We start from the raw sequence: 236003 nt of genomic DNA, 5'->3' as shown, positions 1-236003 counted from the left end.
GCAATCCTACTGATGGCAAAAAGATTTCTTGAATATAAAATGAGTGTACAATCTGAGGACCATGAGCTTGCATACTGAGGGCAGTATCTGGACTGTAAAATCTTTATTAAGGGTGATAATACATGAATCAGAAAGAACATAGCTTGACTTTCAAATGCCAAACTCAGGATGCAAGGACTGTCAGAAAAAAAAGTATTTTGAATTGTAAACTGAGCAAATTTGATCTAGAAATAATTGAATCACAAATGTAGAACCTTACAGACATTTTTACAAAAGGATTTTTCAGAGTAGAACTGTAATTCAAGTTAGAGTTGCCAGCTGTCCGGTTTTTGACTGGAATGCCTAGTTGAAAAAGGACCCTGGCAGCTCCAGTCAGCACTTCTGACTGGCCTGTTAAAAGTCTGGTTGTTGGCACAGGCAGGCTTCTAGGGTGATCAGATGTCCTGATTTTATAGAGACAGTCCTGATTTTGGATTTTTTTTCTTATATAGGCTCCTATTACCCTCCACCCCCATCCCAATTTTTCACACTTGCTGTCTGGTCACCCTATAGGCTTCCTACCCGGCTCCATGTGACTCCGAGGACTCTTCCAGCATCTCTCTCTCTGGCTCCTAGGGCTGGTCTACACTACGGGGGAAAATCAATCTTAGATACGCAACATCAGCTACGTGAATAACGTAGCTGAAGTCGAAGTATCTAAGATTGAATTACTCAGCATCCTCATGGCGCGAGATTGATGTCTGCGGCTTCCCCTGTCGATTCCGCAACTCCGTTCAGGTTGGTGGAGTTACAGAATCAATATAAGCGCGTTCGGGGATCGATATATCGCGTCTAGATGAGACGCGATATATTGATCCCCGAGCAATCGATTGCTACCCGCCGATACGGCAGGTAGTGAAGACGTACCCCTAGATGGAGAGGCGGCCACGGGGGCTTCACACGCTGCCCCAGCACCAGCTCAGCAGCTACCATTGGCCAGGAACCATAGCCAATGAGAGCTGAGGGGGTGGTGTCTGTAGGCATGGGCAACACGCAGATGCACATGGTCACACCTCTGTTTAGGAGCCAGAAGGTGATGTCGCCACTTCTCGGGAGCTGCCTAAGGTAAGCACCACCCGGAGCCTGCACCCTGAACCCCCTCCCATGTCCCAACCCCCTGCCCCAGCCTGGAGCCCTCTCCTGCACCCCAACCTCTCATCTTTGGCCCCACACCAGAGCCTGCACCCCCAGCCAGAGCCCTCATCACTCTTGCACCCCAACATCCTGCCCCAGCCTGATGCCCTCTCTGGCACCCCGTCCCCCTAATCTCCGACTCCACCCCAGAGCCTGCACCCCAAGCCAGAGCCCTCATCCTCTCCTGTACCCCAACCCCTGCCCTAGCCCTGAGCCCCCTCCTGCACCCCAAATTCCTCATTCCCAGCACCACCCTAGAGTCTGCACCTGCAGAGCCCCCCTCCCCCCTAGCACCCAAACCCCCTGCCCCCTGAAAATAACCAAGTGAGTGAGGGGCGGGGGAGAGCGAGCAACGGGGGGGGGTGGATTGAGTGGTGGCGGGGCCTTGGAGAAGGGGTGGGAGTGGGGGTGGGGCCTCAGAGAAGGGGCAGGCAAGGGTGTTCATTTTTCTACAAATACAAAGTTGGTAATCCTAATTCAAATCCTAAAATGATAAATCTGAATCATTTTGCATGATTTTAAAGCTTTTCAGTAGAAACCTCTATAAATCTCTTCTTGGAAGGTATACAGCAACTAGATACTATAGGCTTGGGTGTATTAGAAATGCAGAGAGAGTTCTTGTGGGGAAGGAAATACAACAAACTATACAGAGTTAAATTCCCTGAGGTAAAATCAATTCTAAATGTCAGTTTTGTGCTCGTTTTCACATTTTAAGGCCTAAAATATTTCATACTCATCTAAAGCACGCACATCTCTACACCCACAAACACTAGTGCACATTAATCAAATTCCAACTCCACCTAAAGAAAGGGAACAATTGATCATTTTTAAAAAATGTTTGCTAATAACTTGCTATGGATTCCCTACAGTGTCGCATCTTATCTGGGTCTGTTGTTTAGACTGTAAGCCCTTCCAGGCAGGGACTGTGGTGGTTTGTTTTTACTCTTGTACAGCAACAAGCACATTGTCAGAATTTAATTGTAATAACAAATATAAACATGTCCTTAGATATCACTGAGGGCAAACAGCAATGTTCACTGGGACTGATCCTGCATTCCTTTTGCCCTGGAACTCTCCCTGACTCGTAAGGAAGGCTTGGGTGTGCCCCAAATGCAGTATCAGTGGTCACTTTTTAGAAATATTGCACTTAACTAAGGGTTGATCTTCCAGTTGTAAATATTTTTTGCCATAGATGATTTCACACGTCTTATACTGCAGCTCTCATGAAATAGGACGGATATTGCAAAATTGTCATTTTAAAGATAAACCATGAAACTCTGTTTTTAAAATTCCTTGTTACGTATCTGTTCCTTATGACACCTTAAGAGTTTAAAGCTGAATTGTACCCACAACTTCCACTATGCTTTGCAGTTAATGCAGCTTCCTCTCTCTTTGCAGGAGTCTAGAAAGAGAAGCCATTTGTTGGTGGTCTGGTTGTGCTTCCTCTTCACGTGCGCTAACGTGGTGACATAGGTTGCTATGAAAGGCTCCTTTGGAGGAATTGCATTGGATACAGTAGAACTGCTGTACTGGGAATTTTATTAAATAAAGGGGAGTGCTCCCCCTTCTGGTCAATAAGGATCATGCCACCAGATATAGAAAATGGTTGAATAGATAGGCATATTCATCAGGGTGCAATCGCTTTCTCTTTTCTGTACTTGGGTAACTGGGCCCAAACAATGGAGGGGTTTGGGAATAAGTATAAAAAAGACACTCTTCACTTATGTGCTGTGTAATGTATTGTGCAATGTTACTATTATATGAAAATCAAAGTTATTAAAAGTCAGTTTTCTTTCTAAAATTCTGCTTTAATTACATTCAGACTGAAAGAGGCCGAGGATCCCTCCTCATTCCCTGCACCCTCCCCCCCCAGAAACTACTGTCATGCATAGGATTTAGTTTCCTCAAGGGAAAATACATTTGGGGACTGAAAGAGCTTTAGTGTATACCTCTTCATTACCAAAATCTAATTCAGTGAACACCAAGAGAATAATGCAGTTTGCTTTCTCTGTGTGTTCATGTTTTGGGGACTGACATCATCAATGTGGAAATCATAATTGTCGAACATTACACAGAAGATGACGGCAAATCAAATGACTTGATTGATTGATTGACTTTGAATGAGCTAATGAGTGGAGGGGAGAAGAAACTGAACCATCAACATCCAAGCAGAAAATCCCATATAAAATTACTTTGAAAAGGACTTTTAAAAGAAAAAAATAGGGTGTACTACTTGAAAGGTGCTTAATCAAAAAGTGTAATGTGTTTAAATGAGTTGATTTTAAGAAATTGGTGCCCTTAAATTTATTCCTCCTGTTCTTCAGTCTAATACTTTTCCTGACACAAAAACCAGAAGCTTGACCTTATTTTATTTTACAGGTACTGAGTGCTTGTAGTGACCTTTGAGGTCAATAGGGTGTGGCCGCTCAGTACCTCTGAAAAACAGAAACATGGGGGTGGAGTGGGGTGAGGTGAGAGGACAAAGAGGAGTGGAAGAATTCACATGAAGAGGAAATCCTCTTTCTTGAGGAAGAGAATGTTCTTAATTTAAATATTCCTCTATATAACCCCCCAAACCTCTCATCCAGCATTCAAGAGCCTGTCTTGGTATGCTGGAAAGCATCTGTAGCAAACAGGTTTCACCCACCTAAAAGATCCCAAAGTCCCATGAGAATCAAAAGCAGGGACTGTCTGTATAGGTGACAGCACAGTGGGACCGTGACACATTACTAGAGCTGGTAGGGGCTGCCATAAGAGAAAAATAGTAATTAATTAATTAAAGTCTCCTGTCTACATTATAGATTCCTCTATTTACTGTCCACATCTCTTCCACCTTATCTCCTCAGTTTTGCTAAAATTGGTATCTGCACAGGAGTTGGAATTCACTACCTGAACACCCAGAAGGTAACAACATGCCATATGTCTAATTTATGAATTGCACCCAAAGTCTGCTAGGCACTTTACAGACAAATAAAAGACAAGTTCCTACAGGGGTGCTGGAACAATTTTTATAGTGGGGTTGATGAGAGCGATTGAACCAAACTGTAAACCCCGTATATAATGGAAACCACTTCAAACCAGGGGGTGTGGCAGCACCCCCAGGATCCCTAGTTCCAGCACCTATGTGTCCCTGCCCCAAAGAGCTTACAATGTAGCTAAACACACCATGAGACACGTGAAAACAAAACTCAAAGGAAGTGGGCTAGGGAAAGAGGAGGACAAGGGTTATAATTATAGGGTCATGACTTTGATTTGGGGGTTGAATACATATTGCCAGGGGGTTGATTTGTCTGCTGCTGTTTATTTTATTTTGATTTAAACACAAATAAAAGCATAGAACCATTGCTCTAGGGTGCCTTGACACTATTATTATCACTGGTTATTCCCTAACAAAAACCACATTCCCATTCCCCCACACACACTCCACCCTCTCACCACCATCATAATTCTTCTCCCTCACCAAAAGCCAGGGGAAAGAGATAGGCTTTGCAGCATGCCCTAAGGCCATAGCTTTAGGATATTTTGAATGAAAGTTCCAAAGTTAAGACGACTCCCCAGCCCCCCGATCACTGTGGACCCAGCCTTCTATCTTTTATAATGAGCTCAAGTGACTTTACTGACCACAAGTGTGGCAGCAGGGCACAGTGGGAGAGGTAATTTCACAAATAGGCAGGCCATTTAGGCCATTATAGGTCATAACTAACACCTTGAAGTCTATTTAGAAGCTAATAGAGATCTGCAGAATGTGGAGCACTGGTGTTATAGGCTGATCCATGATACTCAACAAGTGAACCACCAAGTTTTCACATCTGCTTCAGTGGCTTGATGGATTTAATACATAGCTCCTCAGAGAACCTGTTGCAAGGTGGCAAAGGCATGGAACACAGTACTGATCTCCATAACCAGAGGAAATGGGCATGTTTGTTGTGGTTTTACTATCCGTTTTATTTTATGAAAATAGGATTAAAAATTATATATTTGTGGAAGGGGAGCTTGGTGGGATAGGAAGAGTGGAAAGGAACTATGCAAGCACAAAAAGGTATGGAAGAAAAGTGGGGAGAGAGTCTGAGAGGGCGGAAAAGAATAGAGTATTGATAAGGTGAAAGAAAACAGGGGGAGGGAGAGAAGAGACGAAGATAAGCACAGAGGTGAGGGAGTGGGAGGAATCACAGTGAATAGAGAGGGAATCAGAGCAGGATGGGAGCCAAACAACCAATAAGTCTGTCAACCAGTAAGCAAAAAATGATGATGACACTAGGATGCTGCTGGGGATAGGAGGGTGAAACATCCAGTCTCGCTGTTGGCGGTGGTTACTCAGCTACACAGGGATCTGTGGCTTTCAGGCTATCCCGGGGCTCCTTCTGCTGCTGGGTTTCCACATAGAGGATGTGAATTGGGATCCAGCTCCTTGGGAAGCTGACATTGGGACCCAGTGGCCTTGGGTAGCTGCTGCTGGGACCAGTGGGTAATGGGGGCCCTCTGGTAGGCCCTGTCTTCCTGTCTGCACCCTGTGCTGATTCTGGACTAGAAAGAGCACTGAGAACAGTAGTCTCAAGCCACCCCAAAGCTGCTTCTGCTGCTAGGCTCTCATAAGAAAAAGGAAGGAGAGTGGGGAGGAGGAAGCCACTGGGGTCCTGTGTTCCAGGGAAGCTCCATCTGGGACAAGAGATGCTGGAAGAGCCTCATTCATCCCTGGCTCTTTTCTGTCTGTCTAACATGATACAACCCCATATTGTGCCATCCCAACCAGTTTGTCTACATTGTTCCCAACTGACCCATTCCCAGTAGGAATCTGCTGTTCCATAGAGCCCGGAGATAACCCCATTCTCATTCACCTCTGGTCCAGATTCCACAAGTTTGCTTGAAACTAGGATGTTCCAAAATCAGATCTCTCTCCTGACAGACCAACGCTGATACAGGCAGCACCCATGCAGTCCCAGCACTAAGCTGGCTCTCATTTGTGGGTTGTCAGAGACTGAAGTCTTTGAGGCCTGCTTGGCTGGCTACTCCAGAGTTCAGAGAGGGTCAGAGGAGGCCAATGGGGATATCAGGCATTCCCTCCTGGACTGCTCACAGGGACATCTGTAAATGCAGTCATGGTCCTTTCTGAGGGAGAGAATGCATGGTTGTACCTGTCTGAGAGAGGCGTGGTCTTCACTACACTTTGAATGTCCCTTGAAGCCACTAGGCTGCTTCCTGTGCATCCTGAAAAGAAAAAGGGTCACAAAAACTACAACAACTGTTGGAGCAGCATCAGTCAACAGAGTCAGTGCAGGCCAAAGCCCAACTCAGAGGAAGCAGGAGCTAGCACTTCAAGGAAGTAGGTGCTAAGAACTAGGGGCTAGATTTTCATAGGTGTTTACATACATGAAGTTGCAGATAGGAGTCTAGTGGGATTTCCAAAAACACCTAGTCGCCTAATTTAAACCAATGGGATTTAGGCACCTAGGCATTTTTGAAAATCACACTAGGTACCTAGCTGCAACTTTAAGCATCTAAATCCCTTTGGAAATCTGCCCTAGATGCCCCAGCGCATCAATGAATATAGCGGGTGTCTAGAAAAGAAAGAGTTGGCACAAAATGCTCTGAAGACATAAGAGGAAGCAATTCAAAGCTCCAAGGCACTACAGAATATTTGGCCCAATTTGTCACAGTTACCCATTGGAGCACCTTCACTCACCAAAGTCCAAAGGAACTAGTGGGGAACACTTGTGGATGCTTTCATGCACTCCAGGGCATATAAGATGCCTTGTGCTAAAACCAATGGTTCTAGAACTTTGAGCTGGAGGCGTTCCTGACTTTGTGCCCAAGGACACAGAGTGGGGAGTCAGCACAACTATATCCTGAGAGAAATGATTTTTTTCTTTCTTTTTCAATTATAGTCTTTTGTTCATTTTATTGTATTTATTAACTATACTTCTGGGTAAGTGTTGTTTTATTTTCCTGACAGAGCAGCTCCAGTAACTCCTCCAACTTATTTACTACACAGGATCTAAATAAAACATTTATCCTCCTACTAAGCTGACCGGGTGGGGTGAAATGTTATGGGAGGACTAGAGAGAATCACTATTCATTTATTATTTACTACTTATAAATAGATGAAACATTACAACATTTTGCCTTTACCCTGATATTATCCTTGTCTCCCTCTTTACTGACTTGGGCATCCAAGTAATTTTGTTTTGTACCAGTTATATTTAGGTGGCAACTAATCATTCTCTTAACTAACTAATCAATATTAGCTTTCTCAGTGTCAACTGCTTCCACTAATAATAGCTGACAAGTAGTTAATGCACCTGGTGACTATCATTCTTGCCTACAGAGAAATATTTTACTTGATCACTGTGGTCCATTTACTCTTGGGATATTTTCTAATGACATTCAGTTGTGGATATTTTAAATAACATTTTATCTTGTGAAGAGAAATGATACAAAAGGCAAGTATCCCATAATTGAGTTAACATATTTTAGCCTAAACCCCATTTGTATCAAGGAGCTTTCTATAAAAGCCTTGATTTGTTTTCCTGAGTGCAATTTGTTTTCAGCATTGGATAAAAATGTTGGCAGCTGAAACTGATTGGGGTTCAGCTACCTGGTGACACATGCAACTCATTTGGAGAGACAGAGAGAGCATAAAAGAGGCTGGAGGGGGAATGCTTCTCTTCTCTTTTTTAGGAGGCTCTCAGCCTTTCTGTTTGTTTGTTATTGTTAATGCAGCTCCTGTTCTTATTCCCAACTCACTATGCCTTCCCCTATCCCTCTTAATCGTCTCCTGCCTGTTGAGTTCTCCCCCTCTGTGGACCTGCGGCCCTGCAGTAGCCCCTTGGTACTCCCTGGAAAGGGTGGAAAACTCTTCTTGGGAGGAACTCCTTCACCGAGGGCTCGTCGGCTGCCTCCACGCCTGGCCTGGTGCTCTATAGACTGGGATCAATTGTGCCTCCTACAGCCCCTGGGCTCTGGGGGCTTTGGGTCTGTCTACAAGGCCACCTACCATGGGGAGACAGTGGCTGTGAAACAGGTGAAGAAGTGCAGCAAGAACCGGCTGGCATCACGGCAAAGTTTCTGGGCTGAGCTGAATGTGGCCCGCCTACACCATGACAATGTGGTACGTGTTGTAGCTGCTAGCACATGTGCCCCTGCCAGCCAAGACAGCCTGGGCACCATCATAATGGAATACGCGGGCCGCACTACCCTGCACCATGTCATCTATGGCACTGGCTGCCTGCAGGGAAAGGGAGAGGATGATGGGGGTGGATGTGGCAGAGAACCCCTAAGCATAGCTGAGTCCCTGGGTTATTGCTCTGACATTGTGACTGGCTTAGCCTTCCTCCACTCACAGTGCATTGTGCATCTGGACCTGAAGCCTGCTAATGTGTTCATCACAGAGCAGGGGGTGTGTAAGATTGGAGACTTTGGGTGCTCCCAAAAGCTGGAGGATAGTGTGTCTCCAGGTCCCCAGCTTTACCAGCAGGGGGGCACATATACCCACCGTGCCCCTGAGCTCCTGAAAGGGGATCAGGTCACCCCAAAAGCAGACATCTACTCTTTTGCTATCACCTTATGGCAAATGGTTACCCGAGAGCAGCCTTATTTGGGTGAGCGCCAGTATGTGCTCTATGCCGTGGTGGCCTATAAACTACGTCCATCTCTGGCTGCTGCAGTCTTCTCTGAGTCAGCCTCGGGCCAAAGACTTGAGACTGTCATTTGCAGCTGCTGGAGATCTGATGCAGAGGAGCGTCCCAGCGCAGAACTGCTTCTTCAAAGCCTCCACTCCCTGCAGGATAGACTGTAGCAATGTAGCAGGTTCTGCCGTGTCTTTTTTTTTTCCCTTTTTTATAGCTGACTTTTTTTCCTTCTCCTCCTTATTTTGTGTGTTGCTGCATTAGTGTGTTGTGGATCTGACCCTTGTTTCTTTCAAAGGGTTTTAAAAAAAAACAAAACTACCTGTTGTGAGATTTCTATAAATAAAGTGATTAAACCCAGCTTGGTCAGTGTTGAAGAAAAGAATGGAGGTAAGACTATCCAAAATAAGTCTGCTGTTCTGGGACTGGGCTCTGTCCTGCCTTGCTCAGGAGAAACTAGAGAATGAATCCAGACTTTTAGTCTGTTTCGAACTTTGTTTTTTGAGGGGTGAGGTATAAGGGTGTGTTAAGTCCTCCTTGTCATCTTTTTTTTTTTAAAAAAAGACTTTTTTATAAATGCCTCAAACTAGAGTGATGCAAGTCATGTAATAATCTGGCTAATTATTTCCAAAATGTGAGATTGGGGCAGCGTTTTAAATTGCCTCAAAGAAACTTCTTATATTTGTGTATTAATGGCCTTCCTTTTCATTCCCAATTTCCTCAAACAGATATTGATCATACATCCTATGAACAGATGTACAGAGAACAATGAAACATTGAGTATAATTGAAATCTATCTTCCTCCACTTCCTCAAATGTCATCTCATTTTATGTGAAATGAGTTAGGACTAAAGCTATTGTGTAGCTTGTTTGCCTGTTTAGCAATCTCCCAATGAAATAAGGTGGCTTTTTCATCAATCTAAGGTTTTCAAGGTAAGAAACGGACTCTACAAATGCTGTATTAGCAGGTGTATTGGGTTAAGAAAAAGATGCAGTGTTGCCAACTGTTATGGTGAATCTATCTGTATTTGATGGCCCCTTTACTTAAAGCACCAGCCCCTGGAGTCATCAGAGAATCACAGATTTCACATATTAAAAAATAGTTTGTTTCTAGTCACCATGCTGCAGAGAGCATGGAAAAGGTAAACCCAAAATACTCAAAAAACTGAAAGGAAATAAAAAGAACCCAACATTTTAAAACCCAAACTCATGACTTGAGGGGGGCCTGACTCTCAACTTTTAAATGCTTGGGGTTGTTTTGTCACTAAGGAAGACCATTTAGAACAGCTGGGAAAAAGATGCCCTAACAACATTAACATTTTTAGTGATATTCCAATTGAGAAACTACCACCACTAGATCATCTCACTTGTGTTGCTTGCTTTACTGTTATCACCCCTTCATCTTATCCATCTATTGTCTTTTCATAACCTATGCTGTAAGCTCTCAGGGGCAGAGACTGTCTTTAATTATGTCCGTGGAGTGCCTAGCATAATGGAGCCTTGATTGGTGTCACTGTAACTGATGATTAAAGCACTAATTGTCCAGAATGTAACTCTTATTTAGAACTATGAAGACTAGACTACTATAGTTTGTGCTTTTTCAGCTCTTCCCTTTATGCCTCATTATTTGAAGGGGGAAAGTGGTGGTGGTTCAGTCCAATTTTGTTTTTTCTCACTCATCTCCATTCCTTAAAGGATTAATGTATCACAGGTCAGAAAATGACTGATCTGTTCATGTCTCAAGAAGTCTTGGAAAGGGGTAATTGTGAATTTTGAGGTGGAAATTCTAGTCTTAATATCAAAACATCTGTAGTGTGTTCATTCTGTGATCAACACATTTAAAAGGTACTCCTAAATCTCTCAAGTTATTTTATTAAGGAGGGCTTTGAAAAGCATACTGAAGTCTAGAAAATCCTAAAGATTGGTTTTTCTTCATGCTTCTTGTTTCCTTCAAAACATGCTTTATGGAGGTTGTGTATGGCAATTTACAGTGTACCCTGATCACTGTACTTGCCCTATAATACGGTACAACTTATGTCTTATAAATTGGGATTGTCTTATGAATTTTAACATGGATCTACCATATTGAGTCAATTGGCTGTCTTGGAAAGGTGCTGACCAGAGTGCATTTAATGTAAAACCTAATTTAGAATATAATCCCCACCAAACTATCCACATAAGGGACTAATGGTCTGCAGACATCAAATTTTAAGAAAGTGACACCTAGTGTTCTGAGTGCAGAAGAACACCATAAGATTAATGGATCTCAACTTGCATTACAGTAGCTTCTGATAGTTTGTGTCAAGAGTGGGGCTTCCTTGCAGTAGGTACTGTACAAATGTTTACTAGTCTTTTTAAAAAGACTTGTCTAAACAGACTGAAGTGTTCTTGGTGTATAGGTATCAAGCTGAAAAACAAAAACCTTTCAGACTGTAAGCAACTTCCCCCCCCCCACCCCGACCACCACACAAAAAAAAAAATCTTATTCCAAGTCAGTGTAGCAAGACAATGAGGGGGCTGGACAAATGCTATGGCTGCCTGAACAGAAAGAGATCGATCTCATAGATATTAGAAATCTTATGAATGAAGTGACAAGATTCAGATACAGTATGGATGCATGGGGAAAGGAGTCTGAGATGACCTTGGAATTATGGGCTTGGTCAACAGGAAGGATGGTGCTATTCTCCATTTGCCAGAGTGGTGAGGCCATATGGTGACTCAATCCATCTTCTCATTTCCTGAGAGGGCTGCCACTGGTCACTTAAAAGAGCTTTACTAGCTTTTGTAGAAACTTTGGGAGTGGTTTATAGCACTTTGACTTGTGATCATTCAAGGGGATTTCCCTTTATTGCCATCTCTGTTGGTGTGAAAAACTGTACCATGACCACAAAGTGATGCAACTGCAACTTTGTCTCTGATGTCCTCTGGCAGGATACATGTTTCAGTGGGCTGTGTTTGAGACTTACACTGTTTGAACATAAACAGCTAAAAGTTGTGTTAGATTCTTTTCATTTTTGGAAACCCTCCACTCCCACCCTACTTTACCAAATACCTTTTGTTTCTGTGGGGTTCTATCTCCTTTGTCCACATCTTGCTATATCCATACAAGTGGATAGCAGATTCTTTAAAACACTTTTGTTCTGATAATCTACTTCCCAAGCCATGCCCCAAAATCATCAATACATAATTAACCATAAATTGTGGCTATAACAATAGCCTTTCACTTAATTCTGGCATGCTAACGGCAGTTAAATTTGGTCAGATGTCTTAATTACAACAGAGGTTATACACTTGTTTGGTAACCCTGGATTCCACAGGGGCCAAAATCTTAATAACACTTCATAGACTCTCTATGGAACTTGTTTCCAATTTTGTCCTGTAATTGGACAAACTCATGTATCTTTAGCTGTAATATATCCCTAATGTTGATTAATATCTCCATATATGGAGAAAATGGTCAATATGAGTGTTTTGTAGAAATTTTCTGATAAAGTAACAATTTACTGTAAAGATCTGCAAAGGAGAGCTGCTCTAGCATAGAAAGACTAAACAGAACGCTGGATTAATAGAAAATTTTCCACTGAAACTTTTTAGAAAGAAAGTCATGATGTAATAAAGAAACAGATTTGATTTAATCCTGGTGCTATCAAGTTGAAGCCTCAACAACCATTATACATGGAAAATGAGATCCAAGTGTATGTGACCAAACCAGTCAGCAGTGCTCTAGAAGTGTTTTGGATCAAAATGAAAACTTCTCTATCTGAAAAACAAGTCTAATTTTCCTTTTTGAATCAGCCCTTTAGAGCTTGGAAATATTCCCGATATCAACAGTTAACTTGATCAGCCAAGTGACCAGAAGGAAAAGATGGCTACTCCATGGGTTATCTTGAACTGCAGTGACAAAACATGTAAGGAGAATGAGAATGGATGGAAAAAGAGATCAGATTGGAAATGGAGTGTCTATAGTGAATTTGAGAGACAAGGTGAGTAAGGTAATATCTTTTATTGGACCAACTTCTTTTGGTGAGAGATGCTCTCCTTTCTACTGGGGGATTGAACTGCGATCACTGACTTGCTTTTGGTAAGTCACCTCACTGTCATCACATAGTAATAGCTTGTCTCTCACAAGCAGAAATCAGTCCAATAAAAAATATTACCTCACCCACCTTGTCTCTGTCATATCCTCGGGCCGACAGGGCTACAACAATACTGAATACAGTGAACTTTGTCACTTTGTATTACTTTGGCTTGTTCTTCTGTAGCTATTGCTACTCTTATGTTTACAAACAAAGTTTAGGCATCCCCTCTTTGGGGTAGGCACCATGTTTTTGTTCTGTAGAGTTCCATATCACTTGAGAGTTCAGCTGGACTACTTGCATGCTTAGAGTTAAGCTGGTACAAAAATGTATGCAGGATCACGGTTCTGGTTTCTAATTTTAACGCTTCCATTATAACTGGAAGTAGTAATGGAGTTAGGGTGGGGGAACAGTGAATATTTTATTTATAAAATCTTAAAAGGCAAATTATTTCAGCTGTTTCTGCCACAAATATCCTATGTAATCTTGGACACATCTCAACACCTCTGTGCTTCTGTTATCCTGCCTCATGGTGAAATGAGGTTGGTTTGTTTCAGTTCAGACAAGAAGTGGGAATAAAGTCTACTGGCTCCTAACCCAGTGCTCCATCTGAGATATGGAGTATTTTGATAGGGAAAGCAACTTTCAGAGCCTACGTTTCCCAGAACACATTCCTGAGTTGTTAAGCAGCCTAGTCTGACAAGGAGCAAAATGGACCAAATGTTCTGCTAAAGAGTTAAATGGCTGCACTTGTTTGTGCAGTGGTTCTCAACAAGGGGTACCTGTACCCCTCGGGGTATGTAGAGGTCTTCCAGGGGGTACATCAACTCATCTAGATATTTGCCTAGTTTTACAACAGGCTATGTAAAAAGCACTAGTGAAGTCAGTACAAACTAAAATTTCATACAGACAATGACTTGTTTATACTGCTCTGTATACTGTACACTGAAATGTAAGTACAATATTTATATTCCAGTTGATTTATTTTATAATTATATGGTAAAAATGAGAGAGTAAGCAATTTTTAGTAATAGTGTGCTGTGACACTGTTGTATTGTTCGATTTTTTTTTTATAAGCAAGGAGTTGTTAAGTGAAGTGAAACTTGGGGATACACAAGACAAATCAGACTCTGGAAAGGTTGAGAGTGACTGGTGCAGTATGTGTGGTGCTAACAGCATATTTCATAAGTTAACAGACTGTTCTATTACACATGTGCTAGGGCCATGAAGAATGAAATACTTAATTTGGAAATTTAAATGTTCAGCTGTTTTATTAAGAAGCTATTCTCCTGAGTAGGGGACTAAGGGATGTGAGAAATATTATATTACCTTACATATTTACTTTAGAGATGGTTTTTTTCCCTCCTCCTTAGTTAAAAAATTTATGCTTAAATTGTCAGTAACAAACGCCTTCAGAGAAAAACATGGAAAACTTCAATTGAAAAGATGAGTTTAAAAACGGAGGCTTTAGAAAGTGGGAACTGCTTTCTTAACAATAGCTGGTTTTGTTAGCAAAACATGTAATAAAATATCGTTTAATTTCTTGTCCTTGCATGTTTTCTCTAGTGGTTCAGTTTAAACCACAATGAAAATGAATGGTTTAAAAAAGAGTTTGTGGTGTTGAATGTGACAGGGCAGAGAGATTCAGCTGACAGCTGTCTGCTTGCATCTCACCAAAGTATGTAACCAATATAAGGTAATAAAACTAATAGATTCCAAGGCCAGATCTAGTCTGATCTGCTGTATGACACAGGCCATAGAACTTTCCCAAAATTACTCCAAAGCGTATTTTTAAAAAAATCTAATCTTCGATTTTCCATCACTGGCAACTTTTAAGCCATGCAACTCTTGGTAAATTCTTCCAGTGGCTAATTATTCTCATTGTTAACAAATTTACACCTTATTTCCAGTCTGAATTTGTCTAGCTTCAACTTTCAGCCATTGGGTTGTGTTAAACCTTTCTCTGATAGATTGAAAAGCCCATTATCAAATCTTTGTTCCCCGTATAGATACTTATAGACTGTAATTGTTAACCCAAAACCTTCTCTTTGGGTACGTCTACTCTATGGGATTATTCCGATTTTACATAAACCGGTTTTGTAAAACAGATTGTATAAAGTTGAGTGCACGCGGCCACACTAGGCACATTAATTCAGCAGTGTGCATCCATGGTCTGAGGCTAGCGTCGATTTCTGAAGCGTTGCACTGTGGGTAGCTATCCCATAGTTCCCGCAGTCCCGCCGCCCCTTGGAATTCTGGGTTGAGACCCCAGTGCCTGATGGGGCAAAAATCATTGTTGCAGATGGTTCTGTGTACAGCCTCACCCCTCCCTCCCTGAAAGCAGCAGACAACCATTTTGCGCCTTTTTTCCTGGGTGAACTGTACAGACGCCATAGCATGGTAAGCATGGACCCTGCTCAGATCAATACCGCAATCATGGACGTTGTAAACACCTCGCGCATTCTCGTGCAGTCTATGCTGAACTGGGACCTGAAAAGCCAGGTGAGGAAGAGAAGGCGACTACGGCAGCGCGGCGACGAGAGTGATGAGGACATGGACACAGATTTCTCTCAAACCGCGGGCCCCTGCACTTTGGAGATCCTGATGGTAATGGGGCAGGTTCTAGCTATTGAATGCCGATTTTGGGCCCCGGAAACAAGCACAGATTGGTGGGACTGCATAGTTTTGCAAGTGTGGGACAATTCATAGTGGCTGCAAAACTTTCGCATGCGTAAGGGCACTTTCATGGAACTTTGTGACTTGCTTTCCCCTGCCCTGAAATGCCATAATACCAAGATGAGAGCAGCCCTCACAGTAGAGAGGTGAGTGGCAATAGCCCTCTGGAAGCTTGCAATGCCAGACAGCTACTGGTCAGTCGAGAATCAATTTGGAGTGGGCAAATCTACTGTGGGGTCTGCTATGATGCAAGTAGCCAAAGCAATCATTAAGCTGCTGCTACGAAAGGTAGTGACTCTGGGAAACATGCAGATCATAGTGGATGGCTTTGCTGCAATGGGATTCCCTAACTGTGCGGGGGGGGGGCGATAGATGGAACCCATATCCCTATCTTGGCACCAGAGCACCAGGGCACCTAGTACGTAAACCGCAAGGGGTACTTTTCAATGGTACTGCTAGCAGTGGTGGATCACAAGGAACGTTTCACCAACATCCACGTGGGATGGCCAGGAAGGGTTCGTGACGCTCGCATCTTCAGGAACACTACTGTTTTAAATGGCTGCAGCAAGGGACTTACTTCCCAGACCAGAAAATAACAGTTGGGGATGTTGAAATGCCTGTAGTTATCCTGGGGGACCCAGCCTACCCGTTGATGCCATGAGTTATGAAGCCATACACAGGAAGCCTGGACAGTAGCCAGGAGCTGTTCAACTACAGGCTGAGCAAGTGCAGAATGGTGGTAGAATGTGCATTTGGCCGTTTAAAGATGCGCTGGTGCACATTACTGACTAGCTCAGACCTCAGCCAAACTAATGTCCCCTTTGTATTGCGGCTTGCTGTGTGCTCCACAATCTCTGTGAGAGTAAGGGGGAGACCTTTATGACGGGGTGGGAGGCTGAGGCAAATCACCTGGCCGCTGATTACGCACAGCCAGACACCAGGGCGATTAAAAGAGCACACCACGAAGTGGTGCGCATCAGAGAAGCTTTGAAAATGAGTTTAATCATGGGCCAGGGTACGGTGTAACTGTTGTGTGTGTTTCCACTTGATGAACACCCCCCCCCTTGATTGACTCATTCCCTGTAAGCAACCCACCCTCCCCCTTCAATTACAGCTTGATTAAGGAAATAAAGTCACTATCATTTAAAAATCATGTATTCTTTATTAAAAAGTCACTATAAAAGAGGGACAGAAATGACAAGGTAGCCCGGGTGTGGTTTGGGAGGAGGATAGGAGGGAAGGAAAAGGCTACTAAAAACATTTCAATGTAATGACAGCCTTTTGATTGGGCTATCCACGGGGGTGGAGTGGGCGGGTGCACGAAGCCTTCCTCCATGCGTTCTTACACGTCTGGGTAAGGAAGATATGGAACGTGGTGAGGGTGGTTACACAGGGGCTGCCGCGGCACTCTGTGACCCCGCTGTTCTTCCTGAAGCTCTACCAGAGGTCGGAGGATATCAGTTTGATCACGCTGCAGCCCCAGCGTTGCATCCCGCCACCTCTGATCTTCCTGCCGCCACCTCTCATCTCGAGCATCTCTCCTATCCTCACGTTGGTCCCTCCTGTCCTCACGTTCACTGGCATCTTTTCTGTACTTTGATATTTAGTTTATCACTATATGGCATGTCTTTTAATCCTTCAGTCATTCTGTGACACTTCTCTGAACCCTCTCCAATTTATCAACATCCTTGAGAATTGTGGACATGAGAACTGAACAAAGGCTTGCAGCAATGGTCACACCAGTGCCAAATACAGAGGTAAAATTATCTTTCTTACCTCCTGTTTATGGATCCAAGATTGTGTTAGCCTTTTTGGCCTCAGCATTGCACTGGGAGGTCGTGTTCAGCCTGATTATCCACCACAACTACCAAATCCTTTTCAAAGTGACTTACTTCTTCCAAGGATAAAGTTTCCAATCCTGTGAGTGTGGCCTACAGTCTTTGTTCCTAGATGTGTATATTTACATTTAACGCTATTGAAATGTATAGTGTGTGCGTCCAATGTACCAAGTGATCTGGATCAGTTTTGTATTAGTGGCCTGTCTTCTTCATTATTTACCACTTCCTTAATTTTTGTCGTCTTAAAAATTCATCGCTGAAAGTTTGATTGTCTTCCAGGTCATTGATAACCATGTTAAATAGTGTACATCCAAGAACCAGTCCCCGAGATACCTCACCTCACCAGAAACACACCTGGTTATGTCACTTCTGCAAATAAAGTGAATGAAGTGAGAAATTAGAGTTTTCTTAATTTACTAAATAAAACCAGTCCTATTAACAAGGATTAAAACTCTTAGACGGGCCAAAGCTTTTGTTGGAAAACGTTCTTTAGGTTTGACTACGTAATGCTTGTACTGAACTTTGAAAAAGTAAAATGTTTAACTGCTGCAATTACAAGCAGCATTTAAAAAAAAAAATTGTCCAGGTCACACAGGGTGGCACAAGCCAGCAACACTCTCCTACTGGGAGTGTATGTTCAGAATGGTTCTTAAACACAATTTTAAAACTGGAATTTCTGTTATGTGGGTATGGTAGGTACATTTCCATTGAACAGAGTCGGTCCTTATGCAAACCTTCCAACAAGCTGGGTTCCTTGGACTCCTTTCTACTGGGGATTGGATTGAGATCACAGACTTGCATCAGGCAGGTCATCTAACCACCATCAGATAGGAATAGCCTTTAGTCAGTACTAATCTGGGCAGAATGGTGGAAGCTCTGTATTCCATTATGAATCCCTAAGATCTATACTGCATATTTTTCTCTTCCTTTCCCCAGTCACTGCTGTGAATGCTCTTCTGTGCTAATGGATCTTGTCATCTGAAGCTTAGACAAACACTTTAAACCTACTTTTTCCTCTTTCTCTTAAGAGGAACACAATCTTTTAAAATAGTTTAAAATGTTTTATTGGTTAAGTGCTATAATTTATGTGATGCCTTCTATAGATAATACCTTTCATGCCCCAAAAGCTTGCAGTCTAAGATAAAACCAACAAACCGGCTTTGTTAGTATATAGTGACAAAGGAAAAATCATCATGTGCTATAGTTCCTTTGGGGGTATCCAATCATTAAGTTACAGCTGCATGTGTTGCAGACCCTAACTGCACCACATGTGGTTTTCACTTTAAGATACTGTGCAGCTCACTACTGTAGGGGATGCACCTGCTTGTGTTCCTTCTGTGAAGCAGAAGTACAGCGGGTATGATTGGAGCTAACAGTTGTTGTGACTGCATCAATCAACTTCGTTTTGGGGAAAATATATCAAGTGGTGTATTTACATGGAAGTGTGAAAATTGGCATCTGCATGGTGTTGTTACCATGATCAGCTGGAATTAATGGACTAAGCTTCTGCTTTGTTTCATGTCATGTTAAAGCAATATACAATTTTCAGGGGGTTCCCCGGGATAGAAATACCTTAACTAGAAACTTAACTTGTAAAGAATCTATTGTTGCTTAAGAACAATAAATTATTTTCCCTTGATCTTGTGTGCTGCTGAGGCAGTATGCGTGAAGTCCTGGTCCTGCCAAGATGTGCAAACATCCTTAAATTTACCACCACTGACTTCAACTAGACTACTCACAGGAGTAAAATTAGACTCTTGTGAGTCTTGGCAGGATCAGGGCCTACATATGGGATCCAAGGTGTTTTTTAAACCATAATCAGCTTTGGGAGAAGTTAGGTCAAAACTGAGCACTTCTGCAAATCTCACACTTTAACTCTTTAATGTAAAGCATGCACCTTATTAATAGTGAAACCTTCAAGCAATATAATGATGCATGTAGTAGTAACAAAACATTAATGGATAATCAGGATGGCCAGAAATAATTAATTAGTAAGCTATACTTATGTGGATAGCAAGAGTGTGGTGTCCCATACCTGAATTTCAGATACTGCTAGAAGTAGCCTATCACTAGTGTGACAGACATGGCAATTTCCTGCAATATTCTTGAAAAACCTTATTGAATTAAGTATCTTTGGAGTCCATTGTATTAAATGCAAAGGTTACATATTAGTGTGAGCCCTGGGAAGTGTTACGAACTTCAGAGGACTGTATTGATCAATGGGCCAGACAAGAATGGACTTTGGGGATAAACAGGGTCAAGAGATGCTTGACTAGTGGCATCTCTAGTAGAGGTGAATGCAGTTTCCCACTTCCAGTTATGCAAAAAAACTAGACTTTTGCAGCTATGCCCTGAGAAGGGGATGATTGTCTGCTGATTACTTGTTCCCAGAATCTAAAAATCAAAGCCCCAAGCCATATAAAGGAAAAACCAACTTATTCAGGGGTGTGTTTGTTCTGAGATAAAGCTGTTATGAATTCATAATTGCAGAAAATCCCTTGGTGGGGGTTAAAAGACTGATGCCTACCAGAGCCCCTTCTGGACCTCTGGGTGGGGGAGGATGATCTCTAGTAAGCTTATTAGTATGTGTGTAGGTTTTTATTGCTTTAAATGTTTTCTCTCAAGCTGTCACCTTTTAGAATAGATGTGCTTGCTTAGAAAGAATTGTGTGGCAGCTTATAACTGGGCAATAATGCCACTTATAGCCTCTGGGAGGACAGTAAAATGCAGATGCTGGCCTGTTTAGGCAGTCTTGCTTGATGGGAGTAACTCAGTGTAGGCTGGGTACTGGGCAGCCCAGAAAATCCCTGATCAGGAGAAGGAGAGATGGGGCCGGGGGTCTCCACCCAAGAGAGGTGACAGCTGAGGGAAGCCTGAGGGATGTGGGTATGGGGAGAGGGGAGATGAAACTGAGTTCTTAAATATTTATATAAATATAAAAGAAGGACTTGAAGAGTTACTAAGTTCTACTTCCATCTGAAAAGGTGACTCAAGCTTTGTATCCTTACATGGTCTAGTATGCATATTTGCCTTCAAGAAGAAAACTAGAGAATTCTTCTCATAGTCAGAATCTTTTAAAAGGAATACATTTAAAGCAGTTCTTCATGTAAGCACACAAGGGACTCCTCTTTTGAACAGGAAATGTGCCTGCTGGAAGTTTTCAGAAAGGCAGTCAATGAAGAAATGAAGTACACTCTGGGTGGCTTCTGAGGAGAGCTTTAGAACAGTCACAACTAGTGAAAGGTTATTGTGGAACATGAGTATTCCTTACCTCCCTCTTTAAAAATTTTTTAAAAGAAAATGTGGGTTTACTAGGAAAAAGTAGACAGACTAAAATAAGGAGTAGTGGGATTTTTATAAGACTAGATTTGTTTTTTTCTCTTCTTTTGAGTTTGTCTGGGGGGAGGGGAAACTCTATTTTTACATGTCAGAACTGAGAAGACTTCAGAAAGAAATGTCCTGTTTGAAAGCTCTAGGAATACCATAAAATACATAAATATTGAGTATCTGTATCCCTAAAATTGCCTGATCAGAAAAAATATTTGCCATGTTTATTAGGGTTATACAATTATGAAAATAAGAAACATGATACGAAGTCCTCTGATAACTGTCTCAGCAGCATGGTGATGAGACAAACATCCAGACTGAAAAATGCAGTATTTTGTAGTATGTTGGTGGCATACTAATCTATTCATCTCTCATATACTAAAGCTTTATTTTAAAATACTGCTTGCTTACATGTACTGAGCAGATAGATAGATATATGGCAAAAAGAAATTACTGGAGAACTGCAAACTGTCCTAGTTATTCTCTTGTACCCTGTTAAATAGAAACTTGGGTAACTGTAAGAATGGGCATTCCACAGAACTCTTAAACATTTTACTTGTCTTATGAGATCAGCAGCAAACTTCTATTTACTCAAAAAATAAGCTTACCTGCAGTTTTGCTGCTGGTGGCATAAGGGTATGGCTTTTTGCTCCTAATGCAGGAGGTCATGGGCTCAAATCCAGAGGTGGCCATGGCAGGTGGAGTGAAAATGTTGTACCTTCATGAATGCAGATAATGCACTGTGAATCTGGATAGCTAGGGTGTCATTCTTTCTTTCTCTGGCTCACATGCCTATTCATTGCACTTCATAGTCATTTAGAATGTCAAGGACTAGTTATGTGGACCATGGGAAGAGTATATGTTTGGCCCTGTCAATGTGGGAGACCCTAGATCTAATCCTCAGAGCCATGACTGTGTATACAAAGTGAAACAAGTGCACGGAGGAAATTGAAAGACCCCCATCAGATTAGCTCAGTGGCTAGGCCACTCCTAGTTTTGACTGATTCTTGCCTACATATTTATACTTGCCTCTGGAAATTTCCACCACATGCATCTGACGAAGTGGGCATTCACCCACAAAAGCTCATGCTCCAATACTTCTGTTAGTCTATAAGGTGCCCTAGGACTCTCCCAGTTTGACAACAAATGATTGACTACTCTTTGACTGTTGTCTTCCAACCACTTGTGCACTCACCATATAGTAAATTCATCTGACCGCATTTCCCTTGTCTGCTTATGAGAACGTCATGTGGGATTGTGTCAAAACCCACACCAAAATCAAGATATCAGATCTTCTGCTTCTCCCCATCCACTAAGCCAGTAATCCTGACAAAGAAATTGAACCTAGGCCTCCCCCATAGATGTCCTAACCACTAGGCTAAGTTATGTGATCTCATTGTGTTAAAAAAAATTGTTCCCTTTTTTGATTTGCTAAAATTTTTATTTCTGGTTTGATCCAAAACTTTTTTCCCCATGGAAGTGCTAGGGAACAAAAAAGTCCATTACTTGTCCTGCTCTACTGATTCAAGTAGGGGAAACCTACCCAAAGAATCATCCAGGCCCAGACAAAGGACAGTGGGAACCCTGATTCCAAGGGAATAAAGGATGGGTTTGAGGCACTAAAAGCTAACTTGAAATACCATAAGAGACTTAATAAATAGACTCCAAAGAGTGTGGATTGGGGTGGGGCAGAGGGGGATTTTTTTTTTAGTGTTCTGGCCTGACAGTAAATTCTTATAAGAACCAACAGGGACCTGAGAGCACTGCATGTGCAGAGCTACATAGTGTGACAATGAGGCGCCTAGAGATGGTTGCCTGTCATAGTTTCATTTGTTGTTTTTCTTTTAACAGTTAGAAGTTTTGTTTTCTACACTGCAAAATCTTCTAAAACTTCAGAAATATAAGGAGGCTTAAGTAAGGTTCAGCTCCCTCCAACCCCAGCTAGATAGATGCAGGAATTAAGGGTGCTGCTATACCCCCTGGCTTGAAGTGGTTTCCATTATATACAGGGTTTATAGTTTGGTTCAATGGCTCTCAGCACCCCCACTATAAAAACTGTTCCATCACCCCTGACAGCCAGTGACTGAAAGCAGGGTGTTGAGGGACCATAGCTGGGAGGCAGTGCCTCCTAAATTCCAGGAGGAGGAGGAGAGGTCGGGGGGACAGTGTATGGGACACACACACAGCCCTTCCCTTGCCAGTGAAACTGAATGGTTCACATGGCATAGAAAGTGATCTCTGAGCTGTTTCAAAATGGAAATGGCAATGAGAACAGGGGTTGCATCAACCCAAAGATGAATATATGCCCCCACCCTAAAACTGGAGGACAAACCCTCACAGCAATCTCTCTCAAGAGAACATTAAAGAACTGAGCCTCAACTACACTCCACTAGACCAGCACAGTAGCAGCAGTACTGCCTGAAGATCCAGATGGAAAAGTAGCCAGAGCAGAGACTCAATTCTGCAAAGGCATACATGTGCTTAACTTTATGCACTGTGAATAGGCTCTGTTTCATTGGGACTGCTTGTATGTAAAATTAAGTGTGTGCAAGTCTTTGCAGGAATTGATCCTAGGATATGCATTGGGCTGCTATAGATTGGGGAGTAAATTTTATAACCACCTTTGCAGTTTCCTCACCTTGCATGTGGAAACTGACTGTCCTGGTTCACAGTTAATGTAGCATTGCCATATGCAAGCATTGAAAGACATGAGACTAATACTTTTCAGTTCTTATTTTCTTACTGGCTTTTGAGTTGTCAGGTTCCAAAGTTTTTCTCTGAAGCCATGGAGGTTAGAAATTTTTTTAAAATTAAAGCTTTAAAAAAAATTTTTAGTCACATGACTCCAAGAGCTAGCTCATCAAGACAAATATCACTAGGCTTGCAAAAAAAAAAAAAAAGAGCAAGAGTGAGCAACACTTTTTTTTTTAATATGGCAATAAGTGGTTATCATGCCCCAAACTACCTTCTACACATACTTCAGGATTTAGCTCTAGTTGCTTAAATAGTTGAACAAGTTGACCACAGTCTTCTAAGCCCTTAAGACAACGATAACGGCTCTTTCAGCGATAAATGTGCGAACTCAACATTTCATCCTGTTTTGTGGATGGAACTCCTGTTATCAGTTTAATTCTGTATGGGTGGGGGCAGGCATGTGGAATTGGAAGGCATAAGTGTTTCTTTTAGTTCTTGTTTGCAGGAAACTAAAATGGTAGTTTAAATGGTAAAATAAAAGTGGGAAATACATTGATACATGTCATGGGATGCTAAATAATCCATGTTCTCTCATGTTGCAGAAACAGAACTGTCTGTATATTGTGTGCATGAGAATGTAGAAAATATGCTTTTATTAAGTATGCATTTTCTGAACTACTGTGGTAAGATTCAGTGTAAGTCACAGAAAAGTTTAGGAACTGTGCTATACAGATCGAGAAGCTCTTAACTGCACTGCTGTGTGAGATCACAGTACAGACACTATAGCTGCTTTTTCTTCTAACCACAACCTCTCAATTTAAATTGTAGACTACAGCTACATTAACTTCTCAGAGAAGTGGGTAAGCCCTTTGAAATTCAAACTTCTTAATATTTGATGCCTCTTGGATCATTTTCATGTTACATTGTTGATCCAGCCAGCTGTTCCAGGTAATTTCTTCAGTATAGTTCCTGTTTCTAATCAGAGCTTGAACACCAACACATCTTGTTTTCTTCTGAGTCTTAAGCTTTACCTGACCTTTTACTATTCCTGCTTGCTTCTGTCAAGCCATAGTGTGAGTAATATAGGTCACAAAAGGTGGAGTATCACTGACCTGGCTTCAATTTCTCCTCTCAACCAGATTCCAAAGACTTAGGAAAAGTACCTACTGTTCTTCCTCGAGTATGATGTGTTGAATCTCACCAAGGACAAACCTTTCCCTTTTCTTTTTATTAACATCTACATGTTAGGTAAGTGTGAGATGCCACCAATATGCTGCTCTAATATTCCAGTAGCACCAATGGGCTCGTGACACCTTAATTTAAATCTCCCTCTCATCAGCCATAGACAACGCTTTCACACAGGTCCTAGTGCCTGAAAAAATGCTCAGGACCTGAAAAACAACTGGTTCAAGTAAGTGCAGGAAATAGGGAAGTTTATGTTGATAGGATTAGGAAAACAATTGAGAGAAGCTAGATGAGACACTCTATTGAGAGCATTAGTCATTAAGATAATGTGATGCCTTGGGTTACTTCTTGATAGGTAGGCACTTCAAATATCAAGAAATACCTTCTTCCATGTCTGATGTGCCAGGGAATTATATTGCTTAGTATTAAAGACCAAACTACTGTGATTGGTCACCTCAGCATGGGACTATAACTCTTTACCCAAAGCTTGCGATCAAGGTCATAAAAACTCCAGATGATGAAAAAGACAGCAGGCTGTTTCCTAAAGTCACTTACTGAAACTTCCTGGGTTTGTTTGTTTTTGGCCCTCATCCAATTCCAAAAGAAAAGGGAAGCATGAATTGGAATCAGGATCCTGATACTTGCAGTCCCCAGGGACAATGGAGAAATGCCAAGGGTCAGGTCAGCCTGATTGGCTGGGTAGGCAGGCCAATGAGAGAGTGAGGAGCCCGGGGGCCTGTCCTCCATGGAGCTGAAGCAGCCTGAGCTGCAGTAGGACATAGCTAAGGAGAGAGCAGCAGCCTGAGCTGAGCTGGAGGCCACAAGCCATCTTGCCAGTGTGTGTCTAAACCAAAAGGGGCACTTTTCCATGTTACGCAAATGCTAGTGGCTCAGTGTGGGCTGGTCAAGGAAGATGTATGATGCTTCCATCTGTAAGAACATAAGATTTTTCCAAAGGCTGCTACAGCGATGTTTTTCCCTGACTCCCATGTGCCCATAGTGATTCTGAGGGACTCCGTCTACTCCTTGGTCTCTTGAAATTCTACACTGACCACCTCAACAGACCCAAGGAAAGATTCCAATACCAGCTCAGCAGGTGCAGGATGACTGTTGAATGTGCTTTTGGTAGATTTAAAGCTCAGTGGTGATATTTAATGGCTAGATTTGATCTCACTGAGCCAAACATTCCTATCATTATTGCTGCATGTTCTGTATTACATAGGATTTCTGAGGCAAAGGGGAAAAGGCTTCCAGGGAGAGGTGGACTGGCTCTTTGCTGAATTTGAACAGGCAAAGAGGGCTATTAAGAGTCAATGATGGAGTTATATGGCTGAGGAGGCTATAAAGTATCATTTTAAGAGTCAGCCATAGCAGTGTTGTGTAATATTTTTCTGAACTAATGTGCCTTTGTGCGCACAGACCTTGAATATGGTCATTGTACGGTCAAGGGTTATTGATGCCCCTTATTAATGTTGTAATGTGGCATTTATGCTTGGTACAAAAAATATACTTTGAATTTCAAAAACAACTTTAGTGAATATAAACATCAAACAAAGCTCAAGTGCAAATACAGAAGCACTGTAAGACACTGACCCAAACATAAAAAAAGTAAACAATTAACATATTTGCATATTAAAAACATATTAGTGTTTCATTTGTGATTAAAAATAAATAGTACACTGTAGTGTAAGTCATGGTTGTCCTTATTTTCCCTTACCACAGAGGGATTAGAGGAAAGGGGTCCTGTCATGCTGCAACCTGTGATGCTGGGGGTACAGGAAGCAGCAAATGGAGTTTTCCATGAGTCGGAAAGGCTGCTATGTATGGAGTCTTGAGGTAGTTGGCACAATAATTTTCTGCAACATCTGTGTTTGTTGCTTGAGCAAAGATATGTCCTGGTAAAATTACTGAAGTACCTCTCTGTCCCTTTATCATTCCTTCAGTAACCACTCTGTCCATTCCTGGTTCTTCCTCCCTACTCTCGGCTCTTTGGCTCCTCCAGTTCCTGTGCTCTTGATCAGCACCTGTACAGGACTGGAGGATCTCACAGAACATATCTTTTCTGATCCGCTTCTTTCTTTAGCTGATCAAGGTTAAATGTTCAGCAGGCGTAGAAGGGGCATCTCTTAAGGCCCCGAGGCTGCTGATTAAAACAAACAGATACAGAATTAGATTTACAGTCACAACAGACAGTAAAAGATGTCTAAAAACTCCCTTACACTATTCCTAAAAAGAACTCCAATAAGAAATGCTATTTTTCATTTTAGCTTCAGATCCCCTTGTTACATACATTTGCAGCTCAAGCAATGGTGAGAATGGACTAGTGGGAGTGGTGGAGGACAGGTGCGTGAAAGGTTTAGACATTGGGTGCCACTCTGTGTCAGTAATGGGAAAATGGAGTGAATATGGAGAATGCTTTCATAGGCAGTGGTGGTTTTGATTGGTATCTCACTCCCCAGAGGACACAGCTGCCTCGGACAGCGCAAAGCTGCCTGGGCCCATATGCTGCTACCCTGTTGAAATGTTGTCTGCAAAATTCATCACAGAATGGTGTGGGAATGTCTCTGCCTTGTTTCTTTCCCTCTGATAGCCCTCTCCCGAATATTCTGAAGGATGACTACAACATATCTCCATGAAAGTTTTATTGAGTTTGTTCAAGAGGATACAAGAAGCACCCCTGTTGAGATAAGCAAAATACTTTGCATAGCCCCCTGGCTGGCTTAACAAGGAGAAGCAGATGCCACCTCTACCCAACCCCAGGACAGTGACCTGATGCTGCAGGCTGTGTAACTTGGACTGTCATATTTTTTTTAAATTTTCTAACATTTTACAAGTTATCTATTTTATGGGTGGGATGGGTACCATTTTAATAAAGAGAAGAAGGGTGGGTGGAAGGGGAGGGAAGGAGGGAGGGGAGGTTTTGGGCAACAAAAAGGTTTAAAAAAAATTGCTTATAGGGAATACACTCTACACTTGGCTGAGTTCCCTTCCCTGTCACCGTCAAGCCCATTAGTACTCACCCAGCAAGACTGTCCTGATGCCAGCTGAGTTTTGAACAATACCTGGCTCGCTGAATGGTTTGTCCCCCTTTCTTTATCCTCCCCTACTCCCTCCTCAAGTCCTCGTTGTGCACATCAGAAGTTTCTGCACCTGGATCTCGCAAAGTGTCCAAAATCACATTCTGGGTGATGGTCGGTCCTCACCAAGTATGGCATCCAGGAACAAAGAATACAGCTTGTATTTACAGAAGAGGAGGATTATCCTGGGAAGCAGACACTCTGAAAAAAGATGTGTGGGTCACAGTGGATAATCAGGTGAACATAAGCACCCTCTGCAACGCTGTGGCTAAAGGACTAGTGCAAGCCTGGGATGTATAAGCAGTGGAATTTCAAATAGGAAGGCTATATTACTTCTGTGTTTGACAGGGTTGTGACTGCTAATGGCATACTGTGTTCAGTTCTGGTGTTAATTCAAGAAAACTGTTGATATCTCAGAGAGGTTTCAGAGAAGAGCCAGGAGAATGGTTGAGGATTGGAAAGCAGGACTTATAGTGATTTAAGGAGCTCAATTTATTTAGCTTATCAAAGAGAAGACAAAGGGGTGATTTGATCCATCTATAGTACCTACATGGGGAACAGAAATTTGACAATAGAGGGATCTGCAATCCAGTATACAAAGGTATAACAAGATCCAACTGAGTTGAAGCTAGACAATTCATACCAAAATATGTGCAATTTTTTTAAGGGAGTGTAATTAACCAGTAGAATAAAATAGCAAATGTTGTTGATACTCCATCACTCGAAACTTTAAAATTAAGACTCAATGTTTCTTTAAAAGATGTGTTCTAGTTTCAGTGGTGCCCAACCTCATTACATAGAAGGGCCATATAAACCTCAGCACAGCCTTGTGTGAGCCAAACAGATGCCACAAACTGTAGTAAGATTTAGTCACCTATATTGATTTATAGTTTAAGTTGAGTTTGTTTTGTATTTATTTAGATAGTTTCTATGTACAGTATTGTCTTTTTACACACCTGTGTAAACTAAAATGATGTAAATGTGACAACAAAGCCCTAATGGATCAGTTGTTAGTATATGGTGTTGAAGCAGGCTGCGGGCCTTAAGAAATGCTTTGGTGGGCTGGGTACAGCCTGCAGGCTCCAGGTTGGGCAGCCCTGCTCTAGTTCAACTGCAGCTATTGATCTTGAAGCAGGAATTAATTCAAGGAAGTGTGTTCTTATGGTCTGTGTTACACAAGTCAGACTAGATTATCACAATGGTCTGTGCAGGTCTTAAAAATCCAAGAATTCATGACTTGAGATGATTATACTTAACAAAGAAGATGAAACCACCAAGGTCCATAGTAAGGTTTTCAGAAGCTGGAGTACTCTCAGCAATAAGTATTTGTACATGAGTAAGAGTGGGCGGAGCCTCAGCCTGACCAACTCCAATCTTACCACAGAACTCTTCTACAAAAACAAATCTTACAATATCAGAAACAAAAGGTTACTAAAAGGGAAAGGTGACTTAAAATCAAGTATAAGTGGATAAATCCAAGACTAAATGGAGCAGGGTCCAGCAGGGATTTAATTTATGCTGATAATTCTTTTTGTCACTAGATATTATAGTAGTGGCTATAATATAAATACTTTGCATGAATAGAGACAGGAACAGGTTCATCACCCTTTAAAGCAAGTTAGCGTGTATAGCAAGACATTAATGTTCCTACAACAGCCAACTCTATTAATCAAGAATAGAATTTAAAATGATTATAAGCTGTTAGGGGTAGTCTCTGCATCTTTGCTATGGGTTTGGACAGCACTTAGCCCAAGGGCCTTGATCCATGACTGTGCCATTAGGCATTACTGTGACAAACAAATAATACTTGCCTAGCAGGGGTGGCTCTAAACATTTCGCTGCCCCAAGCACGGCGTCAGGCCTTGGGGGGCGCTCTGCCGGTCGCCGGTTCTGGTAGACCCTCCGCAGGCATGCCTGGGGGAGGTCCACTGGTCCCGTGGCTTCGGTGGAGCCACGGGACCAGCGGACCCTCCGCAGGCGTGCCTGCGGGAGGTCCACCAAAGCCGCAGGACCAGTGGACCCTCTGCAGGCATGCTGCTGAAGGCACTCTGCCTGCTACCCTCCTGACGACCGGCAGAGCGCCCCCTGCGGCATGCCACCCCAAGCACGCGCTTGGCGTGCTGGGGCTTGCAGCCACCCCTGTTGCCTAGTGTTCTTTCATTTAAAGAATGTTACTTTACATTAGGGAGACTTTTTAATGAATTATTTTTTGCTATAATTACTACTATTAAATTGTTAAGATCTGGACTTTAAGACTGCCATCTTGCAAAGGCCTACGCATTTAAAGCTAAAGGAACTGTGCTGTATCTACCCTGTGAGGATTGGTACAAAGGCTGAGAGTGGGATACTTGCTGCTCTTGTGCTGTGTGTGTATGTGGGGAAGGTGTCCTCCTGCCTCTGCAGCCATCCCCAGCACCAAACTGCGATACTGAGCTTGGGCAAATGGGGCAGCATGTGGCCTTTTAAAATTGGGAAAAATTGACCACTTGTATTTAAAAGCTGTCAGTTTGACAGTGGCTCCTACCTCTGCCTTTTCGCTAGCAAAGTCAGTGTGACTGCCTGAGGTGTTTTTCAATCTTTTGTATCTTTCCATCTTTGCTTCATGTTAAGGAGAAATCAACTGCTTGAGGCTAGGCTGCACTAACAATCCTTTGAGAACCCCAAGTGACCACTCTAATCAGAAATCACCCCAAACATTCACCTGCTCAGTTAATTTAGGTTATTTTCCTTTTAAAATCAGGCGCTGAGGCTCTGGGCATTTCTCGCTTTGAGCCCTCGCTAACCCCAGACTTTACAGATTTTTGTCACATACTCAGCCCTGCCTGCACAGGCTCGAGCTTGGCTGCGGCCACCACTATCAACTCCAGTGCTGGGGCTGCCAACTAAACGTCCCCTCCATGCCCGCAGCCCGGGGCGGAGAGGGGTTCAGGGGCGGGCAGGTGCGCACTCTGGGCTGTGATACAGGCACTACAGCTCCCGCCCGGCCTCAGCCTTTATTATGCCCTGGCAGCCCTGCGGCTCCGCTCAGCAGGCGAGTACCACAGCGCGGAGGGAGCCCGGCGGCCCTACCCAGCCCGAGGGTGCAGCCTGCTACCCCTGCCCCGCGGGCTGGTCTGCCTCGGGCGGGCAGCCTCGCCTGCCTGACCCCAGTGCAAAGCAGGGGGGGCGGGGCGGCCCGGTCTGGCGTCAGAGGTCACGCGATGCCCGTATGGAGCGCTCCGATATAAGCGGCGCGCGCCCGCCCCCCTGTCTCTGCTGCGAGTGACTCCGTCGCAGCCGCTGTTCCTCGTCCTGCTCCTGACTCACCGCTGTTCGCTGGGCCGCGCTGCCCCGCCCGGGAATAAGTCGGTCAGGAGGACCCTGCAGCCATGGTGAGCGGGGGGGAGAGGGTACTGGCGGTGCCAGCAGGGCCGGGGAAGGGCGCGTAGCGCTGCCGTGTGGTTGCTAATGCTCTGCCAGGCCGCTGCCTGCCGCGTGCTCCCTGCCTGTCGGCCGAGCCCCGCGGGGCGGCGGCTCCCGGCCTCGCTGTCGTTTGTTACATCGGGGCCTTCCTCTACCTGGTGCTGAGCTCGACAGAGGTGCCAGGCTGGCAAGACCCCGCGGCAGCGATCGCTTGCGCTAACGGGGGGGGGAGCGGCCTGGGCACTTTACAGTTGGGGGGTTCGGGGACACTTCTGGGCCACAACCCTCACATGTCCTGCTCCTGCCGGCTTTGGCCAATAGCAGGATGAGCAGACAGCATATGTGAAAAATCAGGACTGGGGTGGGGGGTAATGGGAGCCTATATAAGAAAAAGACAAAAATCGGGCCATCTGGTCACCTTAGCCAATAGACACCCCCGCGCTGGGGAAACGGCCGCTTTCGAACAGGTTGTGTCTGTGCTGCACGCTGAGCTTCACCAGCTTCCTGCAAAACGCTGCCAGTTCCGTGTGTGTGTGTGTGTGCGCGTGCGGGGGGTTGGATTCTTGGAAAATCATGAGAACAGCTTTCTGTGGTTTGCATCTTGTTTCCTCTGTAGTTTTACCTGCTTTAGAAAGTCAATAAGTCAAACTGAAATGGCTCTTACAAATTAAATTGGTGGGTCCTATGTGGTGTACCTCTGCTGCCCCTAGAAACCTCTTTCATTAGCTGTTAAAATTTGTCATCAATGGGATTGCAACACAGTGTTACTTGCAAAATAAATACAAGTACTTTATTTATTAAAAAATCCTAGTGTATATGTTAACATCATGCTAGTTATATGAAGATACAGTAGCAGCAATAAAATACTTGTATATTGTTGACCTAAATCAGTCAATTCAGGGATTGTCTTTCTGATCACTCTAAGTAGCACATTGCAGAAGTTATACATTAGATTGTTTTTTCTTAATTATTGTTACTTAATTATTCACTTTTTCCACCACAAGAAGTCAGAGCAAGTATACTAGTGTTGCTGTCATTTCCCAAATGAATTTAATGTTCAGTGTCTAGTAGATGCACATCTATAATTTGTTGACCACAGACCTTTGTTCTTTTATCACCTGGCTGGATTACGCCAGTGATACAGGCATTTTTTCTATTTTTGAATATTTGCTGTGAAACAAACACTGGTTAAACGGTTACAGATTTGTATGTAGCTATATGCTTAAAAAGACCAGGTGAGTGAGATAATATCTTTATTGGACCAACTTCTATTGGTGAGAGAGACAAGCCCTCATGCTGAAGAGCTCTTCAGGTCTGGGAAGGGTACTCAGCTATCTGTTTGACCTTGTATTTAGTTGTAACACTGAGTACCCTTCCCAGACCCAAGGAAGAGCTCTGTATAACTCAAAACCTTGTCTCTCCTCCCCCACCACCTTGTCCTTCTAATATCCTGGGAGTGACACCACTACAACAACACTACATACTAAGGCAGGGGTTGCCAGCCTGAGAAGGAGCCAGAATTTACCAATGTGTATTGCCAAAGAGCAGTAACATCAGCAACCCCCCATCAGCACCTAACCTTCCATCCCTGTGCCTCCTGCCAGCCACAATCAGCTGTTTTGTGGTGTGCAGGAGGCTCAAGGGGAGGAGGAGCAGGAGCAGGGGAAGGGGTGGAGTGGGGCTAGGGTGTGAGGCAGAGCCATTGGTTGAGCAGTGAGCACGCTGAAGCACATTGCAAAGTTGGAACTGGTAGCTCCAGCCTCAGAGTTCGCGCCTATGCAAGGAGCCACATGTTAATCTCTGAAGAGCGGCATGTGGCTCTGGAGCCACAGGTTGGCCACCCCTGTACTAAGGCCTGGTCTACACTACAGAGTTAGGTCAATGTAAAGTAGCTTACTCTGTGTCTACACTAAAATATAGCTAAATATAACTATATAATATAGTTATATTGATGTAACTCTCCCACTACTTCCACTTAATAACTCCACCTCTGAGAGGCATAGCCCTTAAGTTGTAGTTAGGCTGATAAAGTGTCAGTGTAGACGGTGTGTTGCTTGCATAGACCTGCTACCTTTCAGAAACCATCCCACAATGCCCCACGCTGCCAGTTAAATCGGTGCAAGTGCTCGTGGTGAGGACATGCACAGCTGACACAAGGAACATAGTGTATGTGTAAAACTGATTCAGTTGCAGGCAAGTCTCATCTTAAGTGCATTTAACATGCATGAATTCAGCTTTGCGCAGTTGGCAAAAACCAAAAAAAAAAGAGAAATAACAGTATTAATATTGTACCTGTAGTACGGGCGATTCCGCCTGCCATTACACTCAATGTAATTTTGACTTTACATGCTGACAGTGGAACGTAACCCCAGTGTAAGATGAGACTCGCATGTACTGCAGTGGCTCTGTGTCCACGTAACTTGCATCAACTTAAATTTTGTAGTGTAGACTTGCCCTATATGATTAAAGGGGCGCTTCTGATGTTTTCCAAGGTGGATAATTGTTAGAGTAATTGTACAAAATGCCATCTCTGAAACTAGATTGCTTGCCCTTTCCTGTTCTTCCTCCTTTTCCCCCTCATTCAGAATCATATCTACATCTTTTTTTATATGGACTCTAATAAAAGTTATAAAAATTTGCTATGTCTGTTTTTAATTTTAGTGAAGGTAGAATGCTTTAAGGAGCATACGTGCAATACTGACCAGTTTAGCTATAATGTCTAATATTCATAATGTTAATGTTTCAGGCATTTAAAGATAGTGGCAAAGCACCTGTGGAACAGGAAGTAGCAATTCACCGAATTAGAATTACCTTGACAAGTCGCAATGTAAAGTCCCTTGAGAAGGGTAAGTAATAGTTTTTTGTTTTGTTTTTTTTTCTTTTTTAGGGTTGCTTATGATTTGAAGTCTCAAATGTTGGAAAAACATAACTTGTCAATTCGGGAAGTTGCCAACTGAAGTTATTAGCCTATAAGTTGTCAATTGTGTTTAAAATTCTTTACCACAGCCATTGACCTACTCTGCCAGTGACATAAAGCAAACTATGAACTTGTTATGTTCACCTGCTTTAAACACTTACTTTATCCATACTAGCCAAACTGTTTAACTATTAACTCTCTTGAACAAAGTTTTATCTGTGTTGTGAACAGTTCTAAAATAACTGTGCCTGGTCCATGATCTCAAAGCTAAATGTGTTTAAAATGTTAGATTAAACTCTTAAGTCTTGAACTAGTTAAACTAACACTCTAAATACCATTGTGGACAGGCCTAAAAAGTAAAATTACAAGTGACCTTGGTAATTCTGGGATGAGTAGTTGATTCCATATATAGTTGGCTATGAGGAGAAATTGTAAACTGAATTACTATGATTGTTATTTACGCTATTCTGAGCCAACATTTTATGTGAAGTGGAATATCTAGTTCAATTTAAAACAAGTTTTTTCTAAATAGTTGTGTATTTTTTTACAGTCTGTGCTGATTTGATCAGAGGTGCCAAGGAAAAGAATCTAAAAGTGAAGGGGCCTGTTCGCATGCCTACTAAGGTACTTATGGTTTAAGAGGCAGGAAGACCATGATTAATTCTGCACAATTTTACTTGTAAATTACAAATAGTAAAATTTGAGAAGGAGTGTGATCTGATTAAATATTTTAAATCTGATTTAGAACTCTAACCAGTTAATGGATTAGGAGCTGTCATAAACATGACTAAATTGTTAAATACAGAAGAGGATTTTGACCTTCCTACTTGCATTTGTCTTTTTGACTTAAGACTCCTTGGACAGCTATGAAAAGGGGGTGAGGGTGGCAATCCATATATAAGTAGAGTTAATTTTTGATGACTGTGTGTGTGTGGTTTTAAAAAAAATACTGCAAGCAATATTTTAATTACATTGGAGCTATAGAAAGTTTTGATTCTAATCAAAACCTCTGCATCAATCTGTCTTCATCTATTGGTTAGTATTCCACTTTCTGTTAACAGACTCTGCGAATCACTACTAGGAAAACACCTTGTGGTGAAGGTTCTAAGACCTGGGATCGTTTCCAGATGCGTATCCACAAGCGTCTCATTGATTTACACAGTCCCTCTGAGATTGTTAAGCAGATCACTTCTATCAGTATTGAACCAGGTGTAGAAGTTGAAGTTACTATTGCTGATGCCTAAATGCCTGTCATCTACTTTAATAAAAGTTGATTTGTAATTTTTTTTACTGTTGCTTTGTGTTTTGTGAAATAGAATCTTGATTAGATTCATGACTAGAAACTTTCATGAATAAAGAACTGAAACAAAATGGCATAACAATCAAGACGCCAAGCATTTTGAGGGGAATAGTTGGTCAAGTCTTGAGTAGAGGTGAAAGTTACATTATTTTCTTTACCATTGATATATAACTGCTTTTAATGTATTTTGAAGAAGAGAGTGCAGTGTGATGTAATGTTTCAAACTAAAATAGGAAAATTTTTCATAGTGAATTCTATTTGCCCGAAACAAAGTCTGGTTTAACAGTGAACTGCAAAGGCTCAAATCCCCTTTAGTTTGCTCCTTTATGATGTATAAAGGTAGGCTAAACCTCTATTATTATTTTTTAAATCATGCCTGTTAAGGAAGATCAGGAGGTCCTGGGAATACTTATTGTGAGACTTTATCTGAAGCAGTGAGTATATTGAATATCTAACAAACACCTTTAATCTCAAATGTGAATTCAGCATTGATGTTAAATAGCCTGTTTAAAAGCTTTTAACAGCTGACTTAAAACTCTTTCCCTCCCAAATGTAACTTTCTCTTGTGATACTTCACCAGTCTTGGGGATTGTCTTCATGTACAGCGGTGCAACTGGACCAATGCAGCAGCGCAGCTGTAGCGCTTTACCAAAGATACTATGCTGATGGGACAGCTCCCATTTGTATAGTTAGCTGCTTCCTCTTGGGTAGGTGGATTATGTCAAAGGGAAAGCTCTCCCATGGACATAGCACTATCTGTACAGGAGTTAGGTTGGTGTAATTAGGTCACTTGTGATGTGTGGATTTTTTCACACCTGTGAGCAACTTAGTTACACTGACAGAGGTCTGTAGCATAGACCTGGCCTAAGTCTTCCATGTTAAATAGAACTTGAATTCCTAGTGTAGTTGGGGGGGGGGGGGAGGGGAATTCAGGAAACCTCCCTCCCTTTTTTTTTTTTTTATATAAAGCAATTAAAGGGCACGGGTCCAATTTTTGGTTTGTATATCCTTTAAGGGCCTTCAAAGATCTTGCAGTAATCTTCAAGAGAAGGAAGGACCTGATATTTCAAATGTTAGGTTCATGGTTATTACAACAAAGAGCAGTAAAAGGGTAAAAACAAAGCTTTAATTGCAAAACTGAAGTCAAGCTTTACACATCTGTAATATTTGATTCAATCCCCTGTATAATTCAGTTAAGGACTGAAAGATATGCTTGACAATTTCATTCCTTGCAGATATGTTCATGTCACCACTCTAGTGTACTTTTGAGGGCCTGTTGCTCTGTGAAGTCAAAATAAAAAATGCCTGTTCCTACAGGATGCTTGGAGAATAGATGGGGCTTCACCTAGTGTCTTCAAACTTCAATTCCTTTTTGATACACAGTATTTCTAACTATGTGAAATATACTATATACCCAATCAGCCTAATGTTGGAAAAATATTTAGAAATGTTTTTCTTTTCCTGTAACTATTTAATAATGAACACTGAGTGAAGCAGTCAAGCAATCCAATAGTGAAGTGCCTTACAGAGAGATGGGGGACAACAATGTGCTTTGAGCACCATAAACCAACTAAATGAACTGTCACCATAGTTCATTACATGTTGTCCTCTAAGCAAAAATTTAAAATTCTGCAGAATCCAATTATAGCAATCAGTATATATTCAGAAATACTTCATTCCTTATAGCTAACTCGGTCATTTACAATGAGTCTCCTAAATGACACCAATTTACAGGTTTCTGTGATAGTTCACTGGTTTCTCATTGATCTATTCCTAAATTAAGTGGTTGTGGAAACAGCTACTCATTACATATACTTCAGTATTTTATAAAAGCCCAAATCCAGCTGCAAAATGTTAGACCATCCAATTTGTTATATTGTAAAACATTGCTAGATGGGCTGGTGAATGGCTTTTTAATGATTCTTTGCACTTTTAATAAAAACACCTTTTATCAGAGACTTTCAAAACATTTTACCAAAAAACAATAGTTTTGCTATGAGAATCTCCTGTGAAACAAGAATAAATAGATTTTATAGAAGGATCAACTGAAACATAAGTTGGCAGAGTTTAAGGCCATGGAGGACTGCTAAGTATCAGAGGGGTAGCCGTGTTAGTCTGGATCTGTAAAAGCAGCAAAGACTCCTGTGGCACCTTATAGACTAACAGATGTTTTGGAGCATGAGCTTTCCTGGATGAATACCCACTTCCTCAGATGCATGTCATGCATCTGAGGAAGTGGGTATTCACCCACGAAAGCTCATGCTCCAAAACATCTGTTAGTCTATAAGGTGCCGGAGGACTGCTAGATGATTTAGTTGTACTCCTATATCACAACTCATTAAATTTTATAGTTATAGAATTGTGGAACTGGAAGGAACCTCAAGAGGTTATCTATTCCAGTCCCCTGCACCTGAGGCAGGACTAAGTATTATCTAGAGCATCCCTGACAGGTGTTAGTCCAACATGCTCTTAAAAATCCCCAATGACAGAGATTCCACAGCCTCCCTAGGCAATTTTATTCCAGTGCTTAACCACTCTGACAGGAAGTTGTTCCCTAATGTCCATCCTAAACCTCCCTTGCTGCAATTTAAGCCCATTGTTTCTTGTCCTAGCCTCAGAGGTTAAGAACAATAATTTATCTTCCCTCCTCTTTGTAACAACCTTTTATATACACCTCTACCTCGATATAACGCTGTCCTCAGGAGCCAAAAAATCTTACCACATTATAGGTGGAACCGTGTTTATAGTGAACTTACATTGATCCACCAGCGTGCGCAGCTCTGCCCACCCCGGAGCACTGCTTTACCACGTATCTGAATTTGTGTTATATGGGGTCGTGTTATATCAAGGTAGAGGTGTAGTTGAAAACTTGCATTCCCCTCTGTTTCCTCTTCTCCAAACTAAACAAACCCAATTTTTTCAACCTTCCCTCACAGGTCATGTTTTCTAGACCTTTAATAATTTTTGTTGCTCTTCTCTGGACTTTCTCCAACTTGTCAATGTCTTTCCTGAAATGTGGTACCCAGAACTGGACACAATACTCCAGTTGAGGCCTAATCAGCACAGAGTAGAGGGGAAGAATTACTCTCATGTCAACTACAATACTCCTGCTAATACATCCCAGATTGATGTTTGCTTTTTTTGCAACAGTGTTGGCTCATATTTAGTGTGTGATCCATTATGACCCCCAGATCCCTTTCGGCAGCCTTGTATTAAGCTCACTTACTACTACTTTATCTTCCAGAAAGGTATCCAGGCTTGATAGGATACCATCAATGGAGATGGAGAAATCCACCACTTACCTTAATTCTTCAATATTTTCTTTACTCTTAAAATTTTGTGCTTAATTTCTAATCTGAATTTGTCTGGTTTCAGCTTCCTGTCACTGGTTCTTGTTATACTTCTAGATTAAAGAGCCCTTTAGTGCCTGTTATTTTCTCCCCCTGAAAGTACTTACATGCTACACAAGTCTTCTCTCAGGTATTTTTTATAAGCTAAACAGGTTGAGCTTTTTAAATCTCATAATAAGGCACTCTTTCCTCAAATACTTTTTGTGCCTTTTATGCAGCTTCAGTTTCTTTCTTTTTTTTTTTTTTTTTTTTTTAATGGAGGTGCTTTTTCACTGTGACTTTTAAATCCTTTTCAGAGTCACTGATTTCCAGGATACAATCCCCCATTCTGGAGATATGGCCTACATTCCTTGCAGATCTATAACTGCATATGGCTGTGTTAAAAAACATTTTGTTTGACTGGGCCTAGCTTACCAAGCAATCCAGAATGACCTGTATGGCTACCCTGTCATCACTTACCACTCTACCATTTACAAATTCTGTCAGCCATGATGATATATTTACTGCCAGATCACTGATGAAAGTTACTTGCTTACTCTGAGGCTCTGCTTACTATGTAACAGCGCTTTCAGTGTGGCTCAGGGCACATCCACATTACAAAATTAAATCAACTAAAGTTAGGTTGACCTACAGCCACTGCAGTAATTGAAGCAGCTCTTTGTGTCTACACTATGCTCCTATCAGTAGTGCACAGCCTCATCAGGAGCACTTGCACCAACTTAAGTGGGGCATTATGGGGCACTGACAGCCAGAGCCCCACCACCAGGAACCGACAGCTGGAACCCTGTCACATTTGACCTGACAAGCTGAGCTGTCAGCCCTGGCTGGCAGGGCTCAGGCTGCCAAAGGCAGCAACAGGCAATGTAAGCAACACAATGTCTACATGGACACTGCACTGACCTAACTACACCTACCTAAGCCTCTCAGAGTGGTGGGTTGGCATAGCAGGGGGAGTTAAATTGGCAGGAAGAACACTGTAGCATAGATGCTTAGGTCAATGTAAGCTGCCTTACATCAACCTGTAGCGCAGGCCCGAGTCAATGACATACCCAGGAACAATCTGGGTATGTCTTCGTTACCCGCTGGAATGGCAGGCAGCGATCAATGCAGCGGAGGTCGATTTATTGCATCGATGCAATAAATCGACTCCTGAGCATGATCCTGTCGACTCCTGTACTCTTTTGGCGAGAGGCGCAGGCAGAGTCAACAGGAGAGGGGCAGCAGTCGAGTCACTGCAGTGAAGACACCACAGTAAGTTGATCTAAGTAGGTCAACTTCAGCTGCTGTTATTCAAGTAGCTGAAGTTGTTTACCTTAGATCACCCCCCCACCCCAGTGTAGACCAGGCCAAAGAGTGGTAATCTCAGATCCTGCATTTAACAATTACGTCCCCTAACATCCCTGCAACGACAATATTGCCACTAGCTTTAGACCATGATAAAAACGCAGGCTCAACCAGACTGAAAAAAACATGGCTGGGAAGCTCCAGTGTTAGGGCTTCTCCACCTCACGTTTCCTTTACGAAGGGTTGGCTTGTGCGCCAGTGCCCCCTGCTGGACATCCAGCCCGCCCGCCGGGTGGGGCGGTGAGCGACGGGACTCCGGCCCGCTTTGGCATTGCCCAGCGGTCGCTTCGCAGGCGCGTTTGATGACCTCCCATGTGTGAGCTGTGTGGCGGGCTCAGGTCAAATCGCAGCTGCCGCCGGGCCCGTGCTGGTAGCCCCGCTAGCGAGGCCTGCCGAAGCGCGCGGAGACAATGTTCCAGGCCAGAAGCGGTCCCTGGCGGGGGTGACTCCACGGCTGGGGAAACGGCCGGGTGCTGCCGCCGCCCATGCGGTGCCCATGTGAACGGAGGGCTCAGCCTTAGGCCTGGCCAATCCATCGGTACCAGGCAGGCCCTGGAGGGACCTTAGCGGCGGGTACCTAATGCCCTCCCCCACCGCCCCCAGACGTTCCCGCCGAGCTCAGGCCGGCACAATTGTCCCCTCCCCCCTGGAAAAAGGAACCGGTAACTGGAAGCCCAGTCCGGGGGCGTCCAGGTGCTTAGAGCCACCCCCGTCCCCAACCGTCACAACGGGCTTCTCGCTGGCAGGTGTAAGACGAGCCACCCCTCGGGCGGCGGCATTGGCGGGACTCCCCTCCCCCGCACGCGCCTCCTACTGCGCGCCGGGTCGGGTCCGCGGCCAATCAGGGGAGGCGCTGGCATCGCTGCCCTGCCCAGCTGGGAGGCGGCACCAGCGCCTTGCCGGCGCGCGCGCTAAAAAAGGCGGCGGGTGGGAGCAGGCGGAGGCAGCGGTGGTTAGAGCGCGTGAGGAGGACGAAGAGTTGGGGGCTGGAAAGCCCGAGAGCTGCGCGCGACGCCAGCCTGGCGTAATCTGCCTGTCCCTAGGTGGCGTGTGGGAGGGGTTGGAACAACCCCCCCCCATCTGAGAGCGGGCGCACGTCCCCTCCCCCGCGCAGGGAACCGGGCTCGGGAGCTCCCCGGCTGCTGGTCCTTGCGGGTGTTCCGCGTCTCTGAGCCCCCAGCCGGTAGCCCCGCCGCTCTCCCGGGGCGGCTGAGGGAGAACTAGCAGCGCCTCACGCGCCTCCAGCCTATGATGAGGCAGACCCCGGCCGTGGGCCGCTCCCTCCTCTCACCCAGGCTCGGTGGCCAGTTTCTTTCCCTCTGTCACAGGCAGCTCTGGGTGCAGCTCCTGGCTCTGTCACTGAGTCACTGGACCCTTGGGCAGGGCATTGCCTCCGCTTCTCTTCTGTCAGTGGGGCCAGAGCGGGCTCTAAGGAGACTTATGCCTCCGTTCATTAGGGCCAAACTCTGCCCCTTGCATCCTAGTGCCACGTGTTCTCCAGCTGCAGTCAGTGGCAGCCCTGCATGGGGGGGCAGAGTTGAGCTCACTCTGAGTTAGATCTTGTTAGGGTGCTGAGCACCCTCACCTTGTGAGTCAAAACATTTTGGGAGCTTCTCTTGACAGCTGCGAAGGAAAGAGAATGGTGGAAGTGCTAACTATCACCTTCAGATGTACTTGTTTGCAGGACTGCCCATGTTCCTGGTCTGGTACTGTAGATAGTAAATGGTTTGGATTTCCTGCAGACTCTTTTCATGCTATCTGCAGTTTTAAAAATGTGCTTCTTACATTGCAGATCATTTTAAAAGGGTAAATAACTACAAGTTTTCTGGGGGTCATGTCTTTAGATCTCCCTCCTTCCTCACCCTCTCCTCCTTCAGGAGGGATGTGTGTGTGTATATATACATTTTTTTAAAATTTAAAAGCCTTACTTGTTTCTTGCATATTCTCCACCATTTGCACGTGAGAGCATGTGTGTTTTGTTTCTTATTCCTCTTAGCGTGAACAGGATAAGAGAATGGACTATGAGGAGGGAAGCTATGCATCCTCAGCAGTATGTGATGTGTTGAACTTCACCTGTTATGAGGACTTAATGGGTAAAACCTCACCCATGGAGATGTCAGTGATACCTAATGCTGATGAACAGCAGCAGGAGGTGGGGGTGTGTTTGTAATCATTTTTTCTAATGATGCCTTTGCATTTAAGTAGCAATAACTCAATAACAAGTTTATCTCTGTATTTGAACTCCCTTTTTCCAAGTCTATTTTCTTTTCCCTTTACTTAGAAACAGATCATGTCTTGCAGCAAATTAACATTTTAACTGGTACTTACAACATTTGTCTTAAGCATTGAGGAACTAAAGGATTGCAATGTAGTGCAGAAGTACACGTGGAAGTTTGCACAACACCCATCTGGAGTATGCCCAGTTCAAACTATCTCACTCTTACCATGAGTCCCAAACTGTTGTACACTCTTGCACTTGACCTGCAAGCCTTTTAACTTTGTAATATAACTATTGCATTATGCCAAGATCTGGCCTTGGAGTTTGTTTCTACTGGTCATGCTATCCTGCAGCAGCAGGTCTACTGCTTCGGTGCCTTTTGGTCAGCACTCTATCCGTTCTGCCTTTTTTGGCAGAGTGGTGATGAAAGGAGTAGTCTGAAGAGTTGTGATAATGAAAGGTGCTAAATGGACAGGTTAGCAGTTGGGGAAACTCTAGTGTACCTCTTCTGTTCACATAGCTGAGTGGGAAGGGAAGGCTTGTAGGGATCCCTCTATCTAATACAGAACAGTGGGGAGACCTAGTTGGTTTTGTTTTGTTTCTTTTTTTTTTTCCTTTTAGTAGCTAGAAGGAGAGAGAGAGCAGCAGCTAGGGAACATCCTGGATTTCCCAGCAGCCAAGAAGGCTTCCTCCAGGACTATTTCTGAAGGGATGATAAAGGGTTTGTGGCTTGGCGATAGGAGCAAGATATTTTTTGTTTGAGCCCCAGTAGTGTGCCTTGCACTGCATAAAACTAGACTACAAACTTTCCATTTATTACATGAGCAACACAACTTAGATACAATGTACAGAGTGAACAGAAGGTGGAAGCAGTGCAGTTTTTTGTGTAAAATAAATATATAATGTGCTGTTGATGGATGAACCTTGGGCTGGCTGCGTGAAATAAACTTTTAAAGAATTTGAAAGAAAAGGGGTGGGTAGTTTTAGCACAGTAGGCGTTCTAGGCATACGGGACCATTTGGAGAAGACCTGAAGATGAATGGAAGGATATTAGTACCAAAGTCACAGTAATGTGGGTGGCATGAGGTGGAATGATGGGGTGTGGGAAAAACATTAGAGATGTAAGCAGGTAAAACCAAAAACTCTGGAATCCTGAGGCTTTGGCCTATAGATGTAACTATATATATTTTTCAAATGAGCAGATATATCAACCTTTGAAAGTCTACTTGAGAGTCAGACCCTTCTCTAAAGGAGAGCTTGAAAGCAATGAATCTCAGGTTAGTTGTTGTCCATTAATGACTTATTTTTTTGTCCTCCATGGAAAACACTTCCGTTTCATCTCAAGAATTCTAAAATAGAAAAAGCTTCTGTAAGTTTTCAGTTTCTAAATTCTGTAACCTAGCTGTCACTTCTGAGGCATTCTAAACTTCAATGGTGAGGAAAAGTGCTAATTCTATCTCCTAGAAATATGTTACTTATCAGCAGTCTTTACTGTCTCTCTGATTCCTACAGTACAGTTTTGATAAATGTGGAAAGCCAAACCAGAACAAAATCAGCATATTAAATTTTGTCCAATAAACTGTTCTGAATGTGGCTACTGTGTGAAGTCTGACGCTTAATCCCTGAGGTTTTTTTCAGTTAAAGTAAAATATGTGACAGGTAACTTAAAGATTTAACACAGAGAAAATAAATATCTGCTGTGCACTGGTAAAACTTGTCCAGGCAATAGGAAAACAATAGATGGTAATATTCCATGGGTTGTGTGTGTCATGCAAGGTAATTACTTTTGCTACATCAGTCACAGTCATGTGCTCTTGCCACTTGAACTGGGTTAAATTCTCCATGCAAATATTTTGTTTGCCAAAAAATGCAGTTTGGGGTTGACTGAAACTGTTTTGACAAACTTGTCAAATAATTTTGGACCCCCAAAAAGATGTTCTGGTCTAGATGCATGTGGTTACTTAGGCCCTCCCCCTTTTTGTACCAGTGGTTAGAGCACTTTGCTGGGAGGTGGGAGATCCATGTTCAAGTTCCAGCTCCAGTGAATATTGAATTATTTATACACATTGGAACAGCTTCAACAGGAGAGATTAAGAGCCAAACCAAAATAGCCAGTAGCCTTCTGGTTAGGGCCCTCAGCGGGAGATTGATTTCAAGTCCCTGCTCCAGATTAGAGATTTGAATCTGGTACTCCCACATCCTAGCTGCATGCTGTAACACGTAGGCTACTGGGTATATGAGCACTACCATTTCCTCCTAATCTTTTAAAGTAAGTTAGGTTAGGTTAAACAAAACATTCATTCAACCTGAAATGAAATTTTTATTGACTTTCAATTTACCAAGAATTTTTTAAAAATTAGTTTCAATTTGAGTTGAATCTAGTCTTTCAGAGCTGCCAGTTAATAGAAAAAATAATCTGCTCAACTCTAACTACCACAGTTATCAAATGGATTATTTTATGGTCTGATAATACTTAAGAGGCAGAAGTTTAAATCATGTAAACTCTAAAAGTTTCCTTTCCTAGGTTATAAATAACACCATACATCATTCAAACTGAAACTCTTCAAATCCAGTTTATGCTCTGTTTAGGCAGTTCGTAGTTTACATTTTGTCCAGAAACAGAATATGGAGAAAACTAGTCAGTTTCTAATCCATCTTGTTTACAGGTTCTCTTGCATGAGTACAATACTGAAGAGCTTGGGTTGCAAACTCTACAGGTGTTTGGAGTGTGTGTTGTGAATAAACAGGAGCGGCACCATGGTTTTTGCTGCCCTAGGTGGCAGCGCTCCTCCTCTGAGCATTAGGCAGCGGGGGTCCTTCTGCTCCACATCTTTGGGGTACTTTGGCAGCGGGTCCTGGAGTGAGTGAGGGACCCGCCGCTGAAGACCCGGAGCAGAAGGACACCCCTCTCCCTACCCACCCACCCCCGCTGCCGAATTTCTGCCGAGGGCAGCAAAATACCGCCCCCCAAATCCTGCCGCCCTAGGTGACTTCCTAGGGTTGCCTAGTGGAAGCGCCGGCCCTGCAAATGGAGTGAGTGGAGGGGATCCTGGCAATCTTTTTAATGGTCTTGGGTATTGTAAAAGCTTACGTTTTACAAAGCCCATGTTTTGGTTCAAATCTTATATTATTGTCCCTTTAAAGTTGTAATGTACCTCTTAAATATTTTAAAACCTATTTTTTACAATGTTAAGTTCTGGTAGACAAAGATGTGTAGTTCTGGAAAGCTGTTTTAGAAAGAAGAACTTCTGTGTCTTTGCTTTAGGACTGTGTAATTATTGAAAATCCAGAAACAGTAACTCTACAGGCACCCAAAGAATCCTTTACAATGAAAAACAGTGAAAAGGGGATTGGACAGTCTGTACACCAGTTCACCTTCACTAAGGTAGGCTAACTTTCATGCCATGATCTTTACTAGGAAAGCAATTTTACCCTATAGGAAACCAAAGCTGTGGCTTGTTTTTTCCAGTTTTACTTATAGTGAAAGTGTTTCCGTTTGTATAATTTGTTAACTATGACCTTTCAAATTTGAATTACTTGTGGTATCTTCTCAGCTGCCTCTGAAACAAAACACAATGTATAGGATTCATATTCACTGTTAATTCATCAGGAAGGCTGTATTTTCGTGCAAATGCTTCTCTTGTCTAATTAGGAAATTGATGCAGTAATCCTATTGCTTTCTTTGATTAAATGGTGTTTACAAAAGCTGCTTACAGGCAATTTTATATGAAAAAACATAGCACAAGAAAATAGTGTGACCACATACATTTTTTTGTGGTTTCACTATCCTCCTAGATCATAATTGGATGTATAGGTATTGTAAGAATGTGTTACTTAAAACTGGCATTTAGAAAGGTGTATTTCCATTTGAGAGTATGGAAGCTTTATGGCTTATCCCTTTCAAACCTGAAGCCTAGCTTTTCTTTACTTGACACATGAATGCAAAATCCAGTAAGGACTACAGGAGCTTCTGTTCTCCCAGTATCAAGAGAAAGTGGTTTGCATAACTTATTAAATAACTTCATATTTAAGACTTGGTTTTTCTCTGAGTAAATTTTGAATTGTAGATTCACATTTCCATATGGCTCCCTCCTATTCTTCTATACTTGTATTGGCCTTCTTCCAGGATACTTGGCATGTGATGAGCTCAGGCTATTCTTGGTTCTTGCCAGGTGAATGGTGGTCAGAAATAAATGCAGGCTTGCATTTATCTCAGTAGCTGGAATTAAACATGCATGATCTGGAGCTAAACAGAAACTTGTGATCAGTTATAGGGGATCCAGACAATGAAGCTGGTACTGTTAGTTCAACTTTCTCTGTACAGCAAATTTACCTTATTACTCAACAGTGAATGATAAAAACAAAAGTTCTTTAGACCCTCTAGTAATCCATGTTTCAGCTGCTCCAGATGTCATTTGAAAACTCTTGTTCTTTGTTTTTTTTTTTTTGGTTAGGTCTTTGGTCCAGAAACTACTCAAAGTGACTTTTTTGAAGGCACAATGAAAGAGATAGTAAAAGCTTACATTGATGGAGCAAATGGACTGGTGTTTACCTATGGGGTTACTAATGCAGGCAAAACATTCACTATTCAAGGTAACAAAAGCAAATGTTACAACTTTCATTAAATCCAATTAACACTTTTTTAGTGAGACTAACTATGTATAATACACTTACTTTTCTTCACAGGTTCTCCAAAAGATGGTGGTATTTTGCCTCGTTCTCTTGATATGATCTTTCACCACATAAGAGGAAGACAATATCTGAAGATGAACTTGAAACCATACTTAAGCAATGATGTAAAGAAGCTAGATGTGACACAGGTTAAACAAGAGGAAATTATAAAAGCTGCTGTTCTTGCTTCTCTGAAAGAGGTCAGTAACCAAATACTTCCTTGTTACCTAAGCTAACATCTAAATCTTCCCCTTAATTAAAAAGCTGCTTAATACTTTCTTACAAGGCTCTGCTGCTGTAGTGAATTCCATTTCCAGATTTGTGCAGGCTCTGTAGTGTCAATTACGATATGAAGACTTTAAAGAATAAGAGCAGCAGGTCATACATGCAGTATAGGTTAAACTTTTTAATGAGAACTTTATGGAAACTAAGTCCTCTACAGACAGGGGAAACAGAAGTGAAAAATATTCAAACATTAGTTTGAAACTTGCTAATGTTATGCTGTTGAGGGTCATCTCCAGTTTATTGTGTAATAGTTCTCAAGATAACATCAATAGAACCTTGATCTCCTTCATCTTAGATGAATGTCTAGCTGTAACATCCCTTGAATAAAAAGTAGTGTACAGATTTGGTCTCTGCTCTCAAAATGCATGTGAAGTTGAAATCAGGCTACCAAAATGATTCAATTCCAGCATGACTAAGGTTTTATGTAAAGAATAGAAATGTTTTCTGGTTTTAAAAAATAAATAAAATCAGAAGTATTCTAGTCCCAATGAAATTTCAGTGCAGAGTCAAAGCTCCCAAGTTGGTGCATTTCAGAGCTTTCACTCTAAGCTGCTCTTTGATATGTGTTGAGAATGCTATCAGTCTGATAAACCCAAAATGTGTACTCGCTCTTCCATTTTAAAAATTTATTATGTTCAGCCCAATGTCTCTTGTGCCAAAATATACCTGGATGACTGAGATTAGTGAGGTTGTTTAGTGGGTTATCTTTCCTCCCAACTGTCCTTTCCATTGTCTCCAATAGCCATGACAGCTTTTGAAGTAGTCCAGTTAACTATCAGAGACCTATTCCTCAACAAATGAGAACAGAAATTATTTTAGCAGCTCATTCAAACTCTGCAAATCCAAGCTTGATGGATCAATCTTGTTTAATAAAATGTTAAATATGGATCAGAGAACATCAAATGAAAGATGTCAGAGAAAAGGTCAGTGAAAGACAGGTGTCAAAGTAGTACTAAATCATTAGTGGGAGTCTTGTACTACTGAAAATAGAGGTAATCAAAACTTTTTCCAGGTAGGATTAGTAGACAAACTTTTATTCCTTAGAGCATTCTGGATTTAAAAAAAATTCTGCACACAATATTTTAGCATTCTGCAAATTTTATTTGTCAAATAAATGTGGAGGCTCCAGCATGGCATTGCGGAGGACTGGCCACCGACTGCACAGGGGTGGGAGATCATTGTGCAGATTTTCCCCCTTTCCCACCGGGACATGGACTCAGCGGTGAGACTGCACCCAATTCTGTCATAGTGCAAGGACTAGGCCTGCCCTAGAAACACTCCAGGGCCCTCCCCTTCCATGCCAGGTGCACCAGGTATGGGCAGGCAGGCTCAGCAAGGCAGGATCCAAGTGTGGAGGGGCTTAGTGTGTGTGTGGTGGTGGGGAATCCAGGTTTGGGTTAAGAGTTCTGGCAGGGCAATCTGGATGTGGGCGACTCAGTGGGGGATCCGGGTGCAGAGGGGATCTGGATGCACCAGGGGCTTGTTGTGAGTTTTTGGGTTCAGTGGTAATGGGACTCTGCAGGGGGGTCCAGGTGAAGGCAGTTGGGGCTCAGCGGAGGGGGTTGTCTAGATGCTGGGGCAATGGGTCTCAGTTGGGTAAGGATCCAGGTGCAACTGTTTGGGGCTCGGTGGGGTGGATATCTGGGTGCGAGTGGCTTGTCGAGGTGGTCCAGGTGGAGGAGGAAACATACTGCTAGGGAAGATTGCATGACTGCTGTTGTGACTTCCCTTTGCTTCCCTGTCAGTCATTTTTCTGTGGGGGAACATAAATTCTGCACATGTGCAGTGGTGGAGAATTACACCAGGAGTAAAAAAATTAAGTACTTAACAATTCCTTTTCTAGAGATTGTGGTTTGAAAGGCTTTTGTTTGTTCCTTAAACTTGACTAGCCTCCTGTACCTTATTCTGAAGAGAGAGTCTATACTGTCCAAACTTTCCATCAGTTAAACTGTTGTCTGCTTCATTTATCTCTACTTGAATGGCTGTAGTGATTTGGATGCTATGGGATTATGAACATCAGTCTTCCTTTTTATGGAAAAGGAAGAGTAAGAGCTTAATTATGTATTAGCAGATACGCTCAGCTGTAGAACAGAACTATTGACCCAGATTCAACTACCATCTCTATGCTGACAGTTCACCGATCTTCTTCTGCTTTGCACCAGACCAGTCCAAACTAAAATGTCAGCATATCCAATATCTTCTGATGAACACCGAGCCATTGGCTGAAGCACAGAACAGCTAAAACAGAATTCTTTAATCTTTTCCCCAAGTTTTCCCTCTTCCCCCCCCCCCCCAGCTCTTTTTGTTAGTCACTATGGACAACACTCCCATTCTACCTGTCACTCAGTCTTGTAATCTGGGTATCCTCTATGATTCAGACCTCTTGAATATATCCTGGGTGTGAGGACCTAAAGTCTTGCAGATTCTTTCTGTATAACATCTCTAAGATACAGCCTTTCTTTTACATCCATCCAGCTAAAACTGTTATCCAGGTTGTCCTCTCACATCTTAATTACAGCAACATCCTTTCCTCTGGCCTTGAGTAGGGCAAAATTGCATTTGTCCTATTTGTTCAGAATGCTGCTGCAAAGATCATTCTCCCAGTTTATTGCTTCAATCGTTTCCTCTCTGTATTGTCAAATGTAAGTTGCTGTCCTCACTCTGAAGGCCCTTCGTGGACTATCCCCCACCGTGTCTATCAGTCATTCAATATCAAGATATTGACCTGTGCCTCTGATTGCCCACCTGTTAAATTTTCAATCATGACTGTCATGGGCCAAAGAAGCACCTTTGTGCTTTCTCCAATGCTGATCCTCATGGTTGGGAGGAGCTCCTCGTAAACATCTGCAAAACTACGGTATCCTACAAACCCCTCTTTAAATCTCTTCTTAGCCATGATGCCCGCAAAAAATTAACTGCAGTTAGGCCACTGGTACCACTTCCTATCAGACAAGAAGTATTGTCTTACTGCTTCCTTGTGCTCTTCCCCGCCCACAGGTGGTGACACTTACACAGAGGGAAAAAAATGATGGGTGCTAAGCACCCACCAGCAGCCAGCTCCCTCCTTTCCCCAGCGCCTCCCCCTGCTGGCAGCCCTTCAAACCAGCACCTTTCCTTCCCTCCCAGCAACTCCTGCCCACTGTGGATTAACTGTTCCATGGCTTTTGGGAGGTGCTAGGGGAAGGGAGACTGAAGGGGAGAAGTGGGGAGTGATCTTGGAGGAGGGGGTGGAATGGGGTGGTGGGGATGGGAGCTTGGGAGAAGGGGCAAAGGCAGGTGGAGCAGGGGTGGAGGTTTTGGGGAAGGGGTGGAGTGGGGGTGGGGACTGGGGCAGAGCTGGGGGTGTCAAGCCCCCCCTCTGCACATTAGAAAACTGGTGCCTCTGGCTCCTCCATCTATCTGTGGTCTCTTGTCTTATACTTAGCCCCTTCCCCAAAGATAGATCGATCGATCGATCTATCTAATTTGTATTTATACTGTTACTATCACAGTGGAGTCCTAGTTGCTGACTAGGATTCCTAGGCACTATGGTAATCTAAACAATGACTCCACTCTGAATTCTTGTCATAAGGCTTCCAAGCAATCTGGTGTTAGCAAAACTGAAACTTACAAAAGAATTAGGAAGGAAAACAAGCTATTATAGTGTTAAAATGCCAAAGCTGCCATAACACATTCAAGAGAGCTCATAAATGAACTCACTACAGGTCTTGATGAGGATGTCTTTTATGAATAGCAGTTAAATGGTAACCTCACAACTTGTGTCTATTTTATATTTTAGTGCATACAGCAAAACCTTTTGAACTTCTCTCTGAATTGCGAAGGCTTCATTCCTTCTGTTACTATGGAGTTTTAGTGGTGTCCTATGGGAAGGTTGCTCTTCATGATGAGAATATTATTATGCAAACAAGTATGTGGAGGGCAGAGGAAGAGAGATGCTAGAATATATTACTTTGGAAAAATCTGAACAAGCTGTGGGACTTGAACGACACCAGGGCCAGCTTTTTTTGAAGCCAAATTCTGGATATAGTCAGATGAAAATATGGGGTAATTTTTGAAATCTACATTTGACAAACCCCTTTTATATTGATCAGTGGTTTTCAAACTTCTTTTTGGGTGACCCAGTTGAAGAAAAGTGATGCCCATGACCCAGTGGAGCTGGGGATGAGGAGTTTGGGCTTTAGGAGGGACTCGGGGCTGGGGTAGGGGCTCTGGGGTGGGGCTGGGGATGAGGGGTTTGGGGTGCAGGAAGGGACTCTGGGTTTGGGGGGGCTCATGGCTGGGGCAGGGGATTGGGGTGCAGTGTTGGGGCATGGGCTTACCTTGGGCGGCTCCCAGTCAGTGGTGCAGTGGGGGTGCTAAGACAGGCTTCCTGCCTGTCCTGGCACTGCAGACCACACTGTGCCCCAGAAGCAACTCTGCATGGCTGTTACCTGCAGGCACCACCCTCCCGCCCCCCCCCCCGGCTCCCATTGGCCAGTTTCTTGCCAATGGGAGTGTGGAGCCAGTGCTTGGGACTGAGGCAGTGTGTGGAGCCTCACGCTTTTCCCCGATTTCCCCCCGTCCCTCAGTCTAGGAGCTGGACCTGCTGCTGGTCACTTCTGGGGTGCAGTGTTGTGAAATAGGTAGGGACTAGTCTGCCTTAGCCGGGCAGCATTGCTGACAGGACTTTTAACAACGCAGTCTGCCGTGCTGATCAGAGCTGCCGCACCCCAGTGCCTTACATTCTGCAACCCAGTACTGGGTCGTGACCTGCACTTTGAAAACCACTGATATTGATCAAGTTCTAGTAACATCTCAAATCTGTAATATCGCTATGTTCAGAGCAGGTATATTCCAGGCAGTTGTCCTGTTCATTGAGTTAAAGGCCAGAAGGGACCGCTAGATTATCATTCTAGTCTATTATTGGTGAAGTTTTTTCTGAACTCCTTGCAAACTCCTTGTAGTTCAGTCATAGGTTGACATGTATATCTGAATGTCCTCGTACTATCCCATCTCTAACTACTTTATTATGAAGAGTATTGCTTCTCTGTGTCTACAGTCTTGTACTTAAAAAACCTACCTGAAAGGAGTTTTTGTAACCTTGTTTTTTAAACAAGTGGACATCTTTACTGTTTTCAAGTAAATTTTCACTTTGCTTACTAGTTTACTATTGAAAGTTCCTGTTTACATTTTGTTAGATGAAACACCTCTGACTTCCCAATAGTGACAAATTATACTCTTCGTGTGAGAAATCAGAATCTGAAGTTCTGTTCTGTTACTTTTGAACATGTAGAGGAAGCTTTCATATTTTAACAGCAATTAGTCTACATATCCTTACCTGTCTATTTCCCATCTATGTGAAATATTAACTGAGGAATAACTGCAGCAGGGTCAAAATAGGGGAATGACAAAATACACTTGTGGGAGGAGAAGGAGATGCCTGGAGCTCCATTCAGAGTGTTGAAGATCAAGTTATTGGCATGGGGGAGCAGGTGGGGACAATATTTAAGAAAAGAGGCTGTGGCAGTCTGATGCTAGCCTCATTGCTATTGCTGCTGTTGCAAATGTAAAACTTCCACTAAAAATAGTGGCTGTCAGCAGGGGTCCAAGAAATGATTACTGTGAATATAAATTTTTAGCTTAACAAAAGAGTTCTATTCTGATTTTGCGTCATGGCTAGTTTTCTTAGTTGCAAAAACTACAATTATGATCTTTCTGAATTGTTTTTGTAGCTTGTAATTAAATAATCTCTTTCAAAAACTAGTATTGGTGAAGACAAGCCCAGCATAACATCATCACTGCACTGTTTCTTCAACTTATAATATGCTAATTGGCTATAACAACTTTATTTTCTCAAGGACACAGAAGATACTTTGAAATCTATAATTCAGAGTGAGTCATTATGTATCTTGGAATCTGTGTCTTCTAGCAGCTGTACTTCAACAAGTCTGCCTTCTGACCCGCTAGGTAAAGTATACTTGAATTCATGTGGTGAAAATGAAGGTGTCTGCTGGAATCATTTTAAGAATGGAGGGGAGTGGAAGCAGAGAATCTTGTAATTGGCAGCCAGTAGAAAATTTTCTTTGGAGATTTAACTCGCTTTCAGAGTGTGAAATGTAGAAGAGATATAAGAAATTTAAAATCCTCTTGGATATCTTTGCCACATTAAGTAGTGGCTTAGTTTGCTAGGCAAAAAGAAGTTTGGTCAGAACTTGTGGCTAGAAACATCAAATTGGTGGCTGGCATAAGAGGAGAAAATAGGAAAACCAGGAAGTATTGCGAAAAAATTGGGAGAAGTAACAAAGCTAAATTTTGTGTACAAAATTATGTATAATAGGGACTTCCTGCCATTTGAATTTCAGAGGCTGCTGAACAATTTCAGACTTGCTGATAAGGTGCTTGAATGAATGAATAAATATATATATTTTTTTTTGTTATGGTTAACAGCGGAGGATTCTGTTTTTCTTGACGCCGATGGGACTAAGCATCAGAGAACACAATCTTCAGTGTGGGTTTCCTTCTGTGAAATTTATAATGAGTATGTATATGACCTTATGGATGTACTGGCTATTTCAAAAAATCAAAAACGCAAAGTTCTAAAAATCTGTGAGGATCAAGGGGGAAACTCTTATATAAAAGGTAACGACATTAGTTTTGTGATGTTGGTTGTCCTGTACAAATATTAATGACTTGATGTATTTGTAAACAAGTCTCTTTCTGCAGACTTAAAGTGGATCAACGTTCAGAGCACTGAAGAGGCTTGCAAACTACTAAAAATAGGAAACAAGAACCGAAGCTTGGCTTGCACTAGAATGAACCAGCACTCAAGTAGAAGGTTTGCTGCCTGTAACTATAGATATGTCCTTGTACTTTACAGATTTGTTCAAAAAATTAAATTGAACACTACTTAAACTAATGCAGAACAAAGTGATCTGCTTTCTTAGCAGAACTTCATGCATGGAACAGTTAAACTGGTGCTCCAGAGAATACACTAACTTCAGTTAATTTCTGAGGGTATGTCTACATCTACAATTTTGCAGCGCTGGTTGTTACAGCTGTATTAGTACCGCTGTATAGGGCCAGCGCTGCAGAGTGGCCACACTTACAGCAACCAGCGCTGCCAGTGATGTTAGATGTGGCCACACTGCAGCGCTGTTGGGCGGCTTCAAGGGGGGTTCGGGGAACGCGAGAGCAAACCGGGAAGGAGACCAGCTTCCCCGCGGCTTGCTCTCGCGTTCCCCGAACCCGCCTGCAAACCGCAGGGAAGGAGACCTGCTTGCTCGGGGTTCGGGGAACGCGAGAGCAAACCGCAGGGAAGGAGACCTGCTTGCTCGGGGATTCGGGGAACGCGAGAGCAAACCGGGGAAGGAGACCAGCTTCGCCGCGGTTTGCTCTCGCGTTCCCCGAACCACCCTGCAAACCACAGGGAAGGAGACCTGCTTGCTCGGGGGTTCGGGGAACACGAGAGCAAACCGGGGAAGGAGACCAGCTTCGCCGCGGTTTGCTCTCGCGTTCCCCGAACCCCCCTGCAAACCGCAGGGAAGGAGACCTGCTTGCACGGGGGTTCGGGGAACGCGAAAGCAAACCGCAGGGAAGGAGACCTGCTTGCTCTGGGGTTCGGGGAACGCGAGAGCAAACCGGGGAAGGAGACCTGCTTGATTACCAGAGGCTTCCTCAGGTATGCTGGGATACCTGCTTATTCCACGGAGGTCAAGAAAAGCGCTGGTAAGTGTCTACACTTGATTACCAGCGCTGGATCACCAGCGCTGGATCCTCTACACCCGAGACAAAACGGGAGTACGGCCAGCGCTGCAAACAGGGAGTTGCAGCGCTGGTGATGCCCTGCAGATGTGTACACCTCCTAAGTTGCAGCGCTGTAACCCCCTCACCAGCGCTGCAACTTTGTGATGTAGACAAGCCCTGAGTGTAATTCATGACCTGTACACACCAAAACAAATTCCTTCAGGAATTGTAATTGACTGTTGGAGTGCCTTTCTGCAAAACTACTTAGCAGAGATTAACTGTGGTGCTCAGACTGTGCAGGAGAAATTGAGCAGAACATTCTTAATTCTGAAATTTTGCTTCCGTCTTTGGTTTGACAGCCAGAGTATAACTGTCAGAGCACTAATGGCTGGTTATTTCAGAGGTATTTAGTTGATTTAGGATTTTCTTGTGATATTAAAATGTTGTTAATGCACCAGGAAAACCTTACAGGATATTGGGTAAACTGAACAATAAGTAAATGATGCATATGCTAGAAACCAGGATGAATTATCAGACTGACAGATTCCTCCTCTCCTTCTACTCCCTCTGTGTTTTCAGGGAGTTGTTGTTCCAAACACAGGGGAAGGTCTAGTTCCTGTCTGAAGTTCTTGCGTTCAGGGATCGAAAAATGAATCTATCATGGATCAGTAGATTTCTTTATGCCACTTAAGCCAAACAGCCTGTGTGAATCATGAAAACCATTTTTTCCCATCTGGAGCATCTAATTAAAATTTCACCTTTAACTCCCATACTTCAAGTAACCTCTATTTATCTCTTTGGTTTTTTAATGGTATTATCAAATACTGTATCAGCTTTTATTGTAATGCATTACAAATATTCTCCTTAAGTGTCAGACAAAATAAAAAAATTCTTGTACATATTAACTCACTCAGCTTGTGGGTTTTTTGTTTGTTTTTTTTTTAAAAACACAGTAAAGTTGAACATAATTCTAGTTGGAAGTCAGATTGACAATGAAAACTTGTTTCTCTTCTAGTCACAGCATATTTTCTATCAGACTACTAAGACTAAGTGATGAGGCTGAGCCTCGTATTCTTGGAGTTTCAGAGTAAGTGTCTTACTTCTCAGTTCTACAGTAAAATTAATTATAATGGGGGAGCTAGTGGTGAAACCTATGTCTAAGTTGCCTAACACTCTGAATTTTATAAGTTGTTCTCTGACCTTTGAGTATTTCAGAGCCATGTTTGCAGCAGACCTTTTAAAACTTGGTAAAGAGAGAGAGTCTTGAGGCCAAAAATCTGCCTTTATTGGTCCCACTGAATTCCAATAAGATATGGTTGAGAGAAACTTATGAAAATTGCCACTTTCCATCTATAGCTTGCATTCCTCAAGGAAACTTTTTTGGTAGCCTATTGAAATAACTGAACATGAATATTCTAATCTAAGAGTGTTCCCAAGTCATCCCCAATACAACAATGGAATGTACTGCTCAGAGAACCCCAGGTAGTAATAGCCTCTCTGGGAGTGAGGAGAGCAAGACAGGCTTCCCGTGACAACCCCTTCCTTGGGGGCATCATGTGGGGAAGGTGCTCCCCATCTTCTGTGGGGGGAGCTAGGCTTGGCCATGTTTCCCCCCCAGCTCAGTACATGACCCCATCAAACCTCCCCTAAAAGTAACTGCCTTTTTGCTGCTGTCATAATCTAGTGAGTCTCACACCTCAATTGTACTACATTGCAGAAGGTTCAGACTCTACCAATGATGCATGATCTCAGGCAGATGGGTATTATCTTGTTTTTACTGCTTTATGTATTTACTTTTAAACAGCCTAGGAAACTACATTATTAAAAGAATGCTTAGGTGTCAGAGTCAAGCTCTTGGAAGTTGGAGAATGTCAGGTTGCCTCGGCAACCTTAATTCAGCCTGTTTGTGATCATTATGTATTATACACGTACTAACTTTTTTCCCCCCAGGATTCCTCCTTCCTGCAGTGCACAGAGTGGAGAGTGCTCAGGGACTGAATCAGGGTTGTGTAGTGAAAGAAGATGTCTATAGGATCCCTTTCCCCCCTTCCTCTAGAAGTTGGTAGGAGTGAAAAGAACAAAATAGAGAACTTCAGGAAGATGAAAGGATGGTGATTTAAGACAGGGGATGCCAGATAGGAGAGCCCTGTTATCCCTGCTTCTGCCATAGCTCACATGTGTTACTGAGGAAGTCTTTTAAGACAATATTTTGTCAAGTGCCACTAATCATGTTCCTCTTTTTCTGGGTGCCTCTTTTGAGCCACCTGGGGCCTGAATAGGCAGAAGTGCTGAGCACTCACACCTTCAACTGACAGGAACTGTGGGTACCCAGGCAGTAAGACAGCGTGTTCTGGAGGCATGAATATAGAGTTGAATCATGATTGGACTTGAAATCATGGCCCTGCCAGTGAGTCAGTTTCTTATTTTCCTAAGTGGGGAAGATAACACATTCGTCTCCACTGAGATAAGCGCACTAACATTTGTGAGGCACTCTGATATTATGCCTGCCTTATGAGGTGATATTTGCCTGTCCCCTTTGGTTAGTCTACAGTAAATAAGGTAAGATCATCAACTGAATGATATTGAACAACTGCCTCAGTCCCTGAGCAGCACCAGTCTTGTGTATTGAATGATGTAGGATCTTGTGGAAATGGTATGTGATCATGTAATTAAATATATACATGCAAAGGGCTAAAATCTGCATAGGCGTAGGTTGTGTGGACAATCTACATTTAAACACATCACAACTTTTGAGTACTTGACTTTGCAACCTAAATGTCCTCATAATGCATTTTTTTAATGTAGTTATTTATCCTGGCACAAATATTTCTCTAAGTATTTTTCTGATGGGCCATGTGGGGGGCAATCCAATGGCTTAATTCAGACTTTGATGACAGAAGTTGCATTATGTGCTAAGTGTTTACACTTGGCTGTATAAGTCAACCTGTGGGGAACTCCTGTCCTCTGCCCAGATGTTGGAAGCTGCAGAAAGAAACAAACTACTCTGCATCCAAAAGTATCAATCTGTATTGTATTACTAGTGCTCTGCATTAGTATTTTCAGTACTGTGAGAACTGCAAGGAGTTGACTAGGATCAAAGTTGACTAGGATCAAAGTACTTTCCCCTAGAGGAGAAACACACACTATGGAAAGTGCTTCAGCAATTCAGTTGGTAGCATTCATTTGGGTTCAGGTGGTTGTGGAATAGTCCCACACCAAGATTTGGGTTCCTATGAATGCTGGCTCTAAAGAATTAGAAGAGTGTTGTATTGTTCTCTGAATGCACTAGTTTCCGTTAGTTATTTTTTTAAATAAGGGCTAGGATGTTGTCTTAACTAACTCTCCATGGAAAATGGAAATACTAATGGCAGTATTTAAGCTATTGCAGTGTGTTTTAACTATAGCTGTATTATGAGTAAGATTGTATTTTAGTCATGGGTATTTTTAGTAAAAGTCATGGTCAGTAAACAAAAATTCACAGCCTGTGACCTGTCCATCAGTTGTACTATATACTCCTGACTAAATCTTGAGTGTGAGGGCAGCCTGGGGGAGCATGCTGTCGGTGGGGTGTGGTCTGGGACCCCTCCTGGTGGGGCTGACAGGCTTCCTATGCAGTTCCTTGGAAGCGGCGACATCCCCCCAGGCTCCCTCAGCTCCTAGCTCCATGTGCTGACCCTGCCCCAACTGTGGCCAATGGGAGCTGCAGGGATGATACCTGCAGGCGGGGGCAGTGCGCAGAGTTAGGAGCTGAGGGAGGGACATGTCGCCACTTCCAGGGAGCCTCCCAAGGTAAGCGTTTCTCAGAGTCCTCACCCCTTCCCAGGCCCCAACCCCCAGCCCTGAGCTCCCTCCCACAGCCCCCCAAACTCCTACTGCTGCGGGGGAAGGGGGCAGTGGCCCGAGACTGCTCCAACAGTGGCTGGTGCGGCTGGTCTAGGGGTTGCCTGAGCTCCTCAGGCGGCCCCCAGGTGAGTTGCATTGGCTGCTGCAGAAGTCAGAGATCCCAGAAAGTCACGGAATTCGTGACCGCCATGACAAACTCACAGCCTTAATTATGAGTATCTGATGCCCTACTCTGGACTTCGTATTGAAAGGAAGGCTTTGTACAAAACCATGTTTCTTACCTTCTGTTTGCAAAAGCCACTGAAGAATCAAACGTTAGAAAGAAGGTACTCTGTAGTCCACACCTTAAATGTGTGTCCAAAAATGTTAAGAGTTAGTGATTCTTATCGCACCAACATATCTGAAAGTAAAGAATATTAAAAATTGTATTTAACTTGTATAATTATTGCTGATTAATTCTTTCATTTAGAATGTCTCTCTGTGACTTGGCTGGGTCTGAACGGTGCAATAAGACACAAACTTTTGGAGACAGACTGAAAGAAGCTGGGAATATTAATAATTCTCTTTTTATTCTTGGGAAATGCATTGCTGCACTGAAGCAGAAGCAGAATCCTAAGTAAGTGAGAAGACTTAAAACAATAACTTGAGTTTTAGTTCAGCTAAAAGACTAATCATGCAGTGTACCGCTTTGGGTAGTGATTCTGCAAACTTGCACAGTGGTTCACTTGTACATTTAGTAACATGTTTGTTGCAAACATCACTATAATAACACAATAGTTTTTCCACAGGAAAAGTAGAAGAATTAAATTAGTATGTGGGAATATGGTGGAAGAGACATGAAACTGCAAAATGAGTGACTTTTATACTACGAGCAACCAGTAATTCTCATAAGTGCAGATTTTTCTCAATTTTGTGCAAGTAGACTCACCTGAGAGTTCAGAAATAGACTGTACTCAGCATGAGATTTCTTCAAGTATCTCCTTTTTGTGAGTGTATGAACTTGTCCAAAAATACAGATTTGTTGTCCATATTTTTTCTTGCCTTTTTAATATACCTTCTATAGATCTTTTCTTGGACAGCATTTGGGAATATGCTCAGCTTTGTTGGATAGGGAGGTTACATTCAAACTTGAGTGTTCTTATGGAAAAGTGCATATGTTTCCTCAAAGAGTGGATCTAGAAAAGCTATGTATATATTACAACTCACTCAGTTTCCTTAACGGAAATTGTATAATTTTCTCTCTTAAGTGTGAAACACAGCTATATTCCATTCAGAGAGAGTAAACTCACCCGCCTGTTTCAACCATTCTTCTGTGGTAAAGGCAAAGCTTGTATGATTGTCAACGTTAATCAGTGTGCCTCCACTCACAGTGAGACATTACACGTAATGAAATTTTCTGCTACAGCCAAACAGGTAAGTAGAAGTCTACTTCTCCTTGAAGCATTCTTAACTTAACTTATGGAGTGTCTAGATTGACTATATATTGACACTCCTGATCATATGGACTTCTAGATTTGAAGTGCAACTGGCTTGTCACTTATGGGCTTATAATATACCATACTACTTCCTATATATAAAGTGCTGTTGCTTGTTTGCAAAAAGTTTTTTTAATAGCCTTAACTTTCTTGAAATTGTCATTTTTCAATCAGGTATGCAGAATTGCATTCCTATATTAGTAAGCACTAAACTAGATATAGTTACCTAATATGACCAGACAGAGTGACCATGTTATGCCCGCTGTGTACATGCAAATTAAATTGTAATCTCACATTGTGTGCATGCACAAGTTATGAATGTATGAATATGAGTTGCACAAGCTGACCATTTGTCCCAAAGCTTTTTAACAGCAGATTCAAGAGAAGAAGAAAGAGGCAATCTCTACTATCTTACAACCAATATCCTAAACAAGATCTCTAGTGCTCAGATTCCTCTTGTTTAATGTTCATGACCTGGGTTTAACTTTTATTATTTTATTTATTTATTTTCTTACTGGTCTTGCCTTTTGGTCAGTAGGGGTATGGAGTGGTTTGGAGGCAGTGTGCTCAACCCCTGAGGAGAATCCTGTTCAAACAGTCTTGTACTTTCTTTGGGAGTGGCTGGTGTGCATGCTCTTTTCTCTGCCCACCTCTCCTCCCCTCCAAGGTGGTTGCTAGTTCCTACCCTTCCTGCCTTATCACTTAATGCAGGGTTTTGGGTGGTATTTGATCTTACCCTGCTCTACTCCTTTCCCATTTCTTCTTGACAGCTGCCCCACAGAATCAGTTGCTGGGCCACTTCTTGCTGTTCACCTCCAGCTGCTCTCGTGAGGGAGCCTTTACTTCATGGAAGGAGAATTTTATTTCTAGTTTGGGGCTGTGAGCCCACTTTTAACTGTAAAACTCTATTACACTCTTAAACTCTTAGAACTCCTAAGACAGGGCTTCTGACAGTGCTCTTAATGTAGAGCTTTCCCTATTTGAGTTCCCTCGTAGTACCTGCTGCTTCTGTCTCTGAATGGATAGAGTTTGTCTGTAATAATCCCTGAGCTTCTGTGATCAGTCCCATGACTCAATCTTAATCTTGCCCATCAGGGTGGACACCTGAACCTCTATACATCCCACATGAGGCAATAGCCACCTTAGGGAATTGCTCTTGGTCATTCAGGGCAAATGTGCCAAAAGTTAAAATTTTTGGAAATTTTTTCCAAATATCTGTTTAGATAACTAAACATGTCATTTTCCTTATTTTGAGTTGCTCTTGTTTTATTAAAAAAAAACTGAGGGACAACATCATTGTTTCTCTCTTAAAAGTGTATGTATTTTAACAGATTCTTTGTGAGATGGAAGGTTTGTTAACATGGCTTTGATATTTATACCAGAAGGAAATGCCATTTCCCACACAGTACATATAATTTTCACTATTTTTCAGGTTATTCAGACAATCCACCCCCAAACTTTTGGATATTTTGCTCCAAAACTGGTTGGGAAGGATGGCAAGCCTATAGTACATTTTGATGCCAACATATCTGCTGAAGAGGTTCCTGATGAAGATATCGATACCTCCTCTGAAGAGGAAGTGGACATCACCATCATGACCCATGAGGTACAGTAACTCCTCACTAAAAGTCGTCCCGGTTAACATTTTCTCTAATTGATCAGCAACAAGACCATGCTCATTTGAAGTTGTGCAATACTCCCTTATGTTTGGTAGCCGCCTGCTTTGTCCACTGCTTACAGACAGAGGAGCCAATTGGAGTGAGCTGGTGAGGGCTTGGAACCAGGGTGGAACCTCTCCCCTAAGTTCCCTGTGCGGCAGCCGCCCAGCAGGCTATCAGTTGCTGGCAGTTGAGCTGTCCCTCCCCCCCACTGCTATGTGCTGCTCCTGGGAGCCTCCTGCTTGCTGGGTGGGGTGGGGGGGGCAGATGTCCCCCTTCACCTTGCTCTTGCCCCCTGCTTGCCCCATCATCTTCATAGAGCAAGGGGGAACTCAATGGTGGGAGCTTGCTGGCAGCAGCTGCTATCTCAACTTGCTGATCTACTTAAAAAGGCAACGTACTTAGAGTGAAGTCAGCATACTTAAAGGGGCAATGCATGTCTGTCTCTCACGCACAGGATGTGTCTCTTTCTCTGCCATGCTGTTTCCCCATCCTCCATTTGTGCTGCCTTGTAGACTGTGAGGCTACATTAACAACAATGTGTTAACCCTTGAGGGCTCAGCTGTTCATCATTTTATCAATAAGGCATTCCCTAGGAAATATCCTGCCCTCTGACTTCAGCACCTCAACCAAGCTTCACAATCATTGTTGCTGTGTACAGTATTAAATTGTTTAAAACTTACACACGCACTCTCTCTGAGCAAGATTAACTATTGAAGTAAATAGACTTCAGTGGGAGTGGGCTCAAAATCATTTTCTTGGGCACATACTGAAGTTTCAGCAGAACTGAGGTATTTCAATAGGAAAACCAACATAGAAAGGTCCATGAGATGGGGTTTCATGTTCCATAGTGGACGGATAGAGATGACTTTTATGAACACCATTGCCTGGTAAATAACCTTTTTATTTGAATTGCATGTTACTCCTTTTAGCTTGGTTTCTGAAGTGAAGTATTTTAAATGCAGGAGCTCTTGAAAACTACTGAGAACCTGAAGAAGATGCTAGTTGCAGAAAGGCAGAGTAAACTTCTTCTTGAGGTGCAGATACGTAAAGAGATGGCAGAAGCCATGTTTCAACAACTGTTGGAAACCGAGGAAACCTGGAGGTAAGTAATGAGACCATCAAAACTATATAACATGATGAAATAGAATAGGAACATCTCATGCATACACCATCTAGAGAGGAAGCTAACAATGGCTGGCCAACTCTAAAGCTCTTCTATTGTTCCCAAAAGCAAAAGACTAGAAAATGTCTCAGTGATCAGATTACTGTTGCATGCTTCTCAAAAAAACCCCAAACCAGTGGTAATGCCCTATGCATGCAACACTGAATTTATTCTATAGTTAACCTGAAATTACTGGAGCATATATCATTCTGACTTTCCCCTACATGAGAATCTACCAGACCAGGTAAGACCGATGGGTCTAATCGCATATGCTTAGTACCTCCTGAGGATGCTCTCCTAGATTGCTGTAGAATACAAACTGCTATATTAGTGGCAGAACACCTTTGTAAGCACACTGTTTTGTGTGGCGTTTTGCCAGCTCCACAAACCATTACTGGCTTCTTGGTGGCTAAAATAATGTGACTGCACACAGAATATAGAGCTGCTTCTGAGCAATGGTCGTGGTAACTCCAGGGATTGGTTCAATAATTCAGAAATCTGCAAGGCTGATAGGTATTTCAAATGCGATTGCATGTGACATATGGTGTGAGCTCTCTGATGTACAATGAGTGATTGCTTTCAGATAGTTATGAAAAACAGTCTCGCCCTGTACAGCTCTTCTCAGACCTCCTCTTTCCTGCCAACCATTCACCAATCTTCTCTTTTTGCCATCCCCGTGTGTGGTGTTGTGTCAGTTAGTACATGCAGCTGGATGGCAAGACAAATCTGCTTAGTTCTCTCATCGTCTCTCTGCTATTCATTTTTATTCAGCTTCCGCTTCTGTTCCACTAAAGTACAGTTGTCTGACATTTAAGAAGAGGCTAGCCATGATAGACCATGGCCTCTTTGGCAGGTGACTAAACACACAGAAATCAAGCCTGCACTGCATGCTACTAAAGAAACCTGAAATTACCTGTAGCATTTTTGCATCTTTTCTTGGGATAGTTTCCCATAGTTTTACCAGGTGAGTTCTAAAAAAAAATTGCAAAAATCACAATGGGACTGTGTACCTCACCTCTGTATTTATGATTGGTGCCAAGATGAGCCTGATAGGAATGCCACAGAAATGTATTCTACTGTAGTGTAGTAAAAGAGGAGAGATTTGGTTAGACAGGTCTTACAGTAGTGTTAATGTGTCAGGTCTGTCACTGTCTACTGATGGAAACTTGTGGGGTTCCCTCTTCTCCCCTCCCCCCCCCCAAAAAAAAAAAAAGGCTGGGATAGCCCATCTAAGGCTTGGTTTAAACTTAAATTTATCAATGTAGTTTTCTTTGGAGTGTGAGGATGGTAGGCTAATCTACACAGTTAAACCAGCAAAAACCTTCCTGATGCAGATGCAGTTTATACTGGCATAGAAGTGCTTATACCAGTATAGCTTATGCTGGTTCCTCAAACTGCATTTATATGCTGAAATAAGATCTAAACTGCAGATGAGCTGAAGTTTAAAAGTGGATCAAATTCATGGGAGTTCAGTCTCAAATGGGTTTGAGCCTAGATATTAAGGAGAAGAGGGATGGCCCAGTATTTAGAGTGCTAGCTCAGGATTGGGAGCCACAGGTTTGATTGCCTTCTCCTCCACTAGCTTTTTGTGTGACCTTAGGCTTACTGTGCTTCAGTTCTGCAACTGCACAATGGGGGATAATAGCACTCTGTGGTGGTGTGAGTATAAATCCACTAAAGATTGCAGTATTTGAGAGCCTCACCATAATGGGGACCATATAAATACCTCTGAGTCTTTCAGTGTTGCCAGTTGGTATACTGTGACTGCATCAGCTGAATGATAGATCAAAGCAGTGGCATATAACATGTTTTTAGCTTTCCTGGACTGGCAAATATCTGTTGCCAAACTAAAGTAGAAAACTAGACCAATCAAACTTGACTGATGTCCAGCATTAAATATGCACATAACACTTGCTGTTGCATATACAGTTGTCCCACAAACTTCCATTATAGCACCATTGTAAGTAGCTCAGAAAAAGTCCTTGCTAGCATAAATATCTTGACGGTAAAGGAGCCAGAAAACAATTTTTGGCTTCTCTGGATTTCTGTTACTTAACTTACAATGTTCTAGTGCTATAGATTAACTAGAATTAATTATTTTTCCGATACTGAAAAGTAGAATTTGACAAGATGGACTAAAGGACTAAGCGAAATGACTGCAAGCTTAAAAAGTAGAACTTAGAGTACTGTACATTTCTTCTGCTAGTCTCCCACTTAACCTCTTGATTTTTATTTACTTTGAATCTTTGTCCAAATCTTTCTAGGTTTCACATGTAGTTTTGAAATATTAACACTTTAACTCTTGTAAAATTGTGTAAATGTAGCACTCAAGCTAACTTGATTGATTTATCATTCTCAGTAAACGCTTGGAAGATATGAGAGAAAGTTATGAGGAAAAATTGGAGAATAAATTTGAAATGTATAAGGAAGCTATAAAGAAACATGCATATATGTGTGCAGTGGAACAAATTGAAGACCACTATGTTCCAAGAGAAGAGTTCGTAGTTGAACAAGAGAAAGTTGAGGTAGACTTCATTGGATTTTTTTTAATTGCAGTGTAGTGTCCTCTAAATTGTCAGCTTATGTAAAATTGCCTTTCCTTTAAAGGTATCCTCCACGAATTCTCCCTCCAAAATTGTAAACTAAGCCACCAAAATAACTTTTTGAGGTAGTTCAACTCATTTATGCTGTGAATACATGGTCATATTGTGCTAGTAGGGTGTCACAGGCTCCTTCTGACACTGTTTCTATGCTAATAGCTTCTCTGGGAACTCTGGCTGTGGGTATGTCTAAACTGCAATAAAAAACCTGCAGCTTGCCCATGTTGGCAGACTTGGACTGCAGGGCTATAAAATTGCAGTGTAGACATTCTGGCTGGAGCTTGGGCTTTGGGACCCTCCAGCCTGAGCCTGAATGTCTGCACTACAGTTTTCTAGCCCCACAGCCCAGGCCCAACAAGCCTGAATTAGTTGACACAGGCCAGCTGTGGATGTACTATTGCCATGTAGACACATTCTGCGTGGCTAACACCAATGAGCTATGTGTGCGGAAACACTACCTGCACACTCCACCCAGACATCAATTTTGTGTGTGTGCATTAACTGGAGGGAATGTGGACTTGATCAAAGCTGTGTCAGGAGGAAAGACCTAGAGTGACTGAAGGAGAAAGGTAGCAACTCAAAGGATTGCCGTTATGAGAATGATGGCATAAAAGCCAGGAGGTAAGATGGATCCCAAGGAGGTGTCTAGAGGGTGGGAGCAAGACTTCAATCTTCGAGGGGGAGTTTCTGTGGAGGAAAAGCAGAGTGGAGACATGGTGAGAGAGGGATAGCCCTCCTAACAGCTCTTAATTCCAAAGGTTCAGAGGGAAGCAGTTGGTGGTCAGGAGACTGTAGCTTTGTGGTGAGAAATCAACATATTTAATAAAACCCAAAAGGCTCTTGAGTCTATACTCAGTCTAGACTCTTGAATCTTTTAGTAGCTGTATCCTACACTAAATTACATAATCTTCAGGTAGATGCAGATGTGTATTCCACTTAAGTGTGTACACATCTGGCATGCCAGAGCTTTTGCCTAGCAGTACCTGTAGAAGGGTAGTGCTCGTGCTCTGGCTCCTTTCCTGGCTTTCTGAGAGGCACTTCCCTTACCCCAACGCAGTTCCTTCTCACCACCTGTGGTTGAAGTCTCACAATCTCGCACCTATTTTATTGTAATAAGTATTAGTTGATAATTTTAGTGTTCCCCAGTGATGCCCTCACAGGTTTAAACACTGTCCTTAGTGTGGAGGAGTGATCCTCAGTAGCAATCCCCACACATCAGTGGTTCCCAGCCTTTTTGTCTGGCAGGTGCCAGACGAAGGACGGTGACGGTGGTCGAGCATCCACCAAAATGCCACCGACTTTTGGCAGGATTTCAGCGGCGACGCCTCTCAGATGTTGCTTGTCGGTGGCAAGTGTCGTCATCGAGAGGCATTGCCGCCGAATTTTGGTGGCATTTTGGCAGATGCTCGACTGCTGGCCAGGACGCGAGCACCTTTAGACCACTGCCATACTTGTTGCTTGCTTTGTTTTGGTGAGGCACACCTTTAGAACGCTATTCAATTTGTATATAGTTTCAGAAGTGAACTCAGGTGGTGAGCGACCTTTGCCTCAAGGAGCACCTGCTTGAATAGGCCATGTGGCATGATCTGGTACCAAGGCCTCCCCTTGGGCTCAGAGCACTGCTGCCACTCATTCTGGGGCCGGCGCCTTGCCAAAGAGACAAAGGAGCTGTTCTGTCATTGGTGCTGAGGAAGAGGTCTTGGGACCACTCCAAGTCATGGGGCGACTCCTTTGCTGCGCCTTGAAAAAGTGCAAACCAGCACAAGGTCCGTTCTGGCAGGCAGGATGGCATGGATACATCTGACTTTTCCCTGGTACAAGGTGGGAAGTGCAGGAACCCAATATAATTGATTCTGGCTCCTGTGTTAAGGCATCTGTTGAATCTGGTACTAACAAGGGAGATGTCGGTACCAGTTTCGTCCATGTTGTTAGTGTACCAGGCCGTCACATGCCACCTCTGCCTTTTGGTCCTGTTCTCACTGTAGGTCCAAGACTTTCCCCAGGGTTGCACCACCTCCAATGTAGTGAGGCACTGAACCTCTATGTTTGTGGCCACTGCATCTAGATGCTCTCCTTCCTGTGGTGAAAATGGAGCTGGTACTGGAATTGGTGCGGGGGACCTCAGCACTAGCACTCTTCAGCCCTGCCATGTTCAGCGCTGCAAGTGCTCTCATGGCAGCTCTCACCACCTTTGTCATTTGGTGCATATGAATGCTCCGATACTGCTGTTTCCATCAGAACCAATACTCCCTGTGGCACCAGCATGCTCTGTGCTGCCTTCATCAGGGGCCCGGATTCCCACCTTGTTCTGGGCGATAGATGACTTAGACAAACGTTTGGCTCCCTTGGGTGTCACTCTGCCCACATTGCTGAGATCCCAGTGCTCTGATTCAGAGTCAATTGTTATCTTCCCGCTCTGCATCAACCAATGAACTCTGGGGGATGCCAGTAGATCAGTGTGGCTCCCAGGTTTGGCAGGTGCCTCATGGCCAGGACAGAGGTCTCTGGCCACCAATACTCTCTTCCAGTGGTCCCCAACCTTTTCGTCTGGCGGGTGCCAGACGAAGGACTGTGGCAGCGGTTGAGCATCTGATGAAATGCCGCCGAGTTTCTGCAGCATTTTGCTGGCGGCACCTCTCGATGACGTCGCTTGTTGGTGGCAAACGGCATCATTGAGAGGCATTGCTGTCAAAATGCTGCATAAACTCGGCGGCATTTTGGCAGATGCTCAACTGCTGGCCAGGATGCAGGCACGGCGCCCGTGGGCACCGCATTGGGGACCCCTGCCCTATCCCTGTCAATGCTGTGCTTGTTGCTGTGACCGGACAATGCTGTGCTTCCTCATTTGTCTTCGTCCTTCTATTCCAGAGAACTTTAAGGCGTACCAAGACCTTTACGCTATGTAACCACACCCCTGGGCATCCAGGCGGCATTCCTCCAAGAGAACACACACAAACTGGTGAACATTTTATAGCCCAGCATCCCAAGGAGAGTGGTCCTCCTGATCAGTGACATGCTCCTTGAGCACACGAGAACCCTGTGGAGTATACTGGCCTCAGTACTGCTGGTGGCAAAATGTGTGGAAAAGTGCTACTTTGTTCCCATGCAGGGATTTGAGGGGTTCTTTTTCCATCTGGCCCCAAATTTCCTTGTAACACCAGTAAATGACAGGGCCTGGCCAGGAAAGTTCAAGTCTACTCTCAAGGACAGACTCTTAGCTTTTTCTGCCCAAAAGATCCAGCCACTCTACCTCATCGCCCTGGCAGATGAGGATTGCAAATCAATGAGCTTTGTTGGCCCAATATGACTTCCTCAATTAGTCAGTCATGGCTAAAGTTGAGGACCGATTGCCAGAGGCCTCGCTTGAGAAGTTCCAGGTGTTTGTTGTGGAAGGCTGCTTGCTGGCCAAAACATTCCTGTAGCCCGCCCTTGATGTTACAAGCACCTTGGGCAGGGTTATGACCTTGGCAGTAACTGAGGAAGGCTTTCTGGCTGCAGAACTTTGGAATCACTTTGGATATCCACTAAGCCATCAAGGACTTGCCCTTTGACTGCAAAGACTTGTTCTCAGACAAGACTGATGACACTTTGCTCTCCTTCAGGAATTTCAGGGCTACCTTGACTTCCTTGGAAGTGAACAGACCATCCATGCAAAAATACCATTATGGGACTCAGCAGCAGCAACAATGTCACCTGCCACATTCCTTTGCACAATCTTTTCTCCTGAAACAGGACTATCCTAGAATGGGGATAGATCCCACAGGAGGAAGCAGTTGGGCTTGAGGTTCAGGCAGTTCACATGCCCTCCTTCAGCACAGACCAAGCACCCATTTTGACTCCTTTGACCAGAGAACTGGTCCACTTTAATAATGCTTCGGACTATATCTCTGACAGCTGTGTCCTAGATACTGTTGAATGGGGCTATGCAATCCTGTTCCTCTCCATGACCCCCTTTGACCCTCCTTTCTTGTCTCTGTTCAGGAACCCCTCTCACGAGACACTGCTCATCAAGCAGGTCAGCTCTTTGAAGTTGGGAGCGATGGAAGTTTCACAGGAACACTGGAGCTGCGTGTTTTTACTCCTGGTACTTCATTATACCAAAATTCAAAGTCAGGATGAGACCCATTCTTGACCTCTGTGGCCACAACAAATTCATTAAGTACTTGAGATTCTGCATGGTTACTCTATCGGCTATCCTCCCGCACTGTCTCAAAATGACTTGTTTGCTGCTCTGGACTTTGAGGACACTGTACATTCTGCTGAGCGTCAGGAAGTTTCTACATTGTGGTAGGAGACGGCCACTTTCAGTATATGGTCCTCCCATTCGGCCTCTCTTCTGCCCCCTGAGTTTTCACCAAATGCATGGCAGTGATCTTGGCATATATTAAGTGGAAGGGAATCCACATCTTCTGATAGCTTGATGATTGGTTGCTGAAAGCTGGCTCCAGAGAGAAGATTCTTACCTACATTAACATCGCATTTAGTTTGCAGTGTTTTAAAATGTATCCCAGATGGTCGAGCAAAGTCAACCTTGACTTCTACTCAAAAAATAGTTAATTGGGGCCTCTGAGATTACACAAGGTCAAAGGTATTCCTGCCAACCAACTGCTTCCAGGCATTTCTGCAGGCCTGCCTCAGTTTGCTATCTCAGCCATTTATGATAGTCAGCCTGTGTCCAAGCCTATTGGGCCACATGTCCCCTTGAACATAGCGTGCCAAGTTGCATTATCACCCTCTTCATATGTGGCTCAAGATGGTTTACTGTCCTTCCCTGCATTTTCTGGACACATTGGTTTCTCTTCCTCCACTAGTCCTGGATTCCTTGCACTCCATGGGAGTCCCCACACAATGTGTGTGCAGAAGTCTCCTTCATTCAGCCCTCTTCGACAAAGTCAGTGGTTACTGACGCTTCTCTTCTGGGTTGGGGGATGCATCTAGATTCACTGAGGGTGCAGCCTCACTCCATATCTGCATGTTGAACTTTGGGCCATCCACAATGCATGTCATGTCTTCTGGGTCCACGTCAGACACTTGATGGTTCACACGCTCATAAGAACGGCTGTACAGGGTCAGACCAAAGGTCCATCTAGCCCAGTATCTGTCTACTGACAGTGGCCAATGCCAGGTGCCCCAGAGGGAGTGAACCTAACAAATAATGATCAAGTGATCTCTCTCTCCTGCCATCCATCTCCACCCTCTGACAAACAGAGGCTAGGGACACCATTCCTTACCCATCCTGGTTAATAGCCATTAATGGACTTAACCTCCATGATTTTATCCAGTTTTCTTTTAAACGCTGTTATAGTCCTAGCCTTCACAACCTCCTCAGGTAAGGAGTTCCACAAGTTGACTGTGCGCTGTGTGAAGAAGAACTTCCTTTTATTTGTTTTAAACCTGCTGCCCATTAACTTCATATGGTGACCCCTAGTTCTTGTATTATGGGAATAAGTAAATAACTTTTCCTTATCCACTTTCTCCACATCACTCATGATTTTATATACCTCTATCATATCCCCCCTTAGTCTCCTCTTTTCCAAGCTGAAAAGTCCTAGCCTCTTTAATCTGCCCTCATATGGGACCGTCTCCAAACCCCTAATCACTTTAGTTGCCCTTCTCTGAACCTTTTTTAGTGCCAGTATATCTTTTTTTGAGATGAGGCAACCACATCTGCACGCAGTATTCAAGATGTGGGCATACCATCGATTTATATAAGGGCAATAATATCTTCTCTATCCTCTTTTTAATGATTCCTAACATCCTGTCTGCTTTTTTGACCGCCTCTGCACACTGCATGGACGTCTTCAGAGAACTATCCATGATGACTCCAAGATCTTTTTCCTGATTTGTTGTTGCTAAATTAGCCCCCATCATATTGTATGTATAGTTGGGTTATTTTTTCCAATGTGCATTACTTTACATTTGTCCGCATTAAATTTCATTTGCCATATTGTTGCCCAATCACTTAGTTTTGTGAGATCTTTTTGAAATTCTTCAGTCTGCTTTGGTCTTAACTATCTTTGGCAGTTTAGTATCATCTGAAAACTTTGCCAACTCACTTTTTACCCCTTTCTCCAGATCATTTATGAATAAATTGAATAGGATTGGTCCTAGGACTGACCCTTGGAGGATACCACTTGTTACCTCTCTCCATTCTGAGAATTTACCATATATTCCTACCCTTTGTTCCCTGTCTTTTAGCCAGTTCTCAATACATGAAAAGACCTTCCCTCTTATCCCATGACAACTTAATTTACCTAAGAGCCTTTGGTGAGGGAACTTGTCAAAGGCTTTCTGGAAATCTAAGTACACTATGTCCACTGGATCCCCCTTGTCCCCATGTTTGTTGACCCCTTCAAAGAACTCTAATAGATTAGTAGGACATGATTTCCCTTTACAGAAACCATGTTGACTTTTGCCCAACAATTTATGTTCTTCTGTGTGTCTGACAATTTTATTCTTTACTATTGTTTCGACTAATTTTGCCTGGTACAGACATTAGACTTACCAGTCTGTAATTGCCGGGATGACCTCTAGAGCCCTTTTTAAATATTGGTGTTACATTAGCTATCTTCCAGTCGTTGGGTACAGAAGCCGATCTAAAGGACAGGTTATAAACCCTAGTTAATCGTTCCGCAACTTCAAATTTGAGTTCTTTCAGAACTCTTGGGTGAATGCCATCTGGTCCCGGTAACTTTAAGTGTTAAGTTTATCAATTCCAAAACCACCTCCTAGTGACACTTCAATCTGTGACAGTTTCTCAGATTTGTCGCTTACAAAAACCGCCTCAGGTTTGGGCATCTCCCTAACATCTTCAGCCATGAAGAATGAAGCAAAGAATTCGTTTAGTTTCTCCGCAATAACTTTGTTGTCCTTAAGCGCTCCTTTTCTGTCTCTATCATCGAGGGGCCCCACTGGTTGTTTAGCAGGCTTCCTGCTTCTGATGTACTTAAATATCTTTTTATTACCTTTTTTGAGTTTTTGGCTAGCCATTCTTCAAACTCCTCTTGGGCTTTTCTTATTACATTTTTACACTTTATTTGGCCGTGTTTAGGATTTAACTTCCACTTTTTGGAGGAAGTCTTTTTCTCTCACTGCTTCTTTTACATAGTTGTTAAGCAACCATGGCTCTTTTAGTTTTTTACTGTTTCTTAATTTGGGGTATACATTTAAGTTGGGCCTCTATTATGGTGTCTTTAAAAAGAGTCCATGCAGCTTGCAGGGATTTCACGTCAGTCACTGTACCTTTTAATTTCTGTTTAACCCCTTCATTTTTGCATAGTTTCCCTTTTTGAAATTAAATGCCACAGTGTTGGGCTGTTGATGTTTTTCCCACCACAGGGATGTTTAAATGTTGTTCTTCTTCTTCTTCTTCTAGTGCTTGCTCATATCGATACCAATTAGGTGTGCACGTGCCACGTGCATGCTTGTCAGAATATTTTTACCCTAGCAACACTCGGTGGGTTGGCTGGGCGCCCACTGGAGTGATGGCACTGGATATATACCCCCTGCCGACCCAACGGCCCTTCAGTTCCTTTTTACCGCCCGTGTCTGTCGTTGGAACAGTGGAGCACAGCTTAGCTGATCTCCACCTCCCTAGCTACTCGTAGTTCTTTTATTAATTCTCGTATATATAGTTATAAATTCTATAGTTATAGATAGTTTTATTCATTCTTTATTATAGTTTGTGTATATAGTGAGAGGGGTTTGGGGATTAGCCCCTTCCCCGCACCCGGTACTGGGGCCCATGCCCGGTTCACTGGGCTTCAAACCGTGCTCAACCTGCCACAGGCCGATGCCAACGGGAGATCCCCACAACTCTTGCCTTATGTGCCTTGGGGAATCCCACCTCTCCGATAAGTGCTGCATCAGTAAGGCCTTTAAGCCTAGGACAAAGAAGGAGCGGGACTTTCGTCTGAAACAGCTCCTGATGGAGGCAGCTCTTAATCCTCCACCCTCGGCACCAAGCGCTGGACAGTCCGCATCAGGCAGAAGCGTCTCTTTTGGCACCGGATCGAGCCGGTACCGCTAAGGCCCCTTGGCACCAACCGTCGCTGGCATCATCGTCTGCTCGGCACCGTTCCCTCTTTCCGCGGGTTAAGAAGCATAAGACTCCTACGGCTTCTGTGCCACCCGTACTGCAGTTGGAGCACCTGCCTAAGCTGGACTGCCCAGCACCGACACCTGCCGCGACACTGACAGCTTCGGCACCGTCGATTCTGGTCCTGCAAGGGCCGTCGAGTCCGGTGCCTGAAAGCTCCCTGGCGCACGCCGTGGTTGAGCTCACAATTCCCTCCATGCCAGAGACCTTTTCTACAGCAAGGGAGCTGATCGTGCTGATGGAGTCCACGCTGCCTCAACCCCCAGAACGGACAGTGAGGGTCATTCAATCAATAGGCAAGCCTGCCCTGCTGAGGCCACCCTCTGTCAGCACCATCGAGAGGCACCGATCATGATCACAGTCTCACCGGCGCTCTAGGTCCTGTCGCCGATCCCGGTAGTGATGTTGCTCGCAGTCCCGGCACCGCTCTCCGTCTCGGTACCGGTCGCACTTGCGGCACTGCTCAGTGTCCTGTTCGCTGGCCTGATACTCTCGGCACCGATCCAGCTCTCGGTACTGTTCCCGGCACCGCGCCTCTAGCAGCCGCTCCAGAGGTCGAGCCTCCAGATCCCAGTCGACCTCTCAGCACCGCCCCGGTCACAGGTCCCGGTCTCGTTCCTGGTACCAGTATGGCACCCGGTACCACTCTCCAGTACCACACAGGGAGAGGCCATTTAGAGATGGAGACCCTTCCCAGGGTTTGTCAGCTCCTCCTTGGCCATCTCGTCACACATCTGTCTCATCTCACGCGGACAGTGCTTCCTATGCACAGGACCGTGACTCAGATGTGCCCGGTCATGTCTTCCAGGAGACCCAGGCCCAGGAACAGGGACCCCATCAGTGGTCATTCTGGACACCTTGGGCATACCATCAAGCCCAAGGTGCACCTCCAGTGCCATCCCACTCTGCACCATCAGAACACCAGGTGCCGGAGGCAACGGTCAGCCGCCCCCCCTCCCGCGGGTTCAGAGGAGGCTCTTGTTCAGCTGGCAGTGTCTAAGTTCCACCTGAGACTGATGTTACTCAAGAACAGAAGCCCATGCAGGACCCTCTTGTCCCTGTCCTTTCCTCTTTCTCCTCTCCAGATGAAGCAGTGGTGGGGACATCCTCCTCAGGCCCTCCTCCAATTGACCTGCGGGCATATCAGGACCTCTTGAGGCTGGTACCCCTGAATATGAATCTTCAGTTGGAGGAGGTCTCGGAGATAGAGGACCTGGTGGTGGATATCCTATCAGCTGACACCCCCACAAGAGTGGCGTTGCCGTTTATCTGTATGATACAAGCAAACGCCGATACCATCTGGCAATCTCCAGCATCTATTACGCCCACGGCCAGGGGTGTTGAGCAAAAGTACATGGTACCCTCTAAGGGGTATGAGTACCTGTACATGCACCCTGCTCCCTTGTCGTGCAATCGGTCAATGAAAGGGAACGCCATGGACAGCAAGCTCCTGCTCCAAAATCAAAGGAGGCTAGGTGCATGGACTTATTGGGCCGCAAGATATACTCTACTGGGGGCCTCCAACTCAGGGTGGCAAACCAGCAAGTCCTGCTCAGCTGGTACAATTATAACACCTGGACGGCGGTTGAGAAATTCAAGGAGTTCATTCCCCAAGACTCCAGCCCAGAGTTTGCTGCCCTTTTTGGAGGAAGGGAAGAAGGTGGCGAGAACTCCTCTCCAGGCCTCCCTGGATGCAGCTGACTCCGCAGCCAGGACCCTGGCTTCAGGTGTCGCCATGAGGTGAATATCATGGCTTCAGGTGTCAGGCCTTCCACCTGAGTTACAAACCACCATACAGGACCTGCCCTTTGACGGTCAAGGCCTATTCTGTGGGAAGACTGACTCCAGGCTGCAGAGCTTTAAGGACAACAGGGTCATCATGCGCTCCCTTGGGGTGCACACCCCGGTGACTCAGCGCAGGTTCTTCCGTCCACAGCCTCACCGCCCTTATTCCCCGCCTAGACCAAGACAGGACTTCGGCAGAGGGTGCGGCCGAAGCAATCGTAGACAGCAGTCTGGACCCCAAAGGGGCCAGAATCAGAGTCCCTCCAAACAGCCTACAGGGCCAAAGCCAAACTTTTGAAGGTGCGTCTGAGGACGGCGTGCCAGTTCCTTTCCAGGCTCCTTTCCCTCCTTTTTCCAGCCCCCTCTCCTTTCTTCCTCCCTGCATGGTCCCAGCTTACTTCAGATCATTGGGTCCTATGCATGGTGGAACTTGGGTACCACCTCCAGTTTTTCATGCCCCTCCTCTTCCACCCCCCACCCTCGTCCCTCTTCAGGGACCCCTCTCACGAGCAATTCCTCGTACGAGAGGTGCAGATGGAAGTACCGGAAGTACCATAGAGGAAGTACCAGAAGACAAAAGTGGGAAGGGGTTCTACTCCCGCTATTTCCTAATCCCCAAGGCGAAGGGAGGTCTCAGGCCTATCCTAGACCTGCGAGAACTCAACAAATTCATGATAAAGTTGAAGTTCCGCATGGTATCCCTGGGGACCATCATCCCATCCTTGGATCCCAGAGACTGGTATGCTGCCCTCGACATGAAGGACTCGTGTTTACACATCGCCATTTATCCTCCACACAGGCGGTACCTCCCGTTTGTAGCCAACCGTCAGCATTTCCAGTTTACTGTCCTACCGTTTGGCCTTTCTACAGCACAGAGAGTATTCACAAAGTGCATGGCTGTAGTCACTGCCTCCCGCCGCCGGATACACGTCTTTCTGTATCTGGACGATTGGATCATCCAAGGGACCTCCGAGACACAAGTCACTCATAATGTAGGCATCGTCAAGGACCTATTCGTACGTCTAGGCCTGATGATCAATACAGAGAAATCCACTCTGGTTCCCACACAGAGGATAGACTTCATTGGGGCCATCCTGGACTCCAGTCTCGCCAGAGCCTGCTTACCATCGACTCGGTTTCAGGCGATTGGTAACAATTATCCAAAGCCTACAGAACTTCCCAACGACTTTGGCTCGCACTTGTCTCGGTCTCTTGGGTCACGTGGCTGCCTGCATGTTCATGACCAAACACGCCAGGCTACGCCTCTGTCCCCTCCAATATTGGCTCAACTCGGTGTACCACACAGGCAGAGACGCCATAGACATGATAGTCACCATTCCCCTGAGCATCCTAGGCTCCCTCGACTGGTGGGTTATGCCTTCCCTGGTGTGTGCAGGGATGCCGTTCCATCTGCCCCAGCCTTCTATGTCCCTGACGACGGACGTGTCATCTCTCGGCTGGGGTGCTCACCTCGGACATCTTCGCACTCAAGGCCTTTGGTCATCTGATGTGCAAGGCTAGCTCCTGAATGTCCAAGAGCTGAGAGCAGTCTGCCTTGCGTGCCAGGTGTTTCAACAGCACTTACAAGGCTGTTGTGTCTCAGTGTTCACAGACAACACAACGGCCATGTATTACATAAACAAGCAGGGAGGGGCACGGTCCTCCCCCCTTTGTCAGGAGGCCGTCCAACTCTGGGTCTTTTTGTATAGCCCACTCGATAGACCTGGTAGCGTCCATTTGTCCCAGGGGTTCGGAATATTCTGACAGATCGACTCAGCAGATCCTTCCTGTCTCACAAGTGGTCGATTCGTCTGGACGTTATTTATTCTCTTTTCCAGAAGTGGGGATTTCCCTGCATGGACCTCTTTGCTTCCTGCGAGAACAGGAAATGCCAGATGTTCTGCTCCTTCCAAAGCCTCTCCCAGGGCTCGATCTCGAACGCTTTCCTGATGCCGTGGACGAGCCAACTGCTTTACACCTTCCCACATTCCTGCTGGTTCACAGGGTCCTGCTAAAGCTCCACAGGGACGGAGCTCGCTTGATCATGCTCGCTCCAGCGTGGCCCAGACAGCACTGGTACACCATGTTGCTCGACCTCTCGATAGACAGCCCAATTACCCTGCCTCTTCACCCAGACCTCATAACTCAGGACCACAGCAGACTTCACCACCAGACCTGCAGCCCCTTCACCTCACGGCATGGCTGCTGCGTGGTTAAGCCAGTCAGAGTTACGTTGCTCTGCCTCAGTACAGCAAGTGCTCCTGGGTAGCAGGAAACCTTCCACTCGGTCAACGTATCTGGCCAAGTGGAAGCGTTTCTCCTGCTGGTGCGAAACGCAGAATGTCACTCCCACCGAGGTCTCAGTCCCCACCATCTTGGACTACCTCTGGTATCTCAAACAGCAGGGCCTAGCGGTATCATCATTGAGGGTACAATTGGCGGCCATCTCTACCTTCCACCCAGGGGAGAGTGGCTGTTCTGTGTTCTCGCACCCTATGATATCTAGGTTCCTCAAGGGCTTGGAGAGACTATACACCCAAGTACGACGCCCCGCCTCAACCTGGTTCTAATCAGACTCATGTCTGCCCCATTCAAGCCATTAGCAACCTGCTCGCTAGTATACCTGTCCTGGAAGACAGTTTTCCTCATAGCCATTACAGCAGCCAGACGAGTCTTCGAGCTTTTGGGCTCTCACAGTGGACCCACCATATAGTGTGTTTCACAAGGACAAGGTGCAGTTGCGACCACACTTGGCGTTCCTCCCTAAAGTGGTATCCGCCTTTCATGTGAACCAGGATGTCTTCCTTCCGGTCTTCTTCCCGAAGCCACACTCATCACGACGAGAGCAACAATTGCTCTCCCTAGACGTCCGTAGGGCACTTGCATTTTATATTGAGCGGACAAAACCCTTTTGTAAATCGCCCCAACTCTTTGTCACTGTGGCAGACCAAATGAAGGGCCTACCTGTCTCCTCACAAAGGATCTCATCTTGGGTGACGGCATGCATCCGTACTTGTTATGACTTGGCTCATGTTCCCTCGAGCCACCTCACAGCACATTCTACCAGGGCTCAGGTGTCATCTGCCGCCTTCCTGGCTCATGTACCCATCCAGGAGATATGTCGCGCAGCTACCTGGTCCTCGGTCCACACTTTTGCCTCTCATTATGCTCTGGTTCAACAGTCCAGAGATGACGCAGCCTTTGGCTCAGGAGTTTTGCATTCTGCAACATCTCACTCCGACCCCACCGCCTAGGTAAGGCTTGGGAATCGCCTAATTGGAATCGATATGAGCAAGCACTCGAAGAAAAGATGGTTACTCACCTTTGTAACTGTTTGTTTTTTGAGATGTGTTGCTCATATCCATTTCAAACCCGCCCTCTCTCCCCTCTGTCGGAGTAGCCAGCAAGAAGGAACTGAAGGGCCGTTGGGTCGGCAGGGGTATATATCCAGCGCCATAGCGGCGTCACTCCAGGGTGCGCCCAGCCGACCCACTGAGTGTTGCTAGGGTAAAAATCTTCCGAAGAGCATGCGCGTGGCACGCGCACACCTAATTGGAATGGATATGAGCAACACATCTCAAAGAACAACACTTACAAAGATGAGTAACTGTCTTTTATGGTCACTATTTCCAAGCGGTCCTGTTGTTGTTGTTACCTCTTGGACCAGCTCCTGCACTCCACTCAGGACTAAATCTAGAGTTGCCTCTCCCCTTGTGGGTTGCTGTACCAGCTGCTCCAAGAAGCAGTCCTTTAAAGTATCAAGAAAGGTGACCTGTTCCCACTCAATATGGGGATAATTGAAATCCCCCCACTATTATTGAGTCCTTAATTTTGATAGTCTTGCTTGTTCACATAGCACATTGCAGTAGTTTTGTCATGAGTGATAGTGATGATGAAATGCTAAGTGCTTTCCAGGTTACTCTGAAAGCGATCAACCTGTGGCAATTTTGCATCAAAGAAGTCATTGCTACAGCAGCAGTCCATTTGCTGGAGGTGCAGAATTGTCTCATGGACCATCTCAGTAGAGGGTTGGTGGGGGGTTTTTTTCTTCCCTGAGCCACGAGTGGTTGCTGAGGGAGACTGTTCTCTGGGTCATTCTCATGATTGACCAGTTTGCAATGAGGGAAAACAAAGGTGTCACCAGTTGTTCTGTTCCCGGGACGGGCCTTAGTCCAGGCTCTGCCTCCAGTGTCTTTCACAGCAGCTGGCATTCAGCTCTTTCGTATACCTTCTTTCTCACCGACCCAGATTCTGATAATTTTGCATGCATCCTCAAGCTCTGAATGTGGATCGGGTCAAGTTCATCCTCATTGCTCCAGCGTGGCAGGTACAATGTCGGGTCTCAGACCTCCTTGCTCTGTTGGCTCAGCCTCCCATACTGTTTCTTTCCATCCTGACCTGCTCACTCAGGACCATGGCTGCACCCTCAATCCTTCAATCAGTTTCCTGTACCCTATGGCCTGGAGGATGAGGAGGCAGAGCAGTGCTCAGCAGCTGTCCAGCAAGTCCTACTCAGTTGGAAGTCCTCCACTAGGGCAGCCTACTTAGCCAAATGGAAAAGATTCTCAGTATGGTCCTTGACCTTCAGGCTTCCATCCAGAATACCTTAGAGTACCTGCTACATCTTCAGAAATCAGGCCTTGTGCTCAATTTGCTGAGAGTGTATTTGGCAGTGATATTGGGATTCCATTCTCCGATTTTCAAGGGAAATCAGAAATTTTGTCATTGTGGCTTTGGAAAAAACTGAAGAGGGTTCTCTGCTTACATCCTCTGGTCTGAGAACTGGTTCCCTTTCTGGACCTAAACATTGTTCTAGCAGCTCTGTATAGCACTCTGTTTGAGCCTCTTGCGCCCTGTCTGCTGCCCCTCCTGTCAGCCATTATTTTGGTAAGAAGAGTCTGAGTTGCAGGACCTCGTGGCTGAGCCAGCTTACACTATTTTCCAAGGACAAGGTAATGTTGCGACCTCATCGAAAGTTTTTATCCAAGGTGCTTTCTGTTTTCATCTAAGTCAGGCAGTCTGCTTACCTGTGGGTTTTTCCCCCTAATCCATGCTCTTCCCCAGAAGAACAGCACCTCTATACTCTGGATGTCAGGCGATGTCTACATAAAAGGCTAGATAGGACTAAAGAGTTGTGGTGTTTTGTATTTCATCACACCAGTGCATGTCATATGTGAATCACAAAGGGGCAAGCGGTCTCTTCATAGACTGTCTCTAGATTAGTAACATCCTATATCAAGGCTGCATGGGAGAGAGCTTCAGCTACACCTCAGCAGATAATAGGCTCACTCCACAAGAGCGCAAGCCACATAGAGCATTTCTCGGTGTTTCCATATGGGACATTTGCAGGGCAGTCACTTGGTTGTCCATACATATGTTTACAGGCCATTATGCTACGACCACATCTTCCAAAGTGGATACAGGCCTCAGAAGGGCGGTCCTGCGATCCCAATTGTAGTAGACTCTGAGCCCGGCCTCTAGATAGGGGTACTGCTTGCGAGCCACCTAAGTGGAATACACATCTGCACCTGCTCAGATAAGAAACTGTTACTTACTGTAATTGTTGTTCTTCGAGTTGTGATGCAAACATGTATGCCACAACCCATGCTCTGGCCCCTCTGCATCAGTCTCCTGTCAGTGGCTTTTGGTGAAAAGGAAATGAGGAGGTTTAGGGTGAGGGGAGGGGTTACAGCCAAGAAGCAGGAGCCCTCTACAGCAGTGGTTCTTAACCAGGGTATGAGCAGGTTTCAGTGGTCTGCCAAAATAGACCTGAGAGCAGGGCCAGTGCTAGACTCACTGGGACGCAGAGCAGAAGGCTGAAGCCAGAGCCCAAGCAACTTAACTTCATGGGGTCCTCTGTGGTGTGGGGCCCGGGGCAGTTGCCCTGCTTGCTACCCCATAATGACACCCATGGCTCTTAATCTACTGGATTTTCAGAAAAGCAGTTGTGGCACAGGTGGGCTGTGGAGTTTCTATAGTAGGCGTGGGGATGCTCAGAGAAAAAGGCTGAGAACCCCTACTCTACAGGTATTGCTAGGCAAAAGTCTCCAGCTCTGGTGTGCTGAGCATGCACATTCCTAAATGGAATACACATCTGCCTTGACAAGAGAGTGGCACAAATTTCTAGAGAAGACTCAATAAGATTAACTTTAAAAGTAAACTATCAATTGGCAATTGTTTCCAATGTTCAATATGGTCAACATTTACAGTAGTAAACTTGGTTAAAGACCAATCTTTTAGTCAAAGGTGTATATTCTCTTTACACAAATATCAGTGCATCTGACAAAGTGGGTATTCACCCACGAAAGCTCATGCTCCAAAACGTCTGTTAGTCTATAAGGTGCCACAGGACTCTTTGTTGCTTTTACAAATATCAGTGTGCATTTCTTTGTTCAGGACAGAGATAGGAAAATATTAGAGTTGCAACAAAAATTTGGAGAGCGGTCAGATGGATTGTTGGCTTCGGAAATCCCAAATTCAGATGTGTTGACTGCAGAAGACAAAATGAAATCAGGTAAGCATCTGATATTCTTCCAGTATGTTCTTGTTGTCGAGTATAAACTAGCTTAACTCTCTTTGTCATATACAGATCTTAAATATAAGGAGATGCAGAGAACTTCAGAAGTATTGCAGAGACAGTGCGATGAGAAAGATGAGGTAAATTTCTCTATCTTGTCCTAGACGTGGATGAGTCGGGGATTGTTTTGGTGATTGAGGGCTCTAGCCTGGAAGGGCCAGATCTTGAAGTGCTCAGCAATAGAACTCTCTCAACTGGGGAAAAGCTTTCAAGTGTTCCTACCCAATATGCTGAGTTTTCTTTGGTGCCTAAAATGGGAATTGGGCTCTCTTACAATCTGGCTTGAATGTCATCTTGTAGTGACTATTACATATGCTCTCTAATAGTCGGGATGCACTGGAAACTAGAATCAGCTAAAAATCTGGCCTAGGATCAGCATGCATCACAGATAATTATTGCCCCATATTTTAGAGATGGGGAACAGAGGCATAGATTAAGTAACTTGCCCAAGAAAGCTGGGTAACAACCCAGATACTGAATTTCAGATCAGTGCCTTTAAAAACAGTCCTTCCTTTTCTTTCTTTCTGGTATCAGAGTGGTAATACTATTAGTCTGTAGCCACAAAAACGATGAAGAGTCCAGTGGCACCTTAAAGACTAACAGATTTATTTACCTATGAAAGCTTATGCTCAAAAATCTGTTAGTCTTTAAAGTGCCACCGGACTCCTCCATTCCCCCCCCCCCTTTTTTTTTTTAAAAGCACTAAAGTCCCAGTGAAGTAAAACCAACTACTTGGTTAGTTGCCAAAGCTATTTTCTGGATAGAGAGCAGATCTGGAAGTCAGACATAAATTGCTCATCGCTGTAATATCCAGAGTGTGCATTAGGCTTACTGGTATACGTTTAAGCATGACCCCAAAGCAGAATTCCTTCAACTGTTCATAATATGTACCCGTCGCTTACTAATTCACACCCTGGAGTAGCTTATTGCTGTGTGTGTGAGCACACTAGGGAAAGGAGAAATATCTCTTTAGCCAGCTTTAATAAACATATGGTAGAGAGATTTTCATCAATTTCTGCTGAAAACCAGACACTTTTTTAGTTTTGTGAGAAACTTTCTATATTTTACTAGCTCTAATTTTGAGTATATAATTTATTTAAAGTCCCTGAGCTACTCACTCATCTTCTTATCCCCAGTCTCCAGAATCTCAGCAGCAAGTTCTGGCCCTGAAGCCAATTTCAACTTTTTGACCTGAAAACGAAACTTACTTTCTAGTGCAAAAGCTTCATTTTGAGTTGTTCAGCATTTCAAATTTAAAATGGCTAAAAGAGCAGCAAGCTATTGCTGGAATAGCAGCCTGAGACTTCAGGCAGTGGGGACAGTCTAAAGGAATTACTCGTTCTCCTGGAAATCCCACTCTTCTAGCCTGCTTCACTTCTCTCATACATTCCTATTCAGTGGCTCAGCTCTTACTCTGCATAGTTCCCCCTCCCGCGTTTGCTCATTTAACATAGTGAGCACAAGGATTTTTTTAATGTAAGTATTTATAACTTCAAAACCTTTTGGAGAACTAGTGTAAGAGTGGGGCTTTTTTTTTTTTTTTGGTAGTATTTAAGTATATATACCTTTAAAACTTTCAGGGATTTCTTAAACTTGAATATTGTTTTGTGCAGCTTATAAAATCTCTGAAGCTTAAAATGCACAAATTAAATGAAACCTTACAAGAAGTGAATGAAGTCTGCAGAAAAACAACTGAGGAAAACAACAGACTGACACACATGGTAATGCTCAAGGTTTGTCAAACAAGTATTGAAACTATCTTTACATTAACTGTTAGTGCAGCTGATGGTTTTACAAGGCTATTTCTGAATAGGAGATAGCAGTTTTATTTTTGGTTCTTGTTCCTTCTAGTGCTAGCATAAAGCTTGTCCTTGAGTTGGTTGCTTGCTGAATCTTTTTTATGGTCTTTAGGGTATGAATTGACCAGACAAGACACTTCTTGTACTATGGTTTCAAATGTCAAACCCCTGTGCTTATATTCTCTAAACTGGTAATATGTAAAAAGGTTTATTTTTTTTGACTTTTGTATAGAGGAGTAGATATGGAAAACTGGAGGAGACTGTACTGTAAATCTGACTGCATTTGGAATGATTTTATAAAACATTGGTTAGAAACTAGCAACTTTCAAGTAGAAATAAAAGATGCAGCATTCAGAGAGCTCATCTTGAATGCCCAAATATAATCCATTGTGGCTTGCTAGACCTCGGCAGAACACCTGTACACTGATGTTGATTACTGTGAAACACAAAAAATATTAGCTTTAAGCAACAGTGCCTTTCCTATGGAAGAGACTAAATTAGATCTAACTAGGGCTTCTAGACTAGATCTTCAGTTAAGGCCCTATTTTAGCTGCAGTGACTCTCCCGCTGACCATGAGGCTTAAACAGAGTAGAATATGTTCTTTGGATAGCAACTAAATTAATTCTGTTACCTTTGAATTTGGCCGCTGGGTTTGGAAGGGACAGATAAAAACAGTGCAAGATATTTCTGGGACTACTGAGCTTTTTGCTTTTATCTCATGTGAGCATTAAATTACACAATTTACATACACTGGCCTTGAGCTTATAGCCCATTCATTTTACTGGGGTAGCTCAGCCCCTTCAGTTTTTATTCTAGGGTTTGGATACATCAGTTCACATTCAAAAGGCTTTTGTTGCAGCCATAAGAACCAGAAACAATTTTTTCTTAAGATTTCACATTATTCAGAATGTGAATAGCTATGATGGCTCAGAGCTTTAAGTACTGAGCACAAAGCTTGTCAGACACTGGGAGACTTTCTTATCTGAAAGTTAATTTGGGGTACACAAAACAAGCAGAGGGTCGTCTATCTACAGGATGATGATGCAGAGCACTTAAATGAAATATTGCAAGCTGCCCTACCCATGCTTCATCATTGACCAATTCTGATGCCGTTGTGGTTCTCTGTGGTCAAATATCTGCTGTGTAGGAATTGGACTGGGCCCAGTAATCCATTTCTTGGCCATTAAATAGCCAGTTTAGATAGTAACAACCTGGGTTGAACTTGAGGACTGATTTTATGCCACATGGAAAACACTTTGAAAACTACCTTCCCTTTCTTACTACTTGAACACTTATATAAAAACAGGAACTCCTCCTTGATGAGCTATGTCTTATTCCAGCCTAAAGTCAAACAGAATTATGCTGTAATTGCTGTGGAGAGAATTGACTCTAGGTTTGAAACTGAAACAGGAGCAGATGAAGACCTAAGGAGTAAAGATCCTGTGACCCTTACTTCCCCAATATTTTGAGTGTCTTGTCTTAATGGGTCAAATATAGACATAAATTGGAAACTGAAGTTAATTAGCATACCAAATGTGGTATTCAGGCATCTTGATCTGTTTAGTTTCTAAGGTGGTATTGCATGTGTTTGTGACAATGTAATTTAATGTCTCAATACTGCCAAAACTAAGTAAAATTTTGGCTAATGGCCTTTGCCCATTTTTCTTCAAATATAATTGCCTTTACAGTAGAGTAGGTAAAATGTTTCAGCCAAAACTTCCTTAGCAGAAAATGCAGATTTGGCAACACTGAAACACTTTGTGAATTCATGTTGTTTTTGCCAAATTCGTGGAAGGGGAAACAAAACTTTAAAAAAATCAGTCATTTTGACACTTTTTTGAATGGGTGTTGGGGCGGGGGGGTGGTCAGAATATTTTCCTCCAGAGCTGTGTTAAAGCTTCCTTTTAAGGTTTTTTAAAAAAAATTGAACACTAAATGCAAACAGTGTTGTTTTGGGTAGGACAAAATATTTTGTCTGATAGGCAAATTGGTTGAAACTATAGTGAAGAACCAAATTATCAGACAGAGGAACACAATTTGTAAAGGGAAATCATGCCTCACAAAGCTATTAGAATTTTGAGGGGGTCACCAAACATGTGGCTATAGTGTACTAAAACTTTCAGAATGCCTTTAGCAAGGTCCCTCACCAAAGGCTCTTAAGTGTACAGTAAGCGGTGCTCGGTTACGAGAGAAGGTCCTCTCATGGATCAGTAATTCGTTAAAAGACCAGAAATAAATGGTCAGCTCTCAGAATAGAGAGGGGTAAATAGCATTGTCCCCCAGGGATCTGTACTGGGACTAATGCTGTTCAACATATTCATAAATGATCTGGAAAAAAGGGTTAAATAGTGAGGTGACAAAATTTGCAAACTCTTAATTTGAAGACTCTTACCTTGAGTAATTTTGTAAATTCAAAGACTGAAGAGTTGCAAAGGGATCTCATTAGACTGGGTGAGTGGGCAACAAAATGGCAGATGAAATTCAGTGTTGATATGTGCATTACTTTCCATACAAAAGGGTGTTTTATAAAATGTAGAGTTGTGATGTTAACAAATAACTTGGATCCCCACTCAGGAAAGATCTTGAAGTCATTGTGACTAGTTCTCTGAAAATATCCGCTCAATATTCAGTGGCAATCAAAAAAGCTAACAATTTTGGGAACCATTAGTAAAGGGTTGGATAGATAATACAAAAAATGTCAATGTCACTGTATAAATCCATGGTACACCTAAAACTTTCGTAGTGTGTGTAGTTTGATACCCCATCTCAAAAAAGGTCTATTAGAATTGGAAAAAGTACTGAGAAGAGCAACAAAAATTAAGGATACGGAACAGCTTCCGTAGGAGGAGAGATTAAAAAGACTGGGACTTTTCAGCTTGGAAAAGATGACTAAGCAGGGATATGATAGTCGTCTATACAATCATGAATGGTGTAGAAAAGGTAAATAAGTTTCTTTCACATAACCACCAGTGATCACCCAATGAAATGAATAGGCAGTAGGTTGAAAACAAACATAAGGAAGTACTTCTTCACATACCACACAGTCAACCTGTGGCACTCGTTGCCCGGGGATATTGTATAGGCCAAAACTATAAAGGGGTTCAAGAAGAACTAGATAAACTCATGAGGATAGGTCCCTCAATGGCCATTATCCAAGATGGTCAGGGATGTAATCTATGCTCTGGGCATTCTAAACCTCTGACTGCCAGAAGCTAGAAGTGGACAAGAAGAGGTGAATTATTCTGTTGCCTGTTCTGTTCATTCTTTCCGAAGCACCTGGCCAGTCAGAATGCTGGGTTAGATGGACCATTGGTCTGACCTATTATGGCTCATCTTAAGATTGCCAGCAAACCAAAAAAATCAATGTTTGCACAGTTCTACTATGTAGCACACTGATCTCATTCTAAATTTTACTTGGAGAAAATGAACAAAATAATAGTATCATCCGCTAGTGTTCACTTATCTAATGTAGTTTAACAATTCCATAGGAACAAGAAATGAGAAGTCTTCAGAACTGGGCTAAACGTGTCCTTGAGCTTGAAGCAACAGTGTCTCTTCTGCAAGAAGAACTAGATGAGAGAAAAAAGCACTTGTATTCAGAAGACCTTAAGGAGCAAAAACCCAAGAGAGGCTTGTTTGCTAATCTAAAATCTACAGTAGCAGGCACTTCTAAAACACCTGTTGGCAAAACCTTGGGGAAATTTGAAGACTCTCCAACCATGTCAAGAAAACAAGCTACTTTTGCACGTAAAGTAAAAGAGTAACTCTAATCCGTGATGCATTAATATGTCTGTATTGACAAGGCCCTTCAGCTGTAATTTAAACTGATGTTAGCAACAGTTGAAATTTGGGTGAAGAAAAAAGGGTAGTATAGACACAGCCTTACCATCAATGTAACTGGGAAGATAAGCTATTAATAGGAATGACGACAACTTTCCTTCTGTCAAATGTCTTTTTTAGTAACTAAAGAAGACATGTAAATGTAAACATAAATTGGAATTCTTGTGTATCTGTTGGTGTGAGATGTGATCATCTGCTGTGGAAACACAGCAGGTATAGATTTCCACATTGCAGGAGAATAGGTGCCTTGTGTCAAGGTTAGTGTAGTACATTCCTGCCTTTTTACTTCCCTTGTTTCTTTTTACACTTGCTTCCAACACTCAAAATGGCATTTGCGCTAGACCAAACAGTTTGTTCACTTTCACTGTTTCATTAGCTAGTAGATATTGTTTGTAGAGGAGCTGGCTTCCTCACAGTTAATCTTCTGCTTAATTTGAATTGAACTAGTAATCTTATACTTGATGTCAGTTTACTGTGGAATTAAAATGAGAGATTTAGTACTAAAATCTAATATAATCTAGTCAGATGATGGAGTGGCAAGGAGCCACTGTTCATTTTAAATGCTTCTGTAAATCCACAATTGTCTTGGTTTGGAAAGGAATGTGCATCTGAAAATCCCTCACTGAATTGTGTATGCAGTAGACTTCTTAAAATTTATTTATAATAAAGCTTGGGTTTTTTCAAGACAATTAAATATTAGATAATTTGAGATTTGTTGTTAAACAGTTAAGTCATGTGATACAACTTGATAATTTGAGCTGCAAGTCCCTGTGTGTCTTACCTTTTTGTTTCTATTGAAATATGATGCCCTTGAAATCAAAGTTTAGGATCAAGAGGGCCAGTACCTCATCTTTTTGTCTAGAAATGTAGTGGGGTTAGGACTGCCTGGTGATTATAACCAGAAATAGTTGAGTTATTTTAGCCAGATGATAGGATAACTACTTCAGAAATAAGCGAGAGTCCTGTGGCACCTTATAGACTAACAGACACATTGGAGCATAAGCTTTCATGGGTGAATACCCACTTCGTCAGATGCATTTACTTCAGAAATGTGTGTCAGTCACAAGGTTGTAGGAATTTAGCAATTGCCTTTGCATGGTTTAATGGTGGCTGATTTTGTTGTGCTATATTGTCAGCATTACACAGCTATGTATAGGAACCCATGAGTCATGTAAGAGGGTTTTTGGCAAGTTCTCAGCTTTCAAGCAGTGCCACGCAGAAAACTATAAATGATCAAAATGATATTTTGGTGTCAGTGGTGTTGGTGATGTAAATAGTGTTGATTTAGGATTTACCCATGCCCCCTAACTATGAATGTATTATCTGAGTTGCTAAATTATGCAGCGGGTGAGTTTTATGTAAGAATTAAGCAATACATAACAAGTCATGAAACAGGGTTTCAAGCAAGGGAAGCTGAACAGTTGGAAAGTTAGGTGAGTGGTGTGCATTCTTGTGGTCAGAGAAACCTGGGCTTGCAAAACATAGCAGCCTCTTTGGAGTACAAAGATTAGAGGTGTTGAAGTTTTTACACCTCAGAAAACAAACCAAAAATCCACCTCCTGACTGAGGCCATATTTACAGGGACTACAGTGGCATAATCCTATATTATAGAGGCAGCCTACGGTGACAGGTTTTTTATTTTTCATTGCTGTAAGAACTGTAAGTTTCATCTGCATGAAGTGCCGCCTGATAGAGCTGATGGAAGAAAAGATCCAAGGATTGGAGATGCAGGTGGAAACTCTGAGTTAGAAAGGGGTTTGAGCAGATGATGGAGCAAAAACATGAGGAGGCTGAAGGGAAAAGCTCAGACTTGCAGATGGAAGCAGGACCAAAGAATTCTGAGGGGAGACTGCTGGGTGAGGAAAGTGGACAGTGGAAACATGTGACTAAGAGAACCAGGCAGAGGAAAAGATGGACCAGTGAAGGAGAAACAGAGCTCAGGAACAGGTTTGCAGAGTTGGAAAATGAAGGGGCACAGCAGGTGGTCACTGAAGGTGAGAGGGCAAGAAAGCTGCTCTTCTCTTCTAGCCTTATACAAAGAAGAGAAGAGTCAATGGAGACAACACCAAATATGAGCCCCAGGAGGATACGGGATGGGTTGCGGAGGATTGGAAGGGACAATAGAAATCAAGAGGACATGCAGCCAGAGGGAACAAGGGATAGACCGGAGAATTGCACCATCACCAGGAAAAGGCAGGTCTATGTGATTGGGGACTTCTTACTGAGAAGAATAGACAGGCCTGTAACTAGAGCTGATCCAGAGAACAGAAGGGTGTGCTGTCTGCTGGGTGCTAAGATACGGGATGTGGACCTGAGGCTGAAAAGGATCCTAACGGGAGTGGGAAAGAATCCGCTGATCGTCCTTCATATGGGAATGAATGATACGGCTAGATTCTCGCTGGAACGTATCAAGGGAGACTATGCCAGACTGGAGAAGATGCTTAAGGAAATTGAGGCTCAGGTGATCTTCAGTGGGATTCTGCCTGTTCCTAGAAAAGGGCAACAAAGGTGTGACAAGATTATGATGATCAACAGATGGCTCAGGCAGTGGCGCTATAAGGAGGGCTTTGGGATGTATGGCCACTGGGAAGCATTCATGGACAGAGGACTGTTCTCTCGGGATGGACTTTGCCTGAGTAAGGAGGGAAATAGACTTCTAGGATGGAGGCTGGCACAACTGATTGAGAGCTTTAAACTAGGAATTTGGGGGAGATGGTTGGGAGATGTCCAAGTAATCTCCACACTGGAATTTAACATTGAGAGGGAAGAAAACTAAGTAAGAAAGGATACAGCCATGGGTAGGAGAATGGACATAAGGAGGAAGAGTAGTGTAGATACCAGTCTAATAGGTGATACTGGTGGTAGAATGTCTGTGCCTAATCAGGTAAAGGAATGTCAGTAAAGCCAAATAGCAAAAATTAAGATGTTTGTACGCTAATGTGAGGAGCCTAGGTAACAAAATGGAGGAACTAGAGCTACTGGTGCAGGAAGTAGTGCAAGGTCATGCATTTAGGGATTAATAACAAGAATTGTGGTTATAAATTGGGGACACATCAGTTGGGAATAACAGAGAAGGACCTTGGAGTATTGGTTGATCACAGGATGACTGAGCTGCCAATGTGATATGGCCGTTAAAGCTAATGCGGTTTTAGGATGCATCAGGTGAGGTATTTCAGTAAAGATAAGGAGGTGTTAGTACTGTTATACAAGGCACTGGTGAGACCTCATCTGGAGTACTGTGTGCAGTTCTGGTCTCCCATGTTTAAGAAGGATGAATTCAAACTGGGACAGGTACAGAGAAGGGCTACTAGGATGATCTGAGGAATGGAAAACCTGCCTTATGAAAGGAGACTCAAAGAGCTTGGCTTGTTTAGCCTAGTCAAAAGAAGGCTGAGGGAAGATATTAATCCCTCTGATATATTTATAAAGAGCAATCATATTAGGGAGGGAGAGGAATTATTTAAGCTTAGTACTAATGTGGACACAAGAACAAATGGATATAAACTGGACACTAGGAAGTTTAGACTTGAAATTAGATGGTTTCTAACCATTAGAGGAGTGAAGTTCTGGAACAGCCTTCCAAGGGAGTAGTGGGAGCAAAAGACATATCTGGTTTCAAGACTAAGCTTGATAAGTTTATGGAGGGGGTGGTATGATGGGATCTTTGATTAGCAGGTAAATATGCCCAGTGGTCTGTGATGGGATGTTAGATGGGGTGGGATCTGAGTTACTACAGAGAATTCTTTCCTGAGTGCTGGCTGGTGAGTCTTGCCCACATGCTCAGGGTTTAATGGATTGCCATATTTGGGGTCGGGAAGGAATTTTCCTCCGGGGCAGATTGGCAGAGGCCCTGGAGGTTTTTCACCTTCCTCTGCAGCTTGGGGCATGGGTCACTTGCTGGAGGATCTTCTGCACCTTGAGGTCTTTTTAAACCATGATTTGAGGACTTCAGTAACTCAGACATAGGTTAGGAGTTTGTTACAGGAGTGGGTGGGTGAGATTCTGTGGCCTGCATTGTGCAGGAGGTCAGACTAGATGATCGTAATGGTCCCTTCTGACCTTGAGTCTGAGAACTCTACGTTCCTTTGTGGCAGTAGCTAGGGGGAGAGGCATTCTTTTGTCAATGTGGCTGCATCTACACTGGGGCTAGGTTGACATAGCTATGGTGGTCAAGGGTGTGGATCTTCCACACCCCTGAAGGCTGTGATTGTTGACCTGCATTTTAAAGTGTAGACCAGGCCTGAGTTATCACTAACATTGTGAACCACTAGATGGAGCAGCATTACTATTGCAACACTCAGACTATCATGTTCCTGTAATTGAAAGCCCTGGTCTTGAAATTTCTTCTTTCCTTTCAGTACCAAATACTCCTAACTGTTAAGTGAGTCTTTGTCTGTTAAAACTCTCTCATCACTGTGTACTCAGAACTTCATATAAATATGTAAATTCCATTAGGAATTGGGATTTTCTGATCTCAAAAGCACCAGGTTCTTTCCCAAAAACCAATATCCAACAGGTTTATTTGTCCTATCAAAACAGGTGTCCACTGGTTTATAAATGGACTCATCATAACCATGGCAAATTACAAAGAAACAGCCTTCTTGCAGATTGATCCAGATGGTGTTCAATCTCTAGCTCAGTCCTTAAACTGAATATCCAGCCAGATCACCTTATGTCCATCACTGGCATTCAGGACAAGATCAGAAATGAGGATAATAAATAGAGGCTCTCATTTTCGATACTTTGGTTTATTACAGTAATCTAGTAACAAATAGATCTATTGACTGGGGTTTATCAAGATTCCTAAGTTTAGACAAAGCTCAGTCTGTATCATTCCCCCCTCCCCACCCAACATTACGTAAAATATGGCTTAAGTTAAACCAAATATGCTTCTATCTTTCACCTGTGTTTGAACAAGTAACTGAGTACAGTTCAGCACACCTGCATTTCTCAGTGCTGCACTAGCTCTGTAAGCACATAATGAATGTGATCCAATGTATGGCTCCTAGACTCTTTTTCTGCAACTAAGATGACTTCGCATTTCCAAATGCTAATGTAAATTTTGCATGTGTTCAGGCTTTCCTAAATGACTCAGTAAATGGTGGCGCCTATTGGCACTGCAGTATAGTGAGGTTTCAGCAGCTATTTTGAAGATATTTTGGAATTTACTACTGTGGTGGGTAGTTCAGAATTATAGGATAAGAACCACTTAGCTGGATATTTCTGCTAAAATATTCAGCAGTGAAATGGCTGTCTTGATATTTCTGAACTGCTCCTCTGAGATGAACAGGTATCACTTAAATAAATCTTGCCTCTTTTATAACTAAAAACTATTTTTGTTTTGTATAGCATCTAAACACTGACAGGGTCAGATCCTGCATTCTCTGTACACAGAAAACTGCCAGCCTGGCCTATAAAATTGGCTACTTACTGTAATTTGCAGGATGAACTACAATGGTACAAGTTTTAAATTTAAGGAGTTTATTTAAATCACCATACAATAAAAATATTTACACAGTCTGGTGGTTAATCTGCACATTTATTGATTGACTTCATTCAGAACCTGCTATGCTTTACTAGAAAAGAAAAGCAATGAATGTTTATACTGATCACTGTGTTTGGACTGCAGGTACACTAAAGCCTCACAAGGAGTTAGCCTCGTTTTAAAGCTTCCATAAGTACCCTTTACCATAAATTGTTTTGGTTGTAAGAACAGCCCAGTCCCACTTTATATAAAGGAGGACAGAAACAGGCAGTCACTTGGTAATTGCACTAGTTATGCTTTTTGATAACTAAAACATACTCAACTTGCTAATTCACTTCATGACTGAGAATTAGTTCAAATACAGTTTTGTTAATATGCCTGCATCCTAACAGAATTTTGCATTAAGAACCACCAGTTAAAAACATGACTGATTTACTTGGTGGTGGTATGAATTAGTAATAATTACATACTGAAAAGCAAAACCTAGGGTGCTAAAACTCCAATGTAATTTCACTGATTACAGTATGCTTATAAGGTGTGGTGCATTTTAAAACATTCATTTTGGCTAATCTTTAAAATGGCTTTCAGTTCAATTAATTGAAACAGCAAAAATGTGAGGAATATATTAAGATACTTATAGAAAGCATTTTCATGGGTAATAGATGGATCACAGTGTTTCAAACTACTGACGGCCACATCCTGCTCCCTTCAAAATATAGGGGAGATTTGCCACTGATTTAACCCAGGGAAAAATAGATTTTGAGCAGGTGGTTCCAGGCTTAAATTCATGGTGCTCTATATACAGAGCAAAACAATAGGCTGTCCTTTTTTCTGACACATCTAGCACAATTACTGTTTTATAATGCAATAATATTGCAGGTCTTATTCTTACCTGGTGCCTGTAAAAGACACTTTTCAAATTTTAAGTGTAAATGCTTGAGCTGTGCATAAATGCCAAAGAATTAAATTAAGTGTAAAAATTACCTTAAAGGGTTAAAGAGGATGATTACATCCTAAATATTTGAATCTTGCAACAAGATACTGTTCTCCAGATACTGATGTAAGATAACCAGAGCCTATAAAAAATACAAAGCACAACTTTCATGATCTACTATCTTTCAAAAAGCTAATTTGGGAGCAGAAATTCTTTAACTTTTCCATTCAAAGTTCATATTTATCTTCAGTCTTCATACATTTTCTTGTAAGGTATGCGATCATTTAAAGATTTCCCCAAATTCTGTTTGCAGTTTCAAATACTTTGTAAGTCTGTATTGGTGCGACTGCACTCTGTCTCTGTTTTCAAAGCTTGTCTTGTTTGGATGTTTATTTAGGCAAATAAAAAGATAACATCTAAAGAGAACTCTAACCTCAAGCAGAGTGATCATTCAAATTAAATTAACCATAGAAAAACATGGTTTATTTCTAGGCAGAATGATTCTTCCTTTGGAATTTCAGCCTCCAGTTTCAGAAGCCACAAGTGGTTAGGATATCCAAATACATGAAACAACTGGTCTGCCAAGTTTGTCTGAACAATGGTCTGTGCCAACTGGCAAAGTGTTCCTTTGTTCTATGGCTGCTGTTGATACTGCCCTTCTGTTGCTGTGTAGAAGTCATCTAGCACACTCTGTAAATAATCAAATGTTGGCCTCTCTTCTGCTTTATCTTTCCAGCATGTTTTCATGATATCATAAAGCTCAGCTGGGCAGGTTTCCATGCGTGGCATGCGGTAGCCACGCTGAAGAGCAACCATCACATCAGCATTACTCATACCTAAAACAAAAAAAATGATTTTTTAGAAGCAGATTTGTGTTAGTGATCAAAGTAGAGCACCTTCTTTTGCTGCTACTCCACGCCCCCAAAAAATCAATTAATCTCAGGGGACAGGGCAAGGGTTTTTTTTTACCTTTAATTAAAGCTAGCAATGAGACACAGTAAATGAGAAAAATATTTTTCTCATCTCCTGGCAATTTATTTGTACTACAGTATTGTCTTGGGGGTCAGAGTCTCTATTGTACTAGATACTGTGTATATGCACAGTATGTAAGATGCTCTGTGGCTCACAGAGCTTAAATATAAATTCACATGCAAAAACCCTTTAATGTAGGGTTAAGTTTGTAGACAGTGCTCTGTGTTCCTCATACCTTTCCAGAACAAAGTTAAATTCCAAAAATCCAACTGCTGGAAAACCAGGAAATAGAGGGCCTTGAGGAAAAATCCTCTGTGTTCACAACTTGTGGGCTGTGACAACTGCTGGAAAACCAGGAAATAGAGGGCCTTGAGGAAAAATCCTCTGTGTTCACAACTTGTGGGCTGTGACATATCAGGCTCTGTAACGATTTTGAAAAGCTGTCTCATGAGCTCTCTTTCATGAGGGATGTTATTCTACATAAGGGATATGCCCTCATGGCCATTGCTCCTTCATGGTCACTGCAGAGAGTGAATGGAATGAACCTTTGTGTTCCTGGGACTATATTTTCTCAAGCCTAGCTTTCGGCTTTGTAAATAGTTTAGAGTAGCATAGGCTAGTTTAGTGTAAGCAGCCCTTCCACTGTTCCAGAAGACTTTAGTACTTTACCTGGATTATGTCGAGCATGAAACACCTAAGGCCTTCAACAGGTACACCTCTTACCCATTGCTAATACTGGAGACAGAATCCCATATTTAGATCACTCAGTAATCTTATGGACTGTTTTTGAGACACCTTTACTCTGTGCACCTAAAGGGAGAGAGCTTCGATTGGGTCCATTCATGGCTCAACACCAGCCTTTGTGTAGCGTTTCTCTTACACAGGACCCAAGAGACACTTTTTACCAGTCTGGTCTCAGCACCACCTTTGATCATCTCTTTAGCCCTAACCTGCAAGACAATCCCTCACTCTGCACAATCTGGTATTGGTTAAATCTAAAGCCACAATGAAGAACAAACTGGCACAACCTTTTAAAGTGGCAGAAGCCTCAGTGCCACAGGTAGTAACCATAGTGCCTACTCCTTGAGCTCAGATGCCTCTCTTAGTACCTCCTGACCAGACTGGGTGTTTGATTGTGTAATAACACATTTCCTCAGAGAAGATGTTTCCTCTTTATTCTGTTTTACATCCCTTCTCTTCTGAACACCCAGACCCATGGGGCCTCTCAAATAGCACCACTGTAATTTCATCTGTGTACTCCTTCAGAACTGGATGCCCAACACTGGTTTGGAGCCTAATGACACCTTTAACATGGGTAGATACCCCTCAGTCATGCTGCTAGGCACCCTGCCACATACTCTTCCACTGCCTGTACCTGCTCTTCTGATTCCAATCTGAAAACACTTCAGGGTATCTTCAACCTCTTCATACTTGGAGGCTACCTGGGGACACCAGACCTCTTCTCACTTCAAACCCACACATCATGGAAAGATATGCAGCCCCTCCCCTCTGGCCCAGATAGTCTCACTTGCCATCATGAGACTTCAGTCTTGCCCTAACAAAGTTATTGGACTCTGATGAGCCTCTGGCTTGAACCTCCCAAGCATATTAATCAAAATAACCTTCCTCCTAGCAATTACATCTGTTCTGAAGGTGAGTGAGTTTAGGGCTTGATGGCCACTCTACCTCTTTAGCATTATAAACCACCAAACAAAAGTCCCTTCATGACTAAAGTAGTCTGATAGCCACCTTTCTCAATCTGTGTTTTTCTGGCACCTTACTCAGCTCCAGGGAACCTCATCTTCATGCCTTACAGGTGCTGGGTCTTTACCTGCTAAAGGTTTGGGGTGGAATTCAAAAGGAAGATTTAGGCCAGGCTAAGTAGGAGGGATTCTGTAGGCAAGCGTGGAGAGCACTTCCCTGGGAAGCTCAGTTTCCAGGGCCCCTGTTTGTTTAATTTATACACAGTTGCAAATTATACCATAACCCATTGAATAGGGCACCCTTCAAATCCCTTCTCCACTTCAAGCAGAGTGTGCAGTTGAAACTGGGTTTCCTACAACCTGGATGAGTGCTCTCATCACTGGGTTAAAGATTATAAACAGGTTCTTCTACTCAAAGCATGCCTCCTAGATCATGGCCAAAGACAAGAGACATGCTTAGATATAATTTAATATCAGGTTTCACATGCTAACTAAGCCTAAGTGAGCTGTTTGTTGGTGTCAAGACTTAGGTAGCTCTGTGCGGGCCTGGGTCCCCAGTGACTTAACACTGGAAACTTAAGTGCATACAGTGTTTCATAGCAGCTGGGCAGAGATTCTGTGAATGCCACTGGTGCCTAACTGGGGGACATAAGGTAGGAGATAGAAACTTAAGTTCTCCTTGTGACTTCGGGCCCTTGCTCTTCTAAAATTAACATTTCGTCCCGTTTTACAAATAGTGAGACTGAACTGCCAAGCAGCCTCACTGGCATAGAAAATGTTGAACACTAAGTCTTACCTAGCAAATTACTAGTCCCTGGTTTAAAGACTCAGCTTAGGAGAGCTGCTGTACCCTCCATGACTCCCCCACCACCACCTTTGTGGTTCAAGGCCCAGTATAGGAACCTGGTGCTACAGTTGGTATTTAGGTAAGAATTTCTTGCTTACTCTCCAGCTGCTCAGGCACAAGTGGGAATACAGAGAGGTTTTTAGAACAGAAAAACGTTACTAACTTGTAACTGTTGTTTGCACTCACATAAGCTTCCCATCTTCCCCTCTGCTTCAGCATTCTGTATAACAGCAGGAGTCTCAAGAGTGGGAGAAGGAACTGAGCTGGGTAGGAGTGAACTCCCCTCTACCACACAGGACCATATCATCCCAGGAGAATGCTGGTGGAATTCTTTAATGGACATAGTTCTGGGATTTGATACCAAGGCATTATCCCCCCCCAGTGAATGATAAAATCTTTTTAAGGTGACACTTTGATATAACCTTCACCTCTGCGCATGAGGGAGATCACAGTACCTTATTCTTTTCGCCTCGGTGTCTACTGAACAAAGGCCAGTACTCCATAGAGTACATAAGACTAGAACCAAGGGCTGCTCAATTCTAAGCTAATGTTTAGCTAAAAAACCATCCTTCAACCTATGCCTCTCAGCATTGAAGGTGAGGCTCTACACCATCCTCTCAAAGTAGCCACCATCTAATTATATGGTTTTTGTGACTTGTCCAACATCACAGTAGAGCCTGGAACAGATCCTAGATCTCACATCCTAGCCCATTCCTTTAAATCACACATCCAGCTCTTTCTATAGTCCCTGCCCCTTTCATTACACACAGTTTCTATGCTAATAGTCTAGCATATGTGACTAGTTTATTTCATACATGTACTTCAAAAGGCAGCGCAGTGCTGAGGCTTGGGACTGCCATATAAAAGGTCCTGGATTCAAGTTCCAGCTCTGTTATAAGTGCCTTTGTGTAACTGCTGCAGGTATGAAAAATGCCAGTTGCATTCATCTCATGTACAGGTAGGAGAGTCAGTAATAAAATCTGTGGAGCGTAGATAGCTCCAGCTGGTAGGAACCAAAGCAGCGACTGCACTGGCACACTACAGAACCAAGCAAATCAGCCAAGTTTTTTATTAATTGATTTTTAGAGTGGTATTCTAGTACCAGATACTTCATGTTCCCTCTCTCCTTTGCACTCAATCTGTGGGCACATAAGGGCAGTTTTATAACAGATTATGTTGGTAACCCCTTGGGCAAATGACCCCAAACTTGTGCCACACACTTTACTCCTACCCCTGCTGTGGCACAGTAAGTTTCAAGGCAATCTGCCTGTGAATGGGGATTTTAGAGTACTTAGAAAAATCAGCTGTGAAAAGAAACCCTGCTGGAACCTGTAACTACTGAAGAGTTGCTAGACAACAGCTGAGAGAAAGGTACTGTGTAGTAGTATCAGCAGAAGGGGAATTGAAGCAGAGTGCGATTAAATAAATGCTTTGGCCAAAGTCTCACACAAGCAATCTGTAATAAAACTGAGAACTGAACCCAGATCTGAGTGCCCGTCTGGCATCTTAACTACAAGATCATTCACTCTCTACCATTTGCTTCCGAGCATAGGATAAAGAATAATTGTAGTTGGAAGAGCAGAGGCAAACAGTCTTTGTCATTCTCTCCATTATACAGCCTAGAGGGAAGCAAAGCAAAGCAAAGCAAAGCAATTGCATTAGAACCAATTGAGTTATTCTGGTGTAGCCAATCAGAATGCGGCTTTTTTCATTCAACGAGCGGGGGAGTAGATAACAGTGTGTCAGTAAATCATACTGTCAACTGGCAGATGTGAATAAAGTGGATCTTTCCGAGGTGAACAAAGCTAAGCACATTTCAGAGACTGACACATTCATTAGGTGGAAGGGATAGCGTTACATTGTATTTAACAGCACATTTTGCCAGCTTATTTATGGACAGTAGTGTTAGAAATAAAGGAAAGCACTTGTTTGGTCTCTAAACTACAGGAAGAGTGCTGCAGCAAGACTGCTGGAGGCAACAGGACAGAACAAAGGAAATATGCTCAAATGAGAATATGGAGGGGAGTTTTATGCTTTACTTTGTTAACGGAGGACGACATTATGCCTGGTTCTCTGCGGATGCACAGAGAACAGGGTCTACTCTCTCCATGTGTCTGTGGGGTCCATACTGTCTCAAAAAGGGGCAGAGAGGAGGTAAATCCATTTATCTCCATAACGTGAGCCAACATACACTGGGAAAGCAGACATAGTGTCCTAAAAGATAGTGGAAGCAGTGCAGGCACTCTACAACTGAATTGCCAACTTTATTTTTATATTCAAAATGTCTATATGAATAACAATTATTACATTTGGGGAAATTCTGCCATCCACAGTACCTTATTGGATGAATAAGCCAATGCTTTTTCCTTTTAAAAGAAACAGTGATGGGTGTCCTCTCTTACAGTCCTTTAAGGTGAGGTCTTTTATTTTTTTTAACATTAATAATTTTAATTCCCTGCAAATAATTTCTTAAATATTAACACTGGAAACGGGCCTGAGTCAGAGAATTCAGACCCAGATCTGAACATTTCCAAATTTCAGAGATGTTTGGATCCTGGGTTTTGGTGTCAGCCCAGCACAAAAATAGATCTCAGGTATGAAATCTGGATCTGGATCAGAACTCTTCATTTGGGCCCAGGTTTAATATTTGCATTCAATTTTCCATATGGTGAAAAGCATTGAAATGGTCCCAGTTACAATACTGCAAATGCACTTGCTTTTGCATGAAAGTAGCTTTTGAGAGTATCAGTGAAACAGGATGTCGTCATAGGACAAGAGTCGCTTGCTGCTACACAAATGCAGAGCAAAGGTCAAGGTACTTATGGAAAATAAAAGTAGAGAGCAAGTCAATGAGACATTTATCTTCCATGCAGACTGATCCAATGCTCTATTACAATTACTTTATTTTTGTAGATTTAATAATGTTATCTGATGAGCGTCAGTGCACAAGAACAGTTGCTCACTAGGGGCTTCATCCTGCCAGGTGTTAAACACTCTGGCTCCAATTCCAAAAAGCACGCAAGTATGTTCCTATTTTTAAGCAGTGAAGAGTGCCATTAAATGGGACTGTTCATGTACTTAAGTGCTTTGCTGGATCAGGGCTAGAATGTTCAGCACCTTTACTGTTCTGCTTAGGGTGACCAGACAGCTCGTGTGAAAAATTGGGACGGGGGTGGGGGCTAATAGGAGCCTATATAAGAAAAAGACCCAAAAATTGGGACTGTCCCTATAAAATCGGAACATCTGGTCACCCTAGTTCTGCTGCATTCTGAATGCATGGGGCAAATATGCCCATTTTGTGCTTCAGTCAATTTGTGAAAATCTCACCTGTAAAAATGATTTCTAGTTTTCAAGAGAATAATGAGTTCTTTCTGTTAATGACACATTTTAAGTACACATGCCAAGACACAACATGATGAGCATGCATACAAATGTGTATACTGAATAAATAATATTTCCCAGCTACACAGCTTGATTGGTTGTCAGAGATTCTGGTATAAGTTAAAGATACAAAGGAGTAGCAGTTTGTCTCTAATTTTCCAAGACATTATTATGGGTAAACTATTTCTTAATGAACAGTTTCACCAGAACCATGTATTACTTAATTGAAATTCATCCTGAATGCACATCTCTTACACAGTTCATGATCTTATACAGGATGCTAACTTACGAGTTTGAGGCAATGCTAATAAAAGTTAGCCATTAAACTTGACAGGATGCAGAACTAATTCCTTATGTTGAGCCCTCTTATTTTACTAACATCCAATATTGTTAGGAGTAACTGATCACAGGTGTGGAGGGAGAATCTAGATCTGAAAGCAGGTACATGTAATAGAGAGCAGATGATGCCATTGCAATGTGAGTCTGAATGTATCCAATACTTGACATATTGTATGATCAGCTGGAAATTAATTTCTCAACAACTGGTTCAAATTGCCTAAAAAAATCAGATATTTGTATTTTATATTTCAAAATAGTTTCTGTAACTATAAATCCCACTAATCACTTCAAAATTATCAGGAAGAAAAACAGCCATTTAAGTTAGAAAGAAAGCTCTCAAAATCTCAGTTTTGACTGTAAATCTTTCTGCCAAATTGTATGTTTATAGTCCTTTCATACTGGTGTTAACCCCTTGTCAAATATAATTCAAATCAGTTCACAGAGCTTTAGGCGGACTGCATATAAGACCTTAGATTTAGTTAGCTAGTTTTCAACTGTTAGTAAAAAAAAATGTAAGGTACACCTCTACCCCGATATAAAGCGACCTGATATAACATGAATTCGTATATAACGTGGTAAAGCAGTGCTCCGGGGGAAGGCGGGGCTGCGCACTCCGGTGGATCAAAGCAAGTTCGATATAACACAGTTTCACCTATAAAGCAGTAAGATTTTTTGGCTCCCGAGGACAGCGTTATATCGAGGTAGAGGTGTATTCTTACTAGAGCTGATTATTTTGTACTATTTATTATTTCTACTCTAGGGGGACTCATTTTGCCTGGCTAGTAAATATTGGTAGGACAAAGTTAGGACATACTTTTCTTCCTGGAGTGTTATGTCCTAGACTCAATCTAACCCAACTAATTTGCTAAGCTGTGTTTTCACAGCTGTTTGCCGGTCCCACAGTTATTTTGGTTTCATGTATTACATTTTGAGTATAAACCAGGAGCTTTAACTTTGGATTTTAAATTCTTCAAATGAAACGAAGATTACACACACACACACACACACACACACACACACCCCATTTGTGCAGATTTGTGCTGGAGAAAGCTCTTGGGAGCCTCTTAAAACCTGCCAACAGAGTGATGTAAGGGTTGGAGTCCCCCTTCCAATCTCTGGATACAGTTAATTCATCCCTGACATATATGAATTATCTACGTAGCTCACAGAATCATAGGGTTGGAAGGGACCTCAGGAGGTCATCTAGTCCAACCCTGTGCTCAAAGCAGGACCTAATCCCCAACTAAATCATCTCAGCAACGGCTTTGTCAAGCGTGACCTTAAAAAACTGTAAGGAAGGAGATTCCACCACCTCCCTAGGTAACCCATTCCAGTGCTTCACCACTCTCCGAGTGAAAAAGTTTTTCGTAATATCCAACCTAAACCTCCCCCACTGCAACTTCAGATCATTACTCCTTTTTCGATCATCTGGTACCACTGAGAACAGTCTAGATCCATCCTCTTTGGAGCCCCCTTCCAGGTAGTTGAAAGCAGCTATCAAATCCCCCCTCATTCTTCTCTTCTGCAGAATAAACAATCCCAGTTCCCTAAGCCTCTCCTCATAAATCATGTGCTTCAGGCCCCTAATCATTTTTGTTGCCCTCCGTTGGACTCTTTCCAATTTTTCCACATCCTTCTTGTAGTGTGGGGACCAAAACTGGACACAGTACTCCAGATGAGGCCTCACCCATTTCGAATAGAGGGGAATGATCACGTCCCTCGATCTGCTGGCAATGCTCCTACTTATACAGCCCAAAATGCCGTTAGCCTTCTTGGCAACAACGGCACACTGTTGACTCATATCCAGCTTCTCATCCACTGTAACCCCTAGGTCCTTTTCTGCAGAACTGCTGCCTAGCCACTTGGTCCCTAGTCTGTAGCAGTGCAGGGGATTCTTCCTTCCTAAGTGCGGGACTCTGCAGAGAATTACTATTTTTCCAGTGGGATTCATCAAACTGCACTGGGTGTTAGGTATTTAAAAAAAAAAAAAAAAGTCCTTGGGGAGGATATTGCCCAGATTTTTCTCACAGGACACCCTTTCTCTCACTAGTTTAAAATCAAACAGGTGGAACACTGTACTGTACTGTCAATATACTCCACATATTTTCCTGGAACAAAGCATAAATGGCAGCATGACATTGCTTTTATGGAGGAAAAGATGGAAAATAGGATTTGTTGCAAAACTTTAAAACAAACTTTTTTTGTGAGGTTCTAGGTTTTTCTTTTAATATCTCTGCACAAACCCAGGCACACATTTTACATTTCACAATTATAATTCTTAATAGCAAACTTCAAAATACCCACGGATAGGTAAATTGGGTGACCCTCAAAATGTTAAGCATTTGGGTTCAGTTATGATAAGCATGTATATCAGACTACCTCAGCTTTAGGGAGATACCACAAATCCTCCCACCACACACAACTTCCACCTGATACTTTCTTGAGGAAATGGCACCTAATGGTTGATTAACTCACTCTAGTATGTTGAGTGGGTGTCTGCTGGGCCTGCTACCCATTCACATATTCAGGCCCTTACCTAACAGAGCATTTAAACATGTTTAACTTTAAGCATGTGAACAGTCCCACTGACTTGAGTAGTCCCATTGAAGTCAAGAAGTACTGATCTACTTAAGTGGTTTGCTGGATCAGAGTCTTCAGGGGCAGTGAACATACCTACATTCACTCTACCTTTTCTGGAGGTGACCTGGTCAATACACTTTCCCCTATTCTAAGCTGATGGAGACTCACCCTTCCCCTCTTACAGGAGCAACTGGAAAGTCTTGCCCCCCTAATCCAGGTGGGGATGGCAGGCCTGCTCCCACCATTCTAGCCCAGCAGGACTTGAACTCCCTGCTCTAGCCCTTTGAAGCTTTATGCAGTCTAGGACTGCTTGTACAGTGGTGCTTTGAGTGTTTTCAGAGTTTAAACAGCCAGAGCTGTAGGACCTAGCAGAATGCATTTCTAGTAACTCCTGCGCTTGAATAGGTATATGCAGCTGTCAATTACCCTGGGATATATTAAGAGGGAAGATGGAAGGCCTCTAGGACTCTTCTTCCTCAAAACTATACCATCCAGTAAGTGCAGATGCTGGGTACATAGAAGTGTGGTTAAACCTTCCAACTTTCCCTCAGGAAGATGGGTAATTTGTATGTGAACTTTTCAGAACCTCAAAGATGAAGCTCAATGTGTATTTACATGATGGCATTCTGCTTCCTAGAACGCTTGAGGGAGTTGATAAATGATGCCTGAGCCAGGGGAAATAGATGAATAATTATATATAGTTGTGGAGCACCAGGTCAGCTATAGTTACGGCTGAGAACCTCTTCCTGTTTAAAGGGCGACTTTTTTTAAATGTTCTAAACTCTGCTTGTTTACTTGGATTGTTTTGAAATTTGCTACGCCTCAAACCATGGCTCTGATCAACCCCCAGCTGCTCTCGCTCACTCAACAATGTGTCTCAGCTAGTGCATGGCACCCACTGCCCCTTTGGGGAAGCAATACTGAAAACATTATTAAAGGAAGAGTCTAGCTTTCTAGAATGGAACATACCAAACACTCGCATGCCAAACAGATTGCAATGTACACATGCAGAAAAAGACCAGGCAAGAAGGTTTCCAGCCAGCCTGGCTTCACATGACCTTGATGGCTCGAGGAGACCTCCAGTGGCCCTGGAACCTGAGCTACACCCCAGCACTGTAACTTCAGACCGTACCCTTGGCAGAAGTCCAAGGAAGATCTGTAGGCATGCTGCTGCTATCTGCTTCTGTAAAGTGATAGTTCTTGTTTTTTTGTTTTTAACTTCTGGGCAATGTAGTCCGACTACAGCAGATAATTCAGAAGTGGATCATACTATTTTCAAAAGAAATGACACTTACATTTGTAGCAGAGTGCTGGGGAGGTGGGGAGTGCAGGGAGATGAAAAGAGATTAAAGGGTGGAAAAGTAGAGTGGAATAAGGTAGGGGGGTTTAAGGCTGCAGCAAGGGGAGGGAGTGGGGCTTGGGGGCCTAAGTCAGGGTGGGGATGGACACTAGGATTTGGGACATGGGGGTAGATGGCAGTGGGAGGATTAGGAACAAGTGGGCTGTCAACCTCACTTCTCCCCTGCTGTGTGTGCTGGGATCTGGAGGGGACCCTAGCACCTCCCTCTGCCCCCCCTCGTGTGTGCCAGGACCTGAGGGGTCCTGCCACTCTCTCCCTGGCCCCTCCTGGGTGGCCCCTCTTTTCCCTGCCCCTGTGTGTACACTGGGATCTGGGGGCCCTGCCTCTCCAGGGCATGGTCTGAACCTCTCTCCCTGCTCCTGTCTGTGTACCAGAATCTAGAAACCCTGAAAACAACACACATTTAAACCTTTGAAAATCAGGAAATATGGTCTGTGCTAATGCAACCTTAAATCTGTCCTGTTTGAGCTCCTCCCCAATACACCCATACCATTTATACTTGCACTCCACTTTTGTAGCTAGTGCAGAACACTCCGGGGACAAGACACGTCACCATGTGGGATAGAGCCTAACACCTTCTATTTGCTGAGGTGTGATGTACTGAAGAGGAGCTACCTACACCTGCCCTTTACTCAAACACAGCCCACGCCACATAAACAACCCTACCTCTGCTAAATTTTACAGCCCCTTCACCCTTATACACAGGATGCCATCTAATACTATACTTCCATTTACCCATAGACCAGTGATTCTCAAACTTTTGTACTGGTGACTCCTTTCACACAGCAAGCCTCTGAGTGCAACGCCTCCTTATAAATTAAAAATAGTTTAAAATATATTTAAGACCATTATAAATAGTAGATGCCAAGCGGGGTTGGGGGTGGGGGCTGACAGCTCACAACCCCCCACATGTAATAACCTTATGACCCCCAGTGGGTCCTGACCGCCAGTTTGAGAACCCCTGCCATAGATCATGCTTGTACCCCACCTCACTGTCTCCACAGCGAGAAGACACTTCTGTCCCACTATTGGCATAACTCACATAGCTCATTGCTGAAATGAGACATACTGGATCTCTCAAGGCACCTCTTTTCACACTGGGAAGAGGGCAGGGAGCAAGGCTTAGCTTCCCCTCCCCCCCCCACCCATCTCCTCATATCACACATCTCATAAGTTAGTCCAACTAATCCTGCCACCATGCTACACAGCTAGACCAACACCGTGGTCTGCAGTGCATGCAAATAATTTCCAGTGGCTCTTGCCAGCTCCAGAGTGGCAGAGTTAAGGTTGTGTTAGTGTCACCATTACTTTCGCTCTTTATTTCTTGGTTTTCAGCTGTTTGAGTTTTGCTGTGCTTGACCTTCTGGAAACGCATGAGATACCACCAGGCAATCTTAATTCTGCATTATCAAAGTTTTTTGTTGATCATATCTATCTATCACCTTTAAACAAGGTTTTTCTGTTTGCTTAAGCCAGGGAAACTACGTAACACATGCGTTTTCCTGTAAAAATATCTTCAAAGAAAAATAGATAAACATTAGGTTGCTTAATCAGGTCTGCCTAAGGTAAGAAACCTCCAGCGTAGCCCTACGTCCCAGCTACCTTATCACCAAAGTGCCAATATTCCAATGGAAAATCAGCACTTCTCTAGATTCTGCTTTCATGTTCTTTTCTAGCGCCTAATGCTGACAAAATATTCTGGCTGTTTATGTAAAAGCCGAATTGCTTAGTTGGTTTCATTTGAAATTCCACCTATTCAGGAGCTACATTTCACTGCTTACAAATACAATGATACACAGTCTTAGAACTTGTAATGATATCTGTCTGGTCTAGCATTAAACCATTTGAAGTGAGCTTTGGAAAATCAGGCTCAGTAACAATTATTGGAATTCAGCATTTACTACAATTTTAACTTTGAGTACAAAAATATACTAAGTACAACTGTGCAGGATTTGTATTTTAGATTACACATAACTTGCTGATTTAAAGCTCCCACAAAGCAGCATACAGTGTTAGGTACATATAAAATGGCTGAGAGTTTTCAAAATTCTTTGAGGTAGCCTGCAGTATGCACAGTTCAGATCCACAGTGCTGCCATTATTGCAAGATATTCACTTTCCCCCCCTCAGTTAACTCTTTTCTGTGACTCTCCAAAAGAGCATCAAAATATAAATACCATGTAATGATTTATAAGCAAATGTCCATACCTGGATAAGGGATTTTTCCAAAGGTAACAATTTCATACAGAAGAATTCCAAAGGACCACACATCAGACTTAATAGTAAAGGAACCAAAGTTAATTGCTTCTGGTGCTGTCCATTTAATAGGGAATTTTGCACCTAAGAAACAATATATTCTCAATTAACCAAGTATATAAGTTGCTTGAAAAATATAATTACTAACATATCTTATAGACTCATCTATTATTTCCATTAAGTATAGGGTATACAGTGAGTATTTAGTACAAAATCCTGTCTTTATTTTAGGGGGCTTAAAAGGTATTAGCTGCTCTTTCTGTCCAAGAGTTATTGTACATTTGCAGTGCTTAATTTGTGCCAGGGCTGAACCCCGGCACCTCTAGGCTTGGCAGTTCATAGCCCCGGCACTTCTGGGCTTGCTGCATCAGTTATGAATGTAAAAAAATTGCTTGAGTCCTGGCACCTCTTCATTACATAAGCACTGCACAGATGTACTAAGAGCTGGATCAGATGGAGCCACCATGATGTACTCACACGCATCCTGTGTGTCTCCTGGAAGTCTCAGAGAAGTTAAGAATTGAATTTGGGGTTCTCAAGGGAACCTAAGGGAGTTAGGAACTCAGTATCTAACCTCCTCAGTCTCCTTTTACAGTCCCACCCTGAATGGGCACAAGATTGACCGAATATATTCTCGTACCCCAGAGGTTGTTTCAGACCAACTGGAATGATAGTGTGGGGAAAACTCTTCGCAGACATGAAATGCCATACTTGTATGAGTGAACTGAAGACTTTGTTCTATTGTGTTATCAGCCCAACACCTTTCACAACTACATTTACTTACAAATTTAGACGGAAAAAATAAAAAAGTTATACATTGCTTTTCAACCCACCAGTGTCTATGCTCTATTGTCCTCGACATTTCTCAGTTCAGAATCAAAACATGAGAGTTTTCATGGAATGGTTGTGCCACTCAAAGACTTTGTATCACTGTCATTAATATTACCCCTAATTAACTCCATTCCATATATAGAATCTTGACTTCCCTGGGAGTTTTGCCTTTGTAAGAAATGCAGAATTAGGCACAAGTCTACCTCCAATATAATTTTTAATTGATTTAATCCTTTGATTCATGTCCAACTCTATTAAACAATACAAGCAAGTTGGTGCAGAGCAAATTCTAACCATATTTTAAAATCCTCTCACTTCTACTTACCGCCTCTATTGTGGAAAGGATGCTCGAGCACATGTCATTTATGCATTTGAGGATAAAAACGAATACTAACATTTCCTCTTAGCAATTAAGAAAAACTCAGTTCATTGTCTAATTCAACAAGATGAAAAGCTTTGCTATGTTATGCCAAATAGTGAATTAGTTTGATTTGTAAAATGTATTGTGTTGCTTAAAGAAGGTACAAACTGTACTTTTCTAGTTTGAACAATCTGGAATGAGGGGACAGTAATTTTTAAGAACAGCTTTGTCATTAGAACACCGTATTTAACAAATTATTCTGGCATTTTTCACGCTATACTAAGTGCTTCTCATTTTTATGTTAAACAAATGCATAAATCTGTGGCTCTTAACAGAATGAGTTTTACAGAGCTGAAAAATATCAATTGATACATACCTTCCCGTGCTGTATATTCATTATCTTCAATTACTCTGGCTAGACCAAAATCAGCAATTTTGCACATCAGTGAATCCGAAACCAGAACGTTAGCTGCTCTCAGATCTCTATGAATGTAGTTTTTCCTTTCTATGTATGCCATCCCCTCTGCAATCTGTAACAAGAGCAGTGCTTTCATTTTTAGTATTTTTGCAGCACACTGTACCATCCTAAGCCACTATGAGCTCTTCTCCTTTACCACATCAGTAACCTTCATTAATTACTATAGCATCAACTATGTGTTGAACATTTTACATATATATGGGAGCAAAGTCCCTGCCCAGAAAAGCTTTTAGCATAAGTGCCAATTCTGCAAATCTTCACTCACATGGACATCTCAGTGATTTCAAAAGGACTGCTTGTGTGAATAAGTGGTTGCAGGATTGGGCTCTCCACAGCCACATCCAGTAACAGTCCCTGATTGGGCAGAGAATTTAAGCACATGCTAAGTCCCACTGAATTCAGTTAGGCATGTGTTTACAAGCCTTCCTGAACCGGGGCCTTCATACTAATAAAGAAATATTAAAATTATGTTGTGGGATTTCTTCCCCAAAAATTTCCTATCGAAAAACTGGTGATAAATTAACATGTTCAAATAATAAAATGGAATAGGATTAATAAATAAATAAAAGCCTTGTATGGATTTCCTATTAAAAACTGTCCCTTTTAAAGGGGAGATTAGGCAAGAAAGTAGACTTTGAAGTGTTAGCAAAACTGCAAATTATAGGAACAGCCATACTGGGTCAGACCAAAGGTCCATCCTAGCCCAGTATCCTGTCTTCCGACAGTGGGCAATGCCAGGTGCTTCAGAGGGAATGAACAGGTAATCATCAAGTGATCCAGCCCATCACCCATTCTCAGCTTCTGGCAAACAGATGCTAGGGACACCATCCCAGCCCATCTTGGCTGATAGCCATGATGGACCTATCCTCCATGAATTTATCTAGGTCTTTTTTGAAACCTGTTACAGTCTTGGCCTTCACAACATCCTCTGGCAAAGAGTTCCACAGGTTGCTAATATAATATCTAATAAAAATTTGAACATTTTCAAGAAAATCATCATACAGAGGTCAACTAACTTTGTGCTTATTCCCATTTACTGTACACATCTGTTCATACACTAGGAATGTTTGGCAAAACCCTGCTCTTACGTACCCTAATTTCATACATAAACAAAGAAAAAAATAGTAATTTTATTTCATAACTATCCAAACCAAATTAAAAGTGGTAAATATTTTGGCAGTTATCAGATGATTTTTTAAGCATTTGCCCAGATCATTACTTCATTTTTAAAATGGTGTGTGAAAACATTGGGTGATATATTCATACACCACCAAAGTGTGTCCAGTTGCTATACGGGACAATAAACCTTGCACACTTGGAAAGCCACTGCCAAGCAAGGAACCCGGACTATACAGACTAATCTGCTCTAATACTGCTCTTCCAAAATTCCTGTGGATGGTATGTTATAATACCCTTCCTCTTGTATGGGGAAAACACTGCTGTCTGTTCTGTAGGTATGCTGGGGTAGGAAGAGAACATAGGAAATGTTTTCCAACCCCAATCCACCGGCGCATTAGCGGTCTCCTTGTCAGTGCAGGTGAAGTTAGCACCAGTCTGCGTGTTGTGTGGTTGCCCTTGCACTGCCACAGGTGTACAGGAGCTTGCTCCATTTTGTGCTAGACAGAGCATCTGACTCTAATTTAAAAAAAAAAAAAAAGTAGTAGACACTTCCGCTAATGTCATAAAAAAGTCCCTGACGGGTAAGCCAAGTGCATTGGCAAGCATTTATAACAGCTACTGCACACTCTTTGTTCCTCTTTTTTGAGGCAGGCAATGGAAGAAATAACAGCATTCCCCCCTCCCCCCCCAGTGAGCATTTTCTTATAAACCGATATACTGTGGCAGTGCTGCTTCTTCAGACAAGTGTGTGCAGTTTAAGTTGTAAAACAGAAATAAATGTTCTCATGCTGAACCAAAAGAAGTATCTTTACCAATATTTTGTGATGAACAGAATGCATGTGTGTGAACTTTTTATATCGATAAATAACATGAAAGGAGTAGCTGCTATGGCTTGCACTACTTGCCGCAAAGGGTCTTTTTCGGAGACCTAAAGACTGGCCGTAAATTGGGATAGTGAATTCTGTGCCCCTAGCACTACACAAAGTTGGATTACTTGGGTTTGGGGAGGAAGCAGAGAGCAAACTATAATTGGTACTGATGTCGGTTTTATCTGGTTTCACAATAACTCAGTTGACAGGCAGAAAAGTGCACCAGTGTCACTGAAGGAATCAACTTTCCATTCATTCCCCTACACACATTAACAAGAATAGTCAATGTGGCATAGTGAACAGGACAACACTATGGGATACAGACTGTGATGGTGACTTTTAAATTCTATATGTACTTCCACAACCCCGCCAGCAATATCCCAGTAACACTGTAGGAAAGAACTTAAAAAAAAAGAAACAATAAAATATTGGGGCCAGATCCTTTGACATCAATAGAGCTGATTTACACCAGCTGAGGGTCTGGCCCTTTATTTAAAAAAAAAATCTATTATATTTTGAGCAACTTTGAACTGAAAATTACTCTTTTTCCGTGACATTTGAGCTCAAAAATCACACACAAATCATGCATACCCCCAGACTCCTTCTCAGCAATTACTTCCCTCTCCTGCTGCTCCTCCATTAGTCTGGACTTCCCCAAGCCTTTGCACTGCTTCTGAGAAGTGAGGGAAATACATTTCGGCGTTGTAGTTTAAATGAATTATTACTAAGAATTCTGTATTAATATGCCTAGTAAGGAATCTATTTGTCAAAAAACATTTCCTGAATCTTTTTTGTTGTCTATTGTTACAGACTTAGTTGCTGACAGGTATTTTGAAATAAATGACCAAAATAATTGATTGTAATGTGTTATTTTGACAAAGTATGCAGAATTTTGCAGAATTTTAAAATATTTTGTACAGAATTTGTAATTTTTTGGTGCAGAATTCCCCCAGGAGTAAAGAGAGGGAGAGAAGCAAAGTAACTGAAAACTGGTTTATACTTTTACACAAATAAACAATGCTCAGGTGTGGCATAAGCCACTATCCATAGTAGGGGGTGACATAGAGGTTCAACCACTAAACAGGAGCTTCCACAGGCATTGTAATAATTATATATTCCAATAATAATCATCATCTGAGTTTCATTGAAAAGCCACGGGTGCTATATGTAAAAATCAAGTAATGAGCATGAAAAAGGAAAACGAAGTCACTCTCGCCCACTCACGTAAAGATAGTTTACACACAAAAATCAGCAACCAAACAGCTGTTGTTCAGCTACCTGCAAACTCTAGACAGGCCTATGAGGTTGGTTTTGGTTTTGGTTTTGATTTTATTGTCTATCTGGTAGGTAGAGTTGCCACTTTTCCTGGAGGTTTTATCACATGACATAATCTAATTCCTGAAGACTCCAGCACAATCCTGGAGGGTTGGCAAATCTAGTTAGGACATGGAGTACTTCCACACTTTCTACATTTACTGCATGGCTGTGATTACTAAACAAACAGTATTCTAATTCCCTCACCCTTTAAATATTTATTGCCAGGCTTCCAGGACTATCAGGACAATATATATATAAAATCCAATCTCCAAACAGTAAAACTATGTATGTAGCATCAGAACGTTGAACGAGCCAGGATCCCGTGGCAGAAATAAACCATTCCATAAACCAGCGTCTCTATTGCAAAGCTACATAGAAAAATACACAGTAAATCAGGCTCAACGTTGCATAGGGCTGGGAGCCAGCATTCTTTTCTCAGCTTTGCCATTGATTTGTTTTGTGATCTTAGACTAGCTTTATACTGTAATCTCTGTCTCAGTTCCCTCCTCTGTAAAACTGGGAAGATGCTTGAGTCAGCCACAGGCGTGTTGTTGAAAATCAATTAGTAAGTGTATGTAGAGTAGTTTCAAAATGAAAAGCACCATTACGAGTGCTAAATAAAATGACTGCTGAAAGATAATGGTAGATAAACCGGATAGTACTGAATGCCACTGGAGCAAGTAGCATGAAGGAGCAGACAAGACTGAAGAACCTCAGAGCCTTGATTGTGCAGTATTTCAACTCACACACACAGAGTCCTCTTTCTTTTCTTCTGGTTTCCATTCCAGAAAGGTGTATAATCTTTTCCGCCATAGTTTTTTCTCTATCATGCGATTTCAGCATGGTTTGCAACGCTGTCTGTTGCGTGTTAACTTACAGAGAATGTGCATTTAATGGTACATTAATCAGATGCTCCTTTTTGTTTCTAGGCTGCATGTAAAAAATACAAATTCCTGGTGTTACCAAACTGTGTTTCATTGGGCTCAGTATTGTTGTTTCATCTCAAAGTTCCCCCAAGTCAAGGGCTCTTCAGGCTGACACTCTTAAGACACGTCAGTTTCATTGCCAAGGGTACACAAGGGACCAATGTGGCCAGGATCATGCCCAACTGCTTTTGACTGCCCTATGGATGAGGTACCCATTTTGCAGCTGCATGAACCTGAGGTGGCCTTTCAGCATGAAATCAAGAAGACTCAAACCCCTGACCTACAAGAACCTTAATCAGCCACTGCACCTATGTGAACCTCATATTTCAGATGAATCTTTAAATTCTCCCTCTCAGATTTAATAAATGGCTTTTTTTAAAAAAAGCTTAAAATTAAGGTTCTTATCCTCTGCTACTGTCGAACTGTAGAGTGCAAGTCAGGAAGGTGTGTGTAAAGGTGACTCAATTGTCCCCTCTACATTACCCTGATTCAGTAACCAAAGAGTTGCTCTGAATTGCCCTGGCTGCTCTAAGGGTCTGAAGCCACAGCTGGGGATCAGTATTGAACTAGGGCATCGCAGTCATATTCCCTCATCCCTACTATGTTGCAGCAGGGAGAAGAGTGGCCTAAGAGCCATTGTCAGCTGTGTACTACCAGAGACACACTTATACTGGAATCATATTCCTGGGACAGATATACCAACCTTCAAGGCCTGATTGAACTGACAGGGCAGTGCAAAGCGGCCACACTACACAGGTAGAATCTGGTGCCTAGGCTGTAAAAGAAGCCAATAGTGCAGGGGGTTTTGAGGTTTAAACTGTTTGTGGTATAATGCTGGAAGAATTCTATTTGGGGCTAGGGGGTTGGGAGAGAGAGAATCATTATATGTTTCTAAGAGCACTCTCCAGTGCTGAAGGGCCTTTAGTGAATGGCCATGGTATTGATCACACTCAATGGGATTTTTATTAGCTTAGAATTAACCACAACCAGATTCCTTAAACAATGTTGTGATGCATGAGCAGAAAGGGTTAAGCATCCTGCAGGAGAAATGACTCAAATTCAACCCTTAAAAACATATGGGGAGATAATGTTTGTGTTTCTGTGTATTTACATATATATTGGTAGAGGTTAACAATGTAATCAAACATTCCCTGTCTATGCTGCAGTCTGTTAATTCAGAGATCAAAAGAACATTTTAACATTTAAATGAACTGTAAACATAGGATATCGCTGTATTAATCTCTTTTTGAAAATGTATTGCAAATCATCTGAGAATGGTGGAAAAACAGGCAATTGCCTTATGTTAATCTGTGTGAATAATTACCAGCTATGCTTCGGAAATGGATCCACTTCAAAGTCTGACCTGTCAAAGAAGGCCTGGATTAGGTGACCAGATGGCAAATGTGAACAATCAGGATGGGGGTGGGGGATAATCAGTGCCTATATAAGAAAAAGCCCCAAATATCAGGACTGTAACTATAAAATTGGGACATCTGGTCACCGTACCTTGGAATTGTATAAAACACCTTTGGGTCCTAATCCTTTTAATCTTAGATCTGCTTGAGGTTCCATACAGCAGAAGCCTAAGCCAAAAGGACTGAGATCCCAGTTCTGACTGGACTGCCCTGAATACAAACATTGGACTATAACCTATGGAACTCTTTGCATCTACAAAGCTCTCCATCTCTGCTTTGAATCTGAATCTCAAGATTGACTCATATCTGTATGTATGCTGTTCTTTAAACCAATTCTCTTTCCCTTTTCTAATAAATTTTAATTTAGTTAATAAGAATTGGCTGTAAGCGTGTATTTGGGAAAGGTCTGGAATATTCATTAACCTGGGAGGTAATGTGCCTGATCCTTTGGGGTTGGTAGAACCTTTTTCATATGATGAATAAGATTTTCTGAAATCCTGCTCATATATGACTTGGATGTCTAGGTGGAGGTCTGAGGCTGGGTTACTTTAAGGGAACTGTGTTGTTGACTTCGTAACCAGTGAGGTATAATAGAACCTGCTTTGTGCTTGCTTGGTAAATCTGGGTATTGGAATATCCACCAAGCTCAGGGATTGCCTACTCTATTCTGTGCAGTTCATCAGAACTGAGTAACCTCAGCTGACTCCCCTGGGATTCCAGTCACAAATGTCTAGCCCAGAGGTCGGCAACCTTTCAGAAATGTTGTGCCGAGTCTTCATTTATTTACTTTAATTTAAGGTTCCGCGTGCCAGTAATACATTTTAACGTTTTTAGAAGGTCTCTTTCTATAAGTCTATAATATATAACTAAGCTATTGTTGTATGTAAAATAAATAAGGTTTTTAAAATATTTAAGAAGCTTAATTTAAAATTAAATTAAAATGCAGAGCCCCCCGGACCGGTGGCCAGAACCCGGGCAGTGTGAGTGCCACTGAAAATCAGCTCACGTGCCGCCTTCGGCACACGTGCCATAGGTTGCCTACTCCGGTCTAGCCAATGGAAGAAATAGTGATCAAGAAGACTCAGTTTATGTGTAAAAAATAAATAAATAAATTAAAATTAAGATTTAATCCTAATGTGACCAAAATGTTAATAGGCTAGCAGCATGGTGAACAATGATGGCAGTCTACAACTCTTCAGAAACATACTCCAGGTTTGGTTTGGGTTTTACAACTTATTAAAGACACCTTATATAATATTTCTTTTCATTTTATATCAATGTTTCTGTTAAAGATGTGAGCAAAAACTTGGGCAGGGAAGGCTTTTAGCTTTGGTTAGCTGCTTTGTATTCTAAACAGAGCAAAATGCCCACACAAAACTAAGGAAAATGAAACAGCGTAGTTTGTTGGGCAATCATTTACCAGAATGTAACATTAACCAAAAAAAAAAAAAAAAGGAACAGGAAAAAAAATTGAGACGTCTAACGCTGGATAAGAATTATGACGAAATAATTGCTACATGTCTCTTCTGGTTTATTTTATTCTTACTGAAAAAGGGTTAGAACAGGGGTAAGCCACCTATGGCACGTGTGCCAAAGGCAACACGTGAGCTGATTTTCAGTGGCACTCACACTGCCCGGGTCCTGGCCACTGGTCCGGGGGGCTTTGCATTTTAATTTAATTTTAAATGAATCTTCTTAAACATTTTAAAAACCTTATTTACTTTACATACAACAATAGTTTAGTTATATATTATAGACTTACAGAAAGAGGCCTTCTAAAAATGTTAAAATGTATTACTGGCCTGCAAAACCTTAAATTAGAGTGACTAAATGAAGACTCGGCACAGCACTTCTGAAAGGTTGCTGACCCCTGGGTTAGAACACTGACTCAAGATTTTGGGGATTTTGGGTTTGTGTCATGAACAGAACCCGGTTTAATAAAAGATATTCCTCACCACCGTGTCTCTCTAATATCCTGAGACCAACAAGGCTATAACTACATTGCATAAAACAATGAATTTACAAACTCAAACTGGGTGATTAAACAGGCCCGAATACGATTATTTTTACAATAACAATGCTTTGAGCATTTCAAAATGGAGGACTGAGCAACTTCAGTAGAAATTCTGTGAAGAGTTATTTATGCAGTTAAAGATGGATGCTGTATGTGTGTGCAGTTAGCTAACTGCAGTAAATGGTTAAAGGAATTTGTAAACTCATCTCTTGGAACAGAAGGAGATTATAAAGTACACTGGGTTACTAGCTTTGGAGGGAGAGGTTATGGAGCTTGTAAACACAAGCACATGTGAGCTCTGAAACTAGGGAAATTTCATCACCTGGCAGCTTCAGGAGCCCCTTAGCTCTGGACAGGGCTGGCTCTAGCCATTTCACCGCCCCAAGCACAGCGGCACGCCGTGGGGAGCGCTCTGCCACTCGCCGGTCCCGCGCCTCTGGTGGTCTGCTGGTCCCACGGCTCCGGTGGACCTCCTGCAGCCGTGCCTGCGGAGGGCCCACCGGAGCCACGGGACTGGCGGACCCTCCGCAGACATGCCTGCGGGAGGTCCACCGGAGCTGCCTGCCACCCTCCCAGCAACCGGCAGAGCGCCCCCTGCAGCATGCCGCCCCAAGCACACGCTTGGCGTGCTGGGGCCTGGAGCCGGCCCTGGCTCTGGATCAAGGACAAGATCCACTAATGAAGCAAATAGAGCTCCTTAGCTGTGCTAGTTAAATTGCTGTGCAGGGAGCTGTTGTCAGTTGTCAATGGAGACATTTTGCATGCTGATTAGCTTTGGACGGTTATATTAACAAGCTTTGCTAGCATAGCTTGCAAAAGAAGCTGGTGGAATATATACAGTTTTCAAACTGATAAATGGAGACTAAAGAATGTACAGCACCTTGGAATTTCTCAATCCTCTCGCTGACAAGCAGAAGAGTTTACAGGGGTGGTACTTCTTGTAAATTGTGTTAGCTCCTGAGCATCAGACTAAGGAAATTATACAATCAGCTGATGTGTTACTAGCTGTACAAGACAAATAGTGGTGTAACAGGGAGCTAGCAGGGGAATCGGCGAAAGACAATTCAGTTCTGATTTTTGGTTCTCCATTATTATTCCAAACATCCTTTCTGGTGTACTCTACATCAGTGGTTCTCAAAGCCAGTCCACTGCTTGTTCAGGGAAAGCCCTGGGCAGGCTGGGCCGGTTTGTTTACCTGCCGCATCCACAGATTCGGCCGATCGCGGCTCCCACTGGCCGCGGTTTGCCGCTCCAGGCGAATGGGGGCTGCAGGAAGCGGCATGGGCCAAGGGATGTGCTGGCCACCCTTCCTGCAGCCCCCCTTGGCTGACCACTAAAACAAAGGTGCACTGGGCATGCATGTATTATTATTATTTGGGAGTGGTTCAATGAACTTACATGCTCTGCTAACAAAGCAGCAGAATTAGGGCTGTCTTATTATGCTCTAGGTTTAGAGATCAAAATAACTCTATATGTGAGCCAAGCCAAAATTTCAGCTCAGGTCTCCTATAGTGAAAGCCCAATGTTCCATTTAAAACAACAATCAAAAATACAAGGGCAACAACCCAAACCAAGGTCTGCTGGCTAAACTAATCCTTGCTGTGACTTCACTGGCTCAGTACAATTACAGCAGGCGTGAATTTGACTGTTTGCTTGAAAGATGCCAGCTATTAAACTGAGGCCTATTTTAGATGGGTGTTTCTGTTTGGTTTGGTTTTAAAAATAATCTGAAACAACCAAAACACTATAACCTCTGTAGATCGAACCTATTCCTTTCAATGATTGAAGATCTTTCCCCTGAACAATTGTGACTTAAACGTGCAGGGTTATAAAGCCCTGAAAGCGGGGCTTGTGCGGGAAATGCCAACTCAAATGTATATCAAATAATGCTGTAAGAAGTCAGCAGTATTCAACTAAGTGTTTGGTTTTAAAGGCCATTAAGTGCTGTGTCTATTTTTGTGCTGTCGGTCGGTCACAATGACCACATCCTCTCTCTTTTTAACACCCCCCCTATCTGACAGGCCACTTCAGATCACCACGACCATTCCTCTGGATGCTTCCTGTTTACTTTCTTCCTGTTGCACCACAAACCCTTAGTTAATTTGTTATTCTGCAATGAGTGCTGGTTCTCTCAAATAGTTTGTGTACACACACACGCACAGCACCAATGCACAGCTATTTCAGGGTATTCACAAAACAATGGTACCCCCCAAGAGCTGTGTGTGGGGACAAAGGTCAGCATGATGCAACAGCAAAGTGAACGTACAAGCAAAGAGAAAACCTCATGCTACTGCTGCTTTTTCTTTTTTTCCTGGGAAGTTGGAATCAGCTGGCACAGAGCCTGCCAGAGTGGTGTGAATTAGACTGTCACACACAGTTCAAGTCTGTGTCAACCAAAGCAAAACGTGCTGGTCTCAGCTTAAGCAGTTTAATGGGAATTTCCTTTTATTTATTTATGTTGCGACATAGCTTTCCAGTTTCTTTTCCCTCAGGATAAGCATGGAGATATGAACCGATGCAGGAAGCATAAGCTAATGCACAAGCCAGGCACATCCTGAAAATTTTATGAAACATGTTTTTCATAGCCCTCTGTTCTTAGCCCAGTCTGTGTTGTTGAAAACTGAGTTTGTACCACTGGATTTACTGACAGGTTTGCTGCGAAGTTACCATTATTTAAAACTGAATATCTTAGAAGGTGAACAACACAGCGTGACAATAAAGTGTCTCTGTCTTAGGCCCTAAAGAATGATGAATTTTATTAAAGGACTTTAATCAAACGAGTTAGCAACAGAAATAGTCCATCATCCTTTCCATCCTCCAGGTACCAATCCCTGTTGTACATTTCTCTAGTGCTTTGTTCACTGTAATATTAAAAGTCCTGATAGAGTTTCCAGCACATCCCTTCAGAGACTATTCCACATCTCAGTCTCAAGAGGTTTTTCCCGATTTTCACTCTGAATTGTCTTTTTTTTAAATTTCATCTTCACACCTAGTTCTATTTGGGGGGGTGAGAGTAAATAAGGCACTGCATCTCTGAGGCCCACGCTTCAATGGGGCTCTGCTTGGGTGCTGGTTTAAGTCTTCATCCCCACAGGTGTTTCCATTCTTCAGATATTTATAAACAGTTATCACTGGCCCATCCCCTTAGTAGCCGCTTAGCCCAGCTGTATACAATTAGCGTTTTAGCTCTTTCCTCACCATAAATCAATTTTCCAGGCCCTGAATTACTGAAAAGGTGGTGCCCAGAACTGAACACAATATTCCAAATGCACCAGATACACCAGAACCTATCCAATCCATCATCTGTTGTCTTTGCACATACAGTCCAAAATTGCTTTGGTTTTTTTGGCAGATTATAAATTCATGTGGGGTTTGATGTCTGCATTTGGGTCTCTGTTAGCCTTACCAATTCACACATTTTTTTCTCTCCCACAGAGTACATGTATTATCTAGTACATTTTTCCATCTACATTATATTTTTCCAGTTTTTCATTTTATTATTTTCTGCTCATGTTTTTAATCTCTGTGGGTCCCTGTTATCTACAAAGGCTAAGTATCAATATATTTCTCATACCTGAATAGTTTTTCCTTGAAAAATACGCAAAAGAGACTTCCATGGATAGTTCAGACAAGCTACCAAACCTGCCACCAGGTTGAATCAATGGTTGTGGAGCAAGGCAGTCCCAAACACTAGGTCTGTGTACCAGCCTGTGTATCCATGATAAGCCCAAATCATATGTATTTATATGGTGGCTACATTAAACTTTTGATTGTCATTACCAATACTGTATTACATTATTTAACATTTCTATTGCCTTTCCTCCTGCACTGTAACAAATCAGTACAGCAAGCTACAAAATAAAGAATCTGTACCAGTCTAACACTCATAAAAACCAAGACCTTACCAGAAGCAAACTACTATTGTAAGTTAGTAGCACATTAGATCATTCAAAAGCATGAAGATAACTTAAGAGCATAAGCCTTATTGACTTTGCAGTGGGCTCCTAAGTCATTTTGGTGCTTTTGAAAATTTTACCCACAATGCACAAGGTATCCCATGTATCATTTGTACCTGGGGGCTGCCAGCTGGTTTAGTAAATCATGTGCTGGTATTCTGAACCATCCTTCACATACATTTCAGTTATAGAACAAAATTTTACCCGAAATCAGTTTGAAAGTGATAGTGATCTATGACACTTAACAGAATTTCCTTACTAGCTAACTCAGCTCAAGGAAAGGTTAAACAGAATGCATTAGCCTTATTTTAAAGATTTGCAAATACATATAATATATGGAACTAGTACTACCCTCTTACACGTATCTGCTAGAACTGCAAACAATTCTCTCTGTTGCAAACAAAATAAATACATCACTGACAATAAAATTGACATTACTAACGTTAACGTGTAGGCTTAATCAAACATACACACTGTGAAATATCTATTTTTTTTCCTATCTCCCACAAAAATAGCTCTGCCACACCAAAAAGTCTTGGAAGACCACTGTTACAACAGATTTTTTCAACAGTGCCTGGTATGAGGTTCAGCCTCCAAGACACTGAATGCTTCTTAGAGTTTGGCTACACTTGCAGCCGTACAGCACTGCCATGGGAGTGGTCCCGCAGCAGCGCTTTGAAGTGCGAGTGTGGTCGTAGCGCCAGCGCTGGGAGAGAGCTCTCCCAGCGCTGCATGTACTCCACCTCCCCCTGGGGATTAGCTTACAGCACTGGGAATTGCGCTCCCAGCGCTGGGGCACTGTTTACACTGGCGCTTTGCAGCGCTGTAACTTGCTGCGCTCAGAGGTGTGTTTTTTCACACTCCTGAGCGAGAAAGTTACAGCGCTGTAAAGCGCCAGTGTAGCCAAGGCCGCTGTCTTCGTACAGCTGTGCAGGGAAAGTGCTGCACTGTGGCCACACTGACAGCTACCAGTGCTGCAGTGTGGCCACATTTGCAGCATTTGCAGTGGTGTTGGGAGTGGTGCATTATGGGCAGCTATCCTAGCGTTCAAGTGGCTGCGACATGCTTTTCAAAAGAAGCTGGTGGGGTGGAGTGTGACAGGGAGCATGGGGGAGAGAGAGAGAGAGAGTGGATTTTTGGAGCCGACACTGTGTCAGTAGCTGCCTTGCGAATTCCCACCACTTCCCCCACCCCTCTCTCATTCACTCTTAAATGCAAATAGCCTTCAGCCCAGATAAGCAGCTGCTCCTACGACTCCCTCCTCCTGCCCCCGCCGTGCTGTTTCTCTCCTCAAGCAAACACTAGCTGTGGACATTCCCTGCCTGCCTCTGCTCGAGCAAACAATTGCTATGTTTGTTTTTTAGGTAAGCAGCTTCGGGAGCCCTGAGTTCACAACAAAACAAAGAGAGGCATCATAACAAAACAATGAGAGTTCTTTAGTTAAAAGCATTATGGGAAAATTCCGGAGGTCAGTTACAGTGTAGTAAGATTAATCACTGTTTACACTGGCACTCCGGCACTGCAGCACCAGCGCTGTTCTCTTTATTCCTCTCGTCCATGTGGAGTACAACCAGCACTGTAGCCAGGGAGATACAGTGCTGTATGTGCCTTGCCAGTGTGGATGGGGAGTAAGTTTCAGCGCTGTAAAGCCACTACCAGCGCTGTAACTCTCCAGTGTAGCTAAGGCCTTAGTGTTCTTTATATTATAATCATTTACCTGAGCTGAGAAGTCAATTAGCTTTGGAAGCAGTAATTTACTTCCTTCATCACTCTTCAGAAAATCCAGCAGACTGCCTGTTTCAGTGCAGAAAGAATAAGTCAGCACAGTTCACAAGTAGCAAGTCTATAGCCAGCCTCACTACCTTCTGCATGGTTGAGCTTTAGTGGTCTATGTTATGTTTTATCATATTTTTAAGTTGGCCACAATTAGTCAAACGGTTCTTTATATTCTATAACAACAATGCTGATCCAATATCTGAGTTAATCAGCTATGCAGCTTTCTGTGGTGCAAAACTAAAAGGTCAAGCTTCTCCTGAGTTCATCATTGTTTAAGTGACTGATTTTTTCCCGTTCTAAGGAATATCAGCAAAGTTGCCCTCAGGGAATCACCCACAATTATCAACCTAGTTATCAATGGCAAAATTTTAAAAAGTCACAAAAAGCATGTCTAACTCAAGGGAAGCCGAGCCCTTTGGTAGTAAAACACAACTAAAATATCTATTTACACAGGACTTGATTCTGCAGCTCTAACTAGCACTGTGTAGTAATTATTCAAAAAGCATGGTATAGTATTCCTTCCTGCAGCGCCCATCAACAGGACTGTTCATGAATTTAACTGCAGGAGAGCAGCATATGGTTCAAAGCATTCACCTGCTTTGGCAGAAAACATGACTATTGGATTCATTATGCAAAGTCATCAAGATATTATAAGTGATATGTTTATTATTTGTTAAACTATTTTTAGAGTGCTTGAGAGATTTCTAAAAGGATGCATCTTAAAACACAACATAAGCATAAAATGAAAACTCTTGTACTCTCTTAAGCTAGACACTTGATCATTTAATATAAAAACTACAAAAAAGTAAAATGAACACAATTATTTCTCCTCTTTTTTGTTACTAGGGGTTGATTTGACATTTAATTAAGATGTGCTCACAGAGTCCAACAACTCTCACCTTTTGCCATGAATTCTGTTATAATATAGATAGGTTCCTCTTTGCTGACTACAGCATACAGCCTCACTAACTTGTCATGCTGAAGTGTTTTCATGAGGTTGGCTTCCTCCATGAATGCTTGCACAGACATCGTTCCAGGCTTCAGAGTCTTCACAGCCACTTTTGTACTATTATTATAGTAACCTAAAAAGGAAGGGATTGTTATGGCACAGAACTCATTCAGCACAGTGCACTGACTGTTAGGAGAGGTCAGAAACCAGGCTGGACTTCATGAATGGTATAAACCTGGTGAGAAGTGTCCAGACACAGCACAATTAAATTACTTGTACTATAATCACACCATATTTTGCAATAAAACATATCAATGTATGGAAAGAGGGTCTGTTAATGCGCAATGTTCTATTTGTGTAAGTCATTTACCTGAAAACTCAAATTAAAAATAAACGACCACTCTCTATAGTAAGGTTTCATTTATAAATAGTTCATAAAAGGTAAATAAAGGGTCAATAGATAGTTTACTGAATGTCTGTCTAGAATTCAGCAAGTCACTAGCTTGCTTAGAACTTTCTAATCGCATCTTTAACTTATGTCCCTATAAGAAGACTACTCATACCTGTAACATGTTTATAATATTTATCATTTATTAACCCCTTATAAACAATTCAGAAATAGAACCTTCAGTGTAACCTAATACATTATTTAAATTATGTACCAGGAGTGCAACACTGTAGCACTCAGGTGAAGGTTTAAGACCTTATTATTGCTTGTCAGGTGATCTTTTGCCCAAGAGGTGGGGGTGAGTGTTTTGCTTTCCTTAATTGCTTTAAAAGTATGTTAGTGCTCAAGAATAAAGGGAAAGTCCTAACACACCTCCCTGCAAACCTATATTAAGGCCAGATAGAGCTTTGCCTTAACTCACTATCAGTGTCGCCCTTTATACTACATTAAAAATGTACAAACAGCATCAATTGGAGAAATAATTTGGTATAAAATAAATATATGATGTATTGAACTGTATGTGCTGAGATTTCGTAAAATATGCTAATTACCCATATATCAATGTACAAAGATTAGTACATGGATACAGAAGATAAAGGAATATTTTCTGATGGAATCAATCGATAATATTCTTAATACACAAACTTTAGTGATAAAGTAGTATTTTATTCAGGTGTAGCAATCTTTAAAAGCCTGTGTTATTTAATTTTTACTGAAGTGATATAAATAAAGTATCCTCCTAAACATGCCATTCTTAACACAAGTACACTAATAAAACCAGACCTCATCTCTTTGTGCTGCAATCTATGTATTTCAACACTGAAAAAAATATGTACAGGAAGAGGTAAACTTTCATAACTCAACACACCAGCTACATTTCTCTACCCAACAACAATTTGTACAATTTCAACACAGTTTGTGGGTCTACCTGAAAGTCAGCAACTCCTTAATCTCGACTTAAACTCCTTTACGCATTAGTAGTGTGACTGTAAATCAGAGTTTGTCTACATGGTGAGTTAGTTCATGGAAAGCCAGTATGTGAATCCCTTGTACTAACTCTGTGCTTTACACACTAAGCCATACTTCAGGACTTTTAATGCACTGTTGTGACGTTTATGTGGCAGGTTAGTGTGCAGCAAAGTGGTGTGCTGTTGATTCACACTCTGGTTTGCAGCACACTAACTCACTGTGTAGACAAGCCCTGAGTCTGTTTTGCACAGTGACAAGCGAGAAGAAAGTGAATGTTAAAGAAGCTGGGGGCTACTTCACCTTACATCTTTAACTGTTCCTTCTTATATAAGTTAACACTCCTTAGACTCTCTACATGTGGGGAATGTGTAAGTAAATCTAGGAGAATCTGAGTGTAAGAGGGGCAAAATTAATCTACGGAGATCTGACACCATTTTATGTATTCCTTCTCAATTGGGTCCTACAATTTTTTTTTTTAAGTTTTCATTTCATTTAACATTTTCAGTATGAGATAAAGCAGTAATCTCATTACATAGCATGTGTGGATAGTAACATGAGACTTTCATTTGCTCTGAAAGTACAAATTATTAGTACACAGAATAATTAATTAAAAAAACCCTTAGGAACCCCGATTTGTAAAGTTAGATGGGCAGCTAAGTACTTACACTGAAGTACATGCCTCGCTTATGACTGCAAACCTCTAATATTTGTGCACAAATTGCAAAGCCATGGGCAGGCAAAGATATTCAACTGGTGTGCCCGCAAATCTGCCTGTCCAACTGTGTGTGCCTAAAGCAGAAATCTTACTCCAGAATGTCCATCATTTGGAAGGGCAAGAGGAAGGAACAAAATATCACTGAGAATATGGATAAATTTTTCACCCAACTGAAATCAATGGCAGCTTCTTCATTTACTTCAAAGGAGCCAGAATTTCATCCATTCTATTTTAAGGGGCCCAAATTTGTACTAAAAGTAAAGGTCGCCCTGCTTCATTAATCTCTGCTAGTTCTTTGTGTCACTTGAGGTGCGAATGCCAAATTCTAGTGCAGGGATTCAATAAAAATATTTATTTCTATGTATTGAGGGTATGTGACTTCATTAAAATCCCAAGTATTTCAGACTGTAAACTTAAAACCAGCACTATACTATACACTAATAAAGACTGTCATCATGCTGTGTATTCATTTTACAACAGGCTCTGGTTTCATATATATGACTGCGATCTGTAGTTGCACGTATAAAAGGCTCTCTCTTATTCTGCTTCCACTGAAGTCAGTAGATATTTTCCCTTCAATGCCCCAGAGACAAATCCTTGTTCCTGACAAACACTTGAACAATTTTTTGACTATTCCACCACAAGGTGGAAGCTTATTTTCATTAGGGGACTTGACAACAGGTAATCTATATTGAACGATATTTTCTCCTATTTAGACTTTTGTTTAGTTTCTAACATTCAGCGTCTTAATCATCTAGGAAAGCTCAGCTTATTCCAGGGTGTGTGTTTAGTCAGGGTTCCTTAGTCTATCTATCTATCTATCTATCTGAGGTACTTACATCATGGTAGCGTTTGAGCATCTCACATTCTAATGTGTATTTGGGCTTGTCTACATCAGAAAGTTGCAGCGCTGGTGAGGGAGTTACAGCGCTGCAACTTAGGAGGTGTACACATCTGCAGGGCACCACCAGCGCTGCAACTCCCTGTTTGCAGCGCTGGCCGTACTCCCGTTTTGTCTCGGGTGTAGAGGATCCAGCGCTGGTGATCCAGCGCTGGTAATCAAGTATAGACACTTACCAGCGCTTTTCTTGACCTCCGTGGAATAAGCAGGTATCCCAGCATACCTGAGGAAGCCTCTGGTAATCAAGCTGGTCTCCTTCCCCGGCTTGCTCTCGCGTTCCCCGAACCCCGAGCAAGCAGGTCTCCTTCCCTGAGGTTTGCAGGGTGGTTCGGGGAACGCGAGAGCAAACCGCGGCGAAGCTGGTCTCCTTCCCCGGCTTGCTCTCGCGTTCCCCGAACCCCGAGCAAGCAGGTCTCCTTCCCTGAGGTTTGCAGGGTGGTTCGGGGAACGCGAGAGCAAACCGCGGCGAAGCTGGTCTCCTTCCCCGGTTTGCTCTCGCGTTCCCCGAACCCCCGAACAAGCAGGTCTCCTTCCCTGCGATTTGCAGGGTGGTTCGGGGAACGCGAGAGCAAACCGCGGCGAAGCTGGTCTCCTTTCCCGGTTTGCTCTCTCGTTCCCCGAACCCCCGAGCAAGCAGGTCTCCTTCCCTGCGGTTTGCAGGGTGGTTCGGGGAACGCGAGAGCAAACCGGGAAAGGAGACCAGCTTCGCCGCGGTTTGCTCTCGCGTTCCCCGAACAAGCAGGTCTCCTTCCCTGCGGTTTGCAGGGTGGTTCGGGGAACGCGAGAGCAAACCGCGGCGAAGCTGGTCTCCTTTCCCGGTTTGCTCTCGTGTTCCCCGAACCCCCCTTGAAGCCGCCCAACAGCGCTGCAGTGTGGCCACATCTAACACCACTTGCAGCGCTGGTTGCTGTAAGTGTGGCCACTCTGCAGCGCTGGCCCTATACAGCTGTACTAATACAGCTGTAACAACCAGCGCTGCAAAATTTTAGATGTAGACATGGCCTATGTCCTCACAGCACTCCTGTGAAGGCACAGAGAGCTAAGTTTACTTGCAATAGGGCACAAAGGAAGTTTGTGGGAGAGCAAGGAATAGAACCGACATCTCCAAAGTCTTAAGCTAATGCCCTAACCACCACATCGGCGCTCCTCTCTGCTCCAGAGAACAAAGAAGGAACTCTGAAAGCAGTCTTAAGGCCTGTCACATTGTATAAAAATGTTCAGCTGAGATTACAAGAAAGAATGTCTCTTGTACAGCAGCCAAAAAACATGAAACAAGCACTTCAAGATGACCTGTTAATGTAATTAAGGGTCAAATTCTTCAATTAGATGTGCAGGCACATGGATCCTATCTTTAGGAAAATTGGTCAAATATTCTTCTCAGCTAAAAAGGATAATGCTGCATTTTCACAATTTCTGCTATATTGAAACAAACATGGGAATCGCTTTGGATGATAGGATTAGGATTCAAAACATTTATGACAAAATGGAGAACTGATCTGAAATCAACAAGATGAAATCCAATAAAGATAAGTTCAAAGTACTACACTTAGGAAGAAAAAAAAAATCAAATGCATGATTACAAAATGGAAAATAACTGGGCAAGCAGTAATACTGCTAAAAGGATCTGGGGGTTATAGTGGATCCCAGATCAATTACAAGTCAACAATGTGATGCAGTTGCAAGAAAAAAGGTTAATCTCAGCAGGAGTGTTGTAGGTAAAACATAGTTGGTAATTGTCCCACTCTACTCAGCTGTGGTGGAGTCCGCTACTCTGTCCAGTTCTGGGCACCGCACTTTAGGAAAGATGTGGACAAACTGGAAGGAGTCCAGAAGACAGCTACAAAACCAACAAAAGGTTTAGAAAACCTGAACTATGAGGAAAGGTTTAAAAAAGTGGGCAGTGTTTAGCCTTGAGAAAAGAAGACGGGGGGGCTGGGAGGGGAATTGGATAACAGCCTTCAAATACATTAAGGGCTGTTATAATAGGGTGGTGATCAATTGCTCTCCATGTCTACCGAAGGCAGGACAAGAAGTAATGATCTTAATCTGCAGCAAGGAAGATTTAGGAAAGATAGTGTGAAAAGCTTTCTAATTATAAGGGTAGTTCAACACTGGAACAGGCTTCAAAAGGAGATTGAAGAATCCCCATCATTGGAGGATTTTAAGAACAGGTTAGAGAAGCACCTGGCAGGGATGGTTTAGATACATTTGGTCCTGTCTTGGTGCCTCTAGAGATCCCTTCTGGTCCTACATTTCTATGGTTCTTTGACTTGAGCACCTCCCTGAATAAATAAAGTCTGTTTTAGCATAATCCTATTGTGGTGACAGATTAAATGAAAGCCTGACCAAGTCAATAAAGAGGCAACACCAGTTATTTGTCCAGTAGGTCCTCTATAGCCCTCTGTTAAATTTGGAGAGAAAAATCACTTGTTTCGTCAAACAGAGCTGAGAAAACCAGATGAAAGAGAAGTGTTGCAACAACCAGATTTCATGTTCCTAACTACTTCAGAATGTGCTTGGATCCAATCATGTACCCCTTACTCAGGCAAAACTCCTTTCAAGTCCAAGGAGTGTACAACGCATGAACACCGCCCCCCCCCCCCCGCAACTTGAATCCTGAAGGGATTTTTCCCTAAGTGCAATGACCATCAGCTTGGTCATTGCTGAGGATTGAATCAGGTCCCTCCAAGTTAAGAGCATAAGTCTTTAGGATTTGAGCTAAAGGACTATGTCACCTAGCTGGCTGCTGCAGCAGGCCCATGTGAGGCTGGCAGACTAGGTGCCAGCTCATGCCAAGATCCCCATGTCTCAGCTGAACACTGACAGGTACACAGCTGGGATCAGTCTGGCTCACCTATGTGTTAGTATTATTAAATAGGTATTAGAATTATCAGATTGTGTTTAGCCTATATTAAAAGCTGGTGAGTTGTTGCATGCAGTAATCTCTCTTATAGCAGCTGTATCCCATATTGTAAGGTAATATTGACATTTATGCACTTGATAATTGGTTGGTGAAATCTAAGTATAGAACTCACAACCAATTTGGGGTTGTGCCCTGCTTCCTAAGAGTCTGCCCTGAGGCTGGTACTCAGGCTCTTGAATCACTGCAAGACAGCTTGACAGCCCCCTTTATCTATGTAGCTGACACATAATGAGACACATAATACACACTGAATGGTGGATTACACAGAGACTTCAGGTTTGGGTCTGTACAAGCCAGTGATATCAAGCTGAGCAGAGACTGTCTATTTGTTCTGTGTTTTCACAATGCCTAGCACAATGCCTGGTCCATGACTAGAGTTGCTAGGCACTAATGCAGTACAAAGAGTAAATAATAATAATTTCCTGGTTCTACCATTTACATAAAAGTTTTGGCTGCTCGGCAGCTGTGCTCTATCTGCACAAGCCACCTGAATTTGCATAAACCTTTATGTGTACACAGTGAGGGTGGGTAGGTGGCATTTCCATTTTTGCCTTTCCTTAGGGCCTGCCCCAGGTGACAGCAGATTTAAAGTTCAGCAGAGGCTGCAAAGGAATTCCTCTGGCAGAGGTTGTAATGGGAATTAGCTTAGTGATGCCACTTCCTCCCCAGCCGGAAAAGCCTCCTCTCCTCCACTCCCAGCAGACGTTCTGCTACCCTGTGCCCTCCTCCACTGTCTTCACTGACTGAAGTTTACCTGGCTCAAGGTCTACCACACACCCCAGGGTGTCCTGCTATTGGGATCTATAGGATATGAGTGATCACCCACTCTTTTTAGCTACTTTCAGTAAATAGATATAAAGGAGATGGATAAATGAAGTTCCTGCTTTAACTCCAAACTTTCTTCCTTTTTAAAGTTTAAGTCAGATCCTGTGTGATAAATTTTCAGCATGTGTGTAAATTGTAAAAATGCACCTGTGATATTTGCAAACATGTCCATTGGTGCTTGCAAAATCCCAAATCTGTGCATGTAAAACTGGAAATTATATACTGCTTTGTCAGATGTGCCAACAAGGTTTGCTGATATTGTTGTGGCTCAGCTTATTTTCTGCATCCCAGTATTTCCCACAATTCTGAATGCCTGGGCTGCTCTCCTCTCAGCAGCACACAGAGCTGGAACACTGTTTTGATGTATAGCCATGCCCCCTCAACTTCTGCTTGAGGCCAGATTCTTTGCCTCCACGGCAGCCGACAGCAGTGATTCCTTTTGCTCCTGCCCTTACTCCATCTGCTTTAAATTTTCTGCCCATTTTTTGGGCAGTGGGGAGCAGTGTTCTTCCTTCTCAGCCTTCCTCCTCTTCCCAGGATTGGTTAACCCCTCAGGGATTGAAGCCTCTGCTGTAGCATTTCCCTGCTGGCTCTGCCCCTTACAGGCATGCCGGAGTGGCCAAGAAAGCATTGGGTCAAATGCAACCAGTTCTCTCTACATGGGAGGCAGCCTTCCCAGGCTCAGCAGAGGGTGAGTTGTGCCCAACCTGCACCCAGTTGTCAGTGCCTAACTGTGTTAGATCCTGGGGCTGCAAGTCAGACAGGCAGAGGTCTGCGACCCACCAATGTGGCAATTCCCACTGGGGAAAAAAGGACCAAAAACTCCAGTGTGGAGGAGGAAGAGGCTCCAAAAGCAAAGAGAACCCTGACCACTCGAGTCAGGTAACTCCCAGGGAATCCCTGCAGAACAAAGAGGACAGACTTGTGCAACCACCTGTCTCCCCTACCCTGCCACATCTTAAAGTGGGTTCTGTGCACCCTGAGGGAAAAAATAGGGCTTCTAATCAGCCTCCCTCCTGCCCAAGAACATGGATGTCCTCTCCCCTGCAATCCAGCTCCACTTAAAAAAAAAAAGGCTCCCTAGCAATCGCATTTGTAGCTGATGCTTCAATGGATGCAATGAGATTCTCAACCTGAGCCATAGCTTCCAGCTCAGTATCCAGGCACCACCTATGGCTCTGACCCTGGAAGGTGAATACTCACTCTAAACACGTCCTGTTCTCAGCCAAATTCACAGGCTCTGTCCTTTTCTGGAGAAAAGATGGAGGCTGGCAGTGTAGCAGGGCCGCCCAGGGAGGGGCAAGTGGGGCAATTTGCCCCAGGCCCCGCCTCCACGAGAGTTTTTCGGGACCCTGGAGCGGGGTCCTTCACTTGTTCTGGGAGCCCCAGAAAACTCTCACAGGGCCTGGACTCTCAGAGCTTCTTCTGCTCCAGGTCTTCGGTGGCAATTCAGCGGCGGGGCCCCCCCGCCGTCGAAGACCCCAGGCCCCCTGAATTCTCTGGGCAGCCCTGCAGTGTGGCAAAACAGTCTCTCTCTTCTTCACTAAAGGCCCTGAGGAGAGAATACAGATCGGCCTTCACAGACAGGTGCTGCTTTCTCTCCTCATATTTACAGAAGTACCAGCACTGAGGCAACAGATTCTCTGAGGAAAAACAGTAGAGCTGAGGTCTGAGGGAAGTCCAGAGGGACCTCAGCCCCACCCCCCAAAATCCACTTATTGATAAAGATCGCATAGGCGTCTACCCTGAGTTGGAGCTAGCGAGCAGGATTTCCCATTTCCTCATGAAAGGGTTTCCACTGACCACAGACAAGTGGGTCAGGAAAACAATGAGCCAGGGGATACTTCCTTGAGCTGTGGACTTCATCCCATCTGATCTTCTTCCAGTCACCCAGCTCCTACAATGCCAAAAATCACACAGACTGATACAGAACAAAATATCTTCTGGATGTGGGAGTGATAGAGTGTTCTCTCAGAATAAAGATTCTCTGGGCTCTACTCCATTGTCTTCTTTGTACAGAAGCACACAGTGAGTATGAGAGCCATTCCCAACCTCAAAAGACTCCACAAGTGGATGAAGACAATAAAGTTTTGGTTGTAGATCCTGGCATCTGTGGTGTCATCCATGCTCCACGGCGACTTCTTGACTTCAGTAGATACAGCAGGTGCAATCTCTACATCCCCATCAGACCATGCCACTGCAGACTTTTGAGGTTCATCTATGGCAGGAAACATCATCGATTCCCAGCACTCCCATTCAGCCTGCCCCTGTCCTCCCACCCAGGTTTACACAAAGAGGTTGCAGGTGGTAATAGCCAAATTCAGACTGCTGGGGATTCATCTGCACCCTTTCCTGGGCAACATCCTGATCAGAGCCCCATCACAGTCAGCAGTGCACAGGGCCACTGATTCAGGTCAGAGTCAACAACTCTGAGTGGTACCTGAATCAAGAGGTTTTTTATTTCATCCTTCAGACATTTGGCCCCCCTTCAATTAACCTGTTTCCAAATTGTACGAATACAAAATGGCCAACATACTTCACGATGAAGGCAGACCCCCAGATCCATGGAAACAGATATCTTATTGCATAGTTGGCCACAGAGCCTACCTTAAGTGTTTTCATCTTTTCTACTACTGATAACACCTCATTGGCCAAGGAGTCCTTGGTTCTCAGATCTGACAGAGATGACCCTGGAGCCCCCACTCCAGTGTCCATGGAGACCAGACATCCTCTCACAAAGATCATCTCTTTCACCCACAACCAAAATGGCATCAACTAACAGCCTGGGTGCCCAGAGGGAAGCACTAGAAGGATTCAGTCTGTCCTCCATAGTTATTAAGATATTGCTTTTGTCTAGAAGAGTACTGACGTTAAGAGCATACTCTTATTTCTGGTCCAGATTCAACCACTGGTGCCAAAGAGCACAATGCAAATCCCAGAAATCCAGGATTTCAACCATTCTGGACTTTCTTCAAGAAGGCATAGACAGAGAGGCCTTCAGCCCAGCACTAAATGTATGTCAGGTATCTGCCCTTAGTAGCATGCTATCTGCAGGATCCTTGGGCTCCCAGGCAGACAATCCACAGATAATTCCATTCCTTTGAGCAGTATAATTAACCAGACAAGTGGTCAGGCCTCTCTTTCTGAAATGGGACCTTCCTCCAACTTTGAGGACCCTGACTAGTCATCCCTTTGAGCCTCTGACTTCAGAGTCAGCCTTTTATTTAACCATTAAGTTTAGTTTCTTAGTAGCTGGCATGTCCCCCAGGTGAGTGTTGGAGCTGGCAGCCTTATCTGTACAGGAGCCTTACCTCATGCTCCAAGAGGAGAAGGTGGTGTTCAGCACACCAGAATTTTTTCTTCCTACTGTAAGTTCCTCCTCCCACACTTCCTAAGAGGTTGTGCATTCTTCATTCTGTCCAAAACCACAACATCCAACTGAAAAGATGTGGGACACCTTAGATATCAAAAGAGTGTTGAAAATCTCTCAAGCATACAGAATCCATGAGAAGATCGGCTCCCTATTTATGTCCTTCTACCCAAAATGCCAGGGACTCAGAGCAAGTCTTCCATTGCTAGGTGGATTAGACTATGTATTGTGGAAGCCTAAAATCAGAGGTTCCTGTCCCATAAGAAATCAAGGTGCACCTGATGACATACTTAATCACCAGAGCGGAATGAGCAACTGCGTCCACTTTGGAAAGCTGCAAAGCAACCACTTGGTCTATAGCTAGCACCTTCATTAGGCAAGGTTTACAAGGTGGATCTTCTAACTTCTGCAGAAATCTTTTTTGGTGGAAACATGCTGCAGGTGATGGCCCAGAAACATTAGACACTCTTGAGCAAGCACAGATAAAGGTGGGTACTGCTTTCCTACGAGATTTTTGGTTCATAACCGTTTCTACATCTGTTCACTGCTTGCTATTTCCCAGATGTCCAGAAACAGTGGAGACACTGGATTACAGAATGGTAACTTGCTTACTGATCCTTTCCTTTCTGCTAGCAGCATCTTTCACTCACTCTGGATGGCTTATACAGGCAAGGGTCAGATGTAAGTGGACTCATTACCATATGACCATCTTCCTTGGTCTAGTATACATAGTTATTTCATTATCTCTGGAAATTAATTAATAATGATATACATATTTTACAGTTTGGGAATAACTCATACAATAGCAAGCAGGAACAAATGAGCATGGCCAGAGTGTGTGGTGTCAAAACACTGATCTGCCTCCACGAGCTTCAGAGAGAGGAGAGCAACCCAGATGTCCAGGATTGCGGGAAATACTACTAGTAGAAAGGAAATTACCAGTAATAAATTTTCCATTCCCTTCTTTAATAGTTGTATAAAAAATACTAAAAAGAGTGCAATATTACAGACAGACATTCTCATCCAGACTACCTCAAACCCAAGAATCCTTTACACCAGAGATGCAAGAACAATGTGTCTCATTAATAAAGTAAACTATTAGGACTCTTTTTATGTTATCTTTTCTCTTGGCCTGGCTGAGAACTCTTTCATTCAATTATTAATGCCAGAGTATATTATGATTCATGTCGGTAAATACCTGGGGACAATAATGCATAAAACATGGACACACTGTTCTATAGTGCTGTTTAGATCTATCATGTCAATGCAACTGCTGCACAAATGCACTAACGCAACACTCTAAAAATCTTGGTCAGTTGTATGGTGGAAAGTAGTAACTCAGCATACAGTTAATGCTTTTAAAATGAAATGTGGAGCTCAAAATGACAGGTAGGCATGGGGAATTTGCCAGTCCAGTTACATAAGAGGGCCACAGACATCTCTACATGCGAGAATGCAATCGCACTGAAGTTAGTGGAGCAGTACATGTTTACTTCAGGACTAAATATGGCCCAGAGAATGATCATTTTGGCTGGAGCAAGGGCTTGGTTGCCCAAACTTCCACTAGACTTTTGCACACATTCAGTCATAGCAAACTGTGATATGGATTTGTGATATCCATTATAAGCCAAAGGGATTTTCATTACAGAGCTTGAAAACCAGAGATGAAAGACTAGTGAACTAACCTGTACAAGACTTCAGAGTGTTAGCTATGTTAGTCTGTATCAGTAAAAACAACGAGGAGTCCTTGTGGCACCTTAGAGACTAACAAATTTATTTGGGCATAAGCTTTCGTGGGCTATAACCCACTTCATCAGAGGCATGGAGTGGAAAATACAGTAAGAAGGTAAACATTCACAGCACATGAAAAGATGGGAGTTGCCTTACCAAGTTGGGGTCAGTGCTAATGTGGCTTAAGCCTAGAAGTGGTCATTCTTCAACAAAAAACTTCAAAAACAGACTTCAGCCAGAAACTGAAGAACTGGAATTAATTTGCAAACTCGACACCATCAAATTAGGCCTGAATAAATACTGAGAGTGGCTGGGTCACTACAAAAAATAATTTTTCCTCTGTTGATACTCACACCTTCTTCTCAATGTTGGAAAGGCCCACATCCACCCTAACTGAATTGGCCTCATTAGCACTGACCCCCAGCTTGGTAAGGCAACTCCCATCTTTTCATGTGCTGTGTGTTTATACCTACTACTGTATTTTTCACTCCATGCATCTGATGAAGTGGGTTATAGCCACGAAAGTTTATGCCCAAATAAATGTGTTAGTCTCTAAGGTGCCACAAGGACTCCTTGTTGTTTTGACCTGTAAAATATACCCTTTCATTCCCTGCTCAAAAACAATAATCGCCTGCAAAATTATATCTTAAAAGCCTAGTCTGAGTTATAGAAGTAAAAATTGTCTTGAAACCACAGAACATCTCAGGCTATATAGTGGCCGAAACAGGCAGAATACTTCTTGGGCACTGGCCGGGAGCACAGTGAGCAATGACTCCTCTACTTCCTTTCAATGCCTAGAGCGTACGCTTCTCTCAACATCAGTCGTCATCTCCTAACCACTGTGGTGGGGAAGGGGAATGGCACCTCCCGCTCAGCCATGTGAACGTTGGCGCGGTTAGCACCAATGGCACACAAGCAACAGAGTTCTACCTATTCCCCACACAGGCATATAAAAAGAGCAAAGGGCACTGCTCCAGGTACATATTCAAAAGGAGATACAGGCAGATCCCTGAGCGTTTTGACTAGTCCTATGAGTCAAGCCAACTTCTTTCAAACCCAAAAGAAATCATAGATGAAGCACTTTACACCAAGCTTCAATCCCTCCAGGAATGTTTACGACTGAACTATAAACTCTTGAAAAAAAATGAAGAGTTGCTAACAGACCCATAACTATACTGCTGCTAGCAGATGTGATCTCCCTCTCTCTCTCTCGTACACTCCTCTTCCCTCCCACCCTTTTGTAACTATAAAACTAGTTACATTCCTTCTACTAACAGAAAGTTCTTCAGAAATCAAGCCATCAATAGTGGTTTATACTTGGTACATAGTATTGCTTAAAAGAATCATCTTTGTTCCATAAAAGCAGACTTAATTTATCATTGAAGTAATATAACTATCTTATTTCCAAACTAAGGGAAGTGTTAAGGAGTTGACTATTAATAAATGAGGCTGTGGTTCTTACTACAATCCTGTCCTGGCATGGGCTAGATGACCTAACAGGTCTTTTCCAGCTATATCGTCTTCAGTTCTATGATTAAACACGCTTGTTCAGAAAGGATCCTCACCATGCAAATCAGCTTCTCTTGCTTCAGAAAAGATGCAGAGAGTGAGAGGAAACACGCTACTCAACTTCACAGTACAGTAATTTCCCACATAATGTAACAACAATCCACAGAGGAAAATGTTCAGCCCATGTCGAGATCATCACATAAACAAGAGGAAACATCTTGAACCAGAAACACCCCCTTTTAATTTTTTTGCATGTGTATGCAGAACTAGTAGCTTCCTGAAATTAGCTGCAATTTCTACAGATGACAACATACCACGCTGACTTTTCTATAGCAGTTCAGTGTCAGTCACAATATTTATTGACCTGGTGTATTACACAAGGAAAAACTGCACAATGGCTGACCCTTGTCTTAACCAGTGAGTAAGCATCACACATGAGCCTCACAGCTAGAGGCTTTCTCAAGCTTCTTCTCATGAGAGAACATAAAAGCTGCATTCAGTCATAACATATAATACAGTTATATAAGCAGAGCGCAACTAGTATGTTTTATAGTCAAAGATTACATATATCACTGAATTAGACCTTTCTGTTTGACTATCAAGGATGCCACACCCATAGCAATATACAGATCTAAATCTTTACTTTTATATATATATATATATATATATATACACACATACCATTTCAAAACAACAATATTCCAAATAGTGTGTTCCTATGAGACTGTTATGCTATTTTGGGTGGCTAAAATCACTCAAGCCTATCTTTGTACCTCCTGACTAGCTTTCAGGCATACTTTCATTGCTTAGAAATGCATTGCCTACTGTATCTTATTATTTAAAAACACGTTAAAATATTTATTCTTTAAAGATGACCTATGAAAGTGAAGGAAGATTCAGAGACGGGTGAGTAGCAGCATTAGGGACATCGAGACTGAAAGACTGGACTGGTTTTCCTCCGAAGGGAAATAAATAAGAAGGGACATAAGTATATCAAATAATGAACAGCATAGAGAAGGTAGATCAGAAACTTCAGTTCTCATAACACAAAAGCAAGGGAATATACTTTAACGTGAAATTTAAAAGGTGGAAAATTCAGAATTGACAAAAGTAAACATTCTTCACATACATGTAATAAGACGGTGGAACTCATTGCCACAGGAAGTCATTGAAGCCAAGAACAAAAAAGAACTGTATATTTAGATGGATAACAGGAATAAGCAGGATTATCATAATTAATGCTAAACATTTTTTGGAAGGAATAGTACAGTAAACTTCATACTTTTGGGTCTTCAGGACATTCTAACTTTTGGAGACCAAAGATGAAACAATACTGGAGCTGATTACTCTCAAATCTGCCTACTGAAGAGTTTCTACACTTCCTGGACAGCAGATGATACTTGCCAAAACCAGAGACAGGATACTGGACTAAACAGACCATTGGTTCTGATCCAATATGACAATTGCTATGTGCTACTTTCCAGTCTTCTCTTTATCAAGAGATGCTGAAGCTCTGCACATTATTCACTAAAACACACATTTTATTTTGTATTTCAAGTGTTCAAATAAACACCTTTACCTTGATTTTAAGAGAGTATTTTGTAAAGGTAGAGACATCCAGCAAAACATGTTGGACCAAATCCTGAGGTATGCAGTTTGTAAAGCTAAGAGAGTCCTATTGGAGTCAGTGGGAGGTGCTTATGAATATAGCCCTGTTGAAATAATTATTTCACAGAGGGTGCAGAAATCATGAAAATGCTCCCCAACAGTGATTATATTAATTATATTATATAAATAAAAGGCAAATGTCTACAACAAGTCTAAAAAAAAAAAGCTACTTTAGCTTACAGTGCTGCGTCCATGTGTGGAAGAATGGAGTGCTGTGTGCGCTGCCTTGAAATTGACTAATGTTACTTGTGGCAAGGTGGGTGAGTTATCATCTTTTTATTGGACCAACTTCTACTGGTCAGAGAGACAAGCGCCAATGGCCCAATAAAAAGCTATTACCTCACCCACGTTGTCTTTCTAATATCCTGGGACCAACACAGCTACACCACCGCTGCATAGAATCATACTTGTAAAATCCACTCCCTCCTTGAAATTGACAAAGCGCAAACTCTGTGAAATTCAATACTTTCCTATTTACATTGTAGTCAATTTTCTAAAATATATAAACAACAGTGATTTACACAGGGCCCTACTTATGAATAACACTAGAATTTAGAGGAAGAAGAAAGAAGAACAAAGGCATAACACACATGCGGAACCTGAGGCTCAGAACAGGTCTACACTAGAAACTGTTGCCAGGAATGTTGATTAGGAGAGAGAGAGAGAGAGAGAGAGAGAGAGAGTGAGTGAGAGAGAGAGGGAGGGAGAGAGAGACATTTCTATACTGGCAGACATTTCTATACAGCCACAGTGTAGATGCAATTATATGAACATAAAAAAGTTATTCTGATGGTATAGCTTATAGCTTGGTAGAAGCTATATGAGCAAAGTCACTCTTTTTTTCTTGGGGGGGAGGGGGAAGCAGTTTCTTTAATAGGTGGGATTGCTGTTAGAGCTGTACTGGCAAACCTCCTGTAGAACTGCTCTTATAGTGGAAAACTATTGCACCATGGCTTTTAAAAAAATGCCTGACAGTGGGTGCTACATATAATCTGCATAGCCCTACAGTGTAAGGCTTTAGGGCAGAGTTCCAGGGATCTCTATGTGCAAGGGAAGCAGTCAGCACAATTCCTACAGTTGCACTGACAGGGAACCAGGGGGACTCATTGGGGATCAAGAGGCAGTACAGAAGGCTCTGGCAGATCCTGTGAAACCCATAAATTCTGAGAGTCAAAGCATAGTTTCTTCCATAGGGGAACTCACTCCCCACAACAGCTATCAGAGAAAATTCTACAAGGAGTTTGACTGCCCATGAGAGGTATTTTCTGGGACTTAATATGTTGATCGCAAATATATATATTGAGCCAAATTCATGTCTGATATTACTCCAATGAAATCTAAGTAACACCACCAGGGATGAATCTAGATCCTTGAAACTTCACTGTATATATTTATATTTCAGTGACATTTTGAATATTTAAAGATCCTTTTCAAAGCACTAAGCAAACCAAAGGCTTGTAAACTTACCCATCCAAACTTCTCCAAACTGACCAGCTCCAAGTTTCTTCACTAATTTAATTGATTCCCGTGCAATCTCCCAGGCATCTTTATCCCAAGGTTTTTGGGGTTTTGGACTAACACATGCTTTTTCCAGCTTTCTGCATAAACCATCTGAGTTCTCTAGTTTTCAAAGAAAAAACAAGTAGAAAATCCATTACATTTTGTAATGACACTACATTTATGCCCCTACAGTAAAATATGTGCAACTGCAGCCCTGAACCAACTTCACTACAACCTTCATACAATTTTAACCTTCCATGCTGGGATTTGGGAGTTCTTGCATTCTAGAGCCAATTTATAACAGGCGTGATCTGCATTATATGCCATAGATCTGCAGATGCAAAGAGACTGTTGTTGCTCATATTGTCATTAGATTTGCTTTTTTAATTCAACAGTGCACTAAGATAAATAGTGCCACGGTAAATAAAACGTATGTTCGAACTGCTGAAAGTATGTTAATGAAGACAGAATAGGAAATACTGCTTAAGAAAAAAAAATATCTTGTTGCTTAGTAAAGTATGTGATCCAAATCAGGAGAAGTTCTGAGTACATACCACTTCCATTGACTTCAGTCAGCATTTCTAAAGCACAGACTCACTTATTAAGGTGCCTAATTTTAGGCATCTGAGTTTGAAACTATGTAACTTGCACAAGTTCACAAAGGACGGTCTATAGCAGAGCTGTGGATAGAACTCAGGAATTTCTTGATTTGAGTCCTATGTTCAGGCCACTAGACATGCTGCCTTTTAAGATGGGAGAGGTTTTGATATAGTAGCATATGTCTGATGACATTAAGGAACACAGCATTTTGGCTCGGTCAGTTAAGAAAGAGTGATCTAGTTAGCTTGTGAGGTGTTTCATACCAAAAGGCATCGTGCCAAACTGTAGACAAGTAATCTACATCCGTGGTATTTTCTAGGCTAAGTGCTATTTTGTGAAGGATACTGATGTGTTTTCTCTTTTCCCTTTAGAGGATATATTGGCTACAATCCTGTGAAATCTAGATAATGAAAGAGCTGCCACTGGACTTCAATAAAAATCAGGATTGAGCCCAGTATTTTGTTACATTTCTGTGCAGCTCTTAAATTATACAGTAGCCACCCACCCACTAAATAGATAATAATTACTTCCCCAGTCACTGTATGCTTACAAGGAAAAAATAAATGTAATAAAGTAGGGTTGAGATTTTCCAGTCAGTGCAGGGGATTTACCACACATCATAAATTAAAATTAATCAAAATTGTGTGGCTAAACCTTCAGTGTGGCTTTGAAAACCTCAACCTTGTATATTTTTCAGCTACAGAATGGGCCCCAAATCTCCTTTTCCTGACCTGAAGATGACAAAGGCAATGAAAAGTCACTTTTGTACTCAATGAGCAGCTGTAAACATTTTTATAAGAGATTACTTGTTATGGACCCAATCCCTTCTCCCTTTGAAATCAATGGGAATTTTGCATTCCCATCACAAAGTCACTCACAAAAAATGTCATTGTTGGCACAAGAAAATTACAGCGTTGATTTTGTTTCATATAAATCACCAGATACGATACTGGAAGACATTTATGTAGAACAAATATTGAGAATTCCAGCATATCGTAATGTCCACATATAGCTGCTTACACTTATGAAAACAGCACTTATTCACCCTGAGCCTGATTATTCTCTAGTGTAACATTGACATTGACATGTATGGAGTTACTCTTCATTTACACACGCCTATGAGAGGTCAGAATCAAGGCTAATATTCATCTTGCTACAATTCTCAGTACTTGGATTTTTAACAAAAAATGTGGAAAGACTTGAAATAGAACAAGGAAAGCATTCTGATCACAGTAACTCCTCATTTCACATTGTAGTTATGTTCCTGAAAAATGCGACTTTAAGCTAAACGATGTTAAGCGAATCCAATTTCCCCATAAGAATTAATGTAAATGAGGGGGTTAGGTTCCAGGGAAATGTTTTTCACCAGACAAAAAACTATATTATACACACACACACACACACACTAAGTTTTAAACAAACAATTTAATACTGGTACACAGTGATGATTGTGAAGCTTGGTTGAGGCGGAGGTGTCAGAGGGTGGGATATTTCCCAGGGAATGCCTTACTGCTAAATGAACTAGCAATTGACTGAGCCCTCAAGGGTTAACTCTCATACTGCTCTACAAGGCAGCAGGAAAGGAGAGAGGGCAGACAGACACACACCCCCTGTGTATGAGAGAAAAAACATGCATTTTGCCTTTAACTAGCTGACCCCAGGCTTAAGTACACTGCCCTGTTAATTAAATCAGCTTGCTGAGACCCGCAGCTACTGCCTAGAAGCTCCCTCTGTCTGTCGTGTGTCCCCCCTGCTCTATGGAAGATGGGGTAAGCGCAGTGCAGGAGATCGGGGGAGAGGGAGACACCCTGACACTAGCCCCCCTCTTCTCTCCTTGTCCCGTACAGCAAGCAGGAGTTTATGGGAGCAGCTCCAAGGCAGAGGGAAGGAGCAGCACATGGCAGTGGGAGGAGGGACAGCTGCTGCACAGGGAACTTAAGGGAGTGGGGAGCTGACGGGGGCTGCTGGTCCAACCTGGTTCCAAGCCCCCACCAGCTAGCTGCAACAGGCTGCTCTTCCTACAAGCAGTGGACAAAACAGGTAGCTGCCAAAGACGTTAGGAGGGAGCATTTCACAACTTTAAACGAGCATGTTCCCATATTGATCAGCAACTTAACGTTGTTTGACGACTTTAAGTGAGGAGCTCCTGTATTTGCTTTAATGAAAACAATGCCTAATGTCTGATAAACAAGCCACTGACTGAGTTAACTTACTTTGGTAATGTTTGATCATGTCGTTGATAGTGGAAAATGTAATCCTTGGAGAGATGTAATATCCTCCATTGTCTAGACTCCTTATTTTATAGTGCTTAATAACATCACCATGCTGCGGATCATAGTCCCTGATGGACAGAGAATAACTGCCTGTGGACAAACAGAGCAAAGATGTTGTTTAGTAGATAGGACACCTATATTGCACACATTGCTGTAGTTCAAGATTAACACACCTCTACCCCACTATAACACGACCCGATATAACATGGGTTCGCATATAGCACGGTAGCAGCAAGTGGCTGCTGCAGAGCCCTGGGCCCTTTAAATCACCGCTGGAGCCCTGCTGCCACTACCCCAGGGCTGCAGCAGCAGGCTCGGGCTGTGCTTTAAAGAGTCCAGGGCTCCGGCTGCTGCAGGGAGCTCTGGGCCCTTTAAATCACTGCCGGAGCCCAGCTGCCGCTACCCCACGTCCGCAGGCTCGGCCGATCATGGCTCCCACTGGCCGCAGTTCACTGCTCCAGGCCAATGGGGGCTGCTGGAAGCGGCGCGGGCCAAGGGACATACTGGCCGCCGCTTCCAGCAGCTCTCATTGGCCTGGTGCGGTGAACTGCAGCCAGTGGGAGTCGCGATCGGCCAGACCTGCGGATGCGGCAGGTAAACAAACCGGCCCGGCCTGCCAGGGGCTTTCCCTGCACAAGCAGCAGAACAAGTTTAGGAATTACTGATCTAACCCATCCAAGGAGTCAGAGTTTTCTGAGTAGGTTTTAAGTGTTAAGCTATAGGACTCCCTCACTTCCTTTGGAGACTTTACCACAGTCTAATTGAATTCACTGATATATGCAGCAAACAACATAACATATTGGGCCAACCTCAGATCTCGATGATATGAGTTCATTTTTAACTCTGATATGAACCCCAAAGTAATTGACTGCCTACCTTTTAATGTTTCACTTTCTCGGATAAGGAATGCTCCAGGACTGTTTCCTGGTGCTAGAAGCTGTCTCTCTGCATCTTTCCTGGTTATATCTTTGAAGAACCATCTGAAAAGTATTTTGAAAGAGTTAGGGATATTTTTTCCTCTACCCCTAAGGATATGCAACAAGGTGGAAAAGAAAGTTTCAAATGTGCTGAAATATAGAAGAACATACTCTTCTGTTTCCAAGGTGTTTACTTTTGCTACGTAGTTGCTTGGAATGAAGCCTTCTTTCTTTGTTGAGAGAGATTTAGCTCTCCACCATTCTCCAAGCCTGAAACACAAAATAATAACAGTATTCACAACATGCAAACAAAAAATAATGAAAGGTTATTCAGCTACTTCTGTGGTGCTGCTGAGGACATTGGCTGGGCTGGAGCAGAAAAAAACAGCATTTACCTCAGAAACTTCAGCTTCAGAGCAAACTGCTACAACCCTCACCTGATCAGCTGCCCAAGTGTTACAGGGGATGGGGGAAAGGACACAGTGTCACTTTCACATGGAAACAGGGCCGGCTCCAGGCACCAACATTCCAAGCTGGTGCTTGGGGCAGCATTCTGCAGGGGACGGCAGTCCCTGTTGTTTTGCCCACAAGCAGCGCGATGAATTGCCACCGTGGGGGGTAGTCCGTGTGCCCTTAGGGCGGCTCGCACATTTCTGCGTTGGCGGCAATTAGGCGGCAGCTTCTATGTTTAGCTGTCTGCGGCGGCTTCAGCTAAACATAGAAGCTACCGTCGAATTGCCGCCGCCGCGGAAATGTGCCTGCTGCCCTAAGGGCACACAGACTGCCCCTGCCATCCGCGGCGGCAATTCAGTGCGCTGCTTGGGGCGGCGAAAACTGTAGAGCCAGCCCTGCATGGAAAGGAGCCTTTTTCCTTAAGAGAGAGAGAGAGAGAGAGAGAGAGTGAGTGAGTGTGTGTGAGTGAGAGAAAACCAACATCTATATAGGGATGCAGTGATATCCAGAGATAAGGTACAGTACAGCCAACACTGCTATACTTACTCCTCGAGAACTTTCATTTTTTCTCCTTTCTTGAAGGACAAGTCATCTTCATGAATTCCCTCATAAGGATACAAGGCTACTACAATGTCTCCATGCTCCTCCGGGTCTATTAATGCAGAAAGCCAAGTGACATTCTTACTATTATATTTGTTCATATACAGCTATCACAAGTTGTTAATGTTCTTACGGAAACATACCTTCTTTACAGAATCTCTGCCCTGGTAAAAGGTGCATTTCGGTATTTCCCTACAACAAAATATTTGTTAATTAAGCAGTTGTAGATCACTATGATTATATACATTATATGCACAGTACATAATATAAAAGATTCTTCGGCTGGCGTAGAGTCATCTTACATATTTCTAAGACAACATCCACAAAACTTAAATTAAAAAAAAGCATGTGGCTATTTTTCCTGCACAATTTTAAAGTCAAAAAATAAAGTAAACATTGAAGAAGTCCCAACTAGACTTTGAACTTAGTAGCTCACACCTCACCAGGCTGAAAAGTGAAGTGTAAAATTCACAGCTTTGCTGTTGCTGCACTGACCTTTGACAAAGCTACTTTAACAGGGCAACAGAGCAATAATTATCAGTGTGAGAATCTGCCCTCAGAAAGCTAAAAACACTATTAGGACTGTCAATTAATTACACTTAACGCCTGCAATTAACGGAAAACAAAAATTAATGCATTACGTTTTTTTAATGCCTTGATTGCATACTTAACAGGGAGGGAGGCATTGGCAGCGGGGGGCAGAAGCCCCAGCCCAGAGCCTCTCACCTATATTTGAAATACAGAAAACCACCAAAAATATTTAAATAAATAGTATTCTATTATTGTGTGATAAAAACTGTGATTAATCGCAATTAATTTTTTTAATCTCAAGAGCCCTATAAAATATATTTACTTTTCGTTTACTGAGTGGAGATGTGGGGAAACTTGTTTACTGCTGACTGAGCAACTGAGAAAAAGGAATTATTTCATTTTTATCCAGGCAGTGACAATTCTTATATTTTGCCAATTTAGGGTGAAAAATGCTTATAGGTCTATATCATCTCCTCTGTACCAGGTCATCTTATAGGGTTTTGCACAGGAGATTTCAAGGCATCCTTCCCCCTCCTGGCTGCAGAAATACTTGGCAGGTGATGCTGTGTTTCCCCCTATTCAGGAGAGGGGTTTTACTAGTGGACTTGCATGGTAGCAGACCCAGTGAGTTTATTCGTGGACACCCAAACTTTGATGTCAAAGGGCCACATCTAATTTCCATAAAACGGGGCAGACTGCAGCTACCTTCATCTCTAATGTAGAGGAAGAGGTGCAGCCCACAGAGACTATCGGTTCCAACATGCAGTGCTCCATCTTGACCTGGGGGGAAGCCTACAACTGGTGGGAGCAGGGCCGGCTCCAGGCCCTAGTGCGCCAAGCGCGCACCTGTGGCCTGCCTTCAACACCCTCTCTTTGCTACTGTGGATGGAGCACTGCTCCACAGCACACACGGGTTTTCCGCTGGCTTACTTCACCCTATACGGCAGAATTGCATCCATTCTGCTGCTATTCAGTCCATATATACCTATGGAGAGAGGTGAGAAATCAAGGTTTGCTGCACTGTAACTACATGCCACAGTACACTCCTTATCAGTGTAGAACTACACATTCAAAATAAAGGGGTGGTACTTTTACAAAAGAAATTCTGATGCTCTACAGTTCTTATGAGCTTAAAAGTGCAAAATGCTTCTAAGATACTGATGCTTTTAGAACGATTTCTAAACTATTTCAGACTTAGAGTCACTCAGCATTCCTTGAAAGCATCAAACATGCCAAACCTCCCTTCCCCTCTCCCCAACTCAACAACATGTCAGGGAGTATTTTCTCTATATAAAAAGAAGGCAGAGCCGATATTTACGAAGCAATAAACCGCCAAGGGCTTTTAAAAATATTGCATACCCTTTGACGGTGAGTTGCACAGCACTACAAAGCAAAAACGTAGACAAAAATGAACAATTATAGCTTCTGCATGCATGTGTTTTTGATTTAAATTTAAATCATGCCAGTCATGCTTTGATCTTGCTATTGGAATTCTCCCCTGAGACTATCTACTTACTGGCCTTTGCTGTTTATTGGACGTTGGATCCCTCACATAAATAGTTCGTTCAGTTTTACGTACTGGTTGGTTCTTCAAATCTAGCCCATCTCCATGCAGAGTCTCTTTTCTTTTTGATTTTATACATCCCATATTTCCTGCTGGAATAAAAAAAGGTATTAAACAAAAATGTTTTATTATATAACCAAGTAGCTTTCCATGCAATCATCTGACTATGTAACACAAACTTTCTTTCCATGCACAATACCTGAGCATCAATTATGAAAGCTTCAAGTATCAGAATTGATACATGTACCTGTGGTTGGGAACCACTGCTTTAGTAGTTCCCCAATACATTCTATATCTAGGTAACCCTTATGTCAGTGTTTGCGTTCAAGATAGGACTGTCTGGGTCCAGCTGCTAGTATCTACGTAACTGGACTCCACCCAAGTAATTATGCATTTATTGAGAAAGCACCTGCAACAAATTATCTTCCTCCTTTGTAGGGCAGTAATTACCTTTATTTGTCACAGGATCTGCCTTGAAGACACCAAAAGTGTTTACATGTCAAACAGTCTAATGGAATGGGCTTGGGGCACTTACACGTGCAAGTAAACCAGAAGTAGCCAAAGCACAGGCTGCGGAGCTGAAACAGCCCATTGAATTCTACACCAGGTCTTGTGTCTGCCCACATCTTCAGTACAGAAGCCTTGTACTGATATGGTTAAAGAGATACAACTCTCCTAGTATCAGTGTAAAGGTGCCACAATTGTTCCATAGCACAAGGGCACCATATCATATAAGGCACTTTTATAGTGGTATAACTACATCCACAATAGGGCTTATGTATTTTTATAATACAAACCGTTTTATAGTAAGAGTCACGCCCCTAACCAACATAGTTATAACAGTACAGCTAGCAAGTGTAGACCTAGCCTTAGAAGCAGTCCTCAAGGAATACAGTCACAACATGTTATGCTCCCACCCAGGGCCGGCTCTAGCCATTTCGCCGTCCCAAGCACGGCGGCACGCCGCAGGGAGCGCTCTGCCGCTCGCCGGTCCTGCAGCTCTGGTGGACCTCCCGCAGGCGTGCCAGCGGATGCTCCACCGGAGTCGCAGGACCAGCGGACCCTCCACAGGCACATCTGCGGGAGGTCCACCGGAGCCGCCTGCCGCCCTCCCGGCAACCAGCAGAGCACCCCCCACGGGCATGCCGCCCCAAGCACGTGCTTGGCGCACTAGGGCCTGGAGCCGGCCCTGCTCCCACCAGTTGTAGCCTTCCCCCCAGGTCAAGATGGAGCACTGCATGTTGGAACCTATAGTCTCTGTGGGCTGTACCTCTTCCTCTACATTAGAGATGAAGGTAGCTGCAGTCTGCCCCGTTTTATGGAAATTAGATGTGGCCCTTTGACATCAAAGTTTGGGTGTCCACGAATAAACTCACTGGTCAGTGCACCATTGAGTTCAGTGACCAACTGAAAGCTCATTGATCTCCAAACCAGCTAGTCACTTGTGTTCTCTTAAATTAAAAACAAAAAACAAAAAAGTGCCCAAGGGCCCTCATTCCACAAGAAAAGTGAGTGCAGTTTTCAGTTCTGGCGTATCAATGATTGCAGCATTTCCACTCACCAGTGTAAGGTGGAGAGGCTGCATTTCTGTTGGGATCTTTTCTTACAATAGAAACCTCTTATGCTTTCATTTTTGCTTTGTGAAAACCCCATTGGAAATCCTCCCGTTCTCCAGTTCCATATGGGAGATGCATGCGCGCGCGCACACACACACACACACACACACACACACACACACACACACACACACACACACACACACACACACACACACACACACACACACACCTTCTTTCATCTGAGCACTAACAGAAGCACCCTCCAAGTTTTCAGGCACAACTCATTGTGGGCATGCAAAACTTACTTGCACTTTTGAACATGACAAACATATGTGCAAGCTGGGGTTTGTGTGTGCATATTTGATTATTAGATGTCTAACTACCTGACTGCACCCAGAATAAATGAGTATTCAGTCATCTACATGTTAACACCAGTGCCCACAATTTTGCACCTACAAAACCACAGCCTGAAGTTGAAGACTCTCAAAAAACTGGCATGAAAGTAGTCAAGCACATGCCCTAATTTTAAGTGCCATTGATTTAAAAAGGACTAATCCTATTCTTACAGTTAAACATGTGGTTAAGCGTTTTACTGAACTGGGGCCTAAATCACAGACAGAAAAGTGCCGCCCTCACTAATGGGATGAAGTCTAAAAAAATGAGTATTTTAAAATGAGTTTTATTCCATGAGACAACCAGACAGATAAAAAGTGACTTGCCCAAGGTCACAAATCATATCAGTGGCAGAGCAGGGAAAAGAAATCCTGACTCCCAGTTCAGAGCCTTATAGCTACTGGAGATGGAAAGGATTAATGTGATGTGGGGACCTTAACTGTATGTTATGGTGGGAGGCGGAAAGAAGAGAGATTGAAGATCCATCCCCCCCAAAGTTAAAAAAGGATGTTAACTTTAGTTGTAATTGTGTCATTCATAATGGTGACAGTAAAATCATTTGATGAATATTTTGCACACACAACTAAATTTCAGCCATCTAGTAACATATACTTCAGATGTGTCATCCAAGATTAAACTCACAGCAATGATAACCTAGAACATGAATGTGTTACAGATTGAGGGTCCAATTCTGCAAGATACTAATCTCCTCCAAAGAGGCGCTAAGCACTCTTCACTCCCATTGATTTCAAAGGGAGTTAGGGGTACCCTGGGCCAGATCCACAAAGGAATTCCAATCCAATGGAAGTTAGGAGTCATAAATCTTTGTGGATCTGGATCTCAATTCCTCATAGATCAAACTCTTTACCTGTCCTTTATTAATTACTCTCTCAAATCTTTCTAAAAAAGCAGTTGAAAAAACTGCAACAGATTAAGGTAAATGAAGTGCATGTTTAACTTTCAGACAAACTGATTTACAGGATTTCTAATTAAGTGTATGAAGATTCTGAAAACCTCATTTCACGTAAAGCAACTGAAAAATATTTAAGACATGTTACGAATTTTGCCACTTACTTCATTTTATTCTGATACTATAATGGTAAAATTAAAGTTTCTATGAATTCTCCCACGACCTTGGGATCATATACTTTCATGGGTGTCCCCAGTACTTTATGCATCTCTGATAAACATTATACATTGAAAGCAAATTCACTTCTTGCCCCTGGGCAGGAAGGTCCTTAGAATGAATGGCATGAGAATTAAAACTCCATAAAGCTAATCTTAACAGCAGACATGGTAAGATAAATATGCTAAAAGTGATAGATTTTAAAATATTTATACTATGTAATTGCCTCTTTTAACCCTTAAAATATAAACAGTCAACCCTAGTAAAAATATATTACTGAAAAAGTATTGAAAAATATGTAATGAATGAAGCATATCTATTTCTTAAGTTATAGTATATTTCTGTAGAAAGTATGAGAAAGTAGATTTATGCATGAATATTGCATTTACTGTAAAATGTTTATTTGCATGACATTTTCCTCCCTACTTACCTCAATAAACATTGGGTAAGTGTAATCTTTTGTGACAAGGAAGTTCTTTTTTGCTGGTATTAAGAGGAGGATTTGATAAGCTTTCAGCTGTTCAGAAGTACAACATTGTTACAGATTAGAGTATTTGTTCTTCTGAGATAAGAATCATTTGTATGACAAAGGTAATACTTTCAGGGCTTGTCTACATCACAAAGTTGCAGCGCTGGTGAGGAGGTTACAGCGCTGCAACTTAGGAGGTGTACACATCTGCAGGGCATCACCAGCGCTGCAACTCCCTGTTTGCAGTGCTGGCCGTACTCCCGTTTTGTCTCGGGTGTAGAGGATCCAGCGCTGGTGATCCAGCCCTGGTAATCAAGTGTAGACACTTACCAGCCCTTTTCTTGACCTCCGTGGAATAAGCAGGTATCGCAGCATACCTGAGGAAGCCTCTCTGGTAATCAAGCAGGTCTCCTTCCCCGGTTTGCTCTCGCGTTCCCCGAACCCCCGAGCAAGCAGGTCTCCTTCCCTGCGGTTTGCAGGGGGGTTCGGGGAACGCGAGAGCAAACCGCGGGGAAGCAGGTCTCCTTCCCCGGTTTGCTCTCACATTCCCCGAACCCCCGTGCAAGCAAGTCTCCTTCCCCGGTTTGCTCTCGCGTTCCCCGAACCCCCGTGCAAGCAGGTCTCCTTCCCTGCGGTTTGCAGGGGGGTTCGGGGAACGCGAGAGCAAACCGTGGGGAAGCAGGTCTCCTTCCCCGGTTTGCTCTCGCGTTCCCCGAACCCCCGTGCAAGCAGGTCTCCTTCCCTGCGGTTTGCAGGGGGGTTCAGGGAACGCGAGAGCAAACCACGGGGAAGCAGGTCTCCTTCCCCGGTTTGCTCTCGCGTTCCCCGAACCCCCGTGCAAGCAGGTCTCCTTCCCTGCGGTTTGCTCTCGCGTTCCCCGAACCCCCTTGAAGCCGCCCAACAGCGCTGCAGTGTGGCCACATCTAACACCACTTGCAGCGCTGGTTGCTGTAAGTGTGGCCACTCTGCAGCGCTGGCCCTATACAGCTGTACTAATACAGCTGTAACAACCAGCGCTGCAAAATTGTAGATGTAGACATACCCTCAGTCTCTTTACAGACATTTCTCATTCCCACAATGTTTTGCAATAGGCGATATATTACTTTTCATCAATGCTTTTAATCAATTTTCCTATCCACTTTTCTAGACATGAAAGGTGCTGTACATGTGGATGAGAAGAAACTATATAAGAGAGGATAGCTTCTATAAGCAGACACTTAACTAAGTAATTTGACTTAAATTATTATTGAATAAAAGCATCTGATTTTATTACATGGCCTAAAAGGTAAAATGAAGTTTAAAGACATGACTGCTCTTTTGATTAACATCTTCAGTTTGTTGTTACAAACTTAGGTTACAAACCTAAGTTTTTACACACACATGCCCTACAAAGATAACTATGAGCTTCCTAATGTTTCATAATCACCAACCTTTCTTTTGATGTCTACAAAGATGTAGGATTCAAAGAGAATTCAAGATCATCATCATCTGCCAGCATATCCTCTCACTCCAGTAGTATTTTGTCTCTTCTCTTTGCTTAGCTTTCTCTTTGATTTCAAGTAGATTTTAGGTACCAGAAACTGTCTGCAATGTATTTGTTTGGATTTTAAAAGCTGCTGTCGTTCTGACAAACACAGCTGTTTTATCTGCCTGTTGCTTCAGTACCAGCAATGTAATTTAACTAAAACCACAAGTATTTTAGCCTAATACTCATAGTGGAAGATCACGTGACTATTACAGGTCCATCCACTATGACGTTTGTACCTCATGATGTTTTGCTTCCTTTAAGTGCTTATCTATATACATCATCTATATCTTATCACATTTTTCAATATGTTCGTGGTTGCCTCTTCTAGTGATGTTTGTTACACATATTAATTATGCTGTGAGTTAACGATATTTTCATAAATCAACTTGAATGCCTGGGCTTTTCTTAACCAATCACTTTTTACTAAACTGCTTCTCAAATCCCAACACATTTTTCAATCACTTAGAGTGGTTTTAGTTTAATCTTAGTATAAACTGGAGAATAATCTTAATTTTCAAAACTGACTAAAATATTTTTATAATAGCTTTTTTAAAAGTTGTTATAAAATCCATATCCTCCAATTAGTAAAATGCACTAACATACAGTATGCAAACTGCCTAATAGTATCTATTCAAGGAGCTGACTAAACAATCCCAAAGCTGTGATAAGATATAGATACCTCTTAATAAATCTCTCTATATATGGATACTTACTGTGCAAATGAGACGTTTCTATGTCATTGCAAGCTTTATAGGTGGTAGAATATAACTTTAAACAATAGTTAATCATCAGTTATTTATACTGTCTGCCTGCTGTAAGAGACTGAAATATTTATTTTTGTAAATTATATTTCATATCTTAACTGTGCAATCTGCTGTGAAGGAACAATGTTGCTTTTTTAAAAAAATCAAAAATCCAAAAAGTCATCATTGGGCAATGCTTTGCATTTAGAACTCTGAATCTAGATTTGAAAACAGCCTATTTTTCACCTGCACATTCCAAAAAGATTAAAATTAAAATGACAGGTAAGTGCATCTTTTTACAATTTTAAATTGTATTAGTACTCCCTTAGAAAGCTGAAAAGAAAATTTCTCTCTCTCTCTAGTCTTTTTCCAATTTCATCCCACTTTCTCTCACTGTGGCTTTTTACACTGATTGTTCTGTGTTTTTTTCCATAGTTTATAAGGCCAGACATAGAGCTGGTTGTAAATTTCCTAATGAAACAGAATTTTCTTGGAAAATGCTCATTCTTCAAACCCAAAATGTCTCATGAAAGCAAATCAGGTTCCATGAATTTTAGTGAACCACAGGAAGGTTTCTGTCAGAAATCTAACTAGTTCCCTGCCAGCCCATGTGGCGTGGTGCTCGAGAGCCCCACCATTCACACTGCACTGGAGACGGGGTCCTCCAGGTTTCCAGGATACATATTTCTAGGAAACACCACCATGCCAGGGCTTTCTGGCTCCCTGCAGTCCCAAAAGCCCAGGGAAAATCGGCTCTAGCCAGGGTTCTCGGAATGTAGGCTCCTTCTTCTGCAGCACAGAGCTTGGAACCCCTTTCTGCCACACAGTTGGGAGCCTGGAAGTCCTGCAATGGGCTTCCAGAGTCTAGGGCTCTGGGGCAGCCCTGCCATACAGACTGTCCCTGGGCCTGTGAGCCCAGGGCTTCCAGACTACTGGGCCAGTTGCAGGGCCGGCTCCAGGGTTTTTTGGTGCCTCAAGTGGTGGCGGGGGGGAGGAATCTGCAATTGCGATCGGCAGCAGCTCCACCATGCCGCTTTGTTCTTCGGCGGCAATTCAGAGGCAGGTCCTTCCCTCTGAGAGGGACTGAGGGACCCGCCACCAAATTGCCACTGAAGTGCCCAAGGTGCCGCCTCTTCCCTTGGGCTGCTTGCTGAGCTGGTGCCTGGAGCGGGCCCTGGTCAGTTGCCTCCCCAGGCTGCCTGACTCTCTCATCTGATCTCCTGTATAAATACAGACTACAGGACTTCCCTGAATTAATTCAAGTTTGAACTAGAGTATGTCTTTTGGAAAAAATCCAAACATGATTGAAAATTTTCCAGTGATGACCGTTGTTTTCTTGGCATCTCCATAACCATCTAAACAGATTTATTCAAATATTGAAGCCTCCTTCTCTAGGCAAAAGTATGGAAAAACCTTAAAAGGTTTGGAAATTCAGTTCATATGACCTTTTTTCTCCCATCCAGCCTGGCAAAGACCACCTCCTCTTACCAGAGTATTTCAAGGACCCTGTTTTTCAGTACCGCAGCTCTCTCCTGCCTGTGTTGTAAGGACCAACTCTACAGTAAGGGCTCACACTTCCATCTTTGAGAGCCCTAGAAATACCACATTTCTGGCACACTGTCACTCGATGCAGTCTGTAGCATATCTGCCTCAGAGAACACAACAGAAAAATTTAAATCAAAGCACTAGGGCTCAGCATAGATTTACGTGGATCTGGCAGCATACTTTTAAACCTGCTGGTCATGATGAGGGAAGGGGCTCTGGCTAACACAACGGTAAGAAACAATGTTAGCTAGAGGGGAGAGGAGTCATAGGAAGGGAATAAATTTGGGGGTTCATGAATTCAAATCTTAAAAAACATTTAGGTTTTTGTTTTATTCAAGTCAGTTGCCATAAAAGGCATAAGAAGATGTTCTTTAAATACGCAACGAGCAAGAGAAAGATGAAGGAAAGTGCAGGTCCTCTACTTAGCATGGAAGGAAAGCTAATAATAGATTCCATCAAGAAGGCTGAGGCATTTAATGCCTGTTTTGCTTGCCTTCATGAAAAAAAGGGTACTGGTGACCAGATACTCAATACAACCAATATTAACAAGAAGCGGGAAGGAACACAAGCCAAAATAGGAAAAGAAAAGGTTAAAGAATATTTAGATGTATTCAAATAAGCAGAGTGTAATGAAATTCATCCTAGGGTACTTGAGGAGCTAGCTGAAGCAATCTCAAAAATGTTAGCAATTATCTTCAAGAATTCATGGAAAATGCGTGAGGTCCCAGAGGACAAGAGAAGGGTAAACAAACATAGTACCTATTTTTAAAAAGGGGAACAAAGACGACCCAAGGAATTATAGACCAATCAGCCTAACTTTGATCTCTAGAAAGATACTGGAACAAATTGTTAAACACACAGTTTGTAAGCACCTAGTGCAGGGGTACTGTATGGAGGCCAGGTAGGTAAGGCTGTGCCTTCCCAAACAGCCTGCTCCCCGCCCCCTATCTACACCCTCCCCCTTCCCACCCCCTGACTGCCCACCTCAGAATCGCCAATCCATCCAACCTCCCCTGCTCCTTGTCTCCTGACCACCCCCTGCCAGTACCCCTACCCCTTATCCACCCCCCCTGCTCCCTGTCCCCTGACTGCCCTAATCCCTATTCACACCCCTGCTCCCTGACAGCCTCCCCCCAGGACTCCCACTCCCAACCCTCCCTGTTCCTCATCCCCTGACCACCACCCCCAGAACCTCCAGCCCATCCAACCGCCCCCTCCTCCTTGACTACCCCCCAAGACCTCCTGCTCCCTTACCCAACCCCCAGCTCCCCGCCCCCTTACCAGCAGCAGGAGCTCACAGCTGTGACACCCAGACAGAGCCAGCTGTGCTCCCGATGCTGCTCAGCAGGAGCATGGGCCAGAGTACGGCCTGCACGGTGGCATGGCTGCGGGGAAGGGGAGACAGCGGGGGAGGGGCCGGGGACTAGGCTGCCTGGCCAGGAGCTCAGGGGCCGGGCAGAACGGTCCCAGGGGCCAGATGTGGCCCATGGGCCGTAGTTCGTCCACATCTGACCTAGAGGATAATAAGGTTATAAGGAATAGCCAGCATGGATTTGTCAAGAGCAAACCATGCCAAACCAGCCTAATTTCCTTCTTTGACAGGGTTTCTGGCCTAGTGGATGGTGCAGGAAGCAGTAGTTGCGATAACCTGGATTTTAGTAAAGATTTTCACACAATTTCACATGACATTCTCATAAGCAAACTAGAGAAATGCAGTCTAGATTAAGGTACTATAAGGTGGATACACAACTGGTTGAAAGACCACGCTCAAAGAGTAGTTATGAATAGTTCTCTGTCAAACTGGGAGTGTCTCTCTAGTGGGGTCCAGCAGATGTCAGTCCCGAGTCTGTTACTATTCAATATTTTTATTAATGACTTGGGTAACAAAGAGAATGCTTATAAAATATGCAGATGACACCAACCTGAGAGGACTTGCAAGAACTCTGGAAGAGGACAGGATTCAAATTCAAAAGGACCTTGACAAATTGGAGAATTTGTTTCAATTCAACAAGATGAAATTCAATAAAGACAGTGCAAAGTACTCCAGGGGTGGGGATCAAATGTACAACTACAAAATGGGGAATAACTGGCTATGTGGTAGTTCTGCTGAAAAAGCATCTGATGGTTATAGTGGATCACAAACTGAACATGAGTCAACAATGTGGTGCTAATATTCTGGGGTGTATTAACAGGAGTATCATATGTAAGACGCAGGAGGTAATTGTCCTGCTCAACTTGGCACTGGGAGCCTCAGCTGGAGTAATCTGTCCAATTCTTGGCACCACATTTCAGGAAGATGTGGAGAAACTGGAGGGAATCCAGAGGAGGACAACAGAAAATGATAAAAGGCTTAGAAAACCTGACATATAAGGAAAGGTTAAAAAAAATGGCAAGTTTAGTCTTGAGAAGAGAAGACTGATGGGGGAGCTGATAACAGTCTTCATATATATTAAGGGCTGTTATAAAGAGGACTGTGATCAATTCTTGTTCTACCTTCAGTGGACATGCAGAACAAGTAATAGGCTTAATCTGCAGCAAGGGAGATTTAGGCTGGATATTAGGAAAAACTTTCTGACTAAAAGGGTTAAGTTCTGAAATAGGCTTCCAATAGAGGTTGTGGAATCATTGGAAACAGACCATCCCTGACAGGTGTTTGCCCAGCCTAAGTTTACTTGGTTATGCCTCAGCGCCGGGGGCTGGACTAGATGATTTCTCAGGGTCCTTCCCATCTCTACATTTTCTATTATTCTATATTCCACCACTACTCATAAAAAGGATTTTTGGCCTACTGCATGTCTCTGATTCTATTCTCATTAACTCAGGACGTTCCCTGGACTCACAAGCCCAGAAACCTTTGAGTCAATCTTCATCCTAACCTTGTTTCCTTTCCCACATCTCCATTTTACACTGCTTTCCAGAACATTGCCTCTGGGACATTGACTGACTTTCTGCTGAAATCTTTATGCATATATTATTCACTTCCTGTCTCATCCATTTTAGTCCTCTCTTCATTTAATTCATTCTTATTGGTCCAGCCCACCACCCTCACATTCCCTCCTCATTTTAATCCAATCCCTTACCTGGCAGACACACATGCACCAGAGAACACCACACTGAAGGGCACTGCATTTCCAAGGCCATCATGCTGCTCCCCTCCCCTTGCCCCACAAGCAGTCCATTCAACATGTGAAGTGTTAGTGAAGGCTGAACTCAAACTCTACCAGGCAGAACCCCTTACTCAGACTTGGTGCAAGTATGGGCTGCTCCCTTGAAATTAATGAATTTGCACTGTTTTACATGAAATCTGAATTGGTCCCAAGAACCTTTTCCTTGTGACATCAGTCCCACTGACATGAACAGTAGGGTTCCCAACTTTCTATTGGCTGAAAACCAGATCCCCAAGGCCCTGCCCTCCGACCCCGCCTCTTCATCCCAAGGCCCCACCCCGCTCTGCCTTTTCACCAGGCCCTGCCCCCCACCTGCTCCTCTTCCCCCCTCCCCATCACTTGCTGCTCTCCCTTTTCAACTGGACTTTCCGGTAGAAAACCAGACACTTGGCAACCTTAGGCCTGGTCTACACTATGCGTTTAAACTGATTTTAGCAGCGTTAAACCGATTTAACGGCGCACCCATCCACACTACGAGGCCCTTCATATTGATATAAAGGGCTCTTTAAATTGGTTTCTGTACTCCTCCCCAACAAGAGAAGTAGCGCTAAAATCGGTATTACCATATCGGATTAGGGTTAGTGTGGCCGCAAATCGACGGTATTGGCCTCCGGGCGGTATGCCACAGTGCACCACTGTGACTGCTCTGGACAGCAATCTGAACTCGGATGCAGTGGCCAGGTAAACAGGAAAAGCCCCGCAAACTTTTGAATTACATTTCCTGTTTGTCCAGCATGGAGCTCTGATCAGCACAGGTGGCCATGCAGTCCCAAATCCAAAAAGAGCTCCAGCATGGACCATATGGGAGATACTGGATCTGATCGCTGTATGGGGAGACAAATCTGTTCTATCAGAGCTCCATTACAGAAGACGAAATGCCAAAGTGTTTGAAAAAAATCTCCAGGCTACACAGTGCTGCGTGACAAGCGTAACAGAAAGCCAAAGAATCAAATGGACGCTCATGGAGGGAGGGAGGGAGGGGGTGCTGAGGACTCCAGCTATCCCACAGTCCACAGCAGTCTCCGAAGAGTATTTGCATTCTTGGCTGAGCTCCCAGTGCCTGTAGGTTCAAACACATTGTCCAGCGTGGTTCAGGGTATAGCTCGTCAATTTACTCCCTCGCCCCGACCACGTGAAAGAAAAGGGAAAGAAATCGTTTCTTGACTTTTTTCAGTGTCACCCTATGTCTACTGAATGCTGCTGGTAGACGTAATGCTGCAGCAGTGAAGAGCAGTATCCGCTCTTCTCCCCTCCCCGGTGGCAGATGGTACAATATGACTGCTATCCGTCGTCACCATCAGCCCGTGAGTGCTTCTGGCTGGCCTCAGGTGAGGCTGGCCAGGGGCGTCTCGGTAAAAATAGGAATGATTCCCGGTCATTCCCAGTAGATGGTACAGAACGGCTGGTAACCGTCCTCATCATAGCAACTGGGGGCTGAGCTCCATCAGCTCCCTCCCTTTCCTGTGTAAAGAAAAGATTCTGTACTGCCTGGACTGTCACAGCACCGGAAGGTTACCTCCCCCTCATTTTATCTCACTAACAAGTCACTGTTTCTTATTCCTGCATTCTTTATAACTTCATGATACAAATGGGGGGGGACACTGCCATGGTAGTCCAGGAAGGTTGGGGGAGGAGGGAAGCAATGGGTGGGGTTGTTGCAGGGGCACCCCCCGTGAATGGCATGTAGCTCACCATTTCTGGGGGATCTGACACAGAGCAGCTGTGCTCTCTGATACACTGGTTCTCTAGTACACTTGCCCCATATTCAAGGCGGGACTGACTATTTTTAGAAACCATAAAGGAGAGATTGACTCAGGGAGTCATTCCCAGTTTTGCCTTTGCGCCCCCAGCAGACCTCAGCCAGGGGCACCCATTATAGCAGCAGACAGTACAGAACGACAGATAACCATCATCTTACTGCCAATTTACAATGGCAGCAGACGATACAGAACAACTGATAACCGTCTCTGCTATCATGCAAAAGCAAATGAATGCTGCTGTGTAGCGCTGCAGTAACGCCTCTGTTAGCGGCATCCAGTACACATACACTGTAAAAAAAAAAAAAAAGCGGTTGCTGGGCTATGGTGTCTGCCGGAGCAATCCAGGGAAAAAGGGCGCAAAATGATTGTCTGCCGTTGTTTTCCCAGAGGAAGGAATGAGTGACGACATTTACCCAGAACCACCCGCAACAATGATTTTTGCCCCATCAGGCACTGGGATCTCAACCCAGAATTCCAAGAGGTGGGGAAGACTGCGGGAACTATGGGATAGCTACAGAATAGCTACCCACAGTGCAACGCTCCAGAAATCGACGCTAGCCTCAGACCATGGATGCACACCGCCAAATTAATGTGCTTAGTGTGGCTGCATGCACTCGACTTTATACAATCTGTTTTACAAAACCGTTTTATGTAAAATCGGATTAATCCCGTAGCGTAGAAGTACCCTTAATGAGAATTAGAGTCTTTCTCAAGTCCATTGCTGCACTTGGTCTCCCTTCTGACAACAACATTTCTAAAATTTTTGCACTTTTCCTAATCTTTATCTGGGAAAAATGAGATAAAGCCAAATTATATTTTAATATGCATATGTTTGGAGCCAGCCAAAAATAATCGGACATATTAATTCCTAGTATAACTCCATTAAAGTAAAGGATTATATAGGTTGAGAAATAATAAATTATGCTGGTACCATGGGGTTTTGTTAAACTTGCTTACACTCAAGTCAAAATCCAAAATTCCTATGTAATGGGACCTTTAAAATTACAAATCTATTTGATTATTTGATACTTGCATAAAACCCATTACTACAATATCTAAACACTTCAGTTTCCCATGATGATCTCCCAATGATATATGCACTGATTGCAAACCAAATTTCTTCCTGTTTACTTGACAATATCATTTCATTGAAGTTCAATCCTGTGCCAATGGCATATTCATACTGACTTTATTGGGAACAAGATAGGGCCTTTTTATTGTAAGCTGTCTGGGGCAGGGACCATCATTTACTATACAGCTGAAGAGGTGAGGTTTTTTTACCCATGAAAGTTTATGTCCAAAGAAATTGGTTAGTCTTTAAGGTGCTACTGGACTCTTCGTTGTTTTTGTGGATACAGACTAACATGGCTACCCCTCTAATAATTTACTATGTATTTCTAGACAGCATGGAGGATACTGATAAAGCTCAGTGTATCAAACAATAAAGATTCAGGCTATAGTCTTATCATTCTTAACAAATCACTCATTTGCTCATAAAAAGCCTGATCAAATATTTATAGTGGAAGGTTGTCCTTCACTGTGCTTGCTAAGGTAAAAGGAGCCACTGGACTGCTAAATATTTTTTTAAAGCTTATGTAACCTGGAGTTGAGCAATGTTTCACATAGGAAGACAGCTGAAGATTGCTGAATTTGGAGTTTTTAGCAGTTAAAAAGGAACAGAGCAAAGAACAGTACATGGGAACATAGCATAGACAAGGGATTATTCATTAGTGAATCAAGAAGTGAAATATAATAAACTATCATTTCTATTTATAAACCAGAAAACCTCTATCACACACAAAGCAGCAAAGGTGTGTGCACTACAGCGCTCACAATTCATTCAACACACAATAAAATAAATGATTTTCATTTCAAAGACTGACTCAGTTTTCCAACTATGTCTTGTATGTAAGGGACACTACCAGCAGAAGCCATGCGCACATTTGGGACACCAAGTATTAAGAAAGCTTTGCTTCTAAAATTACAGTTCTTTGGGACAGGGCCTCTCTCCCCACTACTATGCAACTGGGTGGCGTGACTGTGGCATTTGTAGACATACCTGAGCTATCTTTAATCAAAACTAGCTTGAATAACAATAGCAGTGAAGTGGCTCCACAGGCAAGCGCATCCCCCCACAACCCTCAGTATGTACTCAAGTGACCTCTGCCCATGCTGCCACAGCGTCACTGCTATTGCTGCTTGAACAGTAAGCTCAAGTAGGTCTACAAGTTCCGCACTCACAGCTCCTGACTGCAGAGTACTCAGACATGTACTTTATATTTCTATAGTACCAAGCAAAATGGGATCTCGATCTTGGTTAGGACACTTAGGCGCTACCATAATAGAAATCAACAACGAAACCATCTACGGGGAAGTAACACTTTCAAGGATCTAAAGAAAACTCCTTCCCAGACGAAACTTCTTTGGCTTTCCATAAATCCCTCTCACCTTTTGTTTAGACTTGTTAGAAACTTGGCCTCATATCATTCCTTACCCAGGCAAAACATAAACAAGGAGTATTAAATAGGATCTATAATCACGTCATTACTACAATTTGAAAGATGGAAAGATAATTTTGAAATGAAATAAAAGTTTAATCAAAACTAGCTTCCCTTTAATTAAAGGGAAGGACAACTGAATTTATATGAACCATAAATTCAGCTTTTCCTTGTTTATTTCAATAAAATGTTAAAATAATATCACTCCACAGAGAGGTTGCCATTTTGTTAACATTATAGAAATTCGTAAAGAATTACATAATGGATTTTATGACTTATGGACTTAAAGAATTAGGAACATGTTCCAGCTTTATGTAGTCATTTCTGGCACCAACATTAAACTTGTTTTATGATAAGTTAACATCTATTTTCTGATGTGATCACACTTTATTTTTTTGCAATTCTTTGCCTGAACTGCATCCTCCAGGATTTTGAATCAATAGCACCAATGAATTAATCAGTTTCACCAGTCCCTAGGCAATTGCACCTTCATTTTGTTTTTGTTTACATTTTTTCTTTTGTATTTAATATTCTTGAAGAGGAAGGAAGGGGAAATAAGGTATTATTACTTTGTCATAACAGAATTAACAACTTTATCTGATCCTTTTTGAAGATTCAGGTAAAGTGGACCACGGGTAAAAACAATATTGTATCATCATACTAACAAAGTTTAGGAAGGATCCCAAAGCACTTCACAGATTTAAAGTGCCATAGAAACTATACTTTACACACACACAGAATCACTTCCCCCACCACTAAAATGCATCCAGCACTGAAGTGAAATAAAGCTGTATTTAGTGGCACACAGCAACATTACACAACTGATTAGGTTGAGAACTTCATTTCCAACTGCAATTGAAGAGTAAATTACTGGCACTGGATTATCCGGATTGGAATCTGGCTGTATCAGTGGGTTAAAATTTAAAGACAAATTGCAAATACCTTACTCCTATTGGTGAACACCTAAACATACAAGAAGTCACACTGAGATTTATGAATGTAAATGCTCACCAATGGGAGTAAGGGGTTCACAAGATGGTCCTTAATTTTTTTTTAAATGTTTAAGCTAATCAGGAGTCTGATTTGTCTTGCATATCCCAAGTTTCACCTCACTTAAAAACTTCTTGCTTATAAAAATCTGATATAAAACCACAAATGTGTCAGAGCACACTAGTACTGAAAAATTGCTTACTTTCCCATTCCATCTGTATGAAATTTTAGTTGGTACTGACTTTGCTAGTGCTTTTTATGTAGCCTGTTGTAAAACTAAGTAGATATCTGAGTTGATGTACCCCCGGAAGACCTCTGTGTACCTCTCAGGGGTACACATACGCCTGGCTGAAGAACCACTGCTCTATAGGAAGGTGGATGGACAGAGCTCCTTGTAGTTTCCGTGGAAACTTAAGCACTTCCTGCTTAAAGTGAATTTGAGCTGGTTCCCTTTCACACAGTCTGTTCTGTATTCTGTCCAAATTACAGCGCTGAAACCCCTACCCCAGGGGTGATCAACCTGAGCCTGAGAAAGAGCCAGAATTTACCAATATACATTGCCAAAGAACCACAGTAATACATCAGCAGCTCCACGTCAGCTCCACGCCCCCGCTCCCAGTGCCTCCTGATCAGCTGTTACTTGGTGTGCAGGAGGCTCTGCAGGGGAGAAGCGAGGGTATGGAAAGCTCAGGGGAGGGGGTGGGAAGGGGTGGAGTGGGGGCAGGGCCAGGGGTTGAGCAGTGAGCACCCCCTGGCACATTGGAAAGTTGGTGCCTGTAGCTCCAGGCCCCGGAGTCAGTGCCTATACAAGGAGCCACATATTAACTTCTGAAGAGCCACATGTGACTTCCGAGCCATAGCTTAGCCACCCCATCCCACCATGCACGCATGCATGCTCCCACACATGCATGCAAACCCTCCCAGTGCAGGATGTAGTTTAACTTTGCACATCTAGAATATTTATACCAGGGCAAAATGCCTAATTTATAAACATGCAAAACATTGGTATTGATTCCAACAAATATAAAGTTTTTGTCTAGATTTATTTGAAACTAGGCCTCACTGTTATAAGAAGAATGGATGGAAGGAAGAATTAACCAAGAAGTTTCTTCACCCATTTTACTCACTCCTCCTACGTAGACCAAGCTAGTAAGACCTGTAGCCTAGTCAATGCTCAGCGGAGCGTTATCAGATTGCACCTTAAGTGATGATTAAAATGAACCCTCTCCTCCCTTCATGAGCGTGAATGTAAATTTGTATCTATGGATCCCAAAATTTTCGATCCAACCAAATATGGCGCCTGTATTTGTCTCAGGGAGTGCTTTCTTTGACTATTCATTAGGGTGGATCCTTAATGGACACTATTGCAAATCCAGGACTGGCGCTAGAGTTTTTTGCGCCCTAGGCACACGGCCATTTCGCCGCCCCGCGCACCGCTCCCGCGGCTCCAGTGGAGCTGCTGCAGCCGCGCCTGTGGGAGGTCCACCAGAGCTGCGCAGGACCAGCAGACCGTCCGCAGGCACGCCTGCGACAGCTTCACCGGAGCCACAGACCAATGGACCCTCCGCAGGCACGACTGCGGCAGGTCCACCGGAGCCACCTGCCGCCCCCCCCCCCCCCCGGCAAAATGCCGCCCCTCGAAAATCCTGGCGCCCTAGGCGATTGACTAGCTCACCTCAATGGAAGCGCCAGCCCTGCGCAAATCCACCATCTGTTCTTACTTCAGCGTACGGGATCTCTGATAGTTAGGTTACCCACCTTGTCTTTTCTAGGATAATTTTTATTTTCTTGGAATGAACTTGCTTCCTGCAAGGAGTGCTCTACAGCTATCTGAAAATGGATATGGGGCCCATTAAACATCATCAAGCTACATCATGACATGCCAATGATGACACAAGGGAGGAAAATTCCTTGAAGAATGTCCATGATGGGGTCTTTAATGGAGGGCTTAATGAAAGACATGCTGAGGTCAAAAAGGTTTTCTGCAGGCTTATTTCTAGTTTGTCAAATCTGTATTTAAAACCACATAAAGTACTTAGAGCTGAAATTGACATTCATATTGATAGATTTAGCAAATGAAAAATTCTCACACTCTTTCAGCCACTTCAAAAACCAAAAACAATCACACCTGAAAAAAAAAATCTGACATATAAGTCTATTATAGACAAGGGGAAGGAGCTTTCATTTTCTAGTGAACCTCTTTATATGGCTTCTCAGTAAAGCGATATTGACATCAATGGCTTGCTCAACACTTCTGAAGCTCAGGACATTGTATTTATGTGCCCAATATGGATTTAGGACCCTAACAAGAGACACTCAGGTTTGAACATTTTGGCCTAAGTTGTCTAGTTTGAACTAAACTAACACCATTATTTTAGACTGCAGTTCCTCTTGGAACCCTGTGAACTCTGGTTTGATTTTGCAGATCAGAATTGTTTTAGGAGGAAATTGGAACAGTACTTGAAAATACGACAGTGCTGAATCTGGTGCCCATAAGTTACACAACCATAGAGAAAAAAATCTCATGCAATTTCCATCTTGTTACTGATAACGTAAAAATACAGAGTATTGATTAACTGTGCAAGCTTTCAAGTTAGAGGCACCTGATCTCACCCCCATTGATGTCAATGTCAAAACTCCTCTTGAATTCTATTGGAGGAAGATGTTATGACTTTTGGGGGGAGTTAATTTATAAACAACTCATTTTTTGCACAACTTTAAACTGTGTTTATAATAATCCCTTGAAAGCACGAAATAGTAGCCTGCTTAGGTTGATAACTTGTTTATCTCAGCTAAGTAAGCTGCAGCTATCTTTTGGAAGTTGTCTCAGCCACCGGTTCAGTACAAATGTAGCCAAATGAGACAAAGGACAATGTGAATTGGAAGATTTAGACAAAATATTAAAACAAAACCCCTGAAATTCTTTAAGAATTGAGATTTAAGAATGAACGTGCACACAGCCTGCGTATCTCCCACGCATACCCAGCTCCACCCCCTCTTGCAAAGCAATGCCCAGCAAGGTGCTGGTGATATATCCTGGGGGTAGGTGGACAGCAATCCTCCCACACCATCTCCACTACACAAGAGCCTTCCACGGTTGTGGAGAAGGAAGAAAGAGGCAGTTGGTTTTTACTCCTAACTCTCACAGCCATCCTCAGGGGAGTAAGTATTATTGCACCCTTTTCACAGTCAGGCAAATGGAGGCACAAACAGGTGAAGTACACGGTCACATATGGAGTCATTAGCAGACCTAGAAATAAAATCCAAGAGCTGTGATTCAGTCTCATGCTCCAATCATTAGATATAGTACCTCCACTATTTTATGGTGATTAATGTTTGCAAAACTGTTAAGTGCCAAGTTTAATTATTAAATAGCCATAAAAGGGTAAAAAGGACAGCAAATTTCTGGTGCCTCAAGTCTGGTAGGCTAGTTAGCAAGCACAAAACCAGCTTCTACAAAAGGCTTAAGAAACTACACATGAGGTTTTGCTAGGTTAAAATAAAGGGTTCTGAAATATAGTTCTGAATTACATGGAACTCTCTCCAGTCAGATTCAGGATGCAATGTAATAATCACACATGTGTTTCTCTCTTGCATTGAAAGATGCTAATTCTTTTCCCATTTGCAGAACTAGAGCACTCATATGTCATATGGATTTAATATAAATTAGCCTTAATACTCCACTGTTACGATTTTGAATGTGACTGGCCATTTCTTGTTTTCAGTCTTTGAATATTTTTATTTCCATTTTCAAAAGCTATGATGATTGGATTCAATGCTATTGTAATAGTTTGTATTGATTTGGATTCTTTTTTGTGCTCAAGGGCCTATTCCTGCAATCACTTACTACCACAAATGGTCCCATTGACAGGCCCAGTCCTGCAATTCATTACAACTGGCCAGAATGATTCACCGACATGGAGTGCCAGTGACTGTGATGGGGCTTGATGTGGGAGTTGCAGTCTGCCTACCCACAACAAATTGCAGGAGTAGGGCTTTTAGTAGTAAAGTAAAGTAGGCTCAGCAGTGTTTGCAGGCTTAATCCTTGAGTTTGCATTGCAAGGGTATATAAAGAGAGTGAGTTTTATAGCTGTATCACAAGTCCTCAAGAATCAGAACTCGGTTTGCTGCTGGGAAGGAAATGTAGAAGGAAGAATAGATTAGATGCATAAAATACAGAGCAGAGAGAAACAGATAAAGGAAGATGGGGAAGGTTGAGAAATAATGGGCAGAAATAGTGGTGGCCTAAAGGGGAGCAGAATTTCTTACTGAGTGTGACAATAAGGTACTGAACAAATAATAAATAAAAGTTTAGTTACTGTGTAAAGGCAGTATTTGCCTCTTGTTCTCTGTACAAACTTCCTTTTGGCCCCAGTGAGAGAGCCAAGATAGAGTAAAGAGAGTAGGAAATATGACAATTTGAGGAATCTGTCTACATATAATTCATTAATTCTAATTTTATGAAATTTCTCTGTCATTAATTGCCTCAATGTGTAGTGAGTCAGTTCTAAGCTAATAAGGTCACTTTACACATATCACCTCCCCTATCTGGAAGAAGATAAGCAACAAACAAAAGAAGACTTAAACCTTAACAATTAGGCACCGCCCAAACAATGGATATGCTAAGAAGGGTGTCTGAACTGGAAAACTAGTTTAACCAAGTATATCTGCAGAAAGTGGGGAGTGGAGAGTGAAAATACCTAACAGGGAAAGAAAAGGGAGAGAGGTGACAAAGCCGGTTTAAAAGGACACAGGAGGCTTCGGGCAGGGAAGAACAAAAGGGGCATGCTTTTGTAGTAGAGAGGTCATTTTTGATTGCAGAACCAAGGAAGAAAAAAGCTGGCTGCATGCCGGAGAGGGAGACACGCACACTCTATGATTTGGAGGAGAAGCCATGTGCAGGAAACGTAATCCTGGACACCCTAGAGGACTATGACCAAAATCCAAAGAACATGCAAGAGTAATGAGGAAACTGACAGTTTGGCTACACTTGCAACTGTACAGTGCTGGGAGTTAAAAATGTCTTCGTACAGCTGTGTAGGGAAAGCACTGCAGTGTGGCCACACTGACAGCTACCAGCGCTGCAGTGTGGCCACATTTGCAGCATTTGCAGCGGTGCTGGGAGTGGTGCATTATGGGCAGCTATCCTAGCACTCAAGTGGCTGCAACGTGCTTTTCAAAAGAGGGGGGTGGGGTGGAGTGTGACAGGGAGCGTGGGAGAGAGAGAGAGTGTGGATTTTTGGAGCCAACACTGTGTCAGCTGCCTGCCTTGCAAATTCCGACCCCTTCCCCCACCCCTCTTTCACTCACTCTTAAATGCTAATAGCCTTCAGATCACATAAGCAGCTGCTCTGAGGGACTCCCCGCCGCCCCCCGCCATGCTGTTTCTCTCTTCAAGCAAACACTAGCTGTGGACATTCCCTGCCTGCCTCTGCTCTGAGCAAACAATTCCTGTGTTTGTTTTTTAGATAAGCAGCATCCGGGAACCCCAAGTTCACAACAAAACAAAGAGAGTTCTTTAGTTAAAAGCATTATGGGAAAATTCCGTAGGTCAGTTACAGCGTAGTAAGATTAATCACTGTTTACACTGGCACTTCAGCACTGCAGCACCAGCGCTGTTCTCTTTATTCCTCTCGTCCATGTGGAGTACAACCAGCGCTGTAGCCAGGGAGATACAGTGCTGTATGTGCCTTGCCAGTGTGGACGGGGAGTAAGTTGCAGCGCTGTAAAGCCACTACCAGCGCTGTAACTCTCCAGTGTAGCCAAGGCCTGAGGGTATGGCTACACTTACAGTTGTACAGCGCTGGGAGTTACAGCTGTCTTCGTACAGCTGTGTAGGGAAAGCACTGCAGTGTGGCCACATTGACAGCTACCAGCGCTGCAGTGTGGCCACATTTGCAGTGCTGTTGGGAGTGGTGCATTGTGGGCAGCTATCCCAGCATTCAAGTCCTGCAACATGCTTTTCAAAACAGGGGGGTGGGGTGGAGTGTGACAGGGAGCGTGGGGGAGACAGAGAGAGTGGATATTTGGAGCTGACACTGTTCTCAGCTCCCTGCCTTGCAAGTTCTAAGGACTGGAAGATACACAGCACCTACCTTCAATCATTTTAAAAATTTTGACCCCTTCCCCCACCCCTCTCTTATTCACTAAATGCAAATTATGCCCTCCTAAATAGCCTTCAGACCACATAAGCAGCTACTCAACATGGACTCCCCTCTCTCCTCAAGCAAACAGCTGTGAACATTCCAAAGCAATTCCCCTGCCTCCGCTCGCTTGCTGGAGCAAAGAGCAGCTGTGTTTGTTTTTTAGATAAGTAGCTCCGGGGAGCTGGGGAGCTTGGAGTTCAGCCATTCTTCCAGTTTGTTGTGGACAGGAATTCTGGGATACCGCCTAATACCCTGGAGGCCAATAACAGCACTTTTGGTGGCCACACTTAACGAGCAGTGCTGCATCACCAGCACTGCAATCGTTACACCCCAAGCAGACCAGGTGTACAGCCAGCACTGCAGCCAGAGAGTTGCAGCGCTGGATATGCCTTGCAGGTGTGGACAGTTACTAAGTTGCAGCGCTGTAAACCCACCACCAGCGCTGCAACTCTCCAGTGTAGCCAAGCCCTCAAACAAGGAAAGGCACAGAGGTGTTTTACTGTTTTGTCTAGATCTGTATATCTCTTGGGCTATCTATAGTAAAGAGTAATTGTGTTGGAAATCTTTACAAATGCCTGTGAGTTATGTGCTTCAACTATCACATGTTTCTGGAGAGGTAAGCCATAAATCAGAGCACTCACAACTGTTGGCTTTAGCAAAGGATGCAGTTGGCTGCAGCGGCTGGCTCCTAGAAGTGGCTGGCATATCCCTCTGATTCATAGGCCTAGGGGTTGCCAGGGGTGCTCCCACACTGCCCCAGACTATGGCACAAGCACTGCACCAACCACCGGCTCCACAGCTCCCATTGGCTGGGAACCGTGGCCAATGGGAGCAGCATGTGCAGAGAGGGGAAGTGCATGGAGCCTCGTGGCCACCCCTTGACCTAGGAGCCAGAGGGACATATTGCTACTTCCTGGGAGCCGCTTGAGGTAAGCACTGCCCAGAGCGAGCACCCCAACCCCCTGCCCCAGCTCTGAGTCCTTTCCTGCATCCAAACTCCCTCCCAAAGCCTACACCCACACACACCCCCGCACCCCAATCTCCTGCCCCAGCCCGGAGGCCCCCTCCCACACACTGAACCTATTCCCCCTTGCCCAGAGCCCCAGCCCCACCCTGGAACCTGCACCACCTCCCGCAAGCCCAGCTCCTGCCCCAGCCTGGTGAAAATGAGCAAGTGAGCAAGGATGGGGGAGAATGAGCGACTGGGGGTGTGCGTGGAGTGAGTGGGGTGGGGCCTCTGGGAAGGGGTGGGGCAGAGGGTGGGGCCAGGGCGTTTGGTTTTCTGCAATCAGAAAGTTGACAACCCTACTAAGATTCTGTATTAATAAACTTCAAACTTCAGTGAATTTGAGGACCTGGGCAGTTGGACTGTGAGACTGGTTTACAGGTAGTCAAAACGAATCTGTGCTCAGGAAGATACCAGCAAGGCCAAAGAAAGAGATAATGGTGGATCTTATTTAAACCAGGGAAAGCTTAAGAGGGTCCCATGTGGTGGGACCTAAACACAGTAGCCTAGTGAGTGTCCAGCAGGTGCAGGTTTACCAGGGCAGTGACAGAAATCCTGGGTTTATATTGCTGCTCACAGATAATTATTTAACATGGAATCTAGCCCTCTCCTCCAAATGAATTTGACACCACTGGTCTTTTTCAGACATTCAGAGGGTTGACATTTCCTGTGTTAGAAGGAGCAAAGACCTGTTTGTACAATAATATGGGAGGTACCTCACTACTACTTTTGCTTTGACAACTAAGTGCAAAAGAAAGGACTTTTTCTTTCCAGACATGCTAGAAAATGACTAAGTATTCTGTAGGATTTTCTTTAAAAGTTTTCCTGATACAAATTGATTTAGTTTCTGAGTCAACTTTGACACTTTTCCTGTGCATTAAATACTTTGTAAATAGTAAGTTCTGAAATGGAAGGCCAGCTGAAAGCTGTTACCAATAGAGTTACTGGAAACTGTTTTGTTTTTCCACAAAAACAACTAATCAAAAGGTTAAGGAGTAAAACTTTAGCAATGGGTTAAGTGTTTTTTGGTTTGTTTGTTTGTTTGGTGATAAAAATATTTTGAGCCTGTTAACATTTGATTATATTAATTATTTTGTTTAAAGGTAGTTTCATGGCGTCTCCAATAAGCTAACTATTAAGAAGGCCAGGAACCTGCAAAGTAGGTTTTAGGGACCTGATCATGCCTCCAAGCAAGCAGAACATGCCTCTTTGAGAATATGGCCATCTCCGCACTACCGGCTCTGGAGCAACACAGCTCTCGCAGCATTCTGCTCCATAGCACAGATGCTTCCTTCAGCAATGGAGGGAATTTTTCCATCCCTGTAGGTAACCTCTCCAAGTGGCATTACCTAGGTCAATACAATAATTCTTCTATTGACTAACTGTATGTACACTGGGGGTTAGGTCAGCGTAGCTACTGCGCTCAGAGATGTGATTTTTGTCACATCCTTGAGCACCATAGCTATGTCAACCTAACTTTTTAAGTGTAGGCCAGGCCTATGTCTACTGTTTCTTTAAATCTGTACCAAGAAGCTAGGCAGGACTGGAAAGATTCTAGGCAGAAGCAGTGGGGATAATACCAATTTTGTTATTATTAAAAATATTCCATATTCAATGTTAGAAGAAAGTGGATCTTTCTATGATTCTGTCATATGACAGGACTGCAGAGCACTAGTAGGGGTATAACAAGGCTAAAGAGTGCACTCGCCTGTTTGTATGCAGGTGCCATTGGGGCAGAAGAGACTCCTTCTGTCTATTTACTCCACTCAGTGCCTCTAGCAATTTACTCCACTCAGTGCCTCTAGCAATTTACTCCACTCAGTGCCTCTAGCAATTTAAAGCAAGATTTTAAGCAACACAGAGCAAGATTCGGCCCTGCATGCTTTCCAGTAACTAATACATTACAGGCACCTGGTTATGTCACTGAGCAGTGAAGGGTCGGGTGCATTTCCATTAGAATAACTTTTCTAATCCAGGCCATGGCTACATGGCACTTTACAGCGCTGCAACTTTCGTGCTCAGGGGTGTGAAAAAACACCCCCCTGAGCGCTGCAAGATACAGCGCTGTAAAGCCTCAGTGTAATCAGTGCCGCAGGGCTGGGAGCACAGCTCCCAGCGCTGCAAGCTACACCCGTAAGGGATGTGGTTTATGTGCAGTGCTGGGAGAGCTCTCTCCCAGCGCTGGTGCTCCGACTACACTCACACTTCAAAGTGCTGCCGCGGCAGCTCCTTGAAATTTCAAGTGTAGCCATACCCTTAGTCTGGTTTTAGAACCTTAAAACTTGCATTCAAACATTTTAAAAAAAATCAGCTCAATTTAAAGTGAAAATAAAGTTACACATTTCTCAAGTTTATCTGAAAACTCTGCTGTACATAATCAAATACAGCCTACGTCATTATTGTCACAGAAAAGTCTAATGTTACCAATGTTTATTTCAAACTTTCTTGCTTAATTCAGGCCTTGGCTACACTTGCAGGTGTGCAGCGCTTGGAGTTACAGCTGTCTTTGTACAGCTGTGTAGGGAAAGCGCTGCAGTGTGGCCACACTGACAGCTACCAGTGCTGCAGTGTGGCCACATTTGCAGCATTTGCAATGCTGTTGGGAGTGGTGCATTTTGGGCAGCTATCCCACAGAGCACCTCGTCCCATTTTGGCGCTGTGGGTTGCGGGAAGGGGGCGGAGGGGGCGGGTCATTCTGCTTCCTGTCCCAACGCCCCATGATGCATCACTTCACATCCCAGCAATCCCTGTTTTTCCATCCACGTTTCACGCCATCTTGACTCTCTCAACGGTTTCTGTGCAGCGTGATTTCTGTGGGAAATGGAGTCCGAACTGCTGAGGAGTATGCTGACGAGTCTCGCCAGTACATCACGTTTGGCAGTTGAGCTATTCCTTAAGATCCAAAGTGATGAGGAGTCCGACGATGACTGCGAGTCGCCTGATGCGTATGACACGAAATTGCTGCTGGCATTCACGGAAATGCTCAGCACTGTGGAACGCCACTTTTGGGCTTGAGAGCACTGAGTGGTGGGATCACATCGTCATGGAAGTCTGAGATGATAAGCAGTGGCTGCAGAACTTTCGGATGAGAAAAGCCACTTTCATGGGACTGTGTGCTGAGCTCGCCCCCACCCTGCGATGCAAGGACACGAGATTGAGAGCTGCCCTGCCGGTGGAGAAGCGGGTGGCTATTGCAGTCTGGAAGCTGGCAACTCCAGACAGCTACCAAGCGGTCGCGAACCAGTTTGGAGTGGGAAAGTTGACCATTGGAATCGTTTTGATGCAAGTTTGCAGGGCTATTAATCGCATCCTGCTAAGAAGAACCGTGACTCTAGAGAACGTGCAGGACATTGTGGATGGCTTTGCACAAATGGGTTTCCCTAACTGTGGAGAGGCGATAGATGGGACGCATATTCCTATTCTGGCACCATCCCACCTGGCATCCGAGTACGTTAATCGGAAAGGGGTATTTCTCTATGGTTCTCCAGGCGCTTGTGGATCACCGTGGGCATTTCATTGACATTAACACAGGCTGGTCCGGAAAGGTACATGATGCACACATCTTTCGGAACACTGGCCTGTTCAGGAAGCTGCAGGCAGGGACTTTTTTCCCAGACCGGAAGATCGCAGTAAGGGACGTTGAAATGCCCACTGTGATCCTTGGAGACCCCACTTACCCGTTAATGCCTTGGCTCATGAAACCGTATACAGGGAAGCTTGACAGGAGCAAGGAACGGTTCAACTACAGGCTGAGCTGGTGCCAAATGACTGTGGAGTGTGCTTTTGGCCGTTTAAAGGGGCGCTGGAGATCTCTGTATAGGAAGCTAGACGTGGGGGAAAGCAGCATCCCTGCAGTTATATCCACGTGCTGTACCCTCCATAATATTTGTGAAGGGAAGAGTGAAACATTCAGTCAGGCATGAACCTCTGAGGTTCAAAACCTGGAGGCTGAATTTGCACAGCCAGAGAGCAGGGCTACTAGAGAGGCCCAGCACAGGGCTTCAAAGATTAGGGATGCCTTGAAGGAGGAATTTGAGGCTGAAAACCAACAGTCATGTTTGGTGCCTTACATGGGAGTGAAGTGCAGTGGTTACAATGTTAGTAGGAATCTGTTTTTCCTAAGCTGATTTGCAGTTCCTGTTTCTTTCCTGGGCTAAGGTATCTTTTGACTTTCTGCAATAATAAAGACTGTTTTCAAAGCCAAGAATTCATTTATTGAAAAGAAAATAACTTTATTGACAGACATACAACATTTTGGGAACCTAAAAGGGCAGGGGGGTGCGGTGGGGAATGGTACACTCACAGATTTGCGTATGTCTTGTCTGGAGTGCTGTGCAATGACTGCTGCACTTCAGAATGGCTATACTGCATGGTGATGAGGGTTGAGTGCAGAGGGTAAGGGTCATAGTTCTCAGGGCTGGTTGGTGAACATACAGGTGTTGGAGGCAGCTGGTGGTGGTAAGAACCTGGATGCTGGGGAAGGAGGTTTTGAGCTGACATTGGGGCACAAGGGAAAGAGCTTTGGGATGGGGGCAGGGCGGGGCTGGCATGGTAGTGCTCTGCCTGCATGGCTACGAGCGCCTGGATAGAGTCAGCTTGGTGCACCAGGATGCTTATCAGCTGCTTTGTGCTTTTCTTCCTGGCTGCTGCGTTTCTCTGGTGGATTCTGCTTTCCCTTTCCCTCCAGTCCTGCAGTTTTTGATTCTCTCTGGCAGAGTGATCCATAACTGCTTGCAGCATGTCCTCTTTGCTTTTTCGCATCTTTTTCCGGAGGTTTTGGAGTCTTTCAGCTGTTGATAACACGGGCATCCAAGAACTCAAGATTGCTTGTAGAAAGGCAAAAAAGGCAACAGTTAACATCACATCAGACAGTTATTCCCACACAGTGAAGGAGTTTACAGTCTTCACAATAGCATAATTTTCCCATACCAAAGAGAGCACACATAACCCACAGGAGCCCCGAAATGGTGAGTAAGGGGAACTGATTGATTGCTTCTAGGCTGTACTGGGGTTTCTGTGCGTTGAGGAAAGCAAATAGCTGCAGGGGGCACCTACACTGAACAGTCTCCCAACATTTTCCACAGGAGTTGATTCTGGAAGATATCTCACTGCTGCGGGTCACCTGGGAAGAGCGGGAGGGTCTTCTACCGCAATGCGGATTCCGCCCTGGCCCTTATGCAGCTTGCCTGTGTGCAGCAATGGTCCCCCCACCCCTCGCAGCACAGTGGCATGGATGCATTAGCCTGACTGGGACAAGGAGCACAGTGGCTCTCCCAATAAACTTGCACAAGCGCATTGCCCATGCTCTGGCTGAAACTTTTGAAGAGATTACCGAGGCCAATTACCGTGACGTGATAGACCACATCAATGGGCTATTCCACATCTAGACATGCATGCATGCAGCCCTAACCCTCATTCCTCCCCCAAAACATTTTTATACTGAAAAATAAAAGCCACTTACCGGGAACTCGCTCCTCTGCTTGTCCTTCACCAAGTACCGGCTGCTGCAACTGGCTGCTTTCCTCCTGGCTTGAGAAGAGCTCCTGGCTGCATGCTTCCTGGGACTCCAGGGTGTCTTCCCCCACCCCAGTACCCTCACTCCCGGTTTCCTCCTCTCCTCCCTCCTCTTTCTCCTCCGCCCCCCCCCCGCTCTGAAGTGTCCATCGTGGTCCTCGGATTGGCGGTGGGGTCACCCCCAAGTATCGCATCCAGCTCTTTGTAAAAACAGCAGGTTGTGGGGACAGCACCAGAGCGGTGGTTTCCCTCACAGCTTTGCAATAGGCACTCCGAAGCTCCTTCACTTTAACCCTGCACTTCAGCGTGTCCCATCATGGCCCCTTTCCAGCATGGCCCTTGATATCTGCCCATAGGTATCGTAATTCCTACAGTGGAGCGTAGCTGGGACTGCACAGCTTCCTCCCCCCAAACACTGATGAGGTCCAGCAACTCACCATTGCTCCATGCTGGGGCTCGTTTGGCGCGTGGAGGCATGGTCACCTGGAAAGATTCACTGATTGCACTCCACCCCTGGCTGAGCAAACAGGAAGGGGATTTTTAAAATTCCCGGGGCATTTAAAGGGCAGGTCTCCTGAGGCCAGGGCAGTAGAGTTCAAACTGATGAGCAGAGTGGCTGAACAGGCAATCTGGGATACTTCCGAATACCTCTGGAGGCCAATAACAGTGCTTTTGGTGGCCACACTGGCGGAGCAGCGCTGCAGTTGTTATTCCCCAGGTCGAGGTGGAGTACAACCAGCGCTGTATCCAGGGAGATACAGCGCTGGATGTGCCTTGCAAGTGTGGACAGTGTGTGAGTTGCAGCGCTGTAAAGCCACCACCAGCGCTGCAACTCTCCAGTGTAGCCAAGCTCTCAGTTATGCTTATTTTTTGCACCTATTTATTCTGTGTTTGTGCAGTGCCTAGCACAATGGGGTTCTGGTCCATGACTACATCTCCTAGGCACTATGGCAGTACAAATAATGAATAATGCAGCCAGATATGCTAACCTACCCACTGAAGCAGAAGTCTCTCATATAAGACACCTTTCTCCAGCTTTCCCACATCATATCAGTGCTTTTTCTGCTTGTTGCTGCTCTTCCTCTCTTTCCCCTTCCCAGTAACAGTTTCTCAGGGTGCTGGCTCTGTAAAACAGCAGCTGACTTCACAGTGCAATTACCGGCTTTGGTAAGTTTCATTTTGCCCTAAAGACAGTGGCGGATTAACAAATTTGCCGCCCTGAGGCCCTCAAAAAAATTGTCGCCTCCCCCCAGTGCACACCAGCTCACCTCCGCTCCCCTGCGGCAAGCCTAGGAGGGAGGGGGGAGAAGGGGAGTTGTGGCGCGCTCAGGGGATGGCAGAGGTGGAGTGATGGTGAGCTGGGGCAGGGAGTGGTTCTCTCCCCCCCACACACACGAAGAGTTATTCCCCGTGCCCGCCGGCCCCAGGTCACCTCCGCTATCCCGCAAGCGCACTACTACTTGCTTCTCCCTCCCTCCCAGAGCTTTCGCGCAGCAAGCCTGGGAGGGAAGGGGAAGAAGGGGAGCTGCGGCGCACTCGGGAGATGGCAGCGGTGAAGCGGAGGTGAGCTGGGGCGAGGAGCAGTTCTCGCCCCCCCCAGGTTACTCCTCATGCCCGTGGGCCCCAGCTCACCTCTGCTCCGCGTCCTCCGAGTGCCACTACTTGCTTCTCCCTCTCAGTGCTTTCGCGCGGTAAGCCTGTGAGGGAGGTGGAAGGAGGGAAGCGCGGCGAGCCTGGGGGAGGAGGCAGGCCAGGGATTTGGGGAAGGGGTGTGAGCACATTTGCCGTCCCTGCAAATTTGCCACCCTAGGCGTAGGCCTTGCTGGCGTAGGCGATAATACGCCACTGCCTGAGGACAGGATATACTGTGAACAGGACTGGCGGGAGGGGTTTTAGCACCCTAGGCGCATGGCAATTTCGCCGCACCGTGCCCTGGTCCCGCGGCTCCAGTGGAGCTGCCGCAGTGGTGCCTGCGGAGGGTCCGCTGGTCCGTGGCTCCGGTGGAGCTGCCGCAGTGGTGCCTGTGGGAGGTCCACCGGAGCCGCGGGAGCAGACGACCGTCCGCAGGCACGACTGCGGCAGCTCCACCGGAGCCACTGGAGCAGCCGACCGTCCGCAGGCACGACTACGGCAGCTCCACCGGAGCCGCCTGCCGCCCCCTGTGGCAAAATGCCGCCCACCAATAATCCTGGCACCCTAGGCGATTGCCTAGGCCGCCTAAATGGAAGCGCCAGCCCAGACTGTAAACAAGCGAAGCAAAACTTACCAGAGCAACTCCTGAAGGGGGAAGCAATAGGAGGGAAACAGGAGAGGCAGCGGACATTGGACAAAGCCTTGTCTGTCTGCACTCAGTTTTTAACAGCTTATAAATAGTCCAGGCTACAGCTGGCTCCAAAGATGGCTTGTGCCTACACACAACATGATTGGCACATAGCTACCTTTCTGTAACAGGTTAAGTGCACAGTCTGCTTGCAGTGTCACTCTTCATCATGACTGTGTCACTGGTTTGGTTGGTCCCCCTTTCTCCTTAGGCCATCTTAGGGTGCAGGGTCACACAAGTTGAAACATCCTTCAGCACCCCCCATCCCCTTCTGAGGCACTTTGGAATAGCTGCACAGGTGTGATGCACATAGAATAAGGCAGTATGGTAGATGTTAATGCACAAACTTGGTCGATAAGGTTTTTGTTGGGTGGGGGCAGAGGAGGGGAACTGCAGTGTGGGGTATAAATCACGAGCACTTGTAACTGTGTCAGATGAGTTACCTATATTGTAGACAGGCCCAAGAAAATAAAGGATAAAGATAGATGGGAAAGAAAAACAATAGACCAGGAATGGGGAAAGAGTTTAAAAACTAAAAAACACCAAGAGAGACAGCAGAAAGAGGTCGCTGCTATAGCTGGATAAAAGCAAAACGGTGACGTAGTTTTTCAAGAAAAAAAATCAACTCAACTTATAAAAAGACTCAAAGCAGCGCAGCACTAAGGATGCTTAGCAAGCAGTATTGATAGGTACCATGGCAGAGAGGATAGAGTTCCACTACAGCACACTGATTCTGTCACAAGTCCTACAGCAAAGCAAATACATTTTATCAGCCTTAGTGATAACACTGCTGATCATTGCTTCCCCGGCCCTGCCAGCAGCATGGGAATGCTGCACACTGCCAGTCAACCCCTCTCCTTCAGCCACATCAATCAGCCACTGTGCTGAAAACTAGTCAGAGTGGACAGCCAAGCACCAAGAATAGATGGGCTCCCCTTTCTGCTTAATGTATGCTAATGCTCCCCAGCTCAGTGCTGGTCTCCCAGCTTCGATCATATTTTTCAGGCAGTGTGGGGGAACTGATAGGACAGAGAGAAGAAGAGCTGCCATGCTGCTTGCAAGGTCAGAATGAGGGAAAAGAAGATGGAGAGCAGAGCACAGAATAGTGACAAAAACAAGGTATAAAGAGCAGGGGACACACTGAGAAGCAAAAGGGGAGCAAAATCTCCAAATCCCCCTCCAGCACTATAAGAACTTCTGTCTAGCCTCTGCCTAGAGTTTAGAAGTTCCTTGGTATTTTGCAGTTTCAAAAGCCTATTTTGAATTTCATTTGCATGCTGTGTTATCCTGCTGTCTGCAGATTCAAATAAATTTTGCAATTTGTATTGAAACAGCTGAGCCCCATGCATCCAAATGACGAATTTCCTCTTTCTCCTCCCTCCCCTTCCTGAGTACTGACCAAAGAAATTTTCACTTCCTCAATGACAAAGACTCAAATCCTGGCAAACATCTTAAACTATGTTCCTCGTCTCCTTTCCTCTCATACTTGAATCACTGTTACACACAAGCACTCAACCTATTACGCAAAGGCTTGCCAGGCCACTACCAGTCTGCTAAACTGGGTGTGTAGGAGCTGCTCCAGCGTAGTACAGCCCGTTCCATTTGGACCTTAAAGGCATAATCTCCATGATGCTCCAGGTCCTGCTGATGGCACGGTTTGAGAACATCCACTTCAGATAAATATGGCAGATATACTAGTTTTATTGTCATCTTTTTCCATTCAATTTTATACCACTGGAAAACTTATGCTTGAATATTTTCTGTACCAAGATCTAATCTGAACAATAGGAGTCAGAAGCAGCAATAATACAGATCTGTGGATTAACAAATTTCACCTTTATAAAATTAATTATACATCTATCCATGGGAATGGCGCTTGTTGCTCCTTAGTATTCATTTTGTTGGAAGGCCATAATGCAGTAACATACTACAGCATACGGAGGGGAAAAGAATATATCTCTGCATTATCTTCTGCAGAAACATATTGTTCCAGCATTTGTTTATTAAAAAAGCCTAGCATATGAAGCATAGTCAAAAGCCTATTGATCAAACAGGTCTATATGGGTGTGCCTGTACCAAACAATGACTAAGATGTAAAAAGCACTAAAAGTACACAACGAAAACCACACACACCGGAACACACGAACAATAGACTTGCTGTGCCAATATGTACATTTGCTGAAGTCCCTGAATTGCTTTCAACTAACCAAACTCTAAAGAAGATGGAAAACACATTTCCAAGATATGATCAGTCCCCTTTGTATGTATATCGAGTCTGAACTGTAAATAAACGGATGTAGATAATGTAAACTAAATTACAGAAAATGCCAAGCTTGGAGTGCAAATGTACCATGCACACTAATTCCTAGTATGTACTGCAGCATGGTTCAGCTCAATATTTCACAAAATGACTATATTGTAACTGGTCTTCTTCAGAAAAACTAAAAAATCCAATTGTTATTGTTACTGAGACAATAAGCTCAATCAAAAGAATGTATAAAGGAAAAATAGAACTTGAAGATGTAAGTGAGCCAAGCAGGTGTGAGTTTTTTAGTCTATCACCCACAGCTTAGCCAGGAAGAGAAGTGTTGATCTTACATTATGTGCACCAAAGGCCTCAGAGGCAGGAGGACATGTTGCTTAGACTGGGAGTTATCATTATACCTGGGACAGTGTATGATGGGGTACTCAATGCTGTACAAAGAAATATATTATAGTTACCCCAAGTGCTTGTGGTCTAAATGAGACAGACAATACAGTCCTAATGTATAGGATACACAGGTTGAAGCTCTTCATTTCAAATAATGCTGTTCTTCTCCTCCCCGAACACTGAATTTGACAGTACTCTCATAACAACATCGCTCCCCGTCAAGTGCTTCTGTCAAAATGTCATCTCTATCTAAGGGGGGTAGAGGCTATTTTCTGCAGTAATGTATCTAGCACCCCGGTCCCTGTGAATAGTTCTTTAGGCTTAGACATTAAATAGAGGTTCATTATGAATATCAGAACAAGCAGTTCTCATATCTGTCATACAAGCACTACACAAGACTGATTCTGCTTCCATCTTTATGCTAGGATAGTAATCTTCAGGAAAGATGCTGAAGATTGTTCATACTGACTCCATTTGCAGACATCAAATTTAGTGGAAACGTATTTTAATGAGGCTAAAAAGAACACTGTATTTCCCATCCTTTTCTGAAGGACAATTTAACTAAAAATGTTCAATGCCATCATTGGAATTTAGTTGATAGAAGTTAAAACATTTTTTAAGTAGTTAATAGGTTACTACATTGTGTATGAGTACTGACAATTGCATCAGTAGGATTGATCTAAAAAACTTGTATGTTATTAAAAATAATTTACAGAGGTGAAAAACAGATCTCTCTAGCATAATGTTTCAAACAAGTGCTCAGCACTTTTTTATGGAAATATCTACAATGAGTACAAGTTATCAGCAGGAATTCTACAAAACACACCCTATGGATTTCTTCTTTTTCTTCTACTTTACAGCAATACTGTCTCACACGGAGTTGGGGCTCATTGATACCATCAAGGCTCAGCCTCATGTTGGGGGAAGCATAGTGCCATAATACCTCTGGGAGGCTGCTGCAAGGAATCCTGTCTCCCCCTTGCATTAGGTGGAGTTTACACCCCCTCGTCCTCAGGGCCACCTGGCGGGGGGCAAGTGGGGCAATTTGCCCTGGGCCCCGCAGGGGCCCGCACTAGAATGTCAGGGGCTCCCCCCTGCCTTCCCCCATCCCCCAGTACCTCAGCGCATTGGATCCAGGAGCGGCCCTGGACAGAGCTAACACGGCGTGGCTCCAATGGGACCAGAGTGCCTGCCGCTCAGAGCCGCATGGTAAGGGGGCGGGGCTGCGAGCTGCAGCCAAGCAGCAGGAGCTCAGGTCCTGCCGGAGCCATGCCACTGCAGCACTGTCCAGGGCTGCTCCTGGACGCGGTGCGCTGAGGCTCCGGGAGAGGTGGGGTAAGCAGCATGGTAAAGGGGCCGGGGGAGTTGAATAACGAGCAGGGAGTCCCAGGGACAGTCAGGACACAGGGAGGGAGCAGAGGTTCGGGGAGGGTCAGGGGAGGGGAATGGGGGGTTGGATCATGGGCATTCTGGGGGTCTGTCAGGACTCAGCAGAGGGGTGGATGGGGTCGGGGCAGTCAGGGGACAGGGAGCAGGGGGAGGTCCCAGGGTGGATAGGGGGGTGGTCAGGGGACAAGGAGCAGGAAGGGTCAGGGATTCTGAGGGGGGGAGTCGGGGGGGCAGGGAGTGGGTAGGGGTCAGATAGGGGGGCAGGACCAGGCTGTTTTGGGAGGGACAGCCTTCCCTACTCTAAAGCTCATTCAGCAGTTTGAAGCTTGCAGACAGTTATTTAACACAAAGAGCCAAGCTGTTATCTTTTCCCTTAGGGCTACCATCTCTTTCACTTCTCAAATGCCAAATTATAGGCTACATTTAATTTCAGTACCATAGGGAGATTCACGTCAGGGGAAGGTAGCTTCATTTAAAATTAGCCACTTTAGATTAACAGTGATAGAGCCAAGACAGCCATGGCGAAGGCATCACATGAGAAGAGCAATATCCTACACCACCTACCTCCTTCCCAACCCTACCAAGGGAGACCCCCTCCCTCCCCCGCATTCCCCGAGGCTCTAGAGGGGATAATTCTGTAGTTCTCAAACTTTTATACTGGTGAGCCCTATCAGATAGCAAACCTCTGAGTGCAACCCCCCCTTATAAATTAAAAACACTTTTTTATATATTTAACACTATTATAAATACTGAAGGCAAAGCAGGGTTTGAGGTGGAGACTGATAACTCACGACCCCCAGTAATAACCTCGCGACCCCCTGAGGGATCCCGACCCCCAGTTTGAGATCCCCTGGGTTAATTTAATTTTAGCACCCTGTGTCCATTCACATGCATGTGCTGTTTTGAGCATTTCAGTTTTCACACCATAGACTCATCCCAGATTCTGGAACAAGCTCAAATGCTCAGTTCGTGGAGTATGTACATAAGCTATACTAAAGACAAACCCACAGTAACCGTCTCCACTTTGTGAGGGACCCCATGGAGCCAGTCTCTAGGAAACAGATAAATTCATGGAGGTTAAGTCCATTAATGGCTATTAGCCAGGACGGGTAAGGAATAGTGTCCCTAGCCTCCGTTTGTCAGAGGGTGGAGATGGATGGCAGGAGAGGGATCACTTGATCGTTACCTGTTAGGTTCACTCCCTCTGGGGCACCTGGCATTGGCCACTGTTGGTAGACAGGATACTGTGCTGGATGGACCTTTGGTCTGACCCAGTGTGCCATTCTTATGTTCTAAGCTAAATGAACCCAAAGTTATGGAGACAGATATGAGTCAAGGAAGCCAGCAGAGTATCAGAAACCTGGAAAAATCTCTGACTGGATGGTCTCAGGTGTTTGGTCACAAGCTGAGGAGGTTCAAAAGTTTGGGATTTTTTTTAAGCAGATTTTTTTTTATTGTTTCTTTAAACAAACAGCAAGCAGCAAATATTTGGCCACACATTTCTGAAGCCCCAAACCATGTTCAGGTTTTGGCAGACTAATTTCAGCTTTTCAATTAAAAAAACCACAACAAATTTTGAAGGAAAGCAGACATTGTCCGCATTATCAGCACTAGCTGATGCTGAGAACCAGTGATATCTTGTAAAGGTGACTTGAAAAGAAGTTGTCTCAAAACTGGGTTTGTGCCGAGATGCGGAAGGTTTTTAAAAATTTATTTTTATCAGGGCGGCCCGGGGGCGGGGAGGGGAGAGGTGCACAAGTGGGACAATTTGCCCCTGGCCCCACAGGGGTCCCCATGAGAATATAGTATTCTATAGTATTGCAACTTTTTTTTTATGGAAGCGGCCCCTGAAATTGCTTTGCCCCGGGCCTCCTGAATCCTCTGGGAGGCCCTGATCCTCCTTCTCACCATCACCCTTTGCCTGCCCACCAGCTGCACTGGCCCAGCTTCACAGGAGCATCATCAACTCACATGGGGCTGGGGGGAGAGGAGGGAGCAGACCCTGAGTGTCCCTGAGCAAAGGGACTACAATTATGTCTGGCTCTTACACAGGCCACATAAAAAGGGGAAAGGTGCTTGCTGCCTTTCACATACCCATCTCTGAGTATGGTACTAGCTGGCCCAAAGTGAGTACTTCTCATCCTAAAGATCAAAACACTTAAATAGTCAAAATGAAGTATTGAAACACACACCTCTTTTTCACCACAAAAATGCAATTACTTCTGGGATTAGCTATTTAACTCTCCATAACCCTAGTGCAGCATTCCATGTGAAAAGACATGAAGAGTACGTTATCTAATAAATCTAAGGGTATCTTTAGGTAAGATGCTACTCCCCAAGTTGCACTTTAACCAGGACCAAGAGCAATGCCTCTTGTCTTGAGAATTGTGCCATGTAATCTTTAATGGACACAGGTGGCCAGGAGGACCTTAGTTTTGTGTCATTCAAGAGATGGGACCTCCAGCAGCCTCTAAGTCAATCTTGGGACATCAATTAAGTTCTGATTCAGGGAGAAATCTCCCAACTGAAATATCCATATCACTTGCTGAAGGACCTGGGCGGGCTATGAGGTTTCCCTTACAGAAACTGACCAAGCATGTTGCTCTTATGCTTATGAGAGCTGATAGGGTCACAGAACACGGTGCCTCATTTCTGAAGAGAGTTGGGGAGGCAATGTTATGGAAAGAGCATATATATATATAAACTAATAAATACACAAAGATTTACAAATTTGTAGAAAATCCATTCAATAGTTTGGACAAGGTGAAACACACCTGAAAACTGGAATGCTAATAGAGTATAAAATGCCTAGTGTTAGCAGGTGATGTATCATTGTAGTCAAAAGCATGGTCAACAAAAAATCACTGAATGATTTTACTGACCAAAATATTATTTAAAAAAAAAGGCCTTTCCGCAATTCTTTGGGCACCTTTACAATAAAGTCTTGCTTACCCAGAGGAATACACAGGAAAAACAGAACCACTTCACATCTACCAATCTATAGTTGTTGCTAAAATGCAACATCATTATATACATTATCTCAACAGTTTACTGATAAAAGAAATCTTTATCTTATTAAACCAAGAAAAGTTACGTAGAAAGTTACAAAGCTGGCACCAGACACAAGATATTAAACTTGAAATAGGCCAACAGAATGTGAAACCTATTGGCTGCAGAATCCATGAATTTTAATTGTCTCCTGTGATTCCATACACTCCTGTTAGATAGCATTATTAGTCAGACTTTGATCCTGTTTCTACTTTTACTGAGAAAATTCTTTGGCTCTTCCAGTCCATAGTTGCAATGTTGTCACCACTTATTATACAGATGTGAAGTCCTCACTTTATTAAACTTATAAAACCACCACATCTGCTCTGCATCCAGTACTAGAACAGGAAAGATTCACATTAAAGCAATTTGATTAACCCTTCTTGAAAACTAGGCTCCCCAACACAATTTAATCTTTATTTTGTTAAATCAATTCTACACTGCAGATTTTTTTTTATAATCATTTGGCAAGTGTTCCACAATTTATCTACCACCAGATATTACATTACAAGTATTTGCATCCAGCGTTCAGGCATTCCAAGGGTCATGCAGAAATCATACTGTATAAGGGTAAAAAGTTCCCCACCAATTTGTGCTGTTTTAAGTTGGTGGGGTGGGATGGGGATTTGCAGGGAGTGTGGGAGAGAAGAGTATTTGTTTAGTTTTTGGCTGAAAAAAATATCTAAAGTGCTCTTCCATTGTGAAAAATGAAAGCAAAAATGGCAACTTCTACTGACTATTGAGCTGAATTTTATTCTTGCTTGAGAAAAAACAGGGACTGTCAACTAAATTCTAACTGCAGAATACTGAGGATGATGTTCGACCCGGAAAGAACCAGCTTGACTTTCAGATTCTAGACAGAATTTGCAGATCTGGCAGTTTAAAATAAAAAAGTGAGCTTTTTGTTGTTGTTTTTGTTTTTAGAAACTGAGCAAACTTGGACTGGAAGCCAGTGAAAGACATTAAACATGGACTATCACAATACTGTTCTCATTTTTTTCAAAGCAGGAGCACACTTTAATATCTAGCTAAGAGGAAGCAGTTTTACTTTGAAGATGCTCCAGGAATTACTTTACCCTACACTTGTACGTTTAAAATCCAGAATTTAAACAGAATATCCAGAGGCCATATTTTCTCTGGTAGTTAAACCAAGTCTATTGTCTTAGCTTGTGACAGTGACTAAGAAAAAATGCATTGTGTAATACTACATTCTTCTAGCATTCCAAGTTTTTTTTAATTGTAATTAGGAATAGTCAAGATTGGCTGAAGACAATATAGCCTTGAAGATCAAAACAAACCACCAAATGTAATCCCTTTTTAAAGTCTTCTTCTCAAATAAATTGCTGTATTTCCTTAAAAGCTGAACCATACAGGAAAGCTTAGACTGCAGCTACACCCCTTACACTGGGCTAAAGGAAAAGCTAACCAGTCCAAAAAGAACTCTCACTTCCTTTTAACTAATGTACTATAAACTGTCTCTGAGGTTCAAAGAACTGTTCCCTGAAGGGGTAGAAACACAAGCTGGCCATTAGTGTCACACTTCCTCTTTTGAACTCGCTATATCTTTAACACATGGTTCATTTAATATTTCTTGTTCACTTCAGTGAATGAGAGAGATCAGGTTCCAAATCAGTCACCCTTTAGCTAATTCAGTAATAATTCTAGAATGCCCGCCCTCAGCCCCTTCTTTCTCTTGCCTGAAAACTTTGCTTTTCTCTTCATTTTTTTTGGGTGGGGGGGGAAGGGGAGAGACTAGAGGAAGATATCAACGTGTATTTATAGACTAGCTTTCCCTAAAATGATTGGTATGCCAATAGGACAGGTTAAATCTCAAAAAATTCCAAAGTAATTAAAGACAGGGTGTTATATTAGAGCTAACAACAATAAAAAATAACTAAAACCCAGCCTCCTCTGATAAGCTGTTTTATGCAACAGACAAACAAGTGTCTATTCCCCCTGATCTGCAAGGTAGATCCAGGTGGGGAAAAACTGTTACCAAAGCAACAAGGACAGCTGCCAAAAAGGTTCCAAGACGCCTTTCCTCTCATCACCAGAGAGAAGCACTCGTTCGCTGTGACAAACTCTAGGAACGTCGGGAGCCCATGATTTGTATGAATTAAAGAGGAAGTCCCATTAATCCGTACCCTGCCAGTGCAGGACTGTTCCCTACATTCCCCACTGGTCTGAAAGGATCACAGAAATTACCGCTGGACACAGTAGCCCGAACAAACTACCCACTTCCAAATTAGGAGACAAAAGAAAGACACTTACTTCCCTGAGTGTGAAACTTTGGAAGCAGCAAGTAAACTCCACGGTTACTTCAGCCACAGAGCGAGGGTAGGAGCCAGGGTGTAGTTCAGAGTTAAATTAGCTGATTATCCTCGGGAAAAGGAAAAGCTGCACGCTTGGGTTTTTTAAAGACCACAGGATTTTACAGCTGGGAGAGAAAGACTCCAGAGCAGCCAAGCCACTAGTCTGCCTGAGGCCACCCCTGTGAGCTGCAGAGAAGGAACTTCGCTTGGTTTCAGTGGGTTGGCTGAGGGTTTTCAGTTTACTTCCTGGTATTAGGATATTTGCATAAATATCAGTAAAGGGTACGGGGGGGGGGGAAGAGAGAAAGGAGGATTTTTAATAAAAATAAAACGTATTGTTCAGCTTTTGATTAATAAATCAAAACAAAGAGTGAGGGTTTCATAGGAGGGGCTGAAGAGAGACAGAAACAAGATCTCCAGAGATATTTCCACCAGCAATAAACTACGGAATAGATGAGAAGGGATTTCAGGAGGAGGAGGAAGATCATTACTGTTAGCTGGTTTCATTTTAACTAGAGTAGCCCTCAACCCTCCCTTCCTCTGGCTAGTGGGAGGAGGGCGTGCTCTGCTCTTACAGACCCTCACAACCATCTATTTGCCTCACTCTTTCTACCTATTAAATGTGCGGAGGCTGCACACACCTGGGGGAAGGGAGCAGTAAGGGAAGTCCAGGCAGTTTCTCCTATTCCCTTTCTCACCTGGTGGATAATAAACTATTTTAGCTCCACTGGAGCAGGTAGGAGTCTGGGAGAGTTTAGAAGGAATGCAAGTTAAATATTTTGCTAAAGTGTAATGACTGTCCCTCCTGATCTAGGGAAACTTGTGAGGTATGCCTGAGCAGGGCAGCACTGTTAATACTATTAAACATTACTATTGCAGTAATAGCTGGAGGCTAACCAGCAGAGCACCCCATTGTGCTAGGTGCTGTACACACATATAGTAAATGGCAGTCCTTGCTCCAACATCTTATGAATCTGAAGGGAAAAATGTAAGAGGTGGCTATGCTGGATAATAGGATAGAAACATTTCTGCTTTGATTATGATTCGCTTGTTATGTCCAAGACTGGTCTGTTTCTTTCATCAGCATGAGTAGAAACTCCTGCTCCCATAACAGACTCTTATTTATTAATAAGAAAGAAAACATATATTGAAAGATCTGAGAGGGATGTCACATGTCCCAATAAGGCAGAGGACTTTGATGATGGGCACTAGAAATCCACCATCAACCCTGCCAAACATTTAAACGTGGCAATTTCTAAGATGTACAAGAAGCAGGCTTGGAAAGAAACCCAAAGGTAAAATTACCAATTTTTAATTAGGATTCACTAGAACACTGCTCTGATGTGGAATCAGCCCCTAGAGACCATCAAGCCCCAAGCAGGGAGGTCTGGACAAGAAATCCGGAAGTTGCAACTCAAAAACTCGAGAAAGGCATGTCTACTTACTGAGCAACTGACTTCTGAGCATAAAAGATTAAATAATATTAAAAGAGGTGAGAATTTAAAGTCAGAATTACAGAAGCAGAGCACTAAATTGGGGTATTGACTATAGTGGGCCCAAATCTTGGGAGTAGCTGAGCAGTATTAGGTGCAGGACACAATGTGAAGCAAAGGTACCTTTGTGCCTTCTTTGCAGTTCTCTGATTTTGAAGCTAGTTAAGGGGCTGTTCAGCCCTCAACTCTAGGTAGAGTAGCCTGCAGGGCTACTTTTATACTGCAATAAAAGACCTGCAGCACGGAAGTGGCTGGCCTAGGTCAGCTGGCTGAGGTTCGGGCTGCAGGGCTATAGAAGAACAGTGTGGTGGTTTGGGCTCAGGCTGGAGGCTGAACACAGACCCCAAACAACTACACTATTTTTAGTTTGACTGCTGGAGCCCCTTGAGCCTGAGGCCCACCTGCTGGTGTACAGTTGGAAGAGCAAGTCCAGGCCAATCTATGACAGTCCTTAGCCACAGGCTGTGTGTGTCAGGGTAGGGAACTGGCAGGGGCGGCTCCAGGCCCCAGCACGTCAAGCGCGTGCTTGAGGCGGCAAGCCACGTGGGGCGCTCTGCTGGTCTCCAGGAGGGCAGCAGGCAGGCAGCCTTCAGCAGCATGCCTGCGGAGGGTCTGCTGGTCCTGCGGCTTCGGTGGACCTCCCGCAGGTGTGCCTGTGGAGGGTCCGCTGGTCCTGCGGCTTCGGTGGACCGCAGACCAGCAGAGCGCCCCCCGCGGCATGACGCCGTGCTAGGGGCCAAAAAATGTCTAGAGCCGCCCCTGGGAACTGGAGGGACGGGGTATGACGGGGTGTACCAGGCCCTTTGAGGCCTCCTGCTCGAGGCCCCATGGTCCTACCACACTGTGCCCCAAGAAAGGAGTGGCTAAGGTGGGTCTGTCAGGCCTGCCTAGAGAGGCCGCATAGAAGCTGCCAGTCAGAGGCCAACAGGCTCAGATAAAAGGAGGTGCAGGGGCTGAGCATGTCAGTCTCTGGCTGGGACCAGAGGAGCAGGGAAGGGTGCTTGAGAGAGATCTGGAAGACAGGTTCTGGTGGCATTTGAATTCAGTGAGGAGGATCTGAGAGACACAGCCCTGAGGTAAGGGTGAAGAGAAAATGTGGGAAAAGGCCCAGGGAATAGTAGCAGCAAATTGGAGGCAGTGGTACCTGGCTGTTATTATAGGGTCCCTAGGTTGGGACCTGAAGTAGTGGGCAGGCCTGGGTTCCCTCACAGTCACTGGGTAAGTGGTCTAAGCCCTGAGAAGGGGATGAATCTGCTTTAGAAGCCCAAGCAAAGGACTAGATTTAAAGGGTCCAGAGATGAGGCTGAAGACCCTGGTGAAGGCCAACAGTTTGTTGGACTTTTGCTACTCTGGAATGGTTAATCCATTTTAGACTGTGTGACTTGGTCAGAGGGCTGAAGTACTGAAGATCCACCTAAAGAGGTCAACAACCTATGGGAGGCACCTGGGGCAGGACAGCTTGTAGCATCACACTCGGCCTACAGGAAGCACCAACGAGAGGGGATGTATCCGGACCACACTGAGCTCTAGCTATTTTCTGTTGCATGGTCTCTGGAAGGCTATAGCAGTCTGAGCATAAAGTTAAAGCAGCTCCAAATCAGTCCCCTAATGATGCTGAAATACAGGTGGCTTAAAGCCACCTTTGCCTCCTCTCCTCCATATCTTCACTTAGCACAAGAATGCAGAAATCGGGGCTGATGTTTATCCCTGACATCTATACTCCGCTCAGGGTATGTCTACACTGCAGCAGCACAGCTAGGGCACTCTAGGCGGCATCTGTGCTACCATGGCATCAACGGAAGGGCAGTTGTGGAATCCTTGTCATTTTAAACAGTAAGTTAGACAAACACCTATTGGGAATGATATTTTGTCCTGCCTCTGTGCAGAGGGCTCGACTAGATGACCTGTTGAGGACCCTTCCAGCCCCCACGTTTCCATGATTCTATCAACAAGAAACATCTTTTCAAGAAGATTTGACTAACATGAAGAGCGGTTGGATTTGGGATATATATTCTGTGTTTTGTAAGAAAAGTAAACAGACGTGTGGTTATCCTTAGCATAAAAGTCTTCCCAGGTCAAGTAATAGATAAAGAAAGCAGATGCATACCTATCTCAGGAACTATAGCTAGGCAAGAAACTGCCTATACAAACATATTCACCACATGAAAACACTTTAATAATTTTTTTGTTTAGACCAGCTCTGCATCTCAGGGGCATTTTATCGGTGACAGTGCACTTTAATTGGGTCTCCCATCTAAAGCTAGTTGAAAAGTCTAAATAATAAAACAACTTGTGTAGGTCAGAAAACATGAAAAGAGATACCCCAAATCTATCAGTGAAATGCTGGAGAGAAAGACTGTCATATTTGAGTATCAGAGGGGTAGCCGTGTTAGTCTGGATCTGTAAAAAGCAACAAAGAATCCTGTGGCACCTTATAGACTAACAGACATATTGGAGCATAAGCTTTCATGGGTCAATACCCACTTTGTCAGACACATGAGTGGAAGTTTCCAGAGGCAGGTATAAATATGCAGGCAAGAATCAGTTTGAACTAACCTCGTTATCTCTAATCAGTGAAGATGAGGCCCTCTTCTAGGAGTTGAGGTGTGAATACCAAGGGAGGAGAAATTGTTTTTGTAGTTGGCTAGCCATTCACAGTCTTTGTTTAATCCTGAGCTGATGGTGTCAAATTTGCAAATAAACTGAAGTTCAGCAGTTTCTCTTTGAAGTCTGGTCCTGAAGTTTTTTTGCGGCAGGATGGCTACCTTTAAATCTGTTTTTGTGTGTCCAGGGAGGTTGAAGTGTTCTACAGGATTTTGTATATTGCCATTCCTAATATCCGACTTATGTCCATTTATCCTTTTACGTAGGGATTGTCCAGTTTGGCTGATGTACATAGCCGGGGGGCACTGCTGGCACACAATGGCGTATATTACATTGGTGGATGTGCAGGTGAATGAACCAGTGATGGTGTGGCTGATCTGGTTAGGTCCTGTGATGGTGTCGCTGGTGTAGACATGTGGGCAGAGTTGGCATCGAGGTTTGTTGCATGGATTGGTTCCTGAGTTAGAGTTACTATGGTGCAGTGTGTGGTTGCTGGTGAGAATATGCTTAAGGTTGGCAGGTTGTCTGTGGGACAGGACTGGCCTGCCTCCCAAGGCCTGTGAAAGTGAGGGATTGTTGTCCAGGATGGGCTGTAGATCACTGATGATGTGTTGGAGAGGTTTTAGCTGAAGACAGTAGGTAATGGCCAGTGGAGTTCTGTTGGTTTCTTTCTTGGGCTTGTCTTGCAGCAGGAGGCTTCTGGATACACGTCTGGCTCTGTTGATTTTTTTCCCCTTATTTCCTCGTGCGGGTATCGTAGTTTTGAGAATGCTTGGTGAAGATCTTGTAGATGTTGGTCCCTGTCTGAGGGGTTGGAGCAAATGCGGTTATACCTCAGCGCTTAGCTGTAGACAGTGGATCGTGTGGTGTGTCCAGGATGGAAGCTGAAGGCATGAAGGTAGGCATAGCGGTCGGTGGGTTTTCGGTATAGGATGGTGTTAACGTGACCATCACTTATTTGTACTGTGGTGTCTAGGAAGTGGACCTCCTGTGTAGATTGGTCCAGGCTGAGGTTGATGGTGGGGTGGAAGCTGTTGAAATTGTGGTGGAATTCTTCCAGAGTCTCCTTCCCATGGGTCCAGATGATGATGTCCTCAGTGTAGTGTAGGTAGAGAAGGGGCATAAGTGGACGAAACATTGTTCCAGGTCAGCCATAAAAACGTTGGCATATTGTGGGGCCATGCAGGTGCCCATAGTGGTGCCACTGGTCTGGAGGTATATATTGTCACCAAATTTGAAATAATTGTGCGTGATGATAAAGTCACAGAGCTCAGCAACAAATTGTGCTCTGGCATCATCAGGGATACTGTTCCTGCCAGCTTGTATTCCATCTGTGTGCGGGATGTTTGTGTAGAGAGCCTCCATGTCCATGGTGGCTAGGATGGTGTTTTCTGGAAGATTACCAATGGATTGTAATTTTCTCAGGAAATCAATGGTGTCACGGAGATAGCTGGGAGTGCTGGTGGCATAGGGTCTGAGTAGAGAGTCCACATATCCAGACAGTCCTTCAGTGAGAGTGCCAATTCCAGAGATGATGGGGCATCCAGGATTTCCAGGTTTGTAGTAGATAGAATAACCCCAGTCAAGGCTCTAAGGGTATGTTGATTTGTTCCTGTGTTAGTGTATGGAGTATCCTGAGTAGATAGTGTCAAATTTGCAAATGAACTGCAGCAGCTCAGGATTAAACAAAGACTGCGAATGGCTAGCCAACTATAAAGGCAGTTTCTCCTCCCTTGGTGTTCACACCTCAACTTCTAGAAGAGGGCCTCATCCTCCCTGATTGAACTAACCTCATTATCTCTATACTTATTCTTGCCTGCGTATTTATACCTGCCTCTGGAAATTTCCACTACATGCTTCTGACGAAGTGGGTATTCACCCACGAAAGCTTACGCTCCAATACGTCTGTTAGTCTATAAGGTGTCACAGGACTCTTTGTCGCTTTGTCATATTTGAGGAGGCAGTGTTTGTTTTACAGAGTAGATTTTATGTTTTGATGGCTTGGATGTCACTGGTAAGACTCCCATAGACTTTGGATTAAGCCCCCAGACTGTAAACATTTATATAAGGTGTGAAAAAAGGGGATAGTGATATTATTATTGTCCACATTATGTTGCTTTATGGGCTAATGTACACACTGCAGGTAAGAAAAAGAAGGAACTTACTGGACAGTATAGAACCTGAACAAAGGCAAAAAAAAAAATTGAAAAGGTCTATATAAGATCTTATATGGCCCCTCTATCACCAGAATATCTGACGGCCTTCTGTGGGTGTCCTTGAATACGGAAAACTGAATAACACATAGGATATTAGTGATAGTACCAGATGTGGAATAGGCAAAGCAATAATTTGAGGGAGATCACTTAGACTTGCTAGTCCTTTAATTTAAAAAGGAGGGGAAATCATTGTGTTGAACAAAAGTGCAAAGACTGAAAGGTCTTCATAAGAGTAGGCAGTCAGAAGCAATGCAGAGCACTTGGAAATGTAAGGAGGACAGTTAAAACATGCTATTAAATAAAAAGCAGAGTGCAAAATAAAATTGGTTTAAAGAACCTCTCATAAAGAGGTCAGGAAATCTTCTGAAGTACTTGCATATCTCAATTTGTGGATTGGGCTTCAATAAATAGGTACATTAAAATGAATGGGTTTGGAGAGCATGAGACTGAGCTAGGGGCTTGAAATCTGAGTCCAACAGTGCCAACAAATGGAAATGTTTTTTCCTATAGAAATTCCATCATGTGCATGGTTAATGGTTGCATTATTTCTCCTAGTTTTATTTTTAATTGAAGAATTATCAAGTAGTTTAGGTCCACATTGTTTGCCTGTTTTATAATCAATCAGTTTTCATAGTCTGATTGAAATCCAGAAGACATTTTCTATTAAAAAAAAAATCCAGTCTTTCCTCAAGATTTCTTTTTCTCCCTCCTCTTTTATACAAAAGGTAAGAGGCAAGAGCAATGTATTTTGGCTTTTTTTTTTTTCTTCCACGACAAACATTTTGGTGTAGCTATCTTAGAGGAGGCCATCCAGCTAACAAAAAGCACAAGATCATTTATGAATACTATTTCTCAACGTGCTGTTGATATGACCGACGAGATATTTGACAAGCAGGAAAACAGAAAATGGAAAAATAATCTAGTAAAGAAATGTTATTTTCAAGCTTGAACACTATGGGGATCACACACACACACACACACATATATATATATATGTACACTTGCATGGATATTCTGCAGTCACCATCAGACAGATTTTTCTTCTGGGTAAAAATCAGTAGTGGTGGGGAGTGAATCTATTTAGCTGTTTTTAAAAGGTTAGGAGTACAAACAGTTAGTTTCCCAGCTGTTAATTTTTACTCCCATTACTCTAAAATGGCTTTGATTATTTTTAATGGAAATTTGCAGCCTATTATTTCACATTCTGGACCAATGCTCTAAGAAGTTAAAATGACTCCATTTTTAAATACTTCAGGGAGGAAAAAAATCTATATATTGACTCAATCTCTTTTTGAACACCAGACAGACTAAAATTATATACACTCTATGGTTAAAGCAGGAAAAGTTGGCATCTTTCTCACAGACAATGGTGGGACTAATCCACAGCATATTAGATCTCATTGTATTGAAATGTTCCTAATGCACATCCTAAATTTACCCTTCATTATTTCACCTTGTTAATGCTAGTTACCCTTGTACCATTCCTCCCTAGCAGAAAAATGCTTACGGGGAGTGTCCCTAGTTCTGAGGTTTGAGAAACAGCTAGTTTCTTGGTTAGATTGTGATTTTGTGGGTATGTTTAATATTAGATTCAACTCTCTCCATCTTTTTTGTTGGTCAGGAATTCTTCATTGTTTATTTCTTCCCGCTCCAAAGTGAGTGGATAGTCTGTTGGCTACCTGAAGCAAATCCCTCCAGCATTGGCAGTCAGCTTTAAAACCTCTTGCCACAAGCTAGGCTTCGGTGGCATGGCACTAGTGAAATAGACCTAAAGAAAGAGGAAGTTGCCACACATGTCCTACAGTACATACAATTTGCCTTTTTCTAGGCATGTCAGATTAACTGAAGAGTCTTTGGTAGAACAGGGATACCATTAAAAAAAAAATTGAAATCACACCTGGGATCCATTAGAAACTAAGGAGCGGATCCATGTGTTTCTTGATTCACATGAATATAATTCTAAGAAACAGTGGAAACTAGCTGTATCCAAGAGGTATTCATATGTCAGTCATGATGTGCCTAAGAAGAAGTAAGCAGGGTCTGAGTGAGCTTTCCCTGACATCTATGAGCTAGCGGGGTGGTGATGGTGGTGTTGAAAGGACTTCCGGAACAGACCATATTTGCATCAACATTCCTAAATAGTTTAGGTCTGCAGGAGAGAAAGCTGCTTTGCCAAAGTAATCAATTTTGGCTGGTATTGGGTTACAAGTAACTTTAGTGTTGAGTGCAGGGGTAATTAAATGTTAACCTTATTTTTATGAGTAAAGGACAGCAGAACTGTACTTGGCCTGTCCTGACTGAGGGAACCTCACTCACTAAGCAAGGGTCGTAGGGATGTCAAATCTCAGAGAGAGTGGGGACAGCTGTTCCTACCAGTGGTATGGGCTCTGTCTAAGGAGTTCTAGACACCATTTGACTCTCCCCTTTCCACTGTTTAAAAGACAGAGCTGGTGAGACTCAATTGAGAGTTCTTGTTTTATTCAGCGATCACTAGAGTTGAAGTCACTGGCAACTATGTGACAGTGAGTTTTAGACCTTCTGTGGGACAGTGTTGCAGCAAAACAACCTGCACTAGCAGTGAGGTTCCCCGCTACCCTCTGAAATCACCAAGAGTTGGGGTAAGTGGTGGCACCTCACAATATGATGCTGCAGCAGCAAGACAGCAGAAGCAGAGTGTCATGGTAGAATGACTGGCACAGCAGTTGAGGCCTCACTCAACACTCAACGGTGGGAGGTCAAGTGACTGTACTCTGGGTCTTTCCTTGCTGAACTCTGGGTCTTCACTGACCAAGGATAGTAACTGTGAGTGGGGTGCAGCGGAGGGAGAGGAAAGTAATATGTTAAAGGAACATCTGTTGTTGGAGTTTCACACCGCAAGGTGAGAAACTGAGGCAAAGGACACTGCCCAATGTACTCTGAGGTGGGTGATTTCACATGATCATGCACTTTCAGATCGTGTTTGTGGTGTTTTCCCAAGTTAATGCTGGGTTCCTTTTTATTAAAGAAGTTCTCTTTACTATACACAGACTCAGTGCTTGCAACTGGAGAGTATTGCCTCTTAGGGGTGAGTGTGTGTAATTTCCCCAGAACACTAGGTGGGGGCTCAAGCAGATTCTGTTTTGTATTGTCAAGATGAACCCCTAGATACTGAGCCTTGCCCTTGTTGCTCCACCTGGCAGAAGAGTTACAAAGACAAAAAGCAGCAAAGAGTCCTGTGGCACCTTATAGCTTAACAGACATATTGGAGCATGAGCTTTCGTGGGTAAATACCCACTTCGTTGGATGCATCCCACTTTGTCCTGCATCCGATGAAATGAGCATTCACCCACGAAAGCTCATGCTCCAATATGTCTGTTAGCCTATAAGATCCCACAGGACCCTTCGCTGCTTTTACAGATCCAGACTAACATGGCTACCCCCCTGATAAAAGATAAAAAGAACTCCTTATTTTCCAGTTTGAGGCCTTTGTTGAAGATGTGTGATTTATTCGTACTCCAAGAGTTACCTGAGCAACTAAATTAATTTCTGCTATACATAGGTTTCTAACTGGCAAATATGCTGACTCGCTCTCTCCGTGGACCATATTTTAAAGTTAGATCCAATTCATTCCAGCTTTCCACAACGAGATCATACATTACACACTACAGGGATGAAATTATTGGCATATCCCACTAGCAAATTTCCTGCCCTCCTTTTGATAAATCCATTTACTCATTATAAAAAAGAGAAACTCAAAAGGATCAAATATTCAAAAGCATAATCAGGGTGTCCACAAACACACTGTGCAAAACCTCACATATGCCAAGGGCAGATATAAAATTGTGGGGAGCACTGATATTGCTGTACGTGTAGCTGTGGGGTTGCAGGGCCAGACATGCATTTTTTTGAGCATAAAATATTTGAGCCTATCTTTGAAAACTTGTACCAGAAAGTGTCATATGCATTATGGACGTTTCAAATAAACTAAAACCTCTTGGCTAATCTAGTTTGCCTAAGTTTTTCCAATTCTACTGCTTCTGCTAAAAGTGAATAGATAATATTACTGTGAGCCAGATTCTCTGCTGAACACAGAGGTGGCATCAAGGAGCCATTCTTTGGCATGGGAACTGCTCTAACTTGTATCAGCAGGCAAAGGCCCCTAAAGGACTAGTCAGGGTACAGCTCCGGCCACTACTCCTCCCCACCTCTCCACTTCCTATCAAAGCCATTTGGCAGAGGCCTTCAGGGAGGTTAACATAGGAGCTGGCTAGCATGACTACACACACAAGGGACTCCCCCAACATGGATGATATCCCCAGCAAAGAAGCTAGAGCTAGACTCCATCCTTTTTGGGTCTCATAAGGAACTTGAATGTTTTCATAGTTCTTGGTTTCACAAACACTGCAGCCAGATAGTTAGTCTTCCCTTCAGCTGTGGATTTAGGCTGGAAAGAACATTTTAAAAGTCATGAATATTTTCACTCTTCAAGGATTTCTAAATGCTTTCTATTAAATGCACATTGATTTGGATGTCAACTATAGGACTGATCAACAGCTGACATTTTCTCCAGTTTATTATAATAAACACACTGATGAGTCAGAAAAATAACAGGTGTCTGTGTCTTGTAATCTGCAGCCTACTGTTCAGGGTAAATATCTCCTTGGCTGAGTTATAAAGTAACAGAGGAAAACTGTCAAAGAATCCCAGAAATTCTGTCACTGGTTAGACTGGTGGATTATTACACACTATTTGGTTTTGTTTAAAGTCCGAGGCCTTTGAAAATGATTTTCAAACTGCTCAGACAGTCATAGATGTCACGTAGCTCAGTGATGTTGCTTAAAGCGTCGCTATGCTTTCCCACCGTCTTTGCATAAATGCAAAATGCTCTCAAGGATAGACATAACTGGACCTCTGAAGTAGCTGCATGCCTTGAAGTGTCAAATCAGTATCCATCAAGCATGCTGAGGGGATTACTGAGCAACAACCAGTGGATCTGTCAAGATCACGATCAGAGGAATAGTTCACAACTCTCCCACTGCCTTAGAAGAAATTTATTACTAGTAGTGACTGGTACTGTTAAACAGTACTGACAACCAAGGAACTGCCAAGTGACAGTTGTTGCACAGCTGCCTTCTGCACATCACATGTGGCTCAGAATTCTTTAAAGTTTGCTAGTAAATTGACAATTGGCCACACAACCAGCTCATGACCATGTCTGCTGCAATACAGAGAGCTAAGAAATCCTCCATGCCACCGCCACATCTGTTTGTGTTACACAATTTAACTATCTTTGTGAGAGGAAAAAAGGCTGAATGAAAACATCTGTATCAGATGATCTTATGTCACACACCCTGTTAGATTAGCCATTTTCAAAAAGATCCGAGCTGACACTATCCCTATGACTCAGCAGGACCATACTTAGTGGGCCAAACTCTTCACTGGTTTAACTCATACATTGTAGCAGAGTTTTAACAGAGATGAAGCTGGAATACTATGGCTCCTTTATTTTTTTCTCCTCCCCACCTCTTTCTTCTTCTGCACATGCCAACCTTGTTTCCTCAGGTTTCAGGGTCTGTTTTGCTTCAAATTAACTCTTCTTTCCCCTCATCCCATCCTCCTTGACCTTTTACCTCTCTGTAACAATCGATTCCTTCCCCTGGTCCACTTCTCCTCACGTCATTTTTCTCCTGAGTGGCCTTTGTGTCACATAATCTACTTTGGCCCTCCCCCAGGCCACTTTCTAAATAAGTTTTCCTTTCTCCCTTTCCACGTTCAACCCTCGTTCATCCCTTTTGCCCCCGCTTACCATCAATCAGCAGCAGATATGATCCACTTAGCCCCAAGCTAGAACCAAAGTGGGTCCCATACAAGGCTTCTGATCAGGGTGTCACTAATGCACCATGTGCTGCAATTGCTCATTGGTTCCTTCTAATATTCACTAGTCACCCACTTTACAGTTGGAGCAGAAGTTACATGGACTCCTGGCTGACCTGCAGGTTGGACATGTGGAGAAATCTATCACACAGCAACAGTACCCCATATGGTAAGAGCCACAAACAGGATGTTTGATGTGAAGTCAAGCCTCTAATCAGGCCCTGCTTCTGTGGTCAGCCTATGCACAGACATATCCCACCATGTGCAAATTCCACCCAGCTGTTTAGGGTCTGAAAAACATTTTTGGAAACATGATCTTGATTTCCAATGTTGTGCTTTAGTAAATTATTAAATTCACTGTTCTAATAGGGAAATGTTAGTTTTCATACAAGTGTACAATTAAGGTACAGCATACGAAAAGGGACACCATTAATTACAGGGGTTTAACTTTTGCTGTGGTCAGTTCCTGCCAGAGCAAAATATCTGTGTTGCACTTAAAGACTGAACACCAAGCAATTATACCCATGAGTCCTTGACTGGAAATTACTAATTACAGTTTTGGCAAGAGTCCAGAATTGACTAATTCTAGTGATCACACAGTTATGGTAACTTAGAATTATATCCTGTAAGGCATGCAAACAAGGTTAGCACTATTTGTTTAAATAAAGGGAAAGATGTATCTAATGGGAGTGTTTGCTATACTTGAATGCTTGGGTGATTTTTTCCCCCCTCCCCCTGTTTTTGTGACTTTTGCACTTCTGAATGAGAAAGTATGGGCTAGTGGTTAGTGGACAAGCCTAGGATTTTAGAGACCTGTGTTCAAGTCCCTGATCTACTTCCCTTATGATTTTGGGCAAATCACTGAGCCTGCCTATGCCTTAGTTCCCTATCTGTGAAATGGGGATAATAGCACTTCTCTACCTCACACAGGTGTGTGAGGATAATCACATTAAAGATTCTGAAGTGATCTGAGAGCTGCTGATAAAAGTGCTACATGGGAGCTAGGTATTTTATTATTAATGATGTTGACCTATTTGAATCTTAGGAGGCGGTGGAGGTGGGGCCCACAGAAGTTAGAATGGAACAAGGTAGCTGGCCCAATACATGAAATCAGGTTCAGCACTCCTATTGCAATCCAGATGAACCCTAGTTTGGTGTAATGAGGAGGGTGGGGCACCCCTGGGAGTTGTAAATGAGAGTTCAGGGTCCAGAGTCTAGCAAAGGAGAGAGTTAAAAGAGAGCTCAGAGGAAGAGAAGAGCTGGGCTGGGCTGGGCTGAGAGCTTCAGAGAGGAAATGCCCCTGAAGGAGAGCGTGGTGAGTTCCCTGGTTGAGCAGTGGAGCCAGATTGGAATGGTGAAGGCAGTCAGGAGGTCATCCGCAAACTTCCTCAGGTCAGAGAACCCTGGCCAGAAAGTGCTGAAAGCTGAGACCAGCAGAAGGAAATGCCTGCTGGCTGGGGGCCAGAGAGGGCTGAAGGCTAGGCAAATGATCCTGCTGATGTCTCCAGGCAGGAACTGGAATCCTAAAAACAGTGAAAGAAACAAGGCAGAGCAAGACCCCAGCTAGAGGGACTAGAGTGAGGCTGGAGGCTGGGAAGGTTGTATTGAGTTTATCTGAAGAATGAAGAGGGAAACTGAATCAAGGAGCCACTTTCAAGGCTGCCCTGGAGCCACAATGGAGTGCCTAGGAGGAGGCCATGTGTTTACAGGGGACAACAAATGAAACACACAGGAATGGGAATGCAGGTCATAAATTCAAAATGAGGTTATTGGATGGAGATACCAAGCAGAGACCCCCAAACAGAACTCACTGCTCCATGAAGGAGTCCAAAGAGTCAGAGGACACTGGCCAGAGGAACTTTGCCTGGATACATAAGAGTTGCAGAGCTTCCTCCTCCTAAACTGATAGTGATATGTACATCTTGGTGGCCAGTGCCAGGAGGAGGTCTCAATACTTTGTGGTACATAGATGAGGGGTGCTTCAATGAAGACATGGGGAAAAGTGCACCTAGAACCTCAGCAGGAGGTTCTAGAGGAGCTGCAACAAAATGCACTGGTGACAAGCATATGCCGGGGTCTCCATCAGTCTAAGAAAAGTTGAGGTTTTGGGGACATCTGAACCATGCCAGCCACATGCTAACTAATATCCCTAGCTCGTTGAGGTACCGGGGTGGAATAGAGGACAGTGCACCAGAGTTCCTCACTCTTGCGGGTGGTAGCACATCCCACCACTTGATATCAGGGTGGGACATGAAGACAAGGAAATGCACTGCCTGGGGTGTGAGCACCTAGAAATGGTATCTAGGTATGGTGCAGACTATCAAACTGGCTGGGATGGTCAGGAGGGCTCATGGCACAGGGCTGGCAGGAAGCACATTCTTGCAGGACTCACTTGTGAAAAGCAGGAGAGGTAGGGCAGTTTTCACCTCTGGAGCAAACGATGTGGTACATGGGGTGGGTGGACAACCCCATGCACTGGGCAAGCACCATAAAGTACAACTAGTCCTGTCTCTCAGAGACCTGGAGGTCTCTCATTAAAGTAACATCAGCAAGTACCAACTTCTGGTGCCCTAAGACAACCTCCACCACCTGTGCAGGAAGTTGGGTCTTCCTCCCAGTAGCCATCATGCACTTAATTGTTAAAATAAACTTTCAGGGCCTGGAATAAAGATAGACAGCTCAGAAGTTTGGTGGAGTATCCCAGTGAATGCATAGCAAGTCTCCACCTGCTCCCAGACTCCCTGCTCCTGGGCCACAGGGATCATATCATTGGCCTATATGCTTACAGGGCCACCTGCAAGTCTGCTTTTCAGAGCACCAATCCCACCATCCTCTCGCAGAGGAAATGGATAAAGGTGGCAATAACTGTTTGTTAACTGGACAAAGTATCAGCCCTAGCAGTGTATATGATATCATATATGTTACGCTAAAACAATTTACAAAATTATGAAGGCATAAACACCTGAAGTTCTGTGTATACTGCATGCATGATGTGCTTCTGTATATTTTAGGTGCACTGAAGAATGGACTCTTTCTAGAAGAAATGTAACAGCTGTGAGAAGTCCATCACACCATACACGTTTGTTTGTTTTTTAAATAACCTGCATTGTGTGTGACATGCCTGACTATTTTTAAAAGCTTTTTTCCCTTAAGGAACAAGGAAACATGCTTATTTTTTGTGAGCCAATTAAATTACTGTCAGGTCACCACTGCGTACAAGCAGCCTGAATCTTTTATTCATAAATGCATTCCTAAACCAATTTTATTAGGTGCTCTCTGATGTATAAAGATAATTAGTTATGAGTGATTAGACCTATTAAATGATGAGAGCATAATGAAAGTACAGTAACCAATAAGACATTCACAGCCAGCTGGATAAGTAATCTTATGAAAAAATACCATTTGAAATATGGTACAAGTTTTTCCTTTAGTGTCTTTCACAAGACTTTACAGAACTAACACAGAGTGTTAAGAATAGTGTGAGGAAAAATTAAGAGGGAAAAGAAAGGTAAATCTTAAAATGAGATTTGAAGAGAAGTGGAGACAATGAAGCTGACAAGGCTGTCCCAGATGGAAGAAGACTGACACAATACGAGGGGACTGGATGTAGGTTTGTGGTAGATGAACAATGGGAATGAGAAGAAGAGCAGAGAGGGGAAAAGTCTCTGAGGGAGGCTGCAGTAAGGCCAGAAGAAAATTCCTCAGCGGATCTTCTCTTGTTAGTGAGACGTTAGGAAACCAGTATCACTCATTCAAGATCAGGGCTGGCTCTACCATTTTTGCAGCCCCAAGCAAGAAAAAAAAAAAAAAAAAAAGCTGCCCGGAATGTGCCACCCCAAGAATGGACAGAATGCCACCCCTTAGCATGTGCCGCCCCAAGCACATGCTTCCTCCGCTGGTGCCTGAAGCCAGCCCTGCTCAAGATAACCTGTTTAAAACTCCTTCTCCACATATCTTTTATTACTGCAGTAGAACTTTGAGGTCTCAGTCAGGAGTCAGGGCCCCATTGTACTAGACACTATACAAACAGTAAAAACAATGTGACAAAGTTCCTTCTCTACCTTGGTGGGTCCTGCGCTTATTGGTGGATTTGCTCACCTCACAGATTCATCCTGTGGGTAGAAACCACAGTCCAGGTCAACTCCTCCTGTGTTTGATCAGGATTTGGGAGGTTTGGGGGGAACCCGGGCCCACCCTCTACTCCGGGTTCCAGCCCAGGGCCCTGTGGACTGCAGCTGTCTGTAGTGCCTCTTGTAACAGCTGCATAACAGCTACAACTCCCTGGGCTACTTCCCCATGGCCTCCTCCCAACACTTTCTTGTCCTCACCACTGGCCCTTCCCCCTGATGTCTGATAATACTTGTACTTCTCAGTCCTCCAGCGATATGCCTACTCACTCTCAGCATCTTGCACACCTCTTGCTCCCAGTTCCTCACACACACTTCTTCTTCTCTGGTTTCCTTTGGTCTGGCTGGAGTGAGCCCTTGAATAGCATCAGAGGGGCATTAATTAGAGTCAGGTGCTTAACTGCCTCACCTGACTCTTAGCAGGTTAATTGGAGTCAGGTGCTCTCATTAGCCTGGAGCAGCCCCTGCTCTGGTCATTCAGGGAACAGAAAACTGCTTATCCAGTATATCTCCCTTCTACTACTCTGCTGTTCCCAACTGACTGGCGTCTATCACAACAAAGAATCCCTTCCTCAGAGAATTCCTGGTCTAGGGATATGACAATAGATTGCAAGAGAGAGCTCATTCAGACCACTGGCTTACAAGCGGCCTAACCAATGCCCATGAGTAGTGACTTGTAGGCATCGTGGTAGAGGAGGTGGTAGCTTGGCAAACTGTTAACAAATTAGCAGCTATTGATATGATGGTATTTTTGGATGAATCCTCCCCCCAAGATTCAAGATAAAACAGCCACTTATCAATAAAGGCCAACAGATAGGAACATGTTACATAAGAACGGCCGTACTGGGTCAGACCAAAAGTCCATCTAGCCCAGTATCCTGTCTACCAACAGTGGCCAATGCCAGGTCCCCAGAGGGAGTGAACATGAACAGGTAATGATCAAATGATCTCTCTCCTGCCATCCATTTCCACCCTCTGACAAACAGAGGCTAGGGACAGCATTCCTTACCCCATCCTGGCTAATAGCCATTAATGGACTTAACCTCCATGATTTTATCCAGTTCTCTTTTAAACGCTTTTATAGTCCTAGCCTTCACAACCTCCTCAGGTAAGAGTTCCACAAGTTGACTGTGCGCTGTGTGAAGAAGAACCTCCTTTTATTTGTTTTAAACCTTCTGCCCATTAATTTCATTTGGTGACCCCTAGTTCTTATATTATGGAAATAAGTAAATAACTTTTCCTTACCTACTTTCTTCACATCACTCATGATTTTCTATACCTCTATCATATCCCCCCTTAGTCTTCTCTTTTCCAAGCTGAAAAGTCCCAGCCTCCTTAATCTCTCTGCATATGGAACCCGTTCCAAACTCTAATCATTTTAGTTGCCCTTCTCTGAACCTTTTCTAGCACCAGTATATCTTTTTTGAGATGAGGAGACTACATCTGTACACAATATTCAAGATGTGGGTGTACCATCGATTTATATAAGGGCAATAATACTTCTTATTCTCTATCCCCTCTTTTATGATTTCTAACATCCTGTTTGCTTTTTTGACCTCCTCTGTACACCGCGTGGACATCTTCAGAGAACTATCCACGATGACTCCAAGTTCTTTTTCCTGATTTGTTGTAGCTAAATTAGCCCCCCATCATAATGTATGTATAGTTGAGGTTTTTTTTCCTATGTGCATTACTTTACATTTATCCGCATTAAATTTCATTTGCCATTTTGTTCCCCAATCACTTAGTTTTGTGAGATCTTTTTGAAGTTCTTCACAGTCTGCTTTGGTCTTAGCTATCTTGAGCAGTTTAGTGTCATCTGCAAACTTTGCCACCTCACTCTTTACCCCTTTCTCCAGACATTTATGAATAAATTGAATAGGATTGGTTCTAGGATTGACCTTTGGGAACACCACTAGTTACTCCTCTCCGTTCTGAGAATTTACCATTAATTCTTACCCTTTGTTCCATGTCTTTTAACCAGTTCTCAATCCATGAAAGGACCTTCCCTCTTATCCCATGACAACTTAATTTACGTAAGAGCCTTTGGTGAGAGACCTTGTCAAAGGCTTTCTGGAAATCTAAGTACACTATGTCTACTGGATCCCCCTTGTCCATGTTTGTTGACAGCTTCAAAGAACTCTAATAGATTAGTAAGACACGATTTCCCTTTACAGAAACCATGTTGACTTTTGCCCAACAATTTATGTTCTTCTATGTGTCTGACAATTTTATTCTTTACTATTGTTTCAACTAATTTAGCCGGTACCGACATTAGCCTTAACAGTCTGTAATTGCCAGGATCACCTCTAGAGCCCTTTTTAAATATTGGCATTATGTTAGCTAACTTCCAGTCATTGGGTACAGAGTCCAATTTAAAGGACAGGTTACAAACCCTAGTTAATAGTTCCGCAACTTCACATTTGAGTTCTTTCAGAACTCTTGGGTGAATGCCATCCGGTCACGGTGACTTGTTAAGTTTATCAATTAATTCCAAAACCTCCTCAAGTGACACTTCAGTCTCTGACAGTTCCTCAGATTTGTCACCTACAAAATCCAGCTCAGGTTTGGGAATCTCCCTAACATCCTCAGCCGTGAAGACTGAAGCAAAGAGTCCATTTAGTTTCTCCGAATGACTTTATTGTTTTTAAGTGCTCCTTTTGTATCTCAATCATCCAGGGGCCCCACTGGTTGTCTAGCAGGCTTCCTGCTTCTGATGTACATAAAAAAACAATTTGTTATTACCTTTTGAGTTTTTGGCTAGCTGTTCTTCAAATTCCTCTTTGGCTTTTCTTATTACATTTTTACACTTAATTTGGCAGTGTTTATGCTCCTTCTATTTACCTCACTAGGATTTGACTTACTTACACTTTTTAAAGGAAGTCTTTATCTCTCACTGCTTCTTTTACATGCTTGTTAAACCACGGTGTGTTTCTTGTTTTAGGATATACATTGAAGTTGGGCCTTTATTATGGTGTCTTTAAAAAGCGCTCATGCAGCTTGCAGGGATTTCACTTTAATCACTGTACCTTTTAATTTCTGTGTAACTAACTCCCTCATTTTTGCAAAGTTCCCCTTTTTGAAATTAAATGCCACAGTGTTGGGCTGTTGAGATGTTCTTCCCACCACAGGGATGTTAAATGTTATTATATTATGGTCACTATTTCCAAGCTATCCTGTTATAGTTACCTCTTGGACCAGCTCCTGTGCTCCACTCAGGACTAAATCCAGAGTTGCCTTTCCCCTTGTGGGTTCCTGTACCAGCTGCTCCAAGAAGCAGTCATTTAAAGTATCAAGAAATGTTGTGTCTGCATTTTGTCCTGAGGTAACATGTTCCCAGTCAATATGAGGATAATTGAAATCCCCCACTATTACTGAGTTCTTAATTTTGATAGCCTCTCTAATTTCCCTTAGCATTTCATCATCACTATCACTGTCCTGGTCAAGGGGTCGATAATAGATCCCTAATGTTATATTCTTATTAGAGCATGAAATTACTATCCACAGAGATTCTATGGAACATGTGGATTCACTTAAGATTTTTACTTCATTTGATTCTACATTTTCTTTCACATATAGTGCCACTCCCTTCCCACACAACCTGTTTTGTCCTTCTGATATATTTTGTACCCCGGAATGATTGTGTCCCATTGATTGTCCTCAGTCCACCAGGTTTCTGTGATGCCTATTGTATCAATATCCTCCTTTATCACAAGGCACTCTAGTTCACCCATCTTATTATTTAGACTTCTAGCATTTGTATACAAGAACTTTAAAAACGTGTCACTGTTTATTTGTCTGCCCTTTTCTGATGTGTCCGATTCTTTATGTGAATGTTTCTTGTTTGATCTGGCCCTTACTTTATCCTCTTCCATCCTCTGCTCCTGCCTATAACCTAGAGAATCTCTATCAATAGACTCTCCTCCAAGAATAGTCTCTGTCCGATCCACATGCTCCTTTGCAGCAGTCGGCTTTCCACCATCTCCTAGTTTAAAAACTGTTCTGCAACCTTTTTAATGTTAAGTGCCAGCAATCTGGTTTCACTTTGGTTTAGGTGGAGCCCATCCTTCCTGTATAGGCTCCCCCTTTGCCAAAAGTTTCCCCAATTCCTAATGAATCTAAACCCCTCCTCTCTACACCATTGTCTCATCCACATATTGAGACTCTAAAGCTCTTCCTGCCTGCCTGGCCCTGCATGTGGAACTGGGAGCATTTCTGAGAATGCCACCATAGAGGTCCTGGATTTCAGGCTCTTCCCTAGCAGCCTAAATTTGGCCTCCAGGACGTCTCTCCTACCCTTCCCTATGTCATTGGTACCTACATGTACCACAACCACCAGCTCCTCCCCAGCACTACACATAAGTCTATCCAGATACCTCAACAGATCCGCAACCTTCGCACCAGGCAGGCAAGTCACCATACGGTTCTCCTGGTCATCACAAACCCAGCTATCTATGTTTCTAATAATCGAATCTCTCATTACTAACACCTGCCTTTTCCTAGTGACTGGAGTTCCCTCCCCCAGAGAGGTAACCTCAGTGCGAGAGGATACCCTAACACCATCTGGAAGGAGGGTCCCAACTATGGGAAGGTTTCCTCTGCTCCTGTTGACTGCTCTGCTTCCCTGGGCCTTTCATCCTCCTCAACAGTGCAGGGGCTTTCTGACCAGAGGAGGGACAATTCTACAGTGTCCCAGAGAGCCTCTTCAACATACTTCTATGCCTCCCTTAGCTCCTCCAGTTCCGCCACCCTAGCCTCCAAAGCCCGTACACGGTCTCTGAGGGCCAGGAGCTCCTTTCACCGAATGTACACATATGCCATACGCCCACAGGGCAGGTAATCATACATGCTACACTCAGTGCAATAAACTGGATAGCCCCCACTCTGCTGCTGGGCTTCTGCCTGCATGGTCTCCTAGTTAATGAAAGGGTTTTGTTTATCTCAAGAAGTTTTGAATGTAGTTTAGTTTATAGTTTTAAAGAACAGCAAGGGGTCATTGCCCCCTTCCCACTCCCTTGTGAAACTCTCTGTTAGCAGCCCCTGTTCGCAAAGCTCCCTGGTCACTTGCGCACTGCTTTATAAAGCCCCATCTACTGACTAAGGCTCAGCCAATTAACAGAGGCTTCTAGCTTTCAAACCTTCCTCTGAAGCTCACAGCTTCCAACTGCCAGCCACAGCACACAACATCTCTCCCTGGACGTACTGGGAAACAATCATTCCCACCTATGGATACTGCTTCCTGTAACTCAAAGGTGGGCACAACACCGCTTGAGAGAGGAGGCATTTAAACTGCATATTAAGATGACAAATTTCTGGTGTTCTTTGACAGTAACATTCACAGCAGTGATATAAGTAGATGACATGGAGGAAAAACCTTTGTAGTTAGACTGTCTTCTGTAATTGCCCCTCTTAAGTCATCATTTTATTTATGAGACAGCTTATCTAATTTTTGACATCATGTTATACATAAATGAAAGCTACTTGTGCCTCAAATCTATTACAAAAATCTCTGGCTAGACCATCATCTGCCTGATGCCAGTTATTTTCTGCAAGGCCTTGAGGAAATACCGGTAGCTGGATTTCTGCAGATGTGAAGTTCAAAACTATTTGTATTTGCAGTCAGTTTGGAATGAGGAAGATATTTTCTTGTTAGGGTGTTTTGATATTTTTCTCCTTACTCTGTTATGTATACATAAACCAGGTATGTGGATGAAATTCTTAGAGTTTGCCCTCCTCCTCCTCCCTCGGGCGCATGAGACAATATCTTGTTTAATAGCATCAAGAGAAAGGCCTACCTAGATGGAAAACTCTGACACCCTCTTCACAGAATCTCCTGTAGATTCTCCCACTAGGGTAGGGATTCTCTTCCTTACACAGAAGAAACAAGGAGCTTAGCTTCTAAAGGGACCTCTCAAGGTCTCTTTCAAGTCCTACATTTCTATGATTCTATAAATCAGGGTCCCAAAGCAGTGCCAGTGGGCACCATGGCGCCCGCTGAGGCGTCTAAGTGCGCCCACATACTGGCCAGCGGACGAGCATCTGCCAAAATGCCACTGACAAGCATCATCATCCAGAGGCATTGCCATCAAAATGCCGCCGATTTTCGGCGGTATTTTGGCAGCGACGCCTCTGGATGACACTGCTTGTTGGCAGCATTTCGGTGGTGACGCCTATTGACATTGCCGCTTGTTAGCGGCATTTTGGCAGATGCTTGTCTGCCACCATAGTCCTCCGTGGCGCGTCATCTGGCACCCTCCAGACAAAAAAGGTTGGAGACCACTGCTATAAATCCATGGATTCCCCCTAAACACACACACTTGACAAGATCTGCCAGGAGACTGAATCATTGGCATAGACCAGTGGTTCTCAAACTTTAGTACAAGTGACCTGTTTCACACAGCAAGCCTCTGAGTGTGACCCCTCTCCCTCTTATAAATATATAAAAATTATTTTTAATTTAACACCATTATACATGCTGGAGGCAAAGTGGGGTTTGGGGTGGAGGCTGACAGCTCATGACCCCCATGTAATACCGCGCGACCCCCTGAGGGGTCCCAACCCCCAGTTTGAGACCCCTTGACATAGATATCTTATACATCCACATGTCCTCTGGGGCCCTATGGCCTATTATTGGTTCCTGGCCAGCAGAACTCCAGGAAAGATATACAGCTGCGGACTCCCTCCCTTTTGGTTGTGTCTGAAATCTCTTCCACAGTTCATCAGGAAGGGAGGGCACAGAAAAGTGAACGCAGCTTCTCTCATCTCCCTGTGGTTGCATTTGTCTCTGGGTTCTCTGTTGCTTGCTAGGGAGACACCACATATAAATGTCCTTGTCCCTACACTACACACATGCACATTTCCGGAGCGTACTGCATGGATGCAGGGACTGGGGTGGTATAGCCATATTACGTAGGGTTGACTGACCTCCTCCTCCTGGGAGGAGATTCACGTGGAGAAGGGTGCACAATCCTGGGGCAGGGGTGTGATTCCATTTTCCTCATCTCTGCATTGATTCACTTTTTGTGTTACTTAAAAAAAAAAAAAGTGTTAGAAGTTAAAGAAAACTGTGCAACAGCTACAGGATGTCCTGTGCGTTTATCTAGCTAGGCAGGCGCATGACTCACCCAAAAAATTTGATGATCGGAAATTATTGTGTATGTTTCCTTTTAAAATTTCTTCCTGAAAATATGAAGTATTCAAGTTTTAAAATACAAAACTTTGCTAACTGGAGAAGTTCTAAAGCTAGCGCACAGTATGAGGAAAGAATAAGGGAACTTATTATTCTGGGTTATTATAAAGTATGTTGTTCAAGACATAACATCACTTGACATGACATGCACCTGTGTCTTTCAAAACCCCAGTTACATGCATCGTCTGAAAGCAAACTATGATGTCCAGATTTGGAGGGGATGACATTGACTAAGAATGTACTCTTTGTTTGTAATTTAAAGGGTTAATCTGCTCTTTGTTTTAATAGAGTTTATTTTTTAAAGAAGAAAATGAATACAGCAGTGAGTAATACCCACATTAAGAGAATTGTAAGCAAGTCTAAACTCTCTTGCAACTGCATTCAGAGGAAAACTAATGAAAGGGCACCTAGCAGTCAACAACAAAGCTGAAGAGTTCTAGCTAGAGGTTTGAGGGAGATTGTACATGACTTTAGGGAGATTGGGATTTTGCTTCTTCTCTCCCTCCCTCCTCCACCTTTTTCTGCATCCCCCTCCAAGCCTATCCATCCCCCTGTTTTTCGCTCCCCTCCCATCTGGCTGCTGGTGGAGGAATGCTACACACATGCAGACTGTCACCCTTCATCAATACAATCATCAGTTCTTCCTGCTCTGCCTCACACAGACAGTATATACTGTAGGGAGCCTTGTTAAATTCTACCACAGTAAAGAAGGATGGATTGGGGCTGATTTCCTGGCCTCTGATGTAGTAGTTACTGCTAAATCATCTCTTGCAGACACAATTTATATCTAAAAAGCGACAGAGTGTCTGGTGGCACCTTATAGACTAACAGAAGTATTGGAGCATAAGCTTTCATGGGTGAAAACCCACTTTGTCAGACGCACATGTCACCCTCAAGCTTATGCTCCAATACTTCTGTTAGTCTATACGGTGCCACAGGACTCTGTCACTTTTTACAGATCCAAACTAACACGGCTACTCCTCTGATACATAACTTATCTCTGTGGCTCAATCCCCCACCCCACACACTTCTAAAGAGCAAGTAAGCCTTTGGAATCCACTTCCATTGGCCCCTTTAAATGTATGCACACATATCTGCTATGTGGTGCAAGCTAGTGGATTCCAAAAGGCATACTCACTCTTCATGGGTGTCTAAACTTAGAATCATTTTGGAAAATTTTCACCTCAGTACAATTTTTAGGGACTAAGTACAAACATCTCCTGCTCATGTGTGTAATTTAAGTATGTTCACTCAGTGGTATTGCTTCCTTCTTTGGTTGTGATTACGAAAAAGTATTTTTGTTTAAATGGGAAAGAAACAATAATGAATGATTTCCTAGTCCCGCTCATCCCCTCATGAAAGCACCTGCAACCTGGGGACACTGAGGTTATTACAGGCTAATTATTATTTGTTGTAGTTGCAGTAGCACCTTGAAGCACTAGCTAAGATCAAGGCTTCATTGTACTAAGCACTGTATGTACACATAGTAAGAAGCAGTCCCTGTCCCAAAGAGTTTGTTATCTAAATAGACAAGACAAAGAAAATATCATTGTCCCCACTTTATGAAGAGAAGGGGAAAAGACAGAGAGAGAGAGAGAGAGAGAGAGAGAGAGAGAGAGAATGGAGGCAGCACAGGTAAGTGGGGAACAAGACCTGGGAGATGAGTTGGAAACAGGAGGGAGCACGGGCTATAATGGCAGAGAGGAAGGAGGGTCAGGGCAAAGCTTGGAGGCAAGATCAAACCAGTATCTTAGATGCCTTTATACAAATGCAAGAAGTATGGGTAATAAGCAGGAAGAACTGGAAGTGCTAATAAATAAATACAACTATGACATTATTGGCATTACTGAAACTTGGTGGGATAATACACACGACTGGAATGTTGGTGTGGATGGGTATAGTTTGCTCAGGAAGGATAGACAGGGGAAAAAGGGAGGAGGTGTTGCCTTATATATTAAAAATGTACACACTTGGACTGAGGTGAAGATGGACATAGGAGACGGAAGGGTGGAGAGTCTCTGGGTTAGGCTAAAAGGGGTAAAAAACACAGGTGATGTCATGCTGGGAGTCTACTACAGGCCACCTAATCAGGCGGAAGAGGTGGATGAGGCTTTTTTCAAACAACTAACAAAATCATCCAAAGCCCAAGATTTGGTGGTGATGGGGGACTTCAACTATCCAGATATATGTTGGGAAAATAACACCGCGGGGCACCGACTATCCAATAAGTTCCTGGACTGCATTGCAGACAACTTTTTATTTCAGAAAGGTGAAAAAGCTACTAGGGGGGAAGCTGTTCTAGACTTGATCTTAACAAATAGGGAGGAACTTGTTGAGAATTTGAAAGTAGAAGGAAGCTTGGGTGAAAGTGATCATGAAATCATAGAATTTGCAATTCTAAGGAAGGGTAGAAGGGAGTACAGCAGAATAGGGACAATGGATTTCAGGAAGGCGGATTTTGGTAAGCTCAGAGAGCTGATAGGCAAGGTCCCATGGGAATTAAGACTGAGGGGAAAAACAACTGAGGAAAGTTGGCAGTTTTTCAAAGGGCCCAAAAGCAAGTTTTTCCGATGGTTAGGAAAGATAGAAAATGTGGCAAAAGACCACCTTGGCTTACCCTTGAGATCTTGGGTGACCTACAAAATAAAAAGGCGTCATATAAAAAATGGAAACAGATCACGAAGGATGAATATAGGCAAATAACACAGGAATGCAGAGGCAAGATTAGAAAAGCAAAGGCACAAAATGAACTCAAACTAGCTATGGGAATAAAGGGAAACAAGAAGACTTTTTATCAATACATTAGAAGCAAGAGGAAGACTAAGGACAGGGTAGGCCCACTGCTCAATGAGGAGGGGGAAACAGTAACGGGAGACTTGGAAATGGCAGAGATGCTTAATGACATCTTTGTTTCGGTTTTCACTGAGAAGTCTGAAGGAATGTCTAGTATAGTGAATGCTTACGGGAAGAGGGTAGGTTTAGAAGAGAAAATAAGAAAAGAGCAAGTAAAAAATCACTTAGAAAAGTTAGATGCCTGCAAGTCATCAGGGCCTGATGAAATGCATCCTAGAATACTCAAGGAGTTAATAGAAGAGGTATCTGAGCCTCTAGCTATTATCTTTGGGAAATCATGGGAGACGGGGGAGATTCCAGAAGACTGGAAGGGGGCAAATATAGTGCCCATCTATAAAAAGGGAAATAAAAACAACCCAGGAAACTACAGACCGGTTAGTTTAACTTCTGTGCCAGGGAAGATAATGGAGCAGGTAATCAAAGAAATCATCTGCAAACACTTGGAAGGTGGTAAGGTGATAGGGAATAGCCAGCATGGATTTGTAAAGAACAAATCGTGTCAAACTAATCTGATAGCGTTCTTTGATAGGATAACGAGCCTTGTGGATAAGGGAGAAGCGGTGGATGTGATATACCTAGACTTTAGTAAGGCATTTGATACAGTCTCGCATGATATTCTTATAGATAAGCTAGGAAAGTACAATTTAGATGGGGCTACTATAAGGTGGGTGCATAACTGGCTGGATAACCGTACTCAGAGAGTAGTTGTTAATGGCTCCCAATCCTGCTGGAAAGGTATAACAAGTGGGGTTCCGCAGGGGTCTGTTTTGGGACCGGTTCTGTTCAATATCTTCATCAACGATTTAGATGTTGGCATAGAAAGTATGCTTATTAAGTTTGCGGACGATACCAAACTGGGAGGGATTGCAACTGCTTTGGAGTTCAAAATTCAAAATGATCTGGACAAATTGGAGAAATGGTCTGAGGCAAACAGGATGAAGTTCAATAAAGATAAATGCAAAGTGCTCCACTTAGGAAGGAACAATCAGTTTCACACATACAGAATGGGAAGAGACTGTCTAGGAAGGAGTATGGCAGAAAGAGATCTAGGGGTCATAGTGGACCACAAGCTTAATATGAGTCAACAGTGTGATACTGTTGCAAAAAAAGGAAACACGATTCTGGGATGCATTAACAGGTGTGTTGTAAACAAGACACGAGAAGTCATTCTTCCGCTTTACTCTGCACTGGTTAGGCCTCAACTGGAGTATTGTGTCCAGTTCTGGGCACCGCATTTCAAGAAAGATGTGGAGAAATTGGAGAGGGTCCAGAGAAGAGCAACAAGAATGATTAAAGGTCTTGAGAACATGACCTATGAAGGAAGGCTGAAGGAATCGGGTTTGTTTAGTTTGGAAAAGAGAAGACTGAGAGGGGACATGATAGCAGTTTTCAGGTATCTAAAAGGGTGTCATCAGGAGGAGGGAGAAAACTTGTTCACCTTAGCCTCCAATGATAGAACAAGAAGCAATGGGCTTAAACTGAAGCAAGGGAGATTTAGATTGGACATTAGGAAAAAGTTCCTAACTGTCAGGGTAGTTAAACACTGGAATAGATTGCCTAGGGAAGTTGTGGAATCTCCATCTCTGGAGATATTTAAGAGTAGGTTAGATAAATGTCTATTAGGGATGGTCTAGACAGTATTTGGTCCTGCCATGAGGGCAGGGGACTGGACTCGATGACCTCTCGAGGTCCCTTCCAGTCCTAGAGTCTATGAGTCTATGAGCAAGAGATTAAGTGACTTTCCCAAAGTCAAATTAGGAGGTCTTTGGCAAAACTGAAGAGAACTCAAATCTACTTAGTCACAGTCCAATTCCTTAATCATAAAGCCATCTTTCCTCTAAGGGAGAAAGTATATGTGAAAGCCAATTATTAAAATATTGGCAACACATAATAAAGCATACAGAAGCATCTCCACACAACTCAGCAGAAGCTGTTTTCAGTCCTGTATCAGCCCATCTATCTTGTTGGGATATTGCTAGGATGAGTGTTTTAAATACCAAGGTCCTGTTGGCCCTGAATAGACATTAGAAATCACATGGCAGCTTTTGCAAGTAGGGCTTGCAAAAATTTTCCATCTCTTTCCCTCCACGTGCTTCAACTAAACTTTTCACCAAAAAAGTCTGCTTTCCATGCAACAATTACAGCTTTGCGGGGGAGAGGGGAAACAGACCATTCAAAACACTGCAGCTGAAAACCAAAAACTTTTTGTTGAAAACTTCACTTCATAAATGCTGCTGTGGCTCATAGGGGCTGTGATTGGGATGCCTCACACACCCCCATTCTCCTCAGTGGGCTGGGCTCCCCAGCTGGATTACATCTCACTCTCATGATGCATTATGCCCATCTCACGCCCACGATGAACCAAAGCAGCTCAGCAAAAGAGGAGCCTTTGGTTCATCATGGCACATGAGACACCCAAATTACACCTTCCATGAGGCACCCCAGCAGCATTTCTGAATTTTTGAAAATTTCAGATCTATTTCTGAAAAATTGGTTGTCAGCCACAATTTTTTGCTGTAAAGTCAAATTTGTCTGTAGAAGCACCTGCACGCTGACCAGCTCTATTTGTAAGGGGAGGGTTGGTGTCCCAGTGTGTTTAGTCAAGGCTGTTTCCTAGTGATGGGCAGTACGCTGTGTGCTAGTGGTGCTGAATGTGTACAAACAATGAAACACTTTTCAATGAAAGGCATTATGTACTTGTAAGTTATTGTCCAGGGAGGAGTAGTAATTCCTGCGAGTAGAGCGGGCAGAAGTGTTCTGGGTTAGTAACGGGAGCGTGTCTTTTACCTCTGGGTCACAAATTCAAATCCTGCTCGGGGCAATAGCAACCAGGAGTAATTGCGGTTTCATGGCTGGTTAGCAGCATATATGGAAGGAATTGATGGTCTCAGTGTAGTTCAATACAAAAGTCCATATCACAAAATCACCACCACAAGTGCCACCTTTCTAGACAACCTCAGAGATGACAAGGAATGAATGGCTCTACAGTGGACTTCATTCCCTACTCGTGTTTCCTATGCAAAACATAGTTCAGGCACATATGAAGCTTACACCGCCCCATCCATGCTTTAAGAGTAGTTCAATTTTCAGGGCTGTCATGCCACCTCCTTTCATAAGCACTAAACTCATTCTTAGGTGACTGACTGACTGATCAAGCATAAGGGACTGCAGAGCACAAGAGGATGGGAAATCTCATGGTTTCTTTTCCAATCTGCCATAAAGCCTGCCCATCGCTAGATGGAAAACTAGCATCCATGGCTTTCCTGCACAAGTCAATAAATTACGAATAATATCTGCTGGACAGGCTGAATTGTTTTAGCACTCAATGCTGCATATTATTACTGGATGGCAGATTTTTTTCAGACTAGTAGCATTTGACACTGAGAGATTAACTAGAAATCAGCTGGCAGTTATAACTTTTGGGTTTCTGTCACAGGGGTCTTTATTCTCCCCTCAGATGTAGTGCTCAATGCATATCCTTGGATATCACTGTGACTAACATCTGCTTAAACTGAGGAAGCATTTCTCAGGCCTGGTCTACACTAGGCGTTTAAACCGATTTTAGCAGCGTTAAACCGATTTAACGCTGTACCCGTCCACACAACGAGGCCCTTCATATCAATATAAAGGGCTCTTTAAATCGGTTTCTGTACTCCTCTCCAACAAGAGAAGTAGGGCTAAAATCGGTATTACCATATCGGATTAGGGTTAATGTGACCGCAAATCGATGGTATTGGCCTCCGGGCGGTATCCCACAGTGCACCATTGTGACTGCTCTGGACAGCAATCCGAACTTGGATGCACTGGCCAGGTAAACGGGAAAATCCCCGCGAACTTTTGAATTTCATTTCCTGTTTGCCCAGCGTGGAGCTCTGATCAGCACGGGTGGCCATGCAGTCCCAAAGCCAAAAAGAGCTCCAGCATGGACCGTATGGGAGACACTTGATCTGATCGCTGTATGGGGAAACAAATCTGTTCTATTAGAGCTCCGCTACAGAAGACGACATGCCAAAGCATTTGAAAAAAATCTCCACGCCATGATACAGAGTCCACAGCACAGAGCTGCGTGACAAGCATTAACGGAAAGCCAAAGAATCAAATGGACACTCATGGAGGGAGGGAGGGAGTACTGAGGACTCCAGCTATCCCACAGTCTCCAGCAGCCTCCGAAAAGTATTTGCATACTTGGCTGAGCTCCCAATGCCTGTAAGGTCAAACACATTGTCCGGGGTAGCTCAGGGTATAGCTCATCAATGTACCTCCTCCCCCGCCCATGAAAGAAAAGGGAAAAAATCATTTGACTTTTTTCAATGTCACCCTATGTCTACTGAATGCTGCTGGTAGATGCGATGCTGCGGCAGCAAAGAGCAGTATCCGCTCCCCTCCCCTCCCCGGTGGCAGACGGTACAATATGACTGCTATCCGTCATCATAATCAGCCCGTGAGTGCTCCTGGCTGGCCTCAGGTGAGGCTGGCCGGTGGCGCCTGGGTAAAAATAGGAATGATTCCCAGTCATTCCCAGTAGATGGTAAAGAACGGCTGGTAACCATCCTCATCATAGCAACTGGGGGCTGAGCTGCATCAGCCCCCTCCCTTTCCTGTGTAAAGAAAAGATTCTGTACTGCCTGGACTATCATAGCAGCGGGATGCTGGGCTCCTCTCCCCTGCACCGCTTAATGTCCTACCTGGACTATCATAGTAGCTGGAGGCTGCCTACCCCCACCCCCTGATTTTATCTCAGTAACAAGTCAGTGTTTCTTATTCCTGCATTCTTTATTACTTCATCACACAAATGGGGGGGGGGGCACTGCCACGGTAGCCCAGGAAGGTTTGGGGAGGAGGGAAGCAACGGGTGAGGTTGCTGCAGGGACACCCCCTAGAATGCCATGCAGCTCATCATTTCTGCGGGATCTGACACGGAGCGGCTGTGCTCTCTGGTTCTATGATACACTGGTTCTCTAGTACACTTGCCCCATATTCTAGGCAGGACTGACTATTTTTAGATACGATAAAGGAGAGAAAACCCCAGGGGGTCATTCTCATTTTTGTCTTTGCACCCCTGGCCGACCTCAGCCAGGAGCACCCATAACAGCAGCAGATGGTACAGAATGACAGATAACGCGTCATCTCATTGCCAATTTACAGTGGTGCAGCAGACAGCATAGAACGACTGATAACCGTCTCTGCTGTCATGCAAAGGCAAATGAATGCTGCTGTGTAGCGCTGCAGTATCGCCTCTGTCGGCAGCATCCAGTACACATACAGTGACAGTAAAAAAACGCTGAACGGGCTCCATGGTTGCCGTGCTATGGCGTCTGCCAGTGCAATCCAGGGAAAAAGGGCGTGAAATGATTGTCTGCCGTTGTTTTCCCGGAGGAAGGAATGAGTGACGACATTTACCCAGAACCACCTGCAACAATGATTTTTGCCCCATCAGGCACTGGGATCTCAACCCAGAGTTCCAAGGGTCGGGGGAGACTGTAGGAACTACAGGATAGCTACGGAATAGCTACCCACAGTGCAACGCTCCAGAAATCGATGCTAGCCTCGGACCATGGATGCACACCACCGAATTAATGTGCTTAGTGTGGCCGCGTGCACTCGACTTTATACAATCTGTTTTACAAAACTGGTTTATGTAAAATCGGAATAATCCCATAGTGTAGACGTACCCCCATACACCCAAAACTTTCACTGAAGTTACTGGGAGTTTTAAGTGAGCAAGGAATGAAGGAGCTGGCCCATTACTTCTTTCATTTAAATGATATAACATGCATTCATTATTCACCTCAGGTGCTGAAAGCATTATATCAGGACAACAAAGATTTTGATGAGGAGATGAAATAGAGGGGAAACTTTGTTGACACAGTCACCAGTTACTCCTGTCCTCTTCTTCCAGAGTGAGTTTCACGACCCTGATAACAAGCATGAAGCCCTTGTAAATGAACTTTGGCTAAGAAACTAATGGCTCAGAATCTACTCCCTTAGGCCTGGTCTACACTAGGGGGCGGGAATTGATCTAAATTACACAACTTCAGCTAGACTAGACGCGATAAATCGACTCCCGCTGGATCAAATGTCTATACTACTCATCTGGCGGGTAGTATAGACATACCCTTAGTCTGTGCGGAGGACTATGGGGTTTCACTGTAATTCCTGGGTGGCTGCTAAGGCAACCCGTGAGCTGGAATGGTGGCTGCTGCCTCTGCATAACCAATATGCAGGGACTGCCAGCCACTGAATCCACATACGTATCTTCCATGCTAGCATATTTACTGATAAGGTGCTGGCCACTTCCCCTGCAATTTTTAGTTACAATTTGAACACAGTCTATTTTTTCCCTGGCTCTGCCCCTGTATTACTGATATCATCTCTTCCTATGGACTTGGGCATATGCAAAGGATGACATACTCTTAAAATAATTAAATTATTTGAGATATCTTACATAGCAATCATTATGTTAACATTTCTCATTGCGGTCAATGTAATTGTGTGTGTTACAGCATGTTAATTAGTTGTATTATAATAAACCCTAACCCTGATCAGGGCTTCATTGTGCTAGGCATTGGACAAAACAGTATGAGACAATGAGATTACAGTTTACATAGATAAGACAGACAAAAGGTGGGAGGGCAAAGAGGTGCACAGAGCGATGAAGTGACTTGTCTAAGGTCACATGCAGGTCAGTGGCAGAACCAAGAATAGAAACTCATTCTCCGGACTGCTTGTCCAGTGCCCTGTACGCTGGACCTTGCTGCCACACTCATGCAGGATTGGCTTTTTTTTAAAAAAAACAGCCATTCTTATACAAAAAGTACTCTGCAATGTAAGAATACTACAGTTAAGACTCAGTCTTCCTCTTATCAGGCACTTTCCAGATAAATACTCTCATGGGCTGAAATGTCTCATACCCAGACTATTGTTTGTTTTTGCGTACATGAAAAGTTTGATGATTCCCCGTTGGCCTGTTTTTCAAAAATCACAATGTGCACAAGCACTTACAAATGATACAGCAACCTAGCAAGGGATTATTGCTGCCAGTCAGAAGACACTGAGTGTTTCACAGTAGGGCAAACTTCAAAGCTTCTTACTCTAGAGAGTAATAAAAACAGTAGGTGTGGCCTATTGACTCACTGCCAGGAAAAACAGCACCTACTGTATAAGTTTCCACTCAAAACTTTCAAAGTACAATTGCAAAACATTGAGCTATATATAATATTGAAAGAAATCATCCTCAGTGATACAGAAACATTTTAATTAAATTTTCTCATCATATTATTGATAAGATCTATACTGATACCCAACTACAATTTCAGTTAACAGGCTGGTAGTGTTTTCAGGAAATATAACTTGGTTAGCAAGTATGGCTCCTGCTGGAAGAGAGTTAAAGGGCTTCCGTTGACTTACTGAGGCACGTGCCACCTGCATATAAGTGAGGGATGGGAGCAATTTGCAGGGCTCAGGGGATCTAAAGCGTAGGCTGAGCAATCCTGAGGGAGGACTCCTAAGAACAGCCAAATATGGGAAGAAGTGTTGAGCTTATCATTAAAGAGACTGGATGAGTGAGGTAATATCTTTTATTGAACCAACTTCTGTTGGTGAGAGATACAAGCTGTGAGCTTCCACAGAGCTCTTCTTCAGAGCTTTCCAGAATGCCATAGCAGTTACATATTATTTACTATGACTTCACTTTTTAAAAAAAAAATAAGTATCCACCTAGTGCTTTGGGTGCCTGTCCCATAAATTAATATACCACATAAACAAAAGCCCCTAAGTATATCTAGCTCTACTCATACTCTTCTCAGCAAAGATAAGCTTTGCAGTGTGCCCAGAAGGTTAACTAACCTGGACTTTGGCAAACCCAGGGTGGGGTACACATTCTAAACTTGAGGACACCTTGCAGAGAATATCTTGCCAGCAGCTCCCTCCTATTTATTGAGGGAACTCCAGCTCTGTGCAGTGTATCATGGGGAGACACGCATCCCAATGATTTATGACTTTGGGAGGTCAAAACCAAGCCCCTGAATTCTATAGGAAGCTTACTGGAAAGCAGTGCTGGTCACGGAGCACTGGTTTAACATGCTCTGCAAATGGAACTCTACTTAAGAAGTGGGCTGCATCATTCTGCATTAGCTTCAGCTTGTGAACAGTCTCAATGTATAGCTCTGCACAAAGGGCATTACCCCAATCTAATTAAATAGGGCAGGACTACATCATAATTTGGAGGCCCTGTAGAAATTTATCCCCTATGCACATATAGGAGATGGTAATAAAATGCACATACAGCCTCCTCAGAGGCTGTTTAAAAAACAAAAACAAACAAACTAACAAACTCACCACACAGTCCATCTCTCCAGGACCAAAGTAGGAATGTTCCTTACAAAACATTTGCTAGTGCTTGGTTTAGTCTATTTTTTTGAATTCTCCAAGTGATAGGACATCTTTCCTTTGGAAACCATTCCCCAGCACAAAACAATACATTTTTCCTGCTGGCCAGATATATTTTTATTTTCTTAGTTCCATTCTTTTACTACTACGTTGTCCACAGAATAAATCCTCTCCATCCTTGGTGTTTACACCCAAATGTGTATTGACTAGTACAGTGTTTCCCCAGCCATCTCACCCTGTACCTTGCCTACTTTTACATTTGCCAAATACAGTCTTTTCAAGCAACTTTATCAGTTAAGAGTTCAGTCGTGCCAGCCCAGGGCTCACCATTTCAGTTACTTGAGTGCTAATCAAGTACATTTTAGATTGCTCAGTACCAGTCTGACAATTAGCTGAAGTGTCTCACACCTACCCTACTGGGATTTGGAGTAGGCTAAGATGCATTGTGTAATGCGTCACATCTGAATAGGAAATGGAATAGTATTGCATGAGGGCCCAGACAGGAGCTTCCTGTTAAAGCAGATTAGAGTAAACTTAACACCACCTCACAAGAAGTTGAATCGGCACATGCCAAAGGCTAGTAACCACTTCTTCACTGAAATGAAAGTGTTATTTCAAATACACAGAAAAATAGTGTAAAAATGTGTTAATGGATGGAAGATAAAATAGTAAATGAATCACCAAGACTATTGTCAACAAAAAGTAGCAGAAAAAAGACAAGATAGAATGGATCTCTGTGGGATGCAATGAATTAAAAACTGGGACACTACAGACTATTTAGGGAAGAGACCTAAAAGCTTTACACATGTGGCAACCAGCCCCCACTGCTTATACAGGCAACCAAATGGATCTCAGGCTGCAGAAGTAACCTCAGAATACCAATTTACTGTAAAGAAATGATTACACTAACTAGCTGACCGAAAGCAAATTTGAACAAAAACAAAAACCACCCACTAGAAGAGTGAGCTCCTGCACTGCACTAATCTGTATATAAAACCTCTCCGCTAATCCAGAACCCTGACAAACTTCCGCACCCAAGCGTCATTTAACGAGCTCCTCTACAAAGGCATTAAAAACTATAACAAACTCCATGTAGATGATTCTTCACTGTATAACAACAGGCATCTCCCTAAAGGCAGCTCCAGGCACCAGCGCTCCAAGCGTGTGCCTGGGGTGGCAAGCCATGGGAAGCGCTCTGCCGGTCGTTGTGAGGGTGGCAGTCAGGCTGCCCTCGGTGGCATGCCTGCAGGAGGTCCGCCGGTCCCGCAGATTCGGCGGCGGGTATGCTGAAGCTGCAGGACCGGTGGATATCCTGCAGGCAAGCCGCCGAAGGCAGCCTGACTGCTGTGCTTGGGGCAGCAAAAAAGCTAGAGCCACCCCTACATCTGCTCACCATAATATGAATCACTGGTCAAAACACTATAAACCAAATCCAGACCTGGTGAGATGGGCTGCAACTCTATGATGATGTTGCTCTAATTAGCTCATTCTATCATCCACAACTAAATCTGAACTTTTTGTTGTTGCTGGATTAAGATATCACACAAAGAACAGAACATCAGTCTTGAATGGTATACATAGATTTACCCTCTGAATTGCACGTTAACCTTGAATGAGATTCATGCTGCTATTTTAAGCTAATTAGGGTTGCCAACCCTCCAGGATTGTCCTGGAGTCTCCAGGAATTAAAGATTAATATTCAGTTAAATATTTTGTCATGTGATGGAACCTCCAGGAATACATCCAGCCAAAACTGGCAACCCTAGAACCCATCAGGGCAGGGGCTGTGTTTGTATACATGGGAGTATGGGCCACTAATTCTGATGGGAGATTCTAGATATTACATCAATACAAATACAAAGTAAGCATATTTCATAGTTTCACTCTGAACTGAGAGAGACTACAGGTCTCTTCTGCTATCAGTCAGCAGTCTGGTCCTATTTTCTCCTCATCGCATACATAAATCTTAGGTACTCTTGCGAATTAAACATGAGCATAGCAAGGTGAGCATCTACATACAACATACTCATGTCACACACACACACACACACACACACACACACACACACACACACACACTTAAAGTAAGTTTAGATTAGGCACAGAAAACCAAACCCCACATGGATGTGCCTAGCAGTCAAGGTTAGGTCAGGGCTACTAACTTGGTGTTCCATTAAAATGTTTGTAATGGCTCTCAGGCTTCTCCCATCTCCTCTGGGCCCAGATGAGAGAACAATAAATCTTGCTTAGGACACAAGAAGCTCAAAACCTGGCCCTGTAAGTTTCTTTGGATGGATTATGATCTCCATTGTGCCGATGAAAGTCTAGAGTAATTTACTGGCAGTGCAAAGCAGCCAAGAATTCAGCTTGAATGGCTTTCTGGGAATCCCCTTTCCCCCAAGAGTAATCTGTAGGTAGAGCAGACCAGTTCTGTGCTACCTATCCTCTCAGTTTCCCTTTCCCTGTGGTCATAGGGCTTACAAAGGTGCTCCTCCAGCCACATCCAGTGTATTCCAGTATTTCCAGCTCCAGGAATAAACCCAGACAGAGCCATCTTTGGGAGCCAGAAATTAATGCATGGGCTGAATCTGCCTCCAATCAACCCCCCAAAAAACTAGAAACTGCCAGGATGATGATGTGATGCTGTATGGAATCTGGGGGACACTTTAGGATATTATAAATACCAATATTGTAAAATTGCAAGGAATCTGACCAGGTATGCCATGTAAGATAACTGTGGAAATGTTCTGATTTGCCAGATATGATGATCTTGTTTATATCTTTGTATCACAAGTTATATATACACAATATATCTGTATTTTCAGACTTGTGCTGTGTTTCTGGGTGACAACCCCAGGCAGATTTGCATCAGCACTAGGCCTGCTTGATGGCCCATCAAGGGGCATCAACGGTACAATTAACCCTACTGTTATATAGGGGCATGCATATGGACAGAACTCTAAGGTTTTACCACGCCCTGTGCCGGACAGCTTGCGTTTGAAACAAAGGAAGTACAAGCCACATGGCAAAAGGAATATAAAAGGCAACTGCATCATCTCCATTTTGTCGTCAGTCCTGCTTCTTACATCTGGAATAACCTTTCTACAAACGAAGCTCCGAACAAAGGACTGAATGACCCATCCAAGCTGTGGATGTATTCCAGAGGGACTTTCTTCAAGCCAGCAAACTCACCAATGCTGCTAAGAACCTGATACATGGACTTTGAATCCTGAATTTATGTGATTGCTTTACCATTTAACATCTCTCTTCTTGTTCTTTCTTTATTATAAATGTTTCATTTTAGATACTAAAGGATTGGCTGGCAGCCTGGGATTTTGGGTAAGAGCCAAACCTATACTGATCTGGTAACACGGCTGACCCTTTGGAGTCAGAAGAACATTTTGTATGTGAGCAGAGGTTTTTTAAAGAACTTTTCACTTTACTGGATCTAGGTGTTGATTGGGAGCCAGAGATCTGGAATGCAATAAAGGCGGCTGTGTGATTTCTCTTTTTGGCTTCTTGATAATCAGTGTGGGGATCAGAAGCACAGTTTGTGACTGGTTGGGGAGATTAACTTCAGTGTTTTCCACCAGTCTTTAGGAGTATCCTCCCTTTTGAAGCCTGCTCTGACCTTGGCATTTCCAGTGAGAGTGGCCCTAGACACCCAGGCTCACAGGTGTAAAGCCAGTTTTGCCCTCCTCCAACCTCTTCTGTCAGTCCTACATTAAGTGCAGCTTGGTAAGGATCAAGAACCTGGCCCAGTGAGTTACTCTGGATGTATGCTGTGGTAATAGAGATCAGCACTTAGTACTGACCATTGGTTTGGCTGAGGAGACTGACTAAGGGGTACCGCATATGCAGGTATTTCTGTAGCCTCACACAAGGTTTGTGATTTGAGAGTTTCCGGCTGTGGACAAATTAGCTGTCCATTTATTTCCATGAGAAATGTTTTTACGCTTTGTGCTCCCTCTCTGTCCTTCCTGACTGGCCATCTGGTTGACACTGGTCACATTTGCAGTATTCTTTGGACTGATGGGTAAACAGACTGGTTGGCCACCAGCCATATATACACATTGAATACATCAGGCATGTGACTAGCTTCTCCTGAGCATAATAGTACACTACCCACCCCGTTGTACTCATCAGCCCAGATGTGCAAACAGCTTAACATGTAATGTTAATTTATCACTTCAAAACAGTTTTGCCCTAGTTGCTCCACTTCTTTGTTAATCTAGATTTGGTTGCATAATTTATTTTCTTAATTATGTATAAAGTCTCAACCTCATTGGCATCATTCCAAAGCTCCCCTCTCTCCCCCCACTCCTGCTCCAAGCATGCACAGACATAGGAAAAATTATAAACATAGGACAATGCACATGAACACCCAGGGTTCTGCCCCAGTCAGATAAGGGAGGAGATGGGCCATTAGTGGTTAGGTTTTCACATAAAACCTAAACTAGACATGTAATCACCTGCTGTACCCAGCATAATTTAATGCCTGGTATCAGCATTTGTAAGAGTGTGGCAGGTCTGGAGCCTTTGGGTGAAAGAATCAGGACACTCTTTTTAGCTATCAGAATATGCATATTGAGCCAGAATCATCCCTGGTATAAGTCCACTCACATCAAGGTAGATGAATCAGATTTCTGTAACAAAGCATTAAAAATATTAAAAATTTAAAAAACTTTCACCTTAGTCTGTGTTTTCCTTCCCAGGAGTGAAGAATGGTTTGCTGTAATTTGTGTGTTATTTACATCTACTTGTGAGAGTCAATCAGTGGTAGTTTTTATTGAATATGTATGACTGACATTGAACTATGGTACTGTTTTCCTGTGATAAGCTTTGTTATATAATTGGTAGTGATGCTGGCTTTGCCTCTCGCTATTTGGTAGCCATAAATAGCTAACGCTGCTCATGGAGATCAAATGACTTCAGGAGTGATCTAAAGCAAAAGGCAACCTGTCCCCCCATGCCCTCCCAAAAAAGACCTGCAGGAGAGAGACAGAGAGACCTCCCCCCACATCCCTGCCCCCAACATTCACTTAGTATGGTGTGGATTGTGTCCAGTGTTTTGTTTTATTTGTTAGATGACGACACTGGCATGAGTTTATAGTTGCTAATTAAGAGTCTGCTGTACAAAATGGCAGCCTCCAACATAAAAGCAACCACTTTAAATTGGTCCAAATACACTCCTGCCCCTAATCTTTTCCCTCAAAGGTTGTATCATTCTAGCAGGATGAAACTGAACTCTCCTCTATGAGCCTCTGAACCCCAAACAAAGTAGGGAGGAGTTTTAAATTATCTGTTTTACCCATGCAGGTTAGTTGTTTTCATTCTTCATCCAACCAGTTGACTGCTAGGGTGGTTGGCATTGGTCCTTGGTGTCACAAACCAGGACATAGGCTGTTAGGCCTAGTGACTGGAGCAAGAGCCAGGCAGCCAGTAACCAGAGCCAAAGGATCAGAGCTGGAGTCAGGAACCAAAGCCAGTTGTCAGAGTTGGATTCAGGAAGCCAGAGCAGAACAGGAGCAAGGCTACAAACAAGGCAGGATTAGGATTAATGCAAGGCAGGCTCACAGGCGAGCACAGTGGCAGGACTGCATATTGAGTAGTGAGAGAGCAGTAGTTGCTGACTCCTTCCACCAATCAACCAGGAGCCCCTGCTGCAGCTCAGCTGTGCTCATAGGCTGCCAGGAGACCCAGCAGGCAGAGCTACACATTTTCATTCCTGACACTTGGAGTGTCTTCACCAGGGCCGTATAGCATGAGGCTCAGCTCATTTCTGTTCACAAGTTCCCAGTGGGCTACGCTTTTTGGTTCAATTGTCTCTCTTAGAAAACGACATGGTCCATGGTGATCAAACTGATAGCATTTCTAAAGGTCACTTCACTAAACCAGACATAGCTGAGATTACAAAGTCATCTTGGATTCTTTGCCTCAGCCCAGGCACCAGTGAGTTTGGCTTTAGCCAGCAAGCAGCTCCTTCTAGAAGCTGGATCTCTATGTTCTGCTTTCACCATACAATTTGTTTCTGCATCCTGCCTGCCACCCCCCACCCCACCCCACCCCCCATACACTCATATGGGAAAGCCCTGTGCCATAAGTCACCTGGTATAGTCACATGGAAATTGTTGTTCATTATATGAGGCTTCACTTGTTGTATATGTGGTGAATGCTTGGGACATTGACCTCTTGTAAATTGCAATTCAGCATAAAAACAAAGTTGGTCCCATTATGCAATTCTCCCTGAGAATAATAATTAAAAAAAACAATTTAAAGACGATTTCCCAGCACAAGGTTTCTTACCCAGACTCTTGGCCTTCTCCCAGGAAACCTCCAACTTCCTGCTCTTGGAACACTTGTTTTCTTGATCCCTCCTTGGAGCATCTGTGTGAGCCTGAGTTGTAATTAACTACTTGTTTGCTAGGAACATACCCCCTTCCACTGGTCCAACTGCTCTACAGTAAAAAGGAACTCCACCATTAGGCTCAGTGATAACTAATGTCCATTGGCACTGGCTTCTGAGTCTACATCTGGACCAGAGAGTGTGTAATCCACACAATCCCCTATCCAAATGTGATTGCTGTAGTCAGCTCTTGTGGCATAGCTGGGCAAGGCTTCCTGCATTTAACCTTTTCTGAGGAGACTTTCATATGAAGTACTTATACATCAAGAATTCATAGCATGCAGTTCGTTACCACCTTTGCCCTACTTGTCAGCTGTCTAGGTCACAGCACCTGGTGCAAGATAATTAAGCCATTGGGACCGGTCCTGTTCTCAAGCCATGACTCTGTTTCACAGTAAAGCTGAGTGGGCACAAAAGCTACTTACCAGAATAAGAACTGCTGATTGTCCTGGCACAAAAATGTGACAAGCCCTCAGAGGTCTAGATGGCAGTGTCCTAAGATGTGACAAAGGTAATTTATTCAAAGTATATCAGTCTGTGGTATAAATGCAGCGAAGCATCCTTCTCTGCACTGCACATTCTGCTTTTACATTGTTAGGGTGAAGAACGGGGAAGTGCTTTATTACCACCTTCAGACCCTGCTTTCCATCCAGATGTTGATGAGTTCATTGTGCTGTCCCCATAGACCACAGGTGTCCCCATGGGAAAGCTGTTGTATTGTGTGGGGTCAGTTTGGAAGGCGAGGGGAAGGACTTGTGACATTTAGGGAGAAGGAGAATGGGCTGTCAGAAGACACAAAATCATATACTGGTGAGTTTTTGAAGATGTCACTGGCTGCACATCCCAATAGCATGCATAGAGTACTGCAGATTTTCAATAAACATAGGTAGCTAGAACTGCTTTAAAACTCCCCAGTTTCAAAGAACCACAGAATGGCTGGCCAACACCTCCACTGATTGCCAAAAGGAAGGCATTTGAAAATTCATTTGTGTATGACTTGTACAAGGCACTTAAAGAGCTGATTGCAGAGCCAGGAGCCCTGCTCCCCAGAGACCAGATATACTGGTAGACTGGTACATTTGCTAAAAGAAAGAGTAAATGTTGAAGATAACCCTGAATTTTTGTGTAACTGCCAGGTAATAGGAAGAATAGTCAAATGGCTAGATCTTACTCTACATTACTACAGCTGTTTTGCACAGCTCAGCAGGTCACTGGACAATTCTCACTCCCACTGCCCCCAGTTTCAGAGAATCCTTGGGTAGAGTATAGTCAGGGCTGGCTCCAAGTTTTCTGCCGCCCCAAGCGGCAAAAAAAAAAAAAAAAAAAAAAAAAAAAAAGCCGTGGCAGCAAGATTGCAGGTAGTAATTAAGGAAACACTGAGAAATAAATTTTGTCCATGTGATGTGGTTTACAGACCCCACACTAAACCAGAGGAAGACATGACGTGGCACTGGGTCAGGGATGCACTGCCCATCTCTAGCTGGAAGCCCAGTGAGAGGGAGGAAAGAGCTGCACCAGGAAATAAGCTGATGCCTGGAGTTGTAGCAGAGCAATTGCGGCATTAGTAAGGCCACTCTGGGAGGAGTGGTCCATATTTCCTCCCACACTTCTTTGGAGCTAAGAACATATGAGAGGCCTCAGACTGGGATGTCGTCATCCCCTGGCAGACAAAGCAGGTACTACTAAGGCTGACCATGCCCCAAATGGAAGCACCACAGACCGATAGGAAGTGAGCAATCTGGATACTGGGAACAGGATCCTGGGTCAGGATCTGGTGGAGTGGGAGGGTCTAGATCCCCCAACCATGCTGCCCCCTGTCTTGAGAGAAAGGGGGACACAGGAGAGACTGAGGCCCCTGTATATGACTTAGCAGGGTGCCTTCTAGGAGGGGCAGACTGAAAAGAAATGTAAAACCACTGCCTGACCACCAAGCCAGCCAGCTATCAAACTCTACCACTACAAAATTGGTGGAAAATTCAGGTGGGTGTCCTCGGGCCCAGGTGGTAGCCCAGACTCCAAAGGAACATTGCTGGTGGCGGCTCTGGCCTGAAGAAATAAAAGAGGGGTGCAGGTAGCAAAAAGGGTCAAGCTGGAGCAGTTTCTCCAAATTCTCCCACCCAGAGTATGGAAGTTGGTGGTGTGACACCAACCATAGAGTCTTCCAAAAGTAGTGACACTGACAAAGTTACATGCAGTCTGCCAGACCTGGTTTGGGAAATACCAAAGGTAGAATCTAGCTCAACCATGCTCAATGCAGAGGAAGGGCAAGGAGGGGAAGTGCAAGAGAAACCTGGCTTCCCAATTCAAGGTTGGGATGGCCAACTGACCAGAGACTGCCCTTGGGAATTCAACACCATAGAGAGATGAAACAGGAGGGAGGCTCCAGCCTGGTTAAAGGCACTTCCATGGGAACACCGTTCAATGCGGGAGACAAGCAATGGAGGCCCTACATTGTCTGGCAACTGCTTCATGTGTGGACAACTGGGCCACTTCCAATGGACTGCAATTCAGGGCAGATCTGGGTGGAGGAATCCAGAGCTCACAAGAAGGGACCCCCCCCCCCAAATATTGGTAGTCTCACTGCAGGTTAATGGGGTCAGAATGCAAAGTTTAATAGATTTGGGGTGTAGTCAGACGATGGTCCAAGAATGCCTGTTAGGGGTTGTGGGAGAGCCAGGTTCTTAGCAGTATCAGTGAGTTTACTGGCTTGAAAGTCCCTCTGGAATTCAGCTACAGCTAGGATGGGTCATTCAGTCTTTTGTTCAGAGCTTTGTTTACAGAAAAAAGTTACTCGAGGTTAGAAGCAGGAATGAAGACAAAAACAGAGAAGATGCAGCTGCCCTTTACATTCCTTTTGCCATATGGCTTGAACTTCCTGTGTCCCAAACACATGCTTCACAGCACATGGCATGGAAAAGCCTTAGAGTTCTGTTCACAGGCATACCACCTCTTATGCGTTAGCAAGGCATGTATCCCCTGGTTCCTTTCAATGGGTTCATTGTACAGTTGATGACACCTGATGGGCCATTGAACAGGCTAGACAGTGCTGATGCCAATCTGTCCAGGGGTGTCACCCAGATGCAAAGCACAAATTTGGAAATACAGCTATACCATACATATCTGTAACTCCAATACAAAGGAGATACAAAAGTATAAATAAAATCATCATACCTGGCAAATCATAACATTTTCAGATACCTTACATGACATATCTGATCATATTCCTTGCAATTTTATAATATTGTATCAACAATATCATAAATGGTCACCCATATTCCATACAGTGTACTTAAACGTATCATGTTAACCTGCTGAAAGTGTGGAAAGAGCAGGAGGGATTTCTTGTTGTTTCATTCCCTCCTGAACTCGGCCCCCAGGCTATGATGGTTCCCCACCCAGAGACAGTAACAATCAGATAAGAGTTACTACCTGAACAGGACCAGCAGATACGGATGGGAAGGTGCTGAGGGGCTGACGTATTTTCTGCAACCTAAGGTTGGCCTCACCTGTTGTCTCACCATATAGAAACCAAATCTGGATGAAAAGCATGGAAGAAATGTGACCACTACTCAGGAAAATGTGGGAAACGGTGTGGCAGGACCTACAGAATATGATGACCCAGGGTATCATTGAGGAGTCACACAGCAAGTGGTGAAGTCCAACAGTACTTGTGTCCAAACCAAACAGTTCAACAAAGTTTTGCATTGACTTTTGAAAAGGAACACAGTATCCAAGTTCAACATTTATTCCATGCCATGTGTCAATGACTTGCTGGATAGGTTGGAAGCTGCCAGGTATATAACCACTCTCAATCAGACCAAGATTCCCGGTCACACCCAAATCCCAGGAGATTGCCTTCTATACACCCATGGGTTTATTCCAATTTACAACCAGGCCCTTTGGTCTGCATGGGGCCGCCACTATGTTCTGGAGGTTAATGGAAAAAGTATTATGATCACATAGGCAGTATGCAGCCACTTGTATCAATTATATTTGTCATTTATCGTGAGACCTAGGATGATGACCTGAGACACCTCACAGTGGTCCTACAGGCACGCCAGAAAGCAGGACTGACAGCCAACCCTGCTAAATGTTGTTTAGCCAACTGTGAACAACCTGAGAAACAGTGCGTGTGCGGGGGGTGGGGGTGGTGGTGATGGTGATGCCCATTGGTGGGAAAGGTGAAGGCTTTGTCAGAATGCTCAATTCCCTAATACATAGAAACAAGCGTGCTGCTTCTAGGGCTAGCAGGAAACCATAGGTATCTCATCCTTGACTTTGCCACGATTGCTTCCCCTTTAACCGATCTGGAAAAAGATGTTTCATTAAGGAAGAGCCTCTGGACTGAAGCCTGTGACAAAGCCTTCCAGGTATTACAAGAACCACTGATCCAGGAACTTGTTTTGTTTCACTCTGACTTCTCAATCCCTTTTATTTTGCAAGCAGATTAGTTTGTCAGCCTTGCACCCATACTGTCACAATAAGTGGGAGGAGAGAAACATTCTGTCCGATATCTTAGCACGAAGTTGTTCCCATGGGAAGTTGCCTATTTGATTATCAAGAAGGAGACCCTATCTGTAAAGTGGGCTGTAGGTACCCTTCATTTCTATCTATGGTGTTACCTGTTCTGGCTAGCAATTGATCTCACCCTATGATGGCAACAGTCCACGAAAGATATATCACAGCTCCTGAATCATGTGGTGGTACTTGTCTCTGAAATCATTCCACTTCAAAGTACACCAAGCTGCAGAGCTCATAAAAATGAAGACATTTTTCATGAGATGGGGAAAGGTCTGTCAACACAAGTGCATCTGCAACTCTGGAGCTGAGGGGGAGTGTGCGTGAGATGAGGTTTACAGACCCCATTCCAAACCAAAGCATGGAGCAGTACTGAGCCAGGGAGTCCTGCTGGCCCACTACAGTCCTTAATCAGGAATAATGTATATTAGCTGGATTTTTACTAGTTTAAAATGGTTACACTTCAAAATAGAAATTTACAATTTGCTAGCCCCTGAAAATCCATCTCTAGTACACCGTACAGCACTAAGAAATCCCACAGAAATGTTAGAAATATCTGAACTAGACAGACTAAAACAATTGATTGGGTGAATTAGTTTAGACTAAATACGAATCTCAAGGCTATTCCCCCCCACCCCAACCTCAGTACTTAGAATCACAGGGAAAGGAAAGTCAGTGTGTAATCAGGTTTGAGTCACCACAGTGGTATCTCCTGCTGGCCATCTCAGGAATTATCTCGGGGTTGCCAGCGCACCATCCTCTGGTGGTGTCTCGCCCATTGTCATTCCTGTTTCTTGTCCAGGACCCACATCGCTCCCTGGACAGCGTTGTCCTTTTCTGGACACAGTCCTCCAGCTGTGTCCCACTCAGCACTTTCCCCCCTTCCAGGAGACCGACAGTCTTCAGCCCAACCACTTGCCTCAGTGGCAATCTTCAGTAGAGGTTATAGCCACTCATCTCAGTGGCAGCCTGCAGTCCATGCACGGGCCATTCCCCTCAGCAGCCAGTAGGGGCAGGGGCTGAGGGGGGAAAGAAGCCCAGGCCCACCCACTAACTCTGGGCCCCAACCCAGGGATTCTATAGCCAGCAGCCACATACTGCCCCTCCTCCAACTCCACCGTCTCCTTCCCTGGGCCACTTCCCCCACATTCCCAGCACCTCCTCTGCCCTTCCATATGGGCCTCAGTTTGGCAGCCATCAACCTGGAGCTTTCTCATACTCTGCTGACCCTGCCCAGCGCTCCTCTGTCTATGGCGCTCCAGCCCTCTAAGCAGCCAGCCAGTCCCCCTCCCTCAAACTCCAGAGAGTGACTGCCTCTGCTTTGCTCAGCAGCCCCTTCTTACAAGGGCCAGCCTGGCCATGCAGTCCTCCAATAAACCTTCCTCTAATTGGCTGGCATTACATGTGTTTTCCTTATTGGCTGCCTCTCGCGCAGCCTCTCCAGGGTGGCTTTAACCCCTTACATGCCAGTGAGGGGCAGCCGCCCCATCACACAGTGATAACATTCAATATCCAGTGATTAGATTGTTTTAAGAAACAAACTGATGATATAAGTACTTTCAGTAATATTATTTGTATTATGTAAAAATGTCTGCTTCAGCAGCTGCACTTCCTCTGGAAGAGAAAGCTTCTGATCTTATTGAGTAGTCTTAATTTGCTGGGTTTGATCCTAACTTTAGTACACTAGTGTTTCTTCTGTGCAACTTTCACTCGCTAATATTCATATTTGTGGCAACCCCTTAGCTCTCCCTTCTTTTCAGCGACACCAAGGATATGCTCCTACTGCTAGCATAGACTAGAGTTAACTGGGGTTTTTTCTCTTTTATTTTGGCTATAAAGCTTTTTGCAATAGCTATCCAAAATTCCCCTAGCACTCGTTTCCATAGCACTGACTTTTATTACCCGCAGACGATCTACTGATGTACTATACGCAGCTAATCTTGTGAACCCAGTGGAATTAGCACTGATCTCTTGCTTAGTCTTTTCTCTGTTAATCTGCCATACTGCACTCTAAGGTGAGCAGGGGGACTATTCACTGAGAATTATCTACCACGTTGCATTACATTAAGGTGAACAAAGGAACCAGCATTGATTTAGTCTTTCTGGAATTTGTTCCTCTGATATCCTGGGGTTCAACCCAGACCAGAAATGGGTTTTGTCACTGAGTGCCTCTGTACTGCACAGTTTTAGTTCAGAACCCTGACACCAACAGTGTGCACATAGCCTCACCTGACTTCCACCAACACCCTCTCAGTCCTGAGTTCTTCCCAAAACATCTTTTTCTGCCACACTCAACCCCTCTTACTATAGCACCCACAAAACCTTGTCAAATTCACTGCTCTTTTAAGGAGAGACCAGGGCCGGTGCTTCCATTTAGGCGACCTAGGCGGTCGCCTAGGGCACCAGAATTTGGGAGGGTGGCAGTTCGGTGGTGAGGGGTCCTTCCACGCTTTGGGTTGTCACTGGCAATTCTGCGGTGGGTCCTTCACTCACTCCGGGACCCGCCGCCGAAGTGCCTCGAAGACCGAGAGCGCAGAAGGACCCCCTCTGCCGCAGAATTGCCGCCAACGACTGGGAGTACGGAAGGACCCCCGCCTAGGGCGCCAAAAACCCTGGCGCCGCTCCTGGGAGTGACAGTACACAGCAGTGTATTAACAGGGTTGACAAACTCTGTACTTCCATCAAAGCACTGAGCTGGCTTATGATAAATGTAAAAAGTTTTATTAACAAAGACATAGGTTTAAGTGATATCAAGTATAAGGACAAAATGGTTACAAACAAAAGTAAAAATATGCTTCCAAGACTAAAACTCAGTGTCTTTTGTTCAAAGAAGTTTGTCTCACCAGTTATTCTTCCAGAATGACTGGCCAGGACCCACACACAGAACTCAAAGTGCTTGGATTTTTTGACTCTTTAGGTCACCGATAATGATGGGGTTCTAGCTCCTTTTTTTTCAATACTCTAGTAAGCCATTGAAAGGTACTTTGACAAGTAATCCCAGACAAAGTTTCTCTTTTCTGATGGGGTACAGACATTATGCTGTTTTTCTTCCCGCTTGATAGCTTTGTTTGCTAGTGTGTGTCCCTTCATTGTCTCTGCCCAATGACCAGG

The 236003-nt window shown here is 43.5% G+C and overlaps 4 protein-coding genes and 1 non-coding gene across 8 annotated transcripts; 4 read left to right on the top strand and 1 right to left on the bottom strand.

Moving 5' to 3' along the window:
• Nucleotides 1-7915: 7915 nt before the first annotated feature.
• Nucleotides 7916-8965, top strand: MOS (MOS proto-oncogene, serine/threonine kinase). The gene has a single exon (XM_050938913.1). The coding sequence runs from the start codon at nucleotides 7916-7918 to the stop codon at nucleotides 8963-8965; it is 1050 nt and encodes a 349-aa protein (XP_050794870.1).
• A 21933-nt stretch (nucleotides 8966-30898) lies between these two features.
• On the top strand, nucleotides 30899-35273 carry RPS20 (ribosomal protein S20). Its single transcript, XM_050938945.1, has 4 exons — nucleotides 30899-31039; nucleotides 33817-33916; nucleotides 34538-34611; nucleotides 35049-35273. Exons 1-4 carry the CDS (start codon nucleotides 31037-31039, stop codon nucleotides 35229-35231), a joined length of 360 nt encoding a protein of 119 aa, XP_050794902.1. The 5' UTR covers nucleotides 30899-31036; the 3' UTR covers nucleotides 35232-35273.
• On the top strand, nucleotides 34401-34465 carry LOC127046084 (small nucleolar RNA U54). The gene has a single exon (XR_007772946.1). It is a non-coding gene; the product is annotated as a small nucleolar RNA U54 (small nucleolar RNA).
• A 4404-nt stretch (nucleotides 35274-39677) lies between the features above and the next one.
• LOC127044715 (kinesin-like protein KIF20A) lies at nucleotides 39678-88475 on the top strand. Its single transcript, XM_050939781.1, has 18 exons — nucleotides 39678-39701; nucleotides 41978-42133; nucleotides 45465-45584; nucleotides 46654-46792; nucleotides 46886-47070; nucleotides 52993-53101; nucleotides 53582-53773; nucleotides 53858-53969; nucleotides 55893-55964; nucleotides 59190-59336; nucleotides 59968-60133; nucleotides 61628-61801; nucleotides 62819-62958; nucleotides 65378-65543; nucleotides 81898-82015; nucleotides 82091-82158; nucleotides 83692-83811; nucleotides 87367-88475. Exons 1-18 carry the CDS (start codon nucleotides 39678-39680, stop codon nucleotides 87640-87642), a joined length of 2484 nt encoding a protein of 827 aa, XP_050795738.1. The 3' UTR covers nucleotides 87643-88475.
• Nucleotides 88476-93182: 4707 nt separating this feature from the next.
• LYN (LYN proto-oncogene, Src family tyrosine kinase) lies at nucleotides 93183-187447 on the bottom strand. Of its 4 annotated transcripts, none has more exons than XM_050938887.1 (13): nucleotides 187205-187447; nucleotides 147035-147171; nucleotides 145131-145179; nucleotides 144934-145039; nucleotides 144106-144204; nucleotides 143894-143997; nucleotides 142958-143107; nucleotides 140112-140264; nucleotides 123536-123718; nucleotides 122578-122654; nucleotides 109143-109296; nucleotides 107527-107658; nucleotides 93183-94973 (listed from the first exon to the last, which is right to left on the bottom strand). In XM_050938887.1, the coding sequence occupies exons 2-13, from the start codon at nucleotides 147164-147166 to the stop codon at nucleotides 94771-94773; spliced, it is 1542 nt and encodes a 513-aa protein (XP_050794844.1). In that variant the 5' UTR covers nucleotides 147167-147171; nucleotides 187205-187447; the 3' UTR covers nucleotides 93183-94770. The 4 variants fall into 4 exon arrangements, with proteins under 4 accessions (XP_050794844.1, XP_050794847.1, XP_050794845.1 ...); XM_050938890.1 differs by having other exon boundaries at nucleotides 147098-147171; XM_050938888.1 differs by lacking the exon at nucleotides 187205-187447 and adding an exon at nucleotides 152060-152277.
• Nucleotides 187448-236003: the final 48556 nt, after the last annotated feature.

The sequence above is a fragment of the Gopherus flavomarginatus genome, chromosome 2 (assembly GCF_025201925.1).
Source record: "Gopherus flavomarginatus isolate rGopFla2 chromosome 2, rGopFla2.mat.asm, whole genome shotgun sequence".
In the NCBI taxonomy this organism is placed as follows: Eukaryota; Metazoa; Chordata; order Testudines; family Testudinidae; genus Gopherus; species Gopherus flavomarginatus.
Note: the sequence above shows the minus strand (reverse complement) of the source record. Positions and strands in the feature narration are given on the sequence as shown.

Coding starts and splice junctions, on each gene's coding strand:
- MOS (XM_050938913.1), top strand. CDS start 7,916: ATGCCTTCCCCTATCCCTCTTAATCGTCTCCTGCCTGTTGAGTTCTCC.
- RPS20 (XM_050938945.1), top strand. Junction 33,917..34,537: donor TGTAAAGTCCCTTGAGAAGG/GTAAGTAATAGT, acceptor ATTTTTTTACAG/TCTGTGCTGATTTGATCAGA. Junction 34,612..35,048: donor CTGTTCGCATGCCTACTAAG/GTACTTATGGTT, acceptor TTCTGTTAACAG/ACTCTGCGAATCACTACTAG.
- LOC127044715 (XM_050939781.1), top strand. CDS start 39,678: ATGACATACCCAGGAACAATCTGG. Junction 45,585..46,653: donor ACCAGTTCACCTTCACTAAG/GTAGGCTAACTT, acceptor TTTTTTGGTTAG/GTCTTTGGTCCAGAAACTAC. Junction 65,544..81,897: donor TTGAACAAGAGAAAGTTGAG/GTAGACTTCATT, acceptor TTCTTTGTTCAG/GACAGAGATAGGAAAATATT.
- LYN (XM_050938887.1), bottom strand. CDS start 147,166: ATGGGATGTATAAAATCAAAAAGAAAAGAGACTCTGCATGGAGATGGG. Junction 143,108..143,893: donor AGAAAGTGAAACATTAAAAG/GTAGGCAGTCAA, acceptor GTTTGTCCACAG/GCAGTTATTCTCTGTCCATC. Junction 122,655..123,535: donor AACAGAATTCATGGCAAAAG/GTGAGAGTTGTT, acceptor GCACTGAAACAG/GCAGTCTGCTGGATTTTCTG.